We start from the raw sequence: 248,890 nt of genomic DNA, 5'->3' as shown, positions 1-248,890 counted from the left end.
GGGTTTGTGTTTGTGCTGCATAGATCACCTATTGTTAGATTATAGCAGCATCTCACCACCTCATCAAAGTGCTGTCTCATGAGAACCATTGAATGAACTAGACCAGGTGACACATTTAACATCCCAGGTGTGTTCAAACTCTACACTGTTCTCGATGTTAGGTAGAGGTTAACGAAACGTAGCATGTGTAAAATAAATGAAAAACTGTCAGGGGAGGTTCTCTTCTGCACTGTTCAACCAATCCAGGAGCAGGAGTTAAGATGTCACCTGGTTAATGTTAAAAAGCAGAAGTCGTGTCAGAGGCTCTCTTTCCATTTCCCCTGAAAACTTGAACATCCGGTTGTTGGGGACTCTACAGAGGCTAGTTAGAGGTGAACATGAGCTCAAAATAAACTTGTAAGATCATAAATGCTGCTGGCATATGGGTATATTTACACCAAATGAATCCAGTCTTCTCCTGTGAGACCATAATTAGAGGAGAGTGTGACTGTGGGGCTACAAATCATTGAGATACCAGTCGACACTAGACAGTGATGATCACAGTGACAGTTCATAGTTTGAGGGCACGTTACTAAGTTATCTCACTTGTACATTTGACCTCTTTTACTCCTGTACATTTGACCTGTTTCACTCCCCACAAAGGGAGATTTATGAATGAACTCTGCTGGTGCTGAATCACTGCTCAGTCACTGTAACAAATCTGTCTCAGTCTGAACAATAATCTAAAGAGGTTTGTTTTACTGGACTGTTTTCCTGTGTGGACATAATGTTGCCACATTCTGTTAGGACGTGATGCCACCAGTGCTGTATGATTTCCGATAGGTTGAGTGAGTCAGTGAAATGGCTAAATAGTCTTTATAGAGCGGACTGAAAGACAAAACCAGACCCAGAGGCATTGTGTTCTTTTTACCTGCCAAAGTATGTGTGTGTGTGTGTCTGTGTGTGTACGCATGCATTTGTGTACTTTTTGTTTTTGGAAAGGGCTTGCTTGTCTGAACCCTGATACACTGCTAAATCTTCTGTCCTGTTGTGTTGGCAGACCCAGAGAGCCGGCGCAGGCCCTCCTCTGTCTGACCCAAATAAGCATGAGTGGCAGACCACACAATGCATCTCAACAGGTCTCTCTGCTCAGCCATTCCTACTAATTGTGGGAACAGCGCTGCAGCAGAAACGTCCCTAGTGAATTGTACTGTACTCCCAGATGTTATTAGGAATCTAGTTCTTAAACTATTTATTGCATTAATGGTAATGTAGTACTTTAGCTGGCCTGACCTCCCACTCACCTTTACCCCAGGTTAGAAGGTATCCATTTAGAATTAGGTAAATAAACTAACCTGATGCTCATTACCCAGCAAGACAGGTGATGTTTCAGAAAATGTTCATGTTAATTACACTGATCTTTAAAGGTGTGCCCTTAAGGCTGACCCTGAGCTCCGTTTGTTATTGCTTCCAATGAGGGCACGAAATGAAATATGGCCGTGTTAGCCCTTGTAGTGCTACTGTACTGTAGACCTGTGTTCAGGTCAGCCCAGCCTCTCTATACAGCCTGTGGTAGCCCAAATGTAAATAGTTACACCCAAGCACAGGAAGACATGGCCATGAATGAACTATTCTCAACTGAAACATGATGTAGAGGTGTTTAAGAGATGAATAGGACTGGGGGGCATTTAAATGCAATCACTCAGATTGTAGACAGGAAATCAGAAAATGAGAGGGTGGTCCTCATAAAAGTTGTGGTCTAATGTGTCTATTTTTGTCTGTGTTTAAGAATGCCACGATTTGATGTTATGCTCGGAAGACCAGAAAGTGGCACTATTTACAGTTGAAAGTGGCACTATTTACAGTTGAAAGTGGCACTATTTACAGTTGAAAGTGGCACTATTTACAGTTGAAAGTGGCACTATTTACAGTTGAAAGTGGCACTATTTACAGTTGAAAGTGGCACTATTTACAGTTGAAAGTGGCACTATTTACAGTTGAAAGTGGCACTATTTACAGTTGAAAGTGGCACTATTTACAGTTGAAAGTGGCACTATTTACAGTTGAAAGTGGCATGAAACATTTCAGAATGTCAGTACTAACAGTACTCTGTGAACATCCTGAAACCAAGAAAATGTCAGCTACTAGAACCTGACATCTCACTCCAGTGAGAATGGGATCTGAGGATTTACACTTGTGCTCAAGAGATTAGAAGTTTCAAGATTTTTCAGGCTGAGAAGTTGTGTTTAGGTAGTGGCCTACAGCTGGGCCAACAAGAGGACTGGCCACAGAAGTGTCTCCTAGCCAACCTTCACAAATGTCCATAGACAAGAAACCTATTCATATAATACAATGTGTTGATTGGAGATTCAATAGAATTCTCCCATTCAAACCCGTGTAAAATCCCACATATTTGGGGGGCGTTTGAGCTAGTTCAAACAATGACACAATTGACAATGGGAGTGAACCTACAAGGCCACCAGGGACCAAATGAGCTCATAAAGGGTAGATCAACCATGAGAGACCACTTGTCTATAGGACTTACCACATTGACTCGCCTATTCAGCTCTCCCAATTATCAGGGGCACGCATTACCCAATGGAAAAACCACATCAATGAGCACATGGCCCTCCTCTGTCCCCTACTACGCTTGTCTTTAGGCGATGGTGGGCTTGGGGTGAGGGCGGGGATAAGGGTGGGGGTTAGGGTAAGGTCAGGGGACACTTGAAACAATACAAAACTGAGGTCTACTGTATTTCAGTGGGCCAGATGTCAAGATTGACCAAGGTTTAGCCCCGCCTGCCAGGCTCAGTATTGTCAGAGGACACACAGCTGTTGAAAGAGACTTTGACATTCAAGAGTTAATTGAAGTTAATACTAAAACGTCGCTGGAATGTTTCATGCCTTGTATTATTCAATCTGTGGACATTAGTGTACACATCGTACAACTGAAGGATTCCTGATCAATATCACATTTTAGTGGTCACATACACATGGTTAGCAGATGTTAATGCGAGTGTAGCGAAATGCTTGTGCTTCGAGTTCCGACCGTGTAGTAATATCTAGCAAGTAATGTAACAATTTCACAACAACTACCTTATACACACAAGTGTAAAGGAATGAATAAGAATATGTACATATAAATATATGGATGAGCGATGGCCGAATGGCAAGATGCAGTAGATGGTATAGAGTACAGTATATACAGTGCCTTGCGAAAGTATTCGGCCCCCTTGAACTTTGCGACCTTTTGCCACATTTCAGGCTTCAAACATAAAGATATAAAACTGTATTTTTTTGTGAAGAATCAACAACAAGTGGGACACAATCATGAAGTGGAACGACATTTATTGGATATTTTAAACTTTTTTAACAAATCAAAAACTGAAAAATTGGGCGTGCAAAATTATTCAGCCCCCTTAAGTTAATACTTTGTAGCGCCACCTTTTGCTGCGATTACAGCTGTAAGTCGCTTGGGGTATGTCTCAGTTTTGCACATCGAGAGACTGAAATTTTTTCCCATTCCTCCTTGCAAAACAGCTCAAGCTCAGTGAGGTTGGATGGAGAGCATTTATGAACAGCAGTTTTCAGTTCTTTCCACAGATTCTCGATTGGATTCAGGTCTGGACTTTGACTTGGCCATTCTAACACCTGGATATGTTTATTTTTGAACCATTCCGTTGTAGATTTTGCTTTATGTTTTGGATCATTGTCTTGTTGGAAGACAAATCTCCGTCCCAGTCTCAGGTCTTTTGCAGACTCCATCAGGTTTTCTTCCAGAATGGTCCTGTATTTGGCTCCATCCATCTTCCCATCAATTTTAACCATCTTCCCTGTCCCTGCTGAAGAAAAGCAGGCCCAAACCATGATGCTGCCACCACCATGTTTGACAATGGGGATGGTGTGTTCAGGGTGATGTGCTGTGTTGCTTTTACGCCAAACATAATGGTTTGCATTGTTGCCAAAAAGTTCAATTTTGGTTTCATCTGACCAGAGCACCTTCTTCCACATGTTTGGTGTGTCTCCCAGGTGGCTTATGGCAAACTTTAAACGATACTTTTTATGGATATCTTTAAGAAATGGCTTTCTTCTTGTCACTCTTCCATACAGGCCAGATTTGTGCAATATACGACTGATTGTTGTCCTATGGACAGAGTCTCCCACCTCAGCTGTAGATCTCTGCAGTTCATCCAGAGTGATCATGGGCCTCTTGGCTGCATCACTGATCAGTCTTCTCCTTGTATGAGCTGAAAGTTTAGAGGGACAGCCAGGTCTTGGTAGATTTGCAGTGGTCTGATACTCCTTCCATTTCAATATTATCGCTTGCACAGTGCTCCTTGGGATGTTTAAAGCTTGGGAAATATTTTTGTATCCAAATCCGGCTTTAAACTTCTTCACAACAGTATCTCGGACCTGCCTGGTGTGTTCCTTGTTCTTCATGATGCTCTCTGCGCTTTTAACGGACCTCAGACTATCACAGTGCAGGTGCATTTATACGGAGACTTGATTACGCACAGGTGGATTGTATTTATCATCATTAGTCATTTAGGTCAACATTGGATCATTCAGAGATCCTCACTGAACTTCTGGAGAGAGTTTGCTGCACTGAAAGTAAAGGGGCTGAATAATTTTGCACGCCCAATTTTTCAGTTTTTGATTTGTTAAAAAAGTTTGAAATATCCAATAAATGTCGTTCCACTTCATGATTGTGTCCCACTTGTTGTTGATTTTTCACAAAAAAATACAGTTTTATATCTTTATGTTTGAAGCCTGAAATGTGGCAAAAGGTCGCAAAGTTCAAGGGGGCCGAATACTTTCGCAAGGCACTGTACATATGAGATGAATAATGTAGAGTATGTAAACATTATATAAAGTGGCATTGTTTAAAGTGACCAGTGAAGCATTTATTACATCTCATTTTTAATTATTAAAGTGGCTGTAGTTGAGTCAGTGTGTTGGCAGCAGCCACTCAATATTAGTGGTGGCTGTTTAACAGTCTGATGGTCTTGAGATATAAGCTGTTTTTTAGTCTCTCAGTCCCAGCTTTGATGCACCTGTACTGACCTCACCTTCTGGATGATATCGGGGTGAACAGGCAGTGGCTCGGGTGGTTGTTCTTCTTGATGATCTTTATGGCCTTCCTGTGACATCGGGTGCTGTAGGTGCCCTGGAGGGCAGGTAGTTTGCCCCCGGTGATGCGTTGTGCAGACCGCACTACCCTCTGGAGAGCCTTATGGTTGTGGGCAGAGCAGTTACCGTACCAGGCGGTGATACAGCAGGACAGGATGCTCTCGATTGTGCATCTGTAAAGGTTTGTGAGTGTTTTCGGTGACAAGCCCCATTTCTTCAGCCTCTTGAGGTTGTTGCACCTTCTTCACCACGCTGTCTGTGTGGGTGGACCATTTCAGTTTGTCCGTGATGTGTATGCAGAGGAACTTAAAACGTTCCACCTTCTCCACTACTGTCCCGTCGATGTGGATAGGGGGCTGCTCCCTCTGCTGTTTCCTGAAGTCCACGATCATCTCTTTCATTTTGTTGACGTTGAGTGAGAGGTTATTTTCCTGACACCACACTCCGAGGGCCCTCACCTCCTCCCCGTAAGCTGTCTAGTCGTTGTTGGTAATCAAGCCTACCACTGTAGCGTTATCTGCAAACTTGACGATTGAGTTGGAGGTGTTCATGTGTTATGTGCTCTGATAACTTCCAAAATAACTTGCATTTAACATAGGTTTATATTATTGACCTCACTGTAATGCATTTAATACAAGTCATTCCACTCAATCAGCCAATGCCAGACACTGTGTATCTTCTTTACTCAATTACCAATGGCTGCAGGCCTACATGGCTGTCACAGCACACAGCCACACGCTTTAGGCCACTGTCTGTATCTGAGGAGAGGAGAATGTCTGAGGCTGGGTAATTCTCCTCTCATGACTTTCTTTAACGCTAATAGAATTGGCTGGACGGCCTGCCCTGAACATCACAACCACTTTGGTCGAAAGAGACCCTCTCTGTACTCACTCTGTGGAGAGCTGTGTCACTTTATCCACTAAGTTCACTCAAGGATATCTAGAGCCAAAGCCAAACTCTGGATTCATGGCATAGAGGCATATCCTCAAAAACAAGGCGCCTTTAGGATATTTTATCATTTGCTGCTGAGCCACGTTACTGCTCTTCACAGTTGTGACAGTCGTTAAGCCGAAGTGCAAAGTACTTTTCTGTATACGTTACCCACTGTCAACTGAAGACCTGTAAGTAAGCTGTTCGATTAGTGAACATACTCACCCAAGGACATTGATTGTCAGTCAGTAACATCAACATCAGGTTTAGTCTATTGCTACACACTCAATCTGCACTCTGTGGTTTACACAAAATGGCAGGGTCACCACCCAGGCTTAGGTGATGAAGAGTATTTTGGAAATACAGTTTTGTATCTCAACCTCATAGGTTGATGTCTCACAAGGGTCAGATATTGCTGTGCCTTAATAATCCTTTGTTGGCTTTTTGGCTTTTCATTCTTTCTCTGAGGACATTCTAGAACAGGCATTCTTATTGTGAGGTCAGCTTTCTGGCCACCCCCAGGTTAGGTAACAACACACCCACTCACAGGCTCTATCTTCTCTCTGTTTTGGGGCTTTTCCCACCATACTTAGTCTGTCTCCTGGGACCCCTCCTCTCTTCCCAGCCCAGGTTAACTGTGATTGATCCCTGAGTGACAATAGAGGAGCTCCCTAGTTCTAAAATAATTGATTGAAAATGCATTCACTCTCTTCTCCCCCCCTTTTCAGCTCTGACCTGCAGGTGGTCACTGTGTCTTTAGCTGGGTGTTGGTTGGGGAGACAGGAGGTGTCTTCAGCTCTAGCATTCTTTACATTCTCTGGATTTCACCTTCCCTGAAGGGAGGCAGTCTGCATCACAATAAGGATGGGCAGGCCTTAGTCCTACCTAATCATAAACAAAGCCTATGTCAAAACCCCCTAGGACTGGTTTACACACATGGGGTGGTAGGTAGCCTAGTGCAACAGAGCATTGGGCCAGTAACTGAAAGGTTGCTGGTTTCGAATCCCTGAACCGACTGGGGGGGGGAAATCTGCCGATGTACCCTTGAGCAAGGCAGTTAACCATGTAAATCGCTCTACTTCCACTTTTAATCCAACCCCACATACATAGGTTTTGGCGAGGTGAACTGCCGCACTAGGAGTTGTTGTAGGGGTTAAGCGCCTTGCTCAAGGGCAGGATTTTGGCATCTAGGATTTGGGGATTTTTTACTATTGCTGTTTACCTAGCAAACATACCTGCAATCGAGGCTGCATTGAGTTGGATCGCTAGGAGGCGAGGGAACTGATTTATCTATGTGTGGAGGGAGAGAATAAAGGTGAAATGTTTTATTATTACCTGTCTGAGAGTGGAGAACAGTCACACACTGTCTACCTCTCCACTGGTCTCCACCCCTAGCTCTTATATCTAGACAGGGATTGGGATTTTATGTTCCTCTGACACAATAAATTCATTGGCTACCGTATGGACATCCTACATACTCTGTCCTCAAAGTGGATTGGTCCAACTGTAAATTCAAAGGAATGTTTTATGCTTTTTTATGTCAAGTTGGCATTTTGTCCATAGTAACGCCCTTTTATTTGAATGTCATGTGGCAGTTTTATGCCGTTGAGATTTGATGTAGTTTTATTAAAGATATTGGCCAGCCCACAGATAAAATTTAGGCTGAACTGAATGTAGGACAGTGCATTCGGAAAGTATTCAGACCCATTGACTTTTTCCACATTTTGTTACTTTATTCAGCTGCGCTTCCCTTTGTAGTCTGTAATACTTTGCAAACCCTGCCACATCCGACGAGCAACGGAGCCGGTGTAGTACGATTCAATCTTGTCCCGAAGCCACTCATGCGTTGTCTTGGCTGTGTGCTTAGGGTCGTTGTCCTGATGGAAGGTGAACCTCTGCCCCAGTCTGAGGTCCTGAGTGCTCTGGAGCAGGTTTTCATCAAGGATCTCTCTGTACTTTCATCTTTCCCTCAATCCTGACTAGTCTCCCAGTCCCTGCCGCTGGAAAACATTCCCAACAGCATGATGCTGCCACCACCATGCTTCACTGTAGGGATGGTTCTAGGTTTCCTCCGGACCGGACGCTTGGCATTCAGGCCAAAGAGTCTGATGGCATAATATTCAAAGAAGAATAGAACATCAGAATGTTGGTCTTGCTACATGATGGGACGAATTTTTTTGTTGAGAAAGAGCCTGAGATCATACTGAACTAGAGGCCGGTGGGCCCACGTGTCTGACTAAATCACCCCAATAAATACAGACTGAACTAGAGGCCGGTGGGCCCACGTGTCTGACTAAATCACCCCAATAAATCCAGACTGAACTAGAGGCCGGTGGGCCCATGTGTCTGACTAAATCACCCCAATAAATACAGACTGAACTAGAGGCTGGTGGGCCCATGTGTCTGACTAAATCACCCCAATAAATCCAGACTGAACTAGAGGCTGGTGGGCCCATGTGTCTGACTAAATCACCCCAATAAATCCAGACTGAACTAGAGGCCGGTGGGCCCATGTGTCTGACTAAATCACCCCAATAAATACAGACTGAACTAGAGGCTGGTGGGCCCATGTGTCTGACTAAATCACCACAATAAATCCAGACTGAACTAGAGGCCGGTGGGCCCAAGAGTCTGACTAAATCACCCCAATTAAACCAGACTGCTTTTGATCTGCTGCCCATAGTAATGATACAATATTTGAGGGGCTCTAGATGAGAGAGCTTCCCAGTGATGGTGATTTAATGTGGCGATGCTCTGTTTTTCTTCACCCGTGAAGCCTCCTTTGCTTTGCTTAATGATTAGTGAGAACTGACCTCTTGTCAAGGTTGGCTGTCAGTTTGGCTCTTCTCTTTAGTGAGACCTGACCCCTACTGACATCACATTGGTCAATCTAAAGTGGCAGAGACTGCTGTGATTAGCTGTGGGTTGTATATCTATATCCCAAATTCCACCCTATTCCTTGTGTAGTGCATACAGTTGACCAGGGCTTTGGTTAAAAGTAGTGTACTATAGAGGGAATAGGGTGCCATGTGGGATTCAAGGGACGCAGACTGTGTATACAAGGCTGTTTTCTTAAGGGAATAAAGTTCTGTCTGTGATTCTAGATGTGACCACATGGTGGAGCTAGAGGACCACTGTGTGTGTAGTTGTTTTAGACTTCTCAGCGTAAACACTGAATTTACGACTGTGCTGTAAACTATAGGCAGTCCCAGTTGGTGTTCATGTAATATTAAGGAATTCCCCTTGACCACGCCCACAAATTGGGGAAAACCAACATTCTTTCCTATTGACCCCCACTGTAAAAGAGGCAACATCGTCGTTGATTTTTTTTGTTATACAGAAATAACAAAACGTAGAAAACACAGCTATGGTGTTGTTCAATGTACATGTAGTCAGGTGAAAAATCCCGACCTACGGTTGGAAATGCTCCCAACGTAGAGAAATAGAGCCTGCAAGAAGAGCCCTGTGGCTTCAAGTAATTTGGTGTTGGAGAGGAAAAGGGGCATAAGGGAAGCCAAACAATATAACTGTTCTTTAAGTAGTGACAACGTAAGGGAGCAGGCAATGTTGAGCAGGCAATACATCAGTCCTCATTGTTCATTGCAATGGGCATTTAAATCACTTTGGGCCAAAGCTCTTCTATACATGTGATGAAGTTGCAGGTGTTACTATATTACTATATTACTATATTGTCAAAGGTGTGCTTGTGTGCTGTTTCCCTTTGGAAAATTACAGTCTCATCTCTGTGTGAATAGATTCACAACATGCTTCAGCTGATGGCTCGTGACAATGAACCAATTAATGGATGTCGTGGGGGCATTGAAGTGAGACTGAGGTTAGTGGTTACCTTCCCTGGCCTCCTTGCCCCCTGGCCCCTAGTCCCCCTTGGTAAGACTGGAATTAGAGAGGGGTGCAACATGGCTCCCCAGAACACCCTTACATAAAATAGTACCTCCAGGGGGCAGGCAAACCATGGCTTCCTTTCTTCCTCTCTGCTTTTCTCCATTACAGTAAATCCATCATCTGGTCCATTTAGCAAACATCCAGTCCCTCATTAGCACCACGGTAGCACCAGTGTCCAGTCTCTTTAGTATGGAGTCCATCCATAGCACCTCTGTGGATTGCTGTCAAATGATAAAGCACTGTCTATTCCAAGTCCTGGTTGAAATATCCAAACATGCACATCACAGTAACAGTTAGTGTTCAATGGATGATTGTGTATAGGTAATCTTACTGTGCATTTTAATGGGTACCGTTACTGTTAATGACGCAATATCTGAACAGTGTGTTCCTCTGTTACATATAAATGATTGGCTCATCCTCCTCTGTGTGTGTGTGTGTGTGTGTGTGTGTGTGTGTGTGTGTGTGTGTGTGTGTGTGTGTGTGTGTGTGTGTGTGTGTGTGTGTGTGTGTGTGTGTGTGTGTGTGTGTGTGTGTGTGCGCGCGCACTGCTGGCAGGGCTGTCAGGACCTGTCCCTAGGCCCCATCCTCATCCCCTCAACACACAACACCAGAGCCATGAGTACTGAGTAGCAGAAGAGGCTTCTCTTTGTCACTATGCCTGCCTGCCTGTCTGCCCAGCCCCTCTGATCACTGAACTGTGCAGGCTTGGCACAAACCCACCTCCTCTCCTCCGTGCCTTGTTTCTCCTCCCCTCTTTTGTCACAGTCCAGCTTTACACTCTCCCATGTCAAATCAGTGCCCATGGCCCCTCAAAGTCAGACAGCCACTGATTGGCAGATTCCTGGCCCTGTACTATTTGCCCTAGTTGAGCATTTCTGTCAATCATTTAAAAAAACTGTGGAGATGTACCTCTACACCTGTACTTCTATTGAGTTTATTAATGGACATGAATGCAACTGACTGAGGATAGGTAATATGTTAAATGCCAAATGTTGTAGAAGCCGTTAATGTTTAATTGAATTATTTGTTTGTTTGTGGTGCCTTTTTTACAGAATACTTTTGAGATCTTGTAGTCCTGATTTCTGTCCCTGGGGGATTGAAAAATGTGTGCAGTGCTCACCATGTCCTTATAAGCATGAAATATCTCTTCCAGGAGCCTAGCCAATGTCGCAGTGCCCATTATTGAACATTCTTCCAACTGACCACCATTTGTTTTGTAAGCAAAGACCAGTGATAGACAGTTCCTTCATGTTCAGTAAGCTGTAGTAGAGTTGGTGATAGTGGTATACGGAGGGGGATAGCATTACTCAAGAGGGCTGTGGCTTACATGCTCTTAACACACCCACTGTGATGCGAGCCGGACATAGTGTAGAGCTACTGCTGTGCTGGATGTATAGTAGAGCTGCTGCGCCGCCTGTGAAATACCTAAGTCTGCATAGTGCTGAGGGGGTCTGGAGCAGGGTCACTGATAGACACTGAGCAGAGCAGAGGAGGACCAGGAAGGGAGAGCGAGAGGAGAGAGAGAGAGCGAGCGAGAGGAGAGAGTGGCTCACAAACACACACACAAAGAGAAAGAGAGAGAGAGAGAGCATAAAGTGAGAGAGTTAACATAGATAGAAGCAGGGAAGAGAGGGGAGGCTACGAGCTGAACTGTTCTGCTGAGAACATACATCTTGTTGAAGTTTTGAGTCAGTACTTGGAGCATCAGGACAGGATGGCTCTCCTGCGTCTTTACAGTCTGCTGCTGCTCATGGCTCCTGTTCATGGCCAGTGGTGGAGTGCTTTCCTGGGGAAAGCACAGGAGATGACCACACAGCCCCTCACCACCAGCCCCACAACCACCCAGGTATTGTGGACCACAGAAGGGACAGAGGTGGGCCAGGTGGGGACTCAGATGGAGGTCTTCACCACTGCACCTGTTCAGAGTAACCCGCTACAGAGTATACAGGAGCCTGCTGGTGATGGAACCACAGAGATCAAGCCCAAGGCTAAGAAAATATCTCTGAAAATGTGGAAGAGTCGTGGTGAGTTAGTCTGGAGTATGCTGGGTGATGTAGTTGTTTCGGTTTTATTTCCGTGGGGGGATTCTGTCCAAAAAGTTGTCTTTATGTTGTGGTTAAATAACAATCAGTTCTGTTACGGGTTCTGTAAATTAGTGTTTGCAATTTCAATGAAACCAATGCAGTAACGATTTAGCATAATGCTCATAATGCTCTGAAAACTCTTTCCTGAAGGAATCTGAAGACACTGACACGTGGCAGCTATGGATCTGTGGACTCATGGCGGTTCATTATTTTTGTTAAAGTAGTCTCAAACTGATACTTGTAGTGGGATCATGACAGGGATTAGTTAGTGTGTTCCCCCACAGCTTGAGTGCGGCTACGCTTTTTTAGCTTGTCTAATTGAGGCTGTGCGTTGTCGAGGGCAGTAGGCTTGTGGTTTCCTGCTAGCCCCTTGGTTTCCAATGTTAATCCCTATCACATGATATTATAATAATAGGATTAGGGCCAGGGGCCTTCCTGGAACCTGGAGAAATTGGGGTCTGAGCGTGAGCATTGTTTCAGAGCCTCCCGCTGGGCAGGGCTGGGTTGTGGGGTGAGAGAAAGAAGGAAGTGGGGGACAGACAGTTGAGGGATGGGAGGGCTGGGATACGGGGTACGGAGCTATGTGTACCACAGGATGATGGTTCCGCTGGGTTGTGGGGTGAGAGAGAGAGGGGGAATCAGGGACGAATGGGTGAGGGATGGGAGGGAGGACTGAGATCAAGAGGCTGGAGATGAGAGGAGAGGAGAGATACAAAATGTTTATCATTGAGATAGATGGTGCACCAGTTATAGTGTAAATCACCAGACCACGACGGACCCTCCACCTCCAAATCGCTCTCACATTGCAATGAATTGCCCTGGCCACATCTGCAGTCCTCATACCTCCTTGCAGCATGTCTAAGGCACGTTCACGCAGATGAGCAGGGACCCCAGGCAGTTTTCTTTTGGTGTTTTTCAGAGTCAGTAGAAAGGCCTCTTTCGTGTCCTATATTTTCGTAACTGTGACCTTAATTGCCTACCGTCTGTAAGCTGTTAGTGTCTTAATGACCATTCCACAGGTGCATGTTCATTCATTGTTTATGGTTCATTGAACAAGCATGGGAAATAGTGTTTAAACCCTTTACAATGAAGATCTATGAAGTTATTTGGATTTTTTACAAACTATCTTTGAAAGACGGGGTCCTGAAAAAGGGACATTTGTTTTTTTGCTGAGTTTATATGTCTGATGTCTTAACTGACTAGAAGAATTGGGTGCTAAATGATCGTCCAGTAGACTCTTAAGTAAATCACAAGTCAAAGAGGACAAGCTCTCTCAGAACAAAATGTGTTGTTCGCATTTATCATGATGAAGGCTCTCATGTCTATTCTTCTGTCTGAGCTGTACTGTAGCTGTGAAGCCCTGACAGCTTTTATCCACCATGGTAATGTACAACAGCTGTCTGTCGCTCCAGCCTCCATAAACAGTAGCTCTGCTCCCAGATATCCGCTCACTCAGTATGACAAGCTACTTAAAGAACTTTACACAGGTTCACACCCTTCACCTGTATGTTATTAGCATTACTATGTTGATATACTAAGGCAGGGTCCTCATTGAGGACATTGGATGTGCATGTTTCGACCAAATGTTATACATGAAATTCTAATGGATCTCTTTCTCTCTCTCTCTCTCTCTCTGATCCCACTTATAGATTGGCTTGTCTGTGGCAGTCTGGGTTGTGTGACTCAGTCAGTGTTTGTGTGAGGCTGCATATTGTGGGAGGTATTCATTCCGAGTAGAGGATGTTCAAACACTACGACCCTCCTCCCTAATTGTCATGTCTTTTTCCACTTCGCTAATTTGATGAATTACAGACCCAATCAGAGGCCCTGTCTAGCCTGGTGGCAGAGATCCGAGGTCCACTGATGTGTAGAGGAGGGTTAATACTTGACAAGACTGAGGTGAAACTAACGGCCAAGAGGTTACCTCAGTGGAATGTTGGGGTGAGAGTGGTCGTCACGGGAGACGAGGTCCATGTGGGAGGGAATGGAGAGAATGTGATCGATCTTTCTCCACTAAGCACTCTCCCTACGCCACGATGATAAGCCCCCCAACGCCAATGAAAGGCTTTTCACCTAGTGTCTGGAGTTATTTGGGGGGAATTAGGGTCTGAAGAGGGGAAGGGGAAGAAGAGGGAGAGCAATGATCCATAGGTGAATGTCTAACTCATTAGGGGTTTGTTACTGTCAGTGATGGGGGGGGGGGGGGGTCTGCTAAATTACTTAAATGTAATGTAAATGTAATTAATTTGTGAAAGAACTATAGACCATGGATACATCAGTTACCGCAAGATGAGATATTCTCTACATCTGTGCTTATGCTTTGTGTGTTCTCATGCAAACAATGATGTCATAGTGATTGTGATGATAGTCAGGTGATAGCACAGAAGTACATCTGCTAACGGATTAGTTACATCGGAGGAGATCCATAAATGTTCAGGGGTGAAATGGCATATCTTTATGACGTATGGTGCCATATCTTTATGACGTATGGTGACATATCTTTATGACGTATGGTGGCATATCTTTATGACGTATGGTGACATATCTTTATGACGTATGGTGACATATCTTTATGACGTATGGTGGCATATCTTTATGACGTATGGTGACATATCTTTATGACGTATGGTGACATATCTTTATGACGTATGGTGACATATCTTTATGACGTATGGTGACATATCTTTATGACGTATGGTGACATATCTTTATGACGTATGGTGACATATCTTTATGACGTATGGTGGCATATCTTTATGACGTATGGTGACATATCTTTATGACGTATGGTGACATATCTTTATGACGTATGGTGACATATCTTTATGACGTATGGTGGCATATCTTTATGACGTATGGTGACATATCTTTATGACGTATGGTGACATATCTTTATGACGTATGGTGACATATCTATATGACGTATGGTGACATATCTTTATGACGTATGGTGGCATATCTTTATGACGTATGGTGACATGTCATGCGGGTGAAAGAGGACCCAAACGCGACTTAACAGAAACAGAGTTTATTAATGTTCAAAACGGAATAACTGAAATCCTCTAGAATTGTAGAGGGGAAAACAACTGGAGAAGCGGCCACAGACTGCAGGTCGCTTCGGGTAGGCGCAGGCCGTAGTCGACTGAGACACCTGCTCACACGCAGCGTCTGAAGAAGGCACAAAACACGACAGGACAGGGTGATACACAATCACGGCAAAAAACACGACAGGACAGGGCGAAACGCAATCACAGCATGGTGAATACAATACAAGGAACCGACGGCACAGGAACGGATCACAAAGGAATAAATAGGGACTCTAATCAGGGGAAAGGATCGGGAACAGGTGTGGGAAGACTAAATGATGATTAGGGGAATAGGAACAGCTGGGAGCAGGAACGGAACGACAGAGAGAAGAGAGAGCGAGAGAGTGAGAGAGGGAGGGGGAGAGAGAGGGATAGGAGGGAAAGAACCAAACAAGACCAGCAGAGGGAAACGAATAGCATGGGGAGCACAGGGACAAGACATGACAATAAATGACAAACATGACAGTACCCCCCCACTCACCGAGCGCCTCCTGGCGCTCTCGAGGAGGAACACTGGCAGCAACGGAGGAAATCATAGATCAAACGGTCCAGCACGTCCCGAGAAAGAACCCAACTCCTCTCCTCAGGACCGTAACGAAAAACGATAAAAAGGGAAACTAGGGTACTACTCTAAAAAAAAAATGAGAACTAGGGACAGACTGAGACACAGCAAGGGCAGGGACAAGAACAGGAGAGATGCGATGGCAGGGAACAGACTGAGACCCAGCAAGACCAGGAGCAGAAGCAGAAAAAAATTACCAGACTTCTTCTGCGCGCAGTCTGAACACGCAGCCACGAAACGGCGCGTGTCACGCTCCTGAGTCGGCCACCAAAAGCGCTGGCGAATAGACGCAAGAGTGCCTCGAACACCGGGATGACCAGCTAACTTGGCAGAGTGAGCCCACTGAAGAACAGCCAGACGAGTGGAAACAGGAACGAAAAGGAGGTTACTAGGACAAGCGCGCGGCGACGCAGTGTGCGTGAGTGCTTGCTTAACCTGTCTTTCAATTCCCCAGACTGTCAACCCGACAACACGCCCATAAGGAAGAATCCCCTCGAGATCAGTAGAAGCCACAGAAGAACTAAACAGACGGGATAAGGCATCAGGCTTGGTGTTCTTGCTACCCGGACGGTAAGAAATCACAAACTCGAAACGAGCGAAAAACAACGCCCAACGAGCTTGACGGGCATTAAGTCGTTTGGCAGAACGGATGTACTCAAGGTTCTTATGGTCTGTCCAAACGACAAAAGGAACGGTCGCCCCCCAACCACTGTCGCCATTCGCCTAGGGCTAAGCGGATGGCGAGCAGTTCACGGTTACCCACATCATAGTTGCGCTCAGATGGCGACAGGCGATGAGAAAAATAAACGCAAGGATGAACCTTATCGTCAGACTGGAAGCGCTGGGATAGAATGGCTCCCACGCCTACCTCTGAAGCGTCAACCTCGACAATAAATTGTCTAGTGACGTCAGGAGTAACGAGGATAGGAGCGGACGTAAAACGTTCTTTTAGAAGATCAAAAGCTCCCTGGGCGGAACCGGACCACTTAAAACACGTCTTGACAGAAGTAAGAGCTGTGAGAGGGGCAGCAACTTGACCGAAATTACGAATGAAACGCCGATAGAAATTAGCGAAACCTAAAAAGCGCTGCAACTCGACACGTGACCTTGGAACGGGCCAATCACTGACAGCTTGGACCTTAGCGGAATCCATCTGAATGCCTTCAGCGGAAATAACGGAACCGAGAAAGGTAACGGAGGAGACATGAAAAGAGCACTTCTCAGCCTTTACGTAGAGACAATTCTCTAAAAGGCGCTGTAGAACACGTCGAACGTGCTGAACATGAATCTCGAGTGACGGAGAAAAAATCAGGATATCGTCAAGATAGACAAAAACAAAAATGTTCAGCATGTCTCTCAGAACATCATTAACTAATGCCTGAAAAACAGCTGGCGCATTGGCGAGACCGAACGGCAGAACCCGGTACTCAAAATGCCCTAACGGAGTGTTAAACGCCGTTTTCCACTCGTCCCCCTCTCTGATGCGCACGAGATGGTAAGCGTTACGAAGGTCCAACTTAGTAAAGCACCTGGCTCCCTGCAGAATCTCGAAGGCTGATGACATAAGGGGAAGCGGATAACGATTCTTAACCGTTATGTCATTCAGCCCTCGATAATCCACGCAGGGGCGCAGAGTACCGTCCTTCTTCTTAACAAAAAGAACCCCGCCCCGGCCGGAGAAGAAGAAGGCACTATGGTACCGGCGTCAAGAGACACAGACAAATAATCCTCGAGAGCCTTACGTTCGGGAGCCGACAGAGAGTATAGTCTACCTCGAGGAGGCGTGGTCCCTGGAAGGAGATCAATACTACAATCATACGACCGGTGAGGAGGAAGGGAGTTGGCTCGGGACCGACTGAAGACCGTGCGCAGATCATGATATTCCTCCGGCACTCCTGTCAAATCGCCAGGTTCCTCCTGAGAAGTAGGGAGAGAAGAAACGGGAGGGATGGCAGACATTAAACACTTCACATGACAAGAAACGTTCCAGGATAGGATAGAATTACTAGACCAATTAATAGAAGGATTATGACATACTAGCCAGGGATGACCCAAAACAACAGGTGTAAACGGTGAACGGAAAATCAAAAAAGAAATAGTCTCACTGTGGTTACCAGATACTGTGAGAGTTAAAGGTAGTGTCTCAAATTTGATACTGGGAAGATGACTACCATCTAAGGCAAACATGGGCGTAGGCTTGTCTAACGGTCTGAAAGGAATGTTATGTTTCCGAACCCATGCTTCGTCCATGAAACAACCTTCAGCCCCAGAGTCAATCAAGGCACTGCATGTAGCACCCGAACCGGTCCAGCGTAGATGGACCGACATAGTAGTACAAGATCTAGATGAAGAGGACTGAGTAGTAGCGCTCACCAGTAGCCCTCCGCTTACTGATGGGCTCTGGCCTCTTACTGGACATGAATTAACAAAATGTCCAGCAACTCCGCAATAGAGGCACAGGCGGTTGGTGATCCTCCGTTCCCTCTCCTTATTCGAGATGCGAATCCCTCCCAGCTGCATGGGCTCAGTCTCAAAGCCAGAGGAGGGAGATGGTTGCGATGCGGAGCAGGGAAACACCGTTGATGCGAGCTCTCTTCCACGAGCCCGGTGACGAAGATCTACCCGTCGTTCTATGCGGATGGCGAGAGCAATCAAAGAGTCCACATCTGAAGGAACCTCCCGGGAGAGAATCTCATCCTTAACCACTGCGTGGAGTCCCTCCAGAAAACGAGCGAGCAGCGCCGGCTCGTTCCACTCACTAGAGGCAGCAAGAGTGCGAAACTCAATGGAATAATCCGTTATGGACCGTTCACCTTGGCATAAGGAAGCCAGGGCCCTAGAAGCCTCCCACCAAAAACTGAACGGTCAAAAACCCGAATCATCTCCTCTTTAAAGTTCTGGAATTTGATAGAGCAATCAGCCCTTGCCTCCCAGATAGCTGTGCCCCATTCTCGAGCCCGGCCAGTAAGGAGTGAAATGACGTAAGCAACCCGAGCTCTCTCTCTAGAGTATGTGTTGGGTTGGAGAGAGAACACAATCTCACACTGCGTGAGAAAGGAGCGGCACTCAGTGGGCTGCCCGGAGTAGCAAGGTGGGTTATTAACCCTAGGTTCTGGAGGCTCGGCAGGCCAGGAAGTAACAGGTGGCACGAGACGTAGACTCTGGAACTGTCCAGAGAGGTCGGAAACCTGAGCGGCCAGGTTCTCCACGGCATGGCGAGCAGCGGACAATTCCTGCTCGTGTCTGCCGAGCATGGCTCCTTGGATCTCGACGGCAGTGTAACGAGCGTCTGAAGTCGCTGGGTCCATTCCTTGGTCGGTTCCTTCTGTCATGCGGGTGAAAGAGGACCCAAACGCGACTTAACAGAAACAGAGTTTATTAATGTTCAAAACGGAATAACTGAAATCCTCTAGAATTGTAGAGGGGAAAACAACTGGAGAAGCGGCCACAGACTGCAGGTCGCTTCGGGTAGGCGCAGGCCGTAGTCGACTGAGACACCTGCTCACACGCAGCGTCTGAAGAAGGCACAAAACACGACAGGACAGGGTGATACACAATCACGGCAAAAAACACGACAGGACAGGGCGAAACGCAATCACAGCATGGTGAATACAATACAAGGAACCGACGGCACAGGAACGGATCACAAAGGAATAAATAGGGACTCTAATCAGGGGAAAGGATCGGGAACAGGTGTGGGAAGACTAAATGATGATTAGGGGAATAGGAACAGCTGGGAGCAGGAACGGAACGACAGAGAGAAGAGAGAGCGAGAGAGTGAGAGAGGGAGGGGGAGAGAGAGGGATAGGAGGGAAAGAACCAAACAAGACCAGCAGAGGGAAACGAATAGCATGGGGAGCACAGGGACAAGACATGACAATAAATGACAAACATGACAGTGACATATCTTTATGACGTATGGTGACATATCTTTATGACGTATGGTGGCATATCTTTATGACGTATGGTGACATATCTTTATGACGTATGGTGACATATCTTTATGATGTATGGTGACATATCTTTATGACGTATGGTGACATATCTTTATGACGTATGGTGACATATCTTTATGACGTATGGTGACATATCTTGACGAGAGCATTGGATGTTATCGTTGTGCAGTTATGCAATGCTGAAATTAGAAATGTTGCTGATATCCATAATAGTACCGTACCCTTTTGTCATGACGTTGGCCTGGGGGGAAGGTTTATAACAGTGATAAATACCTCTTCCCCCCGTTTTCCTCTCCCTACCCTACTGAGGTTACATTTGCAAAACCCTTGGTTAACATAGAGATTCTGGGTACATCAGAAGGTGGGGGGGAAATTAACTATATTCTGGTAATCTGACCAATTGAACATACGCGGTGGTACTTAATGAATATGATGTCAGTTCGGTTGTCATCTGAGACATTCTCATCAATGATAAGATGACATAAACTCTACAGTGAAAAGTCTACACATCAGAGTTATCGGATTCACATAGAATTGTTGTTCAATTTAAATGTTTGAATATGAAATTATTTGTGATGGGATGAAATGTGATTTTAGCTTCTAAAATGTGAGAATTGGGTTTTCAAAAGGTTAGGGCTCTGCTCAATCATTGGCCTGCTCCTGTGAAGAGTCATGGATTATACAACTTTTCAGACACACCCTTCTCGCTCCACTATATAAAGCCTTGACGAAAATGTACCTCCTGTTTCGAGGATGTGAGGACGACGGTCCGATGTCAGAATGGTTCAGATAATAACTACAGAACGAAGCCAACATCAGCGTGAGCTTTGGTTGCGAATGGTATGAACTTTGAACTCTTATTCACTACAGAAGTGATACCTCCTAGCCGTTGAGTTAGCAACAGCAGCTGCAAACAAGGGTTAGGAAGGAACAGACAGAGTATCCCGTCTATCACACATCGACGTTACTACAACGTATCCAATTCACACCAGAGACATTCTTCAAAAGACAAAGGACTCTTCCAAATGGGCGGTAATCTGGAATGCATGAAATACTGTATTTACGATAGCACAGCTTGTTCCTTTGGTCCTCAGTCTTCCCGCTCTTTCACTCAAACCCAGCCCTTTTCTTTTGTGTAACCAGCTGTCATATATTTTCTACCCGCTAGGGACGTTTTCCTTTATGACGTAATTTGTAATCAAGGTATAATTAATTCTGTGTATATGTAATTCTGTGTCATTAGTTAGGTATTTAGTAAATAAATAATTAAACCCAATTTTGCATTGCTGATTCAACTTGTTAGCCAGGGTTGGTGAAGATAACCAAGAATTTACAACTTTCAGATGAGACTGAATTAAGGTGACGATTAATATTGACTGCTACTGATGTAAAATATTACTCGGTCTTTAAGAGTTTATTCGGAAGATAACAGCTCTATAAATATTATTTTGTGGTGCCCTGACTCTCTAGTTAATTACATTTACATGATTAGCTCAATCAGGTAATATTAATTACGGATAAATTATTTTATAGAATAGCATGTCATATCACTTAATCCGGCATAGCCAAAGACACAACACTTTATATCCTTACATATATATCCAAGATGGCGTAGCAGTCAGACGTCTTTCTCTTGTCTCGTCCCATGTATATATCTTTTTATATATTTTTCTTCGCATTCTTTTTAATACTTTTTCCTAAACCTCAACTTCAAAATACTCTCCTGCAACCCGCCTCACATAATGAGGTATGGATCTGTTTTTTTTCCTAAAGTATTTCTATTTACCTCAACTGTAGCTAGCTAACTAGCTACCAGCTAGCCTCTCCCTAATATCAATATGCCTTGTCCATTACTGTCCTGGTTAGTGATTACTGTCTTATTTCACTGTAGAGCCTCTATATTTCTTAACCAACCATGTTGTTCCACCTCCCAAATATACGATGACATCACCTGGTTTAAACGTCTCTAGAGACTATATCTCTCTCTTCACTACTCAATGTCTAGGTTTACCTCCAATGTACTCTCTTCCTACCATACCTTTGTCTGTACATTATGCCTTGAATCTATGCTATCGTGCCCAGAAAACTGCTCCCTTTACTCTCTGTTCCGAACATGCTAGACGGACAGTTCTTATAGCCTTTAGCCGTAACCATATCCTACCTCTCCTCTCTTCCTCTGGTGATGTAGAGGTTAATCCAGGCCCTGCAGTGCCTAGCTCCACTCCTACTCCCCAGGTGCTCTCATTTATTGACTTCTGTAACCGTAAAAGCCTTGGTTTCATGCATGTTAACATTAGAAGCCTACTCCCTAAGTTTTCTTTATTCACTGCTTTAGCACACTCTGCCAACCCAAATATCCTAGCCGTGTCTGAATCCTGGCTTAGGAAAACCACCAAAAACCCTGAAATTTCCATCCCTAACTATAACATTTTCCGGCAAGATAGAACTGCCAAATGGGGCGGCGTTGCAATCTACTGCAGAGATAGCCTGCAGAGTTCTGTCTTACTATCCAGGTCTGGTCAAAAACAATTCAAGCTTCTACTTCAAAAAATGCACCTTTCCAGAAACATGTCTCTCACCATTGCCGCTTGCTATATAGACCCCCCCCCCAGCCCCCAGCTGTGCCCTGGACACCATATGTGAATTGATTACCCCCCATCTATCTTCTGGGCTTGTGCTGCTAGGTGACCTAAACTGGGACATGCTTAACACCCCGGCCATCCTACAATCTAAGCTTGATGCCCTCAATCTCACACAAATTATCAATGAACCTGCATGGTACAACCCCAAGTCCATAAACACAGACACCCTCATAAATATCATCCTAACTAACTCTCCCTCCAAATACACCTCTGCTGTCTTCAACCAAGATCTCAGCGATCACTGCCTCATTGCCTGCGTCCGTAATGGGTCTGGGGGTCAAACGACCACCCCTCATCACTGTCAACCGCTCCCTAAAACACATCTGTGAACAGGCCTTTCTAATTGACCTGGCCGGGGTACCCTGGAATGACATTGACCTCATCCCGTCAGTAGAGGATGTCTGGTTATTCTTTAAAAGTGCCTTCCTCACCATCTTAAATAAGCATGCTCCATTCAAAAAATGTAGAACTAGGAATAGATATAGCCCTTGGTTCACTCCAGACCTGCCTGCCCTTGACCAGCACAAAAACATCCTGTGGCGTTCTGCATTAGCATCGAATAGCCCCTGTGATATGCAGCTTTTTAGGTAAGTTAGGAACCAATATACACAGCCAGTTAGGAAAGCTAAGGCTAGCTATTTCAAACAGAAATTTGCATCCTGTAGTACAAACCCAAAATAGTTCTGGGACACTGTAAAGTCCATGGAAAATAAGAGCACCTCCTCCCAGCTGCCCACTGCACTGAGGCTAGGAAACACTGCCACTACCGGTAAATCCACAATAATTGAGAATTTCAACAAGCATTTTTCTACGGCTGGCCATGCTTTCCACCTGGCTACCCCTACCCCGATCAACAGCCCTGCGCTCCCCACAGCAACTCGCCCAAACCTCCCCAGCTTCTCCTTCACCCAAATCCAGATAGCTGATGATCTGAAAGAGCTGCAAAATCTGGACCCCTATAAATCAGCCGGGCTAGACAATCTGGACACTCTCTTTCTAAAATGATCTGCCAAATTGATTGCAACCCCTATTACTAGCCTGTTCAACCTCTCTTTCGTATCATCTGAGATTCCCATAGATTGGAAAGCTGCCGCGGACATCCCCCTATTTAAAGGGGGAGACACTCTAGACCCAACTGCTACAGACCTATATCTATTCTACCCTGCCTTTCTAAGGTCTTTGAAAGCCAAGTTAACAAACAGATTGCCGACCATTTCGAATCTCACCGTACCTTCTCCGCTATGCAATCTGGCTTCAGAGCTGGTCATGGGTGCACCTCAGCCACGCTCAAGGTCCTAAATTATATCATAACTGCCATCGATAAGAGGCAATACTGTGCAGCCGTATTCATCGACCTGGCTAAGGCTTTCGACTCTGTCAATTACAACACTCTTATTGGCAGACTCAACAGCCTTGGTTTCACAAATGATTGCCTCGCTTGGTTCACCAACTACTTCTCCGATAGAGTTCAGTATGTCAAATCGGAGGGCCTGTTGTCCGGACGTTTGGCAGTCTCTATGGGGGTGCCACAGGGTTCAATTCTCAGGCCGACTCGCTTCTCTGTATACATCAATGATGTCGCTCTCGCTGCTGGTGATTCTTTGATCCACCTCTACGCAGACGACACCATTCTGTATACCTCTGGCCCTTTGTTGGACACTGTTAACTAACCTCCAGATGAGCTTCAATGCCATACAACTCTCCTTCCGTGGCATCCAACTGCTCATAAATGCAGGTAAAACTAAATGCATGCTCTTCAACCAATCGCTTCCCGCACCTGCCCGCCCGTCCAGCATCACTACTCTGGACAGTTCGGACTTAGAATATGTGGACAACTCCAAATACCTAGGTGTCTGGTTAGACTGTAAACTATCCTTCCAGACTCACATTAAACATCTCCAATCCAAAATTAAATCTAGAATCGGCTTCCTATTTCGCAACAAAGCATCCTTCACTCATGCTGCCAAACATAGCCTCGTAAAACTGACGATCCTACTGATCCTCGACTTTGGCGATGTCATTTACAAAATAGCCTCCAACACTCTACTCAACAAATTGGATGCAGTCTATCACAGTGCCATCCGTTTTGTCACCAAAGCCCCATATACCACCCACCACTGCGACCTGTATGATCTCGTTGGCTGGCCCTCGCGTCATACTCGTCGCCAAACCCACTGGCTCCAGGTCATCTATAAGACTTTGCTTGGTAAAGCCCCGCCTCATCTTAGCTCACTGGTCACCATAGCAGCACCCAGCCGTAGCACGGGCACCAGTAGGTATATCTCACTGGTCACTCCCAAAGCCAATTCTTACATTTACATTTACATTTAAGTAATTTCCTTTGGCTGCCTCTCCTTCCAGTTCTCTGCTGCCAATGACTGGAAATAACTGCAAAAATCTATGCAGCTGGAGACTCTTACCTCCCTCACTAGCTTTAAGCACCAGCTGTCAGAGCAGCTCACAGATCACTGCACCTGTACATAGCTCATCTGTAAATAGCCCATCCAATCTACCTCATCACAATACTGTATTTATATGTTGTATTATATGCTGTATTTATGTTGGCCAGGTCGCAGTTGCAAATGAAAACTTTTTCTCAACTAACCTACCTGGTTAAATAAAGGTGAAATAAAATTAAATTAATTAATATAGAGTTTGAAATATTTAAATATAGAGTTTTCTATACAGCTTTAGGCTCATACTTTAGGCTCATACTGTGGAATAAATATCAGACCAAGGCGCAGCGGATGTTGAGTTTCACTTTATTATTAAATCATGAGGAACTTAGCAAAGACAAAAACAAATAAACAATAAACTAACAACGAACCGTGACTACAGAGATGCTACGTGCACTAACTCAAAACAATATCCCATAAACACAGGTGGCACACAGGTGGGAAAATCAGCTGCCTCTAATTGGGAATCATACAAATCACCAACGTAGAAAATAAACTAGAACACTACATAGAAATAAATAAACTAGATCACCCCCAGTCACGCCCTGACCCACTTCACCATAGTGAAACAATGGCTCTCTATCAGGGCGTGACACATACATGTTCATTTTGTTTAGATCTCATGAATATGTTGTTTCCTCCTCCTTACAGAGCGTGGCTCTACGGGACACCTAGACCTGACTGAGTTGATCGGAGTGCCACTCCCTCCCTCTGTCTCCTTCATCACCGGCTATGAGGGCTTCCCGGCCTACGGCTTCGGGCCTGACGCCAACATCGGACGTCTCACCAAGACCTTCATGCCCGATCCTTTCTTCAGGGACTTTGCCATCATTGTCACCATCAGGCCCAGCAGCAAACAGGGAGGGGTGCTGTTCGCCATCACTGATGCCCAGCAGAAGGTGGTGCAGCTGGGGTTGGCACTGACACCCGTGGAGGACGAGACCCAGAGGATTCAGCTGTACTACACCGAGGGGGGCGAGGAGTCCTCACACAGCCAACAGGTGGCATCCTTCAAGTTGCCTGATATGAGGAATAAGTGGACGCGCTTCACTCTGTCGGTGCAGGACCAGGAGGTACGCCTCTATATGGACTGTGATGACTTCCAAGCAGAGACCTTCCACAGGAGCAGCCGCCAGCTCAGCTTTGAACCCAGCTCGGGCATCTTCGTGGGCAATGCTGGAGGAACTGGCCTGGAGAAGTTTGTGGTAAGTAATGTCTACCACCTATTGGTCTACTGTTTCATTTGACCATGTTGCATATTGTGTCTGTGTTGTGTGTGTGTGTGTGTGTGTGTGTGTGTGTGTGTGTGTGTGTGTGTGTGTGTGTGTGTGTGTGTGTGTGTGTGTGTGTGTGTGTGTGTGTGTGTGTGTGTGTGTGTGTGTGTGTGTGTGTGTGTGTGTGTGTGTGTTTCTCTGCGCTGTGTAGTGTGAGTCCTACTGTTTGCCCTGTCTGTGTTAGCATGAACATTACTCCAATAACAAGATCGTCTGTGTATAATTATTCTTAACAACTGTACTAAAAGCTCCACTGCTGGGTATTCTTCCACCTGACTGTGCACCACTTGTCTAGCATACAATATCCTATTCTAACAAGAATGTTTAGATATATCATGTATAGTGATTACTGTATGAATGTGCTCAGTCATGGATTATAGTCAGTTGATCACAGTTTTTCAGTATCAGCTCATATATGGTTGTATAACTCAGCTCCAAACATTCTGGTATTTGACAGCCATCGATAGGACACAGACCTGATTCAAGGCTAACGGGAGGTCTTGGCGGTCTCTCAGAGAGGAAGGGAGAGATATCAGTAAGCCTTGTTTAATAAACAGAACCACCTCTGCATGGTCAACTCAGCTCAGCTCAAGGCCTCACGTTAATGTATCCTGTGATCTCTGTTCCAGTCTTCTCTGAGAGGAGAGACTAAGGTTCACTCAAATCAAATCAAATTTGATTGGTTATATACACATGCTTAGCAGGTGTTATTGCGAGTGTAGGGAAATGCTTGTGCTTCTAGTTCCGACAGTGCAGCAATATCTAACAATTCCACAACAACTAGCTAATACACACAAATATAAGTAAAGGGATGGAATAAGAATATATACATATAAATATATGGAAGAGCGATGGCAGAGCGTCATAGGCAAGATGCAGTAGATCGTATAAAATACAGTATATACATATGAGATGAGTAATACAAGATATGTAAACATGATTAAAGTGGCATTAAAGTGGCATTATTAAAGTGACTAGTGATCCATTAGACAGTGTCTTCCCCTTCTACCCCCACATTGACATCTTCCAGTGGCGTTAATCTCCAAATGAACCGTCCTGCAATGTTCTTTATTAGCATGCGGCTGTGCTTTAAGAGTGGTGGTAGTGGTGTGTGTTTGGGAAAGTAGTTTCCATGGCGATGGCAGCAAAGTGGGTAGCTTTTCCTTTTGTTGTTGTGAGGCACTTTGGTGCCGGCCAGGGGCCTGAGAGGTCCAGGAGGGGTAAAGACAGTGTCACTCAGTCAGAGCAGAGGGGCCAGAGAGGGAGGGAGGAGAGGGGGAAATAAGGGGGAGAGAGAGGGAAGAGGAGAGGAGTGGAAGCAGAGAGGTGGAGGGGTGTGAGAGGAGGTGGGGGAAGGGGGAGGGAGGGAGATGGAAGAGGAGAGAGGCAGAGAGAGGAAGAGGGAGATTGGTAGAGGGGTGAGTGAAAGGGGGAGAATAAGGGGGAAAGAGATCCCACATCCAACAAAACACAGTGGACTGTCTTGCTGGGAGATACAATACTGATGGGCCAAATGCCTTGCCAAGAGATGGCTCTCACCCTTCAAAACCAGCCTGGACAAAGCTCTGGGATTTGTTCTGATGCAGCCTTCATTAGTTTCACTCGCTCCCTCTGTCTGTCTTTGTGTCTTTGGACTTGTGTTCTGCCTCTGTTTCTCTTTATCTCCTATGGTATGATTTTATGATTTCACAGTAAATGTGTTTCAGTCAGCAGTTTGCTGTGTTCTGTACTCTGTATTTTACTGATCATAATCTGCTACTGTACGTGATGTTAATCTACTCATCCTGTCGGCTTCTAGTCCATGGGTCTTAGCCAATGTTTTTGTTGCCACACTCTTTCATGATCACTGGTGTTCTCTATAATGTCCTCCAATGACGTCATCGTGTTGCACATTACACTCTTTAGGTTAATAACGTGGAAGGTGGAAGGAATGCTTGTGACAATGACAGTTAATGCGTGTGTGCCCGGCCCGTCCCTGTCAAATACTGCTCACAGATTAAAATGTGTGTAACCATGTGTTGCTTGTAGAAAGGGCCTCTTGCCTCTAAATGTAAGCATTTTCTACCTGTATAGGAATGCCTTCAGAATAAACATTCCTGCTGTGTGACTCTTTTTGCTTCTCTCTCTCTCTCCTCTCAATTTAGCCAATTCAATTAGCTATATCAGCACAATAACTCCCTATTATACATCACCAAAGCATTATCAGAGCTCTCTTTCTCTCTGTACAGGGCTCTATCCAGCAGCTGGTGATCAAGCCGGACCCCAGGGCTGCAGAGGAGCAGTGTGAAGAGGATGATCCCTATGTGAGTGTCTACACCACAGCCTGTTCCATAGATATATTCATCCATAGCCTTGAGCTCCTGATATTCTAAAGGCCTTGCCAGCACAAATTCTTTAATACGTGTTAAGCTTCTGGCTCTCAAGACTAATTTATACATGACTTGACTCTCAGTAGAGCATACTGGTGGCTCCCTCTTGTGTTTAAAATATGAAGTACTGTTTCTGGTTGATTGCTTCACTGGCTCTCACTCATAGCACTCACTATGTAACAACATTTGCCTGTACAAAGCTGCCACTACTCTGGCCTTCTGTGCCTAAATGATGGAATGAGTCCGTTTCCTCTAGTGGGTAGTGAGAGAAATGCTACTTCTAGGTCACTGGTGTCAATCTCTTTTTTTTATTTTTTATTTCACCTTTATTTAACCAGGTAGGCTAGTTGAGAACAAGTTCTCTTTTAAAACTGCGACCTGGCCAAGAAAAAGCACAGCAGTTCGACACATACAACAACACAGAGTTACACATGGAATAAACAAACATAGTCAATAATACAGTAGACAAAAATAAAAATCTATATACAGTGTGTGCAAATGAGGTAAGATAAGGGAGGTAAGGCAATAAATAGGCCATGGTGGCAAAATAATTACAATTAGACACTGGAATGGTAGATGTGCAGAATATACATGTGCAAGTAGAGATACTGGGGTGCAAAGGAGCAAGATAAATAAATAAATAACAGTATGGGAATGAGGTAGTTGGATGGGCTGTTTACAGATGGGCTATGTACAGGTGAAGTGATCTGTGAGCTGCTCTGACAGCTGGTGCTTAAAGCTAGTGAGGGAGAAATGGGTCTGCAGCTTCAGTGATTTTTGCAGTTCGTTCCAGTCATTGGTAGCAGAGAACTGGAAGAAGAGGCGGCCAAAGTAGGAATTGGCTTTGGGGGGGGTGACCAGTGAGATATACCTGCTTCTTTGAATAGAGGTGTGTGGTAATGTCTCCTGTATTCCAGGCTTCTGGGGATGGGAGTGGGGATGACACGTTGCATGACCGTGAAATAGATGACAAGTTGATGAAGATCATGGAACAACAAAAGGAAACAGCACGGGTGAGTAAAAGGGGGGGGTGTGAGCACGGGGTGTAAGAGAGGAATGTGTTCGGGAAACAGAATGTCAGCGGACGCTGGGTGAGCGTTGGTGAGACAAGGAACGTCCGCACAGCTAAGATAGGCTTGGGCACAAGGCACATTGTTGTCTGAGCAACTCTCCCTGACAGACTTCATTGGATGTCTCTTACATGTAGCAGAACAGCTTTTGTGTTTCATCAGTTGAAATTTGTCCTGGTACAAAACACAAGTATGTAAGAGTGAACACTGAGGGATATATTCAAGTTCAAGTAGGAAGATTCAGTACCAGACATTGTTTTATCAGTTTACTTACTGTTCATTCCTGCTTCCCTCCCTGATTGTCTTTCCTTCCAGCCAGAGGACATGCTAAGCGTGCCAGTGCGAGCTCCACCCACAGAGTCTCCGGAGTTGGAGCTAGATGAGTACACTGTTCACCTGACCCCCACAAATCAAGCCCATCAGGAGATGCTGCTCGAAGGTGGGGAAGGCAGGTTCACCATACTCTGATCTTAACCAATCATGTCATGGCATTACAGAGCACTTTCAAATAACTTGATTGGCAAGCTTGATTTAACTCACCTGGTGACTATGTAAATTATTAGATTTTCCCTTTGCATTGATCAATCTTGTTTGTCTCTCATTGGCTAATCTAGTTTTTTTTTATGTTACCTTTATTTATCTAGAAAAGTCAGTTAAGAACAAATTCTTATTTTTCATGACAGCCTAGGAACAGTGGGTTAACTGGCAGAACAACAGACTATTACCTTGTCAGCTCAGGATTCGATCTTGCAACCTTTCAGTTACTAGTCCAACGCTCTTACCACTAGGCTACCTGCCGCCCTCAAATATCCCTCAATGGTTAGCATTAATTGAAGCCTCATTGGTGAATCCTATTGGTGTTGCTTTTTTCTCTCAGGATCCCACCAAACAGAGGAGAGGTCAGGGGATGTAAGTAATAGCTAAGATTACACGTAATGTGCCTCAAACACTGATCTGCTTTAAATGCTTAAGTTATTCAGTATTTAATAGATTTTACACAATATTCTCCTGCTGATCCTCAGGGCAGGCCTCTTAGCTACGGACAGAAAGGAGAGCAAGGAGAGCCTGGGCCTATGGGTCCTGCTGGCCCCCGTGGCCCTCCTGGCCCTTCCACTCCCTCTGAGGATAGGTCTGGACACGGCCAGCCAGGACCAAGGGGCCCTCGGGGGCCTTCAGGGGCCCCTGGGGTGCCAGGGAAGGACGGTCAGCCTGTAAGCTTTACCTCATAATCTCCCATTACTCTGTGATACTAGTACATGTTTGATTATGTTTCCTATTATCTTCACTTGATAAGATTGAACAGATACATCTAAGGACTGTTCTCATTTCAGGGAAGCAAGGGTGAAGATGGAGACCCAGTGAGTACATCTGTTCTTGTGTCAAATGGTTTTGTTATGTTATTATAGAAATATACTGTATGTCTTTAAATATGACCTATGTTAATCCCCACAGGGACAAAGTGGACCTCATGGATTCCCAGGGGTAGCAGGAGAGGTTGGAGTCAAAGGAGATAAGGTACAATAATTACAAGTAAAAAAAAAAAAATATATATATATATATATTTGTGTATGAGATAGGCAGTTAGTCTTACCATGTGTTCTCTTCTGTACAGGGGGACACAGGAGTAGGCTTACCGGGGCCTCCAGGCCCTCCCGGACCACTCAAATCTCACAGTGTACCGGTGGGTGTCAGTGTAACATCCTGGAAACATTGGATTGAACTGGGGATCAAATGGGGATTTGTGTTTAATTGCCTGTTTTCCTTTGAATTGCAGTATGGAGAGGATGCACTCGGCTCTGGCTTTGGGGACCTTGACGATACAGAATTTATCAGAGTAAGAACATTCTTCTAATCTGCTGTCAGTCTATCTTGTGAGCGGACCAAGTCATTTGGTGTCAGTCTAAAGCGGAAAGGTGGAATAAACGAGTCAGGAGTAGGTTTTCTTGATTGAACACAGTTCTCTATCAATACAAACACTCAAACACAATCAATGAGAGTCTCCCAAGGAACACCATACACATTCTTCTTTAGATGACACAGGAACACAAGAGACGATTATCTTTCAAATATAACAACAATCACAGATTTGTCACCGTGTTAATGGCTCTTCTTGGATAGCTCCCCTCTCTTGGTAGCTATTCTAGATAGTTTATCTTCTTCCCCTTTCCTGCTGGTTCCCTCCTCTCTTATAGGGGAAAGAGAATATGTCATTAGTACTGTCAGCTGTGGTTAATTGCTTCTGGTTACCTTGTCTCACATACCTTGTTGGGCTACTATCAGTGAGCTCAGCCTGCCCTCTGGTGGTCCTTCCACAATCTGTTATGTTTTTTCTCTTTAATAAAACGCCTCTAGGGTGAGTATTTGAGCCTCGTATTAATTACCAGCCTGATCTCGCAAGCTCTCATAAATATGTTTCACTACATGGAATCACATATTTATATAAACTTGCGATATCAGGCTGGTAGTAAGAGGCTAAGCATATTCACCTCTCTGTGTTAAATGTGTGCTATGGCATCCCATATCCAGCAGGTAGGGGTGTTTCATCTGTTCACATAGAGTTGAGACCACTCCACTATAGTGATGTGATGATTTCACAGTGAGGTGTCCTCTCTCTCCTAGGGTTCCCCTGGTCCTCCCGGCCCTCCAGGTCAACCTGGCCCGCCTGGTCCCACCCGTTTCTTCGAAGCCTCCGAGGGCTTATTCCCTGGACAACCAGGGCCACCTGGCAGAGACGGCCTTGTTGGGAAACCTGGACCACCGGTGAGATCTCTCTCTGTCCCACGTTATCCTTATTAAGATCCATTATGGATGGTTCCGCGTTTCCACCGGTTACCAACTGTTGATGTTCCCACTTTTGTTTTTGTATTGTAAATGTTATTTTATAGTCTATATGTGTATGCATGCATTGTAGCTACTCTCTGTTGTTATTGACCTGGCTGTCCCTGGCCTTTATTGTTTCAGGTGATTGAGGATTGGTTTAGTGGTTCTGGCTCGGGCTCTGAGTTTGGCTCAGGGTTGTTCGGCTCTGGGCTTGGTTCTGGCGAGGTATTGCCCTGGTTCCGTTACTGAACCAGTAGGCTTGAAAAGGAAGACTGTACTCTCCAACCATGTTTTCTAACAGCCTGGCCCATTTAACTTACTGTGTGTGTGTGTGTGTGTGTGTGTGTGTGTGTGTGTGTGTGTGTGTGTGTGTGTGTGTGTGTGTGTGTGTGTGTGTGTGTGTGTGTGTGTGTGTGTGTGTGTGTGTGTGTGTGTGTGTGTGTGTGTGTGTGTGTGCGCTTATTGGCTTTTGCTTATAGTTGTTTACCCATCTATGAAACCATCAGGGTTCTATGCTCATCCCCCATCCTCTCATTAAATGAGAAACAACCCAGGTTTGACTTTAACTGCCTTGATGGACATTGAGCTTGAGCTACAGTATGTGTTTCATACATCAAACATGGGTCCAGCTACATTGGAGAGAACCTTCCTTTTTATATAAGTCTGTTGCGTGCGTGCTTTCACTAACTGCATTGATGGAGCTTGCACCTTTATTTTTTACAGTCGATGAGCCATGTTGTTCCTTCAGGAATGGCAAAGGGAAAATGGTGGCACCGGCTGGCTAAGATTTATTAAACATTTTCTTAAACCTATTGAGAAAGTAGAATATCATATTTTATGATGAAAAGTAACTAATTCTGTTGGATTAAAGTAATTGAAAAAATAATATCATCATGAATAATTATGAGAAACCTTTTAAATGACTTGGAAGTTATCTTTGCAATGGTACATATGGTAGCTACTATGACACTAAGAAAAGCAAGACAGTCTTGGTCATGGTTGACTAGTCACTTGTGTGACCTTTATGTGCAGGAGATTCAGAGAGCGACGTGACATCACATCTCTCTGCTGTTGATTTCAGGGTCCTACTGGTCTGGATGGGGATGCTGGGCTAACAGGGCCTACAGGTCTGAAGGTAAGATGATAGTAACTCAGGAGGCTATTGTTTGTATTTTACAAGGGAAATTAGCTGGCTAGATCCCATATTACCATGTCCATTGCAAATGCTTACTCAAACCTATCTATTTTTCTCACATAGGGTGAACAAGGACTAGCTGGACCAAACGGACCAATGGTATTTTAACCTTCTGACAACTCAGTTATCAACTATAAAATGCATAAATCAAACAATGAGAGCTTTGTTCCTAATCATGCTGTTGACATGCAGAAGCATCTATTTTAGGTGTTGTCATTTTAAATCAAAACTATACTTTGTTCTTCATAGTCAGTTAAATGGGTCTGTTCTTCCTCGCAGGGTGTATCAGGTGACCCAGGGCTGACAGGAGCTACAGGACCGAGGGGACCAGAGGGGAAGACGGGCGACCCTGGCCCTCGGGGGCTGCCTGGCCCCCCCGGACCCCCAGGAGGAAGATTTTTTGTCGAGGTGCTGCTTTGTTGATTTTACTGTTGAGTCAGTTTCCCATCATACTGTTGTCTTGTTTTGTCTCTATTGATTCTGAATGCAATAATGTTGTGTGTTGGTGCTTGCAGGATGTGGAGGGGTCTGGGAAGAATGACATGGTCCTTGGCACAGAACTCAAAGGCCCTCAGGTGATTGAGATTGGTATATGTGTGTGTCTCCTGTAGTTTTGAAGTCCTTTTACATTGTATTTCACCTTGAGATCCATGGGAATAACTGTTGTTATCTACTCTCTTCTGTAGGGACCTCCTGGTCTCCCTGGCCCTGCAGGACCAAAGGTAGGATTACAAACAAGGAAAATAACTAGGCTGTGGAAAAAACTAGGTTCACATGGAAATCTGATCAGTTGTATATCCTGTCTGTTTTCTACAGGGTGAAGATGGGAAGGATGGGGCTCCTGGGTTGTCAGTGAAGGTTGGTTGCATCTCTCTTACACCACCTTCTACAATATTATTAGTGGACATTGGTGGATGTGTCTTCACCTTTGTGACCTCTGTCTCTTTTCAGGGTGAGCCTGGTGCTTCTGGACCTGAGGGACTCCAAGGGCTAGCTGGGTTACCAGGCGCCAGGGTCAGTATTGAACCAGAAAGTATAGCATCATCTGCAGTAACCTTGAATTTAAAGTTTGTAGCTAGCTAAACCTCAACTACTACCTGGCTACTATTTTTAACTGTGTTGTGTGTGCTTGTCTCTGCAGGGATTGAAAGGAGACAAAGGTGATCCAGGACCAAAGGTATGTTAGTGTTAGAAATCAGAACGACTCCAAACTAACCCTGATGTGGGCTGTTCTTCTGTTCATCATATGTTCATCATATAATACTTGTGGTTGTATCAAAGCCTGTTACAACATTATAGACCATCTTTGGTTGTGTCATTCAAATGGCTTGTTGAGTTCATGGGGGTTCTTTGTCCTAACTCTCCTGTGTGCTCTGTCTTACAGGGGGAGTGTGGTCCTGATGGACACAATGTACCTGGTCCTCCTGGTCCTCCCGGCCCTCCAGGACCAATCATCAATCTGCAGGATGTACGTCCACCCCACACACCTCTCATCCCCTGTCTGAGTGCTGTTTCACAAATAACACACACACATTGAACAGGAATAGAGCTGTTGTGGTTTATTAAGGGTTATTAAACGTTATGAGCATTCCTAACAGGAAGTAACTTGAGTTGTCTGTCACCATCCACATGGTTTTCATATATTCATAGTTTGTACAGTATGTAAAGCTTACAGCTAGTATAGCTACATTAGATTTGCTACTGTAAACAATATGTCATATGTTTATCCTCAGCTCCTGCTGAACAATACAGAGAGCATGTTTAACATCACTGAGATACGTGGGCCCCCTGGCCCAATGGTGAGTAGCACAATGTTAATTTGATGTATTTCTGAAACTAGCCCATTATATTTAAATGTCAATATCCATTATGCTTTACATTAAATAGTCTGGATGCTGGAGCATGGCACATATCAATATGCCTCAGGGCAGTTTGCATTTATTGCTATTTCATGCATGGGCAATGATGCTAATTATTCATTCACATCTGTCACGTGTGAAGCCAGAATGGCGTGTTTTCAATTGCCATGCCTATTTACTAGAGATACTCAGCTAAGGGTCAACCTAACCACCCAAACAACCATAATGCATACTTGATCCATAATACAGGCTACTTATACAATGCATGCGCTTCGCCTACTTACATAGTGCATGCACATACACTTAACTATGATGTTATCAGTTTTAAAAGGTTGTTCTTACATTACAGCCTTGGAAATGTTTCTGCTGTATTTTGTGAGATGGATGCTATCATGCTAGTATATTCTGCAAAGATGCTGCATGCTACTTTATTATTGCATGTGATTGACAGCTATGCTGACCCAGTCCTGCTACCTGCCTGTGTGTGTTTTGTTGCATGTCACAGGGCCCTGAAGGCGAGCCTGGCAGAGCAGGATTCCCTGTAAGAGCAACTCCATACTTAATATGCGATTACTGGGTTATTCCACGAAAAGAGTGCCCTTTCTTTGATATTTAAGTAGAAATTGTGCACTAATATTGAATTTTAAAAGTCTGTGCTGTTTAATATAGACCACATGGAGAATTCAATAAATCTTTTTTTTTATATGAATAAAGTCTTGCTGAAGTGCCAATATTCAGCATTTTGGCATGTCCCTCCATCAACCCTGTGTCACTTCTAGGAAGATTATAGGTCAACCCTTTACATTTTAGACAGGCCAGAAATTTAAGGCAGACGCTCTTATCCAGAGCCCAGCCAACAGGTGCGAGTTGTGCACCCAGCGCAGCGAACAGTTTTGACTGGGCTGAGGGAGCTGTACTTCCTCAGTGGTAGGGAGGCGAGCAGGCCAGAGGTGGATGAACGCAGTGCCCTTTTTTGGGTGTAGGGCCTGATCAGAGCCTGAGAGATACTGAATCCCAAAATGTCTCAAAGTTGCACCCGCATTGTAAAACCCTAGTTATTTTGTTGCTTTGACAAAGTCATTTCTGATGATTATTATTTCTTTGATGTGACAAGTGATTCATTTACAGTACGTCTGTCCCTCAAGGTCAAAGCTGTTACTTGAACTGAACTCGTAATATGGTGAAACTGTTTTTTTTTTTTTCAAAAGAAACATTGACCATCTAATATTCAAATCATAGAGTAAAAGCAGGTGAGCTGGTTCTACTATTTTTGGCAATTTTCTGGTGTTTTTGTGGTGGAAAACTGAGTAGGTCGAGCATAACATGTCAACCCTGTTACCCATAGATAGACAGGCCAGAAATTATTTAACAATTCGATTTTTGGGGTGAAGCTTGCATTCAATTGTCAATCTCTGCTGCACACAACAAGCTTCCATTCCCCCTGTCACAACGCGATTTATGGCTGATTTAAGAAGAAATCGTCAAGGGTCAACCCCGTTACTTTATTTTTTATTAACCTCTTAAGATGGGAAAACATGTTTTTTTTAATGAAGTTAGACATGTGGTCTTTATGACAGAATGTTCAAATTAGGTGAAATCAAAAAAAGAATTTGACCAAGGTACACTTCTCAAAGGGCACCGAATTAGTGGAACGACCCAACCCCATATATAACATTCAGGGTGGATTGTATATTTATGTACTACTGTAAATACCATGCTGATTTAATTTAGTCTTAGCTGCCATGGGAAGGAATTGGGTAGGTTCCTTATCATAATGATAAGAGTCTGTAGTTCTGAATATAACACATTTTGACTCACCCACTATAAGTAAATATGCTCTAATATGCTCATCTTCTCTGTCCATAATTATTATTGTGGTCTTTGCCCAGGGCCCTAGAGGACCAAAGGGTGACAGTGGGCTTCCTGGTTTTCAAGGTCCACCAGGAATGAAGGTAAGGATCAGAAGCTCTGTTAATGTTTACTGTCCCTCCATGCCAGATAAGTACTACTTCATGGATCTTACATCAGATAGGACTTTAAAACCTAATCAAGACCTGATGATCATGTCTATGTGTCTACTATGTCTTTCCTCCTCATAGGGTGCGAAAGGGGAAGCTGGTGTCACTATCGCTGCCGATGGAACTGTGTTGACAAGTGTCAGGGGGCCTCGGGGACCAAAAGGAATCAAGGTGACTCCTCTCTCTACCTCTAGGGTTAAAGGTCACTGTATGGTAGTGGTTTTCTGATGAATAGGTGCTCTGACCATGTCGGTGTGCTTTTCACAGGGTGAGCGTGGCTTCCCTGGAGCTTATGGTGTCATGGTAAGTCAATGATGCCTTGTAAAAGCATAAAATAATGCTCTATAGAAATGTACACTTGTATTTGTTATACATATTGGTATCTGTAAGAACTGTAAACATCTACTGTCTAGGAGTGGGTGAACGTGAAATGATAGAAAAGCATGTTATTTTTCAGGGACCAATTGGACCAACTGGACAAAAAGGAGAATACGGGTTCCCTGGTCGACCAGTCAGTGCTTTTTGTCAACCCTCTGCTGTTTTAATTTGGTTGAGTAAAATATGAGTCACTGTAACTTTCCCTGTTTAAGTGTTGTCCTTCTTACCTCCGCAGGGGCGACCTGGAATGGCAGGGAAGAAGGGAGACCAGGGAGATGCCATTGGTCAACCAGTAAGAATCGCCATCATGAAACATGATTTTATGCGATTACAGTACCATCAACTAACTAAGTGACAGAAAAGTGAGGTGTCATTGACTGTGATTGTGTTTCTAGGGACTTCCTGGTCCTCCTGGCCCTCCCGGACCCCCAGGACCAGTAACAGGGCTCAACGGAGTAAGTACAGTATGCCTGTATAAGTACACATTGATGTCATTGCTGTATAAGTACACATTGATGTCATTGCTGTATAAGTACACATTGATGTCATTTACATTTAAGTCATTTAGCAGACGCTCTTATCCAGAGCGACTTACAAATTGGTGCATTCACCTTATGACATCCAGTGGAACAGTCACTTTACAATAGTGCATCTAAATCTTAAAGGGGGGTGAGAGGGATACATTGCTGTGTATAAGTACACATTGATGTCATTGATGTCTGTATAAGTACACATTGATGTCATTGCTGTATAAGTACACATTGATGTCATTGCTGTCATTGTATAAGTACACATTGATGTCATTGCTGTATAAGTACACATTGATGTCATTGCTGTATAAGTACACATTGATGTCATTGCTGTATAAGTACACATTGATGTCATTGCTGTATAAGTACATATTAATGTCATTGCTGTATAAGTACACATTGATGTCATTGCTGTTTCTCTACTATAATTAGTATGCGCTATGGAAGAGATTGGTCCTTTGATTTAGTAGCAATGTTCATATAGAAGCAACAAGACACACTGGAGACAAACAAAACAGAACAACAAAATGGTAGTTTGTCTCCAGTAATGATCTAATGTCAACACATGAAGAACTCTCTTTCATTGGATATCCAGATGTCGTCAATGATGTCAATATCAATGCTGATGTCATAATTTTCCTCTGAATCTTAAAGACAGTTTTTCCGGTCCGTCCCAGACCGTTCTGCAAAACACCAGTAAGTTTGTGTTTGAGCCCCTTTAAGGCTCTTTGGGTGTGGCGGCGCATGTAAGTCCGTGGGCTCTTACCCCTAACAGGCAGCCTCTCCCTTCCCTCCCCTCCTGTCTGCAGCCGTGCTGTCTCCCTCCATGTTTCCTAGGTTTGTGGTGGTCCTCACGATAGCATAAAGCTGGCTCCTGCTTCTCCGCAGGTCAGAAGGTCATGTGACATCATAGTCACTTTACATATATTTATATATCTCAACCACACTAACTAGCCATGGTGACTTCAATACATCAATTTTAGAATCTATGAAGAAAAAACAAAACAATTTTCTGCCTGCTTTATGCTGACGGTGTAAAAATGCCCCTTGAGTGTTCCTGTTCCTTTAACTCTGAGCCCTGGTTTGGCGGGGTGGAAGGTCTCTACCCCCGGCATGTTGCTGTTGCATGTGGTTTTATCTGTTGTTTTTAGCTTTACAGTGCTAAAATGTTAAGGCTAACTCCTGTGATTCAAGGTGACCAACCAAAATAAGAACATTAAACTGAGTTCCTTACTACCTCTTGTCCTCATTCTATGGTTAACTTTTGTGTGCAAGGCTGGCATGGATGTTTGGATGCCAATTAGGCTGGCATGGATGTTTGGATGCCAATTAGGCTGGCATGAATGTTTGGATGTAATTACAAATCTCTCTCCTGTAACATGTCTTTTGACTTTCAGACATTTTTGAATGGCCATCTTGACTGAAACAAAACAACTATACCTGTTGTGTATATGATGTAAAGCTGTTTTATTGTTGATTATTTGGTGGTGGATCCGGTTGTGGGTATAATTTCATATTTTAACCATGTAGTTTGTGAAATCCTTCCACAATAACCATACCATTTTGACTTGTAGGTTAATGGCAGCAAAGGGTTGTCACAAGGTAAGTCATCAGATATTCCATTGTGCGCAAGACATACATTATACTCTTGTGAAAATGAATCTGAGCATACAGGATGATCATCATAACCGTATGATCACTAGTCTATGGACAAATATTTTCAACATATACATACAGATGAGCTCAGTGGTCTCATACACCTGTACTGTATTTCTGTGAAGGTGGCAGGAGAAGAAACGGAGGTGCTAAAGGGGAAAAGGGAGAGGCTGGACTTCCTGGAATGCCTGGAGAACCAGGTATGCATGTGCAGCCAGGGATGCAGTTTCTCCTCCATTTAACTTGTTTGTTGGCAATAATCGCACTTGATTAGAACCAAAACTGTTTCCATGAGCGTCCTCAGACGTGTTTGCAACCGACATACAAGGTGACAGTTAAGATGTGTGTTCTCCCTCATCAGATGATATTCTACCAGAAGGCTTTGTAGTGAGTATTTTACCTTAACTTCTTTAAAGAACATTTACCAGTTCAAAACTCACTGTATAAGTAGTGGAAATGTATGTTATGTAAAACTTATGCATGTGATAATTTACTAACAGTCTGATTCAACCAAACTGTTTGTTCCTCAGGGAGAAAAAGGAGACATGGGCTATGAAGGAATGAAAGGAGACCAGGGTGAACCTGGGTTGCCTGGCCCTCCAGGTCTTCCTGGGAGATCAGGCCTTGTGGTGAGTAATTCCAGGCTCAAAATACTCAACAAAGTACAGTATACATTTTACAAACTATAGTCAATGTAAATACATGATACACCTATTACTTAGACATTTGAGTAATGGTCAGAGACACTGTCAAATGTACATTTTGTATATGCTTATGTAGGGGCCAAAAGGTGAGTCCGTCATTGGCACCGTTGGTCATCCTGGAGCTCCTGGTGAACCAGGGGTTCTTGGCATTGGACGACCAGGCTCTCGGGGGCCCCCTGGCCCTGCCGGACCCCCTGGACCCCCCCCTGTCTATGGTTCAGGTAACTGTGCATGGTGTGCTCGCTAAAATACAACATCTTAAACTTAGCGTTGCTGTCAAGTTCCATATGTATGCATTTGAAAAGCACAAATGTATGTTTAGTCGACCTACAGTACACTGCGATACCTTTGTATGACTGTTCTATTTTTCAGCTGTGAGTATTCCCGGCCCACCTGGGCCTCCCGGTCCTCCTGGGATTACTGGCTATGAAAACCCGGTAAGGCAACCAGTAGGGTACTTCCTTATATACTCACCAAGTCAACATAAAGAAATGTGTGTATGTGTTTACCGACTTGTGGGTTTGCGTGTGCACTAGTTCTCACATTGTCACCATGGATTGGCTTGAGCAGCGTTGTCTATGTCCAGAGGATTCAGTCTGAACTTCCTCTCTTCTCGCACCAGGTGTCCACATACAGGAACACCAACAGTTTGATGAGGGAGAGCCACCGTGCTGCAGAGGGCTCGATGGCATATGTCTCAGACAAGGGAGAACTCTACGTTAGAACTAGAGATGGCTGGCGCAAGGTTCAGGTACTGCATGCCTTTACAGTCCCACAGTGATGTCTCCAGTTAATTAGAGCCTTTGATATGGCTAAATGTGGCAAAAAATAATCATATAAAATGTGATGTTGCCTGTGCTTATTCAGTGAGGTGTGTCCTGTCTCCCCAGCTTGGTGAGCTCATCCTCATCCCAGCAGAGAGCCCATCCTCTGCAGTGTCCCAGGCCCTGAGCAGACCAGGAGATCGCACCAGACCCCACAGGCCACACAGCCAGGTACTGTGGTTACACTGCGCATTATATCTGCTCTCTTCAGTTTGTTATGAATGTTTCATTTATGATTTTATTATTCAGTGTCAATCTGCGCTTGTTTTTTTAGGAACTAGTTGGAACTAGCTACGTGCCCAACTATAATGTCCTACCTCATACAGTACACTCAGTACCAGCGGTAAGGTGGAATTTATACCTCTTAGTTGCACATTTATCCCTCTTCAGTTGCACAGTCACCATGGACTAGCTTGAGCTGTGTTGTCAATGGTTACTTCAGTTTACTTTTGCCCCCCACAGCTGCACCTGGTGGCCCTGAATGCTCCGTTCTCTGGGGACATGCGTGGCATCCGGGGAGCAGACTTCCAGTGCTACCAGCAGGCCCGAGCCATGGGTCTCACTGCCACCTACAGAGCATTCTTGTCCTCACACCTCCAGGACCTGGCCACCATCGTCAAGAAGGGAGACCGCTACAACATGCCCGTCATCAACCTCAAAGTACAGTTGTTGTCTCTTATGACAACTAAAACATAAATAATGGACTGATAGGTCCTGAGTTTTTGTTGGTTATGATGCGGTTGTTGAAAATAAAGCGAAGCCAGTTCAGAAAGGGAACCCGAAAACCGGCTAGCTGATGCGTCAGCTGAGATTGCACCAATTAGATGCTAGTAACAATCACATTTACCTTATTTGGCGGTCTATTGCATCTGACCGGTTCTGCTCACACATCCTGCTGCCGCTTGCTGCTAGTATGCATATGCTACTTTTGCTCCCACCACCCCAGCCTCCACATGTTCGATTCTGTTTTCCTGCTATGGAATTGGTATAGCCATCCCTGCTTGTAGGTCATTTTATATATTGATACTTTGATTGGACAGTGAGCTACCCTGAAGGAGCAGAGCCTATATTACCAAGATTTGCATGATTCATTCTTTAATAAATAGTTAAATATATTTCTACGTGGTGTTTCCTTTCTGAACTACAGGAAGTCTGTGACTGTAAATGTGGCTTTAACCACATCTTTTCCACAGGGAGAGGTGATCTATAGCAGCTGGATGAACATCTTCTCTGGGAATGGAGGCGTGTTTGACCCATCCATCCCCATCTACTCCTTTGAAGGACGGAACGTCATGACGGACCCTACTTGGTGAGTGACCAGCTTTGGCTGACCCCTTAAAACACATACAGAGAACAATCACAGATTGGGATATTTAGGTGAACATTGATGCAAGTCACTCTGGATAGGAGTGTCTGTAAATGTAAAATGGCAGAGGTCTGTGTGTAACTCTCGGTGTGTGTTTTCTGTGAATGCAGGCCTCAGAAGCTGGTGTGGCATGGCTCCAGTACGGTGGGCATCCGTATGACCACTAACTACTGTGAGGCGTGGCGGGCGGGTGACATGGCGGTGACGGGCCAGGCTTCGCTCCTCCAGACAGGCAGACTTCTGGGCCAACACACCCGCAGCTGCTCCAACCATTTCATAGTTCTGTGTATCGAGAACAGCTACATTGACCACAGGAGGTCTAATTAACCTTAACACACATACATCTAGTATACACTCCCTCACAAACACACACGTCTCCTATTAACATAGAGCAGCTATGTGCTGGACAACATGAGGCGCTATCACACACCACAGCACTCACCTCTCTACCACAAAAAGACAGAGCAGCTTCATACTGACCACAGATTAAACTCCCTCTGTTCATTCACCTCTCAATATTAAACTCTCATCAACACAGCATCACTACATTGCACTGGTCACTAATGTATGTTTACTGTTTCTTTAAGGTGTAAATATAATGTAAATTACTTCCTGTCAAAAGCACTGCATCACTCCAATTCCTTGTGTTTCAATTTGACTGAAGGAATGCCAAAGAACTGGTGATCAGCAACCAACCGACTAACCCACATTGTTTCTACAGGAGTAGCCTTTAACACGGTTTATTTTTGTTGGTTTGCTCATTTGAGTCTTATTCTTAAGTGCCTAGTAGAGTAGTTTGCATAGAGACAGCAACCATTCTAACCTTTTGTGGTTTACTGTATCAGACCCCAAAACAAACAATATGATGAAATTAGGACGACTGGTCTTTTCTGTTTTCCGTGATAAAAAAAATAATAATGAAATGCCAGGATCTATTCAGACAAGGGAACCATGTGTTGCTCCCTCAAGCCTTGAAGTCATTTAGATGCACTGAGTTTATTTGAATAGTTTGGGGTTTCCATATCCATGAAGGCTTTTTGTCTGTGAAAATTAAGGGTTTTTCTGTTGCGAGCGACTTTGTCTTAGTATTTAAGTTGAATTCTATGTTTCGTATTTTATTTATACTGTAACAGCACATAATCTTAAAATGTGGCAGCACATAGGTTCACTTTGAAAATTAAATTGAACAATATATATATATATATATATATATATATATATATATATATATATATATGCTGTTCAATCTGCCTGCGCTATCACCATGAAATAGTTGTTTTTGTACGGTATTCCACTAATTGACTTACTGTAGATGTACTTTCAACAAATCTACGATTGAGAACTAGATATTTGAATGGCTGTTACAGTGATTCAGAGAAACTATGTACTCATTGACTGGTGCTCAGTGAATAAATGTTTTTTTTTTAAGTCTTGGCTATTAATTTAATGTGGAGCTTAATTTTTGGGTCAATAAATGCATTTACACCAAATGTGCACTAGATGGTAGCACACCATCTCACTTTAACAATAGTGTTGTTGAAAGTGGGACTGGGACGTGAACCTCAAAAAATAACACCTCAGCATAATTTGATATGAGCACTGATACAGCTTCATAAATCTGGGTGGTGACATTTGAGAAATATTTCTGGTTTGTGGCTCAATGGGTTATCAAATCGGTCTTACTGGATGACTGACTAGGTGTTTCTTACATGTGCAATGATACAGTACCACCTCAGTGCAAATTGAAGACTTCTATGTTTCTGTTTTGAATTATTCATTGACCACAGTCATTTTATTATATAGATGTTCTTCTTGTGAACAGTGTTCTATGAATGTGTCATTGTTTCCCTGAATCTAAAACTGCCACCCACTGATCTGTTTCACCTGTCTTTGATTGTCTCCACCCACCTCCAGGTGTCACCTGTTTTCCCCATTAGTCCCTGGGTATTTATTTAGGTGTTCCGTTTGTCTGTTGCCAGTTCGTCTTGTCTGTCAAGTCAACTGGCGTGTTTTTCCGTGCTTCTGCGTTTTCTTCTCGCTTTTGCTAGTTCTCCTGGTTTTGACAATTGCCTGCCTTGACTCTGAACCAGCCTGCTTGACCATACTGCCTGCCATGACCTCGAGCCTACCTGCCACTCTGTAGCTCCTGGACTCTGACCGTGTTTATGATATTTTGCCTGTCCACGACCATTCTCTTGCCTGCCCCTTGGATTATAATAAATATCATAGACTCTAATCATCTGCCTCCCGTGTCTGCATCTGGGCCTCGCCCTGTGCCCTTATAGTATGAACTGGACATGACAGATCCAGCAGACTTGGATCAGCTCCGCCACGCCGTCTCCCTACAGGGCGCCACCATTGGGAGGCATGAGGAGCTACTGCTGGACCTTTTGGAAGGGCTTCGCCATGACAAAGGGTTCAAGGCTATTATGGCACAAATCAGGGAGTTAGCTCATAGACAGTCTGCCACCTCTGAGAACCCCCCCCCCAATCACCCAGTAAGCTTTTCACTATTAGTGGTGGGTTTGTACAGCCTACCCCAGCTCCCCCGCTTACCGGAGCGAGATTCTGGGGATCCCGGAACCTGCCGGGGTTTTCTTTCCTCATTTTTGAGCTGCAGCCATCTTCATTCCCTTTGGATTGGTTGAAGATAGTGTATATTATTACGCTAATGTCAGGAAGGGCGCTCCCCTGGGCTACAGCAGTTTGGGAACATCAATCCGCTATTTGTCGTGATTTGGAAGACTTCATGACAGAGGTGAGGAAGGTTTCCGATTCTCCGGTATCCGGGAGAGAGATGGCCTGAACTACTTGAATTACGGCAAGACTTTCGCACGTTGGCCGCCGAGAGTGTCTGGGATCCGGAGTCCCTATTCGATACCTTCCTTCATGGATTATCAGAGGTGATAAAAGATGAACTAGCTGCTCGGTGGACCTTAATTCCCTCATCGCCCTCACCATTAGGATTGATGGACGTCTACGGGAACGCAGGAGTGAGAGGTCTGGCCTAGGTCACACTCATTCATTTGCTGCGGCTCGCTCACCTCCGAAGGAATCCGGAAGTCCCCAAAAGCTGTTTTTCCGAGAGGATCCGAGGCCACCCGAGCTCCCTCGAGAATCATCGATGACAGGTGAGTCGGATACACCGGAACCTATGCAACTGGGAAGAGATAGATTATCACCTAGGGAACGTTCACGCAGGCTAAGCTCTAATTGTTGTCCGTATTGTGGTGCTGTAGGGCATTACATAGCCACCTGCCCAGTGAAGAGACCTGAATCCTTTAGTAGGTACAAGTACTGGTGAGCCTGACTGGGAACCCTTTAATTTCCATTACCCAAACTCGCTTTTTATGTGATCTTGCTGTGGGGAGACCAGCCTAAGTCTCTCCGGGTGCTCATTGACTCTGGTGCAGATGCGTTTCATGGACGCTACCCTGGTATCGGAACTAAGTATCCCTACTCAACTCCTCTCCGTTCCCATGGATGCCAGGGCATTGGAAGAGTTACACACAGCACAGTTCCCATTAATATGCAGATATCTGGAAACCACAGTGAGTCAATACAGCTTCTCATTGAGTCTCCACACATCACTATTGTTTTGGGCTGTTCTTGGCTCCAGACGCACAACCCGGATATTGACTGGACCACGGGTCCAACCTGAGTTGGAGCCCATTCACCATTCACATTGCCCGAAGGCGGCACAGCCTTCCCCGGAATGTCTGCCTCCAGGATTGAGTACAGCCTCAGATCGCTCTGCCATTCGCACAGAGTACCATGACCTCCTGGAGGCTTTCAGCAAGGCTCGTGCTACCTACCTCCCTCCACATCGTCCTGCCGATTATGCTATTGACCTCCTCCCAGGCACCGCACTGCCTTGAGGCCGGCTAAATTCCCTGTCTGGTCCTGAGACCAAGGCCATGGAGGAGTACATCGAGGACTCTCTGGCTGTTGGGAGTGTTCGTCCTTCTGCCTCTCCTGCTGGTGCAGGATTTTTCTTTGTGGGGAAGCTCAAGACCCTGCGTCCATGCATTGATTACCAGGGTCACAATGACATTACGATCAAAAAATTGGTACCCTCTACCACTCCTCTCCTTGGCTTTCGAACCTCTCCAGGGGGCTACCATATTTTCTAAACTGGACCTTCAGAATGCCTACCACCTTGTGAGGATACACAAAGCAGATGATTGGAAGACTGCTTTCAACACTGCCAGTGGACATTGAGTACCTGGTCATGCGTTTGGACTCACCAACGCACTAGGACTAGTCTCCCAGTCCCTACCACTGAAAAACATCCCCACTGCATGATGTTGCCACCACCAAAATATAGAATACATTTTAGTTTAGTAAAATGTATTTTTAGCTACAGCCATGTCTATCAGGCATGCTTAGGCACATATTTTTATAGTAAACCCAGTTTATCAGTTTTAGAGATTTACAACCGTAAATTGTTATTGTATCTTATCACTATTAGCTAGTAAACGTAGCTAGCTAGTTTACTGGATATCCAATCATTATTATTTCCATCTGTTTGGAATCTTCTCTTGCATCATGCCTATAATTTTGTGAGATTGGTTATGATTATGACCGTGGATGCATTTCAATCTCAAAACTCGGCAATTATGTTACATAACTAGCTAGTAGATTTACAGTTGCTGATGTTAAACATTTGCTAACAAGTTAAACGTGATGCATGGTACATAAATGAGCAGGCGCCAGGCTAACCAACCAGCCAACTCCAGTCATGTGCTACTGTTTGTTGGTAAACCTAGCTTTAGGTAGCTGGTTGTAACGTTGTAGCTTGCTGTTTAGCCATATCTAAGACTAAACATGTTTTACTATCGAAATACAATATAGCTCCGATTGTACAACCTCTTCTATTTTTAGTCATAGATATGGTTACCTGTAGTTGTTTAGCTATCTAAGTTAGCAAACCATTTCAATTTTATTTCCCTCCACTGAAACACAGTATGTTAGCCAGCAATACAAAATATGTTTCAGTAGATAAACTAAAGTGATCAAACTAGCTAGGTGGCTTGCAGAAAAAATAACTTACTTAGCTAGTCTCCGTATTTGTCATATGCTGGTGCTGGCATCAGATATAGCTAAATCCAAGTATTTCTTTCTAATCCTCTTTCCTATATTCCGGTTGAAACATCAATGGTTGAATGTCACCATGTAGCTAATAGACCATTTTTTGATGTTCTATCGTCAAATTCGTTGGGTGGATTTGACGCCATTGCGTCAGTTCTTTCAGTTTTGCCCAAAGGATTGTGTTGTTAATGTCTGCCTCCCTTTTTAAAAAGCCTGCCTCGGGGGAGGATGTGGCCAGAGCACCAAGCACCGCCCCACACGAGTTGTAGTCTTTCAGAGACTGGAAATAGTGTGTCAGTTTGTATATTTAGCAATTAATTCAGGGATAGAAACATCGCTGAAAGACGTCCAATGGCTCTACTGAACTAGGACAACATATCTACTCGCACAAAAACGTATAGCGTTCTCAATATCACATAGAGCACAGGTGTCAAACTCATTCTACGGAGGGCAGTGTGTCTGCGGGTTTTCACTCCTCCCTTGTTCTTGATTGATGACTTAAGGTCACTAATTAGTCATTCATTTTGCTACACCCACACTAGCATCTGCAAAAATATGTGTATGTGTGACCAATACAATTTGATTTGAACTATCCACACTTGGTTGTCTCAGGCTTTGCGCAATGCCACAAAGCAGGACTACATTTATTTTCAGATCATACCCCCATATCAATAGACTAGAAGGGGCAATTATGGGCAATTATGTGTGAAACACATCTCACTGACGTAGGTACACTTCAGACATGATGAAAACATTCCCAGATTCCTCCAGATTGAAATTCCCCATTAACCAAATTAGACACTCTCTCTCATTGACCTCCATAAAAAAAATATATTTTAAAAAATCGCCACCTGCTGGAGAAGACAGATTTTGGGCCCAGTTATCCCTCTCGCTTCACCTCTTCCTCTCTATTCTCACTAACTGCACCATGAATGCAGCCTCACTTGCATTGTTGGAGGCAATATTTGTCAACCAATCATTAGGGTGTTTTTGTTTGACCCACTCGAACATGAACATAGATGGGATTGAAACATGATCGGGATAGAATTGAAAATTATATTTGAGACCTCTTTCTAACCAATTAATTGTGCACATATTGGGCCTCCGGGGTGGCGCAGGGGTCTAGGGCACTGCATCGCAGCGCCAGCTGTGCCACCAGAGACTCTGGGTTCTCCAGGCTCTGTCGCAGCCGGCCGCGACCAGTAGGTCCGTGGGGCGACGCACAATTGGCCTAGCGCAGTCAGTGCAGCTTGGTTGGGCTGTGTTTCGGAGGCCATGTTGTAGCGACAAGATAGTAATTGCTAACAATTGGATACCATGAAAAAGGGGGTTAAAAAAACAAATTTTTTGAACATATTATGTTTTCAGTTTGTGATATGGGGTATAGGAAAGTGTATTTAGATGTTTATACAGAAACTTTTACAAACAATACACTATATACAAAAGTATTTGGACACCCCTTTGAACTAGCGGATTCAGCTATTTCAGCCATACTCGTTGCTTACAGGTGTATAAAATCGAGCACACACCATAGACAAACATTGGCAGTAGTGACTTTCTCAATGACTTCCAACAAGTCAGGTTGTCAAATTTCTTTAGAGCTGTGCGCAATGCCAAGTGTTGGCTGGAGGGGAGTAAAGCTCGCCGCCATTGGACTCTGGAGCAGTGGAAATGTGTTCTCTGGAGACATAAATCACGCTTCACTATCTGGCAGTCCAATGGACAAATCTGGGTTTGGCGGATGCCAGGATACGTTACCTGTCCCAAGGCATAGTGCCAGCTGTAAAGTTTGGTGGAGGAGGAATAATTGTCTGGGGCTGTTTTTCATGGTTTGGGCTAAAACCCTTAACACTACAGCATACAATGCCATTCTAGACGATTCTGTGCTTCCAACTTTGTGGCAACAGTTTGGGGAAGGCCCTTAACTGTTTCAGCATTCCAATGCCCCGCACACAATGCGAGCTCCAAAAATAAATGGTTTGTCAAGATCGGTGAGGAATAACTTGATTGGCCTGCAAAGAGCCCTGACCTGAACCCCATTGAACACGACAAGCTGGTGTCCACATACCTTTGGTCATGTAATGTATCTGGCCTTCTCCCCCTCCCCCTTCACTTCAATGGTGGGCTGAGAATAACTTTCCTTGTCTCTAAATATTAAAATAGAGTGAAGGACAGAATAATTTAACTGCTCCCTGCTTGGTGTTACTTTTCGTCATGTTCTGTACTCTAGTTTCCCTCTGTTCAATAGCTTTTGTCTCTTGAGGAAGAAGGCAAGCTGTCAGGACATTCTGTATTCAGGTTTTATTCTCTGTCTACATTGAGCTCAGTAATAGTGTTTTGATTGACAAATACCTTATTCTTGTTCTCAGCTGAATTGCTCACCTGGGAGTGCAGGCAGATGTACTGCCTGAGCCCTATGGGCCCTGGTCAAAGGACTTGAACTATATAGGATATAGGGTTTCATTTAGGAATGGGATGCAGCCATATTTTGTCAGCTGGATAAATATTTTATCATGTTATTTCCAGATTATTTATTTAGAAGTGGTGCCTGTACACAAGGCGAGATCCATACAGAAATGGTTTAGTCGAGGTCGGTGTGGAAGAACTTGACTGCCTGCATAGAGCCCTGACCTCAACTCCATCGAACACCTTTGGGATGAATTGGAACACCGACTTTGAGCCAGGCCTAATCGCCCAACATCAGTGCCCAACTTCACTAATGCTCTTGTGGCTGAATTGGAGGCAAATCCCCACAACACTGTTTCAGTGGAACATTCTAGCCTTCCCAGAATAGTGTAGGATATTATAGCAGCAAAGGGGGGACCAACTCTATATTAATGCCCATGATTTTGGAATGATGTGTTAGATGAGCAGGTGTCCACATACTTTTGGTCATGTAGCGTATGTTGACACTGCCATGTTAATCTGAGCCTTGCTGTTGGGAAACCACTACAGTGTCCGACTTTCGGCTGTCGCAGATGCACCTCCCCTGACTTCATTCACTGATTTTCGACTACCGTCTGCATGCTTGAACACGCCCAGTGTGAGAAGGGGTTGGGTATGAGAGAGGGGTTAAGGGCGGTTGGGGGAGTTCCATGTGGGCGGGGTATTTTCGCGTTGTTGGCAATCAGACCATTTTTTTCCTCCAAGCAAAGAATACAGAAGTTGGTGAGAAATTGCCCAGAGTAATTTGTTATGACAATGGATACAATACGCTGTTATTTCATATTTTTGGTCATGTTTCTTGGAGCAGGAATTCACATATCAATCGGTAAGTGATGCAGACACATTAGACAAATAATTATGATTCAAGTTAGATTTTCACACTTGGTTTTTGTTTAAAAAAATTGTGTTTTCAAACATGGCGCAGGTCATGGGGAACCGAGCTGCCAGGAATGTTTATTGTCAAGCAAATGACCAGGCGGGTGAGAGAACGAATAAAAAGTCACTTGTACGAAAATTGCCTCACTTGGCTATAATTTAGGACTCGGAGGTGCTATGGCCAGACATTTATATCCCGTTGTATTGAAGTGGCTGATATGTTGTCTAGCAAAAGAGACTCGACAATTGCTCTTTCTGTACTTGGTGAAGTCGATGTGTCCTGTGTATTTTTTTTTTGTCAACATAGTTGTTTGAGTCATAGGACGAGCAAAGCGAACCGAAGGAATAGGATCGGCACATATGATCTGTTGAAAACGTGACAGTTTTATACTTGATACAATGTGATACAATGTCCAGATAGTTATCATGGAAGCGTGATAGGGTGGCGACATTGGATCATACAATGCACCCGCTTCGTTGCTGAGGATGTGTAGTGTCTCTAGAGATCTAAAAAGCTCGTCATAGCACTTGTCGAATACAAAAAAGTAAGTTATCTGAAGACATTAGTCCAAAGAGCACATTATCATCTAAAATGTCTAAATAGTCGATTATTGATAAGGACTCACGTAGGAATATCAATATGTAGCCTAGGCTAAGCCCCTTCAGGCTATTTAACGTTAGATACACTGTTACAAATAACTGACTAACGAATGACCCGTTTACCAGATTCAAAGCATTTGTTACAGAATATTGGAGACGTATCGATTCAATACGTGGGGTTTCTGATAATTGACTAACAAGGAATGATGACTGAGCCTACCAAACATACTCTACCTGCCTGCTGATGCATCCATGGATACTGGAGGCGCATGTAGTCTACGTTGACATTGTAACCCACGAGTAGTTGCCCGAGGCATCAATTTATATATTTTTCAGCTTCTCCATTGAAGCTTTGCTATAGCAAAATTACCTTGTCACAGTATAGTCATTATCTCGATTTCCAATTCTAGAATTGTGCAGGGAGTTAATTTGTATTTGTTATAACGGATGGATAGGAGATGTAGTCTAGAGAAGGTTATAGTTAACGAAGCCATAACGTATTTAATCTTAATCGCGATCCAATTTACGGAGTAGGCTCGTGGAAACAAAGCATCCCATCTGTATGAGGAATGGTGATGGGCTCCATTTGTCCACTGATGGGCAGAGCTGAGAACGGCTGATCCACACATACCTTCAATGTACAGAGAGCACAAATGCTCCAGCACAAGCATCCCTGTGTAGGGTGTCTTGTAATGGATGACTAGAGGAGAGAAAAGCAGGGACATGATCAGAAACATGATCTCGTTTTCTGCTGTAATATGTCATAGGTTCATAAATGAGTAATGTTGTTTTGCATGGTTAGATCTCATCTGGTCCATGCCTATCAGTGTACTGTGCTGAGATGTGAATAGGTCTGTGTGTAATTTCCATAATGTGATTTACAAACCTATAGTCTACCCTAGGGAATAAACCCTCCTCAGAGCCATTCCACAATGTGCACAGAGGGATGGAGTTCTGTGAACCAATTGAAGATGGGTCTTTCCCAGATTGTATCTGTAGTTAGAAAGAGACAAGATTAGCATTCCTGCTAAATTTGGTTGAAATATAATTTAATCTCTGATAAATTAAGGTAATTGATTCCACACAAATTGGCCATTTTTAAATTATAGGATCCATATGCTAATTCAGAGACATTCCTCAATTGGCCCAGACCAGACCTAATATTTAATCCACTTTAGAATAAATACATTTGATGTCACATGTGCCAAATACAGCAGGTGTGGACCTTACAGTGAAATGCTTACAAGCTCTTAACCAACAATGCAGTTAAGAAAAATAGAAATATAACAAATAATTAAGGAGCAACAATAAATTAATATTAGAGAGGCTAAAATACAGGGGGTACCTGTACAGAGTCAATGTGTGGGGGTACCGGTTAGGCGAGGTAATATGTACATGTAGGTAGAGGTAAAGTGACTATGCATGGATAATAAACAGGGTAGCAGCAGTGTAAAAATGGGGTGTGGGGACAATGCAAATAGTCAGGGTAGTCATTTGAATAACTGGTCAAGTGTCTTATGGCTTGGGGGTTAAATCTGTTAAGAAGCCTCTTTGACCTAAACTAGACGCTCCGGTACCGCTTGCCGTGCAGTAGTAGAGAGAACAATCTATGACTAGGGTGGCTGGAGTCCTTGGCAATTTCTTGGGCCTTCCTATGACACCGACTGGTATAGAGGTCCTGGATGGCAGGAAGCTTGGTGTACTGGGCTGTACACACTACCCGCTCTAGTGCCTTTCGGTCAGAGGCCAAGCAGTTGCCATACCAGGCGGTGATGCAACCATGCTCTCGATGGTGCAGCTGTAGAACCTTCTGAGCATGTGAGGACCCGTGCCAAATCTTTTCAGTCTTTGGAGGGGGAATAGGTGTTATCATGCCCTCTTCACAACTGCCTTGGTGTGTTTGGACCATGATAGTTTGTTGGTGATGTGGACACCAAGGAACTTGAAGCTTTCAACCTACTCCACTACAGCCCTGTCAATGAGAATGGGGGTGTGCTCGGCCCTCCTTTTTTTGTAGTCCACAATCATCTCTTTTGTTTTGATCACGTTGAGGGAGAGGTTGTTATCCTGGCACCACACTGCCAGGTTTCAGCCTATAGGGAGGAGGTCAGTCTCATCATTGTAAGGGATCAGGCCTACCACTGTTGTGCTGTCAGCAAACTTAATGATTGTGTTGGAGTTGTACTTGGCCATGCAGTCATGGGTGAACAGGGAGTAGAGGAGGGGACACACACGCACCCCTGAGGGGCTCCTGTGTTGAGGATCAGCGTGGCATATGTGTTACCTACCCATACCACCCGGGGGCGGCCCGTCGAAGTCCAGGTCCAGGATCCAGTTGCAGAGGGAGGTGTTTAGTCTCAGGATCCTTAGTTTAGTGATAAGCTTTGAGGGCACTATGGTGTTGAATGCTGAGCTGTAGTCAATAAATAGCATTCTCATGTAGGTGTTTCTTTTGTCCAGGTGGGAAAGGGCAGTGTGGAGTGCAATAGAGATTGCATCATCTGTGGATCTATCGGACGGTATGCAAATACCGACCCGACAGCCATGCCACATCTGAGCCGGTGTAGTACGATTCAATCTTAGGCCTGTATTGACGCTTTGACTGTTTGATGGTTCGTTGGAGGGAATAGCAGGATTTCTTATAAGTGTCATTGAAACCGGAAGCTCTACCTTTTAGCTGAGTGCGGATGTTGCCTGTAATTCATGGTTTCTGGTTGAGGTATGTACATACGGTCACTGTGGGGACGATGTCATCGATGCACTTATTTATGAATTGGAACAACCCCAGAACATATTCCAGTCTGTGCTAGCAAAACAGTCCTTTAGCTTAGCATCTGTGTCCTCTGACCACTTCCTTATTGAGCGAATCACTGGTACTTCCTGCTTTAGTTTTTGCTTGTAATTTACCTTTATTTAACTATGCAAGTCAGTTAAGAACAAATTCTTATTTTCAATGATGGCCTAGGAACAATGGGTTAACTGCCTTGTTCAGGGGCAGAACGACAGATATTTACCTTGTCAGCTCGGGGATTTGATCTTACAACCTATCGGTTACTAGTCCAAAGCTCTAACCACTAGGCTACCTGCCGTCCCATAAGCAGGAATCAGATTTGTTATGGTCAGTTTTGCCAAATGGAGGCAAATCTGTGTGTGGAGTAAAGGTGGTCCAGTCCCCCCCCCCCCCCCCCCTCTGCTGGCAGAAATGAGGTAAAACAGATTTAAGTTTCCCTGCGTTAAAGTCCTCGGCTTTTAGAAGCGCTGCCTCTGGGTGAGCATTTTTCTGACTTCTTAGGGCCCCACATCCGGTGAAATTGCAGAGAGCTAACATTTTAAATACACCATTCATTGTATTAAACATTCTTGTAAATACATGTATCTTACATAATTTAAAAGATGAACGTTTTATTAATCCAGCCGCTGTGTCAGATTTCAAAAAGATTTACTGCAGAAGCAAACATGCGATTTTCTGAGGACGGCTCCCCACACACACACACACAAGTATTACCAGCATTTTCCAACCAAGCATTAGCATCACGAAAGTCAGAAATAACAATAAAATACATCGCTTACCATTGAAGATCTTCCTCTGGTGGCAATGCCAAGTGTCCTAACTACACAGTGAATGTTTTTTGTTTGATAAAATCATTTTTTATAGCCTAACATGAAACATTTGTAAACCGGTTGCGTCTTGATTTCCATCTCATTCAACTTTGGACGAAGCGTTCGTGGTAATTACACACACTAAACAAACGTTTATCCAGTCCTCTGGTTGTTACTAACACAACCATACATGATGGTTCTTTTCCCAGGATGTATTGACCAAAACAAACCGATTTGAAGACACCAATCAATGACCTCATTGCGCACCAATGGTAGGACCAGTCTATTGTTGATTGACTGTATTTTGGCCCAATGACCACTGATCATTTTGAAATCTAGCTTGGAAGATCGCCAATGAGCTAAGGTAAACGGCAATATGTAATGGTTATACGTTCGAAGACCAGCCTTTGATGTAAACTCTGGCTTAAAAGAGGTTCATTCGCCATTGCAAATCCTACTTGACGGAGCCACGAGTGTTATGCATAGCAGTACATATTCAATAGCATTTTCAACAAGTTTATATATTTAAATTATGGTGAATAAATCAGGAAAAGCTAAAGCAAAGTCTAGGTATACAGATTTAACCCAAATTATAGAGGAAATTGATCGAGACAGCGAGACCGAGTTTCTTCAGAAAGAGGAATCTTTCAGCGAAGCTAGTTTCGCTAGTTTCGACTCCCAGGCGGAAGACATGTTTCTGCACGGCGAGGATGCCTTGCTGGATTGGTAAGTTCTAATGCTAATGTCATTGTTTGAAATGAATATGAAATATTATTCATTTGAGATTTGTTTAGTTTTATTTTATTTGCAATATATAAAAATATAATCTGTAATGAAATTGCCAATACTGTGTGTGTGTGATATATTTTTTTAAATGTATTTTACATAAACATGGAATGGAACAGCACTTCACCATAGTGATTATGTTCCCTGTACTCAGAGATATATATCTCTCGATCTGTTTATTTTACTTGTTGATATAGGGCTCATACGTGAAAGTATTGTTACTGATTTTTGTAATCTTTCACAGTGGCAGTGAATCTGATTATGAGCCACCAATGTCTAGGTGTCTATCTCCCTCTGAAGCTGGTTCATCCAGCCGGACCCCCACTGTCTATGGCTCCACACCTACCTGTCCATCTAGAGGTGTGGAGAAGAGGAGGTGGGGAAGAGAGAAACCTGCAGACAGAGGGCCAGAGGGTTGTTGGCACTCTGTGTTAGAAGATGATGTGGAAACAAATCCACCAGTTTTTAGACCCAAAAGGCAGCCAGGACCTCAACTAGACATGAATGCCACAAAGTACAGCCCCCTTCAACTTTTTCAATTGTTTTTCAACACATCAGTTGTTGATTTTCTGGTGGTGAACACCAATAAGTATGAGGCTAAGAAGCAGGCAGGAAAGAAAGAGGCATGGAAGACCATTTCTATGTCAGACCTTTTCTGCTACTTTTCAATGGTCATTTACATGGGGCTGGTGAAGTTGAAAACTCTAAGGGACTACTGGAAAACGTCAGCTCTCTATCAACTGCCTTTCCCCATGACTGTCATGTCTTGTAAAAGGGTTCTGAATATCTCACGGGCGCTTCACATCAGTGACCCAGAAATTGATGGGGAGAATGACAAGAAGAGAGGCACACCAAGGTTTGATATGCTTTGTAAAATACAACCTCTCTACCCCAGCATCGTTGATGCCTGCAAGACTTACAGTATTTTCAGCCAGCCCAGAACCTGTCCATCGACGAGAGGATGGTAGCCTCAGGCCAGAATCAGCCTCAAACAATACATGAGAAACAAACCAACCAAATGGGGTTACAAGCTGTTTGTTTTGTCTGATTCTGTGTGTGCCTACACTTGCAATTCTTTTGTTTATGAGGGGAAAAACAGTTTTGCTGCCGGTTGTTGAGTTATGATTCCGTTATGGAGTTATTGGATTTTCAACTGCTGGGGAAGGACTATAAACTGTTTGTGGACAACTTCTACACAAGCCCTACCCTGTTTACAGAGCTGAGGAAGGGCTACACACTGTTTGTGGACAACTTCTACACAAGCCCTACCCTGTTTACAGAGCTGAGGAAGGGCTACACACTGTTTGTGGACAACTTCTACACAAGCCCTACCCTGTTTACAGAGCTGAGGAAGGGCTACAAACTGTTTGTGGACAACTTCTACACAAGCCCTACCCTGTTTACAGAGCTGAGGAAGGGCTACAAACTGCTTGTGGGTAACTTCTACACAAGCCCTACCCTGTTTACAGAGCTGAGGAAGGGCTACAAACTGTTTTTGGACAACTTCTACACAAGCCCTACCCTGTTTACAGAGCTGAGGAAGGGCTACACACTGTTTGTGGACAACTTCTACACAAGCCCTACCCTGTTTACAGAGCTGAGGAAGGGCTACAAACTGTTTGTGGACAACTTCTACACAAGCCCTACCCTGTTTACAGAGCTGAGGAAGGGCTACAAACTGTTTGTGGACAACTTCTACACAAGCCCTACCCTGTTTACAGAGCTGAGGAAGGGCTACACACTGTTTGTGGACAACTTCTACACAAGCCCTACCCTGTTTACAGAGCTGAGGAAGTGGGAGGTGTGGGCTTGTGGCACCATTCGTACCAACAGGGTGGGATTTCCAAAGACCAAGGTGAACGACATGCCTAAGCGGGCTGAGCGGGGAACCATACGATGGATCCGTGAAGATGGCCTGCTGTTTGTGAAGTGGATGGATACTATAGAGGTGGTCATGTGCTCCAGTATCCACAAGTCTACAGAATCAGTTCTGTGTGCGTGCTACTATATGTACCATTGAATATTGGGCTGTTTCCCCCCTCTTGGTCGACCAAGAGTGGTCTATTTTTTTTCGACCAATTGTCTGGTAAAAAATGGAAACTGTGGATTTGTCAATATATAGACACAGTAGACACGGTGGAGATCACGTCATCAGGCGTGTGAAGGACGGTGCCGGGGCATAGACCACAAAAACATCTCCCCATTCCAGCTGCTGTGAAGGACTACAACAAGAGCATGGGAGGTGTGGACCTGTCAGATGTGAAGAACATTGTATCAGCACAAGACCATGAAATGGGACAAAACATTTTATCATTTCATTGACATTTTATGGTGAATTCCTTCCTCATCCAGAAGGAAATGGCCAAGAACTGTGGACAGCCCCCCATCTCACAGCTAGCCTTCAGGGAGCTGCTCATCCAGGAGCTTGCTAGCTACAGCAAGTCCACTGCAGCACCTTCTGCTCCAACCAGTGGTGTTCACCTGCCCAGATTAATCTCTGCAGGCATGAATGTGCCTCAGGGCAAAAAGGGCACAGTAGGGAGACGTCGTTGTGCCCTTTGTCACAGGAAATGCCCCATCACCTGCACCACCTGTTCAGTAAGCCTCTGCTTTACAGCAGAAAGAGACTGCTATGGGCCATGGCACCAGCAGCACAATATTGTGTAGAGGACTAAGGGTCTTCACAATATTGTAAATAGAAAATGTGTAAATAGTTACCCTTGTTATTTGTTTGTTTATTATTATTTATTTATTTGATATTTTTTTTCATATATATATATTTTTTTTGGGGGGGTGTTAGAATAGCATTTATGTATTTTGTATATAGTTCCTTCCTTCGAAATGTATCACTGTACCAATTCGGCCACTTGGGTACATTTGTGTGGGACACCTGGGTGACTTCATGCTCAATGTCATGTAGCTTGCTCATTTTAGAAGTTATCTGTCTAAAACTTTGCTCAGCTATTGTTGCCATCTTATGTCCTTCATTCAAATCATCCACAGCATCCTATCTGTATGTTTGGCTGTTCTTGGTCATTTGAAAGATGATGCAGAAACAATAAAAAACAGAAAACATGTTTATTTCCTTGTATTTTTTTCTACCAGATCTATTGTGTTATATTCTCCTACATTCAATTCACATTTCCACAAAATTCAGAGTGTTTCCTTTCAAATGATACCAAGAATATGCATATCCTTGCCTCTGTGCCTGAGCTACAGGAAGTTAGATTAGGGTATGTCTTTAGGCGGAAATTGAGAAGGGGGATACCCCAAAGAAGTAAACTGGCTTGCCTAATTAAATAAAAATACATCTCTGACTCCCTCTTCAGTATCCTACATTTTATTCAAACACAGGGTGTGTCTATATATTGACAAATCCACGGTTTCCATTTTTTACCAATCAATTGATTGAAAAAAATGGACCTCTCTTGGTTGACCAAGCTTAATTTTTTTTTTATTGTGGGGGGGGTGAGAACAGCCCAAAGGTCAATGGTACTTACAGTGCCTTGCGAAAGTATTCGTCCCCCTTGAACTTTGCGACCTTTTGCCACATTTCAGGCTTCAAACAAAAAGATATTAAACTGTATTTTTTTTGTGAAGAATCAACAACAAGTGGGACACAATCATGAAGTGGAACGACATTTATTGGATATTTCAAACTTTTTTAACAAATCAAAAACGGAAAAATTGGGCGTGCAAAATTATTCAGCCCCTTTACTTTCAGTGCAGCAAACTCTCTCCAGAAGTTCAGTGAGGATCTCTGAATGATCCAATGTTGACCTAAATGACTAATGATGATAAATACAATCCACCTGTGTGTAATCAAGTCTCCGTATAAATGCACCTGCACTGTGATAGTCTCAGAGGTCCGTTAAAAGCGCAGAGAGCATCATGAAGAACAAGGAACACACCAGGCAGGTCCGAGATACTGTTGTGAAGAAGTTTAAAGCCGGATTTGGATACAAAAAGATTTCCCACGCTTTAAACATCCCAAGGAGCACTGTGCAAGCGATAATATTGAAATGGAAGGGGTATCAGACCACTGTAAATCTAACAAGACCTGGCCGTCCCTCTAAACTTTCAGCTCATACAAGGAGAAGACTGATCGGAGATGCAGCCAAGAGGCCCATGATCACTCTGGATGAACTGCAGAGATCTACAGCTGAGGTGGGAGACTCTGTCCATAGGACAACAATCAGTCGTATATTGCACAAATCTGGCCTTTATGGAAGAGTGGCAAGAAGAAAGCCATTTCTTAAAGATATCCATAAAAAGTGTTGTTTAAAGTTTGCCACAAGCCACCTGGGAGACACACCAAACATGTGGAAGAAGGTGCTCTGGTCAGATGAAACCAAAATTGAACTTTTTGGCAACCATGCAAAACGTTATGTTTGGTGTAAAAGCAACACAGCTCATCACCCTGAACACACCATCCCCACTGTCAAACATGGTGGTGGCAGCATCATGGTTTGGGCCTGCTTTTCTTCAGCAGGGACAGGGAAGATGGTTAAAATTGATGGGAAGATGGATGGAGCCAAATACAGGACCATTCTGGAAGAAAACCTGATGGAGTCTGCAAAAGACCTGAGACTGGGACGGAGATTTGTCTTCCAACAAGACAATGATCCAAAACATAAAGCAAAATCTACAATGGAATGGTTCAAAAATAAACATATCCAGGTGTTAGAATGGCCAAGTCAAAGTCCAGACCTGAATCCAATCGAGAATCTGTGGAAAGAACTGAAAACTGCTGTTCACAAATGCTCTCCATCCAACCTCACTGAGCTCAAGCTGTTTTGCAAGGAGGAATGGGAAACAATTTCAGTCTCTCGATGTGCAAAACTGATACAGACATACCCCAAGTGACTTACAGCTGTAATCGCAGCAAAAGGTGGCGCTACAAAGTATTAACTTAAGGGGGCTGAATAATTTTGCACGCCCAATTTTTTAGTTTGTGATTTGTTAAAGTTTGAAATATCCAATAAATGTCGTTCCACTTCATGATTGTGTCCCACTTGTTGTTGATTCTTCACAAAAAAATACAGTTTTATATCTTTATGTTTGAAGCCTGAAATGTGGCAAAAGGTCGCAAAGTTCAAGGGGGGGCGAATACTTTCGCAAGGCACTGTATATTAGCAAGCAAACAGAACTGATTCTGCATACTTGTTGGGATTGGGGTGGGTGGCTTTTGACCATTTCTTTGGATCCTCATGTCTTACTCATTACTCAACACGGGGCCCCCTCAGGGGTATGTTCTTAGTTACCTTCTGTACTCCCTGTTCACCCACGACCAAATACGACTCAAACACTTCCTTAAGTTTGCTGACGACACAACGGTGGTAGGCCTGATCACCAACAACGATGAGACCGCCTATAAGGAGGAGGTCAGAGAACTGGCAGTGTGGTGCCAGGACAACAACCTCTCCCTCAATGTGAGCAAGACAAAAAAACTGATCGTGGACTACAGGAAAAGGCGGTCCGAACAGGCCCCCATTAACCTCAACGGGGCTGTAGTGAGCTGGTTGAGAGTTTCAAGTTCCTTGGAGTCCACATCACCAATGATCTATCATGGTCCAAACACATCAAGACAGTCGTGAAGAGGGCACAACAAAACTTTTTCCCCCTCAGGAGACACAAGATTTGCCATGGGTCCCCAAATCCTCAAAGTTTTCTTGCCGCACCATCAAGAACATCCTGACCGGTTGCATCACTACCTGGTATGGCAACTGCTCTGCATCTTACCGTAATGCACTACAGAGGGTACTACATACGGCCCAGTACATAACTGGGGCCAAGCTTCCAGAAATCCAGGACCTATATAATAGGCGATGTCAGAGGAAAGCCCATAAAAGTCCAGTCACCCGCACGGCAAGCGGTACCGGAGCGACAAGTCTAGGTCCAAAAGGCTCCTTAACAGCTTCTACCACCAAGCCATAAGTCTGCTGAACAACTAATAACCCCCCCCACCATTTGTTTTGTACATTGCTGCTACTCGCTGTTTTATTGTCTATACATAGTCACTTCACCCCTACCTACATTTACAACTTACCTCTAACCTGTACCCCCGCACACTGACTCTGTACCGGTACCCCCTGTGTATAGCCTTGTTATTGTGTTTTATATTATTTTGCTTTATTTGGTAAATATTTGATTAACTCTTCTTGAACTGCACTATTGGTAAAGGGCTTGTAAGTAAGCATTTCACGGTTAAGTCCAAACTTGTTGTATTGGCGCATGTGACAAAGTTTGATTTGATTAACCACGTTTCCATCCACATTATACTGTATTAAAAAAACAACAGCTGTGATGGAAACAGGAATTTTCGGTAATGCAGACAGATTCTACATGGTGAGATCTTTTTGTGTCAGTAAAATTTTCTTTATACGGATTTTAGAATATTCACATCAATCTGTCGTCAACTGGATGGAAACATATCTATTGTTAGACATTTTTGTTGATCCAAATCAGATATTATGTACTTTAATATTTATTGAATATTATATGAATCCTTTAAATTAAAATGGCCCGTTTGGGTGCAATCATTTAGCTTAATTTACCAGAGAGAAATTATATTTCAACAAAATAATGTTGCAAAAATGCTAATCTTATGTTTCTTGCAGAAATGATTTCAGTACAATCTGAGATCTAATACAATTTTATTGGTCGTGTACACAATTTAGCGGGTTTTGTGGCAGGTGCAGCGCAATGCTTATTTTCCTAGTAATCAATGCAGTAAATGTCTACAAAATAAACTATGAGATGGTGGATGTCAATCTTTTCTTGTGTTTTTTTTCAGATGAAACGACACAGATTTCACATCAATTGACACAACCATCGTTTAGCTACTTTGTCAACCAATATTTCTCATCAACAAAGGCTTTGTTAGTGAATGCTTATGCTCCACATAATGAATAAAGATGGTCGGGCCAGCACAAATTTATAGAATATCTTACATTTTATTTCGTAACATCAGCCTCAAGGACACATATTTTGGTCACAAAGGCTTTGTTAGCTGTCCACAAAGCTAGAATATTTCAGCCAACGTTGTTTTGTGAATTGTCTGGGCTGTTCTATCCTTGACACTGCTGTTATGAAATAGCCTAAGAAATAGCCACTGCACTATATTTGTGAGTGCTGCTAACCTCTACATTCATTATGTAAGTGTTCAATGTCCTTGGTGACAGGCAATGGGTTAAGCAAGAGCCATAGGCTAGATGGATATTCTATATGACTGTGTAAGGCCTTCGGATCCTGCACAGACACTAGGCATATGCAGACAGACCACATAAAAAGCTTATCCCACTATCTGACAGAATTATATTGTTGGGTCTAACTGTTGGCAGAACCACTTGTAGACTTGGTTTCTGTTGGGTGTGTTCATGACTAGGTTTTGATTACTCTGTAGTGCTTGTTGTTTCGCAACTAAACAGATGCATGCTCAACTATGGGGCAAAACTGTCGAGGTTGGCTTAGTGTTGACAATATTTAATCTAATGTTTATTGAAAACGTAAATACATTTGCACAATGAGCACTTGTCTCTCAAATACATTGTTAGTTTTTGGTTCGCTAGTCAGCGAATGTGAGCCATATTACCATAGACGTGACATCAGTCAAAACAAGACATGGTATCAAGAACAAGATGAAACTAGCTGAAACGAGCCACCTACATTCCCCATGTGGCAGCTTCTTGTCATTGTTGCTAGATACACTACAGTGTGTGTGTGTGTGTGTGTGTGTATATGTGGACACCCCTTGAAATTAGTGGATTCGGCTATTTCAGCCACACCGTTGCTGACAGGTGTATAAAATCGAGCACACGGCCATGCAATCTTCGTAGACAAACATTGACAGTAGAATGGCCTTACTGAAGAACTCAGACACTTTTAACGTGGCAATTCCATTAGGATGCTACTTTTCAGTTTGTCATATTTCTGCCCTGCTAATCTGCCCCGGTCAACTGTAAGTGTTGTTATTGTGAAGTGGAAATGTCTAGGAGCAATAACAGCTCCGCAGCGAAGTGGTAGGCCACACAAGCTCACAGAACAGGACCGCCAAGCACTCGCACACAAGCCTAAGATCACCATGCACAATGCCAAGAGTCGGCTGGAGTAGTGTAATGTTCACCGCTATTGGACTCTGGACCAGTGGAAATGTGATGAATCACGCTTCACCATCTTGAAGGACGAATCTGAGTTTGGCGGATGCCAGGAGAACGCTACCCGCCCCAATGCATAATGCCAACTGTAAAGTTTGGTGGGAAATCTTAACGCTATAGCATGCAGTGACATTCTAGAAAATTCTGTGTTTCCAACTTTGTGGCAACAGTTTGGGGAAGGTCTTTTCCTGTTTCAGCATGACAATGTCCCCGTGCACAAAGCGAGGTCCAGACAGAAATAGTTTGTCGAGATCAGTGTGTAAGAACTTGAACACCTTTTGGGATGAATTGGAACACCGACAGCAAGCCAGGCCTAATCGCCCAACATGAGTGCCCAACCTTACTGATTTTCTTGTGGCTGAATGGAAGGAAGTCCCCACTGCAATGTTCCAACTTCTATTGGAAAACCTTCCCAGAAGAGTGGAGGCTGTTATGGCTGCAAAGGGGGGACCGACTCTATATTAATGCCCATGATTTTGGAATGAGATGTTAAACGAGCAGGTGTTCACATACTTTTGATCATGTAGTATATGTTGATCTGAAACTTGCTGTTAGAAAACCACTACAGTGTCTCACTTTTGGCTGTCGCAGATGCCCTTCCCCTGACTATATTCACCGACTTTCAACTACAGTCAGCCCGCTTGAACATTCACATATCCATCGCTAAGTGATCCAGTCACTGCCAGATATGGCTTTAGACACAGAATTGTGATTCTCTTAGTTAGATTTTCACACTTGCTCTTTGTTTTCAAGAATTGTGTTTTCAAACATGGCGCAGGTCACGAGGAACCGAGCTGCCAGGAATGTTTATTGTTATGCAAATGAGAAAGCACGGGAGAGAACGGTGGGCTGAGAAGAACTCCTGTGTTCCCAACCCAACGTTCGCTTTCCACATCATGACATTTTAATACTCTATCCCTGTTCTGGATAAAACCTTACATTTACTTTCCCTGTCTCTAAATATTCCAATAGAGAGGATAGGATAGTTTGACACGGCTCCCAGCCTGGAGTTACATTTCATCTAGTTTCTCTCTGTTCAGTAGCTTTTGTCTCTTGAGGAAAAAGACTAGCTGGCAGGACCATATTCAGGGTAATTCTCTGTGTGTAGATCTACGTTGAGCTCAGAAATAGTGTTTTGATTTACAAAGACCTGTTCTTGTTCTCAGTTGAAATGCTCACCTGAGTGTGCAGGCAGATCCCAAATTGCACCCTATTCCTTATAGGAAATATGGTGTCATTTGAGAGTGGAATGTAGCCATAGTTTTTCAGCTGTATAACTATTTAATCATGTTATTCCAGATTTATTCATGTGGTGCCTGTGAATCGAGACCGTCCATCTGTGCACTGCCAACAACTATAACAAGTTAAACTGACAAATGTTATTTATTTTCACATTTCCAAACAAGTGTACAAGTACCTTACAGCTCAGCATTTCTCCGCTCGCAAAAAAAATGAATTCAACTAAGCAGGTTAGGGTTTTTATTGTATTTGGACCAACTCGAGAAATGTTTCCTCTGAAATTGGTTGTGTTGGTTGGTGTGCTATAAGGACAATATGGTTTGCCAGGACAGGGGAAAGTGAAAACACAAACGTGATCTCAGAAGTACATTGTTGGCATTGTAGGTTTCCACAGTATTCAAATATACTTTTACCCTTGAACAAAGCAATTTTATATGAACTATCGATTCATATAAAATAATTACAGAGGAGCAAATACTGCTCTTTAGAGACTGACAACACAATTAGTCACTAAGCTAAGGGCAAAACATTGGGTGTTTCTCGAAATGCATACTACCGTATTCCGAGCACGCAAATTGGAGTACAGCAGGGTCAGAGTAGAAGTCCAAATCATAGTAAGGCTATAGGGCTAACTGGCTAGCTCCTACTGTTAGCTAGCCAGATGACCATTAATAATTCTTAACTAGCTACCCACAAAGATTTGACATGCCTAACTTGCATAACATTAGTTTTAGGTCATTTTTGCCTGTTGAACTCTGGTTAGCTATATTTTAATTGTCATATTGTAGCTAACTGATAGTTATGAAGTAAAATTTTTGCTTTTTGTACTGTATATCATGTTTAGTCTTTATTGACATTTTCCTGGCTGGAAGAAGGTTCAGTGAATGGGTAAAATCCGTAGTAAGTCAACAGGGCTAACTAGCTGGTTAGCTAGCTACCTACAAAAAATGTACATCTACCTTGCATAACCTTAGCTTTAGGTCATTTTAGCTAGCTAGATTATGATTCACATATAGCTAGCTGATAATCTCCATTGTTGGCATTGTCTTGGCTATAAGAAGGTTCAGTAAATGGGAGGTGCAGCGTGAGGTAATATAGTAGGTGCTGCTCAAACAGTGGATGCTGCTGAGAGGAGGACGGCTCATAGTAATGGTTGGAATGGCATCAATGGATAGGTATCAAAGATGTGGTTGATACCATTTCATTAACTCCATTTCAGCCATTACTACGAGGCATGGTCCCCTCAGCAGCCTCCACTGTTCTCAAATGTAATGTTTTATGCTTTCTCCACCCTCTCGTCCTCACAAGAACATACTCGAGAACATCCTCGATGAATGCACTCGGAGCATGGTAGTGTCGTGACTTTGTATTAGTTAAAGTGACGACTGTTGCTCATCGAATGATTAATGTTTCTAATTGCGTGATTAACTGAATCAAGCAATTATTAACTAATTAACCTGGGGCACCATGGGAAAACAACTAGTTTTATTGAGTTTCTATTTCCCAAATTAACTCAAAGAATGTCGATTTTACAACAGCCGCTAATTAACCAGTTACCTCTACCATCTCGGTCTGAACGTTGTAAAGTCCGTGAATCTGCACAGACCCGGGTCTCACCAATGAGTTCGTACCACACCAATCTTAATTGAATATTTATTTTACTAAAATGATGATAAAAGATACACATAGACAAAACACATTTTAGACTATTGATTAGAACTTAGTATAACGGGCCAACACACTTTGGCGCGTGTTACCCAAAATGGGGATTTCAAAGAGAGAGAGAAAAAAGAAAGTACACGATAGAAATATACATTTGGGTGATTTGTCAGCTATACTATTCTAACCCTAGCCTTGCCCCAAACTGCCGCTCTTATGGGTCAGAATAAATGATGTAATTACGTGGGGGCGGTCTCCGAGGATTCTCTGCGTGGACCGTTCAAGGGACCGTTCAGCTGCTCGATGATGCACTTCTCCGGCGCGCCTTTCTGGTCATCCTCACGATGTCAGTGTCCTTTTGGCTTAGGAGTCTGTTCCCTCACCCTTGCTATGGAAGGGGTCTTCTGAGGACAGACAGCTCTGCAGCTCAGAGGTCACAGCGTTGGAATGAAACAGTGTAGATACCACGATTCGATGGGAGATGGAGGCTAGGTGGTTCGACTTGAATTCACGCGCTTAGACACAGCTACTCATCCATAGCTTGGGTAGAAAAATATTTATTTGTCTTCAAACTTGCATTGCGTTTTGGGTTCGTTTACTTTTTAGACCTTGGCTGCAGCTTGGGTTACGTAGTCTTCTCTGGAAATTCTTTACTCACAGGTTTTATATCCTTGGGTCAGAAGTAGGCATAATCGCCTTTAGGGCAATTCTCTGGGCGTACCAAGTTAAGAGGGCAAGGTCTAGATTTTACTCAAATCCAATTTTAGACAACTAACTTCACATTTCATCTTCCCCAAAACATTCTCTTTGATTTGGATATTTTCCATACAACGTACAATGTATAAACATCAAACATATACTAGGAAAACTCTTGACGTTACAATGTTTTCGTAATAACGTCATCTATTAACCTTTTCATAACAAAAAAAAAATTACTTACATTTTCATATTCCATTTATCGTCATGACCACCATTGTGGCTGACGGAAACCATTGTTCCAAAGTCCCTTTATTTCATGTGTAATGTTCTGAGGCTGGTTCTCCACGACAAAGGAATTTGTCTGTGGCCTGAGATTTACCAGGGGCGTGAGGGGTCATGAAACCCCCACATCTTCAGACCCCTCGATCTCTCCTCCTCTGTTGGGGATGAGAGATAATCTGTAGGGTTGTGGTCTCCTGTAACCTGACCTGATCAGGACAGTCATGACCGTAGTATGCATATTGACAAACACTCAATATTACTTATAAAACATTGTTTTTTCCCGAAAACACTGTCTAGAGGGCGTATGGAGGAACATGTGTTTTTGAACGCTTGTTTTGGAGTGGCTTCTCCACACGTGTGGCTGTCTTCCAGTTCAGTGTGACTCACAGGGTGGATTTGGAGAAGACCAGTGGCTGTACCAGGCTGACTTTTTATTTGATTTTCTCCAGACTTTGCTGTCTGTCACTTCCTCTACAGGCAGAGCAGGCATATTGAATAATGCTTCAGCAGAAAACACATTCTGCAGAAGCCCAACAGATTCCATTGAAGTACATCAAGTCAAAAGCTATACACTTGACTTTGTGTTCCAGCTCTAAAATCGATTTAGATTTGTGTTAAATTAGGTAATCTCAGTGTACTGTCATCAGCTAGTCCGAATAGGCTCACACCTACTGAATTACTCTGAGGTCCCTAAAGTCATGAATGGGCAAGGAACAGGCCACGACCAGACATCTGCTGAAATCAGGCCTTGCCACACACACACACACGCTCTCAAAAGAGCTTCAATCAGGGTGATGGAGCAGAGCAGCAGGGCTGTGACCTGACTATGGAAATGAATGTAGAGCTGTCAGCTCAGTGGAGTCAGACACACAAGGAGGGAGAAGCAGCTGATCAGTGTGACCAACACAACAACAGCCTCAGATTAAGATTAAACCTCTCTCTCTCTCGTGTCACAATTACCTCAAAGTCCATTGTCCATGAGATGCCAGAATCATCAGTGTGGATGGGTATTCTTGATTGTTACTTCTGTGAATCAAAGGTAATGGAGTTTGGTTATGGTAATTTCTGTTAATGCATTCAATATATATTATTATTCCTTTAACCGTTCTCATTATCAGAGTAGACACATTGTTTGCAGAGCGACACAACCTATACAACACAATTTTGGTTTATTTCATTCCATTTTACGAGTTTTGTCAATTTGAGTCATTTTCTTTTGTTTGGAGCGCTCCTGTCAATGTTGAGTAAGGACGCTCACCTGATAACGCTTAGAAGTAGGCCTATAGGCTACCTGGCATGCGTGCCATTGTGGGCATATACGTGTGCCAATTTGGGGATCTGATAGTATTTTTGATTGACTTAACACACCACCACTAATGAGCTGTGGAGCTTCTCAAAGTAATGTTTTCTTCACCTCAAACGGCAAACAAACCAAGTCTGTTTTTACATCCATTGAGATTGACAATAATTCCTCAATGTTGTTGTAAAATCTTTCCAGCTCTCCCCCTTTCAATAACCACTCAGTGTGAAAGGGAAAAATGTCATGCTCTGATCCAGTGGAAATGTAATAAAATAAGCCTACCTGACTATTTCTTATTATTGCTTAACTTGGAGAGAAATAGGTTCTGGTACTCATTTTGGGTGCTGGTAATGTTTCTATTTAGGTGTAGGAGCTCCACAATACTTTTAAGCTAATATTATATAAGAGGAACTGGAGCTCAAACAGTAGAATATTTGAGGTGTTGGTACTCTGCTCCGGTGAGCTCCTGTCCAAGTCAAGCACTGCTTCTTATCCCTTGCACAAATCCAAAGCTCACTGGTGTGGGAAACTGCGGGCCCAGAATATTTTATACAATTTTGCAAGTTCAGCAATATTTTATACAATGTTGCAAATTCTCGCAAGCTTCAGGGACTCAAGTTAATAGTTGATAAAATGTTTCAAGTTCAGGCCATGCAAAACCAATGTGATTTATAGGATACCTGCAGGCTGCTGTTTTTATTGGTTGGCTTTATGTAGGCTAATTTTACACATTTGGCAATAGAAGTTACTTTTTAGGTTTATCATTTTAATTTAGATTTGGATAGAATTTTGATTAACCACATGACAATGATTTTGAGATATGAAGACTTTTATAAATGTGCATATTAAAACCATATCTGGCACGCAGATCGGTAGAAATGGTAACATAAATTGGCATTCCACATGAGAAAGCTTGCCGACTCCTCTTGTAGCCTATTACCGGCAACTTCAGGAGAGTAGTGACAGAATCTGTGAAATCCAGCAGGAGAGGGAAGAGAATGTTTGTTTGTTTTGGTCAGGTTAAGTTTTTTTTTCTCTTCTGGTTATCTAGATCTCTGGCTTTCATCTTATTTCATTAAACAGTAAGCCTAAAGCATCAGATAAGCTCAATGCATATAGTTGATTTTGTTAAAACACAAAGTGTGTCAATATATGGAAAAATACACATACCATTTTTTTCTACCAAACGATTGGTCGAAAGAGCAGGCGACTTTCGGTTGAGCAATATATTTCTTTTTCAGGGACAGTCCTAAAATAAACACCTGTCTAGATAAGGTTCCACAGTTGACAGTACATGTTGAAGGAGAAACTATACCCCGAAGTCCAAGGAACTCTCCGTCGATTTCAGAGATAAAATCAGGACGAGGCGTATATTTGGTAAGGGTATAAAACAATTTCTAGTGTTGAAAGTTTCCAAGGGCAAAGTGGTCTCCATTGGGAAATGGAAACTACCCAGACTGCCTAGAGTTTGCTGTCCGACCAAACTGAGCAAGAAGCACCTTAGTCAGGGAGGTGTCCAAGCACCCAATAACCACTGACAGAGTTCCTTGGCTGAGATGGGAGAACCTGCCAGAAGGACAACAGTCTCTACAGCACTTCACCAATCTGGGCTTTATGGGAGAGTGGCCAGACGGAAGCACCTCCTGGAAAAATGGCACATGATAGCAAGACTGGAGTTTGCAAAAAGGCACATGAAAGCCTCTGAGCATAAGGCAAAAGATTCTGTGGTCTAAGACCAATTGAACTCTGGCCTAAATGCAAAGGGCTATGTTTGGAGAAGCAGGCACAGCTCTCACCTGTCCTAACACCATCTCTACCGTAAAGCATAGTGGTAGCAGTGTCATGCTATTGCGATGCTCTACCTTCGGGTAAATGGAAAGGCTTTCCCAAAAACGTTTTCAATTACATTTTCAACGTCCACATCAGTAGAAATAAACATTTTCGAGCTGAATGACGATGGCCAGAGCTTACCCATAATGTTGCAAAACGATGCAATTCTGTAAGTCATAGTTTTAGTAAAAGTGTGATATATTCAGGCTTGAAGTGCCAAATCCAAATGTGTGACTTCGGATGTTTCCGGGAGTCTTGCCTGTCTTTTTCTATGAGATGTGCAAATTATTTTCAGCCCATGTTTCAGGGTTGGGTTTTATATATTAATCAGAAACACCTGCTGCAAAGTTCTTCCTATTCGCAAGTCATCTGTAGCCTTAATTTCAACTAGCTAAAACAACCACAAAGTCAAAATTCGCTATAACATACAAATGTTATGAAAAGAAAAAGGTTATGCTACGGTTAGCAGTGCGGTTGAGTTAGGTTTAAAATCTAATTTTTAAGAGTAAATGTAGAAATGTATTACATTGTCTGTGTTAACTTGTGATGACCCTACACTTGGCCACCTTGCCATGGAGCCAATTAAAATATGGTGTGCAAAATGTTTTGGCACCTCCTTTTTTACATGCAAATTATCATAATTCCTGATCCATCAAATTTCACTTTTGTTTTTAGTTAGTCTGCATATTTTTATTTTTATAAATGGTAAAATTGCGTGATCTGACTGCATTTTAGAATGCCTTTCCCCCTGTCACCCCAAGATGAATGGTTTTGACCAATAATGTTTTAGGCAAATTCCTTTTGCATGGCCGGGTGTGCAGAGTTGGCTCATTCCATTGATCTTAAAGAAAAATCTCCACCCATCCGGGGCACCGGTCCATGCAAAACAAACTCGCCCATTATTTCAATACATGCTCCAAACCGTTTAGTGGTTATACTATCCATTTTACCGGAGCTTATATAATTTTTATTTCTATGGCAGATTTGCGGCCGCAATTTTGATAATGCAATGACATTTTGCTGCCCTATTTTGATAATGCATTAACACTTTTTTGGTTACTATATGATTCCATGTGTTACTTCATAGTTTGTCTTCACTATTATTCTACAATGTAGAAAATAGTAAAAATAAGGAAATATTAACCTTTTGCGTGTAGGTGGCAGTACCCATTGGAAACTGCCTATTTCTCAGCCCCAGAAACGAGAATATGCTATAATTGACAGCTTAGGATAGAAAACACTCTAAAGTTTCCAACACTGTAAAAATATTGTCTGTGAGTATAACAGGACTGATATTGCAGGCGAAAGCCTGAGGAAAATCCAATCAGGAAGTGCCTCTTATTTTGAAACCTATCTGTTCCTATGCATGCCTATCCTCCATTTAAAGGGATATCAACCAGATTCATTTTTCTATGGCTTCCCTAAGGTGTCAGTTTTTAGACATAGTTTCAGGCTTTTATGTTGAAAAATTAGCGTGAAAGATCACATTGCGTAAGTGGATAGGTGGGGGCTCTCAGAGTGAGTTTTGCGCTACAGAGTAAAGCGGCCATTATTCCTCCCGGGCCTATTGAAAAAGCTACACACCCGGTTGATATAGTATCGAATATATATTTTAAAAACAACCTGGGGATTGATTATAAAAAACGTTTGACATGTTTCTGTGGACATTATGGATGTTATTTGGAATATACGTCTGCGTTCTGGTGAACGCTCTTTGCTGTGGATTTCTGAACATAATGCGACAAACAAACGGAGATATTTTGGGTATAAAAATTATCTTTATGGAACAAAAGGAACATTTGTTGTGTAACTGGGAGTCTTTTGAGTGAAAACATCCGAAGATCAAAGGTAAACGATTAATTTGATTGCTTTTCTGATTTCGTTAGCTTAAACAAATTAAAATATTTTATATTTGAGATTCTTCAAAGTTGCCATCCTTTGCCTCTGACAGGTTTGCACACTAAAAGCTTCTTCAGGCTAGGCAACCTCCGGTGAAACTGGAGGGCGTGCAATTCAAAGAAATAATCATGAAAATGATGGATATTAAACATTTAGGAACATACTTCTTATATAGGTTAAAATATTAAATGTTTGTTAATCTAACTGCACTCTCCGATTTACAGTAGGATTTACAGCGAAAGCATGCCATGTAATTGTTTGAAGACGGTACCTCACATCAAAATATTTTTCCACCGGGCACGGGTTTCATAAATTCACAAATAGCAATTAGATATTCACTTACTTTTTCCAAATCTTCCTCCGATTTGTTATCCAAAGGGTCCCAGCTATAACATGTAGTGTCGTTTTGTTAGATAAAATCATTTTTACATCCCAAAAAGTCTGTTTAGGTGTGGCAATCAATTTGAGTAATCCACTCGTTCAACATGCCAAGATAGGATTCTGAAAATCTTATCAATCAAGTCAAAATACGTTTCTATTAAATCCTCAGGTACTATAAAATGTCATTCAACTATAATATTTTATACGGAAAGAAGTATGTTCAATAGGAAAATGATATTAGCAGGTGTGTCCTCTACCTCGTGTGAACATACACAAATTTCCAAGTCTGTGTCCCTGTACTAAAATTCAATATTCTTCCTTGTTTTAAGCCTGAAACCTTGAACATTGAGTACTGACACCCAGTGGAAGCCATAGGAATTGCATCCTGAGAGCTAGATTTCAGAATGCCCCTATACTTTCCATTGTAAGAGCATGGGCTTTTCTTTGGATTTTCTCCTACCATATCTATTGTGTTATAGTCTCCTACATTATTTTGTCTTCTTTCCAATGATACCAATTATATGCATATCCTGGCTACAGGTCCTGAGCAAAAGCAGTTTACTTTGAGTACGTCAGTCAGGCGGAAATTGAGTAAAGAGGACCCTAGCCCTAACAAGTTTTTTAAAAACTGAAGTGGTGCTCCCATAACTTTCATTACCTGGCTAAGGTTAGCAAGCTAGCTAGTTACACTGACAGCTGTCAGTCAGTGCCCCAGTTCTCTGCCACACATGGAATTCACCACAACATTCCCACCTTTATTTTTTCCCCACCTTTATTTAACCAGGTAGTCCAGTAGAGAACAAGTTCTCATTTACAACTGCAACCTGGCCAAGATAAGGCAAAGCAGTGCGACACAAACAACAACACAGTTGCACATGGAATAAACAAGCGTACAGTCAATAACACAAAAGAAAGTCTATATACAGGGTGTGCAAATGGCGTGAGGAGCTAAGGCAATAAATAGGCCATAAATAGGCAAAGTAATTACAATTTAGGAAATGAACACTGGAGTGATAGATGTGCAGATGATTCTGTGCAAGTTGAAATACTGGTGTGCAAAAGAGCATAAAAGTAAATAAAAACAATATGGGGATGAGGGTAGGTAGATTGGTTGGGCTATGTACAGCTGCAGTGATCGATTAGCTGCTCAGATAGCTGATGTTTAAAGTTAGTGAGGGATATAAGTCTCCAGCTTCAGCGATTTTTGCAATTTGTTCCAGTCATTGGCAGCAGAGAACTGGAAGGAAAGGAGGAGGTATTGGAGGTATAGGAGGTATTGGCTTTGGGGATGACCAGTGAGATATACCTAGTGGAGTGCGTGCTACGGGTGGGTGTTGTTATCGTGACCAGTGAACTGAGATAAGGCGGAGCTTTACCTAGCATAGACTTATAGATGACCTAGAGCCAGTGGGTCTGGCGATGAATATGTAGCAAGGGCCAGCCGACTAGACCATACAGGTCGCAGTGGTGGGTGGTACATGGGGCTTTGGTGACACGGATGGCACTGTGATAGACCTCATCCAGTTTGCTGAGTAATGTGTTGGAGACTTTTGTAAATGACATCGCTGAAGTCGAGGATCGGTAGGATAGTCAGTTTTACGAGGGTATGTTTGGCGGCGTGAGTGAAGGAGGCTTTGTTGTGAATTAGGAAGCTGATTCTAGATTTTATTTTGGATTGGAGATGCTTAATATGAGTCTGGAAGGAGAGTTTACAGTCAAGCCTGATACCTAGGTATTTGTAGTTGTCCACATATTATTAGTCAGAACCATCCAGAGTAGTGAACTACTCTCGGGCGGGCGGTTGCGGATAGGGAACAGTTGAAGAGCATGCATTTAGTTTTACTAGCATTTAAGAGATGTTGGAGGCCACGGAAGGAGAGTTGTATGGCATTGAAGCTTGTCTGGAGGTTAGTTAACAGTGTCCAAAGAAGCTACATCATTGATATATACAGAGAAAAGAGTCGGCCCGAGAATTGAACCCCGTGGCACCCCATAGAGTCTGCCAGAGGTCCGGACAACAGGCCCTCCGATTTGACACACTGAACTCTGTCTGAGAAGTATTTGGTAAACCAGGCGAGGCAGTCATTTGAGAAACCAAGGCTGTTCAGTCTGCCGTTAAGAACACAGTGATTGACAGAGTCGAAAGCCTTGGCCAGGTCGATGGAGACGGCTGAACAGTACTGTCTTTTATTGTTTAGTGATATCGTTTAGTATCTTGAGCGTGGCTGAGGTATACCCGTGATCAAATCAAATCAAATCAAATCAAATTTATTTATATAGCCCTTCGTACATCAGCTGATATCTCAAAGTGCTGTACAGAAACCCAGCCTAAAACCCCAAACAGCAAACAATGCAGGTGTAAAAGCACGGTGGCTAGGAAAAACTCCCTAGAAAGGCCAAAACCTAGGAAGAAACCTAGAGAGGAACCGGGCTATGTGGGGTGGCCAGTCCTCTTCTGGCTGTGCCGGGTAGAGATTATAACAGAACATGACCAAGATGTTCAAATGTTCCTAAATGACCAGCATGGTCAAATAATAATAAGGCAGAACAGTTGAAACTGGAGCAGCAGCACAGTCAGGTGGACTGGGGACAGCAAGGAGCCATCATGTCAGGTAGTCCTGGGGCACGGTCCTAGGGCTCAGGTCCTCCGAGAGAGAGAAAGAAAGAGAGAATTAGAGAGAGCATATGTGGGGTGGCCAGTCCTCTTCTGGCTGTGCCGGGTGGAGATTATAACAGAACGTGGCCAAGATGTTCAAATGTTCATAAATGACCAGCATGGTTGAATAATAGTAAGGCAGAACAGTTGAAACTGGAGCAGGAGCATGGCCAGGTGGACTGGGGACAGCAAGGAGTCCTCATGTCAGGTAGTCCTGGGACATGGTCCTAGGGCCCAGGCCAGTTGAAACTGGAGCAGCAGCATGGCCAGGTGGACTGGGGACAGCAAGGAGTCATCATGTCAGGTAGTCCTGGGGCATGGTCCTAGGGCTCAGGTCCTCCGAGAGAGAGAAAGAAAGAGAGAAGGAGAGAATTAGAGAACGCACACTTAGATTTACACAGGACACCGAATAGGACAGGAGAAGTACTCCAGATAAACAAACTGACCCTAGCCCCCGACACATAAACTACTGCAGCATAAATACTGGAGGCTGAGACAGGAGGGGTCAGGAGACACTGTGGCCCCATCCGAGGACACCCCGGACAGGGCCAAACAGGAAGGATATAACCCCACCCACTTTGCCAAAGCACAGCCCCCACACCACTAGAGGGAAATCTTCAACCACCAACTTACCATCCTGAGACAAGGCCGAGTATAGCCCACAAAGATCTCCGACACGGTACAACCCAAGGGGGGGGACCCAGACAGGCCGACCACAACAGTGAATCAACCCACCCAGGTGACGCACCCCCAGGGACGGCACGAGAGAGCCCCAGCAAGCCAGTGACTCAGCCCCGTAACAGGGTTAGAGGCAGAGAATCCCAGTGGAAAAAGGGGAACCGGCCAGGCAGAGACAGCAAGGGCGGTTCGTTGCTCCAGAGCCTTTCCGTTCACCTTCCCACTCCTGGGCCAGACTACACTCAATCATATGACCCACTGAAGAGATGAGTCTTCAGTAAAGACTTAAAGGTTGAGACCGAGTTTGCGTCTCTGACATGGGTAGGCAGACCGTTCCATAAAAATGGAGCTCTATAGGAGAAAGCCCTGCCTCCAGCTGTTTGCTTAGAAATTCTAGGGACAATTAGGAGGCCTGCGTCTTGTGACCGTAGCGTACGTGTAGGTATGTACGGCAGGACCAAATCAGAGAGGTAGGTAGGAGCAAGCCCATGTAATGCTTTGTAGGTTAGCAGTAAAACCTTGAAATCAGCCCTTGCTTTGACAGGAAGCCAGTGTAGAGAGGCTAGCACTGGAGTAATATGATCAAATTTTTTGGTTCTAGTCAGGATTCTAGCAGCCGTATTTAGCACTAACTGAAGTTTATTTAGTGCTTTATCCGGGTAGCCGGAAAATAGAGCATTGCAGTAGTCTAACCTAGAAGTGACAAAAGCATGGATTAATTTTTCTGCATCATTTTTGGACAGAAAGTTTCTGATTTTTGCAATGTTACGTAGATGGAAAAAAGCTGTCCTCGAAATGGTCTTGATATGTTCTTCAAAAGAGAGATCAGGGTCCAGAGTAACGCCGAAAGAAGAACGGTGGGATTCAAAATGGTCAGTGATCTGTTTATTAACTTGGCTTTTGAATTCTTTGGAAAGGCAGGGCAGGATGGATATAGGACTATAACAGTTTGGGTCTAGAGTGTCGCCCCCTTTGAAGAGGGGGATGACCGCGGCAGCTTTCCAATCTTTAGGGATCTCGGATGATACAAAATAGGTTGAACAGACTGGTAATAGGGGTTGCAACAATGGCGGCGGATAATTTTTTAAAGAGAGGGTCCAGATTGTCTAGCCCAGCTGATTTGTACGGGTCCAGATTTTGCAGCTTATTGCTTATGCTTATTGAAATTTGCGATTATCGTGGATTTATCGGTTTCCTAGCCTTCCAGCTGCAGTGGGCGGACCTTTTTGGAGTTCGAGCTACAGGATGCAAATTTCTGTTTGAAAAGCTAGCCTTTGTTTTCCTGACTGACTGCGTGTATTGGTTCCTGACTTCCCTGAAAAGTTGCATATCGCAGGGACTATTCGATGCTTGTGCAGTCAGCCACAGGATGATTTTGTGCTGGTCGAGGGCAGTCAGGTCTGAAGTGAACCAAGGGCTATATCTGTTCTTAGTTCTATATTTTTTTGAAAGGGGCATGCTCATTTAAGATGGTGAGGAAATTACTTTTAAAGACCGACCAGGCATCCTCTACCAATGGGATAAGGTCAATATCCTTCCAGGATACCCGGGCCATGTCGATTTAGAAAGGACTGCTCGCAGAAGTGTTTTAAGGAGTGTTTGACAGTGATGAGGGGTGTCCGTTTGACTGCGGATCCATAGCGAATGCAGGCAATGAGGTAGTGATCGCTGAGATCCTGATTTGAAAACTGCAGAGGTGTATTTGGAGGGCAAGTTGGTCAGGATAATATCTAAGAGTGCCCATGTTTATGGATTTAGGGTTGTACCTGGTGGGTTCCATGATCATTTCAGTGAGATTGAGGACATCTAGCTTAGATTGTAGGACTGCCGGAGTGTTAAACATGTCCAGTTTAGGTCACCTAACAGAACAAACTCTGAAGATTGATGGGGGGCAATCAATTCACATATGGTGTACAGGGCACAGCTGGGAGCTGAGGTGGGCCTATAACGGGTGACAACAGGGAGACTTATTTCTGGAAAGATTCATTTTTAAAAGTAGAAGCTCGAACTGTTTGGGCATAGTCCTGGAAAGTAAGCCTGCAAAGTTCTGTCAATCTCTGCAGTAGCTTGCAACTCCTCCCCCTTTTGGCAGTTCTATCTTGACGGAAAATGTTGTAGTTGGGGATGGAAATCTCAGAATTTTTGGTGGCCTTCCTAAGCCAGACACGGCAAGGACATCAGGGTTGGTGGACTGCTAAAGAAGTGAGTAAAACAAACTTAGGGAGGAGGCTTCTGATGTTAACATGCATGAACCCAAGGCTTTTACGGTTACTGAAGTCAATAAAAGAGAGCACCTGGGGACACGCAGGGCCTGGGTTAACCTCCACATCACCCGAGGAACAGAGGGAAGAGTAGGATGAGGGTATGGATAAAGGCTATCAAAACTGGTCGTCTAATGCGTTGGGGACAGAGAATAAAAGTAGCAGATTTCTGGGCGTGGTAGGATAGATTCAGGACATAATGTACAGACGGGTATGGTAGGGTGCAGGTACAGTGGAGGTAAACCTAGGCATTGAGTGACGATAAGAGAGGTTGCATCTCTGGATGCACTAGTTATGCTGGGTGAGGTCACCACGTGTGGGAGATGGGACAAAAGAGGTATCTGAGGCATGTTGAGTGAAACTAGGGGCTCCGCAGCACACTAAAACAATGATAACTATCCTAAACAACAGTATACAACGCATATTGACATTAGAGAGAGGCATAAAGCAATCACAGGTGTTGATTGGGAGAGCTAGCTAAGACAATGGGTACGACAACAACAGCTAATCAGCTAAGACAACAGCAACAGGTAAAATGGCGATAAATTGGCAGAGAGGGTCAGTTAACTACACACAGGGCCTGAGTTTGAGGCTGGGGCCGACAGAAAACAAAAATAAACTAAATGTATTACCGTGATGTCTGCTCCGATGTCCGGCAAAGGCCGGTTGAGGGCACAACGAATGTAATTACGTCGGCAGACCAGTCGTGATGGAACGGTGGGGCTCCGTGTTGACAAAGGGTCCAGGCCAGTTGGCAAACTAGGTATTGTAGCCAGAGTAATTTAGTTTGCCAGCCGGGAGATGTGCCTGGCTCGCGGTTAACTGGTGCTAGCTTCGGGACATGAGCGTTAGCCACTATAGCCACCCGGTAGCAGCGATGATTCGATGCAAAGGTCCAGAGCTTACGGCAAGAATCCAGTGGAGTAGTGGATTCTAGTCGTGCTAGTGAAGAGCTCAGCTGTGTAGCTGAGTGATCACTGAGCATGCCGGCAGGTGGACCTGGCTCAAAGCTAGCTTCAGGGCTGGGCCTCTCGGTGGCAGCTAGCTAGCTGTGAAGATCAGGGGTAATGGTCCAGGGCTTACGGCAGGACTCCGGTGTTGTAGTGGAGAAAACAGTCCGATACTGGCAGGCTGTCAAGTATTATCCAGGCTAAAAGCGGCTGGTGTCTGTGCAAAAGGTAAAGGCCGCTAGCAGTGGCAAACAATTACTAAATTGCTAGTAGCAGGTTAGCTTCTGATGGAGGTTCTGGCTATGAGGTTTAAAAATATCAGATCCGTTTCACATTGGGTGAGGCGGGTTGCCGGAAGGTATGTTTAATTAAAAAATATATATGTATTAACAGCCTGCATCAGTCTTCGAGGTGGAACCTAAATGAGAATTTCTGCTCTGACAGGAATTGCTTGAAATTTGTGCGGCAACTTCCTCTGAAGGTGGGCCTTTTTAACTTCAAAGTAGGTAAGTAGCCTTACCTGGCAGAATGATATCATGATTATTTTCATGAATCCAGTGGGTATTTGATTTGCAGACTCTGCCAACACGTGCACTACAAAAACACAGCTAAACAGCCTCTTGCTAGGTGTGCATTTTAATCTTATATTTTTCCAGACCTCAGTGGTCATCTGATTGTGTAAACATTGTTGAGGACTTAGAACATCCAATTTTGTTGTTTTTCTATTATTATGAAATTATATACATGTTTTGTTACTTAACTGGAAAAAAAATAAACATAAAAAAATAAAGATAATGTGGGCTATTTACTTCATTTATCTGTTTTAATAAAATGCATAATCTGAATAACAAACCATGGTGGCAAAAGCTGTAAATAAGACGTTGGTTTCAAGAGAAGACATGTTAAAGGTTTAACAGGGGATGCCTGGCTGTCTACTTTTTTGGGGGGCTACTCTATGTACTTGTGGAAAACACTAAGCTGTATAGGATGAGCCATGACTAGAATATAGTATATACATATAAAGTGTTAAAAGTTTATTAAAGAGATGAGTGTTCAATGACTGTGTATAGTGCCGTGACCCATGTCACCATAAATGATACTTTTGAATAATCTGTCCATAGAACATTCTTTCAAGAGTCTTGATGTTCTTCCAGGTGCTTTTAGGTAAACTTGAGTCAACTTTTTGGATGACATGGGTCCCCTCATGCCAATAGTCAAGCATGATGGTGTTAGTGTGATGGTGTGGGGATGCTCTGCTGCCTCAGGACCTGGATGACTTGCCTTAATTAAAGGAACCATGAATTCTGCTCTGCATCAGAGAATTCTACAGGAGAATGTCAGGCCGTCCGTCTGTGAGCTGAAGCTGAAGCGCAGCTGGGTCATGCAGCAAGACAATAATCCAAAACACACAATCAAGTCTACATGAAATTGCCTTAAAAGCAACACATTTTACGTTTTGGAATGGCCTAGTCAAAGTCCTGACCTAATTCCAATTGAGATGTTGTGGCATTTCATGCTTGAAAACCCACAAATGTCGCTGAGTTAAAGCAGTTCTGCATGCAAGAGTGGGCCAAAATTCCTCCATAGTCATTGCAGCTCCCAAGTGGCGCAGCGGTCTAAGTCACTGCATCTGAGTGCTAGAGGCTTCACTACAGACCCTGGTTTGAATCCAGGCTGTATCACAACTGGCCGTGTTTGGGAATCCCATAGGGCGGTACGTAATTGGCCCAGCATCGTTAGGGTTTGGCCGTAGTAGGCCATCATTGTAAATAAGAATTAGTTCTTAACTGGCTTGCCTAGTTCATAAATAAAAAAAATGTGGCACAACCAGTTATTGAGTGTAAGGGGGTAATTGCTTTTTCACACAGGGTGTTGCTCAACTTCTGTTAATTTAATAAATAAAATGGGTTATTTGTAAACTCAAGTTCCCTTTTTCTAATATTAGCTTTTGGTTGAAGATCTGATTCAGTATCAAAAATATGCAAAAATAGAGAAAATCAGAAAGGGGGCAAATACTTTTTCACTGTACTGTACATAGGACAGCAGTCTCTAAGTTGCAAGGTAGAGTATCTGGTGGTAGCTGGCTAGTGTCCTTAGTGTGTCTGTTGTCCACTGTTTAGGGCCCCTGAAGTGTTCTCTTGGACCTTAGAGAATCATTTTCCAACAAGGCCAATGACTATTAAAACCTTTTGTGACTAGGGGGCAGTATTTTCATTTTTGGAAAAATAACGTTCCCGTAGTAAACAGGATATTTTGTCAGGACAAGATGCTAGAATATGCATATAATTGACAGCGTTGGATAGAAAACACTCTAAAGTTTCCAAAACTGTAAAAATATTGTCTGTGAGTATAACAGAACTGATATTGCAGGCGAAAGCCTGAGAAAAATCCAATCCGGAAGTGCTTCATGTTTTGAAAGCGCTTGCGTTCCAATGCGTCCCTATTGAGCAGTGAATGCTATGCTAGGCTATCGATAAACTTACACAAATGCTTGTCTAGCTTTGGCTGTAAAGCGTATTTTGAACATCTGAGATGACAGGGTGATTAACAAAAGGCTAAGCTGTGTCTCAATATATTTCACTTGTGATTTTCATGAATAGGAATATTTTCTAGGAACATTTATGTCCGTTGCGTTATGCTAATTAGTGTCAGTCGATGATTACGCTCCCTCATGCGGGATGGGGAGTCACTAGAGGTAGAGCTGCTGCAGCAACAGGGACCTTGGCTCTACAGGCCCTACCTCACCCCTCAGCTGGTGGAGACGTCTCGCATACCTTTCCTTTCACTTCCGCTCTCTTACCGCTCCCCACTCCATAATTTCCTCTGGCTGTGTGCTTACACCCAGGCATTTCCATCTGTCTCTCTGTGCTCCAACCTGCTGCTGCTCGCAATCAATTTTCTTTTCTCTCTTAAAGCCTTTTAGTGATTCCATATGAAACCAGGACAACAAAAAAATACTATGTTTTTGAGGATTTTCACAAAATTGTATCCATAGGATGGAAATAGTTATCAAAGTTTGCATATTTACATTTGGCATATTTCTATTTTTGGCCTTACCCAGGCTTCCTTTTTAAAGCTGCAATATATAACTTTTAGGGTAACCTGACCAAATTTGCTTAGAAATGTGAATTATAGATCTGTCATTCTCATTGAAAGCAACTCTAAGAAGTTGTAGATCTGTTCTATGTGCAATATTTATTTCTACACTTCCATTGCTGAATTTTTGTTTTTGCATCTTCTACTTTCTGTTTTGTACACCAGCTTAAAACAACTGGAAGTTCAATTTTCCGCTTATGGAAAATATATTTCACAGCGTTTTACAATTATTCTTTACACTATACTTGCTTGTTTGGTCACAAACTGAAATTAAGCGAACTGTTCTAATTTTAGCAACAAGGAAATGGCAGAGCAATTTCTGCACACATATACACACACATTTTTTTCTGTATGAAATGGGATGTAACAAAAACATGTGCAGATATTCCAACCTGGAACTTTGATATGACTGTGGAGGTATAATATAAAAACAATTTTGATTTGGCATATTTTGTTTTTCATGTTTCTATATTTCTATATTCATAAATTTAATGTAAAATATTTTGTTTTACTGATCTCAAACGGAGCATACAGTAATATGGCACATATGAGCTTTTTAGCACCTACAGATGAAGCATTATGGAGTCTTACAGGAGGCCTGGGTAAGGCCAAAATGCCATAAATATGCCAACTTTGATGAATTATTTCTCTATTATGATTTTAGCTATGTCAACAATTCTTCCTCCAAAGGACCATTCTATGGATCCAATTTTGTGGGGAAAAAATGTGTCCTTGTTTTGTATGGAATTATTTTTTAGTGATAAATGCAGGCAGTGGGTGAATTGGGTTGTCATTTTTTGAGGAATCCTGCTGGTATTGGGTTTTGTTCATTGTGTGTTTTGGAGTTAAATCATTTTTAGTGATGCTGTCACTGAGTTGTAGTGATTATCCTGTCCCAGTGAAGCTGTCAATCATCCTTCTCTATAGATTTTGGAAGATTATGTTCCTGCCTATTGGCAGGCCTTGCTCTCTCTGGCTTGGGGGCAGGGTAGTGGGTGCCGGCGTTGCCAGTGGTGCTGTCTGATACTGTTAGGCCTTATGGCCGTCTGTCTGTCAGTCATCCTGCTCCCAAGCCATGTCACGCCACCCACAGCCTCAGGTATGCCTCCAGAATATAAGGGGAGCAGGAGAGCGATTGTAAGACCATCAAGGCTGCAGGTGCCTGAGGGGAAATGAACAGGCAATCATCCACTCCTCTCATTCCCTTTAGCTCTGATCTCTCTCCGGTTTCTTATGCTGATCACAGTATTACAACGACCATACTGATGAGCTTTTCCAATGCTCTGTTTCCTATGAGAACACCTCCTAGAGAACCGTTGTTTCTTTGTCCTCCTGTTCTTTATGTATTGTCTTGGCTCTATTCTGCTGTAGCCTCCCCTGTAATCCTCATGTACAGTGTGTCCAGTAGACGTTTTCTCTCCGTCTGCAGGTCTCTAGATTGTAAAAGTCTAGTTCTACCTTGGGTTTCGTTTCATTCCACCATTGAGATATAAATAGGGTGTTCTTATTCTATGGTTTCTATGATGATTGGATGGCACAGTGGGGGCTTCAGTTCTATGCCATTCGGTTATATGGAGCAACTCACTCTGTCTGCCAAGCCCACTGTCTTGACTGTTACATATGTGAATCTCCAATACCAGCTACCTTTTTGTAAACAGTAGGAAAGATGGGCTACTTTGAAGCTAGAAAGCAGCTCCGTAAAGAGATATTTTGATGCTAGTCACCTTTTTCTGATCTTTTGGTGCTTTTCAGCTGCTTGCTTTGAAGTGTAACTCGTTTTGATCAGCGCTGACACCAGGGTTGTCAAAACATTAGCGGTACCTTTCCATCTATTGATTGGCCAGACAGGTTTAAGCTCCTGTCACTGCTGATAGAGAATTGATTGGCCAGAAATACAGATAGAGGACAAGCCGTGGGAGAGAATAAGGAGTATTTGACTGATTTGTCTAATAACCCCTAGAGATTGGGTAAGTAAGGTGGTTGTGGGGGAGTGAAAGAACCAAAGCAAGGAATGCAGAGTGGAAGGAAGGAGTTTGGAGGAAGGAAGGAGAAGCTGGCTGGTGATTACAGTAAATGATGGTATGTGGAGAGGCCAGGCCATTCACGAATGAATTAGGCAAGCACTCTAGGCAGCGATACTTAGAGCGACTTGGAGTACCTGCCACCTCATTCGTATCGGTCTCCTGGGGGCCTGCCTGTTCCAATGGACTGGTTGCATCCCAAATGGTACCATATTTCTCCATAGTCCACTACTTTTGACCAGGGCCCGTATGAGGGAATGTCAAGACATTTTAGGATGAAGTGGGACTCAGCGAGCCATGCAGGGTTCATCCTCATTCCTCACACCGCCCTGGATGTGTGATAATGATCACACCAATTTAGAGGCTACATGGCATTTGTAGGACATGCATGCAGGCCAAATCAAGCGGAGTTGGCTGTGCTGGATAAATTTCTTTGCATGCTCTAGGCCTGTGTTTCAATTAGATGTTGAAGGCTATGCGTGATCCTCAAAAAGCTCCTTTGTTAAATAGTTGAAGGTCTATAGTACAGAACCCAATATTTATTGAAACCCAACTCCCCTGTGAATCTCTTTCATATAATGGCACAATGTTAAGCGTTTGATAAATGGATCGAAAAAAGCAATTTTGAAGAAAAAAACGACTTATCCTAACTTTTCTCTTTTGGGCTTGGAGATTTAGGTCGATACTTCTGTTTTTATGTTTTCAGCAGTCTCTGCCAAGCAGATGGAGAGAGCAGTAGATAGATGGATGCTTCAGTCAGTGCTACAGGATAAATGATTAGACTGCCCCTGCCAATTTTCTCTCACAAACAACTCTCCTCTCCTGACTCTCTCTGCAGTACTCCTGCCATTACAGCTCCCTCTCAAGTCCCTACCCCAGATCCTCTCTCTAAGAATGCAGCAGAGTTCATTTACGGATAGTGTTCCTTTAATGGCCGCCCTCTCTCTCCCTCCCTGGGCTCGTTTCAAGCCAGAGGTCTAGAGGTCCGTCTAGACTTCCTGCTGTCCCACACTGCTTTAATTGTAGCCTGTGGTTTGGTGAGAGGCCGTTCTAGGTTGGGCATCCAGTGTGTGTGTCTGTGTATTTTGTGCGTGCCTTTGCGGTGTGTGTAGTGTGTCTAGCCTACACAGTAAATTTGCAAGTGTCAGTCTTGGTTTTAAGATACAGTAAGTGTTCTGAGTGATTCTAGTGGGGTTAACACCAGTGAAATTGAAATTGACACGTTATTTGAATCCCAGTGGAATCACCTCTGCGTGGTGGTGTTACTCGACTGTGTTGAGTTAATTTCCGTTAACTCTTTGACTATATATATTATACATTTCATTATAGCCAGCATATTGTGACTTGCAGGTCTGATGTGGCTCATTCAAACACATTCACTTGGGCAGAATTTATTGAACGCAACCACCATCATGTCTCTGTCACTATCAAATACAGTTATGGGTGACACAGCTATCGCTCACATTCATTCAAAAGGCATACTGGGAAATACGCAAATAAGCCCCCCCCCAAAAAAAAACTAAATATGTTTTGGCCTAACACTGTGTATGTAACAAGTGTACCAGCATCAACTTTAATAGCCATGGTGTTAGGGACCAACACTATAGTAGGGTTGTTAGTTTGTCAACACTTTGTAAAGTGTTAGTTTAACACTATTTTGGTGGTTCATATATAATTTCTAAGAAAGTGTTACATTTTAACACTGTGGATGTTAAGATTCGGATCTCAAATTTGCTGTGTATGTAAGATCACAGGAGCTGAGTCACTTGCTGCAAGCTGGGTGTAGTGCTAGGTCAACTACATCTGGCTTGTGTTGGCTGCAGCTCTGCATGATCTATACACACCCCTCTCCCAGCCATCCCTGTGTAACCTGAGCTATGGGGCCAAAGGCTGACCAATAACAACTCTCTAGTCTGGATTCTCCTGTTGCTGTGAAGGCATTAGCAAGTCTTTCCTTCTAGGGTAACACACAACGCACATAATTTTGATCTAGCCTTCATCTGCCGATTGTTCAGTGTTTTAGTGACACCCCTCTGTAGACGTCTGACTGATGCCATTTTTCACCTGATTCTACATGTAAAATTGTTGCTCACTCGCCTCACAAATTATGTTCAGAAGACCTGAGGTGCTAATTCCTCTCGGCCAGAAACCGCTATTGGTGTGCCTGAGCCCTTACTGTGTTCTATGGTGTCTTCAGTTGCAACCCAGTATCAACCACATTGTGTACTTACAAACCACATCCACTCTTATCACATTTATCCTGCAATTACTGCTCTGAAAGAACATCCCTACCTGTTGTGCACTAAGAGTGACAATTTTCATATGACAGAACTGGTGCATATTCCAGACAAAATGTTAATGTGTTGACTTGGCTATGCGTTTCTTTATTATCAGATGTACTTCTTCCTTTTATCAGAACAAGAACTTCTTTCTTTTTACCAGATTTTGTTTCTATATTCTGTATATTCACTAAAACCCATCCCCTTTCTCCTCTCTCAGCGTTGCAGTGCGACTGCCAGTGGTGTAGTAACAGTACCTGCTACACGGATGGCCTGTGCTTTGTGTCCTTTGTCAAGTCGGGCAGTAAGATGGTGGCACAGGGGAGCAGGTGTTTACTGGAAGCAGACCTCATCCCTAAAGACAGGCCGTTCTTCTGCGCCCCTTCCAAGAAGGAGAACACTGGTGTTGTCCCTGTCTGCTGCAACAGAGACATGTGTAACAAAGACCTCAACCCAGAAGACTACTCAGAGACATGTAAGTGTCTGATATGTCTCAGGTCTCTATCATCTTTCACATGCATGCCATGTCCTAAATTGGATACTAGCTCATAGGCAATTACCTAATGTGCAGTGCATCTGTGTAGATCTGAAAGGAGGAAGTCATAATATGAAAATGTTGCCCATTATATTACCATATACTTTCCTAATCATTTCAGATGTACAAAAAAATGTTTTGGGGGTAGGTGCTAGGTGTATATATGTGGTACTGGGTGACTCAATCTAAACAGCGAAGCAGAGAACTGACGGCGAGACAATATATTTCTAAAGCATGTTTGATCCTCCATTCACTATTCTACAACGTCTCCTGCACAAAGCATTCCCTGTACTTTCAAGGACCATGGACCTTGAAAATATGTCACAGAATTGTCTGTGTTACTGTGTGTGTGCGCGCGCTGCATAAGTACAATTGAATCTTTCCCCCATCCTGCTCCTCTTTCAGTTTCTGTCACCTGCTTTTTGAAATATGAACCCATACATACAGGCCACAGGCCCAAGTCATTTTTCAGCTCGGATTTATTGGATGTTAGGTCATTTTTATAAGAACAGGAGGTGATTGTGTTAGTGATATTATTCTCCCAGCAACAACCCATGTTTCTTCATGAGTTATTTACTTTCTCCCCGCAAGGCTCTTCCTGTTTCTTTTTCTAGCACTCTCACTCATGCGGGAGAGTCACAATTACAATTTATAAACCCAGTATCCTGGACACGGACACACATTCCATTGAACACGCATTTTAGTTTAAGACCGTCTTAATCTGTGTTCGGGAAAGTGGCACTATATGTCACTGAATATATCTGAAGCAATGTTTCTGCTTGGACGCGCTGTCTGTCGGGTTCTGCTCTTGTGGTCAGAAAGAAGCACCTCACTGCCCCCATTCTTGATCATGGGTCTGGAACTGCCTCCATGCTGTGCTTCTCAGTATGGTAGTCATTAGATATCCTCTCTCACCATACTGTCATTCAGTAATAGCAAGGCCATTCTTAAGCTGTCCTCTGTGTGCAGCTGTGACTATTGGAAAGATTTGACAGGTTGCAGTCGCCAGGCAGTTGGATGATTTGAAAAGCTCCAGAAGGAACTTTTGATGCTTCATAATGGAATCCCACGACAGCTCTTATTCTGAGAGCTCAAAGTGTCTGACTTAAAGTTCCATTAATATTTGATCACCCTCAAGTTTCAGATCGCACTCCTCTGATTCTCAGCAAGTCAATTAGAGAAAGTCTAGCCAGTATCAGGAAATGCATTTCAATTTAAACCGGACTGTCGCAATGTTTTCAAAGGAACTCTTATCAGTTCCTGCTTTTTTTTATCACTGTCCCATGCATGTGTGTTAGTATGGCACAACACTAACCCCAGTCTCGTCCCCCCTCCAGTCCCCACAGCCCGTACCCCTCCACTGAGCCCAGTGACCCTGGCGGCCGTCATCGCGGGGCCGGTGTGTATGCTGTGTTTCGTGCTGCTACTGGTGTTCTATGTGTGCCACAGCCGCTCGATTATCCACCACCGCGTGCCCAACGAGGAAGACCCTGCCATGGACCACCCCTTCCTGGCTGACGGCCACACCCTCAAAAACCTCATCTACGACATGACCACCTCAGGCTCTGGATCAGGTGGGTTTTGTAGTTCTATGTACTACTGTACATTCATCACACCCTTTGGGAGATACGTTTTAAACAGATTGAGTTTAATGGAGGAGGTGTAGCATGCTCTACTATGGTACCGATAAAGCTTTGTACAAGATGTTCGGTTTTATCTTCGTACATATGTTCCTAAAAATTAACATAACGGTGTCCCTTCTCCCTACCAATGCAGTTTTCGCACCTCGGGGTGCTAGAATCTCCCTTAGGATAGATTTAAGTATATTCCATATATTTTAAGGTGGGATGCTATATCAGCCCAATGCACAAAGTCTGACTGTAGGCACTTTCAAATGACATTTACTGACAGGGTTATGTAAGTTGTTCTGAAAATGCCTAGAAGTTGTTTCTATAGAGCTGCAATACTGCCCGTGGGAACGCTTACAGTTTCTCATACTAAATGGGTTGTATAAAGAAGTTCTTCAATACTGTGGTTTTCTATGGAGCGGTCCGCAAGATGTAAATGAGAGCCAATAAGCTGCCGGAAATGTTCTTGGCTATGAATGTATCAGCGAATGATTGAGACCTGAGTGTTTCATCAGTAATACATCCGTTTAGCAGCCGGTGAGACTGGACAATCATTCAATCATGGAAACAGAATCGTATTAATCTAATTCAATCAGAAAAATAGAATTGTGGCCATCATTCCATAATGGCTGTAACATGAACTGGAGATGAAAAGTTATTCAGCAACTTGATATCAGCCTTCTATTGTTGGCGAGGTCGTGACAGTATTTGGTTTTTCTCTGCCCCGGCACCAACTTACTGGTTATTCGCTCTGCTCATTGAGTTTAATGTCCAGGTTGAAGAGAAGGTCAAATAATGCAGACCACCCATGCACCTGGAACTTGGGCAGAAGCACGCTCTAGAACAGGGTTTCCCAAACACCTCTCATGCCTCTCCCCCCAGGTGCACCTTTAGTTTTTTTGCCTTAGCAATACACTGTTGATTCAGATAATCAAGTAGTAATAGGGGGGAGTGGGAAACTGTCCTGCCCCCCCCCTAGTACTGAGGGCTCTAGACTGTTTTATATACATGTACGGTATACCAGGTGAAACCAGACAGACAGAGGACCTCCAAGGTACAGAATGAGAGGATACTGTGGATTCAGACAGTGATTCATTTGTTCTATTTTCCGAAGATATTTATTTTGACGTCTTTGAAACAGAGAGTAGCTGCAGGTCTGACTGTTGAAGTCTTCCTACTGTACCTCTGTCTGCCTCAGTGTTCTTCTGGACTTGTGCACACATTGGATCTGTCGACAGAAAGAGTCATTCCATTTTTGGATCCAATGGCCTGCTTTTAATCCGTTTCTTCAGTGTCTCTTCCACACAACCAATATCACAGTTGTGAGTTCCTCTCACCTTGCTGTATAGAACTGCTTTCAAACTTCTCCTAAAACCCTGGCCTCCTAATAACTGGGCTCCCTCTCCATACAACCCCACCCCCCCCCACCCACCCCTCCACAGGTCTGCCCCTATTGGTGCAGAGGACCATAGCCAGGACCATCATCCTGCAGGAGAGCATCGGAAAGGGGAGGTTCGGGGAGGTGTGGCGGGGCCGCTGGCGAGGAGAGGAGGTGGCCGTTAAGATCTTCTCATCCCGGGAGGAGCGCTCGTGGTTCCGTGAGGCCGAGATCTACCAGACAGTCATGCTTCGCCATGAAAACATCCTGGGCTTTATTGCCGCTGACAACAAAGGTCAGAGGAAATATTGGAACAGAGTAGTGTTCAGTAGAGTGAAACATTTTTGAAACAGGGAGGTACTTGTCCAATAAGAGCCCAGATTTTCATTTTCTGTAGGAAAATGTTTTGATAGTGTGCCCTACTGAACATGACTGTATTGATCCTATGTTCTATGACTAATGATGCTCTTAATTTGACAAGAAGTTGGAACTGTGTATTTGGGACCAAGATAGTATAGTCAGGATACTAGCAGGCAGCGTTTCATTGAGTTTCTCTGATGATCTGTTGTAAATGCAGGCATTGTGTAAAGTGTAGCTCACCTAACGTCTCTCTCTCACTCACTCTCTCACTGTTCTCTCTCTCCTATCCTCTCAGATAACGGCACGTGGACCCAATTGTGGCTGGTATCAGATTACCATGAGCACGGCTCCCTTTTTGACTACCTGAACAGGTACACGGTGACAGTGGAGGGCATGATCAAGCTGTCCCTGTCCACCTCCAGCGGCCTGGCTCACCTGCACATGGAGATTGTTGGCACGCAAGGTGAGGAGGACCAATCAAAATGTGGCTCTTAATGTACTTCGTATAGCATATGTATCCACATAACATGTACATAGTTATGAAATGTAGTGGTTTTACTCTGCACTCAGATATTCCTTTCTCTGCATCTCTCTTCCTTTTCCTCTTCTCTCTCTCTCTCCTCCGCTCGCTCTCGCGCTCTCTCTCCATTTACACACTTCCCCCTGTTCTCCTCCCCACAGGTAAACCTGCCATCGCCCACCGCGACCTGAAGTCTAAGAACATCCTGGTGAAGAAGAATGGTACTTGCTGCATCGCTGACCTGGGATTGGCTGTCCGGCATGACTCTGCCACTGACACCATCGACATCGCCCCCAATCACAGAGTTGGAACCAAGAGGTGACTGCCTGCACGGCCAGAGAAACAAGTGTCTGCGATACACACAGAGGGAGAAACACACATAAACTGAAAACACAGAAATGGACACACACACAGAGGGATAAAGAGAGAGAAACCTCACGTAATGCGACAACTACTTCAAATCAAATCAAATTTTATTTTACTTAAGATTAGGTAGAACTCAATTAGGTTACATTATTTTGCTCGGGTCCCTTAATCCACACGGCTGTGTATGCCCTCATTGGAGTGCTGTCAGTATTGAGTCTGTCTTGGGCTGAGGCTCAGGGAAAATGACATCTGAGTCATTGGGCCTGTTGACATTGGATGCCTGTGAGTGATAGAGAGAGCGGAGGAGTGATGACGAGAGAGACTGCTGAGTGGATACAGCGTTATCTCTGAAATCTTAATCCGCTCAGTGGAAGGAGCGTGTTGGCAAAGTATCGCTATCTGATCCGATTGATCCATTACACTTCTCGGATAACAGTGTAAAACATGGTTAAAACGATCATTTTGATATCATGAATGGTGAATTCTTGCATCCATAGCTCGGTCTATGAATTTGAGAGTGATTCAATTTCTCCAGCCCCCTCCCTCAGCTGTTTACTGAACCAGGGGTGAGACCCTTTGTTATTGTTTCTACTGCTGATTACCGCTTTAAGGTATCGCCTGCATTACTTTTATTTGCGTGATTAACGCCATTTATCACTAATGTTCATTGTTTACAGTTTAAGTCGGAAGTTTACATACACTTAGGTTGGAGTCATTAAAACTAGTTTTTCAACCACTCCACAAATGTATTTTTAACAAACTATAGTTTTGGCAAGACAGTTAAGACATCTACTTTGTGTGTGACACAAGTCATTTTTTCAACAATTGTTAAGACAGTTTATTTCACTTAATTCACTGTATCACAATTCCAGTGAGTCAGAAGTTTACATACACTAAGTTGACTGTGCCTTTAAACAGCTTGGAAAATTCCAGAGAATTATGTCATGGCTTTAGAAGCTTCTGATAGGCTAATTGACATCATTTGAGTCAATTGGAGGTGTACCTGTAGATGTATTTCAAGGCCTACCTTCCAACCCAGTGCCTCTTTGTGTGACATCATGGGAAAATCAAAAGAAATCAGCCAAGACCTCAGAAAACAAATTGTAGACCTCCACAAGTCTGTTTCATCCTTGGGAGAAATTTCCAAATGCCTGATGGTACCAAGTTCATCTGTACAAAAAATAGTATGCAAGTATAAACACCATCGGACCAAGCAGCCCTCATAACGCTCAGGAAGGAGATGCGTTCTGTCTCCTGGAAATTAATGTACTTTGGTGCGAAAAGTGCAAATCAATCCCAGAACAACAGCAAAGGACCTTGTGAAGATGCTGGAGGAAACGGGTAGAAAAGTATCTACATCCACAGTAAAACGAGTCTAATATCGACATAACCTGAAAGGCCGCTCAGCAAGCAAGAAGCCACTCCTTCAAAACCGCCCTAAAAAAGGCCAGACTACGGTTTGCAACTGCACATGGGGGCAAAGATTGTACTTTTTGGGGAAATGTCCTCCGGTCTGATGAAACAAAAATAGAACTGTTTGGCTATAATGACCATTGTTATGTTAGGATGAAAAATGTGGAGGCTTGCAAGCCGAAGAACACCATCCCAAACGTTAAGCACGGGGGTGTTAGCATCATGTTTTGGGGGTTCTTTGCTGCAGGACGGACTGGTGCACTTCACAAAATAGATGGCATCATGAGGGATGAAAATTATGTGGATATATTGAATCGACATCAATCAGGAAGTTAAAGCTTGGTCGCAAATGGTTCTTCCAAATGGACATTGACCCCAAGCATACTTCCAAAGTTGTGGAAAAATGGCTTAAGGACAACAACGTCAAGGTATTGGAGTGGCCATCACAAAGCCCTGACCTCAATCCCATAGAAAATTTGATGGCACAACTGAAAAAGCTTGTGCGAGCAAGGAGGCCTACAAACCTGACTCAGTTACACCAGCTCTGTCAGGAGGAATGGGCCAATATTCACCCAACTTATTGTGGGAAGCTTGTGGAAGGCTACTTGAAATGTTTGACCCAAGTTAAACAAATAAAAGGCAATGCTACCAAATACTAATTGAGTGTTTGTAAACTTCTGACCCACTGGGAATGTGATGAAAGAAATAAAAGCTGAAATAAGTCATTCCCTCTGCTATTATACTGACATTTCACATTCTTAAAATAAAGTGGTGATCCTAACTGACCCAAAACAGGGAATTGTTACTGGGATTAAATGTCAGGAATTGTGAAAAACTGAGTTTAAATGTATTTGGATAAGGTGCATGTAAACTTCCGACTTCAACTGTAGGTATCTTAATTAAGAAGACAGTGTCCAGTGTCGTTCCCACAATGATATAAGGAATGGACAAGGATGTGTAAAAGAGTAGATGAGGATGTGAAAATGGTTACGTGTACAACAATGTGTCAGGCTTATGCTATACAGAGGGATGGAAGAAGGGGGTGTGAGGGGAAGTGTGAAAGGAAGACTGTCGTGTGAGGGAGGAAGGTTGAAGCTGAAGTGTTGCAGCGCGGGGCATGTCGAGCAGTGCTGTGGGGCTTGACTGGTCACAGCGCTCACCAGCAGGCACCAGCTAATCCGCTTCACTGATGCGGTCTTTCTGTGTGTGCTGTCAACCCCACTTTAACACACACACAAGCTCACACACAAGCTCACACACAAGCTCACACACACTGACATGTGCAAACACACATTATGATCTTCTGTCCTTGTGGAGACCTAAAATTACATTTCCGTTCAAAATCCTATTTTCCCTAACCCCAAAACTAACCCTAACAACCCATAACCTAAACCTAATCTCTAAACTTAAAATAGCCTTTGTCCTCATGGGGACATGGAAATGTTCCTTGTTTTACTATCCTTGTGGGGACGTTTGAGGATTTTAGCTCCCCACAAGGACAGAAGAACTAACCCACACACACACACACCATCCCTTCCCCCCCATCTCACCACCACTGTCCCCTGGGGCCTCCAACAGCATTTTCACCCCACCAGGCGGCGCTGCAGTCACTGACAGTGTGCTAATGTGTCGCCTGGCTTTGTATTCTTGCCACACTCTGCCCTTCCTGTCCTTTCATGTACACGGTGATGGACCGTGAACTCTAACCTACTACAGCCCCTCTCTCTCGCTCGGTCTTGCTCGCGCGCTCTATTTCTCTCGCGCTATTTAAATAATAATAATAATATAATAATAATATATGCCATTTAGCAGACGCTTTTATCCAAAGCGACTTACAGTCATGTGTGCATACATTCTACTCTCCCCACTTTCCCTCTCAAGCGCCGTGCTCTACCAACTGAGCTGCAGAAGGACCACCTGAGCTAAGAAGGACACTGCAAGCTCCCACTCTCCTGACAACACTGCAAGGCTCGCCTCGATCAGATCATCATGTAGTGAAGGACTGGACAATAGACTTGAGAGTGTACAGGGTCACTCAAGATACTCTGAGAATAATGAGATCATGTTGTCACACTGTCTGAGAGGCTAAAGGGAACTGTCTGGTGAATGTCTCCTCAGGTACATGGCCCCTGAAGTCCTGGATGACTCCATAAACATGAAGCATTTTGAGTCATTCAAGCGGGCAGATATCTATGCCATGGGCCTGGTGTTTTGGGAGATCGCACGGAGATGCTCAATAGGAGGTGAGTTAACACTATGCTCCTTTTAGCTCCCACTTGTTTTGGCCCCAAGGACCTTGGCTAATTCTGAAGCATCAAGTCCATTACACAGAGCAGCCAGCCACTGACACAAAAGGCTTTGGATCTGCGGGACTCTGACTCTTCTCTGATCTGTCCCTTTAAGGCTTGGTGTCAACACATTTGTCATTCTCTGATATTTTCAACGTTTTCTGTCAGAATTGTATCGTAGATTGCCTTTGGCCTGTGTTCTTAGATTGGCATTGGCCTTTGTTCTGTGTAAGCCTTTGTCTAAGCCAATCCTGTGTCTGTTGCCCCCCCCAGGTATCCACGAGGACTACCAGCTGCCCTACTATGACCTGGTCCAGCCAGACCCCTCGGTTGAGGAGATGAGGAGGGTGGTGTGTGACCAGAAACTACGGGCCAACATCCCCAACAGGTGGCAGAGCTGCGAGGTATGACACCATGCACTTCTTACCTTTAGGCACTGCCCTTAGGAATATCATGCATTTTGTTTCTCGCCCACTTTCTCCATTTGTCTGTCTACCTCTGCTCTGTCTTCGTCTCTTGCTTTCTCCCCCTCTCTCTCTTTCTCCATTGTTTTGTCTCTACTCTCCTTTCGGTCTCCTGCAAACAGCCTTCCCACTTCATCATCACTAGATCCACTCTCCCGCTCCTCTGTCTTTATTGATGCACTTTGTATTGCTGGAGAACAGACAATTAGATTACATCCAATTTGCAGTAATACAGCTTCCTAATCAAATCATCATCCCCTGCAAGGTTACAATGGCTGCTGCCAGAGCATCAGCATCCCAGGTCAGCTGTAAAGCAAACAACTGGATTGATGGCCAAGCTTGTTAATATTAAATGGCCCATCAGTCTGTTCTGTTCTCTCTGTCTGCGGTTGGAGAAACAAGGCAGAAATTAGCGGTTTTAAATCACTCAAAGCTGATATGCTAAATTGACCCAAAGAGCACATCAGGGACACATTCAAAGATATGAATAGGAGACTCATCTCTCTGCCCTTGTCTATGCTGCTCCTCACTTTAAATCTGGAGATGGACTGGTGTTCGTTCAGCAGTGCTGAGCTTTCTCTCTCTGTCTCTAATGTTGCCAATGTTAAAAGTCATAAACATTTCCACAGCTCGGCTGCGTGGGTGTGAGCCGCCGGCATACATACATACACGTAGCAGCAGCCTTTAGTTAAGAGAATGAGTTTATCTGGATGTCTAGACAGGTCTGTTCCAGCCAGGGTCATGTTGTGTAGCTGTCTCCTCTAATAAGCAAAGCATTCACACAGACCACTGGTTCTGAAGCGGAGCACATGTCCATGACATCTCGACAATGAAACGCATGGTTGGTTCAGGAACTATGTTTATTATAAGATGCGGTAAAGACGTCAATGGAACAGAGACCGTGGGGATAGAAAGACGCCGGATTGGTGCACATGCAACAAGTCTGATCTAACAAATGGGACATTGGCAGTGGTGGAAAAAGTGTCCGATTTTCATACTTGAGTACAAAATAAAGATGAATAGAAAATGACTCAAGTGAAAGTCTCCCAGTAAAATACTACTTGAGTTAAATATACTTAAATATCAAAAGTAAATGTAATTGCTCAAATATATTTAAGTGTCAAAAGTATAAATAATTTCAAATTCCTTATATTAAGCAAACTAGACGGCACCATTTTCTTGGTTTTTATAATGTACGGATAGCAGGGGCACAATCGAACACTCAGCCATCATTTACAAACAAATCTTGTGGTGTCACCAGGTCAGAGGCAGTAGGTATGACCACATGTTCTCTTGATAAGTGTGTGAATGGACCATTTCCCTGTCCTGCTAAGCATTTACAGTGTAACGAGTACCTTTGGGTGTCAAGGAAAATGTATGGAGTAAAAAGTACATTATTTTCTTTAGGAATGTAGTGAGGTGAAAGTTGTCAATAATGTATAAATAGTGAAGTACAGATACCCAAAAAAACGACTTAAGTAAAAATACTTTAAAGTACCACTTAAGTACTTTACACCACTGTATATTGGTCATCCATCACCATTGATGTATTGTAACAGGCCCACAATGTGGTTACCAATGTTAGATTTTGATATTTGGCTGTTTTTGCTACATAACATTTAGAAGTAGTCCCTTTTCAAGTTTAGAAGAAGTTGAATGCTAAATGCCGACTCCCGTTCATAAACGGTGGCTTCGGAAAGTATTCAGACCCTTTGACTTCTTCCACATTTTGTTACGTAAAAGCGCTATTATGAAGTTGATAAATAAATATTTTTCCTCAGCAATCTACACACAATATCCCATAATGACGAAGCCAAAACAGATTTTTTTGACATTTGCAAATGTATTAAAAATAAAAAACAGATAACTTAAGTATTCAGATCCTTTGCTATGAGACTCGAAATTGATCTCCGGTACATCCTGTTTCCATTGATCATCCTTAAGATGTTTCTACAACTTGATTGGAGTCCATCTGTTGTAAATTCAATTGATTGGACATGATTTGGAAAGGCACACACCTGTCTATATAAAGTCCCACAGTTGACAGTGCATGTCAGAGCAATAACCAAGCCATGAGATCGAAGGAATTCTCTGTAGAGCTCTGAGACAGGATTTGTGTCGACACACAGATCTGGAAAAGGGAACCAAAAATATTTTGCCGCATTGAAGGTCCCAAAGAACACTCCCATCATTCTTAAAGGGAAGAAGTTTGGAACCACCAAGACTCTTCCTAGAGCTGGCCTCCCATCTAAACTGAGCAAGCGGGGGAGAAAGGCCTTGGTCAGGGAGGTGACCAAGAACCTGACTGTCACACTCTGACAGAGCTCTGCAGTTCTTCTGTTTAGATAGGAGAACCTTACAGAAGGATAACCCTCTCTGCAGCACTCCACCAATCAGGCCTTTATGGTAGTGGCCAGACGGACGCCACTCCTCAGTAAAAGGCACACGACAGCCCGCTTGGAGTTTGCCAAAAGGCACTGAAAGACTCACAGACCATGATAAACAAGATTCTCTGGTCTGTTGAAACCAAGATTGAACTCTTTGGCCTGAATGCCTAGCATCATGCTCTGGGGATGTTTTTCAGCGGCAGTGAGACTAGTCAGGATTGAGGCAAAGATGAAGGGAGCAAAGTACAGAAATAGCCATGATGAAAACCTGCTCCAGAGTGCTCAGGACCTCAAACTGGGGTGACGGTTTACCTTCCAACAGGACAACGACCCTAAGCACAGAGCCAATGTTTCTGCTGTGCTTAAAGCTGCCCATTTAATAGTACATGCTCTAGCAATGTGAAATATGTTATTAGAAGAACAATCAAAGTGTTGGTTGAAGAATAATTATGGTGTTTATTTAATTTAAAGATGTGTTTGTTTGAAACACTGTACTGTATCCCTGTTGACGTGCCATTGCAGAATAATTTGCGTGATGTGCGAGTTTTCAAGGAATATATATTAGTTGATAGGAATAACGTTGTTTATGATGTGTTGAAATTTCCATGGAAAATGATGTGTTTATGGTTTAAATGTATTTTGGGCTATTGCTTAGGCCTACTTAGGTGCTTATTTGGCCTTTTCCCGAGAGCGAGCAGGTTAGGCAGGTAACAGGTTGGCAATAGTAGTTTTGTTATAAACTTTTCAGGCATAAACTCTGTCTATTAGCTACTGAGAATATCTTTGATTTATCCAAGTCGTTATGTCAATGTCCTGTCTGTTATTTTTAGCACAAAGTCTATTGGCCAGTTCGTCCTGCACCGTCGTCACTGTCCGATCCGCTGCCTCAGCTCATGCTTCACAGTAGGCGTTCAGTGTCCGGGCATACTGCTGATTTACAGCCCTGCATTCAACACCGTAGAATCACTGACACATCAACAGGAGTGGTCAGGACCACCTGACCACTTTGGCGGCGATCGGGGGATTGATAAATAGGGATGCTGTGGATTGGTATTCAGGCTTGTGGCTGTGGCCTGGATGTTGTAAGTCTGACCAGCCTCTTCACGTCAGAGCTCCATTGTGTCTCCATTGCTTACAGGGTAACGTTGTCATTGCTGAGACGTGCGGACTATGGGTTGAAGTCTTAGTTCAGACTTCTGCTGCAGTTTCAACACCATGCCTCTGAGTCTCTGTCACTGTTTATCTCTCTCACGTTCATGAGTTCTTGCACATCAACAGTGATTCTACTTCAAAGAATGACATTGTGACTTTGGTTGCAAAGGGAGGGTATATTACTGGGTATATATTCAGAAGTTTACCAGTAAACTACCAGCATTTTGGTATCTTCCAAGGATTTTATGAAATCTATCACAAGACATCTAGTGGTTGTTTGTTGTACTTTAGATTATCACAGGTAATTATCTCTGTCCGTCTGTGGCTTTATCACAGGTAAAATATATGAAATAATTAAACATGATGAAAAAGCTGTAAAACTATACATTTAGTGAATACCATTTATGTTTAGTATGATAGATTCCGCATGAAATATGCTTAATATTTTTAGACACTTATTAATTTTACGTTGTCAATATGTACTTGTCAATGTTTTGGTTTCAAACTGGTGGCAGTTGTGAAAATAGTTGGACAAGTTTCAGAGGTAAATGAAAATAATCCCATTGATAATTAATGTATTTTTTTTCATTAATTAGGCTATTTTCTCTGGAACCATATGGTCTATCTACTAGAAATTCATAGTCGATGTGGACACAGATATAAAAGATGAACACCAATTATGAATAAAACATTATATTTTTTTAATATTCTATTACAAATTACCAAAGTTATGATAGATTGCCATAGAACTTCTGTTAATTACCAAAAATACTGAAGATTCTGGTAAATTACCAGTAGCTTTGCAACTCTAATTGTGACATTGCTACAGACATGGTGTATACTCAATGATTGGTGCTCAACAACTTGCAAAACAAAATGTGGGTGTGTTATTGCTGCTTGTGATATTGACCCACTGTCTCCCCTGCCTCTGTCCCCTCCCCAGGTGCTGCGAGTGATGGCTAAGATCATGAGGGAGTGTTGGTACTCCAACGGGGCGGCCCGCCTCACCGCGCTGCGCATCAAGAAGTCCCTGTCCCAGCTCAGCCAGCAAGAGGGCATCAAGATGTAGACTAGAGGGTCAAGACTACCTGTCTGTCTGGACTTTCTTTCTGTCCCCATCGCTATGTGCTGTTCTCTTCGACATCTCTTTCTCTGAAGAGGAAGGGAGGGGATAGTACAATTCAGGTGGGTGTGTGTACCTTTCAATGTCTCATTCCTTCAAGGCTGATTGGAGATTGCTTCTCTGCTCTTCTCTGTTCTCCTCTGAGATTGCATCAGGACATGGGTGGATTCTGGATAACATTCTAGACTCTGGATGCAGAGACACAACCTCCTGTCCCTCCCGTTGTTTTGCCTGACTGTATCCATCTCTTCTTTCTTTACCCCATGCAAGAAACGCTGGACTTTATTGGAACCTCCTGTAGGAATTCCATTGCAAATATCCTGAATCAAAGAAAATATGCATTGAAAGAAATTCTAAATTTTGATATACCTCTCAAGGTCAGTGTCTATTTAAGTGTTTTGTTTAAACATGATTAAGTGTTACTTATATGAATTTCTTGATTTCACTTCATATCTTTCACCTTAAAATGTTTATTTTACAGATGCCAGATCCATATTTTTTTATGTGTTTTGTCAAGCAAAACAGAACATGACCTCATTAAGCTTTGTCAAATATGCAGTGAAATATGCAATATCTTGTTCATTGCTATGTATATATGTTCCTTAAAGTGTATACAGTGTATACAGACAGTATTCAGACCCCTTGACTTATTCCACATTTGTTACGTTACAGCCGTATTCTAAAATTGATTAAATTATTTTTTCCCCACTGATCAATCTACCGTACACACAGTACCCATAATGACGAAGCAATTTTTCTGTATGAATGTTTGCAAATGTATATTTAAAAAAAACTTGGATGGGGAGTGTTGCTGCACAGCTATTTTCAGGTCTCTTCAGAATTGTTTGATCGGGTTCAAGTCCGGGCTCTGGCTGGGCCACTCAAGGATATTCACAGACTTTTCCCGAAGCCACTCTTGCATTGTCTTGGCTCTGTGCTTAGGGTCCTTGTTCGGTTGGAACGTGAACCTTCGCCCCAATTTGAGGTCCTGAGCACTCTGGAGCAGGTTTTCATCAAGGATCTGTCTGTACTTTGCTCTGTTCATCTTTACTTTGATCGTGACAAGTCTCCCAGTCCTAGCCACTGAAAAACATCCCCAGAGCATGATACTGCCACCACCATGCTTCACCGTAGGGATGGTGCCAGGTTTCCGCCAGATGTGACGCAATCTTGGTTACATCTGGCCACTCTACCATAAAGGCCTGATTTGGTGGATTCCTGCAAAGATATCTATCTTTTTTTATAATTTAAAAGTTTACAACTTTTTTCTCCCCAATTCCATGGCATCCAATTGGTAGTTGGTCTTGTCTCATCGCTGCAATTCCCATACAGACTAGGAAGAGGTGAAGGTTGAGAGCTGTACGTCCTCCGAAACACAACACAACCCAGCCAAGCTGCCCTTCTTCTTGACACAATGCCCACTTAACCCGGAAGCCAGCCACACCAATATGTCGGAGGAAACACCATACACCTGGCGACCGTGTCAGCGTGCATTGCGCCTGGCCCACCACAGGAGTCGCTAGAGGGCTCATGGGACAAGAACATCCCTGCCAGTCAAACCCTTGCCTAACCCTGACGACGCTGGGCCAATTGTGCGCCACCCCATGGGTCTCCCGGTCGATGCTGGCTGCGACAGAGCCTGGACTCGAACCAGGATCTCTAGTGGCACTGCTAGCCTTAGACCATTGCACCACTCGGGAGCTCTGTCAGAGTGACCATTGGGTTCTTGGCCACATCCATGACCAAGGCCCTTCTCTCCCGATTGCTCAGTTTAGCTGGGTGGCCAGCTCTAGGAAGAGTATTGTTGGTTGCAAACTTCTTTCATTATAAGAATGATGGAGACCTTCCTTGACTCTACACAATCCTGTCTCGGTGCTCTACGGACAATTTCTTCAACCTAATTTTTGCTCTGAGGTGCACTGTCATCTTATATAGACAGGTGTGTGTCTTTCCAAATCATTTCCAATCAATTTAATTTACCGCAGGTGGACTCCGTTCAAGTTGTAGAAACATCTCAATGATGATCAATGGAAACAGGATTCACCGGACCTCAATGTTCGACTCTCATAGCAAAGGGTCTGAATACTTATGTAAGTAAGATTTTTCTGTTTTTTATTTTTATTAAATGTGCAAAACTTTCAAAAAAGCCGTGTTCACTTTGTTGTTGTGAGGTATTATGTGTAGATTGATTAGTGGAAAATGTATTTAATCAATTTTAAAATAAGGCTGTAACGTAACAAGATGTGGAAAAAGTCAAGGGGTCTGAATACTTTCTGAATGCACTGTATATGAGTGGTTGTATATGGGTGTACTCAATTCCAATGCATTTTGGTGTGTGTATACAGGTGTATATTCTGTATGCATGTGTACATGCAGTACATCTACGCTGATAGATATACATGTACCTCTATTTTATACAAACTGCTCTTTTGTTATTTCAACCACAACCAGGAAGTTCTCTGAATCAGTCATCCAATCATATGTTAATGTAGTAGTAGGAGGTTCTCTGAACAAATGGCTCCTCCCACTGCCATAGGAAATGATGCAGTGGAGATCAGGGTCGTATTCATTAGGCACCAAACGGACGGAAATGGACTGAAACAGGGTGGGTCTACCTGGACTAAATGTATCTAATAAGATAAATGTTTTTAAACATTTTGCTAAGGTGTGCACTAATGAATAAACCCCAGGGTTGCCATTAGGCCTAAGCAACACCATGATACCAGTTTACCTGTCACTCTTCTCAGCAGTAATGCATCCTGTACAGTTTTAAGGGAAGGCATTGATGGAGCTACATTATGTAGGCTTTTTTATTTCCTGCATACTTTTATTGCTTTTATGTCAATGAGATTTCACATATCTATGGGCATAACATTTCAAACAAGAATGTACATTTGTATATCTTAGAGATGTGTACAGCTCTACCTTGACCTGAGAAAGCCCCTTGAGTCCTATACAGGTCCTGTAGTTGATCTTTCGTTGTTGGCATGAAAGAAAAAACGAAATGTTAATTTATTAGTTGGTAATATCCTTATACTTTTAAACTTATAGATTTGATCATGTGACCTCACTTCTTATTTTCCAATAGGACAAAACACAGTAAACATGAATTTAAGCGCGTAAAGGAAATTCTGTAGACATATCGCTTCAGCAGTAAGGAATGCACTTTTGGGAATTGTTGTCTTACATGATCAAAAAAATAAAATCCTAATCCCAAATAGGAGATAGACCTAATCCCACTTCTGAGGTAGACTACAATAGGATGAAGTGAGTTCAGATGGATGCTCGTCAATAAGTGCCATAGCATTTTGTTTGACGAGTAGTGTTATTTTTTTTAATATATATTTTTGACAAAGGCACATGCATTCATATCTGCTACTGTGTTGTGTTGGTTTTTGTCTTTCAGCACGTTTACAGCATACCCTGCTTTAACCAACCAAAACACCCTTTAAATGTTGTGCCATACATTGAATGCAGAACTGGTCAACCAGGCATCATGTGGATGAAAAACAATAGATTGTGTTTTTTGGTCACATTCATCCGACTTGAGGTGAAGAATATTGCTGCTATAATATACTGTTTGTTGAACCAAAAAAAGTATTGTTATTTTACAGTGGAACACAAGATGCAACCGTTGTCATTTACTCATCAAAAAATGTTACTTTCTACCGCATTCTTCTGTCTCAAATCACCAGCAGCCTTTCACTTTCTGAAGCAGCATTTGACTTTTCTGAAGCTAGAAACATCCAGGTACTCCTCTCAGCAACATCAACCGCCTCTGAGTCCCTAGCAGCAGGACTCCACTAACTATGGACTCCACTAACTATGCTCACTATGTGCTAGTGTAGTGTTCACCAGGAACCTTGTATTTACCCCCTCCAATGTCAATGTTTTACGATATTTCCTTTCCCAATTGTTCTATAATCTACAAATGTGGTGTGTTGTTTATGTCATGTATGGTGCTTTATACCTGTATACTGTACTATTCCCCATTAGTTTAGTTTAACTAGTGTGTGTCACTGAATTCCCCATTCTGCCAGTGATACAGTATGTAGCCATCATTATACAGGCATGATTACTGCTGTCACTGACCTGAACTCAAGCACTAAACGAGGAAGTGCCCCGCAGTTGTGTACTGAATGAGATGCTCTGGTTAGCAGAAGGGGAAAACGACCAGTGAGGCAGGCAGGCAGCAAGGCATTCATATTTAGTAGTGGGCTTCTGATGCAACCGCAAAATTGGAAATTGATATTTAAGCTCTGCTGTGTAGTACAGATTGTGAAACAGAATTTTAAAAATGTTTCTGGAAAGCAAACCATTGTGAAACGTACAGTATTTGATAATTGGGATCCAACCTGAAAGTTCTGTTGTGGAAAATGACAAAATCAGTCATGCTATCCTGTGTTTTACTTCTTGTGTTATATGCTAGTGTTTTTCTTGCTGATGCAGCCTTGTCTTGTGTGTCTTAGTCATAAGTCTGGGCGTACAGATAAGAGCTGGGTGCAACCGCAGTATGTGACATCTCGTTTGTACTATCTGCAAGAACTCCTCTGTGTGTAAACTTGCAGGAAGTAACAGACAATGGTGGCAACGTCAGCTGTCTTAATCTGCACAGACAAGCTAAACGCCTCTTATACACCATGTTCCCCACCCCTGTTTGCACACATCTGCTAACTGCAACATAGACAAAGAGGATGGACATTTCTCTAAAAGCTGAGAGCCACTGTTCGTTGGGCTTTTAACTGCACTGTTGAGTGGATTGTTGACCGCTCCATTTTTGCAAATCTTATAATTAAATTCTTCAAACAACAATTTTGTCTCTCTTCCCTTATGGTTAGAATTTCCACTACAGTTCCACTGACATCTTTATCACATGTTCTGCAGTAGCTTTTAAGTGTCAAGTAGCTGCAGTATGTGCTACTACATGCTGGCTCCAGTACAAAAGAGCCTTCTTATTTCTCCCAATGCCCACTTTTCACTTATCTAGAATGTTATATGGAACCATATTCAAAGTCCACCATATGTGCTCCCATGATTCTGCTGAAAAGGGAGGAAATGGAACAATGTGAAGTTTGGCTAAAAGGGTAAAAACACAATCGAAAAATGTTAACTATACCTCAACAGACCAATGTTTTTTCAATTATAATTTACCTCAATGTACATAATACTTTATCTACCACGTTTTACATTTTATTTTTATGAAATGTCTAATAAAAAAAGTATATTTCTTTATTTGACAGTGGTATTCGGTGTACTGTTTGTCCCATATGTGTAAGAAATAATCCTATTGCCTGAACCAGAATCTGAGAATGTTTCATCTTTAGAATTCTGCAGAGTTTTATAGGAAGGCAGTATATCGATGATTTGTGCCAATTGTATGAAGGAGGGTTATGTTGCACCAATTCTGAGGTCGGCGTTCTCTCCTCAAGATACAGTATGTTGTATTCACCTTTTACAAAGTGTTTCAAAGAATGAGCACTTGACATAGGAATTCAGAGGACACTGACTATTATTTCAAGATCATGTATAGTGAAGTAAGATGTTTTGTGAATAAATATATACACATTTTATTACCTGACTTTTTCCCCCCTCTTTCAAAGGTGCTCTATTGTTGGTGAATTCATAAGGCACTGCGGCCAAGTCATTCAATTGGTATTGCAATATTGAAGTAACCAACATAAATGCTTTAATATAAGTGATGTATGTGTTATGAAATTATTGTAACGTCGACCACATTTGCCCCTGCCATGCTGCTCCCACCAACACATGGTGGTGTTGCCTAAAAGTACATGGCCACAGGGATTCTTGCATCTAGTGTGATGAGTGACCAGCTTTACACTACTTCCATACCTGATAGCACATTCAAAGATTCTAGTACTGTAAATGCATCCATTTGACTTTGATTTCCTAACATTTGATATGCCATTAGGGGTTGGGTTTCCTTATTTCTCAATGTAACCCATCAGTTGTTCAAACTTTTATGACGTCTGGGATGTAAATAAGTAATGTGTTCAGGGAGAAATAAGGAAGGGTCTGACTGTCTATAGAGTCTAGACATTCCCTGGAGACCCCGTCTGTCTGTAGGAGATCCCTCTGTTCTGACCCATTGTAGCCAGACTGAGAACATCAAGCCATCTCTTACCTCTTGACAATTCATCCAGACATCAATGCAGTGTTCCTTCATTTGTCAAATCCAATTTGAGGGTTCCAAGGTGGTGAGTTCTGGTGAATTCTATAGTGTGAAACTTGAAAAATCAGTAATTGGACTCTTGAAGGGGGAAGACATGAGCATGATGGGTTTCTATAGGTGCTGAGAATTTTAATTGTAACATATTTAACAATGACTGCATGCTATTTGAAAGGGAAAAACATTTTCAAAACCGGGAGAGAATAAATCAAGTCTGGAATGAAATAAAATCACCCTTCTGGATTTGGGCAAGTGAATCTCTTTATCCCTCTTCTGTTCTGCCTTCATCCATTCATCATTTCCACATTGCTATATTTCTAGAAAGCTTGATAATGGTGGTCAGTGGAAATACAGTGAGCACAGGGAGACACATTTACCATCTGAAAAATGTGTGCTTATACATGCTCTGGTGATATGATCGTTCTCAGAGATAATTCACTCTGGGATTAAATTTTCTGCTTTATTTCCATTCTGGGAAAAGTTATGTTCTGACAGTTGGTCTGATTTCCCTTCCGGTTTGTTCTAGTTCTCCATGCCTTGGTTTAGCCTACTTCTGCTGATTTTATTACAAACAGTGCATACAGGAAGTACACTGCTCAAAAAAATTAAGGGAACACTAAAATAACACATCCTAGATCTGAATGAATTAAATATTCTTATTAAATATGTTTTTCATTACGTAGTTGAATGTGCTGACAACAAAATCATACAAAAATTATCAATGGAAATCAAATTTATGGAGGACTGGATTTGGTGTCACACTCAAAATTAAAGTGGAAAACCACACTACAGGCTGATCCAACTTTGATGTAATGTCCTTCAAACAAGTCAAAATGAGGCTCAGTAGTGTGTGTGGCCTCCACATGCCTGTATGACCTCCCTACAACGCCTGGGCATGCTCCTGATGAGGTGGCGGATGGTCTCCTGAGGGATCTCCTCCCAGACCAGGACTAAAGCATCCGCCAACTCCTGGACAGTCTGTGGTGCAACGTGGCGTTGGTGGATGGAGCGAGACATGATGTCCCAGATGTGCTCAATTGGATTCAGGTCTGGGGAACTGGCGGGTCAGTCCATAGCATCAATGCCTTCCTCTTGCAGGAACTGCTGACACACTCCAGCCACATGAGGTCTAGCATTGTCTTGCATTAGGAGGAACCCAGGGCCAACCGGACCAACATATGGTCTCACAAGGGGTCTGAGGATCTCATCTCGGTACCTAATGGCAGCCAAGGCTACCTCTGGCGAGCACATGGAGGGCTGTGTGGCCCCCCAAAGAAATGCCACCCCACACCATGACTGACCCACCGCCAAACCGGTCATGCTGGAGGATGTTCCAGGCAGCAGAACGTTCTACACGGCGTCTCCAGACTCTGTCACGTGTTCAGTGTGAACCTGCTTTCATCTGTGAAGAGCACAGGGCGCCAGTGGCGAATTTGCCAATATTGGTGTTCTCTGGGAAATGACAAACGTCCTGCACGGTGTTGGCCTGTAAGCACAACCCCCACCTGTGGACGTCGGGCCCTCATACCACCCTCATGGAGTCTGTTTCTGACCGTTTGAGCAGGCACATGCACATTTGTGGCCTGCTGGAGTTCATTTTGCAGAGCTCTGGCAGTGCTCCTCCTGCTCCTCCTTGCACAAAGGCAGAGGTAGCGGTCCTGCTGCTGGGTTGTTACCCTCCTACGGCCTCCTCCACGTCTCCTGATGTACTGGCCTGTCTTCTGGTAGCGCCTCCATGCTCTGGACACTACGCTGACAGACACAGCAAACCTTCTTGCCACAGCTTGCATTGATGTGCTATCCTGGATGAGCTGCACTACCTGAGCCACTTGTGTGGGTTGTAGACTCCGTCTCATGCTACCACTAGAGTGAAAGCACCGCCAGCATTCAAGTGACCAAAACATCAGCCAGGAAGCATAGGAACTGAGAAGTGGTCTGTGGTCACCACCTGCAGAATCACTCCTTTATTGGGGGTGTCTTGCTAATTGCCTATAATTTCCACCTGTTGTCTATTCCATTTGCACAACAGCATGTGAAATGTATTGTCAATCAGTGTTGCTTCCTATGTGGACAGTTTGATTTCACAGAAGTGTGATTGACTTGGAGTTACATTGTGTTGTTTAAGTGTTCCCTTTATTTTTTTGAGCAGTGTATTTAGACCCCTTAACAGAAAAAGTCATGTAACAGCCATATTCTGAAATTGAGGGAAAAATGAAAAAAAAATCGATGTACACACAATAATCCTTTATGACAAAGCAAAAAAAGCGTTTTAGAAAATGTTAGCAAATTTATGAAAAAAATTTGATATCACATTTACATAAGTATTCAGACCCTTTTACTCAGTACTTTGTTGAAGCACCTTTGGCAGCGATTACAGGTTCAATTCGTCTTGGGTATGAAGCTACAAGCTTGGTTCACCTGTATTTGAGGAGTTTCTCCCATTCTTCTCTGCAGATCCTCTCAAGCTCTGTCAGGTTGGATGGGGAGCGTCGCTGCACAGATATTTTCAGATCTCTCCAGAGATGTTCGATCGGGTTCAAGTCCGGGCTCTGGCTGACAGTGGTGTAAAGTACTTAAGTCAAAAATAAAGTACTACTATTTAAGCAGTTTTGGGGGGTATCTGTACATTACATTACCTATTTATATTTTTGACAACTTTTATTTTACTACATTCCTATAGAAAATATTGTACTTTTTACTCCATACATTTTCCCTGACAACCCAATGTACTCTTTATATTTTGAATGCTTAGCAGGACAGGGACATTGTGAAATTTACGCACTTATTATATATATTTTTTATTTTTCAATTTAACCTTTATTTAACTAGGAAAGTCAGTTAAGAACAAATTCTTATTTACAATGACGACCTACACCGGCCAAACCCGGATGACGCTGGGACAATTGTGCTCCGCTCTATTGGACTCCCAATCACAGCCAGTTGTGATACAGCCTAAACCACTTATCAAGAGAACACGTGGTCACCCCTACTGCCTATGGCCTGGTAGACTCACTTAACACAAATGCATTTGCGTTTGTAAATAATGTCTGAGTGTTGCCCCTGGCTATCTGTAAATTTAAAAAACAAGAAAATGTTGCTCTCTGCTTTTCTTAATATAAGGAATTTAAAATGATTTACACTTTTACTTCTACTTTTGATACTTAAGTATATTTTAGCAAGTACATTTACTTTTGATACTTCAGTATATTTAAAACCAAATCATTTGAGACTTTTACTTCCATTTTACTGAGTGACTTTTACTTGAGTAACTTTATATTATGGTATCTATACTTTTACTCAAGGACATTCAGAGACTCGTCCCAGAGCCACGGCTGCGTTGTCTTGGCTGTTTATTTAGGGTCATTGTCCTGTTGGAAGGTGAACCATCACCCCAGTCTGAGGTCCTGAGCACTCTGGAGCAGGTTTTCATCAAGCATCTCTCTGTACTTCGCTCCATTCATCTTTCCCTCGATCCTGACTAGTCTCCCAGTCCCTGCCGCAGAAAAACATCCCCATAGCATGATGCTGCCACCACCATTTCCTCCAGACATGATGCTTGGCATTCAGGCCAAAGAGTTCAGTCTTCTCTTCATCAGACCAGAGAATCTTGTTTCTCATGGTCTGAGATTCTTTAGGTGCCTTTTGACAAACTCCAAGCGAGCTGTCGTGTGCCTTTTAACAAGGAGGGGCATCCATCTGGTCACTCTACCATAAATGCCTGATTGGATGGAGTGCTGTAGAGATGGTTGTCCTTCTGGAAGTTTCTCTCATCACAGAGGAACTCTGGAGCTCTGTCAGTGGGATCATTGGGTTCTTGGTCACATCTCTGACATCTCCCCCGATTGCTCAATTTGGCCTGGTGGCAAGCTCTGGTGGTTCCATTTAAGAATGATGGAGGCCACCATGTTCTTTAGGACCTTCAATGCTGCAGACATGTTTAGGTACCCTTCCCCAGATGTGTCTCAAAAGAATCCTGTCTCGGAGATCTACGGACAATTCCTTCGACCTCATGGCTTGGTTTTTGCTCTGACATGCACTGCCAACCGTGGAACCTTTTATATAGACAGGTGTGTGCCTTTCCAAATCATGTCCAATCAATTGAATGTACCATAGGTGGACTCCAAGTTGTAGAAACATCTCAAGGATGGTCAATGAAAACGGGATGCACCTGAGCTCAAGGGTCTGAATACTTATGTAAATAAGGTATCTGCTTTTTATTTGTAATACATTTGCTAACATTTCTCAACCTGTTTTCGCTTTGTAATAATTGGGCATTGTGTAAAGATTGCTGAGGATTTTTTCATTTAATCAATTTTAGAATAAGGCTGTAATGTAACAAAGTGGAAAAAGTCAAGGGGTCTGAATACTTTCCGAAGACACTGTATACCACAAATGCACTTCATTTCCATAAGACTTTGTGCGACAAGATTCCTTGTTTAAAAAAATAAGCCAAACAGATGGTCTCTGCTCTCCTTGACAAATTGATCGACTGCAAGTCAATTCTGTCACATCATGTGCTCTTCCCCAGCGGGTTCCACCCTATGTTCCCTGGGCCCTGTGCTCACTCAGTCCCCACTGAACCAATTTCAATCAAAATTGGCACAAAAAAAACAAAAATATCAACACAACATGTAAAATATTGCTCCCACGTTTCATGATCTGAAATAAAAGATCGCTGAAATTTTCACATGCACAGAAAAGCCTATTTTGTGCACATTTGTTTACATCCCTGTTAGTTTGCATTTCTTCTTTGCCAAGATAATCCATCTACCTGACAGGCGTGGCATATCAAGAAGCTGATTAAACCGCATGATAAAAGGCTACTCTAAAATGTTCAGTTTTGTCACAAGACAATGCCACAGATGAGTATTTCTGTCTGTAATAAATCCCTTCTAATTGGCTGGGCCTAGCTCCCCAGTGGGTGGGCATATGCCCTCCCAGGCCCACCCATGGCTGTGCCCCTGCCCAGTCATGTGAAATCCATAGATTAGGGCCTAATGAATATATTTCAATTGACTGATTTCCTTATATGAATTGTAACTCCAGTAAAATCATTAATTGTTGCATCTTGCGTTAATATTTTTGTTCAGTATCATTTATATTGTTTTGGGGATGGAGATCATTAGAATAATACCCAGTGTGCTTTGCAAATGTTCATTTTCACACAACATTTGTCATTTAGCAGACATTTTTATCACACCATAGTGGCATCACACTTCCGATACCAATGCAGTAAATTTGGGGTGATAGAAGGCCACAAAATTGAGAGACGCTAGAAAAATGTTATAGAAAAGTACTGCATGTTTTATTTAAATTGTAACTAATTACAAAATACATTGCATTGTAGTTCAAGCCAGTGAAATACACATTGAGTATTTTGTATTTCAAAAACATGTACGGTAACAGAAATACTGCCCATCTCTGTTCAATCATGCAACAGTGGATCAACTCACCAAAAGGCATGAGTACATCAAGAGTGAAAAATATAAGCTATGTGAAATGTTATCACTCCCCTTCTAACCTGTGTAATATTATGCGTAGTGGAAGATGCAGGATGACACATGAATAAACACATAGCCATCCCAAAACTACACTGCCAGCTGTCCTGAGGCATGAGTAAATACACTTTTTATACTCTAGTAATACAGTGCCTTGCAAAAGTATTAATCCCCTTGGTGTTTTTCCTATTTTGTTGCATTACAACCTGTAATTTAAATTGATTTTTGTTTGGATTTCATGTAATGGACATACACAAAATAGTGAAAATTGGTGAAGTGAAATTTTAAAAATGACTTGTTTCAAAAAACAAAAAAAACAAAAAAGGGGTGCGTGTATATGTGTTCCCCCCCTTCATGCAACCAATTGCCTTCAGAAGTCACACAATTAGTTAGATTGCACACAGGTGGACTTTATTTAAGTGTCCATGATCTGTCACATGATTTCAGTATATATACACCTGTTCTGAAAGGCCCCAGAGTCTGCAACACCACTAAGCAAGGGGCAACATGAAGACCAAGGAGCTCTCCAAACAGGTCAGGGACAAAGTTGTGGATAAGTACAGATCAGATCAGATCAAATAATATCTGGAACTTTGAACATCCCACCGAGCACCATTAAATCCATTATGACAAAATGGAAAGAATACAACAAACTTGCCAAGAGAGGTCCGCACAACCAAAACTCACAGACGAGGCAAGGAGGGTATTAATCGGAGAGGCAACAAAGAGACCAAAGATAACCCTGAAGGAGCTGCAAAGCTCCACAGCGGAGATTGGAGTATCTGTCCAAAGGACCACTTTAAGCTGTACACTCCACAGAGCTGGGCTTTACGGAAGAGTGGCCAGAAAAAAGCCATTGCTCAAAGAAAAAAATAAGCAGACACGTTTGGTGTTTGCCAAAAGGCATGTGGGAGACTCCCCAAACATATGGAAGAAGGTATTCTGTTCAGATGAGACTAAAACTTAGCTTATTGGGACATCAAGGAAAACACTATGCACAAACCCAACCCCTCTCATCACCCCGGGAATACCATCCTCACAGTGAAGCATGGTGATGGCAGCATCATGCTGTGGGGGTGTTTTTCATCAGCAGGTAAACTGGTCAGAATTGAAGGAATGATGGATGCCGCTAAATACAGGGGAATTCTTGAGGGAAACTTGTTTCAGTCTTCCAGAGATTTGAGAATGGGACGGAGGTTCACCTTCCAGCAGGACAGTGACCCAAAGCATACTGCTAAAGCAACACTTGAGTGGTTTAAGGGGAAACATTTAAGTCTTGGAATGACCTAGTCAAAGCCCAGACCTCAATCCAATTGAGAATCTGTGGTATGACTTAAAGATTGCTGTATACCAGCGGAACCCAAACCAGTATATCTAGATTGAAGGTGCCTCAGTCAGAGCACATTTGTCATGTAAGGTTTGAATGTGGATGAGGTGAATCATGTAGTGCGGGTACACACGCACACACACACAAGTTGTATGGACTACTGAGCATCATTGTGTAACAGTGTCTTGTGATACAGATGGCTCTTACTGTGAACAAATATTTTGAGTCGGTGGATTACATTTAGGATGTTGGATAAATAGCATGTAATTGCGTCATTAAGCAATTGGGGACATTATGCTAATATCCTCAGGGTTTTGTATTCAGTGAAGAGAGTAATCCTGTGAGCCACTGACTGCTGCTGTGCTGCTGCTTCACACTAGGAAAATACATCTCTAGAATGTCAGCCTGTCAGTGCTTGCAATGTCTATAGTGTAAACTCACTGTAGTTCTCCATTCAGAGAACCGTTTTTGGTAACGAGTGTGGCTTACAGTAATTTAATTTAGTTCTTTATTAAGAGTTGTTGGAAATAAACCAAGGGTTCATTTAACATGTTTTAAGCTTTTTAAATTAATCGATTAAAAAAAGCTCTGCAGGGCATGTACAAAACACCCATTTATAGGATTTGATGTGTGGCATCCACTTAAAATGAAAATCCATTGGAAATGAGTGAACTAATGGGATACTGAAATCAATGGTTTGTGTTCTACATCAGTACAGCCCAACAGCTTGCCTCCAGAGTACAGAATATAAGAGCTGGATCATGCTTGAAAATCAGTCATGTTACACAGATGTTGACTGACACCTGGTGGTTTAAAATAATGTATTAGGATTATTGTTGAATGAGAAAAGTGAACACCAGAAACTTGTGATGAGAAATATTAGATTAGGTATCTGTGTACAAAGCATTGTAGTGACATTATCTTGAGCCATTTGGAAGGAACACAATACATTTCCAGATTAATCACTTACCCCAGAGCCAAACTTTATTAGGCAAGCTGGTGATACATGTTAACTGTGTACGATGCTAATTCAGGATACCGTGAAAACATTGTGAGAAACAACAACCACAATCTACATCTGAATTCATTAGCAAATTGCATAGATTATTGGCAACACTACTTTAATAAAATATAGACGACATCACAGGAGATTGGTGGCACCTCAATTGGGGAGAACAGGCTCGTGGTAATGACTTGAGTGGAATCAGTGGAATGGTATCAAATACATCAAACATGGTTTCCATGTGTTTGATGCCATTCCATTTGCTCCGTTTTCCCCTCCGCAGCCTCCACTGGAAGACATACACAACATTCATTTTGAGGGACACAAAGGGAAACAGAGTTGGTATTTCTACAGTATGTCCACAGTATTATAGGCTACTGATCTGATCTAATCTACTGATCTGTACTAGGCTGCTGATCTGTACTAGAGATACTAAATGCTACTGATCTGATCTAATCTACTGATCTGTACTAGAGATACTAAATGCTATGACAGCAGTGATATTAAAAACATAACAGATAGTGGGCAATAATACAGTATCCTGAGTGGGTGATCTGAGTTATGCTCAGATAGATGCTGCTCTTCCAGCTGACACAGTGTTGTTGACAGAGCACCATGCAGGCAGGCAGGCTAGTTGTTAATAGACAAACTGTTTGGATCCATGTCTGTTTTATACCATTGGGTCTCACCTCTGGTCGACATCTTAGAGAGGTGACATGAAAACAAGCACTGAGACAAATCCATTGTGATTCAAACTGAGGCTGCTCTCAGACACAGATTAAGCCTAGTTCCGGACTAAAAAAGCTATTATAATACATGTTTCAATGCATGCTTTTTAGTCCAGGATCAGGGTTATTCTGTGTCCAGGAAACCAGCCCTTAATGAGCATAGATGTTTTAACCATCGAGATGCTATTCCATTACCATACCAGACTCGCTTTCTACTCGTACGTGGGCCAGTGACCCATCTCTGCTGTCAGCTGTGGCAGGGTTGAGAACTCTAAAGGGTTTGAAATAATTTAATTAATTCCAATGTCTTTTTCCTTCTGGTTACCTCTTTTCCGAGGCCTGCAGTACCTGTTCGTAGGGTGGAGGAGGGAGGTTGCAGTAGGCGGGAGGGGGAGGGTGTGGGTAGGGTGCTGCCATGTGGGAGGGGTGGACCGGGGGGGGATGGGTCTGTATGGGGTATGTAGGTGTGAGTATCATCCCTCCTGAGGCTCCATAGTTTTGCATGCCGGGCTGCTGCAGTCCTAGAGGACAAAGAGAGTAGAGAAATTAATGGAATTTACCATGGTCACCATCTATGCACTATGTATTGTGTCAAGTTTTATTTCGTAAGGTTGACCTAAATAACGGGCCAGCAATACAGGGCAGATCACAACACACACAATACCACTATCCTCTAGACTTCTGCATTGTGCCTGCTACATTTCCTGACTGCTATAGTGAAAGCTGCACTGATGATGATGATGAGTGATGTTTGGGTTTAGAGAGTATGTGTTACAGGCATGAATATGAATAAGCAGCATTACTCTCCAACAGCTCAGTTTCCATTGGTCCACTCAGGGACAAGGATGGACCATGGTGCAGGACTGAACTAGAACATATTACATTTTACACCTCAACACAGATGACATATGGAATATTAGCACCATTATGTTTTACTCCAATTCCCTCCGGAGCCAGAACATTAAATATTAATACCAATATTTCCAGGTCAGTGACTGCAGGGGCTTGGAGGAGAGTGTGTGTGTATGAGAGAGAGAGGAGAAGGGAATAGGGTGCCATTTGGGACGCAGATCCAGAATCAGTAGTAGAGTCAATCACTGTACTGTATGAGATCAGAGACACAGGTCCCATCTGTCCCGATATCAGAAGTTACTGAGGACTGGAGCAAACTGAGAAAAGTTCCTTTGTACTGCTGTGTATAAAATACTGTGGAATAGTTAGCAATGAAATGAGAAGGAGACAAGGACATGAGTAGATGGGTGGAGTGGGAGATAAAGTGAAGGAGATCTGGAGAGAGGATGTGGGAGTGGGGAGTTGAGCGAGAAAATGAAGGAGGTGTACTTGGAAAGAAATAGGATATATAGTGAGGGTAGGGAGAATGGGAGAGGGATTGGATGTATAAGTATGATATGAAGAAGAGGAAGTGGAGGAAGAGGACATGGCACAAGGCGGTGGGTGTGACTGTGACTCACCTGAAGCTGTCATTGGGTGTCTGGTGAATGACACATTGAAGGTGTCCTCAGGAAGTGGGGAGGGGTTCATGCGTCTGCGGATGAAAAACCCTGCCCCACAGCAGAACAATACGCCCATCATCAGCAGGAGCCTGCAAACACAGACGGCAAAACTTGAACGTTTATTCAGAACTTTATACGAGCTTCGTCAACTCCAATGCAATATGTACATAGCCTTACAGCCAGAATGAGATACATGAAAGAAAGAGAGAGCTGGAAGATTTTCTGACCTTACAAGGGAAAGAGACATTTACATTTACATTTAAGTCATTTAGCAGACGCTCTTATCCAGAGCGACTTACAAATTGGTGCATTCACCTTATGACATCCAGTGGAACAGTCACTTTACAATAGTGCATCTAAATCTTAAGGGGGGGGGGTGAGAGGGATTACTTATCCTATCCTAGGTATTCCTTAAAGAGGTGGGGTTTCAGGTGTCTCCGGAAGGTGGTGATTGACTCCGCTGTCCTGGTGTCGTGAGGGGGTTTGTTCCACCATTGGGGGGCCAGGGCAGCGAACAGTTTTGACTGGGCTGAGCGGGAGCTGTACTTCCTCAGTGGTAGGGAGGCGAGCAGGCCAGAGGTGGATGAACGCAGTGCCCTTGTTTGGGTGTAGGGCCTGATCAGAGCCTGGAGGTACTGAGGTGCCGTTCCCCTCACAGCTCCGTAGGCAAGCACCATGGTCTTGTAGCGGATGCGAGCTTCAACTGGAAGCCAGTGGAGAGAACGGAGGAGCGGGGTGACGTGAGAGAACTTGGGAAGGTTGAACACCAGACAGGCTGCGGCGTTCTGGATGAGTTGTAGGGGTTTAATGGCACAGGCAGGGAGCCCAGCCAACAGCGAGTTGCAGTAATCCAGACGGGAGATGACAAGTGCCTGGATTAGGACCTGCGTCGCTTCCTGTGTGAGGCAGGGTCGTACTCTGCGGATGTTGTAGAGCATGAACCTACAGGAACGGGCCACCGCCTTGATGTTGGTTGAGAACGACAGGGTGTTGTCCAGGATCACGCCAAGGTTCTTGGCGCTCTGAGAGGAGGACACAATGGAGTTGTCAACCGTGATGGCGAGATCATGGAACGGGCAGTCCTTCCCCGGGAGGAAGAGCAGCTCCGTCTTGCCGAGGTTCAGCTTGAGGTGGTGATCCGTCATCCACACTGATATGTCTGCCAGACATGCAGAGATGCGATTCGCCACCTGGTCATCAGAAGGGGGAAAGGAGAAGATTAATTGTGTGTCGTCTGCATAGCAATTATAAGAGAGACCATGTGAGGTTATGACAGAGCCAAGTGACTTGGTGTATAGCGAGAATAGGAGAGGGCCAAGAACAGAGCCCTGGGGGACACCAGTGGTGAGAGCGCGTGGTGAGGAGACAGATTCTCGCCACGCCACCTGGTAGGAGCGACCTGTCAGGTAGGACGCAATCCAAGCGTGGGCCGCGCCGGAGATGCCCAACTCGGAGAGGGTGGAGAGGAGGATCTGATGGTTCACAGTATCGAAGGCAGCCGATAGATCTAGAAGGATGAGAGCAGAGGAGAGAGAGTTAGCTTTAGCAGTGCGGAGCGCCTCCGTGATACAGAGGAGAGCAGTCTCAGTTGAATGACTAGTCTTGAAACCTGACTGATTTGGATCAAGAAGGTCATTCAGAGAGAGATAGCGGGAGAGCTGGCCAAGGACGGCACGTTCAAGAGTTTTGGAGAGAAAAGAAAGAAGGGATACTGGTCTGTAATTGTTGACATCGGAGGGATCGAGTGTAGGTTTTTTCAGAAGGGGTGCAACTCTCGCTCTCTTGAAGACGGAAGGGACGTAGCCAGCGGTCAGGGATGAGTTGATGAGCGAGGTGAGGTAAGGGAGAAGGTCTCCGGAAATGGTCTGGAGAAGAGAGGAAGGGATAGGGTCATGCGGGCAGGTTGTTGGGCGGCCGGCCGTCACAAGACGCGAGATTTCATCTGGAGAGAGAGGGGAGAAAGAGGTCAGAGCACAGGGTAGGGCAGTGTGAGCAGAACCAGCGGTGTCGTTTGACTTAGCAAACGAGGATCGGATGTCGTCGACCTTCTTTTCAAAATGGTTGACGAAGTCATCTGCAGAGAGGGAGGAGGGGGGGAGGAGGATTCAGGAGGGAGGAGAAGGTGGCAAAGAGCTTCCTAGGGTTAGAGGCAGATGCTTGGAATTTAGCGTGGTAGAAAGTGGCTTTAGCAGCAGAGACAGAGGAGGAAAATGTAGAGAGGAGGGAGTGAAAGGATGCCAGGTCCGCAGGGAGGCGAGTTTTCCTCCATTTCCGCTCGGCTGCCCGGAGCCCTGTTCTGTGAGCTCGCAATGAGTCATCGAGCCACGGAGCGGGAGGGGAGGACCGAGCCGGCCTGGAGGATAGGGGACATAGAGAGTCAAGGGATGCAGAGAGGGAGGAGAGGAGGGTTGAGGAGGCAGAATCAGGAGATAGGTGGGAAAAGGTTTGAGCGGAGGGAAGAGATGATAGGATGGAAGAGGAGAGAGTAGCGGGGGAGAGAGAGCGAAGGTTGGGACGGCGCGATACCATCCGAGTAGGGGCAGTGTGGGAGGTGTTGGATGAGAGCGAAAGGGAAAAGGATACAAGGTAGTGGTCGGAGACTTGGAGGGGAGTTGCAATGAGGTTAGTGGAAGAACAGCATCTAGTAAAGATGAGGTCGAGCGTATTGCCTGCCTTGTGAGTAGGGGGGGAAGGTGAGAGGGTGAGGTCAAAAGAGGAGAGGAGTGGAAAGAAGGAGGCAGAGAGGAAAGAGTCAAAGGTAGACGTGGGGAGGTTAAAGTCGCCCAGAACTGTGAGAGGTGAGCCGTCCTCAGGAAAGGAGCTTATCAAGGCATCAAGCTCATTGATGAACTCTCCGAGGGAACCTGGAGGGCGATAAATGATAAGGATGTTAAGCTTGAAAGGGCTAGTAACTGTGACAGCATGGAATTCAAAGGAGGCGATAGACAGATGGGTAAGGGGAGAAAGAGAGAATGACCACCAGAGTAGGGTGGCCGCGGCCACGCGGTGTGGAGACTCCATGCATTGAGTCCTCTGACATCAATGGTAGTCTTTGAAAGACCTTATATGCTCAATTTAATGGCGTTAGAGAGTCCATCCTTGACAGTCTGGACTCTTATTACACAAGTAAAATTATATCCCAATAGCCCAGTATCTATATAAATTGGGCAATCATGTACAGTACCAGTCAAAAGCTTGGACACACCTACTCATTCAAGGGTTTTATTTTTACTATTTTCTACATTGTAGAATAATAGTGAAGACATCAAAAAATACATCAAAACCAAAAAAGTGTTCAACAAATCGAAATATATTTAATATTTGAAATTCTTCAAAGTAGCCACCCTTTGCCTTGATGACAGCTTTGCACACTCTTGGCATTCTCTCAACCAGCTTCATGAGGTAGTCACCTGGATTGCTTTTCTAATAGTCTTGAAGAGCATATACTTAGCACTTGTTGGCTGCTTTTCCTTTACTCTGCGGTCCAACTCATCCCAAACCATCTCAATTGGGTTGAGGTTAGTTGATTGTGGAGGCCGGGTCATCTGATGCATCACTCTCCTTGTTGGTAAAATTGCCCTTACACAGCCTGGAGGTGTGTTTTGGGTCATTGTCCTGTTGAAAAACAAAGGACAGTCCCACCAAGCACAAACCAGATGGGGTGGCGTATCGCTGCAGAAACACCGACAGTGTCACCAGCAAAGCTCCTCCATGCTTCACGATGGGAACCACACAGGCGACCTCTGCGTCTCACAAAGAGACGGCGGTTGGAACTAAAAATATCAGACCAAAGGACAGATTTCCACCGGTCTAATGTCCATTGCTCGTGTTTCTTGGTCCAAGCAATCTCTTATTATTATTGGTGTCCTTAAGTAGTGGTTTCTTTGCAGCAATTCGACCATGAAGGCCTGATTCATGCAGCCTCCTCTGAACAGTTGATGTTGAACCATACTTAGGTAGCCTTTTCCCACCTGTGTGGTGGGGGTAGTTATTTTCTGTTTAGTGCGTTTTGCACCTGACGGAGCTGTTTCGGTTGTTCTTTTGTTGCTTGTTGTTTAGTGTTCAGCTTTACCATTAAAATGATGAACATGCACCACGCTGCACTTTGGTCCTCACCTTCTTTCACCAACGGCCGTTACAATGAGACCAAAATGTAACGTTTTGGCCTGAACGCAAAACGATATGTCTGGTGAAAACCCAATACATCTTTCCACCCAAAGAACACCATGCCTACAGTAAAGCAAGGCGGTGGCAGCATCCTGTTTTGGGGTTGTTTCTATTCAGCAGGGGCTGGAGCAGTTGTCAGGATAAAAGGCAAAATGGACAGTGCAAATTACAGACAGATTCTTGAGGAGAACCTGAATGTCCTTGAGTGGCCTAGTCAGAGCCCCGACATAAATGACTTAAAGAGTGCAGTCACCATGCAATTTGACTGAGCTCGAACAATTCTACAAGGAAGAATAGACAAATATTGCGCAGTCTAGGTGTGCAAAGTTAGTAGAGACGAAAACAAAGAGACTCATGGCTGTAATTCAAGCAAAAGGTGGTTCCACCAAGTATAACTCAGGGTGGTGTTCACTTATCCAAATAGGGTATTTTGCTGTTTTAATTTGAATTAATTTTCAGATAAAAAAATAATTTACCAGGAGGTTGTGGGTTACTGTGTGTAAATAAAGCCAGTTTCATTTCAGGCTGTAAGGCAACACAATGTGAACATTTTGAAAGGGGGTGGTGACTTTCTATATCTTTTATGAATTTTATGAATAATGACTAAATGATGTATACATTTAACATAGAACTATAACTAACATATTTCTACCCGATCACTGTATGATTGTATGAAATATATATCAGAATCATAAATCTAAATCTGATGTGTGTAGTTCTAGTCAGAATTAGAACAAGGACTTTTTGTTTCTTTTTAATATGAAAGCAGGGTGCAAGTGTGAAACAAATAAGAAGAGCTAGCGACAGACAAGCTGTTCTACTGTGTTCCTTACAGGACATTCTGTCCCCACCCAGGAAGGGGAGAGACCTTGGGCTTGTAGTAGATTGTATAACAGGTGGCAGACAATGTATGAGTAGGAGAAGACTTGTGAACTATATTGTCATTGTCTCTGAGAGGAGGAGGGACATTTATGGCGAAATGTGATGTATATAGACCAATGTACAGGAAATGATAAGCAGAGCTCTTGTAAATAAACATGCTGACTATGGTAGACTGGCCTCTGTCTGTTTCGTTTTAATAAGAACCTTACAAATTCTTAGTAACAGACAGAGTATTTTAATTGAATTATCTTAACAATATCCACTGTATATGTACATACAGTGCCTTCAGAAAGTATTCACACCCCTATACTTTTCCAGATTTTGTTGGGTTACAGCCTGAATTTAAAATGGATTACATTTAGATTTTGTGTCACTTCTCTACACACAATACCTCATAATGTCAAAGTGGAATTTTGTTCGTAGAATTTTGGGGAAATTCATTTTTTTTTAAATTAAAAAATGTCTTGAGTCAATAAGTATTCAAACCCTTTGTTATGGCAAGCCTAAATAAGTTCAAGGGAATAAATGTGCTTAAAAAATCCCATAATTTGCATGGACTCATTCTGTGTTCAAAAATATTGGTTAACATGATTTTTTTAATGACTACCCATCTCTGTACCACACACAATTATCTGTAAGGTCGTGCAAACAAGTAGTGAATTTGGTAGATGTGTGTTAAAAAAATATTGAGCATGGTGAAGTTATTAATTAGGCTTTGGATGATGTATCAATACACCCAGTCACTACAAAGATACCGGCATCCTTCCTAACTCATTTGCTGGAGAGAAAGGAAACTGCTCAGGTTTTTCTCCATGAGGCAAATGGTGATTTTAAAACGGTTACAGAGTTTGATGGTTGTGAAATGAGAAAGCTGAGGATGGATCAACAACATTGCGGTTACTCCACAATACTAACCTAAATGTCAGAGTGAAAAGAAGGAAGCTTGTACAGAATAAAAAATATTTCAATACATGCATCCTGTTTACAAGGCACTTACTGTAAGTAATACAGCAAAGAAAATGTTTTGTCCTGAATACAAAGCATTATGTTTGGGGAAAATCCCACACAACCCATCACTGAGTATGACTCTTCATACTTTCAAGCATGGTGGTGGCTGCATCATGTTATGGGTATGCTTGTCATCGGCAAGGAATAGGGAGTTTTTTGTTGTTGATAGAAATAAACAGTATACAGATAAGCAGAGGCAAAATCCTACAGGAAATTCTGGTTCAGTCTTCTTTCCAACTGACACTGGGAGACGAATTCACCTTTCAGCAGGACCATCACCTAAAACACAAGGCCAAATCTACAATGGGGTTGCTTACCAAGATGACGTTTAATGTTCCCGAGTGTCCTAATTACAGTTCTGTCTAAATCGGTTTGAAAATCTATGGCAAGACTTGAAAATGGCTTTCTAGCAATGATCAACAACCAACTTGACAGAGCTTGAATAATTTTTCAAAGAGTAATGGGGAAATATTGTAGGTGTGCAAAGCTGTTAGAGACTTAACCAAAAAAGACTCACAGCTGTAATGTCTGCCAAAGGTGTTTAACATATATTGTCTAAAGGGGTGAATACTTATCTCCTCAAGATATATTACTGTTTTATTTAGATGGTTGATCAAAAATGACAAGTCAATCAATTTTAATCCCAATTTGTAACAACAAAATGTGTGAATACTTTCTGAGGGTACTGTATCTACCTCAATTACCTCTGCACATCGACTTGGTACTGGTCCTCAGTGTATAAAGCCAAGTTATCATTAGCCCACTCATTGTGTATTTAGTTCTCATGCATAATTGTTCTATTATTTCTCTCTGCATTGTTGGGAAGATATCATAAGTAAGCATTTAATTGTTAGTTTACACCTGTTGTTTTACGAAGCATGTGACAATAACATTTGATTTGAGGTGAAGGATTTGTTGTAAAATATAGTATACGGACCTTTCTCTCAAACAGGTGTACTGAACTAAAGAACAAACCAAAGTCAAGATGAACCTCTATGCTGAAGCATGAACAGTCATGCATTGCTAATAACCCATCCCTGAATGGGCCAGACAATAGATTTAAATGCCTTTGAATGGGGTATGGTAGTAGGTGCCAGGCGCACCGGTTCAAGTATATCAAGAACTCAATTTTGCAGGGGGTTTTCATGCTCAACAGTTTCCCGTGTGTATTAAGAATGGTCCACCACCCAAAGAACATCCAGCGAACTTGACACAACTGTGGGAAGCATTGGAGCCAGCATGCTTTCAACACCTTGTCGTTCATGGTCCGAAAATTGAGACTGTTCTGAGGGCAAAAGTGGGTGCAACCCAAAATTAGGAGGTGTTCCTAATGTTTTGTACAATTAGTATAAGTTTCTGCTTATAAAACCAGACATTTTGGTAGGCTATTTCTTAGTCAACTTGTCTATAATTAGATACATGTAGCTTTTCTTGTCATTATGTTTCCATAGTAGACTAAATAAACCCTAGCTCACCAGAATATTGGTACGTCTGCTTCCAGCTAACACTCTCAAACACGTAGATCCCCTGAACGCAGCTCACTCTCCAGATCCCAATCACCTGAATTCTGATCACCTGTTCACACACCTGTATGTCATTATTACACACTATTTAGTTCCGTTCTTTGCACCCCATCATTGTGAGATAGTTTGTTTTGTGACACACTTCTAGTCGGTGCTCTGGTTTTCCTGTAATTTAATCCTCACGTCTATGATTGTTTTTGCCTGCCTCACTAAGACGCCTTTTCCCTGTCTGTACTTCAGCCTATCGGATTTCCTGTTATCAACCTATTGCCTGATCTCCCAGATGACGTTACTAGCCTTTTCCCTGCCTGTACTGTTGCCTTTTTGGACCCCCTGTGTATGACCTTCTGCCTGCCCCTGGACCCAGCTACCTGCCTCCTCCTGTGGTCCTTGAAACCAGATCTCTGTCTCCCCTCGTGTTCATTACAAATATCATAAATCAAAAGCAGGAATGCTTCAATCTAGGATGAACAAAAATATAAATGAAACATGCAAAAATTTCAAGATTTTACTGAGTTACAGTTCATATAAGGAAATCAGTCAATTACAATACATTCATTAGGCCCTAATCTATGGTTATCTATGGATTTCACATGGCTGGGAAGGGGGAAGCCATGGGTGGGCCTGGAAGGGAAGCCAGGTCCAGCCAATCAGAATGTGTTTTTCCCCACTAATGGGATTTATTACAGACAGATACATTCCTCAGTTTCATCAGCTGTTCGTGCGGCTGGTCTCAGACAATCCCGCAGGTGAAGAAGCCGGTTTCGGGGTCCTGGCCTGGTTACACGTGGTTTGTGAATTTTTGTCCGGGTTGGACTTACTGCCAAATTCTCTAAGATGACGTTGGGGGCGGTTTATGGTAGAGAAATTAACATAAATTCTCTGGCAACAGCTCTGGTGGACATTCCTGCAGTCAGTATGCCAATTGTCTGCTCCCTCAAAACTTGAGACATCTGTGACATTGTGTTGCGTGACAAAACTGCACATTTTAGAGTAGCCTTTTATTGTCCACAACACAAGAGCACCTGTATAATGATCATGCTGTTTAATCAGCTTCTTGATATGCGACACCTGTCAGGTGGATGGATTATGTTTGCAAAGGAAAAATGCTCACATTTCTGGGATCTTTAATTTCAGCTCATGAAACATGGGATCAACAATTTACATGTTGCGTTTATATTTTTGTTCAGTATATATAGTTGACATCAGTAAAGTTTTTCTCTGTCATCTCTACTTTCGCGGAGCAAAGGCATTTAGGGACCGGGGAGAGAATGCAATAACTCTACCCCAAAAAATGGAAAGATTTTCTGTGCAAAATCTGTCCAAATGACATCAGTTTGACCGGCTGGTTTTGGAAATAGAAATCTGTGAAAACAATCCATGTTTCTGATAATATTTCAGTTTGACTTGAATGCATATTTGATTTGGTTGAAATAGTATCAGCATTAATGATGCTAATAAAGATAATGCCTTTTACAGAAGGTATCTAATTGTGCATTTGCATTCTCTCGGGATGCTGAAAGAAATAAATAATTTTCTCCACTCCTGTTCCAGTCAAAATGTAGCCAAAGTGTATCATTTTACTGTGAGAAATTATTAATTCTGAAGGAGTTAATATAAAGGTTATTGTAAATAAGAATGTGTTCTAGCTTGTTATGGCTAGCGTTCCCCTAGGGGATTATGAGCCCCTCCTTTATAGTAGAATCATACAACCAGAATCTAAAGACGGTGACATCTTGTGGAAGCCCTAGGAAGTGCATGCACATCCATATCTAAAATGGACATCAAATGGCACTGTTTTCAAAATCGAGTTCTCACTTCCTGTTTGGTTTTCTTCTCGGGTTTTTGTCTGCCATATGAGTTCTGTTATACTCACAGACATAATTCAAACAGTTTTAGAAACTTCAGAGTGTTTTCTATCCACCAGTAATAATAATATGCATATATTCACATCTGGGAAAGAGTAGGAGGCAGTTTACTCTGGGCACGCCTTTCATCCAAATGTGAAAATGCTGCCCCCTAGCCCCAACAGGTTGTTCTTAACTGACTTGCCTAGTTAAATAAAGGTTAAACAATAATAAATAAATAAATGGTTATAGGCCCTACAGTCAGTGTCTGATCTGAAGAGTAGGCTACATACAGTTTCCTTGACATCTCATATGCCTACTTGAAGTCACCTTCTTGTGACTGTCAAATTTGTATCGCACCTCATAATCATCACACATACTCTTTCCCAAACATTACTTTTCTGGCCCTCCCTTCTCTTTATTTCCAACTCTCTATTTGAATTCAACTCCGACATTGTCCTTTTTGCCTCAGTGGATCGATGTACATTTTTTCTGCCCGTTCCTAAAAGCATTTAGCCATGGCGTATAGACAAGCGTACAGTTAGACCCTAAAGCTTAGGCTTATGCACTAATGCCAGATAGCCTAGAATAATGAATAAAAACCTCAATGTAGCCTATAGATATAAATTGCACAATAATTATACATTCATGGCTTTTTGTAGGTAGGCTATTGTTTCCTCTTATTCAACCCATGCTTCAAACACACAATATTTAATGACCCTAAACCCGCCTGACCTGTGGATATAACTGCGGGGACTGCAGTTTATGAGTCAACCTGCGCATCACTAACATGCATGTATGCTAGGGTTGACCCCATTTAGTCGACTAGTCGATTGTTTGGTCGATAGGCTGTTGGTCGACCGAGATTTCTGTAGTTGAACATTTAATCAATAGCCTAACTGTTAAATGTCCCTGGATTTATAAATCATCAATATATATACAGAAATAAGACCAGTTAGCCTCGTGCTAGCCTCATCTCCTGGCTAGCCAACAATGCAAACCAACTACAATATCTCTCTTGCCAATTGGCCTGGACCCGTTGTCGACACAGACGGGTCCAGGCCAATTGATCCAATTGATCCATCACGGTCTGCTGACATAATTTGGCTCTCAACTGGCCTCTGCGTCTTGGATGTCAGTGAAGACCCATCTGCTAGCCCCAGCCAGCTAGCTTTCTGAACGCCGTGTCTCCCTCTAGCCTAGCGTAGTAATGACTACCGAACGGCTCCCTGTTTCATCACCTACTGGACTGTTCATTAACACGGTACTTCATTTTGTTTATCTCTCGGCCCCAGCCTCGAACTCAGGCCCTGTGTGTAGCTAACTGACCCGCTCTGCCCATTCATCAGCCTTTTACCCGTTGCTGTTGTCTTAGCTGTTTACCCCTTAGCTCTCCCAATCAAAACCTGTGATTGCTTTCTGCCTCTCTTTAATGTCAATATGCCTTGTATACTGTTGTTTAGGGTAGCTCCCATTGTTTTATTTACTGCGGAGCCCCTAGTCCCGCTCAACATGCCTTAGATAGCTCCTTTGTACCACCCCCCACACATGCGAAGACTTCACTTAGCTTAACTGGTGCCTCCAGAAATGCAACCTCTCTCATCGTCACTCAATGATTAGATTTATCTCCACTGTACTCGCACTCTACCATACCCCTGTCTGTACATTATGCACTGAATCCATCCTACCACGGCCAGAAATCTGCTCCTTTAATTCTCTGTTCCCAACGCACTAGACAACCAGTTCTTATAGTCTTTAGCCATACCGTCATCCTACTCCTTCTCTGTTCCTCTGGTGATGTAGAGGTTAACCCAGGCCCTGTGTGTCCCCAGGCGCTCTCATTTATTGACTTCTGTAACCGTAAAAGCTTTGGGTTCATGCATGTTAACATCAGAAGCCTCCTCCCTAAGTTTGCTTTATTCACTGCTTTAGCACACTCCGCCAACCCTGATGTCCTAGCCGTGTCTGAATCGAATCGTGGCTTAGGAAGGCCACCAAAAATTCTGAAATTTCCATCCACAACTACAACATTTTCCATCAAGATAGAACTGCTAAAGGGGGAGGAGTTGCAATCTACTGCAGAGATAGCCTGCAGAGTTCTGTCATACTATCCAGGTACAGTGGGGCAAAAAAGTATTTAGTCAGCCACCAATTGTGCAAGTTCTCCCACAAGTTCTCCCTGCCGGCCGAGCTGGTCACGGGTGCACCTCAGCCACGCACAAGGTACTAAATGATATCATAACCGCCATGGCATAAAAGACAGTACTGTGCAGCCATCTTCATCGACACCTAGATGTCTGGCTAGACTGTAAACTCTCCTTCCAGACTCATATTAAGCATCTCCAATGCACAATTAAATCTAGAATAGGCTTCCTATTTCACAACAAAGCCTCCTTCACTCATGCTGCCAAACATACCTCTACAGATGCACAATCGAGAGCATCCTGGCGGGCTGTATCACCGCCTGGTACGGCTACTGCTCCGCCCTCAACCGTAAGGCTCTCCAGAGGGTAGTGAGGACTGCACAACGCATCACCGGGGGCAAACTACCTGCCCTCCAGGACACCTACACCACCCGTTGTTACAGGAAGGCCATAAAGATCATCAAGGACATCAACCACCCGAACCACTGCCTGTTCACCCCGCTATCATCCAGAAGGCGAGGTCAGTACAGGTGCATCAAAGCTGGGACCGAGAGACTGAAAAACAGCTTCTATCTCAAGGCCATCAGACTGTTAAACAGCCACCACTAACACTGAGTGGCTGCTGCCAACACACTGTCATTGACACTGACCCAACTCCAGCCATTTTAATAATGGGAATTGATGGGAAATGATGTAAATATATCACTAGCCACTTTAAACAATGCTACCTTATATAATGTTACTTACCCTACATTATTCATCTCATATGCATATGTATATACTGTACTCTACATCATCGACTGCATTCTTATGTAACACATGTATCACTAGCCACTTTAACTATGCCACTTTGTTTACTTTGTCTACACACTCATCTCATATGTATATACTGTACTCAATACCATCTACTGTATGCTGCTCTGTACCATCACTCATTCATATATCCTTATGTACATGTTCCTTATCCCCTTACACTGTGTATAAGACAGTAGTTTTGGAATTGTTAGTTAGATTACTTGTTGGTTATCACTGCATTGTCGGAACTAGAAGCACAAGCATTTCGCTACACTCGCATTAACATCTGCTAACCATGTGTATGTGACAAATAAAATTGGATTTGATTTGATTTGATTTGATTTGATACCCTCGTAAAACTGACTATCCTACCGATCCTTGACTTTGGGGATGTAATTTACAAAATAGCCTCCAACAGTAAATTGGATGCAGTCTATCACAGTGCCATCCATTTTGTCACCAAAGCCCCATATACTACCCACCACTGCGACCTGTATGCTCTCGTTGGCTGGTCCTCGGTACATATTCGAAGCTCCAGGTCATCTATAAGTCTATGCTAGGTAAAGCTCCACCTCATATCGGCTCACTGGTCACCATAGCAACACCCACGCGCTCCAGCAGGTATATTTCACTGGTCATCCCCAAAGCCAACACCTCATTTGGCCTCCTTTCCTTACAGTTCTCTGCTGACAATGACTGGAACAAATTGCAAAAATCGCTGAAGTTGGAGACATATATCTCCCTCACTAACTTTAAGCGTCAGCTGTCAGAGCAGCTTACCAATCGCTGCAGCTGCACACAGCCAATCTGTAAATAGCCCATCCAACTACATACCTCATCCCCATATTTTATTTAGTTTTTCTGCTCTTTTGTACACCGGTATTTCTACTTGCACATCCTCATCTATCACTCCAGTGTTAATTGCTCAATTGTAATTACTTCTTTATTGCCTTACTGTCACGTTCTGACCTTTATTTCCTGTGTTTTGTATTTAGTTAGTATGGTCAGGGCGTGAGTTGGGTGGGCAGTCTATGTTTGTTTTTCTAGGTTTTGGGAATTTCTATGTTTCGGACTAGTATGGTTCTCAATCAGAGGCAGGTGTCATTAGTTGTCTCTGATTGAGAATCATACTTAGGTAGCCTGGGTTTCACTGTGTGTTGGTGGGTGATTGTTCCTGTCGCTGTGTTTGCACCAGATAGGACTGTTTTAGGTTTTCTCACGTTTGTTGTTTTTGTTAGTTATCTCATGTGTAGTTTCTTTATATATTAAAGAACATGAATAACCACCATGCTGCTTTTTGGTCCGCTTCTCTTTCACCAGAAAACCCTTACACTTACCTCCTTAGTACATTTGCACACACTGTATACAGATTTTTTTATTGTGTTATTGACTGTACATTTGTCTATGTGTAACTCTGTATTTTTGTTTGTGTTGCACTGCTTTGCTTTATCTTTGCCAGCTCGCAGTTGTAAATGAGAACTTGTTCTCAACTGGCCTACCTGGTTAAATATAGGTGAAATAAAAATATATAAAAAATGTAGCAGATATTGGATATGGTATAAAGAGTATGTGGCCTTTTCTGAAGCCTACGGGCTGGAGATAAAAAATGTATGACAATGTAATGAGAAGGACGCTTTTTACATCATGCAGGTTTCTCAGATCAAACAGCCTAACCTATATGGGCACAATCAAATCAAATGTGAACTGTCATGTTAACAAACAACATATCCTAAAATCAGAACAGGACCAAGTAAAATGGACATTATGAAATGGACAATCACTGTTGTCCAGGTGTTTCACCCCATTGCCATGATCAGTGGTTTCAAGTTTGTTTCTGTAAAACAAATTGACAAGCTGACTACAGCGAGAAAAAATTGCTTCTGCATTACCCGCTGTGTAAACACATTGCGAATAGGCTCACTATAAATCCTTATAAAGTTGGGTAACTGATACTCAGTGCATAAATAGTCAAATTGATTAGTCACAGGAATCAGGACAAATAAAGCCAAAGCAATGGCCTGTTTTACAAATGGTGGGCCTACCACATGGATGGGCATCCATAAAATGCCCTTGGGCCGACATGGTAGGCTACAACCAAGTAAGCACAAGCAGACATCTTTTGGATGTCTTTTTTTGGTATTGTCCGGACTTTGTTTTTTGGTGTTTTACAAATGGTAGGCTTACCACATAGATGAGCATTCATAAAATTAAATTTCAGGCAACACTGTAGGCTACACCGCAGTAAACATGGACCAACACCAACGCCTTTTGGACATCTTTTCTTGGTGCAGTTCCAGACCGGCCTTGATTTCCACATCCACTGACATTGGTTTTTGGTCTAAATATAGACATCTATAAATGACGTATTCAACTTTCATTCAGAACCAAATATGAGTCTGATTTCAACACCCCCGTCTGTAAAGTACGTATTTTCAACATCTGGAAAATAAGTATTTTCAACCTTCATTCAGAACCAAAAATGTACCAAATTTCAACGTCTGGAAAGTACATATTTTTCAACGTCTGGAAAAGATGCCTTTTCAGCGTCCTAGAAAATATACATTTGAACATACAGAAAATACCTTTCACCCTTCCAGACTCATATCAAACATCTCCAATCTAAAATAAAATCTAGAGTCGGCTTTCTATTCCGCAACAAAGCCTCCTTCACTCACGCCGCCAAACTTACCCTAGTAAAACTGACTATCCTACCGATCCTCGACTTCGGCGATGTCATCTACAAAATAGCTTCCAATACTCTACTCAGCAAACTGGATGCAGTTTATCACAGTGCCATCCGTATTTGTTACTAAAGCACCTTATACGACCCACCACTCCGACCTGTATGCTCTAGTCGGCTGGCCCTCGCTACATATTCGTCGCCAGACCCACTGCCTCCAGGTCATCTACAAGTCCATGCTAGGTGCCCTATTCGGACGGAATTAGTTTTAGGACGTACTGTGGATCACTAAATATCCTAATGATTACGATCACACTTCCGCAATTCAGATATTATGGCAACACTATAGGAAAGATGGTTTGGTATGGTTTAGAAACTTGGGAACCCAGTTCGAGTTATCTATCTGTGACCTATCACCTGGACATGTTGAAATACTATGCAGTGGGGCAAAGAAGTATTTAGTCAGCCACCAATTGTGCAAGTTCTCCCACTTAAAAAGATGAGAGAGGCCTGTAATTTTCATCTTAGGTACACCTCAACTATGACAGACAAAATGAGGGAAAAACAATCCTGAAAATCACATTGTAGGATTTTTAATGCATTTATTTGCAAATTATGGTGGAAAATAAGTATTTGGTCAATAACAAAAGTTTATCTCAATACTTAGTTATATACCCTTTGTTGGCAATGGCAGAGGTCAAACGTTTTCTGTAAGTCTTCACAAGGTTTTCACACACTGTTGCTGGTATTTTGGCCCTTTCCTCCATGCAGATCTCCTCTAGAGCAGTGATGTTTTGGGGCTGTTGCTGGGCAACACAGACTTTCAACTCCCTCCATAGATTTTCTATGGGGTTGAGATCTGGATACTGGCTAGGCCACTCCAGGACCTTGAAATGCTTCTTATGAAGCCACTCCTTCATTGCCCGGGCGGTGTGTTTGGGACCATTGTCATGCTGAAAGACCCAGCCACGTTTCATCTTCAATGCCCTTGCTGATGGAAGAATGTTTTCACTCAAAATCTCACGATACATGGCCCCATTCATTCTTTCCTTTACACAGATCAGTCGTCCTGGTCCCTTTGCAGAAAAACAGCCCCAAAGCATGATGTTTCCACTCCCATGCTTCACAGTAGGTATGGTGTTCTTTGGATGCAACTCATCATTCTTTGTCCTCCAAACACGACGAGTTGAGTTTTTACCAAAAAAGTTATATTTTGGTTTCATCTGACCATATGACATTTTCCCAATCTTCTGGATCATCCAAATGCTTTCTAGCAAACTTCAGACGGGCTTGGACATGTACTGGCTTAAGCAGGGGGACACGTCTGGCACTGCAGGATTTGAGTCCCTGGCGGCATAGTGTGTTACTGATGGTAGGCTTTGTTACTTTTACTTTGTTACTTTCCCAGCTCTCTGCAGGACATTCACTAGGTCCCCCCGTGTGGTTCTGGGATTTTTGCTCACCGTTCTTGTGATCATTTTGACCCCACGGGGTGAGATCTTGCGTGGAGCCCCAGATCGAGGGAGATTATCAGTGGTCTTGTAATGTCTTCCATTTCCTAATAATTGCTCCCACAGTTGATTTCTTCAAACCAAGCTGCTTACCTATTGCAGATGCAGTCTTCCCAGCCTGGTGCAGGTCTGTTGTTTCTGGTGTCCTTTGACAGCTCTTTGGTCTTGGCCTTAGTGGAGTTTGGAGTGTGACTGTTTGAGGTTGTGGACAGGTGTCTTTTATACTGATAACAAATTCAAACAGGTGCCATTAATACAAGTAATGAGTGGAGGACAGAGGATCCTCTTAAAGAAGAAGTTACAGGTCTGTGAGAGCCAGAAATCTTGCTTATTTGTAGGTGACCAAATACTTATTTTCCACCATAATTTGCAAATAAATTAATTAAAAATCCTACAATGTGATTTTCTGGGGAAAAAAAATCTAATTTTGTCTGTCATAGTTGAAGTGTACCTATGATGAAAATTACAGGCCTCTCTCAACTTTTTAAGTGGGAGAACTTGCACAATTGGTGGCTGACTAAATACTTTTTTGCCCCACTGTATATTCACGCCTAGAATAAAAACCTCCAGGCTAGCATCCTAACTGCCAATTTATTGGGAAAAAATAAAGAATTACATGGAGCAGTTTGAAAAACAATTATCCTGTCCGAATCATCTTCTGGAAAAACTGACATTCTGGACTAATCATTACATAACCAACGTTCTCTAGTAATACTAGTCCTGTGCGAATAGGTCTTAGGTCTAAAGAGAGCAAGGGATGAGGGAATAGGGAATGCTTTTCCTAAACAAATTAGGGATTTCAGAAACATAACTTTTCAGTCAAAATAGCTTTAATTATGTTGCACCTTCAGCCACATGGACAGCGCAATAAACACTTTGATGTTCTGTGGTGTTCGCTGCAGGAGGGAGGAGAAAGAGACAACTGGATGCTCGTCACAGTCACCCCGTGTTTTTTTTAACACAGCGCAGCAAGTCTTAGCCTAGCCCAGCACTATCAAATCAATTGCTAGTAATTTGTGTGTCTTCGTTATTTAATCAAACTGTGTGCTTAAAGCATCAGACAAGCTCAGTGAATATTGTTGATTTGATTAAAACACATAGGATGTGTCAATATATGGAAAATATACGTTTAAAAATGTCAGCCGATTCTTGGTCGACCAAGATTTGTTTTAGTCGGGACAGCCCTAATGCATGCACAGAGCAGTTTCTACAATGACTGAATTGCATATTAAGATCATGTCACAACAATCAACCCACTTGGCATACGCTGGTCAATCAATGTTGCTTCCACAATGAAATTACATTGACCCAACGTGGCATTGAAGTTGAATTGACGTCTGTGCCCAGTGGGAAGCATTTCACTGTGAGCCAGCGTTGCTATTCTAAGCTGCAGCAAGAAACCCTCACGTGAGGGGCATGGTCTAAGCAAAAGCAAAGGTGCTCCCATAGGACCATAAACTCTATGAACAAACCAGTGTCTTATGCATAAATGCACACAAGTACATACAGGGGCTAAGTTGGGTAGAGACAGAGAGAGAAGAGGGTTGAGAGAGAGAGTGCGAGTGAGAGAGAAAGAGAGAGAGAGAAAGCGAGAGAGACAAAGAGAAAAGAGAGAGATAGAGCAGGGAGGGAAGTAGGAGGGAGTATATCAAATAGAGTAGGATGAGAAGCTAGACTGGCATGCTAGTCTTGGGGGAACTCACCAGAAGTACCATAGTCTCTGGATGGAGAGAGCCCGGACACAGCACCGCGTCCCACAACAGTCCTCATACGACCGGCATCTACAACACGCACACGCACACGCACACGCACACGCACACGCACACACACACACACACACACACACACACACACACACACACACACACACACACACACACACACACACACACACACACACACACACACACACACACACACACACACACACAGAGAGAGAGAGAGGAAGCCTTTATTACAATCACCAGCATCTAGAAAACTGAGAGAGAAGGCTTTTGTACAAACAGTACAGTCCTCCAATAACCCTCTCAAAACACATTCAGACAAATGGCAGTTATTATATGCACAGTACTGAGATAAATGTCTGAGACAAATACCAAGAGGCCCTGGAGAATAGACATATCAAGCAGATGACAAACACTCTGCAGTCTAAGGTGAATATTAAGTAAACTATTGAGGGAGCACTAGAATTTGTTCCAATTTCATTTCAGTTTGTCTTGAGTCCCTGAGCTGAAGTTGGATATCTACAGTTGAAGTCGGAAGTTTACATACACTTAGGTTGGAGTCATTAAAACTTATTTTTCAACCACTCCATGAATTCCTTGTTAACAAACTATAGTTTTGGCAAGTCGGTTAGGACATCTACTTTGTGCATGACACAAGTAATTTTTTCAAAAATGGTTTACACAGAGATGATTTCACTTATAATTCACTGTATCACAATTCCAGTGGGTCAGAAGTTTACATACACTAAGTTGACTGTGCCTTTAAACAGCTTGGAAAATGCCAGAAAATGATGTCATGGCTTTAGAAGCTTCTGATAGGCTAATTGACATCATTTGAGTCAATTGGAGGTGACCCGTGGATGTATTTCAAGGCCTACCTTCAAACTCTGTGCTTCTTGGCTTGACATCATGGAAAAATCTAAAGAAATCAGCCAAGACCTCAGAAAAAAAATTGTAGACCACAAGTCTGGTTCATCCTTGGGAGCAAATTCCAAATGCTTGAAGGTACCACGTTCATCTGTACAAACAACAGTACGCAAGTCTAAACACCATGGGACCACGCAGCCGTCATACCGCTCAGGAAGGAGACGCGTTCTGTCTCCTAGAGATGAACATACTTTGGTGCGAAAAGTGCAAATCAATCCCAGAACAACAGCAAATGACCCTGTGAAGATGCTGGAGGAAACAGGTACAAAGGTATCTATATCCACAGTAAAAACAAGTCCTATGTCGACATAAACTGAAAGGCCGCTCAGCAAGCAAGAAGCCACTGCTCCAAAACCGCCATAAAAAAAAGCCAGACTACGGTTTGCAACTGCACATGGGGACAAAGATCGTACTTTTGGAGAAATGTCCTCTTGTCTGATGAAACAAAAATATAACTGTTTGGCCATAATGACCATCGTTATGTTTGGAGGAAAAAGTGGGAGGCTTGCAAGCCGAAGAACACCATCCCAACCTTGAAGCACGGGGGTGGCAGCATCATGTTGTGGGGGTGCTTTGCTGCAGGAGGGACTGGTGCACTTCACAAAATAGATGGCATCATGAGGGATGAAAATTATGTGGATATATTGAATCAACATCTCAAGACATCAATCAGGAAGTTAAAGCTTGGTCGCAAATGGGTCTTCCAAATGGACATTGACCCAAGCATACTTCCAAATTTGTGGCAAAATGGCTTAAGGACAACAAAGTCAAGGTATTGGAGTGGCCATCACAAAGCCCTGACCTCAATCCCATAGAAGATTTGTGGGCAGAAATGAAAAAGCTTGTACGACCAAGGAGGCATACAAACCTGACTCAGTTACACCAGCTCTGTCAGGAGGAATGGGCCAAAATCACCGTGGCTGTTCTTTGCTGCAGTGTCTCTGCCAAGTTAGCTGGTCATCCCGGTGTTCGAGGCACTCTTGCGTCTATTCGCCAGCGCTTTTGGTGGCCGACTGGCTTATTGTGGGAAGATTGTGGAAGGCTACCTGACACGTTTGACCCAAGTTACACAATTTAAAGGCAATGCTACCAAATACTAATTGAGTGTATGTAAACTTCTGACCCACTGGGAACGTGATGAAAGAAATAAAAGCTGAAATAAATCATTCTCTCTACTATTATTCTGATATTTCACATTCTTAAAATAAAGTGGTGATCCTAATTGACCTAAGACAGGGATTTTGTACTAGGATTAAATGTCAGCAATTGTGAAAAACTGAGTTTAAATGTATTCGGCTAAGGTGTATGTAAACTTCTGACTTCCGACTGATCAATTGTCAGCATCTGTATGCAGGAGAGCTGATGATGAATGGCTCTCATTGTGATGCCTTTATTTGTATGGTAGGTTCAACAGAACCAAGAGTTTTCAAGTCTTTGTTCCATTGAACATGCCATGTAAATAAAGGCATTTTAATTAATGATATGAAGAGTGCCTTGGTCCTCCTTTCTCTTTGATGATTTAAAAAAAAAACGTTTTACCAAAGAACACCTATCTACAAAGACCTACTATTGTTTACCCTAGCAGCACTTCCCTTCCTTTTTTTGCTACATGCTCTCATTGTGACTTGACTACTCTACACACACACACGCAGGCACGCACGCACGCGCGCACACACACACAAAATGTTTTATACGTTAAATATAGGAACCTTTAGGTAAGAATGAAGCATACTTAGTCATTGAAGTAAGTAGAAACTCATTCATTTTAACAAATGACTTTTATAGTTTTTTCTATGTCGATGGGGCAGTGCTTATTGTGTGAGGCAGAGACGTGATTTGGCAGTACCAGGCTTCAGATCTGCAATGCGCAGAGAGCCGCGGTATCTGATGTTTTTCAAGGGCAGATAGCAGTTTCAGTTTTAAACATAGAAGAGATATGATCTATGGCATCATTACAGATTTCAGAGAAATGTTCATCATCCACTGATCTGCACTGCACATCCAAATCCTCTAGCTAAATCGACGGCAATCCACTTCCATGACAAATCCTCCACAACATTGGAAATACTCCCTCTCCTTCTGTCAGTATTTTGTACTGCATTTTAAAACCAGCAGTACTATAAGTGTGAGAGCTGAATTTCCGGCTTTCGGCATTAAGGCCATCCATTACACAAGTCATTAGCAGCACACCGCTAGGAGAGGGCACAGAGCTGAGCCAGCATTCTCTTAATAGTGCACTATTTCAATTCCACAGTCGCCCTGCAATATACTGTATTTCATTAGATCTGTGTGTGCACTATTTTACAGAGGCAATTCAATCCAAATCCCCCAGTCACTGCAGCATACTAACTCCCAGCAATGCTCTCCTCTCTCTCCTACCATAACTCCAACTCCATCCTTAGGCTTTACATTTTTTATAACTCCTACTGATGCACCACCACTGTAGTGCATTTTTAAAAGCTCCTCATACATTGAACATGAGGCCTTTCTAAAAAAGCAAGTGGTAGAATTCTGCAGCCAGCCTCGTGGCTAACATGTTTTTAGAATTGCAAAGACTCTGTCTGAAGACTAATTATTAGCCCATTAGTTCAATGATTTAGATAGAAGTCAAAGAGCTTCTCCAATGTGATGTCTCAACCCAGTGGATGCTGTGTAGTCTCAAAAACCAGACCCTCGGCAACACAGTGACTATGGTCTGGTTTCATTGATGGAGTTCTTAGGCATAGAGGAACTACGTCACAGCCTACGTCACTACCTTTCCACTTAAATAAAATACTAAATAGTAGCTAGCAAGATGGAGATCACAAAGCTTATGTATAATGAGTGCATTTCGCAAGTGGCTAGTTTGCATCAACTACCTTAACTAAAACCACTGCAAAGGTTTTGTCTGCAAACTTTGGTTTTGAATCCCGACATTCTGGCATATCTGCCTGGTGATTTGCTGGGAGTCCCCAGATTTTTTTCACCTTATCAATGTAGGCAGTGACGTAGGTATTCTCCACCAAAAGAGTCCATCCTAGAAGCCAAACCCTAATCACTGTGATGCCTAGGGTCAGGTCCTCGAGACGAGATGCTGTGTGGGATTTGATGATTGGATTTGGAAAAGCTACCGCTTATTCATTATTTCCCTTCGTCGCTTCGACGGCATGCTTTTTGAATGACTGCCAAAATGAGTCTGCTATGATAGTGGAGTGAGTCAAAGGCTGGTATTGACTCATAATAACGTTACCAACCTGGGTTATTTCTCTGTATTCATCCACATCCAGGGACCATTTCCTTTAACCAAACACCACCCGGCCTTCAAACAAGCCAGAGGGAATCAATAGACTGCCCTCTTTAAATTCACATACAGTTTCATCTGAATGGCAGAAGGTTGAAAACAAATAAATATGTCTTATACAATATTAATGCCTTACTATTAACCATTATACAGTATGCTGCAATGTAATTTTGTCTGTGTCCAGATGAATTATGTTACCCATGTGCATGTGCAATATACTTACATGAAATAGATTGGGTAGCCTCCTTCAAAATACCAGCAGTACTTCTTGGAAGCTGTGCACTGTATATGAGAAGAGGAAAACTGGTCATTGATTTATAGTTGCTGGTAGGAAATCAAAGACCAATCTCAGAGGGGAAAATGAAGCATCATGATAAAATCATCTTGAAAGGCAGATAAGAAATTAGAGAACATGTTGAATGGCCATTGTGTTGGGCATGTAAACATGTCAACCATGTGACTTCCTTGTAGTTGAATTTCTCTGTGATGTGCCAAATGTGACCACCAAACAGGACTTGGTTGTCTTGTCATAAACATTGGTATTATAAATATCACTTACTTAAGCAAAGTTCATATTTTATGAACCAAACTTCTATTTCATGCTCTATGTTCAGAGGCCAACTCAAGATGATTGTGAACCGCTGACTGCAAAGTCCAGACGAGACCAGAACCCACTCTGCACACATACAATGCAGCCTCTGTCAGACCAGGCCCAGGGCTTTGTGTATAACAAGCCTCTAAATGAGATACTGGAGAAAAACAGGCTGTGGACTCACTATTACTGCCCTCACTGGGCATAATCACAAGCTATTCCACTGTGTTCTTTTCTGAGGCTCTGGCTTGTATGATGATGAGACGTCCACTTTGTTTGATGTCTTTCCATCACCATTTAAGGCATGTGTGACCTGTTAGGCGAGCCAGCTAGCATTGGCCCTTGTTTAATGGGAGTAATTGTGGGAAACACTCCAGCGTTTTTTCCACACCAGCCTGCAAGGTGGATGTTTGTGTCCACGTTCAATTGCAGCTAGCAGGGTGTCCCTTCCAAATACAGTCATGGCAGGGGGACACAAAGGCAGCCCCTGAGCAGGACTGGAGCCTGCCTTTGTGGTCACGGAAAGGACCACAAAGAGCTGTTTGTCACTGCTTCATCTCAGTGACAATTAACAATAGTTAGCAGAGGAAGAGCTGCCGTGTGTGTGTCTGTGTGTGTGTGTGTGCGTGTGCGTGTGCGTGTGCGTGTGCGTGTGCGTGTGTGTGTGTGTGTGTGTGTGTGTGTGTGTGTGTGTGTGTGTGTGTGTGTGTGTGTGTGTGTGTGTGTGTGTGTGTGTGTGTGTGTGTGTGTGTGTGTGTGTGTGTGTGTGTGTGTGTGTGTCAGTGGAGGCTCCTCAGAGGAGGAAGGGGAAGACCATCCGACTCAGCGAATTTCAGAATAATAAGATTGTGAAACATTAAAAAAGGTGATTGTTTTTAGATAAAACTATACTAAATATATTTATGTAACCAAATAATTGATCAAAACACACTGTTTTGCCATAAAGGTCTACAGTAGTCTCAGCAGCACTCTTTAGGCTAGCACAATGGTGTAGCCAGGGGAGAACTAGCTTCTGTCCTCCTCTGAGTACATTGACTTCAATACAAAACCTAGGAGGCTCATGGTTCTCAAACCCTTCCATAGACTTACACAGTAATTATGACAACTTCCGGAGGGCGTCCTCCAACCTATCAGAGCTCTTGCAGCATGAGCTGACATGTTGTCCACCCAATCAAAGGATCAGAGAATTCATCTAGTTCTGAAAGCATAAGCTACAGCTAGATAGCACTGCAGTGTATAAAATGTGGTGAGTTGTTGACTCAAAGAGAGAGAAATACAATAGTTGAACAGTTTTGAATAAATAAATAATTTTCAAAATTAAGGAGAAGCAAGAGAGAGAAAGAGAGTTAACTATATTTCACAGTATATATTTTTTCACTTTCACTTACTTAGCTAGCGTCAAATGCATATCTCATTTAGCCTACTCAAACACCCGGCTCAAACAGGTTTGGATGCTATGTTAGCTAGCTGGCTATGGGTATCCAACACTGGAACTCTTCCAAGTTAAGGTACGTTTTGGTTTTATTAATTTATTACCACCAGGGCCCACCGTTGTAACTGCTAAAGTGCTTGCTGCTGACTACACTGTACTGCATGATTGTAGTGGTTTACTAAAGTGTTTGTTCTAGTAGCTATGTTGACTATGACGTGACAATGATGTAGGCTGTGTGTAGCGGATAGTGGTCATGATATGAAGGTTTGGCTTGGAAAGGTTTCTTCACCTAGATAGATGGAATTATATATACAAGAAGCTGTTTGTATGTGGTTGCTATGAAAATGAATTGAATTTGTGCATGATCAGGGGTGTTTTCATTGTGCCTTTTCTGTTGAAAAACTTTTCTTAAACAGAAGCAAACATAACGAAACATGTATAACCATATCTGAATTTGTCCACTCAAAACTCTTGTTTGCAGATGTTGGACTATTGATTACACCCTAGATCAGCTTGGTGCACGCAACAGTGTGCAAGGCGGCATTGAATGTGGCACTGTCTGTCACCTTGATTAGTCAAAATTCTCTCCACCCGAATTACCTACATTGTAAACTTTCATTCATATGCTAGGTTGTAGCAAACTCATGAAAATGTGAATATCATGTAGTAGCCTAAACCTATCGATGTTACATTGAGCTGGGTGAATGGAATATGAATGACAGTCATCCGATATGCTGTAATAGGACATGTTCATGAAACAAAAATCATCCTTCCTCATCTTAAACGTCACCAACCACCACTGGTGTGTGTTGTCTCTTATTTGATGGAACCAAATGATCAGCGGCAAGACAAGGCCAAATGAATGCATATTGTGGTATGACTGATCCAGGCTGATGTAAATATGAGCCCAGTAAGATTGTTATGAATGCGGAATTTTTCAAAAGAATGTTTCATTTCAAGAACATAAAATAGATCTTAATACATTACTACAGAATATCCTTCGATATACCACTAACTTATGTAACCTTACATAACTGCCTAACTTTCATACGCCTTAATAGTTTTCAATAGCCTACAATTTCTGCAGCAGCAAGGCACATTGTTATGTTGACATTCAATAAACCCCAGGGCTTTAATTCATATTTGAGAGACCAACGAGTCAGAAGCAAAAAGAGGGCAATAATTCTTCACTTTCATATTGATTGAATTACTGACTATAAATATCTGATACTCACCTCATCCACTAACCAAAACAGAAATAGGATTCCACACAGAACTGCCATAATTCACGAGATGTCAACACCGGACAGTAGCCTTGTTCACCTAAACACCGTGATAATCCAAAATTCATCAGACATAGAAATCATTCTTTGTCCATCTCGTCGCATAGTGCGTTTGCAGTTTGGCGAGCCACGGGCCACGACTGTTCTATGTTTATTTTGCGCTGTCAATCCGTGCCATTGGTTGGTGCGGCTTCAAACAGTCAAGCAATCGGAGCTGATCTGTTCTTCACAGTTGAGTTCGTCACTGGCAATTAGCTTTAGCATCAAATCGTATTGTACATATTATTTTTACAAACGTACGTGTTTTCCCTCTGCACACATACGCGTAAAGATGATCATAATCCACACGACACGCCCCTACAGTATCCCTAGGAACACTGCACTCACGGACGCAGAAGCAGTGCTTGAAAGCGCTCGCAGACCATTCATTCAGAACATATTTTTTTTAACCCATGACAGGCTATGACTCCACACTGTCACTTCTGTGTAACAACATTTAGATCACACAAATCATATGAAGTATGCAACGCAATGCTATAGAGCCCTCAAACTTAACTCCGGACCTCAAAGCCAGTTCGCTTTTTATTTGTTCTCTTCTTATCAGGAGCTGATTTAGACCTGGGACAGACAACCAGCAGGCTCGGGACCTTGTAGGGAAAGAGTTGAATACCCCTGCTATAGAGGTTTTGTCATTTGTAAGAGTAATGAGTAATGAATGCAGGATGTAATACATGAATATATTTTCTGATCTTATTGGTGTGGGTGTGTCTAAATGTTGTCTACATGTTGTCTAAATGTTTCATGAGTAGCCCACAGTGTTCTCTCTGATCGCCATCAGTTACTCTCTGTGAGTCTCACAACAGAAGTAGATAGCACAGGCAGGAGCAACACTCATGTCCATCGCCTGGCAACCATATATCCTTCAGTTCAGACCAGTATCTTGGCCCTGTGTCCGGGTTGCAACAGCTTGTGTGCTTGTGAAACATCAATACAGAATAGTTCTCATGCATGCCTCTACAATGCTTTATTATTGGTGGTTGCCTGCCTGAAATCTTAAGCTGTCAATCGGTGTGGCTTCAAACAGTCAAGCAATTGGAGCTGATCTGTTCTTCACAGTTGAGATTGTCACTGGCAAAGTCATTTCCGGGCAAGAGTGTCTGCTGGCATCATGCTTGATGAGTATACAGTGTTTACTCATTAGGTGTGCTTGCTGAAGGCAAAGCACAACTCTAGATTTCTTACATAGTCATATTATTATTATATTTCTTTAGCCAGCTCTAGAGGTTAAATCTCTGGAGTTTAAATATTTAAGACTGCCCCAACTCAGATTGCTTGAGGATTTTTTTTAGAGAATTTATACTTTTTGAACTATAACAATATTTAAATTATCTCCCAATGCATTTCAATGGCAAAAAAAGGCCTATAGACTTGAATGGTCAAAAGAAAGCTACAATTCTAGACCTTTCTCATACACGGTTTAAGCTGTCAAAATCAAACCCACATTGAGAAGATGTTCAGACTGGCCCAACTTAGATTTCTTGTCAAAGGATATATGATACTATGTATATCTTTGGAACTATACATTTTAAATTGGCATAAATTAACATGGGTTTGAATGAGAACCATAGGAATAAAGTGATTGCTATTCTAAATGGCCCTAACTTCAAATTCTCTAAAACCAGAATGAGACAAAATAATATGAGAATATTGTTCCTACTGGAAGATGAGGAAAAATGAGACCTTTCCAGCTACGTGATCATGCCGATATCGGAGGAGCCTGACATTGATGTAAGATCTGGAGCGATGCCACCGGATCAGCTTGAAACAGAAGAACGTTAAATATCATTGTATGGTCATCTTTAAGCTGTGGAACTATAAGACCAAAGTCAACATTCTGAAGGCACAGGAGGGAAAGGAAATCAAAATCCATGGTCAGTCCATTCGATTCTTCCAGGACCTGTCTGCTAAACTGAGGAAAAAACACAAGAGATTCATTCCGATCAGACAGTCACTGGAGGAAAAAGGTATCAAGTCTCAACTCCGATTCATGACAGTACTATGGGTATGAAAGGGAACACATAAAAAGCGACAAGTATACTTGGCTACATACAGTGATTCCCAAGACCAGCTTATCGTAAATTGAGACAATATGTGAGTGGGTGTATGTATGAGTGGGTGTATGTGTAGGTGGTGTATGTGCATATGAATGGGAGAGTGAAGGGGGGTGAATATGAATATGTGTAGGAGGGCGGGCGGGAGAGAATGGGTGTGCGGAGGTATAGGGTGTATGTTGTGTGTGATTGAAGGAGAATGGATAAGTAAATGTATAGAGGGGTGTAAATGTGTCTGAGAAGAATGGGGGGGGGGGGAGACGGAGGTTGGGATAAACTAGGCCTGGGTGGGTAAGAGAGGGCAAGGATGGGAGGTGGTGATAATCTTGGCTTGTGGGAGCAAGGGTTTGTAAGGATGGGTGGCTGGTACTACATAGCTATATGGGATTGTTTTAAGAAATATATATGTACTGTATAAAAAATGTTGGATTACAAATGATTTTTGGCCTTACTGCCCATGCAAACGCATTGAATGACAGATTCACTACATGGAACAACAGACAGTCCCCCCCAAAAAAATCTGAAGGAAGTTTGTTCGGAAGAGTCTGTTCTATATCTGAGAGAAATAAGAAAGATTAGGAAACACTTTTTCATTATTATTTTTTACATGTATTTAACTTCTTCTTTTTGGCACTAAACAGTCTCTATATATACTTCCATCCATTTTTTCACCGGTACTGGGGGAGCTTCAGACCAGTCTAGTGAGGCCTGTGAGCATCCTACAGCAAAACAACAAACACGTGTGTGTTCGTGAGTCTCACCTGTCATTTTGGAGTCACTTTTATTATGTATTAGAATATGTTTCTAAATATTTCTTCATTACTGTGGATGCTATCATGATTACGGATAATCCTGAATGAATTGGGAATAATGATGAGTGAGAAGTTACAGACCCACAAATATCATACCCCCAAGACATGCTAACCTCTCACCATTACAATAACAGGGGAAGTTAGCATTTTTGGGGGGTATGATATTTGTGCTTCTGTAACTTTCTCACTCATCATTATAAACGATTCATTCAGGACTTTCTGTAATCATGGTAGCATTCACATTAATGTAATTAAGTCGCTCTGGATAAGAGCGTCTGCTAAATGACTTAAATGTAAATGTAAATGTAATGTGGAAGTGTTTGGAAACATTTTATTCTTATTTACAATAAAAGTGACTCTAAAATGACACAATACATTATTTACCATTCATTTCTATTGGGCACAAAATAATCTGAAACACAACCAAGACAAACAGCAAATGAATCCAACAAATGTGTAGAGTCATTGCGTGCTATGAATATGGGACCAAATACTTCACTTTTTACTACTTTAATACACATACCGTATAAGTGAATTTGTCCCAATACTTTTGCTGCCTTAAAATGGGGAGACTATGTACAAAATGTGCTGTAATTGCTAAACTATTCACACGATACGGATAAAAATACCCTCAAATTAAAGCTGACTGTCTCCCAAATTTTGTGATATCCAATTGTGATCTTGTCAAGTCTCAATCTTCGCCTCTTCTGAGGAGTTGCAGTAATGAGACAAGATCGTAATCACAAAATTGGGCAAATGTAAAAAAAAAAAAAAAAGGTACAGTAGGGTTGTGGATCAGAAAACCAGTCAGTATCTGGTGTGACCACCATTTGCCTCATGCAGCGTGACACATCTCCTTCACGTAGAGCTGATCAGACTGTTGATGGTGGCCTGTGGAATGTTGTCCTACTCTTCTTCAATGGCTGTGAGAAGTTGCTGAATATTGGTGGGAACTGGAACATGCTGTTGTAATCCACACCAAGTGAAATCACTGCAACACTTAAGCTGCAGTCAGGTTCAGAATAGGTGGAAAGAAACAAGTTAGAAATGTGTTCGTTTCAAAAACTAAAAGCATTATATTTGGGACAAATCATTCACTAAACCCTAAACCTCAACAAAATCTTGTAACGAATAATGTGGCAATTGAGCAAGTTGAGGAGACTAAACCATGGATTCTAAACTGTCATGGTCAAAACATATTGATGCAACAGTAGCTAAGACGGGGGCCGGTCTGTCCATAATAAAGTGCAGCTCTGCCTTCTAATCAACGCTATCAACAAGGCAGGTCCTACAGGCCCTAGTTTTGTTGCAACTGGACTACTGTCCAGTCGTGTGGTCAGGTGCCACAAAGAGGGATTTAGGAAAATTACAATTGGCCCAGAACAGGGCAGCACGGCTGGCCCTTGAATGTACATGGAGAGCTAACATGAATAATACATATGTCAATCTCTCCTGACTCAAAATAGAGGAGAGATTGACTTCATCACCACTTTTTGTTGTGGGAAGTATTGACATGTTGTATGCACCGAGCTGTCTGTTTAAACTACTAAAGCAGCAGCTAATGGGGATTCATAATAAATACAAAACCTTCTCAGACCTTCTAACCCTCGCAAGGCTGCAGGCCCAGACGGCATCCCCGCTTGCGTCCTCAGAGCATGCGCAGACCAGCTGGCTGGTGTGTTTACGGACATATTCAATCAATCCTTATCCCAGTCTGTTGTTCCCACATGCTTCAAGAGGGCCACCATTGTTCCTGTTCCCAAGAAAGCTAAGGTAACTGAGCTAAACGACTACGGCCCCGTAGCACTCACTTCCGTCATCATGAACTGCTTTGAGAGACTAGTCAAGGACCATATCACCTCAACCCTACCTGACACCCTAAACCCACTCCAATATGCTTACCGCCCCAATAGGTCCACTGATGACGCAGTCGCCATCACACTGCACACTGCCCTAACCCATCGGGACAAGAGGAATACCTATGTAAGATTACTGTTCATCGATTACAACTCAGCATTTAACACCATAGTACCCTCCAAACTCGTCATTAAGCTCGAAACCCTGGGTTTCAACCCCGCCCTGTGCAACTGGGTCCTGGACTTCCTGACGGGCCGCCCCCCAGGTGGTGAGGGTAGGTAACAACATCTCCACCCCGCTGATCCTCAAAACTGGGTCCCCACAAGGGTGCGTTCTCAGCCCTCTCCTGTACTCCCTGTTCACCCACGACTGCGTGGCCATGCACGCCTCCAACTCAGTCATCAAGTTTGCAGACGACACTACAGTGGTAGGCTTGATTACCAACAACAATGAGATGGCCTACAGGGAGGAGGTGAGGCCTTCGGAGTGTGGTGTCAGGAAAATAACCTCACACTCAACGTCAACAAAACAAATGAGATGATTGTGGGCTTCAGGAAACAGCAGAGGGAGCAGCCCCCTATCTACATTGACGGGACAGTAGTGGAGAGGGTGGAAAGTTTTAAGTTCCTCGGTTTACATATCACGGACAAACTGAAATGGTCCACCCACACAGACAGCATGGTGAAGAAGGCGCAGCAGCGCCTCTTCAACCTCAGGAGGCTGAAGAATTTGGCTTGTCACCAAAAACACTCACAAACTTTTACAGATGCACAATCGAGAGCATCCTGTCGGGCTGTATCACCGCCTGGTACGGCAGCTGCTCCGATGATAACCGGAATGCTCTCCAGAGGGAAGTGAGGTCTGCACAACGCATCACAAGGGGCAAACTACCTGCCCTACAGGACACCTACACCACCTGATGTCACAGGAAGGCCAAAAAGATCATCAAGGACAACAACCAACCGAGCCATGGCATGTTCACCCCGCTATCATCCAGAAGGTGAGGTCAGTACAGGTGTATCAAAGCAGGGACCGAGAGACTGACATTGAGTGGCTGCTGCCAACATACTGACTCAACTCTAGCCACTTTAATAATGGAAAAATTGATGTAATAAATGTATCACTAGCCACTTTAAACAATGCCACTTTATATGTTTACATACCCTACATTACTCATCTCATATGTATATATTGTACGCTATACCATCTACTGCATCTTGGCTATGCCATTCGGCCATGACTCATTCATATATTTTTATGTACATATTCGTATTCATTCCTTTACACTTGGGTGTATAATATAGTTGTTGTGAAATTGTTAGGTTAGATTACTTGTTAGATATTACTGCATGGTCGTAACTAGAAGCACAAGCATTTCGCTACACTTGCATTAACATCGGCTAACCATGTGTATGTGACAAATAGCATTTGATTTGATTCTCCCCTACCAACCTACACGTGCACTCCTGTGTGAATCACAGCAGGCCACCTTGTCATCCCCATGGCAAAGCTTGGGCGGCAGGGCCTTCTCCAGGGTCGCTCCTCCCTCCAGCAATCTGTGGTTCTAAGTCCATCACCATCTTTCAGTCAATCCCGAAGCCCCACCGCTTTGACAAAGCCTATCCTTAATCCCCCCCACACACACACAAAGAAATACACTACTCTCTTCACCATACTGAGCATCACCTAACCCAAAGCCTTACCCTAAACTGTGTTCGTATCCAAATCCCAACCCTACATCACACTCTATCCCTTTCTTGAGCCCACCCCCCTCTTTATTCATGTTCTTGTTTAGTCTGATGTTTTGACTCCTGTTAATCTGTTTGTTTTTGTAGTGACTTTGGGTCCTTGAAAAGCGCTCTGTAAGTATGTACTATTATGGCACACGGTGACTATTTCATCAAGCATGGAAAAGCCAGAATCATACAGGAAGATGATCAATCAGGCACACTTTATTAATATGGATACCAGCAAATTATGAATCGTACAGCAAACTATACCATTACAATACACTCAAAACATGTAAACATTCAGGCATTATAATCCAATATAACAGCACAATTCTCCCTCCTCAACTGATCCCTATAAATTGCTAATAACACTACAGTGACACCCAGTTAAGTGTCACTGGGTAGTGTGTACTTGTGTGACACGGGATGGAACCATAGATATCATTAGATGGGACTGACATGGATGTTAACAATCGAGGGAAATGAGCAGGCCAATAAGGCACCAATTCAGTCTGTCAGCATCCCGGAATTAAATACAACACTAATTTGGAGACCATTGAAATACTGGTTTCTGTTGTGGCCCCATTCAGAGGGATAGTCACTGGGGAGACAAAGAACAGGAGGACTTATTCTACCATCGAATTGCAACCTTAAGACTTTTTGGAGTGTACAGTTCAAGTTTTCACATACTCTTTTTTGTGTTTGTCTTTTAAGTTTCATCACCATCAGCCATGCAAAATTAGTTTTGAAACAGAGAGAAAAGGGGAAGGGAAGCTTGTTGCAAGAACAATCACAAGAGTGATTTATTTAGTGCTAACACCAGGGAAGTGTTTTCAGCCCTGGCGTCACGTCTTTGTAAATGCAAATGGTGCTTTATGGTTGAATAAATAGAATAAAGCAACACTGTCAATTTGTCAACACATGACAATACACTCCCTCTCCAAGGGATGAACATTAATCAAATAATACTTTAAAACAGATGTGCCAATTGCAGTCTAACAACATTTGGACAACTGAAGTTGCAGTGTAAATAACACACTTTCACCTGCCAGAGCTATCTAAATATTAATCCGTGCCATATTTAGCTGAGGTATCAGGCAAACACCTATTGTAGAGAGTGAATGATTTGAACATGCAAGGATCAGTATGACACTGTTTTGCTTTCCACTTCTGAGTGCACGGTAGCTAAACAACATAAGCCAACAAATGTCATAAGATAAATAAGTAATGAACATATAAAAGCACCACCAGCTAATGCTAAAACATCATGAGCTGTGTTCAACCACCAGAATGTTATAGTACATGTAATGTAGATTCACTTGAATAAGTGACACAATGCAAACATCAAACTATTAATGGACCTTTTATCAATGTGAAGATGTAGTACATATGAGGTCTGTTGTGAGTAACAGCCTAACCCTAATATAATAAGCTGACATGCCTTAGAGACCTATCTGTTTCTGAAAGGCATCGCACATCTCCTTTCCCTCATTTATGAATAAAATCCCTTAACATTGCAAAGACGTTACGAGTGCGTCTGTCAGTAGTTCAGCAGGTTACGCTTATTTATGACCGGATCTTGTGCGCTTGGACATCTACCAGTAGGCTGAGAAGAAAAAAAAACATAATTTCTAGAAAACCTGGGAATTTTGGAAAAGTTACTGTAACTTTGCTGGGGCCCCCCGGTAGGCTGGGACCCCACTGTGTCTCTAGGCGTCCTGGGCTGATCCCTGGCCTTGCTGGCTCAGCTGCTGGATGCGGTCGGCCAGCTCCAGACAGTGGAGGACCCTGTGGCGTTCGGCATGGAGCTGGTCACGGGGAACCTGGCCCAGAAGCTTCTGACTGAAGAGCACCAGGTCCTGCATGAAGAGACCCACCGGCTCCCTGGCAGCCGGGGGAAGCTGGGTCATGGTGCATGAGTCAAAGCGGAAGTTGATATTCTTCACTCTGGGCAGGCCAGGACCCCGCTCCTCAATCCATGTGAGAGGCCTGTATTAAAACCATAAGATGTTACAAGGAGGTTATAGTTAAACCAAAGTTTCAGGGCTGGACTACCAGTATTTTCTTTAGATGTAATAAAGGCAATTATGTTTGAGGCTGGCTGAATAGCTAGGTTTGAGGTGTTGTGAAGGATACGTTATCTGATATTATTACTTGATTCTAATGTACAGTACATACTTCTGCTCTTTAGTCATGAGTTGAGTGGTCATCTTCATGTACTTATTCTCCTGGTCTTCCTCCATGCTGGCAGCGGTGACAGACAGCTCTCCAAACAGATCCACCAGCCAGGTAAGCCGGGCGATGCCACTGAAAGCTGGAAACCCAAAGCCCGGCTTCAGAGGACCTCCTATCAGACAGCACACAGGAACACTACAGTCAGAAGTAGTTGTATAAAGGGACATGTAATCCATTGGCTCATTGTCAATCATCATCTGGTTACATTTAGGACTGGTTAGCACACATTTTGCATTGATTTTGTACTCATCACATTACAGGACATACACTGTTGTGGTGCGCATATATATATAACACCATAAAGCATAAAATTAACATGAACCATTGAAGTGAATTTCCCAAAATATACAGTTATATTTCATTTGGTGCTTGCTGCCTCCTACAGTCCAACTCCTAAAACTGCCCTGACTCAAATGTCAGACACTACTCCCTCTGGCTCTTCCACTCGCTCTCCGCTACGATTCTTAGTCAAAAGTCAGCCGCTATAAAATATTGTCTGTCATCTGAGGTTGTGTGGAGCGTTTCAAGTTGAGAACTATGATTTATTATTCAGTCACGGCTGCTTTAGGAGAAGCCCATTCATATGCATTAACTAACTTGTTCCCCAGCAGTGCTCTGATGAATAGAACAGTTAGTCCGCATCCCAAATGGCACCCCATTCACTATGTAGTACACTACCAATGACAATAGTGCACTATGTAGGGAATAGGGTGCTGTTTGACATGCACCTCTAGACTTCATCAATAACACCCTGCCGTATTTCACACCAGAGATCTGTCTGCCTGCCTCACTCCACAGGCTGGCTCTCTTTCACATCAACCTAAATGGGTGTACTGTGGAGACTGAGAAAACAACATTTTACAAGTCACTTTGATGGGAGCTATACTATATCAAAAGCTCTGGAATGAAATATTCATTCCGAACCCTGTGACCTGGACGATGTACATCAAATTGATACATGTTATGCAGTTATTTTCTGTAACAAGTATTGTATTTTAGGTGATGTATCAGTGTTGTATTTGAGGTGATGCCTCAGTGGTGCTGGGATTTTTGTGTATTTGTGCTTTACTCCCTGTCCCAGTCTGTCTCTCACCTGTGAAGTGAAGGGATCCTTCCTCCAGCTTTTTCCCTGCTATGTCCTTCTTCAGCTGCTTAAAGTCGGCTGTCAAGAGTTCTATGTGCTCCTCATGCAGGACCACTCCTAGGTACATAGTAGACATAGAACATTAAATACATAGGTGATCAATACTAGTTAAGATACGCGTCTACTACATCATCCCCATAATGTCATCAATACTTCACCATGTCTTCTCTATACACTTCGAATTAACCAAAATAAATCTCTCCCAATGATTATGTCCAGCTCACCTTTTTCCTGAGCCAGGTCCCAGAGGTCCACGGCAGTCTTGTGTGTCATGGCCATAGGATATTCCACACAGACATGCTTCCCAGCTTCCAGAAATGTCCTGTGCTCCATTAGAACATGCAAAATAGTATAGGATAATTGAGTTTGTTTGAGTAGCCAAGAAGGGTGTCAAAGAGACCTTGCTTCAACAGAACATTAGTACAAATTATGAAGACGATTTAAAAAGACTTCTGTACTAGGGAGATGCACAACTCAAATGTAACTTAATATCCCAAACTTCCCAGTAAGAGCCGTTGGTCAATGTTTCAATAACCCAGGGTGTTCAGAGTTTGGAAAACTTCACATTGACCACTCTTAAACTCCTTGTAACTTTCTCAAAAACATTCCAATTAAATTGACAACAAAAGAAGTTAATGAAGTATCCTGTATGACAAAGTCGTTCAAGAACATTTCAGCCCCCCCCCCCCTTTACTTTTCCTTTCCTTTACAGTATGAAGGACAGTACCTGCTGTTCCATTTAGACCGTTAGCCTGGAACTGTCTAGCAGTGAAACATGATGACAATGTTCTCAACACCCCTCATTAAGCAGCCTAAAATAACTCTCCATTCTTTAACAGCCCGTCTAAGCCTCTCTGTACACTCCTAACATTTAGCAGTGAGAGGGAGAGTAGAAAGCATCATTTAAGAGTGTGTTTTCGCTACAGTTTGCAGTCATAATGAGGGGCCCTTAGAGAGCAGTAGCCTTGGTCATGCTCTCCAGGGTTTGAGAGGTAGACATCAAACAGCTACACATATTGTAATCAGCTGTGGGAGAGGGAGGAGACTGCTCAGGATAATGTGAACGCCAGAGGAGCCCCCCGGGCGACATTTGTTGATACAGCTCCGGAACCGCCTCAGATGTTACCTGATCGATTTACAATGAAGCACCTATGAGGGTCAAGGACGATATCTTGAACAACTTGCTAAACTGTCGTGTTACTGTGTGTCCCAACGTTGTATAATACATAGCTTATAAACTGCAACTGTTAGACAGTTTGTCTGAGGGCCTGGTAAATGGACCAGGTTCAAAGAATGGTTAATTAACCTACAGACTGAGCCTCAGTGGAATGAGAAAGAAAAGCAACAGTGTACTGAAGCTTGACACGTGTTCCAGTGCTGACTCCTAGTGGTGATTTGTAACATGGTGAAACTATAGCTCTGTTGTGTAAGAGCACTTCAGACAGAAACAAAACTGACGGGGTGACTAAACAACTACCACAGAGGACCGTCAGAGACATGGGGTCAGTGAGAGAGTTTTACCTGATGTTTTCCTCATGCACAGCGTTTTCAGTGCAGACGAAGGCCACCTTTATGTCATCTCTCCTCAGGGCATCCTCGATAGTGATCTGTTTCACTCCCTGCTGCTCCTCTAGGGTCCTCCTATGGGAAGACAGCACTAGAGTTGTATTCAGTAGGGGAAAAGTGATTTGAAAAAACATGAACTTGTCAAGAGCACAGTTGAATTGTTCCGTTGTGTAAAGGTTTGCTACAGTGTGCACGACTCAGGCAACATGGTCATCCACACATCCCAGCTGCTGCCTCTATGATCGAGTACAGGACAGGTCAGTGATTATATATCACCATTAAACAAGATCACGTAATATGATTTTAATCGCTTCACTCTACAATATTGAAGTATTACAAAAGTTAAAAAGCGCACAGTGAAAAATGACAGGCGACTGACCTTGACTTCAGTGCTTATTTATTTCATATTTTCAGTGCAACAAAGGTCATTGCACTGCAAATATACACTGAGTGTACAAAACATTAAGAACCCCTGCTCTTTCCATGACAGACTGACCAGGTGAATGAAGGCGAAAGCTAGCTATGATCCCTTATTCATGTCACTTGTTAAATCCACTTCAATCAGTGTAGATGAAAGTGGGGGAAGACACGTTAAATAAGGATTTTTAAGCCTTGAGACATGGACAGCTTGGAGCATTTTTTCTCTCTCTCCTATTGAAAAAGCTACGGTCCGGTTGAAATATTATTGATTATTTATTGTAAAAACAACCCGAGGATTGATAATAAAAAACATTTAAAATGTTTCTACGAACTTTACGGATACTATTTGGAATTTTTGTCTGCTGGTCATGACATGCACGAGCCTGTAGATTTCTGAACAAAACACGCCAACCAAATGGAGGTTTTTGGATATAAAAATAATCTTTATCGAACAAAAGGAACATTTATTGTGTAACTGGGTGTCTCGTCAGTGCAAACATCCGAAGATCATCAAAGGTAAGCGATTCATTTTATTGCTTTTCTGACTTTCTGCTAGCTGTTTGTAATGTTTTGTCTGCTGAGAGAGATGTCCTAACATAAACGCTTGGATAGCTTTTGCTGTAAAGCTTTTTTGAAATCTGACACGCCAGGTGGATTAACAACAAGCTAAGCTGGTACTGCAGCGCCAGCTGTGCCATCAGAGTCCCTGGGTTCGCGCCCAGGCTCTGTCGTAACCGGCCGCGGCCGGGAGGTCCATGGGGCGACGCATAATTGGCCTAGCGTCGTCCGGGTTAGGGAGGGCTTGGTCGGTAGGGGTGTCCTTGTCTCATCGCGCACCAGCGACTCCTGTGGCGGGCCGGGCGCAGTGCGCGCTAACCAAGGTGGCCAGGTGCACGGTGTTTCCTCCGACACATTGGTGCGACTGGCTTCCGGGTTGGATGCGCGCTGTATTAAGAAGCAGTGCGGCTTGGTTGGGTTGTGTATCGTCTCTCCCAAGCCCGTACGGGAGTTGTAGCGATGAGACAAGATAGTAGCTACTACAACAATTGGATACCACGAAATTGGGGAGAAAAAGGGTTAAAATTTATTTTAATTTTTTTAAATAAAAAAAAAAAAACAAGCTAAGCTGTGTTTTGCTATATTGCACTTGTGATTTCATGAAAATTTAATATTTTTAGTAATTTTATTTGAATTTGTCGCTCTGCAATTCAGCGCATGTTGACGAAAATGATCCCGCTAAAGGGATGGGTGCGCCAAGAAGTTAATACTAGTTGTTCCTGCCAAAACCAGCACCTGGACACACTGCTGTGTTTCTATTTATTTCGTATATTGCAACCATTGTTTTTCTCTTGTTTTTTTACTGTCAGCAAACAATGAGATGTCTTGGTGCCTCACCTGGAAATGAAGCCTTTGACACTGAGCTTCTCAGCTGCACTGGAAGGCAGAGGGGCTAGCATGTCCCTGATCCTCACAAAGCCTGCTGTCCCGATGCCCACCACTACTGAACCAAACATGTCTGACAGCAGAGAGGAACAGGGAGTTGGGAAGGAAATGGTTGGAAAGAAACCAGTGTCTTGCTCCTTTCAATTCTGTCAAAGCCAACATACAGTGCATTCGGAAAGTATTCAGACCATTTGACTTTTCCTCATTTTGTTACAGTATAGGTGTTTAGAAATGTTTGCAAATGTATTAAAAATAAAAAACCTTATTTATTCAGACCCTTTGCTATGAGACTCGAAATTGAGATCAAGTGCATCCTGTTTCCATTGATCATCGTTGGGATGTTTCTAGAACTTGGAGTCCACCTGTGGTAAATTTGATTGATTGGAAATCATTTGGAAAGGCACACACCTGTCTATATAAAGGCACACACCTGTCTATATAAACCATGAGGTCGAAGGAATTGTCCGTAGAGCCCCGAGTTAGGATTGTGTAATGTCAGAACATTTCTGCATCATTTAAGGTCCCCAAGAACAGAGTGGCCCCATAATGATAAAGTGAAAACAGGTTTAGATATTTTAGCAAATGTATTAAATACAGAACTGAAATATCACATTTACATAAGTATTCAGACCCTTTATGCAGTACTTTGTTAAAGCACCTTTGGCAGCGAGTACAGGGTATGACGCTACAAACTTGGCACACCTGTATTTGGGGAATTTGTTCCCATCTTCTCTGCAGATCCTCTCAAGCTCTGTCAGGTTGGATGGGGAGCGTCGCTGCACAGCTATTTTCAGGTTCTCCAGAGATGTTCAATCTGGTTCACGTCAGGGACTTGTTCAGGGACTTGTCCCGAATACACTCCTGCGTTGTCTTGGCTGTGTGCTTAGGGTCGTTGTCCTGTTGGAAGATGAACCTTCGTCCCAGCCTGAGGTCCTGAGCGCTCTGGAGCAGGGATCAAGGATCTCTCTGTACTTTGCACCGTTCATCATTCCCTTGATCCAGACTAGTCTCCCAGTCCCTGTCACTGAAAAACATTCCCAGAGCATGATGCTGCCACCACCATGCTTCACCATAGGGATGGTGCCAGGTGTCCTCCAGACATAACGCTTGGCATTCAAGCGTTATGGCATTCTGGCCAAATATTTATTGGTTTCATGAGACCAGAGAATCCCCTTTAGGTGCCTTTTGGCAAACTCCAAGTGCGCTGTCATGTGCCTTTTACTGAGGAGTGGCTTCCGTCTGGCCACTCTACCATAAAGGCCTGATTGGTAGAGTGCAGCAGAGATGGGAGAACCTTCCAGAAGGACAACCATCGCCACAAAGGTACTCTGGAGCTCTGTCAGAGTGACCATTGGGTTCTTGGTCACCTCCCTGACCAAGGCCCTTCTGGTCAGCTCTAGGAAGTCTTGGTGGTTCCAAACTTCTTCCCTTTAAGAATGATGGAGACCACTGTGTTCTTGGGGACCTTCAATGCGGAAGAAATGTGTTGGTACCCTTCCCTAGATCTGTATCTCGACACAATCCTGACTCGGAGCTCTACGGACAATTCCTTCATTCAACCTCATGGCTTGGGTTTTTCTCTGGCATGCACGGTCAACTGTGGGACCTTATATAGACAGGTGTGTGCCTTTCGAAATCATGTCCGTTCAAATGAATTTACCACAGGTGGACTCTAATCAAGTTGTAGAAACATCTCAAGGATGATCAATGTAAAAGGGATGCACCTGAGTTCAATTGAGTCTCATAGCAAAGGGTCTAAATACCTATGTAAATATGTTTGTGTGTGTGTGTGTGTGTGTGTGTGTGTGTGTGTGTGTGTGTGTGTGTGTGTGTGTGTGTGTGTGTGTGTGTGTGTGTGTGTGTGTGTGTGTGTGTGTGTGTGTGTGTGTGTGAATACATTTGCAAACATTTCTAGAAACCTGTTTTCACTTGGTCATTATGGGGTATTGTGTGTAGATCGATGAGGGGAAATATATTTAATACATTTTAGAATAAGGATGTAACTTCACAAAATGTAGAAAAAGTCGAGGGGCCCGAAAACTTTCCGAATGCACTGTATTTCCAGGACGTATCTAAGGTCTTTGTGCAATGTACACAGTTGATGAAGGCTTCCTTCCTATCAGACCTAAAATGGTGCAGTGTAATAATGAGTACACTAACGTTAGCTATCATGGTGGGATGCCCCGCGACCCCGCGATAGCTATATACATCTCAAGGTATCCATATTGCAAATATATAAACTAGAACTAGGGTGGGGTGCTGCTCATTACAAATTACAAATGCAAATCATTACAAATAATAGGAACATTCGAGGTCTCCATTGATTTACACAAGTAACTTAAAAATTAGACAAGGAATTTCATAATTGACATGAAAATGGTAAGTCTATGTTCTGCATGACATCAAGAACAAATACAGTAACACACGTACAACTTCACGAATTCGCTGGAAACAATGCGCAATGCTGTCCTTGTTGAATGAGTTCCGCATTCAGCACTAATTAAAACTGGTTTACATACAAGCATGATGTCCTTACCTACTTTCTGTATTGCCCTCGACGACAGTAAATTGACGCAGATGACTCGCTTATGTGAATAAAATGCTACTGTCGAGCTCTTGTCGCTGTGATATAACTGTGTAACAACTTTCATAACACTTTTTTTTCAAGACAGCTTGCGTGTGACGTGTACATAGAACGTGAAGTTTCATCACGTGATATGGACGTCTCGCCTCTTATGTGGTTGTACGTTTTGTTATAAAAACAAATTACGACATTAGGTAATTATTATATTTTCGTTCATTTACATAACGTTTACATGTATTTTAAAATGTATGGCTGTGTTTCAGCCAATGACTGGTTTCAGCTCAAGCAAGCTTTAGGTTAGATGTAGGTTTAGGCAGCAATATGGCGACTCCCATAAATACAGCATGAATGTCCTCAGTTCAGTCTCTAATTGAACTGTTGTTGTAGATTTACATTTTGTACATTTTGTACATGTACATTTTGAATTATATTTTTAGAGTAGTGCATGTTCCTCTAAATTTAATTTGGTCGTAAAAGTCTTCGTACGAAATGCCTACACCAGGCTACAAGAACGTTTTGCTTGAATGAATTTCCAAGGCTGCGCTACAGTGCTATCCTTGGTTGCGCTTACCCGCAAAATACTAATTACACTTTGAATACCCTAGATGGCGATGTCACAAGAAGCCTAACCTATAACGTTACTGAACAAAAATTGTAACGCAACAATTTCAAAGATTTTACCGAGTTACAGTTCATATAAGGAAATCAATCAATTGAAATGCATTAGGCCCAAATCCATGGATTTCACATGACTGGGTAGGGGCGCAGCCATGGGTGGGCCTGGGAGGGCATAGACCCACCCACTTGGGAGCCAGGGCCATCCAATCTGAATGGGTTTTTCCCTCCAAAAGGGCTTCATTACAGACAGAAATACTCCTCAGTTTCATCAGCTGTCCGGGTGGTTGTTCTCAGACAATCCCGTAGGCGTTAGGTGATCGCTGGATGTGGATGTCCTGGGCTGGCCTGCTTACACTGATCTGTGGTTATGAGGCCCGGTTGGGCGCACTGCCATATTCTCTAAAACGACGTTTGATAGAGTAATTAACGTGAAATTGTCTGGCAACAGCTCTGGTGGACATTCATGCAGTCAGCATGCCAATTGCACACTCCCTCAAAACTTGAGACATCTGTGGCATTGTGTTGAGTGGCCTTTTATTGTCCCCAGCCCCAGGTGAGCCTTTGTAATAATCATGTTTCAATAAGCTTCTTGATATGCTACACCTGTCAGGTGGATGGGGTATCTTGGAAAAGGAGAAATGCTTACTAACAGGATGTAAACTCATGAAACATGGAACCAACACTTTATACGTTGCATTTATATTTTTGATCAGTATAGATTGACACTAATATGAATATACTGTAGGGGATCATTTTAAGAAATACAGTGCCTATAGAAAGTCTACACTCTTAAACTGTTTACGTTTTGCTGTCAGAAAATTACATCTAAAAAGGATTACGTTATATTTGTTTTCATACAGATCTACACAACCTACTCTACTCTACATTTTCAAAGTGATAGAAAGCCATAGAACATTTTCCAAATTTGATAAGTCTCTACCCCCCTAAGTTAGTACTTGGTGGAAGCACCTTTGTCAGCTGTCACAGCTGTGAATCATGTCTAATGTAATCCCTTTTTAAATTTCATTAAAGGCAGAAAAATGTGAAAACGGCTCAAGGGGGTGTAGACTTTCTATAGGCACTGTATTTTGTGCAAATTTGTACCTGTGTACAGGTCTTAAGTGGGTTCTCAGGGTAGTCTTGTCTTGGCTTTCTCTGCTCCAAGACACTGGACTGTTACTCTCTCCCTACCCACTTTAAAATATATATATATAAATAATTTCCTACCCAAACCTCGTTCTTTCATTGTACAATTATAGGCCTACTGCACCCAGTCACACAGAATGTGGTCAGTAAAAGAGGAAACTGTCATTTTAATGTCTGACCTACCCTTAAAATTAAAATCCTTAGTTGCTACATCCATTTTTGTACTTATCAGATAATAAGGCTATTGATTATTGAGGAATATGACTAATAAATGCCTCATGAGCTTACTTAATGGTCGTACCCCATCAGAACTTAAAATATAAGCTTGTTTTAGGCCTAATAATTGTAAGCAATGTAAATGTCAACACTGTATAGCCTCAAAACATTGTTAAATCTATAATTATGTTTATCTTGGATGGTCAGTCCTTGCATCCATAGCTATGTCTATACATTTGAGAGTAGTTACATTTCTACAGGCACATCACTCAGCTTTTTACTAAAACACAGGCGGGGCGACCCTTTGTTATTGTTTCAACTAAAGATCTTAGCTTTAAAGGGATAGTTCACCATAATTAGAAAGAAATATATTGGTTTCCTTGCCCTGTAAGCAGTCTATGGACAAGGTGGGACACAAATCCATGCTTTGATTTAATCTGTGCTTCATGTCAAAATCATACTAAAGAATCAACAAAAATGTATTGTGTAACTCAATGAAGTTACTTACAGATGATGTGGACATGAAGCACGGAAATGTTAATATAGGTACCATTGATTTACATTGGATTTGTGCCAAACATGCTAACAAGCTAGCATTTAAAACAGTGGCCAAGTAAACAAAACCAAAGCATGGACTGCTGTCCATAGACTGCTTACAAGGTAAGGAAACCAATGTAATTTGGGTGAACTATCCCTTTAACAAAACAGATTTGATAAAGACGACAATAAAGAGTAACAGATCCAAAATAAATATGATTATTTCATGAGTTGGATGATCAATTGTGCAAATAATCTGAATGTATGCTCCTTTTGACTCAAAGATTCTGATGAAATGTGGGATGGTTTTGTGGAGTTTGTACATTTTGGAGAACGTCTTTATAACTTGTATGTCTGTCATCAAACAGTCCACTCTCCAGGATATTCTTGTCACTGGTACTGTGAGTTTGCTACTCTAAGCAACAATCATGAGGGTCTCCACAAGCAAACTCCAGCAGATGGCCATCTACACCACCTTGTTGACTGGTGCTGGATGCGGCACAATGTATTACCTTCTGCAAAGTACGTATCACTCAGTGTAGGTGTTGCCATGGATAATTCAGGGTTCTTAATGTTAGAAAGTGAATGAAAGCAAAATGTGCTCATGTAAATATTTCTGCCTGCCACTCTTTGTTTTCTTTGCTAGAGAACTTCTCACGGTCGGACTACCACCGTCTAGCCCTGGAGCAGCTGAAAGCCAACCAGACAGCCATGGACAGTCTGGGAGCACCACCCCTGAAGGTCCACAACATCCACCTGTCTGACCGACACAACCGGGTGGAACCTTACACGGCTGAGGTAGCTCTCTGGGGGTCATTCCTCCTGTATGGGAACCAACTAGGAGCATCACCAGCATTACCATTATCCATCACTGTGTGCAAGATATTAATATTACTTTTTATGTTTCAGATCAAAATCCCAGTGACAGGATCTAAAGATGGTGGCTACCTCTACACATCCTCAGTAAGAGACCCCCAAACACTTGGGTAGGTACTCTTCATCAATATTATTCTATATAAATACAGAGGAAATTAGAGGAAATTGATTGATCCATATAATGCAATTGAATGCTGTTGTTCATCATACAGTAAGTACCCTTCTCTCTTTCCCTGGCGCCACTAGGTGGAATTTAACGCAGGCAGTGCTGCAGCTTAGAGAGGGTCAGCGTATTGACCTTCTCACATTCACACCACCGCCAAATAAGACAGAAGGACTTGAGACAGGCAACTGGTCCTCCTGATCTGCTCACCAGTCACCAAAACTACAGTGTGATGTAGGTAGAACTGCTACAATTGTCCCCATGTCATCAGTCATGGTGTCGCCATAGTTTTATGAATTGAAGTTTCATAGTCATATTTGAAAAAAGCACCAGAGTGCAGTGCGGGACACTTATTTAGACAAAAGGGCATACACAAGCTGCCTCTTGGTTTGGAATAACCACAGTAATGTTGATGATTTGACCAATGTTTATCGATGCTACTGTGTACATAACATTTACATACAGGGAAAATGAAAAAAGTGCTACGTCCATAAAATGTCATGCATATTCAATTTGCTCAGCGCTGTCCTGAGTAAAATGTTCATCCTACTGGTGAGAATGAAAGGACAATAACAGAGCAGCAATTGTGTCATATGCAGTGGTAAAAAAACAACAACATATTCCTAGTATAACATTTCTCCAGATGAATAATGTAAATTGGCAGTGTTGGGGAAGCTACTCTGAAAAGAGTTTACCAGCCACCAATTACTTCACACTGGAAGAAGTTAAGTAAACTATATTACTCAATCTGCAATGTCATAGAATATAAATAGCAAGAACAGATAACTCTGTAATAAGATGTTAACAGAACGTGTAATTTATCCTATTAAACACAAAAAAAATGTTGTTTCAGGTGAGAATTAGCCAGGTCTGAAAATTAAGGAAATTCTTGCCTACTTCACCCATATTTTATTTTTGCAAAAAAAAGTAGTGTTTCATTCCATTAGTTACCTACACCACTAGATGGCAATAAAGTAATTAACTATTGAAAACACTACAAATATTTGAATTGAGTTGCACTACCACAATGTGCAAAATGTAGTTTAATTACTAACTGAACCACATTTCGTTCAGTACACCCCAACACTGGTAATTGCTTAGTCCAAAGCCATATCTTAATATCCATCACTTGAGAAACATTTAGGCAATGGTTCCAGTTGTACTGTACAGTATCTGAACAACCAGAAATGTTGTCTTCCAAGGAGGTATTGTTCTATGTTTTCAGATTGATCTATTCGGATGTGACATTTTACAGTGAAAATGAGATCTGTAAAACGTGGAAAATAAACGTGGAAATAAACAGTCAAATGGCTTTATACAAGTTATGATAGCAAAATAAATTGGACTTGTGAATTCTGAACATACTGTATGAACATTAGGAAAAGAATGGCAAACAAGCTAAACATATTAAACAGAAAGTGAAAGAATGGGGAACCAAACAAACAACGTCAGAAGTTGAATTCATTGAAATGCAATGCAGGCAAACAGAGATATAGTTTGGCTTGTGGAGTACAGACAGTGTGGTGTGGTAAACAACATACAATCAGTAAAGAGTCCATCTACAGTAGAAGTGCTCATACCCATCTATCAGAAGATTATCTTCTGTAGGGAGCTGAATGACTCCTCGAACCTGAATCGCTTGGAGACGGCCTTCGCATCCTGAGACAGTCTCTGGGTCGGGCATCATCATTTTGCATTATCCTATGGTGTAGGCAGCCACTACTATCAACTCATAAACAAACATGAAAATGCACATCCTGAGGCTGTGTTCCTAGTGGCCAGTGATTTTAATGAAGGGAAACTGAAATCAGTTTTACCCCATTTCTACCAGCATGTCACCTGTGCAACCAGAGGCGACAAAACTCTAGACCACTTTTACTCCAGAAATGCATACGAAGCTCTCCCCTGCCCTCCCTTCAGTAAATCTGACCATAACTCTATCCTCCTGATTCCTGCTTACAAGCAAAAACTCAAACAAGCAGGAAGTACCAGAGTGGTACAGAAGTGGTCTGACAAAGCAGATGCTACGCTACCAAACTGTTTAGCTAGCAAAGACTGGAATATGTTCCAAATTCATCTGATAACATTGAGCTCTTTACCACATCAGTCACCGGCTTCATTAATAACTGCATCAACGACGTCATCCCCACAGTGAACGTACATATACAGTGCATTCGGAAGGTATTCAGACCCGTTGACTTTTTCCACATTTTGTTACATTACAGCCTGAATCTACACACAATACCCCATATTGACAAAGCAAAAACAGTTTAGACATTTTTGCAAGTGTATAAAATAAAATAGAATATCACATTTACATAACTATTCAGACCATTTACTCAATACTTTGTTGAAGCAGCGATTACAGCCTCGAGTCTTCTTGGGTATGATGCTTCAAGCTTGGCACGCCTGTTTTTGGGGAGTTTCTCCCATTCTTCACTGCAGATTCTCTCAAGCTCTGTCAGGTTGGATGGGGAGCGTCTCTGCACAGCCATTTTCAGGTCTCCAGAGCTGTTCAATCGGGTTCAAGTCCGGACTCTGGCTGGGCCACTCAAGAACATTCAGAGACTTCTCCTGAAGCCACTCCTGTGTTGTCTTGGCTGTGTGCTTAGGGTCGTTGTCCTGTTGGAAGGTGAACCTTCACCCCATTCTGAGGTCCTGAGTGCTCTGGAGCAGGTTTTCATCAAGGATCTCTCTGTACTTTGCTCTGTTCATTTTTCTCTCAATCCTGACTAGTCTCCCAGTCCCTGCCACTAAAAAACATCTGCATAGCAGGATGCTGCCACCACCATGCTTCACTGTATGGATGGTGCCAGGTTTCCTCCAGGTGTGATGCTTGGCATTCAGGCCAAAGAGTTCAATCTTGGTTTCATCAGACCATAGAATATTTTTTCTCATGGTCTGAGAGTCCTTTATGTACCTTTTGTTAAATTCTAAGCAACCTTTCATGTACCTTTTACTGAGGAGTGGCTTCCTTCTGGCCACTCTACCATAAAGGCCTGATTGGTGGAGTGCTACAGAGATGGTTGTCCTTCTGGAAGGTTCTCCCATCTCCACAGAGGAACTCTGGAGCTCTCTCAGAGTGGCCATCTGCCTGACCAAGGCCCTTCTCCCCCGATTGCTCAGTTTGGCCAGGTGGCTAGCGCTAGGAAGAGTATTGGTGGTTCCAAACATCTTCCATTTAAGAATAATGGAGGCCACTGTGTTCTTGGGGACCTTCAATTCTGCAGAAATGTTTTGGTACCCTTCCCCAGATCTGTGCCTCAACACAATCCTGTCTCAGAGCTCTGGACAATTCCTTCAACCTCCCTCATTGCTTGGTTTTTGCTCTGACATGCACAGTGTCACTGTAGGACCTTATGTAGAAAAGTGTGTGCCTTTCTAAATAATGTCTAATCAATTGAATTTACCACAGGGGGACTCCAATCAAGTTGTAGAAACAACTCAAGGATGATCAATGGAAACAGGATGCACCTGAGCTCAATTTCGAATCCCATAGCAAAGGGTCTGAATACTTATTTAAATAAGGCATTTCAATTGTAATTTTTTTACTACATTTGCAAACACCTGTTTTCACTTTGTCGTTATGGGGTATTGTGTGTAGATTGAGGGAAACATTTATTTAATCAATTTTAGAATAAGGCTGTAATGTAACAAAATGTGGAAAAGGGGAAGGGGTCTGAATACTTTCTGAATGCACTGTATCCCAATCAGAAGCCATCGATTACAGGCAATATCCGCACTGATCTAAAGGCTAGAGCTGCCGCTTTCAAGGAGCGGGACACTAATTTGGATGCTTATTAGAAATCCCGCTACGAACTCCGACAAGCCATCGAACGGGCAAAGCATCAATATAAGACTAAGATTGGATCCGACTACGCCGGCTCTGACGCTCGTCGGATTTGGCAGCGCTGCAAACTATCACGGATTACAAAGCTGCCCAGACGAGATAAATACCTTCTATTCCCGCTTCGAGGCATGCAAATATGAACCATGCATGAGAGCACCAAGACCTTCAAACAGGTTAACCTTCACAAGGCCGTGGGTCAGACGGAATACCAGGACACGTACTCGGAGCATGCGCCGACCAACTGGCAAGTGTCTTCACTGACATTTTCAACCTCTCCCTGACCCAGTCTGTAATACCTACATGTTTCAAGCAGACCACCATAGTCCCTGTGCCCAAGGACGCCAAGGTAACCTGTCTAAATGATTATTGCAACCCACACACTCACAGATACGTACACTGACTCTCCAACACACACACATGCATATTGACGCCACTCACACACAGTTTTGTTTTTCTATCCTTTTGGCGACCAAAAAATGTGTTCCCTTTCAAAAATCCTATTTACCCTAAGCCTAACACTATACCTAACCCTAACTTCTAAACCTAACCCCCAACCTTAACCCTAATTGTAACCCTAAATCAAGTCAAATGTATTGGTCACATTTGTTTTAATGAACCTGAGCCTAAAATATAATTTTTCCTCATCGGGACTGGTGAAATGACCCTACTTCTCAGAATTTTCCTTTGAGGACTTCTGGTACCCACAAGGATAATGAAACAAAAACACACACACACACTTTTACACTGCACATTGACTCTGTACTGGTACTGCTTGTAATATAGCCTTGTTATTGATATCAATTGTGTTATTATTTTCGAATGTTATTTTCTTACTTTTAAACGCTGCATTGTTGGGAAAGGTCTTAAGTAAGCATTTCACAGTAAAAGTATACAACTGTTGTATCTGGCACATGTGACAAAAGGTAGTTCCGCGCTATTTACTACCGAAGTGAGAAAATGCTCATTATCTATTGTATTGTAGATGTCTCTGACCAAATAGTATGAGATAAATTCAATTCACAATGATGACCGTTTTTCAGAGCATTTCTGTTTGGTTTTTCTCTCCCGTGCACTGACGGACCACTCAATAGTGCAGAGAGTGATGCTTCAAAGTCACGTTCCCTCACATTCCAATTTGTCTAGATTAGAGCTACTTGCCAAGCTAGCCAAGATATCACTTACTGGGCACTTTCAAAATCAATTACAGATCCCCATTGACTAGTCATTTTCCCCAGCTGTGGGTGCAAGAGTGGCAAGTGAATCTGGCCATTGACATACTGAAAAGAGCTGGAGGCAGTGAAGGCAGAGATGCGCTGGTATGAGGAGGCAGCACGGCGTCGCGGATGGAAGCCCGAGAGTCAGCCCCCAAAAATTATTGGGGGAGGCACACAGGAAGTGTGGCGAAGACAGGTAGGAGACCTGCGCCAACTTCCGGTGCTTACCGGAGGGCGAGAGAGACCGGGCAGGCGCCGTGTTATGCTGTGGAGTGCACGGTGTCCCCAGTGCGGGTGCATAGCCCGGTGTGGTACATACCAGCTCCTCGTATCGGCTGGGCTAGAGTGGGCATCGAGCCAGGTGCCATGAAGCCGGCTCTACGCATCTGGTCTCCAGTGCGTCTCCTTGGGCCGGCTGTCAAGAGCTGCTAGAGTCTCCCGCCTGTCCAGAGCTGCTAGAGTCTCCTGCCTGTCCAGAGCTGCTAGAGTCTCCTGCCTGTCCAGAGCTGCTAGAGTCTCCCGCCTGTCCAGAGCTGCTAGAGTCTCCCGCCTGTCCAGAGCTGCTAGAGTCTCCCGCCTGTCCAGAGCTGCTAGAGTCTCCCGCCTGTCCAGAGCTGCTAGAGTCTCCCGCCTGTCCAGAGCTGCTCGAGTCTCCCGCCTGTCCAGAGCTGCTAGTGTCTCCCATCTGTCATGAGCCGCCAGAGACGCCAGTCTGCAAGGAGCCGCCAGAACTGCCAATCAGCCAGGATCCGCCAGAGCCTCCAGTCAGCCAGGATCCGCCAGAGCCACCAGTCAGCCAGGATCTGCCAATCTGCCAGAGTCGTCAGCTAGTCCGGAGCTGCCCTTCAGTCCGGAGCTGCCCTTCAGTCCGGAGCTGCCCTTCAGTCCGGAGCTGCCCTTCAGTCCGGAGCTGCCCCTCAGTCCCGAGCTGCCCCTCAGTCCGGAGTTGCCCCTCAGTCCGGAGCTGCCCCTCAGTCCAGTGGGGCCATTCAGTAGGGTTGCCAATCCTAGGTCGGCGGCGAGGGTCGCCGTTCCTAGGAGGAGACTAAAGCGGACAAAGACTGTGGTGAAGTGGGGTCCACGTCCCGCGCCAGAGCCTCCCCTATAGGTTCAGGTTTTGCCGGAGTCCGCACCTTGGGGGGGGGGGGGGGGGTACTGTCACATTCTGACCTTTATTTTGTTTGTTTTGTCGTTATTTAGTGTGATCAGGGCGTGAGTTGGGTGTGGGCAGTCTGTTTTTCTATGATTTTGAGATTTCTATGTTTCGGCCTAGTAAGGTTCTCAATCAGAGGCAGGTGTCATTAGTTGTCTCTGATTGAGAATCATACTTAGGTAGCCTGGGTCTCACTTAATTTTTGCATCGCCCGGTCCGGGGCTTGCTCATTTTAGACCATTCCATTGGTCGTAAAATAACATCTCCACCCACCTTGGGCAATCTTGGAAAACAAAACATTTCCGAGTTAAAGGAGCAGGGAGGAGGCTTGAAATGGAAGGAATTCGATGTCCCTGGCATGCCCCTTGTGAACGGGGTTAGCATTGATTGTATTCATTTTGAAACCGGGCCTCCTGAAAGTGAACCGGGTGCCCCTGTCAAAGACGGCGAAGTCGGCTGAAAACAAAAGTGAGGTATGTCAAGCACGTGCAGTAATTAGTTAAGATTGTGTTTTCACATGCATAAGGGTTTTCTCTTTATTAAAACGTATATCGCTTTACCTGCCTTCCCAAGGAAAACTACAAAAATGGTAGCCTAATGTATAACCTATTTGATAGAAAATGTATGTTTTATGTTTCTGAACAATGCATCATGCTGTTTTGTTGACATTATGGCCCGGTGATGGTCGATTTGACCCAGTCCTCCCTCGCTTTTTTTGCAGTGAGGTGAGGAGCCATATCCCAGTTTACCCCGGTTCAGGCTCATAGAACTCCCACCTTGATCTCATTATGTAGGTAGCCCAGGTTGAGTAGCTTCAACGGAAACACTACACCCTACTGAAAGATGAAATAGGATTGATGGTCATAGGAACAAGCATTAACAATTTCTTTATTCACTTTTAAAAAGTCACAATGACTTGCTATAGCCGATAGCTGTTTATGTTCTTTAAAATATGAGAAAATTATATTTGATTTGTCTATAAATAAGCCTATTGTTGTCTTCAATGACAAAATAAAACATCTCTATCGAAATAGTTTACAATTCACTTTAGTTAAAGGGGCAATGCAGTCATGCAGATTTCTTGTGTTTTATATTTCCACACTATGAGGCTGGAATTATACTATGAAATTGTGAAAATTATGATAATACCCTTCAGTGTAAGAGCTGTTTGAAAATACTGCCTGAAATTTCAGCTCGTTTTGCATGGGTGGAGTGATATCACCAGGCAGCAGAGGTGGCACCACAGGTCACCTGATGGTAACCAGGTAAAACTCAGGAACCTAGTAAGGTTTGCCCTACTGCCTGGGGCAAGTGAACCAAGCAGTCGGACAAGTTAAGCCTTCTCTGAAGTTGCCCCAGGTGATTTATTTTCACTAAAACAACAAAACTGTAAGGAATTCCAGTAGACGTAGCCTAAAACGGATCTTTCTGGCTCTTCCCCATTGTTTAAGTGAAATAATGACCATTTATGGAATTTGAGATATCGCATTAAAGCACAGTTAACTACTATAACTCCCACCTTGAGCCAATCAGTGTAATTGTGTAAATGCCAGAGCTCTATGGCAAGACACATCATTCACTCAAGTTTTGTCAAAATTGGCCCAGTGCTGTCTGAGATATTGCGTGTGACTAATAAACATACAAACGAACATACAGGAGACAGATCCACTGTCCCTTCCCTGATTTCACAGTGGGGGACAACAATCACAGTAAGGTACTTAATTGTTACCCAGAAATGATTTGATATTGAGATAAAAACAGCTGCATTGGACCTTTTAAGAGGCATTTTAAAACGGTGTTTCTATATGCAGAAACTCTGATGCAGGCATAGGTCAATTCAAAAGTCTTTGTAATCTAAAATCAAATCCACTCCCATATGAGATTACTATGATCTTACCACAGATGAAAGTTATAATTATTAGTTATAATAATCTTTGACTGTAGTGTCAATAGTGCTTTATTACGCACAGGAAAAATTGTACTCGCCAAGATACTGGGCGCACATTCACAAATGCCCAAAACCAGGACCAAACCAGTCCGGAGGGAAAACCCAAAAACAAAACGCACTACCACACAATAACACAGTGGGAAATCATTAAGCCCGCACAAAGAGCAGGCGGGCCTACCGGCTAAAATAGCCCAACTAAAAACCTAAACAAGAAACAGGTGATACTAATCAGACAAAAACAACAGAAAAGGGAAAGGGTTCGGTGGCAGCTAGTAGGCCGGTGACGACGACCGCCGAGTGCCACCCGAACAGGAAGAGGAGCCACCTTTGGTAGGAGTCGTGACAGTACCCCCCTCGCTGACGCGCGACACCGGCCTCGAGGGCGACCTGGAGGGCGAGGCGCAGGGCGAGCCGGATGGAGGCGATGGAAATCCCTCAACAGTGACTGATCCAAGATGTCCCCCACCTGTACCCAGCACCTCTCCTCCGGGCCGTACCCCTACCAGTCCACGAGGTACTGCAGGCCCCTCACCCAGCGTCTCGATGCTAGAACAGCATGTACTGTGTCCCCCTTGATGTCCAGAGGGGGCGTAGGCACCTCCCGCACCTCACATTCTTGCAGGGGACCAGCCTCCACCGGCCTGAGTAGAGACGCATGAAACGAGGGGTTAATACGATAATAGGAAGGGAGTTGTAATCTATAACACACCTCGTTTATCCTCCTCAGGACTTTGAAGGGCCCCACACACTGCGGCCCCAGCTTCCGGGCAGGGCAAGCGGAGGGGTAGGTTTCGGGTCGAGAGCCAGACCCTGTCCCCCGGTACAAACACAGGGGCCTCACTGCGGTGGCGGTCAGCGCTCCTCTTCTGCCGTCTACCGGCTTGCTTGAGGGATTCCTGGACGGCCCTCCAGGTCTCCTTGGAGCGCTGCACCAACTCCTCCACCGCAGGAGCCTCGGTCTGACTCTGATGCTACGGCGCCAGGACCGGCTGGTAGCCCAACATGCATTGAAATGGTGACATGTTCGTGGAGGAGTGGCGGAGTAAATTCTGGGCCAACTCCGCCCATGGGACGTACCTTGACCACTCCCCTGGCCGGTCCTGGCAATACGACCGCAGAAACCTACCCACCTCCTGGTTCACTCTCTCCACCTGCCCATTACTCTCGGGGTGATAACCAGAGGTCAAACTGACCGAGACCACCAGACGCCCTCCACACTCGGGATGTGAACTGGGGACCCTGATCAGAGACGATGTCCTCCGGTAACCCGTAGTGCCGGAAGATGTGGGTAAATAGAGCCTCCGCAGTCTGTAGGGCCGTAGGGAGACCAGGCAATGGGAGGAGACGGCAGGACTTAGAAAACTGATCCACAACAACCAGGACCGTGGTGTTCCCCTGAGACGGGGGAAGATCGGTAAGGAAGTCCACTGACAGGTGAGACCACGGCCGTTGTGGAACGGGGAGGGGCTGTAACTTCCCTCTAGGAAGGTGCCTAGGAGCCCTACTCTGGGCGCACACCGAACAAGAAGAGACATAGAACCGCACGTCCCTAGCCAAGGTGGGCCACCAGTACTGGTGGTCCTTCTGTAGCTCAGTTGGTAGAGCATGGCACTTGTAACGCCAGGGTAGTGGGTTCGATCCCCGGGACCACCCATACGTAGAATGTATGCACACATGACTGTAAGTCGCTTTGGATAAAAGCGTCTGCTAAATGGCATATATTATTATTATATTATTATTACTTCCCCCTAAGACCCCGCACTGTCCTCGCCACACCAGGATGACCCGAAGAGGGTAGTGTGTGAGCCCACCGAATCAATTGATCACAAATACTAAGGGGCACGTATTTGCGACCCGTAGGACATTGTGGAGGCGCAGGTTCCACCCGTAACGCCCGCTCAATGTCCACGTCCACCTCCCATACCACCGGTGCCACCAGCCTAGAGGCTGGAAGGATGGAAGTAGGACTGATGGGCCGATCCTCCGTGTCATAGAGACGGGACAGCACGTCAGCCTTCGTGTTCAGGGAACCTGGTCTATACGAGATGGTGAACCTAAATCGGGTGAAGAACATGGCGCACCTTGCCTGACGCGGATTCAGTCTCCTAGCTGCCCGGATATACTACATATTCCTGGTGGTCAGTCCAGATGAGAAAAGGGTGCTTAGCCCCCTCAAGCCAGTGTCTCCACACCTTCAGGGCCTTTACCACAGCTAACAACTCCCGGTCCCCCACATCATAGTTACGCTCCGCCGGACCGAGCTTCTTCGAAAAGAAAGCACAGGGGCAGAGTTTCGGTGGCGTACCGGAGCGCTGTGATAGCACAGCACCCACCCCAGACTCGGATGCGTCCACCTCCACTATGAACGCTAAAGAGGAGTCCGGATGCGCTAACACGGGCGCATCAGTGAACAGCGCCTTCAACCGATTGAAGGCTCTGTCCGCCTCTGCCGACCACCGTAAACGCACCGGCACCCCCTTCAGCAGTGAGGTAATGGTGGCCGCTACCTGGCCAGAACTCCGGATAAACCTCCGGTAGTAAACCCTAAAAACCACTGCACCTCCTTCACAGTGGCTGGAGTCGGCCAATTACACACAGCCTTAACGCGGTCACACTCCATCACCACACCCGAGGTGGAAATGGGATAACCCAGGAAGGAGACGGCTCGTTTGGAGAACACACACTTCTCAGCCTTGACGTATACGTCATGCTCCAGCAGTCTACCAAGCACCTTGCGCACCAGAGACACGTGCAGCGCGTGTGGTGGAATAGATCAGGATATCATCGATAGATACAACCGCACCCTGCCCGTGCAGGTCCCTGAGAATCTCATCTACAAAGGATTGAAAGACGACTGGAGCATTCTTTAACCCATACGGCATGAGGAGGTACTCACAATGGTACTAAACACGTTTTTCACTCGTCTCCCTCCTGATTACGCACCAGATTATACGCGCTCCTGAGGTCCAGTTTCATGAAAAAAACGCGCTCCGTGAAATGATTCCGCCGCCATAGCGATGAGAGGTAGCAGGTAACTAAACCCCACTGTGATGGAATTGAGACCTCTATAATCAATGCACGGACTCAGACCTCCCTCCTTTTTCTTCACGGAAAAGAAACTCGAGGAGACGGGTGAGATGGAGGGCTGAATGTACCCCTGTCCCAAAGATTCTGTGACATGTCTCCATAGCCAATGTCTCCTCCTGTAACAATGGGTCCACGTGACTCCTGGGAAGCACAGCGTTTACCTGGAAGTTTATCACACAATCCCTCTGTCGATGAGGTGGTAATTTAGTCGCCCTCTTCTTACAGAAGGCGATAGCCAAATCGGCACAGTGGAAACCTGGTCTGGACTCTCCACCGACGTGGCACCGATGGAAACTCCCATACACCTACCTGAACACTCCTCTGACCACCCCTGGAGAACCCCCTGTCTCCACGAAATCCTGAGATTGTGACTGGCCAGCCAGGGAACCCCCAGCATCACTGGAAATACAGGTGAATCGATAAGGAAGAGACTAATCCGCTCCCTATGATCCCCCAGCGTTACCTTGTCCAGTGGAACCATGGCCTCCCTGACCAGCCCGGACCCTAATGGCCAGCTATCTAAGGTGTGCACGGGGAAGGGGGGATCTATCGGCACCAGCGGAATTCCCAGCTTGAGGGCGAGTCCACAATCCATAAAGTTCCCAGCTGCACCTGAATCGACTAGCGCCTTATGCTGGGAAGAGGGTGAAAAATCAAGGAAAAAATGTATACAAACATGTGACCAACAGGGTGCTCTGGGTGAGTTTGATGCTGACTCACCTGGGGTGACCGAGAAGTGTTCTGCCTGCCCTCAACTCCCAGACAGGCTCCTCCAGCACCGGTCGGCCGTGTGTCCTCTCAGACCACAGCTGGTGCAGGAGGAGCCTCCTCCTCCGGTACCCCTCGAAGCGGCCCCCCCTAACTCCATAGGAATGGGAGCGGGAGGGCTAGGAGGTGGAACTGACAGGACCCTTTCTGAACGGGAGTTGTGACAAGTTAACATATCCTGGGAACATATCACTATTCTGTGACACTCATAAAACTAGTGGAAGAAAGTAGGTGCTTAACGAAGTGATTTTTTTATTGACATTCGTTAACAGTATATTTGCTTGAATTGAAAGCGCAGCCTGAGAATTACTGAGCCCAACAGACAACCAAAGAATACTGTCGGGCCAAGAAAATCTAGGAGGACATAGTGGGGCCAGACAGTGAAACATATATACCTCAGAGGGTTTCTGAGAACAAAATAATGGTTGTAAAACGTTCACTAGCTGCCATCTCTTAAAGAGGAAATATCATGTGAGATATTTTCAAAATAGGCAACAGATTGATGTTTGAAAATTGCATTGCTTGATCATCGCCACACAAAATGTGCATAGCATGAGACACATTTTCAACAGTAACTTAAACATACTGCATAAAAACAGAGTGTAGAAAATAAATAAATAAAAATACATGAATAACTCCCTTCAATCTTGTACTGTATATCTGACAGTTTGTCATTTCAAAATGATTTCAGGAACATCTTACTGAGTATATAAGGAATTGTTATACATTTCCTGTATATCTTACAGCCTTTCAATTTTATAATAGCAACTGTAAATGCACTCACTATACATTCCAGAATCTTAGTTCAAGGAAAGGAACACGAGATAAAGTGAACAGATTGGATCAGAAACATAGGTCATGTAAGTACAGTAGTGTTTAATGTAAGTTTCTGGTGTCTCTCTTCTAATATCAAACTACTATAACGATGCACATGAAAAGATGGGACATGTACAATTATTGAATTGGTCTGCAATCAACTCAGTTATAGGCTTATGTCTGTGTGACAGTGGCATGTTGTCATATACAGTGTTTTCATGTTAAGGCATGGCATTTGCAGACTATAACAGCTGTCATATCCTATTATGATAAAGTCGCGATAGCATATGTGCATTAAATGTCAACATGAGGGTAAATTAATAAAGCAACCCTGTGGGGTCTGTCCTAAAGGATGTGGCATGGCAACCTGGAACTGACAAAAGACACTGCAACATGACGTCCATTTTGAGTCAATTACATTTTCATCATGTCATAGCACTTATGGCTGTGGGCAAGGGTAGACATACAGGCATAAACTGAAACAAAATCAAACATGTTAACTCTGCTAAAACACAAGCGGTAACAGGTCAACAGCATTGTATGCTACTGTATTTATTTCAGCAAAAACTATATTTGCAAGTGATGTTACATTTAAAAATAGAATTGATTTTTATTTTAATAGTGGTATACCTATTTCAGGTGAGTTTACTAAGAGTTAACTCCTTACAAGTGCAACAATTATTCAGGAAGAATAAGATCCAGTACAATCTAAACACAATACCCGCAAATTTACTTCAAATCATCTCTCTCTTGGTGTTTGAAAATGATAACAAAAAACTTCAATATGTCCTGTTGTGTTTTCCATGCTTGAAAAGATCTTGTAAAAAAGACATTAAAATATATATTTTTACATTTCCAAAATAATGTGTGGTGTTATTCACAGTCTACCATATACCGATGAAACAAATACATTTTGTGATAATGAAACATTCATAATATCCTGACTGAATTGTGTGGAAACAAGAGAAAACGCATCTCATGTAAACATCAAATGGTTCTCAAAATCAAGAGGGGAAAAAACAAGTTTTCACATGGAGCACATCAAAACAGTTATTCTTCTGATCAGACATTGGTAATAACGTGGGTTTCTTCACCTCCCTTCACTCTAATCACTTACAGTGAAACTGTGGTTTGTGTTAATTTCCCAATCAACATCAAGGTTTACATCAATTCCACATATTTACTGATAACACATCGTTTTGACTTCAGTTACAGTGCAGTATAACAACTAATATCATTAGAATCCTCCAACAGTCATTTTGCAATTGTGGGAGGGTCTTGCTATATTTTGTAATCTCTATTGATATATCTCAATGTTCACAAAATCTTGGTAAAAATTATATTTACTTTGTAGTTCTTTATGGACAATATGCTTCGGTTATTATTTTAGTAGTAATACCCTTCAGCAGCCATTTTGTCCTTGAGAGCTGATGATGAGCCAGTCCTTTGCTGATGTCCTATCCTGGGATAATCCCAGTCGCAGCAGTATTTGAAGTGGAATTGCTGAAGTTGGAACACAATGTTTTGATATAATGTTGGTTGTAGTGGTTCTTCACATGACAGTTTTTGAGGCATTTTTCTCCCTCTTATTATGTGAATTGAGGCATTTCTTTAGTGATAATTGTGGTTGTGATTGGTGATAGATTGTGACGATGCTAGCTGAGGCTGTTGGTGCAGAGATGGACTAGCCGATTTGTTGAGTCATGGCCCTGAGTACTGTTATAGGCTGAGGCCAAATAAGAGCTATTGCATATAGCTTGGTTACTTTATGCAATATCCCCTTAACAAAGGTACATTGTAATAGGTGAGTAATGCATGCGGTGGTGGTTGGCTTTTCCTTTTTCTTGTACACTGTACATAGATTGTTAAAAAAGAGAAATGTACAGTCCTCTGGCTGTTGTATTGAAATGTACAGTAAAAAGGGAGTGTTGCAAACAGTAGAATCCCCGGTCCTGAGGCACAGGATTCGACAATAAGATCTTGACTGCTTTCCAAATGGAACCCTATTCCCTAGTGCAGGGTTCCGCACATGATGTTATTTACATGGACATAAAAGACTGTAAAAACACCAGCAAATCAGCTCCAAGTAATTTTAACTTTGGAAATCTGTTCCAAAGTATTCTCACGCATAATAGCGAGATATTGTGATCATATACAAATGTAAGCAATGTTTGAAGTGATTGTTTTAGTGAAATATTATATCTGTTTGGGATTCTTGTGGTCAATTTGCAGTCTAGAAATTATTTGTAATTACAGTATGTAATTCAAGAAAAAATTGTCCCGCGGCTAAATCTAGTTGATGATCCCTGCCCTAGTGCAATACTAAGGGCACAATACAGGTAATAGGGTCCCATTTGGGATGCACAATGTCTTTCTCTTTCACTCAAGGCCAAAGGTGCTGGTCTCCTCCACAGCGATAAGCAGTTTATCATAGAGCATGGTGTAGGAAAGGTATGGAGGGAGATCCAGCCGGTTGAAGCATGTGTGTGCCCTGGAAGATAGATATACTGTAGATCATCAGCATTAGACAACCACATCAACTGAATAGTTTTTTTGCCAAATGCGTTGTATGTGAAAGTTATGCAGGGGTTTGAAGGATAACATAATTAGGAAAGTTTGAATCCAAAGCATGTACAGACCTATAATAGCCTATAATTTAATCATACAATTGTAGTCTTGGGTAAAGAGTTTACTGTATATTACCTGGGTAGAGCGGTGATCTTGCCCCACTTCTCGATACAGAAGCGTCGCAGGCCGTTGCTGCCCCGTAGTGCGGTGAAGCCCTCGTAGGGAACACTGGAGGTGCCCGTCACAAACTGCAGCAGACGCAGCCTCTGCTCATTGTTGAAGCGCTCCACTGCCCCCCAGAACCACCGGATCACTATGTGGCTGTCATGGTAGCCTGCAATGGAGAAGGCCAACGGAGGTGGTAGCTGGTCCCATACCGGATGTGCAGTAGCCAACTCCTTTATTGTTGCAATGCCATAGAAAAGTTGGCTACAGCATATACAGTTTAGGACCAGGGGCTACAGGGGGGGCTGGTTCAACAAGGGAATGTGGCCTGTGTGTTCAGTCCATCTAACAAGATTGACAATTAAATGTCAATCAACATACAACATACAGTTGAAGTCGGAAATTTACATACACTTAGGTTGGAGTCATTAAAACCCGTTTTTCAACCACTCCACAAATTTCTTGTTAACAAACTATAGTTTTGGCAAGTCGGTTAGGACATCTACTTTGTGCATGACACAAGTCATTTTTCCAACAATTGTTTACAGACAGATTATTTCACTGTATCACAATTCCAGTGGGTCAGAAGTTTACATACACTAAGTTGACTGTGCCTTTAAACAGCTTGGAAAATTCCAGAAAATTATGTCATAGCTTTAGAAACTTCTGTTAGGCTAAGTGACATAATTTGAGTCAATTGGAGGTGTACCTGTGGATGGATAAGAGCGTCTGCTAAATGACTTAAATGTAATGTAAATGTATTTCAAGGCCACATTCAAACTCAGTGCCTCTTTGCTTGACATCATGGGAAAATCAAAAGAAATCAGCCAAGACCTCAGAAAAAAATTGTAGACCTCCACAAGTCTGGTTCATCATTGGGAGCAATTTCCAAACGCCTGAAGGTACCACGTTCATCTGTACAAGCAACAGTACGCAAGTATAAACACCATCGGACCACGTAGATATCATACCGCTCAGGAAGGAGACGCGTTCTGTCTCCTATAGATTAACGTTCTTTGGTGTGAAAAATGCAAATCAATCCCAGAACAACAGAAAAGGACCTTGTGAAGATGCCCGAGGAAACAGGTACAAAAGTATATATATCCACAGTAAAACGAGTCCAATATCGACATAACCTGAAAGGCCGATCAGCAAGGAAGAAGCCACTGCTCCAAAACCGCCATAAAAAAGCCAGACTACAGTTTGCAACTGCACATGGGGACAAAGATCGTACTTTTTGGAGAAATGTCCTCTCGTCTGATGAATCAAAAATATAACTTTTTGGCCATAAAGCCGAAAAACACAGTCCTAACCGTGAAGCACGGGAGTGGCAGCATCATGTTGTGGGGGTGCTTTGCTGCAGGAGGGACTGGTGCTTCACAAAATAGATGGCATGAGGCAGGGGAATTATGTGGATATATTGAAGCAACATCTCAAGACATCAGTCAGGAAGTTGAAGCATGATTGCAAATGGGTCTTCCAAATGGACAATAACCCCAAGCATACTTCCAAAGTTGTGGCAAAATGGCTTAAGGACAACACAGTCAAGGCATGGGAGTGGCCATCACAAAGTACAGACCTCAATAACATGGAAAACTTGTGGGCAGAACTGAAAAAGCATGTACGAGCAAGGAGGCCTACAAACCTGACTCAGTTACACCAGCTCTTATTGCGGGAAGCTTGTGGAAGGCTACCTGAAACGTTTGACCCAAGTTAAACAATTTAAAGGCAATGCTACCAAATACTAATTGAGTGTATATAAACTTCTGACCCACTGGGAATGTGATGAAAGAAATAAAAGCTGAAATAAATAATTCTCTCTACTATTATTCTGACATTTCACATTCTTAAAATAAAGTGGTGACTCAAACTGACCTAAGACAGGGAATTTTTACTAGGATTAACTGTCAGGAATTGTGAAAACTGAGTTTAAATGTATTTGGCTAAGGTGTATGTCAACTTCACAAACAAATATTACCCATAAAAACATGTTGGGCTAGATTCCCGTACCCACTACATTCACCATAGTCCTACACGTTTTTTAAATTTTTAAATTTAACCTTTAATTAACTAGGCATGTTCAGTGAAGATTCTCCATTAGCTAATGTCCAGTGATGTGCTTCACTGTAGTCTGCTCACCTCCTCTATACTCTGTGTTGTTCCTCCAGTCATTGAGGTCTATCTCAGCTGTCCCAGCAATGACCAGCTCCAACTCTCTGGCATCGAACACTGACACCAGCCGTGAGTCCACCACCTGGAGAAATATTGCAGGAACATAGAACATTAAAAACGATGTAGGAGTGTACATACTGTATGTGACTTGTTTCAGGTAACTAGGCGTATGTCGCACATTACTACTTCACAGGAGAGGCATTTGAACGAGAGAGAGAAAGACAGAGAGAAAGATTGCCACCCGGGCCTGCCGGTGAAACTGCTAAACTGCTTTCTGACTGTACACTGTACCGCATGATTTTAGCGGGTTTACTAACGTGTTAGTTCTAGTAGCTATGTTGACTAAACTTTGTAAGCTTGTAAACTTTAATTCGTAGACTTCTGTAGGTTTTAGCATGATGGGTACAAGGAAAATGTGAGTATCATGTAGTAGCCTAAACCTATCGATATTGCATTGAGCTGGGCAAATGGAATATGAATGACAGTCATACAATATGCTGTAATAGAAATAAGGTCATGCTAATAAAATACATAACCATAATCCCTTGGCACCGACCGCCACTTGTGCAGATAATCCTTTCTACCGCAGCTTTTTTGAAAGATATCATGAAGAAGTACAAAAGCGTTGATAATGCTCTCCACTTTCTGGAAGAAGCTAGTGCCATGCTGACACTCTCTGACTCTGAAAATGAATCAGATGATGAAGAAATCCCCGATGTAGGTAAAAACATTTTAATTGAATCAGACATTGTAGAGTCTTCTGATGACAGTGATGGGGAAGAAAATCAGTGGAATGCCCGATGGAAACAGAGTATGGATGGCTAAGGAGATGTTAAAGGTTCTGCTGTTCGATTGAAAATATGCAGAGGGAGTTGAAAAGAGAACACAGAAGGCTGTTGTATGAAACAACTGTCTCTGAATTTCATCTTCAAACTTAGGGCAACCATGGCATCTGACAGAGAGGGCGAAGCGTTCATCCATGTATACAAGTAAGAGTCTAGATAGTTACATTTTCAGATATTATATGTTTCTAATTTTGTCAGCAAGTCATTTTCACTGCAAGTTAAAGCTTACTGTTAGCTAGGTAGCTAACGTTAGCTGGCTGGCTCGAGTAGAAATATTATTCACATCTCAGAAATCTACTTGCATTGCTAGTTATAGCCTAATGTTAGCTAGCTATGCATGGTGGCTAGCTATGACAATCAGTATGGGTTGATATTATTGCCACATTCAAAACAACTGGGAACTCGGGAAATCTCAGACTTACAACTTCAGTGCGTACAAGACAACTAGGAACTCAGACAAAACAAGCTCCAACTGGGAAAAATCAGTTTGAACAGTCATCCAACACGGAATGCCAAGTCCGTGAACCCGGGCCTCTTTCTGGAGCCCAGACTTTCCAACCTGAAGATCACTGATGTCATGATTTGACCTTGTATTTTTCCAAGTTCCCTGTTGTCTTGAAAGCACCATTAGGTTCATTGTTTAGCTAGCAAGCTATCAGGTAGCTAATGTTAACTACCTGATAAGATGGCGCCGGAGAAGAAGGCTAACGTTTTGCGTGCCCCCAGCCGATTGTTTTCTTGTTCGTTTATTCGCGTTGATTGTAACTTATTTTTGTACTTATTTTGTACATAATGTTTCTACTACCGTCTCTTATGACCGAAAATAACTTCTAGACATCAGGACTGCGATTACTCACCACGGACTAGCAGAATCCTTTTTTCCCTTTCATGACTCTGTCGAGCCCGACGCGAATGACATACTGCTTCCTCGGGAACAGGCCCCGATCCAAGTGATCTGCTTCTGAGTATTCATAGGCGATCGAATTAACCCCCACCTCCCTCCATTCTGCCTGCAAACGTGCAATCTTTGGAGAATAAAATCGATGAGTTACGTGGAAGATTAAACTACCAACGGGACATTAAAACTGTAACATCTTATGCCTCATGGACTTGTGGCTGAACAACGACAATATCAACATACCGCTGGCTGGTTATGCGATGTACCGGAAGGATAATACAGCAGCGTCTTGTAAGACAAGGGGAGGCAGACTATGTATATTTGTAAACAACAGCTGGTGCACGATAACTAAGGAAGTCTTGAGCTATTGCTTGCCTGAGGTAGAGTATCTCATGATAAGCTGTAGACCACACTACCTACCGAGAAAGTTTTCATCTATATTTTTTGTAGCTGTTTACATACCACCACAGTCAGAGGCTGGCACTAAGACAGCATTGAATGAGCTGTATTCCGCAATGAGCACAGAGACGCATACAAAGCTCTCCCTCGCTCTCCATTTGGAAAATCTGACCATAATTCTGTCCTCCTGATTCCTGCTTACAAGCAAAAATTAAAGCAGGAAGCACCAGTGACTAGATCAATAAAAAAGTGGTCAGAGGAAGCAGATGTTAAGCTACAGGACTGTTTTGCTAGCACAGACTGGAATATGTTCCAGGATTCCTCCAATGGCATTGAGGAGTACACCACATCAGTCATTGGTTTCATCAATAAGTACATTGATGACATCGTCCCCACAGTGACCATAAGTACATACACCAACCAGAAGCCATGCATTACAGGCAACATCTGCACTGAGCTAAAGGCTAGAGCTGCAGCTTTCAAGGAGCGGATCTCTAACCCGGACGTTTATAAGAAATCCCGCTATGCCCTCCGATAAACCATCAAACGTGCAAAGCGTCAATACAGGACTAAGATCGAATCGTACTATGCCAGCTCTGATGCTCGTCGGAGGTGGCAGTGCTTGCAAACCATTACAGACTACAAAGGGAAGCGCAGCTGAGAGCTGGCCAGTGACACAAGCCTACCAGATGAGCTACTTCTATGCTCGATTCGAGGCAAACAACACTGAAACATGCATGAGAGCACCAGCTGTTCCGGAAGCCTGTGTGATCAAGCTCTCCGCAGCCGATGTGAGTATGACCTTTAAACAGGTCAACATTCACAATGGCGCAGGGCCAGACGGATTACCAGGACGTGTACTGTGAGCATGCGCTGACCAACTGGTGTCTTCACTGACATTTTCAAACTCTCCCTGTCTGAGTCTATAGACCACCATAGTCTTTGTGTTCAAGAACTCTAAGGTAACCTGCATAAATGACTACTGCCCCGTAGCACTCACGTCTGTAGCCATGAAGTGCTTTGAAAGGCTGGTCATGGCTCACATTAACACCATCATCCCAGAAACCCTAGACCCACTCCAATTTGCATATCGCCCCAACAGATCCACAGATGACGCAATCTCTATAGCACCACACACGGCCCTTTCCCACCTGGATAAAAGGAACATCTGTGAGAATGCTATTCATTGACTACAGCTCAGCATTCAACACCATAATGCCCTCAAAGCTCATCAATAAGCTAAGGATACTGGGACTAAATACCTCCCTCTGCAACTGGATCCTGGACTTCCTGATGGGCCGCCCCCAGGTGGTAAGGGTAGATAACAACACCTGCCACGCTGATCCTCAACACTGAAGCCCCTCAGGGGTGCGTGCTCAGTCCCCTCTTGTACTCCCTGTTCACTCATGACTGCACGGCCAGGCACGACCTCAACACCATCATTACATTTACAGATGACACAACAGTGGTAGGCCTAATCACTGACAACAACGAGACAGCCTATAGGGAGGAGGACAGAGACTAGGTCGTGTGGTGCCAGGTTAACAACCTCTCTCTCACCGTGATCAAGACAAAGGAGATGATTGTGAACTACAGGAAAAAGAGGACTGAGCGCGCCCCCATTCCCATTGCCAGGGCAGCAGTAGAGCAGGTTGAGAGCTTCAAGTTCCTTGTTGTCCACATCACCAACAAACTAACATGGTCCAAGCACACAAAGACAGTCGTGAAGTGGGCACGACAAAACGTATTCTCCTCAGGAAACTGAAAAAGATTTGGCATGGGTCCTCAGAAGGTTCTACAGCTGCACCATCGAGAACATCCTGACTGGTTGCACCACTGCCTGGTATGGCAACTGCTCGGCCTCCAACCGCAAGGCACTACAGAGGGTATAGCGAATGGCCCAGTACATCACTGGGGCCAAGCCTCCTGCCTTCCAGGACCTCTATACCAGGCGGTGTCAGAGGAAGGCCCTAAAAACTGTCAATGACTCCAGCCACCCTAGTCATAGACTGTTCTCTCTGCTACCGCACGGCAAGTGGTGCCTGAGCGCCAAGTCTAGTCAACAGCTTCTACCCCAAGCCATAAGACTCCTGAACATCTAGTCAAATGGCTACCTAGGCTATTTGCAGTGCCCCCCCCCCTCTTTACACAACTGCTACTCTGTTGCCATCTATGTATAGTCACTATAATAACTCTACCTACATGTACACCCCCCCCACCCCCCCGTATATAGTCTCGCTATTGTTATTTTACTGCTGCTCTTTAATTACTTGTTACTTGTATCTCTTATTCTTATCCATATTTTTTAACACTTTATTGTTGGTTAGGGGCTCATAAGTAAGCATTTCACTGTAAGGTACTTGTTTTATTCAGCGCATGAGACCAATACATTTGATTTGATTTTGAAGCTACATGTCTAAACAAAAGACTCCCCTTTGCCAGATGATTACATGACCCATCAAGTTAGCCAGTTGTGTCTAGGGGTGATTACGGTCATCTCTATTTTATTTAATGAACATGTGTATATGTCTAGACCAGGTATTCATTTCCCCAGGGGTACGCGCAATGCCATTGGGGGTACATCAAATAAAAATGTGATTTTTACATTTTTTTTTCCCTTCACATTTTCAAACAGTCCATTTATATTTTCCAACGTGGCTATACATGTATGTGAGTTTTTTCCCGTCTGAGTAGCCTCGTTTTACTGCTAAAATAAACATTTTACCATCTAGTGTTCAGCGAAATAACAACACAATGTCAAATACATGTAGCCTAATTAACATCCAATCACATTAAACGTTACTCTCTCGTGGGAATTCCACTAACGGTCAATATGTAGCTGCTGCTCCTGTTGGTATCTGTACTGATGGCGCAAAAGCCATAACAGGGAGACATAGTGGAGTGGTAACGCGCATGCAAGCAGTTGCTCCCGACGCCACTTGGGTACACTGCATCATCCACCGAGAGGCTCTTTCTGCGAAGGGAATGCCTGACAGCTTGAGAGACGTTTTCGATGCTACAGTGAAAATGGTTAACTTTGTAAAAGCAAGGCCCCTGAACTCTCATGTATTTTCTGCACTATGCAATGATACGTGTAGCGACCATGTAAGGCTTTTACAACCCACAGAAGTGCACTGGTTATCAAGGGGCAAAGTATTGACACGTTTTTTTCAATTGAGAGACGAGCTCAAAGTTTTCTTTACTGACCATCATTTTCACTTGTCTGACCGTTTGCATGATGACGAGTTTCTCACACGACTGGCCTATCTGGGTGATGTTTTTTCTCGCTTGAATGATCTGAATCTAGGATTACAGGGTCTCTCCGAAAATATATTCAATGTGATGGACAAAACTGAAGCTCTGATTAAGAAGGCAGAGCTCTTCTCTGTCTGCATTAACAAGGACACAGGTCTTTCCATCATTGCATGATTTTGCGTGTGCAAATGAACTCAAGCTTATGGACAATGTCAAATGTGATATAGCGAAGCACCTGAGTGAGTTGGGTGCGCAATTATGCAGGTACTTTCCTGAAACTGATGACACAAACAACTGGATTCGTTAACCATTTCATACCCTGCCTCCAGCCCACTTGCCGATATCTGAACAAGAGAGCCTCATCGAAATTGCAACAAGCGGTTCTGTGAAAATTGAATTTAATCAGAAGCGCCTACCCAATTTCTGGATTGGGCTGCGCTCAGAGTATCCTGCCTTGGCAAATCGAGCTGTTAAGACACTGATGCCCTTTGCAACCACATACCTATGTGAGAGTGGATTCTTGGTCCTCACTAGCATGAAAATGAAATACAGGCCCAGACTGTGTGTGGAAAATCATTTAAGACTGTCCAATACAACCCAACATTGCAGAGTTATGTGCATCCTTTCAAGCACACCCTTCTCATTAACCTGTGGTGAGTTATTCAGAAATTTCGATGAACAAATAAGGTTTTATATGTAAGATGGTTAAATAAAGAGCAAAATTATTGATTATTATTATTTGTGCCCTGGTCCTATAAGAGCTCTTTGTCACTTTGTCACAAAAACTCAACCTCATTCTTATGTTTAATAAATGTATTGTATAGTGTGTGTGTGTAGCAGATTTACAATGATGGCAAAAAACAACATTTGAGAGTGCGCTGACCCTGGTGCTAGAGGGGGTACGCAGCTGGAGGTTGAAAGTTTGAAGGGGTACGGGACAAAAAACAGTTTGGGAACCACTGGTCTAGACAATAGTGACCCATCTACTTAGATAGATGTGGCTCGGGGGTGGTTATAGCATTTCTTTCACACGACCCATCAATTTAGACAAGTGTGTCTGGGTAAGAATCATTTAATATTTATAAAATATTTATCTGGGCACTTTCTATTTTTGATATTGCTACTATACAAATATGCAAGTAACCATTTCACTGTACCGTTTACACCTTCTGTAACCTGTGCATGTGACAAATAAACATATATTTTATTTGATATAGTCTGTGTTTACCAGATGTGTGAATGTGAAGAACCACATGACCTGCACCATAGTCAGATTCAGTGGTGGGCCGTCAGGGCCAGCAAGGCCTTCTCTGCTGGCCTAAATATATATATTTTCCCACAAATATGTATTAAATTATTTCCCAGAGTAAGAGTTATACTCTTCATTTCATAGCTTTCCTCTTGGTTGCACTGCTTCCAGCCCCAGGTTGAGATTTGGAGGGCTGGTCTTTGATAGATCCAATCATATTCAGCCATCATGTGTTGCCAGGGGTCTAAAATCTGCCCTCGGGCCTTCAGAATCAACAGTGCGGGCGCTTGTAGCTTAAAGTAAATGGAAATTTAAATTTAGTGTCAACCAATCAGCTTTAGAGTTGGCTATTGTACGCCTGCTGGCTGGCTCCAGTGTTACACAGGAGCCAGCTAGCAGACGTAGTGCGTGTACGTTTTTTGATTGGATTACCAATATTGAGAGGCAGGTCTATGCAGAACCTCAGAACTAGGAAACTGAATTTGATAAACAAATTAATTTGCGTAATACTAAGCTGTTTTTTCAACCCACAATGGCGGAAGGAGGAGAAGATATCGATTTGGTCGAGGATATAATTATAACGCCATTCTCAAGACTAACTTTTCAAAAAAAAGTTAGACATTGTAAGGAGAGGTCGGCCGACGCTACAAAGCCTGTCACAGGCGGGAAAGGGGTTCGTTCGCCACTTTCAAAGTTCCAACTACAAGCGCTATCAATGGCTCACAGGCACCGAGAAGCACTGCAAACTGTACTGCTGGGAATGCCTATTATTTGCAAGTGATCGATTTGGTGTTTGGAGCCACACTGGCTTTGCAAACTTGAGTTGTCTAACCAAGGCAGCAACGAGACACCAAAGTACGGCTGGGCACTTACAAGCAATGGTGCTTTTGAAAACTTTTGGGGACACCCGAGTGGATCTACAGCTCAACGAACAAGCGCGCAGGGCAACGGAGCTGCAAGTGAGCTGCTCCGGAGCTGCAACCAATGAAAAGGTGAAGAAAAATAGGGAAATATTGAAAAGACTCATTGATTGTGTCATGTTTTTGGGTAAACAGGAACTTTCATTTAGGGGACACGACTAAAGTGCTGACTCTTTTTTTTGGACTTAAAGCTCAAAGTTTGTGGACCAGAAATGGATAGAAGAAGAATATTAATATAACTCTGTTGCACTCGACTATGTTCTTGTCTATTAGTTGAACTGTACTGTATTGTACTCTTCCCCTGCAATTCTCTGAATAAAAATGTCAATTTCAAGGTGACGCAACGCCTGGTTATACTGCATTTCTGTCTAAATGTATAGTGTCTAGAGCCATGGCATCATACTGATGGTAATAAGAGGTGGATTCAATCGGGTGGGACTGTGTTGGACCTCACTGAAGGCCCAGGCCCCAGGCCCACGGCACGCCACTGGTCAGATTAGGTTATTGGCCAAGGAATAGATAGTGTATTTTTGCTACTACTTTCACCACTTCTATTCTTGAAATCTTTGGTAGTTTACTACACTACCTTACTCACTCTGTTTAGCACATGGTCTCAAATGTGAATCCTTAAAGATATGGGTGGGGCTAAGGCTTAAGTGGGTGTGAAGAAGAGCTCTCCAGTTGGGGTACCAAAACATTCAAGGGCCGTTTTCTCAAAAGTGTGGTTACAAGTTTATTAACTTTCAAAGCAGAACTACTTTCCCATTGTTCCTCAACTGCAGTGTATGATATACCATTTTCTAGCTCTGAGTTTCTACTTTTATCCAATATAAAAACACAATTTCAAATAATTGTTTCAAATATGTAACCCAGGCCGGTCGGGTCACATATTTAGACACATTGCTCCCATCATTGATTTGTTGATTTCATTTGAAACTTTAAGAAATCATATTTATAGTGCAAAGTGAAAACCCTCTTAAATCATAGCAAGGCTGGAAAAACAATAAACCAAATTGGAAATATTGGGGGGAAATCATGCCATGGCCAATGGTTGTTGCCCTGAGAGTGTTTGCTCTACCTCATAGAAGCCTCTGACCAGTGCCTCTGTCTGCTGGACCACTCCTCTCTCCACCCTCCACTTCACCATGCGGTCAATGTACTCCTTCTTATTCTTTTCTGTCACATTAATGTGGGCCCCTCCAGACTTCAGCTCTCTCTCTGTGACCTGCCCACAAAGAGAGTAATATCCATATAACACGACAGACAAATCGTACAAAGGAAAAGTCCCCATGAAAGTGTACAGTATACTGAAAGATATACACTGTAAAAAAAATAACATGTTATACAGTACTTCAGCTTGCTATGGGTGTATGTGTTTAGACATCGTACGTATTAGTACTTCACACATACCTGTCCGAAGACTTCCTCATTCACAGTGAAGGTGAGGTCCAGCACGTCAGTGATGTCATTGTCTTTCATCCACTGTAGACTCTGATGGAACTCCTCGTCTAGATACTCCAGATCACTCAGGTCAGTGGCTCTGCAACAGGTAAACATATTTATCTCACAGATGAAATTCTGTGGGGTTCACTAGCTATTACTGCACAAAGCAATCCATTGTCTTAGAGTCAATTCAGGGGAGTGATTAACCTGCTTTGTGTGTAAATGTAAAGGATGCTGATTCTGTCAGTTGTTCTGTCAGTAGCCTATCGTCATCATCATCCAATCTGGAGAGACTTGTCTTTAGTTATCACGCTAGAAAGTCAATCTGGGTTGACTGTGTTAAGTCTAAAACTACTGGCAACATTTATGCCTGATTGCGCACTAATCAATTCTGGATAATGTTTATTTCTTGTGTACGTGGCAGAGACATGTTTCCATATAGAATAATTGTAAAGGCCAATTCAGACAGACAGAGACAGAAACACAGACAGGCAGGTGTGCGGGCAGACAGACATAAACTCACAGTCTGAGGAGAGCCTTGTAAAAGGGCCGCGTGAAGAAGGCATCCAGGAGATATTGGTGGATCAACACCAGTCCCAAAATACGCCCACTAAACCGGAACCTGCACAAAAACACACAGAGACAGGTCTCACACACAATTACAAATCCAATGCAATGAAAATGTTTAGGTTTCATCACATGAGACTTCCATGAAACCCATTCATTTTAGGTCTCCAATAAGTAAACGAAGAACAAGCCCACGGTCATGTTCATTAGGACAATGGAAAATACTTAAACGCTTTGCAACAGAACACAAAAAAAGAGTGTTTCTCATTTGACAAGTCAAGGTCGTCCCTCACAGTTAGTCAGTTTTCTTCCCTTTGGTGCCTAATGAACACAACCCAGGATGAGTTTAAACCCAGGACGAACAGATGTCCTCCTCACCAGTCCAGATGGTTCTCTACGAAGGCAGACATGGGGCTGATCTGGACGGTGTATGTGTCGTTGGCTGAGTACTCAAACAGGCCATAGTAGGGGTTGAACAGCTCCTGAGACAGCAGGAAGAAAAACTCTCTGGACGGCCCACTGTAGTCCAGCCTGACGGCGTGGGAAGAGAAGAGACCAGTTATCTGTCAGTAGCAGTCAGTGATGCTAGAAGAATGAAACAGACATGCACTATCCTCTATATAGCCCAAAAACTAGCAGTTCATTCTTTAAAAGACGAGAGGGGGTTCTTTCTTGACACATGCATTGCTTTTTCAAGTAACTTAATAGAATTCCGTAATTGTAAAGACATGCACTTTCATGCAATGGTTGAACTCCACAGATCAAAGTCCCTCTTTGTTGTAATGTCTGTGTTCAGGTCAATAGAAGCAGCTTTGGCTTACCCCTCCTCTCCTATGAAGGTGATGTAGAGCTTATTCCTCTGTAGTTCCTTGCGTGAGTAGGCCATGACCTGGTTAAAGGTACCCTCCAACAGGTGGTCTCTCCGGACGATAAGCCTGGAACACAACAACATCATAGGATGCTGAGCAACACAGACATGGATATACAACATGGTGCTAATTTGCACACACAACCCTAAAGTTTCTTAGAAACTTGCGCAGTAGTCTAGGGTACTGCATCGCAGCTCTAGCTGTGCCTCCAGAAACTCTGGGTTAGCTCCCAGGCTCTGTCGCAGCCGGTCGCGACTGGGAGGTCCGTGGGGCGATGCATAATTGGCCTAGTGTCGTCCGGGTTAGGGAGGGTTTGGCCGGTAGGGATATCCTTGTCTCATCGCGCACTAGCGACTCCTGTGGCGGGCTGGGCGCAGTGCGCGCTAACCAAGGTCGCCAGGTGCGCGGTGTTTCCTCCGACACATTGGTGCGGCTGGCTTCCGGGTTGGATGCGCGGCTTGGTTGGATTGTGTTTCGGAGGACGAATGACTTTTGACCTTCGTCTCTCCCGAGCCCGTACAGGAGTTGTCGCGATGAGACAAGATAGTAACTAATAATTGGATACTACGAAATTGGGGAGAAAAACGGGGTAAAATTTAAAAGAAAAGAAACAGTAGAGTTGTATAGAGCTGTAACTATACTTGAAAAAGGTGTGAGTGATCATGTTGCTGGACAGTTTTCCTTACTTGATTTTTCCTGGGCCCTGGCCATAGCCTTTAGCCTCCAGTTTCCTGTAGAAGTTGCGTAGTTTGGCCTCAAAGTCTCTCCGGTACGGGGCAGGTGCTCTCGCTCTTGATATTCCTGTTGACAAGCGCATTCAACTCCATGACATGAGACACAGACCACACCAGGATAACCATCTGTGACGTTTTTATTTGACCAATTCTTGTGAATTAACCAAATGTGTGTACATTTTCTACCCACTATCTCTCCATTTGTCATTAGTGCAAACCCACCTGGAGAACTCTGTGGTGAAGACCCAGGTGAACAACGAGGAGAGAAGCTGAAGCCAGGATGGAAGGAGGGTGGAACATATGACATGATCTCCTCTTCAAACAAGCTGCATAGAGAACAAAAAGTCACAAAAATGAAAATAATTACAATACTATAACATATTTTTTTTAGGGGTAACATGAACAGTTGCATCCTACCTCAATAGTATCACCAGGTCTGCGTCACATGCCAGTTTCTCCAGTCTTTGGGTGCCCTCTGTTCTGATGTAGTGGATCTTTTCCCTGCAAGCACACATGATACTATAATCTGGACTAGACTGGGTAGGTGTGTTTTATCAAACCTGACATAGAATAGAATAACTTTATCATCTTTATTACTGTGTAACTATTCCTATAATTACAGTGTAACAAGTACTCATTATTACACCGTACTTAGGGTTACTTCAGGGTTTAGGGTTGAACCGAGATGTGGACATGAAGCTAGGGTTAAGGTTAGGGTTAGGGTTGAACTGAGATGTGGACATGAAGCTAGGGTTAATGTTAGGGTTAGGGTTGAACCGAGATGTGGACATGAAGCTAGGGTTAAGGTTAGGGTTAGGGTTGAACCGAGATGTGGACATGAAGCTAGGGTTAAGGTTAGGGTTAGGGTTGTACCGAGATGTGGACATGAAGTTAGGGTTAAGTTTAGGGTTATGGTTGAACCGAGATGTGGACATGAAGCTAGGGTTAAGGTTAGGGTTAGGGTTGAACCGAGATGTGAACATGAAGCTAGGGGTTAGGGTTAGGGTTAGGGTTAGGGTTGAACTGAGATGTGGACATGAAGTTAGGGTTAAGGTTAGGGTTAGGGTTGAACTGAGATGTGGACATGAAGCTAGGGTTTAGGGTTAGGGTTGTACCGAGATGTGGACATGAAGCTAAGGTGTGGACATGAAGCTAGGGTTAAGGTTAGGGTTAGGGTTGAACTGAGATGTGGACATGAAGCTAGGGTTAAGGTTAGGGTTAGGGTTGAACCGAGATGTGGACATGAAGCTAGGGTTAAGGTTAGGGTTAGGGTTGTACCGAGATCTGGACATGAAGTTAGGGTTAAGTTTAGGGTTATGGTTGAACCGAGATGTGGACATGAAGCTAGGGTTAAGGTTAGGGTTAGAGTTGAACTGAGATGTGGGCATGAAGCTCGGTTTAGGGTTGAGGCTGGGGTTAGGGTTAGCGTTGTCCTGGGATGTGGACATGAAGCTAGGGTTAAGGTTAGGGTTAGGGTTAGGGTTAGGGTTGTACCGAGATGTGAACATGAAGCTAGGGTTAGGGTTAGGGTTAGGGTTGAACCAGGATGTGGATATAATGCTAGGGGTAAGGTTATGGTTACTGCTATAAGTAATAATGAGTAATTACAAGACATGTTACACTGTAATTACATGAGTAGTTACACAGTAATAAAGGCACTAATGTAAGGCGTTACCCTTTATTTTTCCCAAAGGAACCAATACAGTAGTGAGTGAGAACTATTCAGATTCTCTGAATCTACAAGGTCCTTATTTGAAAAACAAATCCAATTTATCCCCCAGTGTTTATCTACCTCAGGGAATGGTTCCTGGACAGGGCTGGCTGGCGCTCCGTTAGAACTTCTAGTATTCCAGGCTGACGCAGGAAGACCACTATCTTCTCATTATAAGCTGTGAGTGGAATTGAGTTCAGAAGACAGACTTACACAACAGAAACTATATGGTAAATGTGAATTATGACTGTGTTCTTTGTGTATGTACAGTACACACCTTGTGGCACTGGGTCTGGGGGATGCTGACTCCGTATTGCTGCCACCACACTGTTCCCTGGTCGTGACAACAAGGCCACACCTCGACTACGGGAGACCTCAGAGGCCTGAAAAAATACACATGAAAAAAAGGATCAGTTATAAACAAGAAAATACATAAATTCAATTCCATATTTCCATCATTCTAATACATGATTGGCCCTTATTAAACAGTTACTACGCTTAAAAACAAGGAAAGGTCTTCTGTGTGCTGTTTGACTCTCCTGACCTCTCCTGCGCTGTAGCTGCGTAGTCTCTGCAGGTGCTGCCTGTGGGTCAGGTGGTTGGGCAGGCAACCATTCTGCAGGGGGATTCTGGGGTCGATGAACGTGGTCGCCCGGCTGTTGTGGTCCACAAAGAAGTTCTGGACCAAAGAGAAGATGTTAGAGGTAAAAACTTACCAAAGTTAGAAACACAAATCTAAACACCGCTAGATCTGAAGGCAAATACAAAATCAATAGTATAATTAGTATACTTATTCAGCCCACCCCACCCCCTCAATTTTCCCACATATTTTCCACCTTTCAACCAAGGTACAATCAGCCCTTATGTGAATAGGTTGGTGAGTTATCTGTGGATGAACTGAGGATCATTGTCTCTGCACCTTGCCCTGAGGGTCAGTCTTGATCTCCCAGCCCCGGGGCAGTTCCAGCTGGGCGTCAGTGAAGCGGTTGAGGAATGTGACCAGGTCTCTGTTGTGCTGGTACCTCTCAAGGTTACGAGCATCTCTACGAATCTTCAGGATCATGTGCTTCAGGCACGTACTGCTGGTGAACATGCGATAGGCCCCCTGAGAAGAGAAGAAGAGCTCGGCATGACCATGGAAACTAGAAACCCCATATGCAACCAATCTGAACCAAAATGGAAGAATATTCAGCATCTGTTACTGAAGACAATATGTTACTAAGCATTGATATTGCTGTTCAAAGGGAAATGATGCTTATTTGTCAGATGAGCCATGCTGACTGAGTTATAAATGTCCACTGGGGAGACAGGTACTCACATAGTTGGCGTGGAGGACAGTGAAGAACTCTGGGTGTGTGATGAACTTCACCGCTGGGCTCTGTAGCAGAGCTGTGATTTTCTGGCTGTTGACTGGAGATGATGATGATGAGGAGGAGCTGTCTCTTCTCAGCTCTACACACACACAGCAGGAGAAACAAAGGAACAATTCACTGAATGGTGACTTATGTACAATTTTGTATGTATGTAGTACTTTGATAAGTCTCTCACTAAACAGGATCTGTGTAGACCCATTAGTTTTACAAAGCAAGACTACACTTAAATAGCACATCAGCTTATTGCATTCTGTAATTGTGACATTGTGGTGTGGTCCTACTCACCATTAGCCATTGGAGGAGAGTCAGTCTCACTGCTGTTGTTGTTGAGGCTTGTTCTCTCACTCCTGCTTCTGCTTTCTTCATTCTCACTCCTGTCTGTGGCCATGGTCCTCTGGATGCTCTGGTACCTGACAAACACACCAGCACACATTTACCAAACATCCAGAAATCAGAGCACCGCTGCCTGCATATAGATCAATTCTTTAAGAGTGCAAGAAACTAGTGAACATGACTTATCAAATACTATCTCTTATCTGAGTACGTTTACATGCACAGTAATAATTTGATTCTAAACTGACTATGGCTGTAGGCAGATTATGCAGTAATCATGTAAACACATTACCCTGCTTATCTTAATTGGCATAAGGTCAACATCGAATTAAACATAGGCAGATTAAAACAACTTATTTTCTGATCAATCTTTCAAATTATTAGAACATGTAAACATCTTAATCGGTGTTCCAGCGGTGTATTTGATCTGTGTATGTGCTAACACCAGCCGAGAGCCTCCCTCTTTAGACCGAATGAAGTGAGTTCAGAAACAACTGAATATATGCGTCTTAGAAGTAGGTTTCACATACAAACTTTATATGTCCGAACTCAAAATCAAATATGCTTTCCAGAAATAACATGGACGCTGTGGTAGAACGTTTATTTTGATTGGTGATTTTCTGCATTTATCAGAGTGCATTCAGTAGACTGATTTCAGATCTGTCCATGGAAACAGGATTATGAGGGTATTGGGGCGTTGGTTTAACATGGAATTATGAATCGTTCTTCTTACAAAGCATGTCATTTTAATCAAACATTTTAATCAAACTATTATAGTAATCTGACTATCAACAATAATTGCATTATTGTGTGCATGTAACCATACTCATTGAGTTTATGCAGTCAAATCCAGCTTGAAAGGTCACAATTTGTCTGCCAGTAATATTTAGTGCAGATTCTTAACTGCCCATAGGGATAAAATACAGTTGTATTCCATTGAATATGGACTTTTGTTATTGAATTCAATGTTAATTCATCCAGAGAAGAGGGGCAGAACTCAAGCTTATACTCACAAAGCACCAGAGAGAGAAGAATTGAATTTGAGACTATTGTTAAGTCTGACAATGAAAAAGATCTCTGACACAGCCCCGACACTGTCCACTGCTCATGCTTCCAATTGGACACGCTTCTTATTCCAGACACACACAGCGAATTCCACCAGCGCAGCAATAACCATTGAAATGAATTTCGTCTCCCTCGGCTTTCTGTCTCCCCAATCCCGTTAAGAGATTTCATGCACTGCAGTTGTATAATAACACTTAAGCAATAACACGTATTCACAGCCTGTTCTGCACATTTCTCATTTGATTTTTACTGACAAGTAATTCTTTCTCCATCCAAAATATCTCAGGCATTTGATAGAGTTCTTCTAGTAATGGCTCTAATATTAGCCCCCCCCCAAATCACACCTTACATAGCAAGCAGTCACAGCACATACCAAATGTTCAGCACACAAAATATATTGGTATCAAAGAGATTCAATAATTTGATCTAAATACAAAACTCCCCAATACTCATAAAGAACTGAACCGTTTCTATTAAAATCATCCAAAAAACAAAGAGGCTTTACATTCTTCCTACAACCACCAAATGGCCCTATATAATGTATGTTTTCACTTGTGCTTTTTGAACATAAAATAAAGAAACAATTCCAAAAGTATCGTAGTGACTTCAAAAAAAGTGTAGTGACCACAACATGACTACAGAACTGTGTTTTGGACACTGTCTCCCTAGCTCTCTTCTCTTTCTTACCCTCTACCCCATTCACTCACCTTCTATTGAGTTGTTCCATCTGCTGAACGGATCCGGACCTCCTCATGCCGTCGGGCGTGGCTGCTGAAGTGGGTCTCTGCCACGTGGTGGTCCTGTTTATGTGGTCCACATAGAACACACGACCATGGCTGTCCACACGTGCCTCCCAGTCTACACACACACACACACACACACACACACACACACACACACACACACACACACACACACACACACACACACACACACACACACACACACACACACACACACACACACACACACACACACACACACACACACACACACACACACACACACACACACACACACACACACACACGTAAGCAAACAAGAAAATGCACATCCAGAGGTGGCACTCCTAGTGGCCAGTGATTTTAATGCAAGGAAACTAAAATTGGTCTTACCTCATTTTACCAGCATGTCACCTAGAGGTGAAATAACTCTAGATCACCTTTACTCCACACAAATCTTAAATCTGACCATAACTATATCCTTCTGATTCCTGCTTACAAGCAAAAACTCAAACAGGAAGTACCAGCGATGTGCTCAATACAGAAGTGGTCCAATGAAGCAGATGCTAAGCTACAGGACTGTTTCGCTAGCACAGATGGGAATATGTTCCGGGATTCGTCCAATAACATTGAGGAGTTTACCACATCAGTCACTGGCTTCGTTAATAAGTGCATCGACAACATCATCCCCACAGTGATTGTATGTACAATATTAGTCAAAAGTTTGTACACACCTACTCATTTAAGGGTTTTTCTTTATTTTGATCGTAGCGGGATTTCTTATAAGTATCTAGATTTGTGTCCCGCTCCTTGAAAGCGGCAGCTCTAGACTTTAGATCAGTGGGGATGTTGCCTGTAATCCATGGCGTCTGGTTGGGATATGTAAAGTAAAGCATCCTGAGACCATTCATGTGTGGGGTTGCTTCTCAGCCAAGGGAGTGGGCTCACTCACAATTTTGCCTAAGAACACAGCCATGAATAAAGAATGGTACCAAAACATCCTCCGAGATCAACTTCTCCCAACCATCCAGGAACAGTTTGGTGACGAACAATGCCTTTTCCAGCATGATGGAGCACCATGCCATAAGGCAAAAGTGATAACTAAGTGGCTCGGGGAACAAAACATTGACACCCCCCCTTGGGTTGTGCCGTGGCGGAGATCTTTGTGGGCTATACTCGGCCTTGTCTCAGAATGGTAAGTTGGTGGTTGAAGATATCCCTCTAGTGGTGTGGGGGCTGTGCTTTGGCAAAGTGGGTGGGGTTATATCCTTCCTGTTTGGCCCTGTCCGGGGGTATCATCGTATGGGGCCACAGTGTCTCCTGACCCCTCCTGTCTCAGCGTCCAGTATTTATGTTGCAGTAGTTTATGTGTCGGGGGGCTAGGGTCAGTTTGTTATATCTGGAGTACTTCTCCTGTCTTATCCGGTGTCCTGTGTGAATTTAAGTATGCTCTCTCTAATTCTCTCTTTCTTTCTCTCTCTCGGAGGACCTGAGCCCTAGGACCATGCCTCAGGACTACCTGGCATGATGATTCCTTGCTGTCCCCAGTCCACCTGGCGTGCTGCTGCTCCAGTTTCAACTGTTCTGCCTGTGGCTATGGAATCCTGACCTGTTCACTGGACGTGAAAACCTGCTGTTTTCAACTCTCTAGAGACAGCAGCAGTGGTAGAGATACTCTTAATGATCGGCTATGAAAAGCCAACTGACATTTACTCCTGAGGTGCTGACTTGCTGCACCCTCGACAACTACTGTGATTATTATTATTTGACCATGCTGGTCATTTATGAACATTTGAACATCTTGGCCATGTTCTGTTATAATCTCCACCCGGCACAGCCAGAAGAGGACTGCACACCTCATACCCTGGTTCCTCTCTAGGTTTCTTCCTAGGTTTTGGCCTTTTCTAGGGAGTTTTTCCTAGCCACCGTGCTTCTACACCTGCATTGCTTGCTGTTTGGGGTTTTAGGCTGGGTTTCTGTACAGCACTTTGAGATATCAGCTGATGTACGAAGGGCTATATAAATACATTTGATTTGATTTCTTTCGGGTCCATGGCCAGGAAACTCCCGAGACCTTAGTCCCATTGAGAACTTGTGGTCAATCCTCAAGAGGCGAGTGGACAAACAAAAACCCACAAATGCTGACAAACTCCAAGCATTAATTATGCAAGAATGGGCTGCCATCATTCAGGATGTGAACCAGAAGTTAATTGACAGCATGCCAGGGCAGATTGCAGAGGTCTTGAAAAAGAAGGGTCAACACTGCAAATTTTGACTCTGCATCAACTTCAATAAAAGCCTTTGACACTTGTGAAATGCTTGTAATTATATTTCAGTATTCCATAGTAACATCAGACAAAAATATCTAGACACTGAGGCAGCAGACTTTGTGAAAATTAATATTTGTGTCATTCTCTAAACCCTTTGGCCACGAGTGTATACAGAAGATCAGGAAACAAACTACAGTGTCAAATCTGCTGAATTGGAGATTCGCCTCTTGAATCGGGGCAACAGCGTTCAGGTCCCGAAAAATGCAGGTATTGTAACGGCGTTCTTCGTTTGTTGAAAGAGAGTCGGACCGAAATGCAGCGTGGTGGTTACTCATGACTTTAATGAAGTAGGCCTGATGTAGGCCTGATGCGTGGTGCTGGCACTGGTGATACTGGAGCGAGGACATGCACAGGAAGCCTGGTGCGGGGAGCTGCTACCGGAGGACTGGTGTGTGGAGGTGGCTCTGGATAGACCGGACCGTGCAGGCGCACTGGAGCTCTTGAGCACCGAGCCTGCCCAACCTTACCTGGCTCGATGCCCACTCTAGCCCGGCCAATACGAAGGGCTGGTATGAACCGCACCCGGCTATGCACACGCACTGGAAACACTGTGCGCTCCATAGCATAACACGGTGCCTGCCCGGTCTCTCTAGCCCCCCGGTAAGCACAGGGAGTTTGCGCAGGTCTCCTACCTGGCGTAGCCAAACTCCCTGTAAGCCCACCCCAATCATTTTTTTGGACTGCTTTTCGGGCTTCCATCCGCGTCGCCGTGCCGCCTCCTCATACCAGCGCCTCTCCGCTTTTTTTACGTCTCCAGTTCTTCCTTGGGAAGGCGATATTCTCCAGGCTGCGCCCAGGGTCCTTTTCCGTCTAATATCTACTCCCAAGTCCAGAAGTCCTTTGATCGCTGCTCCTCACGATTAACAGGGAGAGTTGGCTCAGGTCTGAATCCTGACTCTGCCACTCTCTCCCTGAGCCCTCCCCCAATATATTTTTGGGGTTGACTTTCAGGTTTCTTTCTACGCCGCCGTGTCTTTCTATTCGACTCCATTCTCCTATAGCCCTCTTCGCACTGCTCCAGCGAATCCCAGGCAGGCTCCGGCACTCTTTCTGGGTCGACCGCCCACCTGTCTATTTCTTCCCACGTAGTATACTCCATACCTCTGCTGTCCATAACGTCCTCCCATGTCCATTCTCAGAATAATTCATCCTCCTTTCGCTGCTCATGCTGTCGCTGCCGTGTCTTTCTCTATGACTCCATTCTCCTATAGCCCTCTTCGCACTGCTCCAGCGAATCCCAGGCGGGCGCCGGCACTCTCTCTGGGTCGACCGCCCACCTGTCTATTTTTTCCCACGTAGTATACTCCATACTTCTGCTGTCCATAACGTCCTCCCTTCGCTGCTCATGCTGTCGCTGCCTGTTAACACGCTGCTCAGTCCGTGTGTGGTGGGTGATTCTGTAACGGCGTTCTTCGTTTGTTGAAAGAGAGTCCGACCGAAATGCAGCGTGGTGGTTACTCATGTTTTTAATGAAGAAAAACGGAACGATACATGAAATAACTAATAAATACAAAAACAACAAACAGAACGTGAAACCTATTACAGCCTATCTGGTGAACACTACACAGAGACAGGAACAATCACCCACGAAATACAAAGCGAAACCCAGGCTACCTAAATACGGTTCCCAATCAGAGACAACGAGAATCACCTGACGCTGATTGAGAACCACCTCAGGCAGCCAAGCCCATACAACACCCCTACTCAGCCGCAATCCCAATAACCACAAAACCCCAATACGAAATACAACAAAACAAACCCATGTCACACCCTGGCCTGACCAAACAATCAACGAAAACACTATAATAATAATAATATAATATATGCCATTTAGCAGACGCTTTTATCCAAAGCGACTTACAGTCATGTGTGCATACATTCTACGTATGGGTGGTCCCGGGAATCGAACCCACTACCCTGGCGTTACAAGCGCCATGCTCTACCAACTGAGCTACAGAAGGACCACTAAGACCAAGGCGTGACAGGTATAAGGGCTGGAATACTTGACAGAAAGAACTTGTTGCGAAGGTGAGTGCCTCGTGATACATCAGAGAGAGTGTATTCTGTTACAAAATACAACACTGAAGCAGAGAACATTAAAAGAATAATTGAAAATAATTAGGGAATCATCCAAAGTGATATGCTACTACGCCAAGTCTTCCCTGAGCCACCAGTCATAAGCTTTAAGAGATGTCCGACCCTAAATTACAAATTAGTCCACAGTTATCTTCCTGGTGACTCTCAAAAAACTTTTAAATGTAACCAGAGCAACCATTGCAGTAATATTGTACAGAAGAAGTATTTTGTTGACACAGCTTCTAAAATTGTGTATTACGTCAAGCATTTCATTAACTGTAAAACCACTCATGTCATCTATAGATTGGAATGTCCACAGTGCAAGATGTTCTACATTGGACGGACAAAGAGACGGCTTCAAGACTGCTTAGTGGAACACAAGTATGCCATACGGGCAGGCAATGAAGACTACCCCATGTAAAGGAACTACAAGTCCTTACACCATGGCAACCCTGCCCCCTACAAGCTATGGGTATTGATCATGTTCCTGCCTCAATTAGACAGTTAAACAGTTAAACCAAAGGGAAAGTTTTTAGATTTACAAACTACAGGCCACTAAGTACCCTGGTTTAAATGAAGATATGGATTTACAAACTACAGGCCACTAAGTACCCTGGTTTAAATGAAGATATGGATTTACAAACTACAGGCCACTAAATAACCTGGTTTAAATGAAGATATGGATTTACAAACTACAGGCCACTAAATACCCTGGTTTAAATGAAGATATAGATTTACAAACTACAGGCCACTAAATACCCTGGTTTAAATGAAGATATTGATTTACAAACTACAGGCCACTAAATACCCTGGTTTAAATGAAGATATGGATTTACCAACTACAGGCCACTAAGTACCCTGGTTTAAATGAAGATATGAATTTACAAACTACAGGCCACTAAGTACCCTGGTTTAAATGAAGATAAGGATTTACAAGCTACAGGCCACTAAGTACCCTGGTTTAAATGAAGATATGGATTTACAAACTACAGGCCACTAAGTACCCTCATTTAAATGAAGATATGGATTGCTCAACCTTCCTGTAGGGTAGTGATATTGTTCCATTTGCTGTCATCTAGTGGACATTTTGCCCAATTTCCCTCAGCTATGTTTAGACTGTTGTTGTTCATGTTTGACGTGTTTGAGTGTACTATGGAATATATTGCTCTCTTATTCTTGACACTTCTCCTAGTCATATTTAAGGTTAGAACTACCTTTCTAGGCGTTCTGATACTTCTAGCTTGGGAGTTTAATTTTTTGATAACATTGCTACAGTATTTAACTTTTTAATGTGTATAATAGTGCTTACTAGGTGTGTCCAATCAATTTTGCAACCAGTCCCTCTTCAAATTAGGGCTAATTGGAAAAGCTGTTCAAAAGAGGACATTGCATTATTTCTTTGTACCCACTGACAAAGGCCATGCAGCTGAAACACGTCAAATTATTAAAACTTTGTTTCTATTGAACATGCAATACAAATACAGGCATTTTAATTAATTATATGAAGAGTGCCTTTGTCCTCCTTTTTAAGGTACACTTGTTAATTGACATGCATTCCAGGTGACTACCTCAAAGCTGGTTGAGAGAATGCCAACAGTGTGCAAAGCTGTCATCAAGGCAAAGGGTGGCTACTTTGAAGAACCTCAAATATAAAATCTATTTTGATTTGGTTAATACATGATACATGATTCCATATGTGTTATGTAATAGTTTTGATGTCTTCACTATTATTTTGCAATGTAGAAAATAGTAAAAATAAAGAAAAACTCTGAAATGACTAGGTGTGTCCAAACTTTTGACTGGTACTGTACATGTCCCAACCAGAAGCAACAGATTACATGCAACATCCCCACTGAGCTAAAGTCTAGAGCTGCCGCTTTCAAGGAGCGGGAAACTAATCCAGACACTTATAAGAAATCCTGCTACGATCTTTGACAAGCCATTAAACCCTCAAATATCAGTACAGGACTAAGATTGAATCCTACTACAATGGCTCTGACACTCGTTAGATGTGGCAAGGCTTGCAAACTATCACTGATTACAAAGGGAAACCCTGCCGTGAGCTGCCCAGTGACACAAGCCTATCAGATGAGCTAAATCCCTTGTATAACCACTATGATTATTATTTGACCCTGCTGGTCATTTATTAATGTTTTACCATCTTGAAAAACAATCTCGCCTTGTACTCTTATAATCTCCATCGGGACAGCCAGAAGAGGCCTGGACAACCCTCAGAGCCTGGTTCCTCTCTAGGTTTCGTCCTAGGTTCCTTCTACATCTGCATTGCTTGCTTTTGGGGGTTTTAGGCTGGGTTTCTGTATAAGCACTTTGTGACATCTGCTGATGTAAAAAGGGCTTTATAAATACATTTGATTGATATGCTCGCATCGAGGCAAGCGACACTGAACTATGCATGAGAGCACCAGCTGTTCTGGATGACTGTGTTCTCATGCTCTCCGTAGCAGGGCAATTTGTGACTTGTTTTTGTAATCAGTGGCTATATCGGAGGAGGAGTGGTTTCATTTATTTTCTGAATGTATTTCCCCAGCTTCTCAGGCTGAATCTCAGAGTGCTTCATTCTGTAGCTAGAGGACTCCTGATATCTCCAGGAGTGGTAAGTATAATTTATTTAGTCTTTATCTGTTGTGGTCTAGTACTATCTTTTTGCTAGCTAGGGCCATCTACTTTAAGTGCTACATGTCTTCCCAGTGGCCTACTTGGTGTGTGAACTGCTGACTGCTCATAATTTAAAGATAGTTGTGACACATCAACCAGGATCAAAGGGAAGGGCAATTTGTAAATTGTTTTGGTAATCAGTGGCTCTATTGGACGGGGAGTGATGTCACCTCTTCTAGGCAATCAGCAATTACTACAGGGAGGTGTGCTCTCCACCTCTGCTAGGCAATGAACAATTACTGTTCTTCCGTTTCCCCTGATTTCTCAGTGGCAACTGTAAGTGACAGTCATGTCAGTGGCAGTTTTGTTGTGAAACTAAGACCGTCGCCAAAACAAAGACTGTTCTGCAGAGTTATTCAAGGAGGGCTCCACACCACTCTCTCACTTGAGTATCTTACCCAGCTATTTACAGATCATCCCATTTCTTTTTTGTATCTTTGTCAACTATGTGTGTGTTTTCTATACCTGTTCACACCTCTCCCTGAAGGCTTTACAGATGCTCTCCACACTTTGGCTGCAACCCTTCTAATTTAGTGTACCCTGCACGCACGACCCATGTGGAATTCTGGGTCGCTGGCAGCATTTGAAACGGCCCATCTGCGGTAAAGAATGTCAAGTTCATCTCGGCCTACGCTGCCATTCAGTCCTTTGACGTTTTGGCCCTGACGGAGACATGGATCACCCCAGAGAACACCACAGATGCTCTTTCTTCATCTGACTATGTTTTCTCTCATAGTCCGAGAGCATCTGGTCGTCGTTGTGGTGGCACAGGTTTTCCCATTTCTCCTAAGTGGGAATTTTCTCTTTTCTCTTTTCTCCCTCTCTCACCTGTCCATCTCCTCATTTGAATCCCGTGCTTCACTTAAACTTGTCCACTCAAGCTTAACATTATTGTCATCTATCGCCCAACAGGTGCCCTTGGAAAGTTCCTCAATGAGCTTGACAGCTTGATAAGCTAATTTCCTGACGATGGCGTCTGCCTTCGATTCATTTCTTTCCAACTCTCTCCTTCCTCTTTGCCTCTTTTGACCTCACCATTTCCCAATCCTCTCCAACTCACCAGGGAGGCAATACCCTTGACCTCATCTTTACTAGAGGCTGCTCGTCTTCTAATCTCACTCCAACACCCCCCCATTCTCTGATCACTACTTTGTTTCCTTTTCTCCCTTTCCTCCAACCCTAAACACTCAGCCGCTACCTAGATGGTTATGCGCTGTCGCAGGACCTATCATCCTTTCACTCCCTCCTCTCTACCTTCTCTTCCTCTGTATCCACTGCTAAAGCCACTTTCTACCACTCAACATTTCAAGCTTCTACCTCTAACCCTAGGGAACTCTTTTCCACCTTCTCCTCCCTTCTTAATCCTCCATCCCTCCCCCTCCCTCCGCCCTCTCTGTGGACGACTTTGACTCCACTTTGAAAAAAAAGTGACGACATCTGCTACCCTATTGAGTCCACTGGTCACACAGAACTACCCTACACCTTGAACTCTTTCTCCCCTCTCTCTCTGGATGACATCATGCAACTAGTGAGATCTGGCCGCCCGACAACCTGCGCGCTTGACCCCATCCCCTCCTCCCTTCTCCAGACTTCTGGATCTCAGATCTCTAGAAACCTTCTCCGATTCCTCTTTCCTTGTTTATCAACAAGGAATATGCATGATTTGACTCAGACAACATTTATACCAAATGCTTACTTGGTGGCAGTGGTTCATCGATGGTGGGGTAGTGATGAGAATCAGGACGCATAGCAGGAAGCTGACTAACTGGAGGATGACTGGAAGGTAAGGGACAATCACCTATGGGACGACAAAAACAGGTCAGTCTACCCTAAGTTATCCAAACTACATCTCCATATCTCAAGTTAGTATTCAGTGAGGAACTCAACTCACGTCCTATCCTCCCACTGGGCCCAGCCACGGGTGACTCTCCATTTCCCATGAAGCTCTGGGGGCTCTGGACCTGCGTGGATGGGGCCTCTTGCCATTGGGGCATGCCATCCCCTGGCTCCCTGCTCTCTGCCCCGCTCACCTCCATGTCCTCATCCTCTTGGGAGGAGAAAGCACTGCTCCCCTCAGATGTCCTGCTTGCAGCCAGTAAAGGTGCCCGGGTGTGGCCTACTCGGCCCTCGTAGCATGAGCTACTACAGCAGGGCTCCATGTCATCCTCGTCGGATACTCTCTGGTGACCCCTGACCTGGCCCTGGGGGTGGCGGCCCTTGCTGTCCAGCAGCAGGGCCAGGTCGGACAGACGCTCAATGGACAGGCTGCGGGGCAGGGTCCTCCTTGGGCCAGGGGTCAGGGGCTCGGCCTTCTCATCCTCTTTTGAGCCATCCTGGTCCCTGGGGCTTAGCTGGTCAGGGCCTGGGTCTGGGTCTGGATCTGGGTCCAAGTCGGACTCCATCTCAGCCTCAGCCTGCTCTCCCTCCCCGTCCTCCTGGGTTTCTGGCTGGGCAGAGGGCAAACTGTGGAGGAGGTGGTGGATGCGGATGTAGTGTGAGCGAGGGGTTTCAGGCTCCCCGCAAGCCGAGGCGATGACTGTCTCCAGCTCGGACACAGGCAGGGAGCAGGGCCGGTTCTTACGTCTAGGGGTGGTCCTGACGCGCAGGGAGCAGGTGTCCTCGTCTCCCTCTTCCTGTCCCACTGCCTGCTGTTCTGCTGGCCCTCGAGAGGCTCCAAACGCTGCACTCTCCATGTCCTGCACTACAGCAGAGTGTACTGCAGAGCTGAACTGACCCTCTACTGGGGCACTTTCCACCCCCTCTGCCCACTCAGCCTCCTGCCCAATAGCCCTCTGCTCCTCTGGGACAGCAGGCTGAGGACTAGTGGGGGTCTGCTGGTCCCCTTCCTCACTGTTCTCCTCTACCGTGGGTAGCTTCTCTGCAGAAACAGCTACAGCCACAACCGCCTCCCCGTGGGCACCATGGACTTCTGGTTCGCTTGGTTCTGTTTTTAGGGCCTGGAACAGGGCCCTGAGTCTCCATCTCCATCTGTGGGCTGCTTTGAACTCGAAGTCCTTGCTGGATCCCCCTCCATAGGAGTGTCAGTATCTGTATCCCCTCCAATAGGGAGTTCTGGAGCTCCAGTATATTTCTCCTCATCCATGGGGAGTTCAGGAGCCCCCGGATCCAGGCTCATGGTGTCCTCTGCCTGGCCTTGGGCCTGGGAGGACTGGCCTTCCCCTTGGTTCTCCTGCACAGCGGCACACTCAGGCTCCGTGCTGAGAGACATGTCCTCATCATCTGCAGGGGGAGAACAGAGCTCATTACCTCACAGTCAGGGGCCTGGCTACGACACAGTGGGGCATATCCACATTAACTCACACTCTTTTAACTCTTAATAGACTTTTCTGTTTCTGCTATGGTATGTCAATAAATATAAAATATTGTATAGACCGAAGCAGCATGACAATATGGCACATGACAATACCAGAATAATCAATGCTTAATATCTGCCTGTCCAAACCTAGATATGACAGTTGATATTTACAGACATACAGTAGATGTTATATATTCTAATTGTCCTACCTCTGTATTAAGAAACAGACTAATTGAACCTAAATGAGAGAAAGAAGACAAACAGGATGTGAAAAAACCTGGGTTCAAATACTATGTGTTTCTATTAAATAACTTTTGAGTTTTGATTGAGCCTACTGAGAGAACCAGATGGGTGGGGTTTGTAACTGTGGGACTATTCCCTGAGCTCCATTACGCCAGGCAAGTTTGATCAAGTGCAGATAAAGTGTTTGAAGGAAAAATAGTACTATTTGAACCCAGGTCTGGACGTGTGTGAGATGATGTGTGTGAGAGAAAAAGGAACCTGGATGAATGGAGGAAGTGATCTCAAATCTGAACTGCAGCTGTCCACTGACATGTTCCGTCGGCAGCCTTCGGCCCAGTGTGTAGCTGACCACACGGTCACTATGGAGGAGGAAAGAAAGAGGGGAGGGAGAGAGGACAGGTGAGAGATAAAGAGAGGGGGGTGAACATAGGGGGGTGGGATTCAAGAGGGAGACGTGTTACTTTATGATTCAACCCCCCCCCCACATTTTGGTGTTAGCCCTGAATTAGAGGGCTCTTGTAAGCATTTGATTATCCTGATAATCCTATGAGCGTCCTGTTTATTCCTGAGCCATACCCAATAGCATGCTTCTCCAGTAGCCTCTGCACAGGCATGGACAGCTTGCCCAGGAAACGTTTGATGATGGGACGACTCTTGGCAAACTTATCTTTCACCTCGATCTCCAGAACGTCCGTGGGCAGAGACACAAAGTTGAAGCGCTGAGGAGAGCGAGAAAGACATATAATCCATTTTTAAATGCCTATATAAGGGCTGTGTGTAAGTATGCGTGTAGTGTTAGAGATGCGTGTCACTGTGAGATGCTTGTGTAGTTGTTAGTAGTATTGAAAACACTTGCAGCTACAGGAAACAAAGAGGGAGCTATCCATGGTGCTGAACTCAAAGTAAGACTAAGTATAACTTTGGAATGGAGGGAATAATACATATGACACAATGCATTACCCAACCATGTGTAACCTCAAATGACAGTGATGCCAAAATGTAATGGTAAAGAAAAAATGAAACCTCTTTAAATTGGACATTTAAATTTAAATCATTTTTTAAAATTCACCCTGTGATCTCTATAACAGATGAGCTATAAACTGGCCTCCCTCCAGATATCTCTACATGAACTGACCTCTATGGTTGTAGCTTACTGTACTGTTCTGTAGTGTACTGTGCTGTTCTGTACTTGTAACAGAACATGAATGGATCAGATATCACTGGCTCAGTATTACAGTAGATACATCATATGTATGCAGTTAACCCCCTGCCTGCCTAAAGCATACAGCGAGCATGTTTGCATGCATTTTTTAAATCATTGTCCTAAATTGCAGGTCATATAGTAAAGGGATGTAAAAGTAGTCCATAATGTATACATACAATAGATATAGGATCTATGGTAGTGGTAGTAGCAATAGTAGAAGAGGCAGTAGCAGTGGAGGCTCCTCAGAGGATGAAAGGAAAGCCCATCCTCAGTGAATTTCATAAAAATAAAAATAGTGAAACAATTAAAAGGTTCCCTTACATTGGTACCCCAGGAAATTTGAGGTTTTATTACATACAGTCGGGAGCAACGTCAACTCACCATCATAAAGACCAGGAATACGACTTTCCCGAAGCGGATCCTGTGTTTTGCCCACCACCCAGGACAATGGATCGGATCCCAGCCGGCGAACCAAAACAACGACGCCGTAAAAGGGGCAGACGAAGCGATCTTCTGGTTAGGCTCCGGAGGCGGGCACATCGCGCACCGCTCCCGAGCATACTACTCGCCAATGTCCAGTCTCTTACTACAAGTTTGATGAAATCCGAGCAAGGGTAGCATTCCAGAGAGACATCAGAGATTGTAACGTTCTTTGCTTCACGGAAACATGGCTCACTCGAGACACGCTCTCGGAGTCGGTACATCCAGCTGGTTTCTTCACGCATTGCACCGAGAGAAACAAGCATCTTTCTGGTAGAAGAGGGGCGGGGGGTATGCCTTATGATTACCGAGACGTGGTGTGATCATAACAACATACAGGAACTCAAGTCCTTCTGTTCACCTGACTTAGAATTCCTCACAATCAAATGTCGACGGCATTATCTACCAAGAGAATTATCTTCGATTATAATCACAGCCGCATATATTCCCCCCCAAGCATCGATGGCCCTGAACGGACTTTATTTGACTCTATGTAAACTGGAAACCACATATCCCGAGGCTGCATTCACTGTAGCTGGGGATTTTAACAAGGCTAATCTGAAAACAAGACTCCCTAAATTCTAGACTCCCTAAAACCCTGGATTATTGTTATTCTAACTTCCACAATGCATATAAGGCCCTCCCCCGCCCTCCTTTCGGAAAAGCTGACCACGACTCCATTTTGTTGCTTCCAGCCTACAGACAGAAACTAAAACAGGAAGCTCCCGCGCTCAGGTCTGTTCAATGCTGGTCCGACCAATCTGATTCCACGTTTCAAGATTGCTTTGATCACGTGGATTGGGATATGTTCCGCATTGCGTCAAACAACAACAGTGACGAATACGCTGATTCGATGTGCGAGTTTATTAGCAAGTGCATCGGTGATGTCGTACCCACAGCACCTAATAAAACATTCCCAAACCAGAAACCGTGGAATGATGACAGCATTCGCACAAAACAAAGCGCGAACCACTGCTTTTAACCAGGGCAAGGTGACCGGAAACATGACCGAATACAAACAGTGTAGCTATTCCCTCCGCAAGGCAATCAAGCAAGCCAAGCGTCAGTATAGAGACAAAGTAGAGTCACAATTCAACGGCTCAGACACAAGAGGTATGTGGCAGGGTCTACAGTCAATCAAGGATTACAAAACGAAAACCAGCCCCGTCACGGTCCAGGATGTCTTGCTCCCAGACAGACTAAACAACTTCTTTGCTCGCTTTGAGGTCAATACAATGCCACTGACACGGCCCGCTACCAAAACCTCCCCTACACTGCAGCCGACGTGAGTAAAACATTTAAATGTGTTAACCCTCGCAAGGCTGCAGGCCCAGACGGCATCCCCAGCATCCCCAGCCACGTCCTCAGAGCTGGCTGGTGTGTTTACGGACATATTCAATCAATCCTTATCCCAGTCTGCTGTTCCCACATGCTTCAAGAGGGCCACCATTGTTCCTGTTCCCAAAAAAGCTAAGGTAACTGAGCTAAACAACTACCGCCCGTAGCACTCACCTCCGTCATCATGAAGTCCTTTGAGAGACTAGTCAAGGACCATATCACCTCCACCCTACCTGACACCCTAGACCCACTCCAATTTGCTTACCACCCCAAAAGGTCCACAGACAACGCAATCGCAACCACAATGCACACTGCCCTAACCCATCTGGACAAGTAGAATACCTATGCTGTTTATCGACTACAACTCATTTAACACCATAGTACCCTCCAAACTCGTCATTAAGCTCGAGACCCTGAGTCTCGACCCCGCCCTGTGCAACTGGGTACTGGACTTCCTGACGGGCCGTCCCCAGTTGGTGAGGGTAGGTAACAACATCTCCACCCCTCTGATCCTCAACACTGGGGCCCCACAAGGGTGCGTTCTGAGCCCTCTCCTGTACTCCCTGTTCATCCCACGACTGCGTGGCCATGCACGCCTCCAACTCAATCATCAAGTTTGCAGACGACAGTGGTAGGCTTGATTAACAACAACTACGAAACGGCCTACAGAGAGGAGGTGAAGGCCCTCGGAGTGTGGTGTCAGGAAAATAACCTCACACTCAACATCAACAAAACAAAGGAGATGATCGTGGACTTCAGGAAACAGCAGAGGGAGCACCCGCCTATCCACATCAACGGGACAGTAGTGGAGAGGGTAGTAAGTTTTAAGTTCCTCTGCGTACACATCACGGACAAACTGAATTGGTCCTCCCACACAGACAGCGTGGTGAAGAAGGCACAGCAGCGCTTCTTCAACCACATGAAGCTGGAGAAATTTGGCTTGTCCCAGCCACTTTAATAATGGAAAAATTGATGTAAAAAATGTATCACTAGCCACTTTAAACAATGCCACTTAATATAATGTTTACATACCCTACATTACTAATCTCATATGTATATACTGTACTCTATACCATCTACTACATCTTGCCATCTTTATGTAATACATGTATCACTAGCCACTTTAAACAATGCCACTTTTATATGTTTACATACCCTACATTACTCATCTCATATGTATATACTGTACTCGATACCATCTACTGCATCTTGCCTATGCCGTTCTGTACCATCACTCATTCATATATCTTTATATTTGTACATATTCTTCATCCCTTTACACTTGTGTGTTTATAAGGTAGTTGTTGTGAAATTGTTAGATTACTCGTTGGTTATTACTGCATTGTCGGAACTAGAAGCACAAGCATTTCGCTACACTTGTATTAACATCTGCTAACCATGTGTATGTGACAAATACAATTTCATATGATTATAATTTGAGATAAAACTACACTAAATATATTCACGTCACCAAATAATTAATTAAAACACACTGTTTTGAATTAAGGTCTACAGTAGCCTCAAAAGCACTCTGTAGGGTAGCTCCATGGTGTAGCCGGAGGACAACTAGTTCCCATCCTCCTCTGGGTACATTGACTTCAATACAAAACCTAGGAGGCTTGTGGTTCTCACCTCCTTCCATAGACTTCAAAGTAATTATTACAACTTCCGGAGGACGTCCTCCAACCTATCAGAGCTATTGCATCATGAACTGACATGTTGTCCACCCAATCAAAGGATCAGAGAATGAATTTTAGTGCTGAAAGCATAAGCTACAACTAGATGGCACTGCACTGCATAAAATGTGGTGAGTAGTTGATTCAAAGAGAGAGATTGAGAGAAAATAGTGGAACAGTTTTTAACAAATACAATTCTTCAAAAATGAAGCAAAAGCAAGAGAAAGAGAGATTTTTAAAACTTTCACCTAGCTAGCAAATGCAGCTAGCTAGCTAGTTTAGCCTACTCAAACAGAGAGGGATGCTACAGTATGTTACCTAGCTCACTATGGCTATCCAACACTGGAGCTCTTCCAAGTCAAGGTAAGCTTTACGTTTAATTAATTTATTGCCACCAGGGTCCGCCGGTAAAATTGCTAAACTGCTTGCAAACTGTACACTGAACTGCATGATTGTAGCGGGTTTACTAACGCGTTAGTTCTAGTAGCTATGTTGACTTGACGCCAGCTAATATGGTGACAATGATGTAGGCTGTGTGTGGTGGTTATGATATGAAGGTTTGGCTTGGAAAAGTTTTAATGCCTGGACACAGACAACTGATGTGTTGTGCACTGAAGTCTACAAGCGAAGCGAAAAGGTGAAAAAATTGAGCAGCTGCTGAAAAATGAGCTCCTGTATATATTGAGATTTAAATGTTTTTTTAGAGTGAAGTACATCAAAAAAATCAAGAGAAAACTGCAAGACTCAATAGAAGACAAAACAAGGAACAAACCAAAAAGACAGGCTTTTGAAAAATTAACTATTTTTCATAAAATTGTACAGTTATCTTAGCTAGCTGAATTGCTAGCAGAATTGTTTACTTGTTGCTAAGCAGTTGCTAGGGACATCTCCTGGAAGAAGCTAGCTAGCTTACAAAGAATAACAACAAAAAATATCTAGTTAACAGAAGAAAGGAAGACAAAATAAGGACAAAAGAAGGACAGAAGAAAAAGGAAAAGAAAGAGGACAACATAGTGAAACAGTCAGCACTTCTATTGCAACTTGTATTTCGTCGTCCTAACGTAGTCTACACTGCTATCTGCCCAGCAGCTAGCCAGCTAGCATACGTCCACCGTCTACCGAATAGCAGCACTGTAAAAACTATTACACTCAACTGAACGACTTGATTAGTGTAGTGTTAGCTAGCTACATAGTTGTCTTTGCTGTCTTCGTATCCAAGATAATTGTGTAGTTTAGAGCGTGTAGTCTTAGAGTGATTATCTTAATTTACTGAGGTTAGCTAGCCAGCTATTTGTCGTCCTTAACGTAGGAGACACTGCTAGCTAGCCAACAGCTAGCCAACGTCTACTGAATAGAACTTCCGCACTCAACAACCCGGTCGCATTCCGCTTCGCTCCACAGGTAGTATCACATTTTTCATTTCATTTCATTACAGCACAACGGTTTGATTTGTTTGATCGTAGCTAGCTACATAGCTAGCTACATAGCCGTCTGTGTATCAAAGATAATTGTTGTCGTTCTTTTAACGCAACGTAACGTAATCAACACTGCTAGCTAGCCAGCTAGCCCCGAATAGCAGCACTGTAGAAACTATTACACTCAACGGAACAACTTGATTAGTGTAGTGTCAACAACGCAGCCACTGCCAGCTAGCCTACAAAGTCAACAACGCAGCCACTGCCAGCTAGCCTACTTCAGCAGTACTGTATCATTTTAATCATTTTAGTCAATAAGATTCTTGCTACGTAAGCTTAACTTTCTGAACATTTGAGACGTGTAGTCCACTTGTCATTCCAATCTCCTTGCATTAGCGTAGCCTCTTCTGTAGCCTGTCAACTATGTGTCTGTCTATCCCTGTTCTCTCCTCTCTGCACAGACCATACAAACGCTCCACACCGCGTGGCCGCTGCCACCCTAATCTGGTGATCCCAGCGCGCACGACCCACGTGGAGTTCCAGGTCTCCGGTAGCCTCTGGAACTGCCGATCTGCAGCCAACAAGGCAGAGTTCATCTCAGCCTATGCCTCTCTCCAGTCCCTCGACTTCTTGGCACTGACTGAAACATGGATCACCACAGATAACACTGCTACTCCTACTGCTCTCTCTTCGTCCGCCCACGTGTTCTCGCACACCCCGAGAGCTTCTGGTCAGCGGGGTGGTGGCATCGGGATCCTTATCTCTCCCAAGTGGTCATTCTCTCTTTCTCCCTTACCCATCTGTCTATCGCCTCCTTTGAATTTCATGCTGTCACAGTTACCAGCCCTTTCAAGCTTAACATCCTTATCATTTATCGCCCTCCAGGTCCCCTCGGAGAGTTCATCAATGAGCTTGATGCCTTGATAAGCTCCTTTCCTGAGGATGGCTCACCTCTCACAGTTCTGGGCGACTTTAACCTCCCCACGTCTACCTTTGACTCATTCCTCTCTGCCTCCTTCTTTCCACTCCTCTCCTCTTTGACCTCACCCTCTCACCTTCCCCCTACTCACAAGGCAGGCAATACGCTCGACCTCATCTTTACTAGATGCTGTTTTTCCACTAACCTCATTGCAACTCCCCTCCAAGTCTCCGACCACTACCTTGTATCCTTTTCCCTCTCGCTCTCATCCAACACTTCCCACACTGCCCCTACTCGGATGGTATCGCGCCGTCCCAACCTTCGCTCTCTCTCCCCCGCTACTCTCTCCTCTTCCATCCTATCATCTCTTCCCTCTGCTCAAACCTTCTCCAACCTATCTCCTGATTCTGCCTCCTCAACCCTCCTCTCTTCCCTTTCTGCATCCTTTGACTCTCTATGTCCCCTATCTTCCAGGCCGGCTCGGTCCTCCCCTCCCGCTCCGTGGCTTGACGACTCATTGCGAGCTCACAGAACAGGGCTCCGGGCCGCCGAGCGGAAATGGAGGAAAACTCGCCTCCCTGCGGACCTGGCATCCTTTCACTCCCTCCTCTCTACATTTTCCTCCTCTGTCTCTGCTGCTAAAGCCACTTTCTACCACTCTAAATTCCAAGCATCTGCCTCTAACCCTAGGAAGCTCTTTGCCACCTTCTCCTCCCTCCTGAATCCTCCTCCCCCCCCCCCTCCTCCCTCTCTGCAGATGACTTCGTCAACCATTTTGAAAAGAAGGTCGACGACATCCGATCCTCGTTTGCTAAGTCAAACGACACCGCTGGTTCTGCTCACAGTGCCCTACCCTGTGCTCTGACCTCTTTCTCCCCTCTCTCTCCAGATGAAATCTCGCGTCTTGTGACGGCCGGCCGCCCAACAACCTGCCCGCTTGACCCTATCCCCTCCTCTCTTCTCCAGACCATTTCCGGAGACCTTCTCCCTTACCTCACCTCGCTCATCAACTTATCCCTGACCGCTGGCTACGTCCCTTCCGTCTTCAAGAGAGCGAGAGTTGCACCCCTTCTGAAAAAACCTACACTCGATCCCTCCGATGTCAACAACTACAGACCAGTATCCCTTCTTTCTTTTCTCTCCAAAACTCTTGAACGTGCCGTCCTTGGTCAGCTCTCCCGCTATCTCTCTCAGAATGACCTTCTTGATCCAAATCAGTCAGGTTTCAAGACTAGTCATTCAACTGAGACTGCTCTTCTCTGTATCACGGAGGCGCTCCGCACCGCTAAAGCTAACTCTCTCTCCTCTGCTCTCATCCTTCTAGACCTATCGGCTGCCTTCGATACTGTGAACCATCAGATACTCCTCTCCACCCTCTCCGAGTTGGGCATCTCCGGCGTGGCCCACGCTTGGATTGCGTCCTACCTGACAGGTCGCTCCTACCAGGTGGCGTGGCGAGAATCTGTCTCCTCACCATGCGCTCTCACCACTGGTGTCCCCCAGGGCTCTGTTCTAGGCCCTCTCCTATTCTCGCTATACACCAAGTCACTTGGCTCTGTCATAACCTCACATGGTCTCTCCTATCATTGCTATGCAGACGACACACAATTAATCTTCTCCTTTCCCCCTTCTGATGACCAGGTGGCGAATCGCATCTCTGCATGTCTGGCAGGCATATCAGTGTGGATGACGGATCACCACCTCAAGCTGAACTTCGGCAAGACGGAGCTGCTCTTCCTCCCGGGAAGGACTGCCCGTTCCATGATCTCGCCATCACGGTTGACAACTCCATTGTGTCCTCCTCCCAGAGCGCTAAGAACCTTGGCGTGATCCTGGACAACACCCTGTCGTTCTCAACTAACATCAAGGCGGTGGCCCGTTCCTGTAGGTTCATGCTCTACAACATCCGCAGAGTACGACCCTGCCTCACACAGGAAGCGGCACAGGTCCTAATCCAGGCACTCGTCATCTCCCGTCTGGATTATTGCAACTCGCTGTTGGCTGGGCTCCCTGCCTGTGCCATTAAACCCCTACAACTCATCCAGAACGCCGCAGCCCATCTGGTGTTCAACCTTCCCAAGTTCTTTCACGTCACCCCGCTCCTCCTCTCTCTCCACTGGCTTCCAGTTGAAGCTCGCATCCGCTACAATACCATGGTGCTTGCCTACGGAGCTGTGAGGGGAACGGCACCTCAGTACCTCCAGGCTCTGATCAGGCCCTACACCCAAATAAGGGCACTGCGTTCATCCACCTCTGGCCTGCTCGCCTCCCTACCACTGAGGAAGTACAGTTCCCGCTCAGCCCAGTCAAAACTGTTCGCTGCTCTGGCTCCCCAATGGTGGAACAAACTCCCTCACGACGCCAGGACAGCGGAGTCAATCACCACCTTCCGGAGACACCTGAAACCCCACCTCTTTAAGGAATACCTAGGATAGGATAAAGTAATCCTTCTCACCCCCCCACTTAAAATATGTAGATGCACTATTGTAAAGTGGCAGTTCCACTGGATGTCATAAGGTGAATGCAACAATTTGTAAGTCGCTCTGGATAAGAGCGTCTGCTAAATGACTTAAATGTAATGTAATGTAATGTGAGAGGAGGAGAGAGAGTAGATGCGGGAAGGAATTTTACAACAATCTGGTTGCTATGAAAGTGAACTGAAAGTGAAGTGTTTGCATGTGATCAGGGGTGTATTCATTCCACCGATTCTGTTGAAAAACGTTTCTTAAAAGGAAGCCAACGGAAAGAAACAGAGATTAACATACCTGAATTTGTCCAATAGAAATTTGTTTGCAACTGTTGGACTAATGATTACACCCTAAATCAGCTAGATGCAGGCAATATTGTGCAAGGCGGTATTGAATATGTCCATGTCTGTCACCTTGATTACTCAAATTTCTTTGCACCTACATTGTAAACTTTGATTCATAGGCTAGGTTGTAGCAACCTCATGATAGGGAAAATTTAAGTATCATGTAATAAGTAGCCTAAACCTATCCATGTTACATTAAGCTGGGTAAATGGAATATGAATGAGTCATCTAATATGCTGCAATAGAAATAATACCATGCTCATAAAAAATGTATCATACGCCTCATCTTAAACGGCACAGACCGCCATTGGGCGGTAGTCATACTAATCATGGATTATACCACCACTCTCCTAGTTACTAGTGTGTTAGTGTGATGATTCAAGGTCAGTGTATTCTGAACCTGCAGCATCATCACAAGCAGACAGGCCTAGCTGCATGGGCCAATGACTGTAGGGGAATGGGCCTGTGTTAGTTATTATCAAGATGATTGACTTTCACTTTTACTGTAGGCCACAGGCTGTAATGTAATGGCTGGGTGAGTCTAGACTAATTGTTCAACCCAAACAATGATTCACAAGTAAAGAGAGATTCCTTAATTTAACCCCTAGAGTTGGTGTCCGCACCCCCGCAGATAACAAATCAGCATAATAAAAACTCACAATAAACGTCTGTTTTAAACTACAGATATCTGGCTCTCACAAACACACAAATAACCTGAGAAAAGTGTAAAAAACATGAAAGGCTAATAGTAAAATGTTAAAGTAAACCAACCGATAGTAGACCAATCAGGCAAATCTTAGTCCTAAGGCATATTGGGACAAGAGAGGTTTGTCTCAGTGACTTTATGTGCTGGCTAACATAAATTGATGTCCATGTTCTGCAGATAGCATGTACGTGCATACAGTGCCTTCGGAAAGTATTAGGCCCCTTGACCTTTTCCACATTTTGTTACAACCTTAATCTAAAATTTATGAAATTGTTTTTTCCCCTCATCAATCTACACGCAATACCCCATAATGACAATGCAAAACCATTTTGTTGTTGTTGCTGATTTATAAAAATATAAAAAAGGGATTTTCATAAGTATTCCGACCCTTTACTCAGTACTTTATTGAGGCACATTTGGCAGCTATTACAGCCTTGAGTCTTCTTGGGTATGGTGCTACACGCTTGGCACACCTGTATTTGGGGAGTTTCTCCCATTCTTCTCCAAAGATCCTCACAAGCTCTGTCAGGTTGGATGGGGAGCATTGTTGCACAGCTATTTTCAGGTCTCTCCAGAGATGTTCGATCGGGTTCAAGTCCAGGCTCTGGCTGGGCCACTTAAGGACATTCAGAGACTTGTTTTCCGAAGCCACTCCTGCGTTATCTTGGCTGTGAGCTTAGAGTCGTTGTCCTGTTGGAAGGTTAACCTTTACCCCAGACTGAGGTCCTGAGTGCTCTGGAGCAGGTTTTCATCAAAGATCTCTCTGTACTTTGCTCCGTTCATCGTTGATGATCGTCCATGTGGGCTGTCAAGTGCCTTTTTACTAAGGAGGGGCTTCCGTCTGGCAACTCTACCATAAAGCCCTGATTGGTAGAGTGCTGCAGAGATGGTTGTCATTCTGGAAGGTTTACTCATCTCCACAGAGGAACTCTAGAGCTCTTTCAGAGTGACCATCGGGATCTTGGGCAGGTCGCTTTCCTCCGATTGCTCAGTTTCGGTGGGTGGCCAGTTCTAGGAAGAGTCTTGGTGGTTCCCAACTTCTTCCATTTAAGAATGATGGAGGCCATTGTGTTCTTGAGGACCTTCAATGCTGCAGACATTTTTTTCTAACCTACCCCAGATCAGTGCCTCGACACAATCCGGTCTCTGTGTTCTACGGAAAATTTCTTTGACTTCATGGCTTGGTTTTTGCTCTGACATGCACTGTCAACTGCGGGACCTTATATAGAGAGGTGTGAGCCTTTCCAAATCATGTCCAATCAATTGAATTTACTTGTTGTTTCCTCCAGCATCTTCACAAGGTCCTTTGCTGTTGTTCTGGGATTGATCTGCACTTTTTGCACCAAAGTATGTTCATGTCTATGAGACAGAATGTGTCTTCTTCCTGAGCAGTATGACGGCTGCGTGGTCCCATGGTGTTGACACTTGCTTACTATTGTTTGTACAGATGAACGTGGTACTTTCAGGCATTTGGAAACTGCTCCCAAGGATGAACCAGACTTGTGGAGGTCTACAATTTTTTTCCTGAGGTCTTGGCTGATTTCTTTTGATTTTTCCATGATGTCAAGCAAAGAGGCACTGAGTTTGAAGGTAGGCCTTGAAATACATCCACAGGTACACCTCCAAATGACTCAAATGATGTCAATTAGCCTATCAGAAGCTTCTAAAGCCATGACATCCTTTTCTGGAATTTTCCAAGCTGTTTAAAGGCACAGTCAACGTAGTGTAGTGTATGTAAACTTCTGACCCACTGGAATTGTGATACAGTGAAATAATCTGTCTGTAAACAATTGTTGGAAAACTTACTTGTGTCATGTACAAAGATGTCGTAACCGATTTACTAAAACTATCGTTTGTTAACAAGAAATTTGGGAAGTGGTTGAAAAATGAGTTTTAATGACTCCAACCTAAGTATATGTAGGTGTAGGTAATCTTCCAACTTCAACAGTAAATAAATTAGCAAAAATGTGCTAAAAATATCTAAATACCCGTTTTCGCTTTGTCATTATGGGCTATTGAGTGTAGATTGCTGAGGATTACTCTTTTTTTCAATCCATTTTAGAATAAGGCTGTAACGCATCAAAATGTGGAAAACATCAAGGGGTCTGAATACTTCCCAAAGGCACTGTAAGTGTCTGGATGGAACAGCACATGTTATAAAGAGGCCTTAATAATGGATCAATTAATCGAAGCGCCACAGCCGGTACCCATCGTTAACCTTTGGAAACGAAGGTTGCCTCGTGCTGCTGCCCCATGAACAACACCCAGAAATAAAATTTAGCTTCAGCATTATGTTTATGCAAGAACGAAGAATGTTATGAGAAATAAATATTAATTTGTGATTGCAGCATACAGTCATGTGATGTGATTCTGGAGCCCTATAGGAAGATGGAGTGTCTACATCCCAAATAGTATCCTAGTCCCTATATAGTGCACTACTTTTGACCAGAGTGGGTTGTGGTAAAGATAAGTGCACTGCAAAGGGAATAGGGTGCTATTTGGGAGACAGAGGGGGAGATCTATTATTGAAAAGTGTTTCAGCTGCTGAGAATAGAACATGACGATGGTGTGAGGCTGTTTGCATTCCAAATGGCACCCTATTCCTTATATAGTAGATGGGCGCTGGTCAAAAGTAGTGCACTAGGAAATAGGGTGCCATTTGGGATGCACAGTGTGCCTGAGAGGCAGAAAGCTGGTGGTGGTGGGGTTCTGTGGTTTATATATAACCCTGGCCTGTACTGATGTGTGCCCTTACCTGTACTCCCATGACTCTCTCTGTCAGGGAGTCTTGAGGGAGCGAAGGAAGGCTGCGGCTGATCTGAATATCAAACAGGGGAGGGTGAGGGAGTAGGGTGCACTTTTCCGCTGCCTTCAGCCTTCCTCACAGAAGCCCTGGATAATTTCAAGGTACAAGAGGGAGACACGAAGAGGGAGGGACCTACTCTATTAGCTAAACTCTTCATTATACAGTCAGATCCAGCATGAAGCCACCAGAAACCATCACCGCAGGTGTCATACCTCCCCTTATCCATACTGATAATTTCCAAGAATACAGCTATATCCTTCCCCTCAATATACTGAAGGGGTGTTGATACTGTACCAAAGCAGTGCTGGGTCCGTGACACATTTCCTGCCCTTTCAGGGCGACACCACATAATTAAACCATTAGCTAAATGAGTACCGGTAACCCAGTAATAGCCTATTATAGGGAGAGAGAGGTGATTTTTACCAGCATGGTAATAAAAGAGGATTATCACATGAGGAAACTCTGAGTCACGGTGTAAATGTATAATTCATACATTATAAATTATAATGCATTTTGACTGTTCTTGTCCTTGAAATAGCTTTCGAAACCAAAGCCCCTGAATCAGAAGGAGACACTGACTGCTGAGTAAAGGAAGTGGAAGAAGGGTAATGATGAAGAATATAAAGAGGCAGGGAAGGCGGGAAGGAGGGAGTACTGCTGTGTTCAGGAGGAGGAGATACAGGCAGAGAGGGAGGGAGTACTGCTGTGTTCAGGAGGAGGAGATACAGCCAGGGAGGGAGGGAGTACTGCTGTGTTCAGGAGGAGGAGATACAGCCAGGGAGGTAGGGAGTACTGCTGTGTTCAGGAGGAGGAGATACAGGCAGGGAGGTAGGGAGTACTGCTGTGTTCAGGAGGTGGGGATACAGGCAGGGGGGTACTGCTGTGTTCAGGAGGAGGAGATACAGGCAGGGAGGGGGAATACTGCTGTGTTCAGGAGGATGAGATACAGCCAGGGAGGGAGGGAATACTGCTGTGTTCAGGAGGAGGAGATACAGCCAGGGAGGGAGGGAGTACTGCTGTGTTCAGGAGGAGGAGATACAGTGAGGGAGGGAGGGAGGGAGTACTGCTGTGTTCAGGAGGAGGAGATACAGGCAGGGAGGGAGGGAGTACTGCTGTGTTCAGGAGGAGGAGATACAGCCAGGGAGGGAGGGAGTACTGCTGTGTTCAGGAGGAGGAGATAAAGGCAGGGAGGGAGGGAGTACTGCTGTGTTCAGGAGGAGGAGATACAGCCAGGGAGGGAGGGAATACTGCTGTGTTCAGGAGGAGGAGATACAGCCAGGGAGGGAGGGAATACTGCTGTGTTCAGGAGGAGGAGATACAGCCAGGGAGGGAGGGAGTACTGCTGTGTTCAGGAGGAGGAGATACAGCCAGGGAGGGAGGGAGTACTGCTGTGTTCAGGAGGAGGAGATACAGGCAGGGAGGGAGGGAGTACTGCTGTGTTCAGGAGGAGGAGATACAGCCAGGGAGGGGGGGAATACTGCTGTGTTCAGGAGGAGGAGATACAGTGAGGGAGGGAGGGAATACTGCTGTGTTCAGGAGGAGGAGATACAGCCAGGGAGGGAGGGAGTACTGCTGTGTTCAGGAGGAGGAGATACAGTGAGGGAGGGGAATATCCCTCCCTAAACAAGTCAAATTTTAATAAGCCTACTGCCTGCCAGTCCCTCAAACGTCTTTTCCCTTCCCTCTCTCCAAGAGACATGTAAAATAAAATTCCTCCTCTTTCCCACTTATCCTCCTACCCCCTCTACCTTCCTCTACTCTCTCTCTCTCGCTCCCTCTCTGTCTATCTCTGCCTGCCTGCATGCCTGCCTGTTTGACCAATTTTCCGACTGTCTGTCTTCCAAAGCACTCTCCTCATTAGCAGTGTAAATGTAAATCCCCCCATGATAAGGAGGAGGAACACAGCTGATGGGTTTAATGAGATGTCAGCATCCCTTACAATACACATTGTTCCTCAAGTTAATATCGCTCACCAAACAACACTGTCACATTCATACACACTCTTCTAATATTACGTTCCACCCCTTTTTGCCATCAGAACAGCCTCAATTCGTCAGACATGGACTCTACAAGGTGTGAACGCGATTCCCGCCCATGTTGACTCCAACGATTCCCGCCCATGTTGACTCCAATGCTTCCTGCCCATGTTGACTCCAACGATTCCCGCCCATGTTGACTCCAACGATTCCCGCCCATGTTGACTCCAATGCTTCCTGCCCATGTTAACTCCAATGATTCCCGCCCATGTTGACTCCAATGCTTCCTGCCCATGTTGACTCCAATGCTTCCACAGTTGTGTCAAGTTGGCTGGATGTCCTTTGGGTGGTGGACTATTCTTGATACACACAGGAAACTGTTGAGTGTGAAAAACCCAGCAGCATTGCAGTTCTTGACATACTCAAATCAGTGCACCTGGTACCTACTACCATTACCCTGTTCAAAGGCACTTCCATCTTTTGTCTTGCCCATTCACCCTCTGAATGGCACACATACACAATCTATGTCTCAATTGTCTCGAGGCTTAAAACTCGTTCTTTAAACTGTCTCCCCCTTCATCTACACTGATTGAAGTGGATTTAACAGGTGACATCAATCATTTACATTTTTATTTATTATATTTAACCTTTATTTAACTAGACAAGCCAATAAGAGATAATAGCTTTCACCTGAGCTGTTTCCAAATACTCATACTAACTGCACTAACCATACTATATATGACTTGAATTGAGTATATCGTGAATTGAGTATATAGTTATTGGTCATAGCATGGATATAGTTAGTATGCCAAAAGTTCACGGATGTCGAACTAAATTCGCCAAAATACGAAGTATACAAGCAGTGGACACTATTTCAGTGCTTTTAGGGACCATAATGCAATTCTTCAGAAAATGGGCATGGCTTCACAACATTTTCAGATTTGTAGAAAATGGCGGAAAATATGCAGCCGAAACAAAGAAGTACAACGAGAGCAGATACAAACCCATTGCTTTAACTAATTATGTCAAATGTTAAGAAAATGTTAAGCAATGTAATAAAGTAATGACTTTCAAATAAGTTACATTGCATGTTATGTTGGTTGACAATTTGTTAGCTATGCTATCCTTATGAACCGCATAGCATTACAGCAGCATCTACCGGTATGTTAGCTAGTTACCTAACATTAGTTGGCTACTAATACATCGAACTTGCCAGGCAGTATATTAACTATATGCTATCTAACTAACTACCCAACGTTTATTGACTTGATTATTCACACAATTCTTAGCTAAGTGGTATAGTCATTTTGCGTTTAAATGGAAATGGTTAATTCTGGATATCTACTCAGATTTCAGAGGACTCTCCCGCAGAATAACTGATAAATTTACAAACACTTAACACCCATTGAATATGGCCTGTGTCTGTAAACTTGGGCAAAAAAAAAAGCAATTACATTTTTGCCAGCGGCACAGTTACAGTCACCAACGCTCTGGATAACATGAAAACAGCCTAACCAGCTCTACTAGGGACAAGGAAAATGGTTAGAGCGAGGTGTTTTCTCATTTGTTTCTGGAAGTATATAGTCAACTTTAGCCAGTTAACTTGGCTGCTTGACTACAATTGAATGCTCCGAGAGCGAAACGCTCTAAATTTACGAACGGACAATCTGACAATGTTCTGGATTTACGAACACCCAGAGTGCACTCTGCCACACCAGATTGAATTTACAAACACACCGAAAATCATAAAATATTTAGCTAGTCATTTGATATGCTAACAAGCTAGCAAGAGGTTTCATAGCAACAGCATCAACTTCCAGTAGACATGCGAAGCTCTAGTACGCTCAACTGAAACAATACCGTTCGCTTACTGTATACTAAAATGAACTAATAGTATGTAGTATATACTCATTAAGTATGTAGTATACGGTATGAGTATTCGAACACAGCCCTGGATTCACCTGGTCAGTCTACATCATGGAAGGAGTGGGTGTTCCTAATGTTTTGTATACAGTGCCTTCGGAAAGGATTCACATCCCTTGGCATTTTCTAAAATGGATTAAGTAAAACATTTCCTCAGCAATCTACAAACAATTCCCCATAATTACAAAGCGAAAAACAGGTTTTTAGACATTTTTGCTAATGTATTCAGACCCTTTGCTATGAGAATTGAAATTGAGCTCAGGTACATCCTGTTTCCATTGATCATCTTTGAGATATTTCTACAACTTGAATGGAGTCTACCTGTGGGAAATTCAATTGATTGGACATTAATTTGGAAAGGCACACACGTCTATATAAGATCCCACATTTGACAGTGAATGTCAGAGAAAAAACAAAGCCATGAGGTCGAAGTAATTGTCCCTAGACCCCCGAGAAAGGATTGTGTCGAGGTACAGATCTGGGAAAGGGTATGAAAAAATGTCTGCAGCATTGAAGGTCCCCAGAACATAGTGGCCTACATCATTCTTAAATGGAAGAAGTTTGGAACCACCAAGACTCTTCCTAGAGCTGGCCGCTCGACCACACAATCAGGGGGAAAGGACCTTGGTCAGGGAGGTGACCAAGAACCCGATGGTCCCTCTGACAGAGCTCTAGAGTTCCTCTGTGGAGATGGGTAAACCTTCCAGAAGGACAACCATCTCTGCAGCACTCCACCAATCAGGTCTTTATGGTAGAGTGGCCAGATGTAAGACACTCCTCAGTAAAAGGCACATGACAGCCCACTTGAAGTTTGTCAAAAGGCACCTAAATACTCTCAGACCATGAGAAACAAGATTCTCTGGTCTGATGAAATCAAGATTGAACTCTTTGGCCTGAATGCCAAGCGTCACGTCTGGAGGAAACCTGGCACCACCATTTTTTAGCTGCAGGGACTAGGAGTCTCGTCAGCAAAGATGAACGGAGCAAAGTACAGAGAGGTCCTTGATGAAAACCTGCTCCAGAGTGCTCAGGACCTCGGACTGGGGCCCTAAGCACACACAGCCAAGACAATGCAGGAGTGGCTGCGGGACATGTCTCTGAATGTCCTTGAGTGGCTCAGCCAGAGCCTGGACTTGAACATCTCTGGAGAGACCTGAAAATGGCTGTGCAGCAACGCTCCACATCCAACCTGACAGAGCTTGAGAGGATCTGCAGAGAAGAATGGGAGAAACTCCCCAAATACAGGTGTGCCAAGCTTGTAGTGTCATACCCAAGAAGACTGGAGGCTGTAATCGCTGCCTAAGGTGCTTCAACAAAGTATTGAGTAAAGGGTCTGAATACTTAAATGTGAATGTGATATTTACAGCAAAAAAAAGTCTAAAAACCTGTTTTTGCATAGTCATTATTGGGTACTGTGTGTAGATTGATGAGGAAGAAATAAAATATACTAGGGTCTGAATACTTCCTGAATGCACTGTATGTTGCAGGGATAGTGCTATCAACTCATCACAACCAAACCACAACTGTTGAAACCCATTTTCAACACTTGTTCTCTTGAGCAAAAACACGAAAAACAACTTTGGTTACACCTGTGTAAATTCTGTACATCCCAGTTAGTGTTTCCATATGGTTCCAGGTCAACAGTACCAGTATAACATATTGTATAAAGCACCCTAAGACTGTCACTCTGCCTGAATTTATTGCCCTGTTACAGAGAGCATACTCAAGGTTGCTTGGTTTTTCATAGTCCTTCGAGCCAGATAGCAACAATTGTCTTGGAACACATAGAATATAAAGCCTTGCCAGGGCCCTCCTCTCACCTCTCTCTGCCAGTGGGGGTTGATGGTGTTACAGACGATGCTGGAGCGTTTCTCCTGGCCGTGGTGTGGCAGCGCTGGAAAGATGCTGTTCCTGCCGGGATGGATGGCGATCTTCAGGTAGGGGTCAGGGTTGAAGAACATCCCTTTCTTCAGCCCCGTGGCGTGGAAATCTACCAGAGACGATAAGAGTATAGAGGAGGAGACGATGAGGATAAACGGCTTTAAAATGACACCTTTAACGGCTTAAGAAAATCCCATACTTCTGACAAAGAAGAGAAGAGTGCAGTCAGCAGGAATGTCCCCGAGAAAGAGAATGTTCCTTTTCGCTCTGCAAATCAATTCGGTTCAATATCCTGTGTTGCCACAGTATGCTGTACTTCTACAATAGTAGTAGTATGTTCTACTATAGCAGAGCAGAGACAGAATAACTCACCCTGAAAAATAGGTCTCGACAGAATTATTATTTTGCATAGCGTTGCATTTAACTTGAACTTCTCTCCAACTCTGCTCTGTAATATTTGTGACAGCCATGCCATACAGTAGCATAGCCTCCCAGTGATCTGGGACCAGACAGGGACTACTACAGTCAGTATGTTTGTTCAGTATTTGTAAGCCTGTGTTGATCAAAGCTGAAAACGAAAGGGGAAGAGCTGCTGTCTGAAATCCCATCTGCCTCCCCCTGACATCTCCCATGCAGCCGTGGGGGGAGAGAATCGTTTGGATACACGACTGAGCAAGCTGTCACACCCACCTTTCATCTGCACTACCTCACTGTGAATCAGGTGGAACTGGATCATGCCTCTACTGCTGCTGCATCCCTCAGTTAGGAATCCAACTCAACTCAGGACTGTCGGAAACACTTAGCACAATAGACTCACTGTGCTTTTCCTATGATGAGTCAGCATGTTAGGATGTTTTTGTGACATTTCTACAGATGTGATGTATTTCTTCATGCAGCGTTTGGGAATGAAGCAGCAGTGTTAGGAGAAAGGAATCCTTTTCATCACCGTCATGTAAGTGTGGGTTTGTCGATATTTCTCTAACTGCTTGCATTCTGTATCATGCCAGTTGGCACAGAACATTCCTTCCTGTAATCCACATGATGTACTCCAGATGGATGATAGTACTGTATCTGAATCCTAGGATGAGTTGCTATGGAGACACAAGCTGTGTGTTGCCCTTTGCCACAGCAATGCTGGCACGTGCGCTGGCCCAACCCTGTAGAGACGCATTGCCAAGGTAACGTGGGGGGAAGGGGGGCATGCTCACCTGAGAGGGAGAAGCTAATGAGTCTTCTGCTGCCTGTGCTCTGGGGGACTTCTTCATTTGTGACGGGCTTAAACACCTACACAAAGAGAGGGTGAGAAAGAGAGAGCGAAAGAAAGAGAGGGTTAGAGAGCGAGAGAGAGCGAGCGAGAGCGAGAGAGAGAGAGAGAGAGAGAGAGAGAGAGAGAGAGAGAGAGAGAGAGAGAGAGAGAGAGAGAGAGAGAGAGAGAGAGAGAGAGAGAGAGAGAGAGAGAGAAAACGTCACATCAGCGTCCGCCTTTACAGCACCTCTCCTCCCTGTTCCTCCTCCACAGGTGTAAGCCTGCCTAAGGATCTTTATAGCAGGCAGGTGGATTTGTGGAAAATAGCCACTGAGAGATGATGGAGGGCCACTGAGAGATGATGGAGGGCCACTGAGAGATGATGGATGGCCACTGAGAGATGGAGGGCCACTGAGAGATGGGGGTGGAGGATAAGGGTCATATGCAAATGCACACACACCATCACAGCAGTAACAATACAATGGCATTTTGACAGGCTGTGGCATTGATGTGTTTCTCTGAGATTGTTCCTCTGGATGGGATCTCTAGGAGGACAAGTGAGTAGTCATTATAGCAGTGTGGGGGTATGTAGGCTGGGGGCAGGGCCTGCATAGGCCTGGGCTAATGCATTTCATTCCACAGATGACATGCTAACCCCTTTCTGGAACAGTCAGGATTTTTCTTCTTACTTTTCTTACCACTCTAGGCTCTAGTGATAAGCTTCAACCCAGACAATGGAAAAATATATCCTTTAGATGGAAAGACAATACAGTAGATCCGTTGTAATTCACCATCTCTTCCCTGCAGTGCCCCTTGAGAAGCCCATATGAACATATAAAGCCCATGTACAGTAGCACTAATACCAGGCTGGGACTAAGTAGTCCTACATGCTCACCGGCACTGAGGGGTTCTTCACAGTCAAACTGGGGGTGGTGGCTCGCAGGGCCCCGCTCACACCATGGTAGTATTTAAAACAGATCTTGGTCTCCACTGAGAGGAAAGAAGAGACAGATGACAGAAGAGAGGACAGCAGTTAGTTTAAGAACAGGAGAGAGATTGTCCTATCTTTTTAGAATGACCTACTGTTTGCATTATACACTATTTCTCTGTTTATTGGCACCTTTATCAGGTTTCACAGTTGGAAAGCTCTCAAAAACAGGCCAGAGACACACAAGCGTGACCTAAGAAAGCTGTTGTGAGCAGCATGCCAATAAACTGGGGGAGAGAGAGCAGACGGTCCTCAGCTACATGGTTATTAGCAGCGGAGCCTGACACAGGGAGATAATACTATCCCTTTAATTACACAGAGAGATAATACTATCAATGTAATTACACAGAGATACGAATCTCAGTGGCTGCTTTCCAAGCTGCTAATCTACTGTGATAGCTAAATGGAGATGCTTGAGAATCAACACCATTGAGCCTACAGGGTGGCACACAGGCACCAGCGAAGGGCATTGTCCAAAAGATTGATTGCTGTTTGGGGTTTAAGGCTGGGTTTCTTTTATATCGGCTGACGTAAAAAGGGCTTTATAAATAAATGTGATTGATTGATTGATAGATATCTGATTCTTGCGAATGAGCTGTCCCTACTGATGAGGTGGGAGGAGCTCTTTGAGGGATGAGTCTTACTTTAGGTAAATAAACAATAAGCAGTGCTAGCTAAATCACAAAATCACCCACAGATGACAACGTATTACTTTAGCAGAACCAGATGAGAGGAGGATAGCACCATGGTAGTTACTCATAGCTGCACTTTGTGTCTAAGCAGGGCTGTCCACACCGGGGCCTACTGTACTATACAGCCAGTGTCGGTTCTCTAGTCTAAAGAAACTAATGGGATCATTTGGCTGTATAAATGATGTCAATTATTTTATTTATGGGAATCTCTTCCAAATAGACTTGCTTTAATCTGTACAGAGTAAGAAGGATTTGTTGATTCTAAAGGGAAATCCTGAAAATTATGGAAGTCTGAAGATACAAAATGGTCACAATGGTAATGAGAAACAAAATAGTTATGAGATAGTTTCAGTGTTACAGTGGGGCAAAAAAAGTATTTAGTCAGCCACCAATTGTGCAAGTTCTCCCACTTAAAAAGATGAGAGAGGCCTGTAATTTTCATCATAGGTACACTTCAACTATGACAGACAAAATTAGGGGAAAACATCCAGAAAATCACATTGTAGGATTTTTAATTAATTTATTTGCAAATTATGCTGGAAAATAAGTATTTGGTCACCTACAAACAAGCAAGATTTCTGGCTCTCACAGACTTGTAACTTCTTCTTTAAGAGGCTCCTCTGTCCTCCACTCGTTACCTGTATTAATGGCACCTGTTTGAACTTGTTATAAAGTATAAAAGACACCTGTCCACAACCTCAAACAGTCACACTCCAAACTCCACTATGGCCAAGACCAAAGACCTGTCAAAGGACACCAGAAACAAAATTGTAGACCTGCACCAGGCTGGGAAGACTGAATCTGCAATAGGTAAGCAGCTTGGTTTGAAGAAATCAACTGTGGGAGCAATTATTAGGAAATGGAAGACATACAAGACCACTGATAATCTCCCTTGATCTGGGGCTCCACGCAAGATCTCACCCCGTGGGGTCAAAATGATTACAAGAACGGTGAGCAAAAATCCCAGAACCACACGGGGGGATCTAGTGAATGACCTGCAAAGAGCTGGGACCAAAGTAACAAAGCCTATCATCAGTAACACACTATGCTGCAAGGGACTCAAATCCTGCAGTGCCAGGCGTGTCCCCCTGCTTAAGCCAGTACATGTCCAGGCCCGTCTGAAGTTTGCTAGAGAGCATTTGGAGGATCCAGAAGAAGATTGGGAGAATGTCATATGGTCAGATCAAACCAAAATATAACTTTTTAGTAAAAACCCAGCTCGTCGTGTTTGGAGGACAAAGAATGCTGAGTTTCATCCAAAGAACACCATACCTACTGTGAAGCATGGGGGTGGAAACATGCTTTGGGGCTGTTTATCTGCAAAGGGACCAGGACGACTGATCCGTGTAAAGGAAAGAATGAATGGGGCCATGTATCGTGAGATTTTGAGTGAAAACCTCTTTCCATCAGCAAGGGCATTGAAGATGAAATGTGGCTGGGTCTTTCAGCATGACAATGATCCCAAACACACCGCCCAGGCAACGAAGGAGTGGCTTCGTAAGAAGCATTTCAAGGTCCTGGACTGGCCTAGCCAGTCTCCAGATCTCAACCCCATAGAAAATCTTTGGAGGGAGTTGAAAGTCGATGTTGCTCAGCAACAGCCCCAAAACATCAATGCTCTAGAGGAGATCTGCATGGAGGAATGGGCCAAAATACCAGCAACAGTGTGGGAAAACCTTGTGAAGACCTCTGTCATTGCCAACAAAGGGTATATAACAAAGTATTGAGATAAAGTTTTGTTATTGACCAAATACTTATTTTCCACCATAGTTTGCAAATAAATTCATAAAAAATCCTACAATGTGATTTTCTGTATTATTTCTTCTTATTTTATCTGTCATAGTTGAAGTGTATCTATGATGAAAATTACAGGCCTCTCATCTTTTTAAGTGGGAGAACTTGCACAATTGGTGGCTGACTAAATACTTTTTTGCCCCACTGTATGTAAAGATTTACAATATGCACTGACGAAGCAGTGTCCTGTTCTGAGTGGCAGATGCTACATCCGTTATAAAACATCTCTCTCAGTGTGTGGGGGATGTAGTGTACTGTAATGTAGCTGGTTTTGGATGTATTTCCAGAAATGCACTTACGCTCCACAAAATAGGAGTTGGCCTCAATTTTCCACACTATCTGGCCCTTGTGCGAACCATTCACTCCGCGGCTCTTGTAGTCTAGAAAGTTCTCAGACGAAACTTCTTCTGAGAGAGTCGAAAGAGAGGGAGGTGAAGGTGAGATACAAAGTCCCATTACAGTATCACACAAGCATTGTCAGTTCCCTGTGGATACGTAACATTAACTGTGTCTGAGCACCACAACACCACCGTTAGATAACCTCAAATGATAAGGGAATGCAGACTGGACAACCTGACCTGAGTCATTGCATTGCTCTCTATGTAGTGTACATGCAGTCCCTTTCAAATACTGTAGACTTGAATGAACACATTCTAGTTCTTGTCCTACACACCTATTCCTCTTCCCCAAAAGCTAACTCCAAAGAAGTTCACATGCAGTATGTGTAACAGCTTACAACATTTGAAATAAGCTGCTCTTCATCTCACTGTCTCCAGCTGCCTCACTATCATCTACTATTACGTATTGCTTTGGTCCCTTCTATGAAAATCACTGTTATGGCAGTGCTCACCGATGAGGTACATGCCAATCCAGTCCCCAGCGTCCACCTCCTCCTTGATGTCCCAGCAGATGAGGATGTCCTGGGTCTGACCGATGGCATAGAGCGAGGTGCTGACGGTGAGCGTTGAACGGCTGTGTGATGTCACCAGGTCTGTGTCGCTGGTCGAGCGGTGCATAGTCGCCACGACCTCAGGAAAGCCGTTCTGGAAGTTGACGTTCGGGAACTGCTCGGGATTGTAGCTGTGGCGGATCGGGTGCTTACAGCGCCGGCGGTTCTGGGACGAACGTGAAGGGGATGCCATTGTTGCTCGTCCAAGTCCGAGAAACCTGTTCTGGTACAAGTTCTGGAGAAGAGGAGAGGAAAGAAGGAGAGAAACTGTGAATGGGGAGGATGGAGAGCTAGTACTGGAGAGAGATTTTTTAGGAGGCCAAATGTTAGCATTGCTATTTCTGCGTTTTTGAGATACAATCAAAACTTGAATCGCCATCTTTAAGAACATTTCAGGTGTGTTTTTCTGTTGGTTTATTCTGGCAGACTAAGAGGTAGTGATTTGTACCATCCTGCAGAGAAAGTGGAGCTATAGTGGGAATATTACCAGCAGGAAATATAATCCTAAAATCTTTCGGAAGTTTCTCCACTATGTATCAATAACTTCTGAGTGGGAGGAGAGAGACAACAATGCCTAGTTAGTGAAGAGGGAGCAGCACAGTGCTATGAGTGAGGAACACTCCAAGGTCCTGTCCTGCTCAGACTGTTCAGAGGTGACTGAGTGTGCTGCCTCTCTCATATGTTTACATTGCCAAAACAATAAAATAATGAACAGTAAACATTATACACTAAGTTCCAAAGGAATGGAGAGTGTTCAAAACAGTCTGAATGGATTTAATGAAGCCTATGGATTGAGTAGAATATGATATAACTTTATTGCGCCAAGGATGCATGTAGTTCCATGTAGTTAATACCAAGCATGAGATTCCCACATTGTAGCCTGTACATTGAATGTATTCACTGATCATGTACTCTACCTTAGCAAATAAAGGTGTGGTTCAGGTATGAACGTCTGTGAGATGTTTCTTTACAGTCATATCCAATACCAGGAGTATCAAACTCCAGTATTTGATGCTGTGTCTGCATGTATCTATTACAGTCATACCAGCAGCGCAAGAAGTGGGGGGGCATAATATATATATATTTTTTTATCCAGTCGGATAAACACTCCAAATAGCCTTCTACTGCTTGTTGGCATCCGCATGGTCCTAAAGCACATTGTTGCTTTGTTTTTATAATATTCCAGTGATAATACTGGGGGGGCACAAAAATGCCATTTCAGAAAGTGAAAATTGCACCCCTAAATTATACACTTCAACGGTGTTTACCAATCCTGCCCATAGGACAGCAATGGTTACACATTATAACTACCCAATAGACTAGAAACATGATTTAACTAGTTAAAGGCTGATTTTTAACTGATAGACAGAAACAGAATTGAAAAACAGTACACTATACTTCCTATGCATTATGTAAATACTCTAAAACCGGTTCATCTCAATATCTACTTTCCTCCATCTGCACTCATCTGAGGACACAGGATTGGTGTAGTATTTAATCAAATGAGAGACTTAATTTCAACTAGGATAGAATGTGAAAGGCTTTATTGAAAGAAGTTATCCAAGTGTTATAAATTCATAATACATGCATTATAAATATTATAATTGTAATCTAATATTATAAATAGAAGTTCAATCTGTTGTTCAATGCACATCTGGTGTGCATGATAAAAACAGAGGAATAAAGAGGAGATGAGTAGAGAGGTGTGAGAAAAAGTGTAGAAGACAGAAAGGAAAAGAGGAGCAGGGATGACAGCATATGATTCATGAATTACAGTGTGACTAAATGTAATATTCTCTCCGTTCATCACAATTGTATAATAGTGTCTCTCGTGGTGTCTCCCCAGGTGGCCCGAGCGGGTGAGGTGGCGATGAAGGGACTGGGGGTTGGCATCCTCTCTAACATCAAGACATACCTGTAGACGAGAGACAGATATAGCATGTTTAAGCCTTGTGTTTTTTTTTATTCTAACACTGTCAGTCATCATAATCATCAGGAGGTGAAATGCAAAACTGACCTTGAATCATTAACTCTGGGATTACTACATCTCTAGCTGCATTTCAGTGTGAAGCATCTATTTAATAATACTTCCTGTTGACCTGACCAAGGGACCTCTCACCTCTGATCATACTGTGCCCTCTATGTAGCCAGTTCAGATGCGGTAGGGGTTCACCGACACAGCTGATATAACCTAGAGGATTTAGGCAGAAGGGGGGGAAGAGGGAGGAAGTGAAGGAGAGAGACGGTTATTGAGAAAATAAGGTAGTTGAAGAGACAGTGTTCAACAGGAATCTGTGTGTCGTCTCACCTGGTGTCCACACTAAGTGGCTGAAAAGTACTTTATACTGAAAAACATACAGACACACGATGACAAACAATATATCATTTTCTACATTATTTTCTACATAAAAAGAAAAAATGACCATGTCTGTCATGTTTTGTCTTATATTGTCTTGTCATTTTGCTTTTCCTTCTGTTCGTTTTCCCCCTGCTGGTCTTTTTAGGTTCGTTCCCCTTTTTCTCTCTCCCTCTCTCTCTCTCTTCTCTCTATCGTTCCGTTCCTGCTCCCAGCTGTTCCTATTCCCCTAATCAATCATTTAGTCTTCCCACACCTGTTCCCTATCTTTTCCCCTGATTAGAGTCCCTATTTCTCCCCTTGTTTTCCGTTTCTGTCCTGTCGGATCCTGGTATATTGTTCACCGTGCTGTGTCTTTGTATCGCCCTGTCGTGTCGTGTTTTCCTCAGATGCTGCGTGGTGAGCAGGTGTCTGAGTCTGCTACGGTCAAGTGCCTTCCCGAGGCAACCTGCAGTTTATTATCGAGTCTCCAGTCAGTTCTCGTGATTACGAGTGGAATTGTTTTTTATACTTTATTTACCGCTCCGATTTGTCTAGGAGTATTGCTATTTCCTTAAACTGGATTAAAGACTCTGTTTTCGCCAAGTCGCTTTTGGGTCCTCATTCACCTGCATAACAGAAGGATCCGACCAAAGAATGGACCCAGCGACTACAGACACTCGTAACACTGCCGTCGAGATCCAAGGAGCCTCCGGAACCTAGGGTTAATAACCCACCTTGCTACTCCGGGCAGCCCAAGGAGTGCCGCTCCTTTCTCACCCAGTGTGATATTGTGTTCTCTCTCCAACCCAACACATACTCTAGAGAGAGAGCTCGGGTTGCTTACGTCATTTCACTCCTTACTGGCCCTGGCTTCCCTATGCCAAGGTGATCGATCCATAACGGATTACTCTATAGAGTTTCGCACTCTTGCTGCCTCTAGTGACTGGAACGAGCCGGCGCTGCTCGCTCGTTTTCTGGAGGGACTCCACGCAGTGGTCAAAGATGAGATTCTCTCCCGGGAGGTTCCTTCCAGTGTGGACTCTTTGATTGCTCTCGCCATCCGCATAGAACGACGGGTAGATCTTCGTCACCAAGCTCGTGGAAGAGAGCTCGCGTCAACGGTGTTTCCCTGCTCCGCATCGCAACCATCTCCCTCCTCTGGCTCAGAGACTGAGCCCATGCAGCTGGGAGGTATTCGCATCTCGACTAAGGAGAGGGAACGGAGGATCACCAACCGCCTGTGCCTCTATTGCGGATTTGATGGACATTTTGTCAATTCATGTCCAGTAAAAGCCAGAGCTCATCAGTAAGCGGAGGGCTACTGGTGAGCGCTACTACTCAGGTCTCTCCATCTAGATCCTGTACTACTATGTCGGTCCATCTACGCTGGACCGGTTCGGGTGCTACATGCAGTGCCTTGATAGACTCTGGGGCTGAGGGTTGTTTCATGGACGAAGCATGGGTTCGGAAACATGACATTCCTTTCAGACAGTTAGACAAGCCTACGCCCATGTTCGCCTTAGATGGTAGTCATCTTCCCAGTATCAGATTTGAGACACTACCTTTAACCCTCACAGTATCTGGTAACCACAGTGAGACTATTTCTTTTTGGATTTTTCGTTCACCTTTTACACCTGTTGTTTTGGGTCATCCCTGGCTAGTATGTCATAATCCTTCTATTAATTGGTCTAGTAATTCTATCCTATCCTGGAACGTTTCTTGTCATGTGAAGTGTTTAATGTCTGCCATCCCTCCCATTTCTTCTGTCCCCACTTCTCAGGAGGAACCTGGCGATTTGACAGGAGTGCCGGAGGAATATCATGATCTGCGCACGGTCTTCAGTCGGTCCCGAGGCAACTCCCTTCCTCCTCACCGGTCGTATGATTGTAGTATTGATCTCCTTCCGGGGACCACTCCTCCTCGGGGTAGACTATACTCTCTGTCGGCTCCCGAACGTAAGGCTCTCGAGGATTATTTGTCTGTGTCTCTTGACGCCGGTACCATAGTGCCTTCTTCCTCTCCGGCCGGGGCGGGGTTTTTTTGTTAAGAAAAAGGACGGTACTCTGCGCCCCTGCGTGGATTATCGAGGGCTGAATGACATAACGGTTAAGAATCGTTATCCGCTTCCCCTTATGTCATCAGCCTTCGAGATTCTGCAAGGAGCCAGGTGCTTTACTAAGTTGGACCTTCGTAACGCTTACCATCTCGTGCGCATCAGAGAGGGGGACGAGTGGAAAACGGCGTTTAACACTCCGTTAGGGCATTTTGAGTACCGGGTTCTGCCGTTTGGTCTCGCCAATGCGCCAGCTGTTTTTCAGGCATTAGTTAATGATGTTCTGAGAGACATGCTGAACATCTTTGTTTTTGTCTACCTTGAAGATATCCTGATTTTTTCACCGTCACTCGAGATTCATGTTCAGCACGTTCGACGTGTTCTCCAGCGCCTTTTAGAGAATTGTCTCTACGTAAAGGCTGAGAAGTGCTCTTTTCATGTCTCCTCCGTTACTTTTCTCGGTTCCGTTATTTCCGCTGAAGGCATTCAGATGGATTCCGCTAAGGTCCAAACTGTCAGTGAGTGGCCCGTTCCAAGGTCACGTGTCGAGTTGCAGCGCTTTCTAGGTTTCGCTAATTTCTATCGGCGTTTCATTCGTAATTTCGGTCAAGTTGCTGCCCCTCTCACAGCTCTTACTTCTGTCAAGACGTGTTTTAAGTGGTCCGGTTCCGCCCAGGGAGCTTTTGATCTTCTAAAAGAACGTTTTACGTCCGCTCCTATCCTCGTTACTCCTGACGTCACTAGACAATTCATTGTCGAGGTTGACGCTCCAGAGGTAGGCGTGGGAGCCATTCTATCCCAGCGCTTCCAGTCTGACGATAAGGTTCATCCTTGCGCTTATTTTTCTCATCGCCTGTCGCCATCTGAACGCAACTATGATGTGGGTAACCGCGAACTGCTCGCCATCCGCTTAGCCCTAGGCGAATGGCGACAGTGGTTGGAGGGGGCGACCGTTCCTTTTGTCGTTTGGACAGACCATAAGAACCTTGAGTACATCCGTTCTGCCAAACGACTTAATGCTCGTCAAGCTCGTTGGGCGTTATTTTTCGCTCGTTTCGAGTTTGTGATTTCTTACCGTCCGGGTAGCAAGAACACCAAGCCTGATGCCTTATCCCGTCTTTTTTAGTTCTTCTGTGGCTTCTACTGATCCCGAGGGATTCTTCCTTATGGGCGTGTTGTCGGGTTGACAGTCTGGGGAATTGAAAGACAGGTTAAGCAAGCACTCACGCACACTGCGTCGCCGCGCGCTTGTCCTAGTAACCTTCTTTTCGTTCCTGTTTCCACTCGTCTGGCTGTTCTTCAGTGGGCTCACTCTGCCAAGTTAGCTGGTCATCCCGGTGTTCGAGGCACTCTTGCTTCTATTCGCCAGCGCTTTTGGTGGCCGACTCAGGAGCGTGACACGCGCCGTTTCGTGGCTGCTTGTTCGGACTGCGCGCAGACTAAGTCAGGTAACTCTCCTCCTGCCGGTCGTCTCAGACCGCTCCCCATTCCTTCTCGACCATGGTCTCACATCGCCCTAGACTTCATTACCGGTCTGCCTTTGTCTGCGGGGAAGACTGTGATTCTTACGGTTGTCGATAGGTTCTCTAAGGCAGCACATTTCATTCCTCTCGCTAAACTTCCTTCCGCTAAGGAGACGGCACAAATCATCATCGAGAATGTGTTCAGAATTCATGGCCTCCCGTTAGACGCCGTTTCAGACAGAGGTCCGCAATTCACGTCACAGTTTTGGAGGGAGTTCTGTCGTTTGATTGGTGCGTCCGTCAGTCTCTCTTCCGGGTTTCATCCCCAGTCTAACGGTCAAGCAGAGAGGGCCAATCAGACAATTGGTCGCATACTACGCAGCCTTTCTTTCAGAAACCCTGCGTCTTGGGCAGAACAGCTCCCCTGGGCAGAATACGCTCACAACTCGCTTCCTTCGTCTGCTACCGGGTTATCTCCGTTTCAGAGTAGTCTGGGTTACCAGCCTCCTCTGTTCTCATCCCAGCTTGCCGAGTCCAGTGTTCCCTCCGCTCAAGCGTTTGTCCAACGTTGTGAGCGCACCTGGAGGAGGGTGAGGTCTGCACTTTGCCGTTACAGGGCACAGACTGTGAGAGCCGCCAATAAACGTAGGATTAAGAGTCCTAGGTATTGTTGCGGCCAGAGAGTGTGGCTTTCCACTCGCAACCTTCCTCTTACGACAGCTTCTCGTAAGTTGACTCCGCGGTTCATTGGTCCGTTCCGTGTCTCCCAGGTCGTCAATCCTGTCGCTGTGCGACTGCTTCTTCCGCGACATCTTCGTCGCGTCCATCCTGTCTTCCATGTCTCCTGTGTCAAGCCCTTTCTTCGCACCCCGTTCGTCTTCCTCCCCCTCCGTCCTTGTCGAGAGCGCACCTATTTACAAGGTACGTAGGATCATGGACATGCGTTCTCGGGGACGGGGTCACCAATACTTAGTGGATTGGGAGGGTTACGGTCCTGAGGAGAGGAGTTGGGTTCCGTCTCGGGACGTGCTGGACCGTTCACTGATTGATGATTTCCTCCGTTGCCGCCAGGATTCCTCCTCGAGTGCGCCAGGAGGCGCTCGGTGAGTGGGGGGGTACTGTCATGTTTTGTCTTATATTGTCTTGTCATTTTGCTTTTCCTTCTGTTCGTTTTCCCCCTGCTGTTCTTTTTAGGTTCGTTCCCCTTTTTCTCTCTCCCTCTCTCTCTCTCTTCTCTCTATCGTTCCGTTCCTGCTCCCAGCTGTTCCTATTCCCCTAATCAATCATTTAGTCTTCCCACACCTGTTCCCTATCTTTTCCCCTGATTAGAGTCCCTATTTCTCCCCTTGTTTTCCGTTTCTGTCCTGTCGGATCCTGGTATATTGTTCACCGTGCTGTGTCTTTGTATCGCCCTGTCGTGTCGTGTTTTCCTCAGATGCTGCGTGGTGAGCAGGTGTCTGAGTCTGCTACGGTCAAGTGCCTTCCCGAGGCAACCTGCAGTTTATTATCGAGTCTCCAGTCAGTTCTCGTGATTACGAGTGGAATTGTTTTTTATACTTTATTTACCGCTCCGATTTGTCTAGGAGTATTGCTATTTCCTTAAACTGGATTAAAGACTCTGTTTTCGCCAAGTCGCTTTTGGGTCCTCATTCACCTGCATAACAATGTCTTACTATTCTCCATGGTTGGCCCTCTTGCCTGTTCTTTGAAGGTGGAAGGAGCCACAGTTATACACCTGAGCCTGCTTACTGCACAACACAATCCATCAATCAGATTGATACACGAGTGTGTAGCTGTGGGTTATAGGGTGTCTAATTGTTCTTCTATTTCAATATGGGTGACTCTTAAAGGAGCCTGTTCTGTTTTTGTACAGACATTCCCCTTACCTAAACTGTGAATTTAATAAATGCAGTTGACATAGCGAAGTAAATGGAAGAATACACTTATTGCAATGTGGATGGCTCTTAAGAGGCTTTGGTTGTGCATAGTCTAGTCTTTGGTGTTGCCAAGGAACAGCACCCTCTTCAAAGAAGTAGGAGGTGAAAATCTCCCGCACACGGATTGCCTCCTGTGCTGCGTTGTTAGCGCCCATCCTTGAAAAATCCTGCAGATCCCCTCCTGGTCCTCATCTACATCCTCATGAAGTTCTGCAGGACACAGGTAGGCAGTCCCAGATGACCCTGGTAACCAAATCATTTTGAAGCAATCTCCAGTTGCAAGGTATCTGTAGGAATATGGAAGATAGTCAATATTAGACTTTGACATCCCCAGGTCATTGTGGATTTCTAAAGTATAATATATCTTATAACAAACCATGATAACATTGGATAGACAGATGCATGTGCACACACATGGGCATGTGTAGCAAACAATAGCAGGATCATATCAAGAATAGCATCACAAATAATAATACAGTTGAAGTCGGAAGTTTACATACACCTGAGCCAAATACATTTAAACTCTGTTTTTCACAATTGCTGACATTTAATCATAGTAAAAATTCCCTGTCTTAGGTCAGTTAGGATCACCACTTTATTTTAAGAATGTGAAATGTCAGAATAAAAGTGGAGAGAAATATATAAGTTGGGTGAATTTTGGCCCATTCCTCCGAACAGAGCTGGTGTAACTGGGTCAAGTTTGTAGGCCTCCTTGCTGGCGCACTCTTTTTCATTTCTGCCCACAAATTTTCAATGGGATTGAGGTCAGGGCTTTGTGTTGGCCAATCCAATACCTTGACTTTGTTGTCCTTAAGCCATTTTGCCACAACTTTGGAAGTATGCTTGGGGTCATTGTCCATATAGAAGACCCATTTGTGACCAAGCTTTAACTTCCTGACTGATGTCTTGAGATGTTGCTTCAATATATCCACATACTTTTCTTGCCTCATGATGCCATCTATTTTGTGATGTGCACCAGTCCCTCCTGCAGCAAAGCACTCCCACAACATGATGCTGCCACCCCCGTGCTTCACGATTGGGATGGTGTTCTCCGGCTTGCAAGACTCACCCTTTTTCCTGAAAAAATAACGATGGCCATTATGGCTAAACAGTTCTACTTTTGTTTCATCAGACCAGAGGACTCCAAAAAGTATGATCTTTGTCCACATGTGCAGTTGCAAACCGTAGTCTGGCTTTTTTATGGTGGTTTTGGAGCAGTGGCTTCTACCTTCCTTGCTGAGCGGCCTTTCAGGTTATGTTGATACAGGACTCGTTTTACTGTGGATATAGATACTTTTGTACCTGTTTCCTCCAGCATCTTCACAACTTTTTGCACCAAAGTACGTTCATCTCTAGTAGACAGAGCGTGTCTCTTTCCTAAGCGGTATGAGGGCTGTGTGGTCCCATGGTGTTTATACTTACGTACTATTGTTTGTACAGATGAATGTGGTACCTTCAGGTATTTGGAAACTGAAGGTACAAGGAACCAGACTTGTGGAGGTCTACAATTTTTTATCTGAGGTCTTGGCTGATTTATTTTGATTTTCCCATGATGTCAAGCAAAGAGGCACTGAGTGTGAAGGTAGGCCTTGAAATACATGTACAGGTACACCTCCAATTGACTCAAATGATGTCAATTAGCCTATCAGAAGCTTCTAAAGCCATTACATAATTTTATGGAATTTTCCAAGCTGTTTAAAGGCAGCTTGGAAATGTAGTTTATGTAAATTTCTGACCCACTGGTATTGTGATACAGTAAATTACAAGTGAAATTATCTGTCTGTAAACAATTGTTGGAAAGATTACTTGTGTCATGCACAAAGTAAATGTCCTAACCGACTTGCCAAAACTATAGTTTGTTAACAAGAAATTTGTGGTGGTTGAAAAACGAGTTTTAATGACTCCAACCTAAGTATATGCAAACTTCCGACTTCAACTGTACATAAGTACCACTTGAAGCTTGATGATGAGTTGATCATTTGAATCCGCTCTGTAGTGCTAAGCTAAAAACTAAAATGCGCACCCCTCTGAGTCCCCAGGACCAGGACTGAGAACCACTGCTCTTCATTGGGACCTCTTCATCTGCAGACATGCTTTCAAAGCTCTCTGTATCTGAGGGCATAAAACATTGCAATAAACAGACTTCATTTTACTCAAATTAGACAGCACTGAATATTATGTTACTATATCTCTGTTCTCACTTCTAGGGACTGGAACTACACAAAAGTACCTGCCCTATCCAGAATAGCCTACTCTCTCACTTTGACAATTGGGGCTGCTGTCCTTTCACACTTCTCAATGGCCTAGCTACCTACAAATACATTTGGAGTTTGTTTTTACAATGATAAATACATCAAGACACCTAGCTAAAATTAAGTTAGGTAGCTGGTGATATTTAATTAACTTAACTACACAGTATGTAAAGTTGGCTAGATAGCTAACTGCTACGTTAGCAGTTCATTTGAGTTAGCCTGCACTATAGCTAGTTAGCTAATAATACATTGTTTAAAAATCACTTTTTTTACTGTATTTACTTACTTGAATAGGTTCTCCCAGCCATGTGAATGATTGGAAACAGGACAGCAAAGTTTGTTTGTCACCAGAGCGGTTTAGAGCATATTACTATTTACCTGTGAATAAATTCATGAAATAAAGAATGGATTAAACTATTTACCAACCAGACCTTCATTCAAACTTGCTATGCTGAATTCTTGACGCACAGTCGAACGTGCTGCTATATGCTGCCAGCACACCCACAAGTGAGCCACTCTGGGCGGCTGGAGTGGCAAGCGGCACAGAGTACTAACGTACGCAAGCAATTATTGTTATTTTATTGTGTTACTAGTTCGTTTTTTTTTTTTGCTAATCTTTTCTTACTTTTTAATTCTGCATTGCTGGGAAAGGGCTCGTAAGGGAGTATTTCACAGTAAAGTCTACACCTGTTGTCTTTGTGTGACAAATACAATTTTATTTGATGTAGGCTAAATTTGGACTCAGGGTAGGAGTGTTTTTGTTCTTGCATTTTCTCCCCATCTGAGAGCATCTTGAGAGAATGCTAATGCACAGTTAGATAGGTTCTGTAGAGGTGTTATCTTATCAGCATCATAAAAGCTGATAGTATTTAAATCACATCAAATATGCATTCAAGCCAAACTGAAATATTATCAGAAACATGTTGGGATGTTTTCACAGCTTTCTATTTTCTTACAAATGGTCAAACTGATGTCATTTGGAAATGTTCCACAGAAAAACTCCAGTATTTTTGTTCTTGCATTTTCTCCCCATTTCCTCAACGTCTTTGCTATGTGAAAGAAGCAGAGATGACAAACAAAACTTTACCAATGTCAACTAGATTGAAGCATTCCTTCTATCAATTTATGCCATTATTCTGGTGAGCAAGGGTTTATTTAGTGTTCTAGGGCAACATATAATGACAGAAGAGAAGCTCCATATACAGTATCTAATTATAGACAAGTTGACAGCCATCTCTGACTGTAGCCTATGGCGCATTTTCTATATTAGCGCGTTAGGGTCGGGTGCAGACCTCAGATTTTCACTTTATCACGTACAGGAAAGTATTCAGACCCCTTAACTTTTTCCACATTTTGTTACCTTACAGCCTTAATTACAAAGCAAAAACATGTTTAGACAATTTTGGAAATATATTGAAAATAAAAACAGAAATACCTTATTTACATGTATTCAGACCCTTTGCTATAAGAGTCGAAATTGAGCTCCGGTGCATCCTGTTTCCATTGATCATCCTTGAGATGGTTCTACAACTTGATTGGAGTCCACCTGTGGTAAATTCAGTTGAATGGACATGATTTGGAAACGCACACACCTGTCTATACAAAGGTCCTACAGTTCACAGTGCACGTCAGAGCAAAAACGAAGCTATGAGGTCGAAGGAATTGTCCGTAGAGCTCTGAGACTGGATTGTGTCGACGCACTGACCCGGGGAAGGGAACCAAAACATTTCTGCAGCATTGAAGGTCCCCAACAACACAATGGCCTCCATCATTCTGAAATGGAAGAAGTATGGAACCACCAAGACTCTTCCTAGAGTTGAGCAATTGGGGGAGAAGAACCTTGGTCAGGGAGGTTATGGATAACCTTCCAGAAGGACAACCATCTCTGCAGCACTTCACCAATCAGGGCTTTATGGTAGAGTGGCCAGACAGAAGCCACTCCTCAGTAAATGGCACATGACAGTGTGCTTGAAGTTTTCCAAAAGGCACTTAAAGACTATCAGACCATGAGAAAGAAATATACTCTGGTCTGATGAAACCAAAATTAAACTCTTTGGCCTGAATGCCAAAGCGACATGTCTGGAGGAAACCTGGCACCATCCCTACGGTGAAGCATGGTGGTGGCAACATCATGCTGTGGGGATGTTTTTCAGCGTCACAGACCGGGAGACTAGTCATGATTGAGGAAAAAATGAACGGAGCAAAGTACAGACAGATCCTTTTTTTTACCCCTTTTTCTCCCCTTTTTCATGGTATCCAATTGTTTTAGTAGCTACTATCTTGTCTCATCGCTATGACTCCCGTACGGGCTCAGGAGAGACGAAGGTTGAAAGTCATGCGTCCTCCGATACACAACCCAACCAAGCCGCACTGCTTCTTAACACAGCGCGCATCCAACCCAGAAGCACCAATGTGTCAGAGGAAACACCATGCACCTGGCAACTTTGGTTAGCGTGCACTGCACCCAGCCCGCCACAGGAGTCGCTGGTGCGCAATGAGACAAGGATATCCCTACCGGCCAAACCCTCCCTAACCCGGACGACGCTAGGCCAATTGTGCATCATCCCACGGACCTCCCGGTCGCAGCCAGTTGCGACAGAGCCTGCAGTACAGCGCCCTTAACCAAGAATGGGAGAAACTCCACAAATACAGATGTGCCAAGCTTGCAGCATCATACCCAAGAAGACTTGAGGCTGTAATCGCTACAAAAAGGTGCTTCAACAAAGTACTGAATAAAAGGGTCTGAATACCTACGTAACTGTGAGATTTTAGTTTTTGAAATTTATTTTTAATAAATTAGCAACATTTTCTAAAAACCTGTTTTTGCTTTGTCATTATGGGGTATTGTGTGTAGATTGATGATATATATTTTTTGTTAATACATTTTGGAATAAAGCTGTAAAATATTGAAAAAGTCAAGGGGTCTGAATATTTTCTGAAGGCACCGTATAGTCAGGTGGTTGTTAGCAATTTCGGGCAGGTGCGGTTGAACAAACCACTAGTGCACACACACGCGTGCACACATTCACACACACACACACACACACACACACACACACACACACACACACACACACACACACACACACACACACACACACACACACACACACACACACACACACACACACACACACACACACACACACACACATAGTCTCTACTCAGTCACTACTCAGTCAATGCTGGCCAAGTGAAAGATGAAGCTATGTCTGTTAGTCTGCCCTGGCAGCTGGCCAACACAATAGACCAGACCCCCACTGCGCTCTAAGAACAATCCACCAACACAATGACCCCTCAATAGCCTGTCTCATTAGAGCCACTTTCTGGCCCTCCAGTGTGGAAGTGCATGCAGCTGCCAAGCATCCTCTTCAACAACTATGCCACTGTTCTTCAGCAACAAGGTCACTTGTCTGCCTTGATACAACCTCTGTATGAATGGAATGGCACCATACACAACACACACTGTTTAAGAAGTATTTGAGCGGAAGTAAAAAGAGAAAGGGAAGAGCAGGGAACAATGTGACAATTTGACTTGTCAATCTCTGCTGTGTGTGCAGGTTAAGTAGAATAGTTGAGTAGATAAAATACTGAAATGGTGAATAATTTTTAAAAAAGGTTACGGTATACAGTAAAAGATTCATATTAAAACACCAGACATAGAAAATACTACAGTACTGTGGTTTATTCTCTGTCTATCTCAGAGTTGGCCTATTACTTAACTCCTTTTAGGAGCCATATGAGATCATCAGTTCAGTGATCATCAGTTTCCCTGTACTATCTGCACTGTGCAGCAACTGAAGACATTAGTCCACTTACATAATACAGCAGGCCAGGCCTACATAGCTCTTCTTTCACATAAGCTCCCAACCAATTAATACATGCAGGGATGCAGACAGTAAAATTACCCTCCGTATCACCTTTAAAGGCTGCCAACTCATTATAACAATATCACTATACTAATAGAATGAAGCAGAGTTGTAAATCCCTTGTGATTAAAAACAGTAAAAAAGGTTGAGTGAAATACAAAGAAATTTTGTGGAGAAGTCTTGCTATAAAAATAAAAGGTGCTTCTACAAAGTTGGACAGTTGCCAGCATGATGCATGGACATGCCCCACTGTAATGAATCCCATACTGTAGGCTAACTACCTCTACATAAAGCTCATGCTTTTAATCTAATTGGATTTACTCACTGAGACAAATCTGGAGAATAGGACCTGGTGCACTATCATCCCGCCATCACAAATTATACTACAGCGAATCAGCAGCGTGAGGCTAAACAAACCACATAGCTGATCGCAGCATGCAGTGTGCAACCATGGGAACGCAGCTAGGACAATATGGCTGCATTTAGACAGGCAGCCCAATTCTGATGTTTTTTTTGGTTGATAATTGGTCTTTTGACAAATCAGACCATCTCTGAAAAAGATCTGATGTGAAAAGATCTGATGTGAAAAGATCTGATGTGATAGGTCAAAAGACAAATGAGTGGAAAAAAAAATATCAGAAATAGGCTGCCTGTCTAAAAACAGTCTATATAGCATTCTGTTGCATCCAGATACTGAGGCCCTGATACTGAGTGTCTTATTCACAGCACTAGATTAGCAGCAACATCAAAAAAATATCCTTCCAGTCAAAGGAGCAATGTTTAGTCCTCCTAATGCAGCTCAGCACTGGGACTGCCTAGCTGGTTGGTTAGATGACTCACTCAATGCATTTTTAAACTATGTATTGAACGGTGGCTCAGCATTCTACTTCCTTCTGCTCATTTAAATCCACAGGGCTAAACCAAGCAGGGCTGGAGCAGGGAGGTGCATTTTGGGGGATTTTGTTAGAGCGCTCTCCCATCTCTCATCCATTTAGGAGCACCTACTGTTACTACTCCATGCCCAGAGATGTGAGGAAGACAATAGATTCATCTTGATTAAATGTGCTCAGTAAGGTGTATCAAATAGATCAATTCTCCTTCAAATACATGACAGTATAGTAGGTCTAATATATACCAGCCAATAAGAGGCGGCAGGGATGATCAATTAGGCCCTCAAATCCATTCCAAATGTAAGTGTATAATGGCTGCAGACACTTGGCAGGCAGGGAAATACAATCCCTCTCCAACTAAGTTGCCCCAGGAAGTTTTACTATATTTTCTTTACACTGAACTATCCCACTTGACTTACACTGAGTAAAACCAAGTAAAGGAAACGCTGTATAAATGCCTAGCAGCATTGCTAGTTCATAAAAGATTGTCTATGGGGGCAACCCACACATGCCAAATAAAATGTATTACATTTTACCTTCCTTGATCGACAATACGACAGACACTGAAACTGTAACAGGAATATTAGCTTGATTTTCCATATACTTTTCTGGTATTCATAGACCTTTCACTGTGAACAAGTCTCCTCCACAGTGGTGATTTTAACATGGATCAATAGACTGCGGGTCCCCCTTCTACATGATTGCTTGAGTCTTTGGCAGTTACAGGTGAATCAATAGTAATCTGGTCAATCTCTCTGCTACTGATCAGGATCACTGCTATTACTGCTACTCATGAGCACTGACTGCCTTTTATAATGAAAACAGTCTCTATCTCCCTGTGCTGTGTTGAACGGGCTGGAACAGCCTGTGTGTGGTAGGCGGCCTATGGTAGCAGTAGTACTATGGTAGCAGTACTACTATTGTTGTAATTTAGTAAATTACAAATATTGCCTTCCTCCTTATCTAACCACTCCATCATATGTAGTGTTGTATTTTAGATTCAAACACAGACACAGAGTAAGAGACTCTCTCTCGCCCGCTCTCTCTCATATTATGGTGGGGCATCCCTATAGGATTGACCTACTCTGACTTGGTTATACAGACTCGATCAAAACACACCCTACGAATGGAATGCCTAAATCAATACTCACTTTCTAATATCAACAAACACTGCGAGACCTCTCATAGTCAGCCATAGTAGTAAGCTACAGTACAGGGGTGATTCTTAGTGGCTGGCCATGATTTAGAGCACCCATGGAAACAATCTCGTTGTTTGAGAAAATACGAGGCGTCAACCTCAGTCAGTATTATTTTGTAGCACATAGAACTCGTGATCCCATGCATCAAAATTAACTAGCGATCGATTCAGACACGAGCACGTATCAATTTAGCCACGACTATCTTATTCACAGATGGACAAATAAATGTATCTAAACGTACCTGGGTCAGTGTCACCTGCCTTTGAATCATACTACATGAAACTTCTAATTCTTATGGCATTTCTCATGTGTGGGTGTTTTAAGAATAAGATATAGCATATCCTCTGTTGGGCCATGTTCCAGGTTTGTCGGACGATTTTCTGGTCATTCGTACCGCGATGCTGCTGTGCAGTGGTCTTTCTCTTGGGTACCACAATGCTTCGACCAATAGCGGACCATTTTGCATCAATTTAGCCTCTGTGTCGCTGCCCCCGCCCATGCACGCATCACGCACAAATTAAAGGCCTACGCTTTGCAAGGCACTCGCACGCATATCACAATTACGTATTTATACAGAACACAAATATAAACGCAACATGCAACACTTTTACAGTTCATAT

At 43.6% G+C, this 248,890-nt stretch overlaps 6 protein-coding genes across 12 annotated transcripts in view; 3 read left to right on the top strand and 3 right to left on the bottom strand.

Annotated features, from left to right (window-relative positions):
* The window catches only part of LOC124009548 (collagen alpha-1(XV) chain-like), a 51,641-nt gene extending 7,419 nt beyond the window's left edge, over positions 1–44,222 (top strand). The window contains exons 1-43 of one of the 6 annotated variants that reach the window (XM_046321430.1): positions 11,331–11,966; positions 25,380–25,933; positions 28,231–28,305; positions 29,289–29,384; positions 29,757–29,889; positions 30,319–30,350; positions 30,464–30,652; positions 30,773–30,799; positions 30,894–30,956; positions 31,054–31,122; positions 31,216–31,275; positions 32,061–32,201; positions 32,403–32,486; positions 33,343–33,396; positions 33,520–33,555; positions 33,736–33,864; positions 33,972–34,031; positions 34,143–34,178; positions 34,273–34,314; positions 34,408–34,470; positions 34,598–34,633; positions 34,841–34,924; positions 35,190–35,255; positions 35,821–35,856; positions 37,205–37,267; positions 37,415–37,504; positions 37,601–37,636; positions 37,791–37,844; positions 37,947–38,003; positions 38,107–38,166; positions 38,896–38,937; positions 39,816–39,843; positions 40,023–40,097; positions 40,259–40,284; positions 40,428–40,526; positions 40,678–40,822; positions 40,974–41,038; positions 41,224–41,352; positions 41,492–41,596; positions 41,700–41,768; positions 41,888–42,085; positions 42,619–42,734; positions 42,902–44,222. In XM_046321430.1, the coding sequence (XP_046177386.1) occupies positions 11,657–11,966; positions 25,380–25,933; positions 28,231–28,305; positions 29,289–29,384; positions 29,757–29,889; positions 30,319–30,350; positions 30,464–30,652; positions 30,773–30,799; positions 30,894–30,956; positions 31,054–31,122; positions 31,216–31,275; positions 32,061–32,201; positions 32,403–32,486; positions 33,343–33,396; positions 33,520–33,555; positions 33,736–33,864; positions 33,972–34,031; positions 34,143–34,178; positions 34,273–34,314; positions 34,408–34,470; positions 34,598–34,633; positions 34,841–34,924; positions 35,190–35,255; positions 35,821–35,856; positions 37,205–37,267; positions 37,415–37,504; positions 37,601–37,636; positions 37,791–37,844; positions 37,947–38,003; positions 38,107–38,166; positions 38,896–38,937; positions 39,816–39,843; positions 40,023–40,097; positions 40,259–40,284; positions 40,428–40,526; positions 40,678–40,822; positions 40,974–41,038; positions 41,224–41,352; positions 41,492–41,596; positions 41,700–41,768; positions 41,888–42,085; positions 42,619–42,734; positions 42,902–43,118 (4,149 nt within the window). In that variant the 5' untranslated portion in view covers positions 11,331–11,656 and the 3' untranslated portion in view covers positions 43,119–44,222. Of the gene's footprint in view, positions 1–11,329; positions 11,967–25,379; positions 25,934–28,230; positions 28,306–29,288; positions 29,385–29,756; positions 29,890–30,318; positions 30,351–30,463; positions 30,653–30,772; positions 30,800–30,893; positions 30,957–31,053; positions 31,123–31,215; positions 31,276–32,060; positions 32,202–32,402; positions 32,487–33,342; positions 33,397–33,519; positions 33,556–33,735; positions 33,865–33,971; positions 34,032–34,142; positions 34,179–34,272; positions 34,315–34,407; positions 34,471–34,597; positions 34,634–34,840; positions 34,925–35,189; positions 35,256–35,820; positions 35,857–37,204; positions 37,268–37,414; positions 37,505–37,600; positions 37,637–37,790; positions 37,845–37,946; positions 38,004–38,106; positions 38,167–38,895; positions 38,938–39,815; positions 39,844–40,022; positions 40,098–40,258; positions 40,285–40,427; positions 40,527–40,677; positions 40,823–40,973; positions 41,039–41,223; positions 41,353–41,491; positions 41,597–41,699; positions 41,769–41,887; positions 42,086–42,618; positions 42,735–42,901 lie in introns of those variants that run through there. The other 5 variants (XM_046321431.1, XM_046321436.1, XM_046321432.1 and 2 more) reach the window with 5 other exon arrangements.
* Positions 44,223–51,027: 6,805 nt separating this feature from the next.
* Positions 51,028–102,677, top strand: LOC124009394 (TGF-beta receptor type-1-like). Its single transcript, XM_046321188.1, has 9 exons — positions 51,028–51,153; positions 87,796–88,050; positions 89,448–89,684; positions 91,181–91,411; positions 91,772–91,939; positions 92,158–92,314; positions 95,894–96,018; positions 96,337–96,467; positions 101,010–102,677. Exons 1-9 carry the CDS (start codon positions 51,078–51,080, stop codon positions 101,133–101,135), a joined length of 1,506 nt encoding a protein of 501 aa, XP_046177144.1. The 5' UTR covers positions 51,028–51,077; the 3' UTR covers positions 101,136–102,677.
* A 12,486-nt stretch (positions 102,678–115,163) lies between these two features.
* LOC124009393 (vesicular, overexpressed in cancer, prosurvival protein 1-like) lies at positions 115,164–143,623 on the bottom strand. Its single transcript, XM_046321187.1, has 5 exons — positions 143,194–143,623; positions 140,158–140,216; positions 135,707–135,784; positions 117,405–117,535; positions 115,164–116,453 (listed from the first exon to the last, which is right to left on the bottom strand). Exons 1-5 carry the CDS (start codon positions 143,239–143,241, stop codon positions 116,254–116,256), a joined length of 516 nt encoding a protein of 171 aa, XP_046177143.1. The 5' UTR covers positions 143,242–143,623; the 3' UTR covers positions 115,164–116,253.
* Positions 143,624–149,953: 6,330 nt separating this feature from the next.
* Positions 149,954–159,250, bottom strand: blvra (biliverdin reductase A). Of its 2 annotated transcripts, none has more exons than XM_046320994.1 (7): positions 159,096–159,250; positions 156,512–156,632; positions 154,652–154,771; positions 153,355–153,452; positions 153,080–153,187; positions 151,930–152,098; positions 149,954–151,740 (listed from the first exon to the last, which is right to left on the bottom strand). In XM_046320994.1, exons 1-7 carry the CDS (start codon positions 159,208–159,210, stop codon positions 151,461–151,463), a joined length of 1,011 nt encoding a protein of 336 aa, XP_046176950.1. In that variant the 5' UTR covers positions 159,211–159,250; the 3' UTR covers positions 149,954–151,460. The 2 variants fall into 2 exon arrangements, with proteins under 2 accessions (XP_046176950.1, XP_046176951.1); XM_046320995.1 differs by having other exon boundaries at positions 159,100–159,237.
* A 7-nt stretch (positions 159,251–159,257) lies between these two features.
* Positions 159,258–164,154, top strand: LOC124009328 (cytochrome c oxidase assembly factor 1 homolog). Its single transcript, XM_046320996.1, has 5 exons — positions 159,258–159,337; positions 162,029–162,182; positions 162,307–162,458; positions 162,570–162,646; positions 162,783–164,154. Exons 2-5 carry the CDS (start codon positions 162,089–162,091, stop codon positions 162,898–162,900), a joined length of 441 nt encoding a protein of 146 aa, XP_046176952.1. The 5' UTR covers positions 159,258–159,337; positions 162,029–162,088; the 3' UTR covers positions 162,901–164,154.
* A 10,838-nt stretch (positions 164,155–174,992) lies between these two features.
* Positions 174,993–248,679, bottom strand: LOC124009111 (E3 ubiquitin-protein ligase HECW1-like). The gene is made up of 29 exons (XM_046320607.1): positions 248,512–248,679; positions 232,171–232,504; positions 231,620–231,727; positions 228,742–228,836; positions 227,809–227,884; positions 226,540–226,709; positions 208,041–208,183; positions 207,723–207,823; positions 206,889–207,145; positions 205,797–206,856; positions 205,602–205,703; positions 196,809–196,959; positions 194,989–195,113; positions 194,649–194,782; positions 194,250–194,435; positions 193,875–194,009; positions 193,608–193,713; positions 193,412–193,508; positions 192,037–192,120; positions 191,842–191,945; positions 191,572–191,686; positions 190,838–190,951; positions 190,395–190,547; positions 189,973–190,071; positions 189,417–189,546; positions 189,085–189,231; positions 180,408–180,522; positions 178,239–178,437; positions 174,993–178,026 (listed from the first exon to the last, which is right to left on the bottom strand). Exons 1-29 carry the CDS (start codon positions 248,539–248,541, stop codon positions 177,915–177,917), a joined length of 4,782 nt encoding a protein of 1,593 aa, XP_046176563.1. The 5' UTR covers positions 248,542–248,679; the 3' UTR covers positions 174,993–177,914.
* Positions 248,680–248,890: the final 211 nt, after the last annotated feature.

This window comes from Oncorhynchus gorbuscha, linkage group LG22 (genome assembly GCF_021184085.1).
Source record: "Oncorhynchus gorbuscha isolate QuinsamMale2020 ecotype Even-year linkage group LG22, OgorEven_v1.0, whole genome shotgun sequence".
Taxonomy (NCBI): Eukaryota; Metazoa; Chordata; class Actinopteri; order Salmoniformes; family Salmonidae; genus Oncorhynchus; species Oncorhynchus gorbuscha.
The sequence above is the reverse complement of the archived record's forward strand: the minus strand, read 5'-3'. Positions and strand labels throughout refer to the sequence as shown.

Excerpts from the sequence above, each read along its gene's own strand:
- LOC124009394 (XM_046321188.1), top strand. The coding sequence starts at position 51,078 with ATGACAATGGATACAATACGCTGTTATTTCATATTTTTGGTCATGTTT. Across the intron at positions 92,315-95,893 it reads CACAGAGTTGGAACCAAGAG|GTACATGGCCCCTGAAGTCC; the intron begins GTGACTGCCTGC and ends ATGTCTCCTCAG. Across the intron at positions 96,019-96,336 it reads ACGGAGATGCTCAATAGGAG|GTATCCACGAGGACTACCAG; the intron begins GTGAGTTAACAC and ends TGCCCCCCCCAG.
- LOC124009393 (XM_046321187.1), bottom strand. The coding sequence starts at position 143,241 with ATGGCAGTTCTGTGTGGAATCCTATTTCTGTTTTGGTTAGTGGATGAG. Across the intron at positions 140,217-143,193 it reads TGTTTTGGTTAGTGGATGAG|TGCACAGCTTCCAAGAAGTA; the intron begins GTGAGTATCAGA and ends TCTCATATACAG. Across the intron at positions 117,536-135,706 it reads CAGAGACTATGGTACTTCTG|GCTCCTGCTGATGATGGGCG; the intron begins GTGAGTTCCCCC and ends CTGTGTTTGCAG.
- blvra (XM_046320994.1), bottom strand. The coding sequence starts at position 159,210 with ATGAAAGTTGTTACACAGTTATATCACAGCGACAAGAGCTCGACAGTA. Across the intron at positions 153,188-153,354 it reads GGACCTGGCTCAGGAAAAAG|GAGTGGTCCTGCATGAGGAG; the intron begins GTGAGCTGGACA and ends CTATGTACCTAG. Across the intron at positions 152,099-153,079 it reads AGGATCCCTTCACTTCACAG|GAGGTCCTCTGAAGCCGGGC; the intron begins GTGAGAGACAGA and ends GCTGTCTGATAG.
- LOC124009328 (XM_046320996.1), top strand. The coding sequence starts at position 162,089 with ATGAGGGTCTCCACAAGCAAACTCCAGCAGATGGCCATCTACACCACC. Across the intron at positions 162,459-162,569 it reads TGGAACCTTACACGGCTGAG|ATCAAAATCCCAGTGACAGG; the intron begins GTAGCTCTCTGG and ends TTTATGTTTCAG. Across the intron at positions 162,647-162,782 it reads AGAGACCCCCAAACACTTGG|GTGGAATTTAACGCAGGCAG; the intron begins GTAGGTACTCTT and ends TGGCGCCACTAG.
- LOC124009111 (XM_046320607.1), bottom strand. The coding sequence starts at position 248,541 with ATGATTCAAAGGCAGGTGACACTGACCCAG. Across the intron at positions 194,010-194,249 it reads AGACTGACCCTCAGGGCAAG|AACTTCTTTGTGGACCACAA; the intron begins GTGCAGAGACAA and ends TCTTTGGTCCAG. Across the intron at positions 180,523-189,084 it reads TGGTCAGAGGCTTCTATGAG|GTGGTGGACTCACGGCTGGT; the intron begins GTAGAGCAAACA and ends ATATTTCTCCAG.